The sequence below is a fragment of the Numenius arquata genome, chromosome 10 (genome assembly GCF_964106895.1).
Source record: "Numenius arquata chromosome 10, bNumArq3.hap1.1, whole genome shotgun sequence".
NCBI classification, from domain to species: Eukaryota; Metazoa; Chordata; class Aves; order Charadriiformes; family Scolopacidae; genus Numenius; species Numenius arquata.
Window position 1 is genome coordinate 29,504,030 of NC_133585.1, and position 205,772 is coordinate 29,709,801.

General features: G+C 40.9%; 5 protein-coding genes across 10 annotated transcripts; 3 read left to right on the forward strand and 2 right to left on the reverse strand.

Annotated features, from left to right (window-relative positions):
• The first annotated feature begins 38,106 nt into the window (after positions 1–38,106).
• Positions 38,107–90,933, forward strand: TBC1D9 (TBC1 domain family member 9). Its single transcript, XM_074154391.1, has 21 exons — positions 38,107–38,233; positions 53,086–53,196; positions 59,618–59,736; positions 60,985–61,213; positions 62,268–62,529; positions 63,725–63,932; positions 66,671–66,877; positions 68,579–68,749; positions 69,164–69,314; positions 70,915–71,129; positions 73,025–73,142; positions 74,084–74,369; positions 75,340–75,469; positions 78,973–79,071; positions 79,191–79,259; positions 80,507–80,747; positions 86,636–86,701; positions 87,942–88,028; positions 88,940–89,022; positions 89,159–89,251; positions 90,208–90,933. Exons 1-21 carry the CDS (start codon positions 38,107–38,109, stop codon positions 90,931–90,933), a joined length of 3,798 nt encoding a protein of 1,265 aa, XP_074010492.1.
• Positions 90,934–97,092: 6,159 nt separating this feature from the next.
• Positions 97,093–109,449, reverse strand: ELMOD2 (ELMO domain containing 2). Of its 2 annotated transcripts, none has more exons than XM_074154817.1 (9): positions 109,385–109,449; positions 108,916–109,063; positions 107,604–107,632; positions 106,152–106,246; positions 105,207–105,336; positions 104,130–104,263; positions 103,314–103,382; positions 101,970–102,103; positions 97,093–101,555 (listed from the first exon to the last, which is right to left on the reverse strand). In XM_074154817.1, exons 2-9 carry the CDS (start codon positions 109,058–109,060, stop codon positions 101,398–101,400), a joined length of 894 nt encoding a protein of 297 aa, XP_074010918.1. In that variant the 5' UTR covers positions 109,061–109,063; positions 109,385–109,449; the 3' UTR covers positions 97,093–101,397. The 2 variants fall into 2 exon arrangements, with proteins under 2 accessions (XP_074010918.1, XP_074010917.1); XM_074154816.1 differs by having other exon boundaries at positions 109,346–109,439.
• A 7,033-nt stretch (positions 109,450–116,482) lies between these two features.
• MGAT4D (MGAT4 family member D) lies at positions 116,483–153,906 on the forward strand. The gene is made up of 15 exons (XM_074154757.1): positions 116,483–116,573; positions 126,548–126,709; positions 130,110–130,250; positions 132,181–132,314; positions 134,496–134,542; positions 136,518–136,631; positions 137,924–137,999; positions 143,345–143,456; positions 144,394–144,524; positions 148,334–148,441; positions 149,462–149,655; positions 151,668–151,746; positions 151,867–151,945; positions 153,187–153,299; positions 153,880–153,906. The coding sequence occupies exons 1-15, from the start codon at positions 116,483–116,485 to the stop codon at positions 153,904–153,906; spliced, it is 1,608 nt and encodes a 535-aa protein (XP_074010858.1).
• Positions 153,907–159,837: 5,931 nt separating this feature from the next.
• CLGN (calmegin) lies at positions 159,838–188,720 on the forward strand. 2 transcript variants are annotated; one of them, XM_074154627.1, is made up of 15 exons: positions 159,838–159,886; positions 166,258–166,436; positions 167,330–167,400; positions 169,674–169,732; positions 172,813–172,954; positions 173,769–173,850; positions 176,915–177,107; positions 178,957–179,146; positions 179,769–179,882; positions 180,524–180,680; positions 181,642–181,857; positions 183,340–183,459; positions 183,641–183,785; positions 185,854–185,966; positions 188,640–188,720. In XM_074154627.1, the coding sequence occupies exons 1-15, from the start codon at positions 159,838–159,840 to the stop codon at positions 188,718–188,720; spliced, it is 1,911 nt and encodes a 636-aa protein (XP_074010728.1). The 2 variants fall into 2 exon arrangements, with proteins under 2 accessions (XP_074010728.1, XP_074010729.1); XM_074154628.1 differs by lacking the exon at positions 159,838–159,886 and having other exon boundaries at positions 166,275–166,436; positions 183,340–183,463; positions 183,639–183,794.
• A 2,825-nt stretch (positions 188,721–191,545) lies between these two features.
• On the reverse strand, positions 191,546–204,147 carry SCOC (short coiled-coil protein). 4 transcript variants are annotated; one of them, XM_074154580.1, is made up of 4 exons: positions 204,000–204,147; positions 194,651–194,722; positions 194,463–194,546; positions 191,546–193,897 (listed from the first exon to the last, which is right to left on the reverse strand). In XM_074154580.1, the coding sequence occupies exons 1-4, from the start codon at positions 204,097–204,099 to the stop codon at positions 193,755–193,757; spliced, it is 399 nt and encodes a 132-aa protein (XP_074010681.1). In that variant the 5' UTR covers positions 204,100–204,147; the 3' UTR covers positions 191,546–193,754. The 4 variants fall into 4 exon arrangements, with proteins under 4 accessions (XP_074010681.1, XP_074010680.1, XP_074010682.1 ...); XM_074154579.1 differs by having other exon boundaries at positions 194,651–194,725; positions 204,000–204,063; XM_074154581.1 differs by lacking the exon at positions 204,000–204,147 and adding an exon at positions 195,170–195,324.
• Positions 204,148–205,772: the final 1,625 nt, after the last annotated feature.

The window sequence follows — 205,772 nt, forward strand, 5'->3', positions numbered from 1 at the left end:
GGTTGAAATGTTTACTTCCTGGTTTGTTTTGGGTTTTCTTCCTAGTGCGTTTCACTTCTTATGTTTTGATGGCACTTTTTGCCTGCTTGTTATCCAACACGAGGGTTCAGGTGGTTCCTTGCCCTCCAGAGTCCCTGTCAACATTGTCACAAGCATAATGGCATACTTGCAATTTGTATAGAGATATACATACCAAAATGTTTTGGGTAGAGGGGAGGGAATTTGAAAATAAACACATCTAACGTAAAGCAAAACACCTAAATAATAATGACCTGTGATGGTTATTTAGTTCATCCTGAGCTCTGCTTTCCAGGGAAAAGCTTATCTGTTCAGTGTATGATTTTGTTTTTCAGCCAAAATACTCAACTGTGAAGAAGCATTTTTAGTTTACTGTTATACAAGAGTAGATGGTTTCTGTTGACAGTCAGATGATTTGAATCACATTACTGCCTCCTGAGTAAGTCCATAGAATCAACAATTCATCTTACATCGAAATTTCTTGGAGAGGTCAAACATTTTGACTTGATAGTGTCATGGCAGCATCTCAAAATGCAACTATTAGGGTTCTTGCTGCATTTAATCTCCTTGTGGATTTACTTGTTAGATGTGGAAACCAACTTCCAGCCATAATGGGGTTTGTCAGATCTTATTCAGCAACAAATGTGTTTAGAACTATCCCTAAAATTTTGGCCAACTTGCTTCTTTAGTACAGAAGAAGGAAAAGTTAGACTCCATGCTTTTCAGTCCAGTTAGAACTCTGTTCGTTTTACAGCTTAATTTTTTTGATGTTCTTAGTCCCTAAATTGCAGGGTAACTTTGAGGCAAAGGAGCACAGCCTAATCATCCTTCAAAACCATGATCCGGAAATGTGCCGTTACATTTTACAAGCTATTTGAAAGGACATCTCTTTTTAATTAAAGAGATACAGGCAGCTGGAAATCTGCTTGGTTTGAAAAGAAGGTTAGAGATCATTCCAGAGGGCACAGCTAGGTCAGTCTTGCCAATACTTGTGGTTCTGTAATTGTTTTTTCTGTATTCTTTAATGTCTTCTCTATTCCTTGCTGCTATGGGAAAGGCCCACAACATCAAGGGAACCGATGCTGAAATTCACCCCTACACAAGAGAGTTTGCACGAGGTACCGCATCAGCTCCGCTTAAGCTCTGGAAATACTGCTGAAGTGAGATTTAAGTGGGTCTTACACCAAATACTGGCCCTTCACGCAGGAATGAAACTCATCTCAAATGACTGCAGGGGAAGGAATGAAGCTGGTTATACACAGGCAGGTCTCCCTATGGAAAGTATGCACACTGGTACAATTTCTTCTCTAGCCTGGGTGCTACATGTCACAGGAACATCGCAAACACGATGTCCGAGTTGTCGGTGATCCTTTAACATCCACCCGCTGCATCCCAGCACACAGACAAAAACCTCCTGGACAAATTGTTTGGGTTTCAGGGGAGCTGTCGCAAAGACTTCGTTTTATTTCACAAACTTAATTAAGTTAATCTCAATGGGTAGACTGACCAATTATCTGTTGCCATAGTGGAGTCACCCACAGCACAGCAGAGCAGGCAAGGTCTGTGGAAAAGCAAGGCAGGAGGTAAAACTCCCAGCAAAGTTATTAAAGGGAGCTGTGCTCAAAGGAGCATCGCATAGATGGTAACTGAGACCCTGTCCGTATTTCTAGGAGTTAGTGGAGGATTTTGCAGAGGGATTGCACTGTGCATGCTCTTTTCTGAAGTATCCCATGCTAGATGTGGTCCCTCGAGGTCCACAGGTGGCCACTGGCAGAGGCAGGGTGCTAGACTGGGTGAGACAGTTTTATGTATCACCATACTGTGGTCTTTCAAAAGAGGCCTCCTAGCAAATCTGGGTCAGGAGTCTTTCTGCTTTTGTTTACTCGGTTCTACCTGCAGTTTCGCTCAGGAAAGATGTTTTTCCGTCCCTGTCCTCAGGTGTTCTACAGCTCTGAGCACTGTTAAGCAATAACGAGTGCAAAGCCAGGTTACACATCACTGAAGCCAGAACCTAGGAAAGCACTTAAGTAAATGTTTTATTCCGTCCGTCTTCAGAAAAGCACTTTGGACTTGTACCAAAATCATTTTCAACAGGTCTTCTATGAGCATGATTAAGCCCCCATGTCAAATGGAAATGTTTTCCTAAAGCAGGACCTGGCTGACAATATTCTTTGTATATATAACCTGTGAAATGCCTTGGGAGTTTGAGGTGCTTCATAAATATTAAGACCCCCCAGATGTATGTTTGTAACATGTATGAAAGCCTTAATTCTGCAGATCTGTGTGCCCATGCACATTTTTGCTTACATGAGTCTCTCCACTGAGATTCCCCACAGGGTAAAATTAAACCACCCAATTTGCAGCTTTGGGCAAGATTAGTCCCATCCTGAGTGTTGTGCGAGTCCTCAGTACTGCTGCCTGCTAAGCTTGGGCTCTGGCATTAAATATGTGGGGTTCAGATGCTGGGGACACAGCACACTGCCGGTTCAGAAGGGAAAGCAGCCTTTAGCATACAGCCAGGAAAAAACCAAAATCCTCTGGTGCCCTCTGATGAACAAGTGCTCATGCACATAATTCTGCAGGCTCACACCGTGACTGCCCAACCATGGAGCTGGTGGTGGGGCAGAGGGGCACCTCCTGCACAGGGCTGGTGGCCAGATGATGGTGCAGCTCTCTGAGAAAGACACTCTTGTCATCAAGCTGATCCTGTGTCCCTCCAAACTCTTCCTCTCCTATCGTCTGAGGCTCTTTTCTCTTCTTTTCCATAAACGAGTAGGAGAAGCATTCGCTCATCTTCACTGAGGCTGGATTGCAGGATGAAACTTGGAGAGACAGAGACTGCGCTCTTAATAATAATGTCCTTTTATTTTCTCGGGTTTCACTAAACTGCCTTCTCCAAGGTCTGTTCAATAGGTAGGACACATAAAAAGTTATATGGGCAGAGTTTTGCACTCAAACGACCTGATGTTTGCATGCAGGTGTGCAAGGCACCAGCTCTGCATCCCTTCCCCACGACTGACCTGTTCTGCTGGGGACACAGATCTGGCACTTGCTGAAGGTTTGGGTTTTTTTTTTTATTTTCTGACTGCTTTAGAGCCTCACAACCAGGATAAGGAGAATCATAGCGTTGGGGTTCATTCTTTAAGCATTCCATAGAATTAAATTGGCATGTATGCATATAAGAGTACATTGATATGACTATGGGAACTGTATTGTAGTGAAAACAGAAGCAGCAGCCAATTTTAGACTTTTTATATGAGGGAGATTGTGGCACTAAAGAAAAAGGCTTTATAGAGGCAATTTGAAAAAAAAATATTATTGAAATCACATATGATAAGAGGTCCCTCAGATCTCACTACTTTAATGACCCCTGGATCAGATCCAGAGGAAGTTGTTGCAAGAAGGGCAGTACTTGGTCTCTTGTTGAATGACTCGTTTGGGATACATTTTTACATGGTTAACAAAATGAACCCAAGCACCAATGACAGATCCGGCTCTGAATTTAATCTTTCTCAAAGAATACGCATTCTGTGATCTAAAGTTCTTGCTGTCAAACCTGTTAACCCACCCTCTTTCCCCCCCTGCTAAATAAAAAGAAATGCTTGGCCAATTTGAAAAATGTCTAGCTCAGAAGACCTTTGCAAATGGACAGGTTGCCCTGGCAGGTATCTGCAGATCGCTTAACACTTCTGTGTACCTTGAGTCATCAGTACAACACAGTTAGAGATTTTTCCATGAAGTCTGTTTTATTTGCCGTTCTTGTTAAACCTGGAGTCTTACAGATTTTCTAGATTTTTTTGCCTCACAAACTTTTCTCTTTGAATATATGCCCCAGCCCTTTGAGCGGATTCTGTGGTTAAAAAGCAAAGATCTGAGCACAAGTCTTTATATATAAATCTCTGGACTGCAGCTCCTTGTTGTGATGATTGGTCTGTTCTGAAATGAGGATAGAGGCTATGCCTAACAGCGGGAAATGCCTTCCAGCCCGGGCAGCTGGGAATCTCCCAGGCTTGCTTTGTAAGAGGCTCATTCCTTTGTGGTCTCTGTCTAAGCTCATGACTAAGCGTATAGTTTGAAATAAGCCAGGAATAGGAATTTATAGGCTGTGCGAACCAAGAAAACCAATAGTCATTTATTGATTCAGCAATAATGGACTTTTTTTAACCATTTGTTGTTCTTATAGATCTTGTTCTTATAGATCCCTGTTGTAGGGCCAAAGTTACCAGTGGGCTAGGAGTAAGGGCCAGGACAAGCTGAGTCTCTAAACAGAAGAGGGAGGGCTTGGTTTGATGTTGGGATGCGTCCATTTTGCAGGAGTAAAATGGCAGAGAAACCCAGCCGGTTCCTCCCCGGCCCCTCTCAGGCATGTTTGCTCCACCGTGAGCCTTTGCTGCAGGGGAGGGGGATCGTGGGATCTAATGCTGCGCCACTTCTTCTCTTGCTTCTCGTGCTGCCCCTATCTCTTGTAGCAGGTTGGACTGCTCTGGGTCAGCACGGGGGAAAGGAGGCAGCCAAAGGGAGGAGATCAGCTGAAAGGCTTAATGAAAGGTAGCACAGGGGGTTCCTCACATTCAGGGCAGCTGAGCTCCTTTGTAACCAGTGCCGTCTGGGACTGCTGCCTGATTGAAGAATACCGAGCATTGGCTCAGATGTTTTATAGAATCATAGAATGGTTTAGGTTGGAAGGGACCTTAAAGATCATCTCATTCCACCACCCCCTGCCCCTTTCCAACCTGCCACTAGACCAGGTTGCTCAAAGCCCCATCCAGCCTGGCCTTGAACACCTCCAGGGATGGGGCATCCACAACTTCCCTGGGCAACCTGTTCCAGTGCCTCACCACCCCCACAGGAAAGAATTTCTTCCCAATATCTAATCTAAATCTCCCCTCTTCCAGTTTGAAGCCAAATATAGATGCAAAATATGTGAGCGTGTATGGGGCAACCAGCGTGACAGAAAAGAGTCAGTTTGGTTAATTCAAGCGGGGAAAAACAATGTCGTAAGATATTTCAGGGGCAAGGGAAAATGAGGGTGGAGGTGGTGTTGTAGAAGAGTTTTTAAATAGGGACAATTGATCCAACGCAAGCACTTCTTTTATCTTACCAAGCTGTTACCTGAACTAATTGGTAGGTTTGCAGTTGAAAGAGGAACGCCAGATGGACTTTTTAGCCTGGATTTGTTTGCGTAGCAGATGGCAGCGGCGGGCTGGGACAGCGAGCGAGGGAGATGCTGCCCTCTGCCGCACGCTTCCCCCGCCGGGCTGGAAACACGCTCCGCTCCCCTTCTCCTCCTTGGCACTTCTGTCTCAAGGGAAAAAAAAACACAAAACAAAACAACCTTCTGAGCTGGAGCTATCTTTCAAAGGGAGAAATAGAGAAGAAAGATGAATGAAAGATGTTGTGGATTTTGAATGTAAAGCCAATGGATGAATTTTCCATCTGAAATTAATCTTGTCTTTCTCAACTGTTTTACTTGTGAATCGGTGGAAGCTATTTCTTTCTGGAGTGAATGCAAAAAAAAAAAAAAAGAAAAAAAAGAAATAATATTTTCCCTTTCTTGTTTATTTCTTGATTCTTCAGTCCTGTGTAGCATTAAAAACAATAGCAAGATCAAGATGCTTGTTTGCTCTGAATGTACACAGTTATTTCAGATGTCAAATATCTAAATGTTTTGTATGTGTACGTAATACCATCCTTATTTCTTGTTTCATGTTAGGAACCTGAAATGACTGTACCATTTTATAATTAGAAATGTAAAGAGGGGACAGCGGGTGGGAGGGTCTCTTATTTTTATAGCAAGATGTTCCTTGTATTTAGTGAACATTTAAAATGGTTTTGTACTTGTCAAAATATACATTCCATCCATTTCCAGAAGAGAATTATTTTTATTTAGAGTAGTTTCTAAGCAAACCGAAAAAAATGTGGTGTCCCGTTTGTACTCGGTTCATGAACAGAGCAGAAGTATCCTGGTTTTCAGTGATGGCTCCAGAGCTTTTTCCAGCCGGGTCTCTTCTCGCCCGCTGCAGAGCCCTACCAGCAAACACCAACGTTAAAGAGGGAAGAAAAATCTCAAAGGAAATAAATGCCGTATGGATCAGTGCACAGCTTACCGAAATAGCTTCCAGTACAGAGACAATGCTCTGTCCCAGTGAAAAACCTCCACTTCGTCCATTCTGAGCGGCAGGAGTGGGTTTACTGGGAGGCCTTCAGCCCTGCCCCTGCCTGGCGGAGCTGCTGGCCCCAGCGAGCTGTGGGGTGACGGGGTTGTCACACTCACGCACCGCGGCTCCCTCAGGATGGAAGCCTATTTCTGAGGGAAGCCGTTTTGCTGGTGAGGCTGTGGGTTTCTGCAGGCTGACCACCTTGTGTTTCTTCTGACTGGGGGAACGACCCTTCCCCTCCACGTTAAAAAAAAAATGAAAAGTTCTTTTCTCCAGAGAGCTGCGCTTTGGTTTGTGAAACACCTAGCGACAGACCATGGCAAAATCACCCAGTGGCATTTGCATAGGCGGTTCTTGTTCTTGTAGTTAGCTTTTTCTCCCCCCCCTGCTACCTGTGACTTGCTGCCAAAACAGTGCAGTAGCAGTTTGTGAAGCGAGCCTTTTTTTCTAGCGTTACTTTCTGTACAGTATTGCAAATATACTTTTTAACTCTTCGCTGATACTTCATAACGTATACATCTTCCCCTCCAATGCACTTTATCTCTCTTGAAAAACGTGGGAGTCGGAGAACTACCGTCCTAAAGGGATTTGCCTGAAATCATGAGGCACACACTTTTTTTTTTTTTTTTTTCTTTTCCTTCTTGCTTTGTTATATACTGTAAATGCTACAGAGCATGGACAGTGACTCAGCTGGGGGAAGTACCGAAACGTTGAGGCTAATATTTGGAAGCATTACTCAGTAGTACAACATGGCTATTTTTGTTATAATAGAGGATTATAATGTAAATATGTGAGACTGTGTTATTATGTACTAGTAAAATATTGCAACTCTCAAAGTTAAGATGGTGAATTCCGAGGAATTTTATGGCAAGTTTTTTAATAAAACAAATCTGATTACTGTGTGTCGTACATGTTTTCTAACAGACTGTGTAAAACTGGCATTTCCTGATGTGTGAAACCTGCGGATTGTTTCTTCCTGAACTCGGCCGCTGCAGACTTCGGCGTTCACCGGAGGCAGAAGCTACAGTGGGAAGGGACCCGAGTGGCAGCCTGGCCTCCGTGCCACCGCTCCAGCCCCAGTCACTGCTCGTCCCTTCTATCCTTCGGCTGCTTTTGATGAGAAAGCAGCGGCTGGGGGGTCGGCAAAAGCTTTTTCCCACCTTTTTTCCAAAAGCTGCAGCTTCACCCCAGACGCTGGGTGTGATGTGTTAAAATAGCTTTAAAAGGTGACGTCTCTGCCATGCCTCCGTCAGAATGGCACCGCCATTCGGAGGGGTCATCTGGCTGCTCTTCAACGGGCCACCGCTCCACATCCCTGTGAGCGGGGGAATGTGGGAGAGCCCTGGGAGTTGTCGTGCCATCCAGCACAGGCGTGCTGCTTACAAGAGCTTCGAGACACAGTAAAAATCCTGCCTAAAAGAAATTTAAGAGACTTAAAGAAAAGTTTTCCCGTAGAGGCAGAAGGCGGCAGACAGAAATCCCTGAAGGAGGGCCAAATCCTGGCTCCAGCCGCGGCCCCGCCGCGGGAGCCTGGCCAGCCCCGACTTGGCCCATGTTTTGTGCTTGCTGGCCAGTGCCGCCAGCGCGGGCGCCGCTCTCTCCCAGCCGCAGCGATGCGTCCGAGGCATCAACGTGCCAAATCGGTTGGGGCCCTAACTCAGATTTCACCCGGGAGCGAGGAAGGCAGCAGCCATGGGCTAGAACACAGCCAGCTCCCCCAGACCCCCTTGCTCCCGTGCACCCACCCTCCGGCTGGGCTTTGCTCTTGCTGTTCCCAATGGAGGGGCAGCGAGCTGGCTCAGAGCTGGAAAAACGCGTGTGACATCATGTGGCTTTACCAGCAACGCTGGGAATTGTTTTTCCCCCTCCCAACCCACAGCACAGCCTGGAGCTCCCCGTCCCACCAGCAGCTCTCCACACCAAAACCCACCCTGGGCTGACAGCGGGGGGAGATTTTAGGCATTGCTGGCCAAGGAATCCGGTCTCGCTCTTCCCCACGCAGCTCCCTGCCCGCCGCTTTGTTCTCTGCCTTCGTTTAATACCCGGCCAGGGGAGCGAGGGCGCGGGGCGGGTTTTCCTGGGCCGGCAGCTGCGCGCGGTTGCGATGTGATCCGCACACACAACACAGCTGCTGCCCGTGCTGCGGATCCGGCGGGAGGCAGCAGAAAGAACGCAGCGTGGAGCTGCCGGGAATGGCAGCAGGGCTATAAATAAATGACGAGGGGCGTCATGCAATTAATTCCAGGATGCAAGCGCATACTCAGGGCTTGGGTTACGTCACTCTCTACTGTATATGGGATTCACTTCTGGGCAAAATACACAAATAAAGCCGGGCTGCTCTACGCTCTGATTTTTGCTGGTTGTCTCCAGAAGGAGTAAAGCAAATTGTATTTACTCCTGTGATTCAAGGAGGTGACCCTCACTAGACCCATCACAGTCAACAGGGAGGACTCGGGATTCAAAGGGAATTTACCCAGATTTGCACTGTGCAACGATGTGCATGACCCAGGACCACTTCTGTCCCGTGATGCCCAAACCACGCTAGGAAAGAAAGCAAGCTTTGTGCTGCACGCTTGAGGGTGCCTGAAGGGGAGCTGTGTCCCCTGTGCCAGGTCTTGGGGAGCCGCTCTGGAAAAAACTCTCCAAGAAGGCAGTTCTTTAACATGAGGAGATCAGGTCTAGAGGCACCCTAGAGGCAAGAAGAGGACTTCACGGCCCAAAAGAAATCTAATAAGCCATAGGAAATCAGTGCTCAGTAAGTGAGGGTGTAATTTTGTAAAACTCTTATTCCTCAGCTTTTGATCTCTGTGCAAGCAAGCTGCTGGCAAGCCCTGGCAGCAGCAGAAGTGGGCAAAGTGTCACCACCCCCATGTGCCTGGGCTACCCTCTGCTGTAGGCTGCCACATCGCTCCGCTGGACATCCTCCTGGACATCTGCATCTCAGCAGCTTGGCTTTATGGTCCATCCTCTCACCTGAGAGGAAAGGCAGGCTTGCGCGGGGAGCCCGGCAGTGACTCATGGTGCCTGAAGCCCAGGCAGATGTCCCTCCTCCCGCTCCATCTAGGAAGCATGGTAGCTCCTGGCAGAGGGACAGAGCAGCCATCTGGGAGCGGTAACGCCTTAGATGTGTTGGCAGAGCCCCAGAGCGCGTCTGTCAGAGCCCATAGTTCAGATGGAGTTGCTCCTCAGTCCCTGTTTGGGGCAGCCGTGTGGGGTCAGAGCAGCAGCCCACCTAGCCTGCGTCTGACTCAGCCGAGAGCAGATGCCCACAAAGAAGTAACACCAGGGCAGTTGCTGCCCCTCTACATTGCTCCTGGTTTGTAGAGGTCCATTATATCCCTACGGTGTCAACATTTCCCAGCTGCAGGGGCCGAGCTCGCTCAGCCATGTTTTGTGGGACACTGCTCCGTGCCTCGTCACGTCCATGCTGCCTTTCTCCAGATCCCACTGCCCTTTTTCCTTAACCGCACGGCATAGGGGGGTCCTGGCCAGAGCAGGAAGGATGGAGACGAGCCCCGTGTCAGGGATGCAGCCAAGGTATCACCCCAGCGCTGTGACAGGAAACACTCCCAGCTCCCACGGGTGTCGGATGGTGCCGACGCAGAGTGCGAGGTGATGCACTGGACGCCCTGGGCCTTCCCCAAAGGCTGGGGGCTGCCCAGGGGTGCCAGCCCACCTGCTGTCTCTTACGATGACGGTGATATTCGATGTTTTCGGCCAAGCCGCCGCTTCGGGAGGCAAAGGAGTGAAGGTTAGAGGAGAACGAGGGTTAGCGGGGAGGGAGGGTGAGGCAGGATGGCAGCCTAGATGCCTGAGGGGGAAATGTTTCCCAAAAAAAAATGAGTGAGAGAGGGCGTTTATCCCTGCTCGGGGGCAGGGGGGGGGCCGAGGGAGCTGCCTGCATCCCGCGCCTTCCCTTCGCCGGGTCTCTCCAGCAGGAGGCTCCCCCGCCTCACGAATCCATCGCCCAGCCCCGGGCCCGCGCGGACACCTGTGGGCTTCCCACCCCCCCGGGGGATGGGGGGGCGGGTATCGGTGGGGAAAAGCTCCCTGCCCTTCTCAGCAGGCGTGAGGAAGCGCAGGGGGTGTCTGGTCCCCCAGCGAAAGGCCATGTCCCTCCAGGTTTGGGGTGCAGCACGGCACCTTGCGGGATGGGGACGGAGAGCCGGAGGTCACTTAATTAAAGGGCTCCAATTAGCCCATTGACAGCCACTTGGAGAGGTCCCCCAGGGTGTATGTGCAGGAAAGCCCAGGAAGGCTGTAAGGGCAACTGGGTTTGTGCTTGCTGGAGCATCCATCTAGCCCAGTAGCCAGCAGATTCAGCAGAGGGGAGCAGGACTGCTACCCCCCCATTCATAGAGAGGGAAAAAGAAGTGAAGCCCAGGAAGACCACCTGGTGAGGATGGCTTTAGCAGCAGGACAGGGATAAGAGAGGGGGTGGAGGCCGGTGCCTCAGCCCTCCACCACAGCCCAACCCCCTGGGTGAAGGAGATGGCACGTTTTAGCCACGCTTTAGCTAAAGGAGCGTTTAAAAAAGCAAACTCCTCTTTGTGCACTCACTTACACCGTTTTAGAGCAGGTAGTTTTGGCATTGCTTTGGCTACAGATCGGTCTGTGGAGGAACAGACCCAGGCACAAATAGCCAGTGTCACCCTGCACGGAGAATTGCGCTTGAACTAGAGCAGGGCTTTGGGTGGGGCAAAAAAAACCCCGAAATTGAAGCATGATGCCCATTGTAGGGTGCTGGATCTCACATCCTGCTCCAGCCCAACCATGAGAAACCCCTGCTTGTACACAGACACCTTTAACCGGGCACGATTCAACCGAAATCCAGGTCTGCTTCAGTACCACTCATCACCTCAGCCACCGTCCTCACCTGTCCCGGCTGTTCCATGCCTGCAAGGTACAGCACAGGCTGGCGGTACAGCCTCAGGGTGTGAATTCCTTCATCCCCCCCAACCCCGATGTGCATTCCCCTGCGGAGAGCTGCTCGGCAGCCACTCTCTTCTCCCAGCGATGCTGCCTGGGAGCAGGGGAGGTTGTTCACCCCCAGGCGGCTCCGGAGGAGCTTTGGGGAGGCAGGAGGTGAGTTTTGCTTTCAGCCTGGCTTGGGTGTGAGAGTCAGGAAATACCAAAGAGCGGATGAGGAGAGTCACACAAAGGTGTGCTACTTACAGTGCTGCTTTGATGAAGGTGGTGTTTTTTAAAATAATTGTCCTAAAGGACAGTAGAGAAGGGGATTTTCTTACGGAAAATTGACCCCAACTGACTTTCAGCTGTGAAGCTGCTCTGAAAAGGATTGTTAGTGCCAAGGGGGAAAAAAAAAAAAGTCTCTATTTGCTTTTGCTCAGTGAAGCCCTACATATACAAGCCTTACAAACACAAGCAGCTGCCAAAATTCCCTGGATTACTCATCTGCAATGCCCGGCCTAGGTCACTCCTCCTGAGCCAGGTGTGCGGGGTGGGGGACGCCCTACGGGCTGGGAAGGCAATTGCAATAACCTGGGGGGGGGGCGCTGGTGGTATAAAGCAAACCCACTGAGCCTGCCAAAGGAAAGTGCTGCTTGTTTGGTTTCATTGCACTTGCTGTGCTCTTAGGGTCTTGCTTTGTCTTCTTTTTGGTGGAAGAAAAGGTGTCCAAGAAGCGCTGGGGAGCTGTTCCTCAGGGTGTGAAGAAATGACTTGCCTGTGCTTCGACTGGTTGGAAAATGTGGTTATTTTTCCCTGAAGCTGGCTGTCCCTTGCTGGAGTGTTCTGTGCAGGTCGTGGTTTAAAATGCTCCTTGAGTGCACCTGGTGTTTTGCTCCCTGAGACCCTTCACTTTGCCTGGGTTTGTCATGTACCCCTTGTTCAAAGGGAAAAGGTTTTTCCCCAAAATCAAGTTATTTTGGGGAATACCACCATCCCGTGGTGGCCGGCTTCTTGTCGGGGTGAGGAGGGAGTGTTTCTCTCGGCAGCGTGACTCCCCCGGCCGGGCTGCAGAGCTGAGCTGTGCCTACCCAGCCATCCCCCCTGCGGAGGAGGGCAATGGGGGGCAAGCAGGCAGTAAGGTGGCTGGTGGGTTTCAGTCCCATTTCTGCTAAGCCTAGTGATTTCCCCTAAGCCCTCCCACTCACCAAGAGGGAGGCACCCACCTCTGGAGGTGCAGTGCACAGCAGAAATGTCTACTCAGGACCAGTGATATCTTAAACGCCCTTGGGAGCGATGCTCCCACTACAGATGGGTGATGCAGGAGGGATGCATGGGCAAGGGGGGGAGAGCCACAACATTGCTTTTCACAGGCAGATTGGTGTTAAAAGGCCCTGGGGACATCAAACCCATCTATCTCAACGAGGTCTGTAGGACCTCTGACAACCCTTGCATAGTGTGGGCTTAATTTGGGACAAATCGCTGATGGAGTGTTGCATGAACTGAGTGAGTGCATCCTCAGCTGTAGGGCACAGAAACAGCAAATGGCCTGGCGGGGGGGTGCGTGGCGGGGGGTGGGGTGGTAGTTATTGCTTGAGCACCGTATGCGTGTTTTATTGGCAGCTAGGCTCCATCAGTGGTGAAGTAGCTTTGCTCTGACCAGGAGAGTTTCCCTCTCCTGTGCTGAAGATGATAATCTTATGCAGTGGTGAGATCATCTCCCTTGGGATGAAACTTCGCCAGCGAAGGAGCAAATCCATGCTGCTGAATCTCGCTCCTCAGACATCCGAGATGTTAAATGAAGCAGTGCGGAAATGCATTCGACCATCTCCAAGACGTGAAGTCTGACTCCACACAAATGACACGTTAAATACGAACTGCATGTGGAGTATAAATATGTTTTTTGACTTTCTAGCAGAAGAGTGTCAGCTTGCTTTGGTTTGCCCTGGATTTTAACGCCAGAAATATTTCTAAATACTGTTATTCTTGCTGGTGTTAGGAAACATTATCCATCTTGTTTATTCTCTAATTTGGATGGAAGCAGAGATTACTCCTGCCTTTTTGTTTATGTAATGTTTGCTGATAGGCCAGCAAGTTAAATGCTTTGCTTTTCCTTTAAACACTTTACTGTAAATGTGATCATCCTTGTTGCTCCTTTCTCACTAACCCTGTTACGCCCTTTCAAATGACTGTGGTCCTCTGACACCAAACAGGGGGTGCAAAAACTGCAGTTATTCCAAGGACCTGATCGAGAGCTTGTATTAAAGTGTTTAAAGCTCAAACAGCATCCATGCTTCCATTTTCTCCCCTTCAGAAGGAGGTGACACTGCTGACTTTCCTTTAAAAAAAAACAAAACCAAAACCAACAAACTTCTGAAAGCAACATATTAAAATACTTCATTTTTTATAAAGATCTCAGGGGGCTCAGTTGGCTGGAAGGAAGATTCAGTATTGTGCATGTGTGTTAAGGAAGAGGTGTTTCTTTGAGGGTTGTGTTTTGGTTCTTTTTTTTTATTGAAACCATTCAAGATGGGAGTCAGTAATCTTGGCCCAGTGCTGTGAGCTGTGATAGCACAAGCTCAGCAGGGCTGTGTGGGAGGTGCTGCTTGGGACTTTCCTGCTAGAGGGATGATGGTGGCTGAAGGAGAAGACCAGTAGCTCAGTCTGTGGCAGCAGCTGCTGGGTGCCTTTGTTTCCCCTATGTGTAAGGTATGACAATAGATCGAGTCCCCTAAATTTCCTTTCCTTTGTATGAGCACAGATACAGGCTGGGAGGAGAATGGATTGAGAGCAGCCCTGAGGAGAAGGACGTGGGGGTGTTAGTGGATGAGAAGCTCAACATGAGCTGGTAACGTGCACTTGCAGCCCCAAACGCCAACCACATCCTGGGCTGCATCAAAAGCAGCATGGGCAGCAGGGTGAGGGAGGTGATTCTACCCCTCTACTCTGCTCTGGTGAGACCCCACCTGGAGTGCTGTGTCCAGCTTTGGAGTCCTCAGCACAGGAAGGATGTAGACCTGCTGGAGCAAGTCCAGAGGAGGGCCACAAAGACGATCAGAGTGCGGGAGCACTTCTGCTATGAAGACAGGCTGACAGAGTTGGGGTTGTTCAGCCTGGAGAAGAGAAGGCTCTGGGGAAACCTTAAAGCAGCCTTCCAGTACCTAAAAGGGGCCTACAGGAGAGATGGGGAGGGACTCTTTATCAGGGAGTGTAGGAATAGGATGAGGGGTAATGGTTTTAAACTGAAAGAGGGGAGATTTAGACTAGGTAGTAGGAAGAAATTATTTCCTGTGAGGGTGGTGAGGCAGTGGAACAGGTTGCCCAGGGAAGCTGTGGATGCCCCATCCCTGGAAGTGTTCAAGACCAGGCTGGATGGGGCTTTGAGCAACCTGCTCTAGTGGGAGGTGTCCCTGCCCATGGCAGGGGGTTGGAACTTGATGATCTTTAAGGTCCATTCCAACCCAAGTGATTCTGTGATTCTCAGCCTGTAGCCTCTTAATCAGGCCCAATTTGCTGTTACAACCCCACAGGTGTTGATGGCTTTATTCCTAACTCCTATTCAATGAGGTAGCAATTGGGTCTGCTGTTCCTCAGGTCATGCTTATGTTTCATTTATTGCTCACTTCTGCAGAAATCTTGGTGCTCAGGAGCATTTCCCCTCCTTCCCTGTCTCTTCTCCGTTACTGCTGTAATTCTGTGTTGACCAGACTTTGCGCTTATCATGTGGCAACGAATTATTGCATGGAAACAGCTGCAAACGAGTTGTGCCTTAAAGAAATACCTCTTAAAAATAGCTATAATGGAGCAGGTTATTCAGAAAAAAAAATCTGATCTAGCACTGCCTTTTCTGGTGGTCTCCCTCAGTCTCTGCTGCTGCTTCAGCATCTGTACATATGCATGTGCCCACTGAAGCTGGAAGGGGAGAGCCACCTCCTCCATGCAGGTCCTGGGCATACCAGATGACACAGCTTCCTGGTTTCCTTACCCCTCAGCAGTACTTATGTGTGTGCTTCAGCAGGGAATGTGCCCCAGCTGGTGGTTGGGGCTGAGCCCTGAATAGCTGCTGTTAGGTCATGCACCCACCCTTGGGGATGCTTGGAGCCTGGGACTTCAGGCCCCAGCCTTCCCAAGTGCTTCAGCCTGTGGGGAAATGTCCCCCTTGAGTCAGGCCTCTTGCTGATGACGCCAACACCTGGGAAACCAGATAAATGGGAGCATCATCCAAACCAGTCCATCAGAGCACGTCAGGCACTGTATGGGCCTCCCAATGCCTTTCCCAATCCCTTTACCTTCCAACGGAGCAATCCCTTGAAAGCATTTCAGGCGGTAGATGAAGGCGCAGGGCAGGAGCCCTCTCTCTGGTGTCCCTCTGAGGGATCCTGGCCAGGACCTGGCAGCAAATTGCCGGTAAAAGGTAGCATGGCTGCTTTGATGTATTTTTGCAGTGCATTTTTTTTTTTTTTCTTCTATCCTTTCAGTGCAAGTTTTTGACTCTTCATATTCTGGTCACACAGGAGGAGCTATTTTCTGCAGCAGCAGCTCTCTGTGTCGGCTGTGCTCATGCAACTCTGGCCTGGTTCTTGCTGACCACAAAAAAAAAAAAAAATAAGGCGGAGGAGAAGGTGGTTCTCTGTGTTTGGAGTGTATGTGAATGAGCCTGAAATGTGGTGGGTGTACTTCACGGAATCACGGAATTGTCAGAGTTGGAAGGGACCTCTAGAGATCATCCAGTCCAACTCCCCTACCAAAGCAGGGTTGCCCAGAGCACATCACTCAGGATTGCATCCAGGCGGGGCTTGAAGATCTCCAGAGAAGGGGACTCCACACCCTCCCTGGGCAGCCTGTTCCAGGGCTCTGGCACCCTCACCGGAAAGAAGTTTTTCTTCGTATTTAAATGGAACTTCCTATGTTCCATCTTGTGCCCGTTGCCCCTCGTCCTATCACTGGAAACCACTGAAGAGTCCAGCTCCATCATCCTTCAACCCACCCTTTAGGTACTTGTAACTTGTTTTTTTTGGTTTGGGATTGTGGTTTTGTTTTTTTTTCTCCGCAGAAAAGCTTTGCTATGGGGAGTCTATAATCTCTCTACAGTTTGTACCCATGGGAATTCAGGCCCAGCAGCCAACTGCCTCTCACCGTGGTGGTTATCACCCACCTTCACTTATCATCTGGTTGCCTGCACGCTCAGAGCATCACAAACCCAGGTTCCTGGGCAACGGGATGGTGAGGAAGTTTGCCCTACAGGAATGCAATACAAACCCCGCGTGGGTGATGCACGTTAGCAAGGGAAGTAGCTCGATGTATATGGAGGGTTGTGCCTCTTGCAGCCCGTCTTTGGGAGCTGCTGTGGGCAGGGGAGCCATGGCCGCCCCCTGGAGCCGGCTGCCTGGGGAGGGGGGCTGGAAAATCACACCAGGGTTCGTGTTAGCTGGTGTTCAGTCCTGTGTCTGCAGTGCTTTGAGCACTTTTAGTCAGCCCCCGGGAAACTGCTATCTGCCAGAAGAAGCACCCAGAGGGTCGTAAGTTTTGTAGGACACAAAGCACTTTCTACTCCCATTAAAGATGGGTATCAAAATGTCTGTTCCTTGGTTTGTACAGGAAGCTTAAGGGGTGTGTAAAATACCATTGCAGAAAACAATCATGTAGTTATTTACTCCTGCCTGAGACAAAGCCCCGCAAGATATGAAACGTAAGAGCAATGAAAGGAAATACTATAATGCAACATCCTATTGATCTGTGGGATTTTCTGCTGCTTAAGACGATGGTGCCACAAGTAACACTTGTAGTTGTACTAACTAGAATTAAAATAATTATAGGATGGAAACAAACCAAAACACGAGCTCTGTAAGCTTAAAGCCTTCTGCTGCTCACTTGCTGGCTGGTGGGGCCCAGATGAAACGTTTTCTGCCATCCATGCATATTACTGCGGTGCCTAGTTACACATGCTATGAATGTTTTATGTCTCGATATAGAGTTGCTCGTAACGTCTCCTTGGGAAGGCTGAGAGCCAGGCCCTCGGCTGATAGAAATCGATGTAGACTTTGGAGGCAGGCTGCCCTGCCATGGGCTCAGCCACCTCCCTCCCTCCCTCCCAGCCCAGCACTGGTAGGGATCTCATGCACGCAGTAAGATCGGAAGATGTCCAAGCCATAAAGTAAGAAATGAAGGAACCTCCTGCTGCTCCTTGGGGGGCAGGGGGAAAAACAACAGACTGGCATCTCAAAGCAAGCAGGGAGCAGGCACTAGAGACTTGGCCAGCATGAGGTAGCGGGGAAGGTGCCGTGTGTGGCACGGGAGGCTGGGAAGGCATCAGGAGGGACAGTGTTTTTAACAGCCCCTCTCCTGCCAGTGCCTCTACCCCCTCAACACAGCAGGATGGCTGCAATAGTTCAGCAGCTCATACAGGTGACACCCGTTTGCGGTTGGGGGTAATCGGGAGCACCATGGCACTAAGTAAATAATTAATTTTAATTACAGTGTGTCACAGAGCTATAGTTGAAACCATTTTTCTTAATTTCAAGCCCTAGTTAATACATTGCTGTAATAACTAGCCCAGCAGCGTGAGAGCTGGGGGACGGGCAATAGGAAGGAGCCAGCTTGACCTTTCCCTAAGCACCGTTTCTGTGTGCGTTGTAATAGCTTACTATTGCGGATGCTGCTACAATATCTTTTATTTCTTCCTATTTCAGACTGCAGAGAGGGTCAGGCTCTTCAGGAGCTGGGTGGTGGGCTCCTGGCCCCACCACCCCTGCGAAGCTTCCTGGCCACCCATGTCTAGGCCCATGTCTAGGCTGGGTACTGAGATACCTCACTGCCTGCTTGCACTCAGGTCAGGTAAGTACTTGAGGGCATTCATGCCAAGCAACAGATAACTCCTTAGATGATTTCTTCCCAATACACAGGCAGAGTTTCCATTACACTTCAGACCAAATATACTTTCTGCTATCAGAAAGAAAAACATAATTGGAAATAAAACCCAGGGACTGCAGAAACCAAGGATTTGATCCTTGGAAAGTTTTGACGACTCTTGACTTGCATTAAAGCTGACCAATGGAGGCTCAGGTTGCACCATCCTTAAGAGAAACCCAGGAGTTGCTTGTTCTCCAGCAATGGGCTGCTTCAACAGGCAGGTCTTGGAGACCACACAGGGATTTAAACAGGTGCAAAATGTAGCCTCCAAGGATATGCCCGTCAGCCCTCTCTGAAGTGATGCATAACAAAGTTATGCATGAGAAGAAGCCAGTTCACAACAGCTTTCCACCCCCCGCCCCAATTCCAATAGCTCCTGTATCTTTGCACCCTACCAAACAGAGTCACTAATTGGGTCTGTGAGTCTTCTCTTCATGACAATAACTCATAGGGTGACCAGGTGAGAGCTGAGACTCCAGCAATGGACTTTTATACAGGCAGGGAGGCAGTGGCTTCAATTACCTATAGGACTGACTCGGGGGGGAAGAAAACAAAACAAAAAAGCAAACCAACCTCAAAATTTCTCTTCAATGCTTTGGTTTTGTTTCTACCAGCTCAATAATTGGGGATAGAAATGTTCCTGTGAGAGCCAGGTAAGAGGCTTTCCCTTCCGGTTCCTAATATCCCACTATGTTGCCATAACACCTTTTTTCCCATGTTTACTTGCCTTTCTAAAGAGAGCTAGATGATCTCCAGAGGTCCCTTCCAACCCCATATCATTCTGTGATTGATTCTGTGGAAGGTAGGTGAACGAAAGCCTTTGCCCGCTTTGACTCCCTTTCCCTCTCGCGTGATGCTTCAGCACAGCTTTGAATGAGGCTCCGGTATCAGCCGACAGGGATTTTGCAGGCTCCGTAGTGCAGTGTCTGAGTCATACTCTAAAAATAGCCGGGAAAATGTCAGCCCAGCCAAAGTCACCGCCTGATTAACAATGAAGTTTCATGATTCAGGCTAACTCCAGGTATATTCCTGATCTCAACTATACATCTGAGCTTAAAAAAGAAAGAGATAAGAAGGAAACTATGGTAGGGACTTTATATTTAAAGAAAAAAAAAAAGTTAGAGGTGAAGCAGAAACACCTTTCTCTGTCTTCACCAGGAAGGTGTGTGATTAACACAGTGATTAGGTAGCAAAGGGCTAGAGGGACTGTCCAGCTGGAAGTGTGACATATCCCTTTTAGCAAGAAGAACAAGGAAGAAATTAAAAACTGGACAGGAATGAAGATGAAGCAAATCTTTTTTTTCTTTGGAGGTACTGTGGTACTGTGGCATGGTCTCCCATGGGAGTAGGAGAAGGTCTGAGGTGATCTGTGGACAACCAGAGGCCAGGCTCTGGGACATGGTGGAAGAGCAGCCATGGTGCCTGTCCCCAGCCCTGGGAACTGGCCAGGCACAGGTGGGTGGGAAGCCCCCTCGTCAGGAGGAGCTGGGCTTGTCCAAGGAAGCAGCTCTGCTCTACAAAGATGGATCCAGTTAAAGTCTCCCTCCAGTACTGGTGTGCAGTGTCATCCTGGTGCCTGCGGGCGAGCGGCTGGGCTCTGAGCTGTGGTTGACATGAGAGCTTGGCCACAGGTGCTGATGGAGGCAGGAGAGAACACCCCAGTGCCAGAAACATCTATCTGCTGTGAGGGCTGAGGGCATACCTTAAAGAGCATGTGGCAACAGCTCCTTCAGGAGCCTTGAAAAATAAATAAGATAAAACTCCTTGCTCTAAAAGCTGATGTGGTGCCAGTACAGGGGCTGCAACGCTGCAGCAGCACCTTGTGATGGCCATGTGTCCCTTGAGCCACTGAATGGTTCACAGTCCAAACACGGGACAGAGACCCCAAGGAAAGGAGATGAAATACCTCATCTGGAGAAGACAAGGGAATGAATCAACAGTGCACGGATCGGGCACCAGTGCCTGACAGCTACTGCCACATAGTGAATGCTTTGCTGGCTGACTTTCCTCTTCCTGCGTTAATTCTGGAAAACTCTTTGCTCCTGGTTGCTGATTTTTTACACAGGGGCTCAACCAAAGGCTGCTGCTCGTGTGGTCAAAGGGAGGAGGGATGCTCAGACAAAACCAAGCTGCTGGAAATAGCAAGGGCAATGGTGGTAACACTGACACATTGTCTAGTAACTGGTCTGCTTTGTGTGCCAGGGAGGGTGCCCTATTTTACTGCAGCTTTGGCAGTTCCATCACATCCCTCCGTGAGCTCATCACCAGTACAGTGCCCAGGCTAGTTATACTGGGAGTTGGGACCATAGCAACAAAAGTATGAATGGGCACACTGCCCCTGCATACAGTCCTTAAGTCATCCTGTCAAGTAAACGAGCTTTTCTACAGCTTATTTTCAGGCAGTGAGTATGTTGTTACATGCAAAGATGTCTACCTCGCGTGAACAGCTAAACAGAATTGCCATTAACGGTGAGGAAGGCAGGGGGGAAGCTTTTAACCTGATATTTATGAGGCGCTTTCCTTCAAAAGAGGAAGGAGATGCTACTCACTGCCAGACCTCATCACGCTTGATGCAGCACAGCAGGATGCTTTCTGCAAGCACATGCTGCAAATAGCTTTTCCACCTCAGAAGTCATTACCTTACCTGCTCCTCCTGCCCATCGCAGCTCTGGTGGTCCCATGAGAGTGAAACCACATAAGAGAAATAGTGCTGGATTAGGGTTACCCTGGGAGAGGCCCTGGTACCTCCATGGTGTGGATGTGCCTCTGCATCCGGCCAAGCATATGCTGGTGGGAGAGCTGCTGACACCACTGGCATCGCTCCCAGTGCTCACCCTTTGAAGATGGACACGTGTCATTGCCTGTCTGAGACAGTGGGTCAGAGGACTGGGGTGCACCTCTCAGGGAGGAGGTGACATTTGCCACCTCATTGTGCTGCAGGGGTGTCCCAGCCAGGTGACAACGACTGGGCTGCAAGTGCCAGTCCATCCCTTGAGCTCTGCAGGGACATCTTCTGCCCCCACCGCGGGAGCTTCTTGTTCCTCCTGAGCTCACTGCCTCACTCTTTTTAAATTTAAGGTCACTGACATATGGAGGAGCTACCTTCTCGTCAGCTTGCTGTGCCTCATGGATGAACCAGCACCGCTCTCAAGGCTGAAGCTCAACCACTCGGCATGCAAAACAGTGAGAATGGGCAACTTGCTCTCCTGGGTCCTTCCTTTGCCAGGTACAGGCTTCCATTCCTTGCAGAAGAAGCCTTATTCCTCCCCAAAAGCACATGCCTCCCAGCGCACCACAAAAAGCTTTGTGCGCCCCACTGAGGGAGAGCTTGTTTGACCCTGTTGTGGGATTTTAAATCTGTACCCCTCGTTCACAGTGCCTTAGAAAGATATATTTTCTGGGTACGTGGGGTGACCTCCCTTTTCCAGTTGCTATCCAGGACTAGCTGCTATTGGAGATGAAAGAGAGGTGGGAGAGCAGCTATCTGCTTCACTAAGAGGATGCAGAGATGGAGGTGGGTTGATTGCTTGATGCACTCTGAAAATCCAGATCCAATGGAGTAAGCGCAAGGCTGAGGATCTGGATTGAGCAGTACAGGAAAGCCTGAGGAAGTGACCTGGGTGGTATCTGAAATAACATAATTATTAGAAACAGGTTTAAATGCTCAAAGGGATGAAATGTTTAAACCTTTCACTGATGCTTCTTGCCACTGAAATGTATGCTCTGAAAAAGAAAGGCTCAAAGCCCCATCCACCCTGGCCCTGAACACCTCCAGGGACGGGGCATCCACAGCTTCCCTGGGCAACCTTTTCCAGTGCCTCACCACCCTCATAGGAAAGAATTTCCTCCTAATATCTAATCTAAATCTCCCCTCTTCCAATTTAAAACCATTACCCCTTGTCCTGTCACTACACTTCCTGACAAAGAGTCCCTCTCCGGCTCCCCTGTAGGCTCCCTTCAGATATTGGAAGGCTGATGGACTGATGGCTGATTGGAATGTCGTGGACCACGTTACCGTCTCGTAATCGTGATGAGGGCCTGCACAGAAGAGCGTTCTTGAGATTGTTCTGCATTAGGAAGGTACATTTCGGCACCTCCGGAGCCAAGCGAGAGACAACTCTAAGTTTAAACAGAATTTACCGTGTTGGCGGTCACCTATTACGCGAAATTGCCAACAAGGGTGATGGTACTTCATGGATCTCTTCAGTGCTGTTCTTGCTCTGGTTTGTGTTTGATGTCTGAAGACCTTTTTTAGGACAAGAGGCAATGGCCTCAAGTTGCACCAGGGGAGGTTCAGATTGGATATCAGGAAAAATTTTCACACTGAAAGGGTTATCAAGCATTGGAATGGGCTGCCCAGGGAAGTGGTTGAGGCACCATCCCTGGAGGTATTTAAAAGATGGGTTGACACAATGCTCAGTGACATGGTTTAGTGATGGGGTTTTTTATCAGAGTTAGGTTGATGGTTGGACTAGATGATCTTAAAGGTCCCTTCCAACCTAGACAATTCTATCACATGAGAATTCCCTTTATGTTTTTGGGGACAGAGTTCAGCCAAGGGTGTCAGATACTTTTGCAGGCACAATCAGAGAGTCAGGATCTAAAGCAAGCGGCAGAACCATGTTGAACTGATAGTGCATTTAGTGTTCCAGAGAGTGAAACTTGCAGGGTTGTCTCCAAAAGGCATTTTTGACTATGTCATCAGTTTTTACAAAAACTATTGGAATGAGAAGAAAACACTATAAAAATGTAGATGGGCAGGAAGGCCTGTGACTGCTTTGCTGAAACATGCTTGCAACAGGACCTTCAGTTACCCAAAATTCATCTGTGAATGCGCTTGTGGGAGCCTGTCTTCGTCTTCTGGAGCAATTTCCTTCCATCTCAAGAGTTTGCTTCCCTTTTTTTTTTTTTTTTCCCTTGCTTTTTTAGGGGGGAAGAAGAAGAAGAAAAAAAAAATCAATGTCTGATCAAGACACACATGACTTTCTTGTCTCTGAAAAGCTGTGTGTCTGTTCTTGCCTTGAGAACAATTACACTTCATCTTTTCAGAGCAAACCCCAAATAAAATAACTCATGAAGCTGTACAGAGAACAAAAAGTATTCCTGGCTGCTTCTCTCTGATTTCAACAAATGGTCTTCTGAGGTTTCTCCACTCTCTCCCTCTCTCTATACGTATACACACGTGCATTGTGAAATATGTTAGGACTATAACTACTTTAACGATTATTTTATGTCAATTGAATCAATCTTTTCTTTTCTGAAGCTGTCGTGCCAGATTACCTTCAATACTCTTCAACCCAAAGCTGTCTGGCTAACTTCCTCGATTTCCCACAGCTGGTTTTCATGGCTACAGCAATCTCACTTCTGTGCGCAGATAAGCTGGTAGAAAACTGAGTTCTGAGATATTTAGAAGAAATAACTATTTTATTACTTGTAAAATTCTGGAGATTGAATGCTCAAGCCTCCATCCCACATCACAAAACTGATATATGCAATTACATAGACTTTGATCTTTATGTGGAAGCCACCTATGCTTCCACAGGAAAAAAAGAAAGTAAAATATTTTAGAATCATTATTTTCAACCCTAATTTTCTGTTCCCTGCAGTTGCTGAGTTGAAAAGAGCTACGAACCATGGACTTTTGAGACAATTGTTGCACATGAATGCTTCCGAGTGGGGAAGAGAGGTGTTGTCTGCTTCCATGCCCAAATCTCGTTACGCAGACTGAGATATAAGCAGCACCACCAACATCTCTGAGGACCGGAGCCACAGCCAAGGTAAAGATGCTTTAGAAACAAATCTGAATGTAGGGGTTGTGCATTAGTCAGGTTTCTGATTATTTTTTTTTTTCCCCACTCCCAGCGCATAGAAGATGGGGACAGGAGCTCCTCCAGGTTATCCACTGCTTCTAGCTAAAGGATCGCATAAGCTCTTTGGGGGTGGAGGGGAACCACAGGTCATCAGATATTTTATTGGCATTGGGCAGCTTCTGAAGGGGACAATAGCAAAGTCATTAGCATGGGTTTACAAAGCTGTTAATATTGCATATGCATACAACGTACATAATAAATTAATCCTACAGAGAAACTAATGGAGTTTGTCAGTGGGGGACCTTGAGAATAGTATAGAGAGTTATTTCAGAGCTCCTAATTGGTAAAAATGTTCATTTTTTAAAAGACTGTGGGCTGTCGTTAATAGAAAATGTTAATGTTTTATACCTAAACTTGTTTCAACCTTGGAATTGGTTTAAGATAGATCATGTGTTACTAAGAAAGGAACTTTATCTTTTTGCAGGTTGGTATGTTTATGGACTGCTCTGTATAATTCACAGCTGGTAATTTATGGGATAGTGTTTTCAAAAAAGATGTTGTATTTTCAAAAACATGCTTAACTACTCAGCATAGCTGAAGACTAAGTAATGCCTCTGGTGCTCTACCTGTTGTGATACGATTTCATACTTAGTCATAACTAGAAAAATTAGTGAAAGTGGTCTTCTGTTGTGGTTACATGCCACTAAAAGCTCTGCTTCTGAGATGCTGTGTAGAAAAAAAAAAAAAGCCCACAGAAGCAGGGTTTTTTTGTGTTTTAATGGAGCATGCAATAATACTTTAAATGTGTATTTCTTGACAAATTATTTTGAAACATTCATTCAATACATCTCTCTTTTTTTCTATTTTTTTTTCTTTACATGGCAAGGTAGTAGAAATTTCAAGAATAATTTCAACAAGACAGTTATGGTGTGCACATTGATATAATTACTAGCTGTGAGATAATGACTTTTCTCCATGAGTCTGTTAAGTAAATTCTTCCACTATCAGTCTTAGGTACTGGCATGTTTTATTTCCTTTCCCATTGTTGTTGTCATCTTTCATTTATTCTCTGTCTGGCTTGTTAATTGTTTTCCTCTTTTCTTTCCAGCAATGCTTTTGTTTCTCCTGATATGAAACCCTTTCTGCACTGGTTCCTCTAATTCTTTGTTCTTCTGGTGCCTCATCACCATGTTCAGACATACTTAAGCCCTCATCCAGTCTACTTTCCTTTCCCACTTTAATCGAATTATTTCTCCTTCAACTTCTGAATTATTTATGTTCTCCAGGTCACATTGGTTTTACCGTTCTTGGTTGGTTTGTTTTTCCCTTAGCCAGTAGCACGTCTCTCATTCTTTTCTCTGTAATGGGCAAATGATTGTGTTGTTCAAATTGGGCTGATGCTAAGCTGCAGGATTAAGGGGCATAAGGCTTTCTTCATCTGAAGTGATCTCTCATCAGAAGCTGTTTGGGGTGGTTCTTTTTTTTTTTTTTTTTTTTTTTTTTTTTACCTTGCAATTGTGCATTGAAAGTAGGCAATTTAATTCTGCTGTGGTGGAGTGAGTCTGAGCCTGCTTAACAGGCAGCTGAGCAGCCAGTTTATACCAGAGGCTGTTCCACTGATTTCAGTGGCACTCCCAGGACAGTACGGTATTTGGACACCTCGCTGGTATAAATACAGATAATTCAGCCCTCATACTTACCTAGGACTGGTACATTGCTTGTACGGGCACAAGACGATGTTGGGTGATCCACAGCTGTTTTGATATCAACAGTAACCTTGTCTAAGAATAATTAGTTTATGATTTTTCTATGATAAATTACCTTTTTTTTCTTATTACTTAACATTTCTCTCCACACTGCCTCCAGCCCCTATATGAGAAGGTGATGTACAGGTGAAGCTTGTCACACCTGTTTCTCCATAGGCATATTTCAGAATCCCCATTCATCACCTAACATAACCACAAGTAAATGCTGTTGCTGGGGATGCGGTTCAACAATATGGTTCTTGTAACTGGATCAGATCATTTGGAACATCTGATTCTTCAAAACCAGCCCAAAACCTGTGACTGGTTGACTTTGTGACTGGCTTAGAGCTGGATCAAAGATTTTGTCTTTTGGTGCCAGCACAGAGCTGGCATTATTATCAAGCTCTGACTAATCTGATGGCAATATGATCCTGTGTGGATCAGACTGATACCGCTGGGTGGGCTGGTAGTGCCAGACCTAGAGTTATTGATGTGGGGAGTGCAGCTCCTGGGTTAGGCTCACATTAATTGCAAGCTCCATCTCACAGGCAGGAACACTCATCACAGAGGCAGCTGCCTGTGAACAGCCTTGGGTTTCCATAGTCTGCCAGCTGGAGAAACTGCTCCTGAGCTGGGCAGAGGATTTTTGACACTTCCGTGTGCTGTTTCAATGCCTTCTAGTTGTCTAAGAAGGCAAAGCAAGGTCAGGTCGTACTGATGTGGAAGTAAGAGTACATGGATCCAGAAAAATGAGACTATACCTTCGTTTACACGTTTTTAATTTTGCGGGGTGAAATCTGGTTGTTCGAGATGCTGTGGGTGACTGGTTTGCTTCTGTGCCTTCATTAGGGGATGTAATACACACATTGCAAACTAAAAAATAAGTTAATGAGTTAAGTGAAGAGTTTTAATTCCTTTTTGTTTCTGTTTGTGTGTATACATCCAATCGTGACAGAGAAGTGGAAAATAATGCAGTGATAGAGAAGACAGTGGCACTTCTAGGATGATGTGGCAACCACTAGCCAAAGTACCAAGAGATTTGCCTTCAACTGGGCTTGAAAGCTGCAGCTGGAAAGAAACCACCCTTGACAACAGGGAGTTGCCTAGAGGGGCTAGAAAAGGAGAGAGTTTGAGCAGAAAGTGAGGCAGTAGCACTGCAAAAGGCATCGCTCTGGTAGCACTTGCCAGGATTTGGCAGAGTTGGCTTTGCATGCGCCTTGGCATGAATTGCCACAATGTTTTCGCTGGCTGAATTCTCCTGTGATACAAGAAAGCAGATACCAAGGCAATGAAAGAATCTGCCAATGTTAAAACACTGTGGTAGTTTGACGTGCTGCCACAGTCCTTGCTTTTAGTTCTTCCTTCTTGTCTTTCAGTTCTTCTCCACTCCTCCTTCCATACAGTTCTATTAGTTGCTTTTCTCTTTCTCTGCTTTTTATTTCTATATTTATGTATCTTTTTCTCATCTTTTTCCATCAAAATTAAACCATTTCCTTCTGCGTTCTCCTTCTTCCATCTCTCTCCTCCCTTTCTTTCACTTTGATTTGACAATAGCTAAGAATGGGTTGAAGAATGATGCATCTTCTTCTCTTAGCCCCTGGCAGAGATTATGGGAATGGCTCAAAGGCACAGTTTTGCCCTGAACTCCAATGTTATCAAGCAATGACTTATGAGGGTGTCACTAGTGACAGCAAATATTTTGCATACTTTCATCCAGACAGGGTATGAGCCTCCATCGAACACATTTTTGTCAGGTTTAACAGTGCTTTAGCTGTTTCTGCATATGTATATGGGAACCAGGTACACTGGTGCTTTATACTAATATGTTTTGATCCAGTGCCACAAATAAGGGAAAAGCTTGTCTTTGCCTTGTGGGGAACTGCGGGAAGGCATTAGGCCCTCTATGGATGTCTGGAAAGCAGGCAAGTACTGAGCCAAAGGAACCTGGCGCCTGGGTTGCCGTGCAGCTTGCAGCCACGTAGGCTAGGCCAGCTCCAGCTCAGAACACCTCTGGTACCAGGGGCTGGCGGTGTGATGGTGAGGAGGCTGGTGGAGAAGCTGGCCCAGTGCCCGGGCTAGCACTGCAGCCAGCTAAAGCAGGCATTTTGTGTGGAGACAGAAACCCTGATCCCAGATTCTCAGCAGCTGCTTGGTGGGCAGCCAGGAGGAGTGGGATGGAGCAGCAGCCAGGAGCCTGCCAAAGAGCTGCTTTTGTCTGCACTGCTAAAATTGTCTATGACTTACTGTGGTTTAATTAACAAAGAAACCCAAATGAAGACAAGCTTGTACCATACAACAGCTGGGCTGCATCAGCAGGCCTTTTTCATCATGAGAAAAAACAGTGGGAGCTGGTTTTTCCTGGAGTGGCAGGGTAAGGTAGCAAAGACTAGAGCTGTGCTGGCTGTAAACAGAACAAAATGTCAGATATTAGCCTTTTAATTGGATGTTACCTTAAAATGAGAGCTTTAATTTTACCTTGGAGGTACCTCAGTTTTGTCAGTAGCATACATAGCTCGGAAGTCTCCCAGTTCTTTACTTCTTACATCTGAACTTTGAGCTTCCTGTTTGTCTCAGTTTTCTGGGACATTTGAAACTGCAAATTTCTCCAAAGTGTTGCAATTCAGGACTGTTGGAAATTCTGTCATGTGAATATGACCATAGGATATGTACTGATAAATTCCTTTAAAAATAAAATTAGCAAATGGTTCAGTAGATATTGACTGTCACCCTTTATTATTGGCAAAGGCATTTCACACATTATATATAAACACATGCATATAGATCAGTAAAATGTATATCTATATATTTTACAAATGTTCACATTATTTCAGTGGGGTTTTTTTTCCCTTTGCGTAAGTTGTTATCGTTTCATGAGCCCAAAACCCTTACTATTACTTTAACCCTTACTAAACCCAAAACCAGGGCTATTTGTGGGTTGCTCCCCCTCCTGGCCTCCCCCACCCACCCTGTTTCCCGAAGTGTAACGTGTAAAATTAAAATTTAAATCAATATATGTTTCTACAGATATAGCTTAACTTGCAATGGTATGCAGGGTGGCAGTTCAGCTGAGAATACCTATCATCTATACTAGGTTTCTGAAAGGGTTAAGAACAGATTTGGGTATGTGTGGTAGAAAGCACAGGCATGATCTCTGCTGCAGGCAGATTTAATTTCTGTATCTCCTAAAGGCTTCTCTAGAAAAAAAAAAAAAACAACAACCTGACTCTAACACAAATTTCCACCCAAAACAAAAAAAATTTAGAAGTTAAGCTCTTCATACAGAGATACTTATTCCTGACTATTGATTTCTAACACCTCTCTGATGTGTTGCCCTCTAAACTATAGTAAAAATGCACTGGGCTTTTGGAACAAAAACAGTTTTAAAACTTCTGATGTATTTAATAGAGAGAAGTTTCATTTCTGATGCTGATCAACTTTTACATATCCTTTTTGATACATCAGGGTAAGTGAGCAGAGAAGAGTAAAAAGATGCCAGAGTTACTACAGGACATTTAACAAAACTACACAAATCGCTACAAATGCTTTTGTCAAGGCCATCTTGGCCATAATAGTCTATGTGAATTGCAAATCAAATGAACTGCAAATAAAATATTAATTTTACTGGAAGCTCATGGCTTGTTGTAGTAGAAAGCTCTCGTCCATGTTGTAGTTCAGGTTGTAATCCAATTGTCATAGCTCTGCATGTTCATGACTTGTCAGATTGGTGTGACTTTCTCAACAGATTTCTTTTACAGCCGATATTTTCCACGACTGCTCTCGGTGACTGTTTCCAAGCAAAAGAGAAATATTTGATGAAATTCCTCTTCTCAGTTTTTGAGGTGTGCACCACTGGGAATATCTGTCTGAAAATGATCCGAACTGCACTTTTTTTACAGAAAGCTACTGCTGATACAGGTAGTCAACTGCAAGACTTGATTTACTGTAGATAGCCTTTCCTAGGCAGTGGGATGGAAGGGAAATTGTTATAAATGACTGAAGGATAATTTTTAAATATGCCTGAGGGTCAACTTATTCTTAGGAGCACCTACTGGTCCCTTTTTCTCTCGCTCCAAATTCTCCCCATACAGCTCCATCAGCACAGGGAGTACAGAGCAGCTCATTCCATAGGAGCCATTAGCACAAGACATAGTCACCAGCAAACACGCGAAGTAACCGCCCGGCCCCCAACAGCAGTTTCTTCCAGGGGGAAAGGAGGGTGTGAGTTGTTATATTCTGCACTATACCACCAGTTCTGCATTTTTATTTTCAAACAATCAACTTCTGTATTTTTCCATAACTTACTCAACGGAACGTGTGTGCTGGCAATGTGTTCCTTGGCCAGCAGGGAGCTCTGCAGAAACTCCATCAGCTGTACTGCTCTCTACATTCATTTGGGTAGACACCCTTGTTTGAGCTGCTCGCTATGGAGGTCTTGCCATATCAAGCTAAACTGCCACTGTCTTCTGCCTATGGGGAGAAAAGCTGGTTAGAAGACAGTAAAGAGGACCCTACTGAAGAAATGCCAAATTTTTCAGGCTGGGACAAGAGCAGTGGGAATGACCAGATTAAACAAAAAGGCTGAAGGGTGAGTTGGGAGTAGATCCCCTCCCTAACAGTCACTGAAGCATGGTAACCACCCCCAGTATTGAGCACTGCAACTCCAGATAGCGCAGGAGCCAGCCGTGGCTGTGAAGTTGATGAATCATAGAATGGTTAGAGTTGGATGGGACCTTAACGATCATCGAGTTCCAACCCCCCTGCCGTGGGCAGGGACACTTCCCGCTAGACCAGGTTGCTCAAAGCCCCATCCAGCCTGACCTTGAACACTTCCAGGGATGGGGCATCCACAGCTTCTCTGGGCAACCTGTTCCAGTGTCTCACCACCTTCAAGGTAAAGAATTTCTTCATATCTCATCTAAATCTCCCCTCTTTCAATTTAAAACCATTACCCCTTGTCCTATCACTACATTCCCTGATAAAGAGGCCCTCCCCCTCTCTCCTGGAGGCCCCCTTTAGGTGCTGGAAGGCCGCTAAAAGGTTTCCCTGGAGCCTTCTCTTCTCCAGGCTGAACAACCCCAACTCCGCCAGCCTGTCTTCATAGCAGAAGTGCTCCATCCCTCTGATCACTTCCATGACCCTCTGCTGGACCTGTTCCAACAGGTGGCATGCCTATGGCCAGGCATCCACACCCACAAATTATGTTACCAACCCTATGCCAGCACTTGCCAAATCAACATCCTTGTTGATCACATCAAATTATTTGGTAAAGGGTAAGGGTCATCACAGTTGATCAGAAGAATTGCAATTATTGTAATATATTACTGTGATTCTTATTTATTAACTCTGAGATTGTAAGCCAAACCAAGGAGGAAAATTCTGCATTCTGCTTCTTGGTGTCTCCCTGCCCAGTCATGCTTTAGAGATTGCTGAGCCAGTTTTCAGGTTTCTGGTTTCAGCAACCAGAAATGTTGCTAGAGACCCCAAATTAACAGTGAGGAAGTAGAGTAAACTAACTGCAAATTAATTTAACTCTGTAAATCATTCGATACACAAACGAGTAAATGGATAGACCAGTTCCCTGGCTTTTCCCTGTGTTCCGTAGGTCTAAGTTCAGTCATCATCTCCGACGGAATGTTGCTTCTCTAAATAATCTCAAATCAAATGTGCACTCTATTTTAGCATAACACAGATAACAAAAACAATACATAGAAAAGCCAGGAATGTAATCAGAGAGTAAACAAAAATTATTCTGAATTTAAGGATAAACAAACCTAACCAGTTTATGAATGGGCCAAGTTAATTAAGTCTTATGATACCTAATAATGTATTTAAATTCAGGTACTTAGCGTAAGTCAGTAATGAAGAGGCTGTCGGGTAAGTAATTACTGAGTATTAACACTTAGCCAAATTAAGTCCAGCATTTCTTTGTTGTTCAACGTAACTTACGTTGTCCCTCAAGAAATCTAACGTCTCCAACTGGTTCAAGTTATTAACTACAAGAGCATGTAACGAAACCATCAAAATCTTTAAAAGAAACCTCATTCCTTGCCAGTATTTTTCTTCAAACTTTCTCCCTGCTGTGATGCTGAGGGAGCAGTGCCAACGAAGCTGCTGCTTGCTGAACTGGTTCAGTCACTTCTCATCGGTCTGACTGCTGGTGGCTCCTGAAGGTGCTAACACGAAGGTGCAAGATGAAGTTGGATCTGAGAGAAAGGGGCAGATCATGCTGTTACCATGATGTATACCTCCTTTTTTTTTTTATTTTCCCTAGCATCTCACTGAAGTATGGTAACAGTGCCATTTTCAGGGCAAACGTTTGTTGGCTTTCTACTTATTTATGATAGTAATACTAGCTCAGCAGTGTGCAACCTCCTAAGGCATATTCAAAAGACCTGTTGTTTTTCTTCACAGTTTTATGATTACATCAGCTTTGTTTTGTTGTAGGAAATATTAATAACTTCTTTGGAGCTTTAATTCTTAAGCTTCTTCTATTTTCATTTCACTGGAAGCTAGCAGATGTTGAAATTTTGATAGACTCATCCTTTTACTGATGTAGTTCCCACGTTTAAAAATACCAAGCTTAGTTAGTTAGATCTAACAAACTATGGACTAGTCTGTCACTGAACTTTGTCACAATAACAGAATGATTAATCTGGTACAATATTAACAAGTAGTTATCAGATGAGAATATAATTGTATTTTATCTTGAACAGTGTTGACTGTGTCAATATGGTCTCATGGAAGTAGGTCCTGTCAAACAAAGGTTGTTGCTTTTTTTGGCAGGTCAAAACCTTTGGTCCATAGAGATAGTAGGATTGGTATCATATGTCTGGATTTTGCCAAAGCAATTTTAGTTGTAAAGATGGATCATATATGGAATTAACAGCTGGGTATAAAAAGAAGCCACAGAGAGATTTCAGAACAAGAGGATAATAGTGAGTGGGATGGTTTGTAGTAGTCCATATATAATTTTCATATTCTACATGATCAATACTGTGCTAAAGGATCTTTAATGACAATGTTTCCAAATGACATAGGTATTGACAAGATAATAAATAGTGACGTAAGGTCACTGCTACAGTGACCCAGATCGTTCTACTATGGTCCAGTGCTTAAGTCCATAAACCAGATATAAGGCAAAGAGCACCACTTATATCCAAAATAGGGGTGGCTGCTTTAGAAAGCTCTTCCTGCATGAAGGTTTTGGATAAAGTGCTTGTTATGTTCCCAGTGCTGTGTCAGAAAAGGAGGATTCAGACAGAGGGTCTCCAAATTAGCAAAAACCTTGCTTCTGTCAAAACAAAAAATTGGTAAAGCTCTGTTAAAATACTGTGTTAAATTCTGATACCTACACTTCGGAAATTAGTTGGAACTAGATGATCTTTAAGATCCCTTCCAACCCAATGATTCTATTAGAGTTCAAAGGATAGTATAGATGCGACAGGAGAGCTGGAAGGTGTGAGTCTTATCTGGCACACCTCGTGAAGAAAGGTAGGCCACAAACAGCCGTGTGGGTTGTGGGCAGGCAGCTGCCTTACTTGTGAAGAGCCTGGTACACCAACAGTGCTTTATAAAGACTACAGTAGTCGTTACCATACCTAAGGGCAGTTAAATACAATGTCTTGTTGGAAAGTAGGGAACTGCTTTTTATCAAGCTGCACTGACTTGTCCCTTTGCCATGGGGAGGCTGGCAGAATCTCACAAAAGACTGGCCTAAAAAAGCTGCCGCTCACAATGAGAGAAGAAGTAGGAAGCAGCATATTCAGGAAGAGCTGTCAGAATTATAGGGAAGTGCAAAAAATGCATCGCAGAATATGAAACTGCTTTATTTAACCTTCCTTGGAAATGTAGTTTCCTCATCCAGACTGAAAGCTTGCAGTCAGTCAGTTTGTCCTGCATTTGACAGTCTTCCCAGGCAACAAAAAAGTTCTGGGAAGAGAAACAGGAAACTGGATATTATCTTTAAAGTTGATGTTTCCTGTCAGATACGCAAACATAAAAGAATTCAGCTGTAACAGACCTCCTGGTAGGTAGGCAGGTAGCTTTACTAAAAGCCTCATGTTGAATATGGGTAAAGTAGAGAGTCACTGTTGAAAGCTCCTGCTGGAGGGTCAGGCGCTCTCCCCGCTGCCTTGCTGCGTGCCTGAGACCATTCCACGTTAACACTGCTCTTCTGTTCCACCTCTGGTGTGCCAGGCTCCAACACGAGCCGCTAGAGCTCAGTGCCAATCCACCCTGCTGCTCTGTGGGTACTGGATAGAAATGCTGGGCATTTCCCTTCAAAGATTCACCCGACAGATAGGAACAGAATGCCCTGCTGTTAGCCTGTTATTTTGAAATCACCTTTAACTCGAGTTAAATTAATGCAGAAGCCAGTAAATGTTTTCATGTATGGCACACAAGACGGGCAAGAAAGGTTACAAAAAGGAAAATGGTTAAAAAAAAAAAAAAAGATATTTTTTCTTCTGAAAAAAAGCAAATCCAAAAATCTTGTGTCAGCATCCTTTAAATGGGGTGCAGATGCTCATCTAGCCTGTGCGGTTAGGGAACAGTAACTCTCAGATTGCTTTCGTGCTGGGAAATGTGTCCCCACCTTTTGCTGCACGCTCCTGGGGCTTGTTTGGGATTCTTTCTGATTCCTTCTCTATCCTTGACCTTGAAATATTTTGTTTCCAGATTCCCTTGAGAGACATTTTGACATCGTCCTCCTGGGGTAGTAAATGATATTTCTGGTGGCCTGGTACTGAATAGCTGCCTCGATCCTGCAGAAATTAACTCCTTCCAAGCAGGCAGGTCGTGTTCCAATTTGGAGTAAAGACTTTGACACGCATCGAATCTTATACTTCATACAAAACATACATTTTACAGCACACGCTCGACACAAACGGGACTCATGTATGCAACCAGTCCATCAATGGCTTTTGAGACTAGACCCAAGGAATATAGAATTATCCTGGGATGACAAAAGGCTTGACAGTGACTAACCTTGGTCCTGCCTTTGGAGGGTACTGTGGTGACAGCTGGGCAGCTGGGAGTTGCAGGTAGCAGGTGCTGTGATTTGGTTACTTCTACTTGCAGACCTGCTGGAGGACCCAAAGCAAGAATTTTTTTCTATGATGCAGTTTGCTCACCCGTCAAAGTGCTCAGAAGATGTACTTGCAGGAGCATGATAAAAGTGACATCGTTTTTGAATGCTTTGAGTTTCTTCAATGCGCTACAGTTTGTGGCACTTGGCCATACACTTAGAAACCTCAGACCCTTTTTTTCCCCACTTTCTGTTTCATCCCACATCACACCTAAAGCGATGTCCTCCAGCCTTTTAAAGCTTTAGTACTATTGATAAAAGCAAACACTTCTCACAAAAACCTAAACACTCAGCTCTGCACGTACAAATAAGATATTGATTTACAGCAGCTGAAGGCTCTGAGCTTCTAGATAATGATGGCTAGGTGTTTCTCCATATGCAGGTAAGTCCTCATGCAGGACCTACAGGGCTATGGTTCCAACCTGAACAACGTGTACCTTTCTCAAAGATAATGTTTGACATCCTGACATTTTATCTTTGCTCCTACTCAACTGAATGGCTGTCCTGAACCACTAGAAAATGCTAGTAGGCTGCAACTAAAAAAGAGGTCCATTTTAAGAAGGTCTTTCTGGGGAATAAATGGTAAAATGCCTGCTTTATTTCATTGTTTGCCTGCTTGAGTACTGTTATTGCCCGTTAGGCTGATGACATTGCACAGAATGGTTGCCCTTCTAGAATCATGTTTATTTTCTTCCCTGAGAGGTTTATAATATAGCATTACAAAAAATAACTCCTGTTTGTACTGGTACCTGCTCCTGATTTCTTTAATTTGTTTTTCAAAACTGAATGGCATATGTTGAAGTTTTAAATTTAATGGATGGAGATCTTTAAACAGTCCCATTCAATGTTAAAACCACACTGAGGTTCCAACCTGGGAAGTTTATTCAACAAAATATTACGAAACAAGCTGAGGCAATTATTCCTTCATTTGCACCTAAGATTTTTTTTTTAATCCCTATTATAATTCACAAGACTGACCAGAAGTTCTTTATTTTGTTCCCAAACTGGATGATGAAAAATAAACCTTTTAATGAAGCGCTAAGCTCTGAAAAAATACACATAGACAAGCACTTTACATGAGGGATAAAAATATGCCATGGGCATACAGGAGAAAATATTTGCATTGATTTCAACAAAAAGGTCAGCCATGATACCATAACATCTATTTTTTCATTACTGTGAAAGCAGATCAGCTTTCCATTTAAAAATGCCTTGATAGTGTCTACAGCGCAGCAGCAAAAAGACACAATATAACCTCATTTTAAATGCCACTTACTTGAGGGATGGCGTTTTATTTCTTTGCAGTTTTATTCAAATGTTCTCAAATGCTTAATGGAAAATAAATAGGAAGGATGTTAGAAATTATGATTTTACTGTTCTTTATGCCATTAATATATGTTACCCTACTTGCATCTAAAACAGACTAATTGGCACTAATAAGGCCTGGCAGCTGTTTTTAGTGCTTCCAGTTTTGCATGCATAACTGCCTGTGCCCACTGTTGAAAAGCAAGTTAGGAATGGGAAGCAGGAGGAATTCCCAGCCTCCGATAATGCTCTTTTCCTTCTTGAGGTCAACTTCACAAAAAAGATGAACTTCATCACCGGCTCTGACTGCAGCAGAGTAGTTCTACTGCAGGTTGTTGGCAGTGGTGACATCATTAGTATGCAATGCCATCAGTACTCCTACGACAACACAGGAGTGTCGACAAACCTTATGGGTGTGACATCCTGCCTTTACTAAAGGAAGCTACTAGGAATTTTTGCCTTACCCAGGCTAGAATTTAACTTTCAGACTACTTGGCATGAAGGTTTTAATTAGAGCTGTTTTTTAAAAAAAAAAATCCTGAAATTTTTTCTCAAAGCTACAAGGAATTTGCTTGTTCGGAATTTTTCTTTAAAAATACTACATCTAAAATACCCCTTCCAGTTAAAAGGTTGAGGTCATTTCAACAATACTAAAATTCAAAATAATCTGAATCTGTGATAAAATTGGAAGGGTGAAAAAGCTCTTCTGCGTTCCCCTTTAACTCACAGTCTAACCCTTACTGACAATGATGAATATTCCCCATGGTGCGGCGGGACCGACAGCACTACTATCAATTTTTTAAGCGTACATCAGAGACGGTCACTTCCCTCTCCTGAACTTTTTACCTACACCGTAACAGCCGCAGGACCGCTACCTCAGACGAAGAGTCACTTCTCCCGTAACTGTGTGTCTATCCCCGCATGATAAGCGCTGGGTATCCAGCTCCACACCAGCACCAGGAGATGAAAGGCCAAACCCTACTGTAAAGCTACAGCCTACGTACGAAACGTTTGTACCTGGAACACAGCTTTAATATTTACCTTGGGGTTTAATTTACTCTCCTCAGCATCTTTAATAAACCAAAGTATCTGATCAGAGAGTAACAGCTTTATGACTAAAGGGAGACCAGCATGTCAAACTTGGAAACCAAAATAGCGTTTGGAGCCGTGAGGGTACAAAACACGTTATCTATACACACTACTACACCCTCTGAGTGTGCCTGGCACATCTGCCAAATATAGCAGTTTATTTTGGGGCTTTTCAGGCCCTAAAATAAAATTGCCCCCAACCTTAGGCAGCAGGCACGACATGGCCTTCAGCAGCAGAGGTGAACCTCAAAAGCAGTGCTGGGCACGGCAGAGAAGGGGTAACATCAAAAGGGGCTACAGCAAGAGGGCAGCCCTGTCGCCTCCTGTGTCTGGGTGGCTTCCACCACAGCCGAGGCCGGAGCCCTCTCTTCGTTTCAACACCCAAGGACGGCGACAGGGGGCCGCAGGTAGGACCGGCCGTGGCGACGGCTGCCCTGAGGTGACCGTCCCCCTTGAGGCGACGGGCCCCCTGAGGCGACGGACCTCCTTGAGGCGACGGCCTCCTCTGAGGTGTCGGGCCGTCCCGAGGCAACGGTCCCGCTGAGGCGACAGCCCCCCTCGAGGCGGCGGGCCCCATTGAGGCAACGGCCGCCGCCGCCGCGCGCACGCCGCAGCCCCGCCCCCCTTTCCAGCGCGCGGCGGCCCCGCCCCACCGTGCGCGCAGGTGCGGGCAGCGCGCTCCCGCCTCGCTCCGCCCGGCAGAGCGAGCGGCGGCGCGCGGTGTGCGGGTTCCCGGCGGCTGCGTGCGGGGCGGGCGGGCTGCGGGGCGGCCGCCGCTGATGCCACTGCTGCCCTCCGCGCTGCGGCGGGTGCTGCCGGGGCCGCCGCCCCTGGCCGCTACAGCCGCCCCTCCGCGCCCGGCGCTGGGCGGGTAGGCGGCGGCGGCCGTGGGGGCATGCGGCTGCCGCCCCTCCCACCCTGCGCCCGCCGGTGCCCGCGGGGCTGCGCCGTCCGCCGCCGCGGCGGCCGGGCATGGTGGTGGTGGCGGCAGCGTCGTCTGATGCGGACGGTGCGTGCGTGAGTCACCGCGCCCCGCAGGCGGCCGGCCGGTGGGGCCGGCCTTTGTCTGCGCCGGGAGCATGTGGGTGAACCCCGAGGAGGTGCTGCTGGCGAACGCCCTGTGGGTGACGGAGCGGGCCAACCCCTACTTCATCCTCCAGAGGAGGAAGGGGCACGGAGGCGATGGCGGCGGCGGGGGACTGGCGGGTAAGGACGGCAGCGACCGCGGTCCTGGGGAGGGCAGGGCGGGGCGGGGCCGCGTTTCGCCCCTTCTCCCTCAGCGGCTCCCCCGGGGTGGCGGTAGGTCCCCGCGGGATAGCGGCCCTCGGGGGGCACAGCCGCCGTGGGGCGAGGAGGGGGGGGCTGCAGGGCACCCGCCGCCCTGAGGCGATGATGCCCCCTGAGGCGATGATGCCCCCTGAGGCGACGGCCCCGGGGCGGCGGCTGATGCCGGCTCCGGACGCCGCTGGAGGGCGGCGGGGGCCTCGGGCGCCTCGTTGGCGTTCAGGTGCTGGGCTGTGTGGAATTAAGCCGAGGTTTCCCTGAGGATTTACGTGATCCGGTGCCCGATGCCTTCACTCGTCAGGGTGTGACTTGCTCGGGTTCTCGGAGGATTTTCTTGGACCCCTGACGCTTGCTGTTTCAAATAAGACCAAACTGTAATTCACAAACGCATGCTACGAGAGCAGATTTGCTTCTCCGTATTCTTTGGGATGTCCTTGTAAAGTATGTTCCCTGAATGCTTTGTTTTCGACTGCTGGCAGCTGAATGCTTTTGTAGATGTTTAGGTCATAGACATCTCAGTCTCTGGAATGCTGTGTGTATACATTTGTTGAGACCTTTCATAATTTTTAGGCATTTCTATGAAATTGGAGATACAGAACCCGATGGTGTTACCACCAGTCCTTCTTGAATCCGCAGGAAATAGTCAAACTCGTTCTCAGAAAAGCTGTGGTTTCTTCCTTACCTGCTTGCATCGCAATGAGCTCTTAAAGCTAATCAAAATAAACATATGGACTACATCGATGTTTGGTTCAAGGTCCTGTGCATATTTGCCAGGAGATTAAGTGTTTCTTCAGCCTTCGAATGCTCTATGGACTTGTAAACAATTTATAATCTAAACTAACGCACCAGTGTAAAGTGTGTTTTCACCTAGGCTCTTGACATCTTCAGGCTTCCTCAGTGCTGTATGTTGATAAGCCACCTCATTCTTTCATGAAAAGTGACCAGCAGGCACTCCATATTGGCTCTAGATTTAAAAAAAAAAATTTTTAATCTTTTGAATTACAGACAGTGTTGGCAAATCCGTAAAAAGCATGTCTTGCCTCAGAAGTTCAGCCCTGCTGTATTTACTGAGAAATTCTTTGCAGACTCTCCTTTCATGGATTACCGTCTGGCCTTTTAAGGATTTATTCCTCTACCTTACTGTGGGTGATCTGATAAGGCATTTTTGTACCTTTCTGACTTTTTTATCTTTGAAATAGAGATCATTTGAGATGCCCAGTCAATTTTCCAAACATTTCTCTGTTATTGGGGAAACATTTTGAGAATTTAGGATTTTCTCTTCAACCTGCTTGCGTGGTGCATGTATATCTAAGCCTTCTTGCAGTTGTATGTATAATAGTCTGATTGATGATACCACTGTAAAGATGGAGAGATCACTTCTGAGGATTTAGTCCTTGAGTGGGACTAGGATTCTTAAATGTGCACTCTTTTTTTTTGTGAAGGTCAGATAATCCAGCAGCATTTGGTAGAAGTTCAGAATACAGAAATAGCTCTGACTTTGCTCCTTCATTTTTTCCCTGTTGGAATTTAAGTTTTTGTGCACTGTATCCATTATTTTAGTATGCAAAGTGAATATGATTTAGAATGCAGAAGTTTTATGTGTCTTTTAAAAACTGCTTTCCATGTTGCTTTTATTAGTGTTATCTGCTTTGCCTGGAATTGCAGCTGCTGTGGCATTGAGGTAATAGCAACAAGTAGCTTAATGATTTCTAGGGGTTTTGTTTGTATGGGGAAGAGCTGGAAACAAGTTGTAGGTTTTTTCATTATGTTGCCAGAACTGTACCTAAACAAACACCCATTCCTAGCATGCAGAAAGTTATTAGTGCTGGAGTATTTAAAGGGCTGAATGGGAACTTGTCAGACCTTGCCGTTTTATCACATGGGATTTTGACACAGTGGTCAACAAAAAGTGGGAGAGGAAAGTAGAAAGGGATGTAGAGTGTCCAGGCCACTCCCAGTTTGGTAGGCATGGTAATAAGTAGAACTTATGATTATTTGTTTTTCATGGAAATACTGAAGTTTTACACTGGTTCTTCTAACAGCTGTGGTCTATCCCTTGAGGGCCAAGGCAGGTGAAGGAAGTCAATGGATTGTTCTTGGTAGGTAAAACTGGTTTAAAAACAAGGTATTGAGGGATCAGAATAAATAAATCTGCTGAAACGGTCAACAGGGTACAGTGTTTGCAATAATGATAGCATTTTGGATGACCCTGTGGAAGTTCTGTAGATCATAACGATACCGCTCTCATGACAGAGGTGGAGGTTATGTGACTGAAAGTAAAGGAACAGAAAAAAAAAAAAAGACCTTTTGTGGTTTTTTGATTTATTTGTGTTTTTTTTTCCCCTTAATTGCCCTTTCTGTAGTGACATAATGCTGAAATTTGCTCAGATACAATCTAAAAAGTTAGGCACTCATGAATGTGGTATAAAAATTGGCCTGGTGGCTCTGTGAGAAATCAGATCATGTGTCCTTGAAGTTGACTAGAAACATTGTATGTGAGGTTCTTGTGGTGGGAGTGGTCTGAATTTATATATGCAAGATAGGATGTAAATACAGCTGTGACTTTTCTTGGTGATCTAACTTCTGCTGACTTGTACTCCCTCATTATTGGCTCTTGAAGTCATTTGTCTTAAGTTGTAGAATGACAATTGACTTCCACATTGATGAGGCTATGGGCTTGATGACATGAGATGGCTTCACTATGTAACTTAAGCAGTGGTTGGACAATGAGAAGCATTGATTCTCTGGCATTGCCCTTGGATCTAGGTTTGCTGTGAAACTAACCAGTCAGCAAACTGATCAGGGTTAAGTGTAATGCCCTTCTCTCTGTCAGTAAACATATGAAACTTTGAAGAACTTTAGCTGGGGCGGCACTGTAATGCCATTGCGTTGGCATGCCTGGAGGAAGAGGTAGAGTGCTTTGCCATGGGTTGAACGGCAGTGAGGGGGGAAGGCTGGGGACAGACCTCTTCAGACAGCACTGTGGCTGGATACCGTGACTGTGAAAATGCAGCTGAAGGTTTATGATCACCCTCAAAGTGGCTGCCCGGGTCTCCATGTTACCTGTCCTCCATCACTTACTACCATCCTGTGGACAGAGGTTACCGTCACCAGAGTAGAGTCTAGAAGACTGGATCTTCTACGTCTTTTGATGCATTTCAGTCTAAAAACAAGTTGTATATAGCCTTGGGGGTGGGTGAAAGTAATTCTAGGTGGCTTTATGTGGAAGCAGAGGAGCAGTACTCATGTTACTTGTTCTCCTGGATCCACTCTGGATTCAGCAACCTATTGCAGGAAAAGGAATATCAGTCGCTTTGGGGGAAGGGGTGAAAAAGCAACCCTTTCTGCGCTGTTTCTCTCCTCTTAGCCTTGATTTATGTAACTTGGTTGAACAGAGAAGGCCCTCATTTAAATACTCATTTGGACATTGGAGACATTTTCTCCACTTTAATATTGGATTGTAACAAATTTGAAGCATTAAGGTCTTGTTATGTGTTAGGGCAGTGGCTAATTACCGTGTCCCTAGAAGTCATCTCTGCTAACAAAATGTATGTGATTAGTAGTTTACTTAAGAGATACAGCTTTTCTACTAAGCAGTATGGATCCATTTTTATACTGGATTAAGGCCTGGACTCTTTTAATGATTGTGTCGATGTCAGTACCAGTCACATCAATGCGACTTTCCTTTGTAAGCCTGCCTTAGTTGAAGGGTTGTTCGGGTTCTGTTTACCTTTTTAACAAAAGAAAAATGGGAAAGACTTATAAATAGGATTTAAAATTGGATTTTCATAGCTATTCTGCAAACTGGCATTATCTTGCATCACTGCATTAATCTTCCAGGACAAGACCAAAAAATGTGCTTTTCTGCTTTAGAAGTATTTGATGGTTGGTGAGCTTTTTCTATAATGAAATTGTTTCATGCCTTGCACATAACACCATGCCTGTATTTTGCTTCTGTGTGACCCTCACTCAAGAGTTTCATCTTCCTTTTGTTCACCAACAGGGGAAAAAGTCTTTTCTTTCCTCTTATTAGTTTTCTCAAAGGTGCTGGATGTTTTTAACCCTCTCTCCGTCATACCTGTTCTGCTTCCTGCTTGTCAGCTCCCTTCCCTGGGCAGCCCGATAGTTTGGCCTGTAGGAAATACTTCCTTCTCCAGAGGCAGCCAGTGTGTTACATGGCAACCAGCATCGTGGAGAGAACATGAACCCAGGTCTCTCCCATCATTTGGGCACTGTGCCCTGTATGACCATATCACTTTCATGGATATAGTGATCTTAAACACGTCATAAAGTTTATAAATAACTAGGAGATTCATGGTTTTTGTGTTACTAAGTATATCTTGGATTCTGATGGAACAAATAGGTTAAACTGCTTTCTGTTGTGCTGTGGTAATGCTTGCCAAACTCTTATTTGTAAACAATACTGTAAGGAATTAGTGCGACTAATAGTTGACGGCAGAGCAATGTTTTCACGTAGAGCTTGCGGGAAGAGAGACTGAGGGTGTGGTACGATTAGCTTGTGACTGCTGTGCTCCTTTTGCGTGTCTATGTTTGTGTGTGAAATGGAGATGGAATGCTAAGTAATTTTGTTTAAGATGTTATTGTAATATCTCTTTGAATCCCGAGGCAAATAAATTGTTCTTAGTTTGCAAGAACTGTTTTTAGGAGTGAATTATTTCACAGCTAGGTTACTTATGCTTACAGCTGGGACGGTGCATGTGTGAGAGATTAAGTATGAGTTTGTAAGTCCATGAGATGTTGCTAAAGATGATTCAAATGCTTGAGCAGATGGAAATTTGCTGACTTCTGGTGATAAAAGAAATTGATGAAGTACTATCTTTCTCCCCAGATACTTTTGCAGAAGGGGTTATCACGTAATTTCCACATTGGAAAGGCAGAAAGGAGAGGTTCTGAGCTCGACTGGCTGATGGAAATGTTCAATGTCAAATCTAATGTAATTTTTAATACTGTGACAGTGTTCTAATTCAGAACACTTTTCTGCAGCCTTACTGGACAGCACAATTAGTAGCTCACATTTGGAAGTAAGATTCTATCTTGCTCTCAATTCAGAGGGTTGAGGAAGAGGTTGCTTGAAAACTGGCTTATACTTAAGATTTAGAAAAGCTTTTGGCCAGTATATCATCTGCCTGATGAAAGCATGCTATATGCTTTAACAAACTTGACTCTTTGTCAAATCCAAGGAGTTAGGATTTTACATGTCAAACTTGGTACACTTGAGTAGAAAACATGTTTTCTGACACTTGAAATACAACATTTATCAAAATGCATGCAATTAGCATAACTGACATAAGTGGTCAGCCTATCCATCAGCTTTCTATGTTCATTTTGACTCATGGGGTGGAAGACAGTCTCTTCTGCTCCGCTGTGTCATTTGGTGTTACACCAAATCTGCTCTGATGCTGCTGATCTCGTTAGGATCTGCTGCGGTTGTGTTTGCTTCTTCACACTAGTAGATTTCCACTTCAAGAGGACATGCAGATGTCTAGGGTTGAACTGCTGATTGATTCTCTGGATGGGCTCACCAGCCTTTCTGTTGAATTCCCAGATGCTTTTATGGGTGCTTAATTGGAAAGTGTCTCATTTCCTGCTCAATGCTTCTCTTGATCTCCGGTTCTTACAGGCAATGCACTGTTTGCACAGATACAGTGCCTGAGATGATGCTTGGTGTAGTTCTGCTTTCTGTACTGTAATGCTTCTTGGTCAAAGACTTTCTTTTTTGTCGCTTCATCTTCTGCACTTTGAGTAGTGTGACCCATCAAGGCCTCTGAGCTGAGCTGTCATTTGCCATTTTTGCTTTCTGACATAATGTTGTTACTTGACACATGGAATTCAAGGATGGCCTGCTGTTTCTCCTGAGATCTCTGTTTGTATGAAAACCTGTTGGAAACATCACACAGAATCGCAATATAGTAAGCAATAAATGCCTAGGCCTCTCAGTAATTTTCTGCATTATACCAGAGTTTGTACTGTTTACAGGTTTTCTTTTTATTATTCTCTGGTCCCATGGTGAAAGGTATAGAGAAAGTAGCACTTCTTCACATCAGTTCCCATATTTCCATCACTTCACCGTCTGGTTATGCGTGCCTGTAAGAATATATCATATTTCACAGAGGTTTGGGCCCTTGACAGTTTCAGTTAGAGTTCTGTAGAATTAAAAAGGTTCCACAAGGTATGCCAATATATGCTCAAATGCTTTTGGAAGTTAATTAAAACATATGTATTCTCACATGATTGTTGTTCTTGTAAATATTTGGTATAGGCAGAATCCATTCAGCTTTCTCAGTTCTCCCCTAAGATTTGCGGCCTCTACTTTTTTAATCCTTCATAGTATCGCACGATGTATGGCTTTTTCCTGTAATAGACAGGAGTTGTTGCTGCCACTGACTTCGCTAAAGTATGACAATACGAGGTGTATAAAGGGCTGTAAGCATTTGACTGAAATCATGCTTTTCTTTAGCTCTTTGATCACTAATCATACTTCTGATGTTTGATCAATGTTGATGTTTAGTAATCTGCATTTGCATTTTGCCTTTAAATCTGGTGCTGAGGTGGCCTTAGGTTCTGGAGGACTTCTTCAAAATCTTGCCATTTGTTTTCTTTTCAAAAGAAAGCTTTTAAGTATTTTCTAGGCCTGATTTCTGATTGTTCCTTTTTTCCTGAGGTTTCCAGATAGGGGTTGATGAATTCCTACAACACCAGCAGTCTTAGTTTCAGCTATAAGTTCTTAACGTGTTTCTGGTTCTTTCCTCACAGTGCTGTCTTGTGCTTCCCCTGTGCATTTTCCAGTATTTTACTAGCCAAAGTTCTTGGGATTTTCTGTTCAGCATTATTCCTTTCCCTGGTAAAGTGCCTCCTCTGATAGCTTATTGAAATCTGTTCTATCTGCAGATACTCAGTTAGAACGGTTAGAATTTGATTTTTTTTTTTTTTTTTCCTGAAAATATTGCTTGTCTTCAGATTTAGCTTGTGTTTGACCATGCTGTGCTTCAGGACTGTTCCTTAGTTCAAGCCGAATTTGCTGTGCACACCAGTTCTCAATTTGTAACATTGATTTTGTTGGCTAGATTCATTTTACCATTGTTTTTCTTAGCTTAGCGGTGGTGGTTGCTGGCCCTTGTTTCGTTTTCTTCAATTGCTCATGCTTACTTGATTTGTTCTTTAATCTTATGTGGTTTATCTGAATCTTATGTTGGTGCAGAGATAGTTGATTTAAACTTTGCTTTTGGATGCAATCTTTTTAATTTGCTTGTGCTACTCTGAGAGAATGGGATACTTAAGAAGAATTAGTTTTGAGTGAAATTGAGTGACTTCATCGCTGTTTTGGGCAATGGTACTTGATCATGCTTTTTTTCCTAAGTGTTTTGGGGTATTTTTTTTGTGTAAACATTTACTCATAAGTTTATACCATACATTGAAGGCATTCGTTAACTCCTTCTATATTCTTCTCGCTGTTTCTCCATCATTTCGTATAGTCTGGTGTGATTGACCACAGGTATGAAATTTACTTTCTTCAGGTGCGTGAGATTATTTGTTTGGGTTTTTGTTCAAATATCAATTTCCTCTGTGTTGTAAGCATTCACATACCTGTACCTGTCTATCATGTCCTGTCAGTGCTCATCTCTCTGCTCAGTCTTTTCCTACTTCTGTTAGGTTTTTGTTTCAGGTCAAGTCTAGTGGGTTTGCTTCTGGGAACTTACCGTTTGGACATATTATCGTGTGAGTTTCTGCGCCTGGACATTTCATCATCTGCAAACTGGGCCTCAGTGGAAATAAAGGCAATGCTTTTGCTGTGTGTGTATGTATCTATATGTAGTAATAGATATAGATTGTAATGTACATTCTAGTTTCCTCTCTGTTGAACAACACTAAAATATTTGAAATGTTGCTTGGTAGATAACACTGACAAATGTGGCTACATCTTACAATGATTAGGGCCCTTCAGCTTAGCAGACTGAAATGACAAGAAGTTCTAAAAGGTGAAAGTCTAAACCCAGTCAAATTTAGGTTTGAGTTAAGATACAGATTTTTACAGGGATGCTCACGAGTTGTTTGGACACCTTGCCCAAGTACTGTAGTAGATGGTCAATTGCTGATCACTTTAAGATATTTGGAAGATAATCTTTCATTCACAATTATTAAACTTGAAGGGAGGATGAAAACTTTATCCTTTGTTACTCTTTTATCCTGCAGTAGTCAAGCCAGATCATCACATTGGCCTTCCTGAGCTTCTTTTTAAAGATTAGTGATTCGATTTTCAGTCTTTTTTGTTCATCAGCCTGAAGACATAAAAAGCAAGTACTGTTTTTGCTGCTTGTTTCGCTAAATGTCAGTAGAGTGACAGCACTTCCTCAAAGTCAGTTTCATTGAAGGTGTTTGAAAACTGGTGTGCAAAGGAAGCAGCAGCTGGGCAAATCAGTGCTCTATAAAACTGCCCTGGTAGAAAGAGAGAGCAGCAAAGGCAGGCATTTGGGAAGACTTAACAAATCTTAGGCCTTAATTTCAGAGGAAGAATTTGTTTTTCTTGGTACTGCAGTACATGTCCATACAAGCCAATGCTATATAACCTAAATGGGAAGACAGTTATTAAATAAGTATTTAGAGGTTATTTTGCTTTCGTTTATGTGAATGAACACCTATAAAACAAAATTGTATAACCCTTCATAAAGTTCCAAGGTTGGTGCTTACAATGAAGAGGTTATTTTCATACTTTCGTGACTACTATTACCAGGATTGGTAGTTTAACATGGTAATTATTTGAGTAGTGTATAATATTTACTGTTCATTTAGGCTCTCCCATGAAATGAAATAAAATAGAATCAACCTTCCCCTTTAAAAGGAATTGTCCATAGTATTACCCTTGGAGTTGATTGTTCCTCTAGGTTGAATTTTGACAGGCAAGTAATTGGATGACCTCATCCCGTAATAACAAATGAGAGAGCTAATCACATAAACACGTGGACTGTCTTGAGAAAGAATGGAAGAGTAATGATTCATCATAGTTACTAGGAAAAACAATAGCTTATGCTGTATATTTTAGCTATGTGTTGTTATGAGTTATTGTTTTTATGGTCCAGGAAGTAACACTTAAACATTAGGAAGAGTTTATTCATTGTCCGTGATTTCAATATAAAACTGAATGCTCAGGATGCCAATATGACTTAAGTCGACCCTATGAACTGAGGCTTTCTCAGAAATCAACCGAGGTCTGCAATCCAGATAGGTCCCTTGGATGTTTCAGATTTATGACTGGAGCTCATTATGTGTCCATCTTACTTTAGTGGAAAGAGAAGTGGTCATCAGCACACTTTAAATATTGGGAACTCTTTAAGCAGTATGTGTTTCATTCAGTGTTGGAATGTCACAGTGCCTGTTTTGAAAAATTCTTACTAATGACACATGTGACATGGCAAGTCTTCCTAGTTGTGGTGTTGAGCTCATACACAAATAGGCTGCTTACATCCATGGGACTATTTGAGCGATAGCTCATGAGCATGACTCCAAGAGTCACAGTCTGACCTGTATTAAATCTTCACTCTTTTGGAGAGTATACTTCTGTATTTGCTCTACATGCTAAAAGGATGTATGCTGTTAGTTTAGGCGTTTTTAAGATAAAAATCTCTTAACAGAAGGTGTCTTGAGAGACTGTTAGGCTGTAGACGATATTACTGTAGACCTGGGAGAAGGACGCGTCACGGCAGGGCTCTCCTCAGGAGCCAGGTGAATAACTAACACATGCTAGTCATCTGGCAAGCTGGAAGAGGGGAGGGTGTCCCTGTGTGGCAGTATCAGGCACAACAGTGACACCAACTGCGGAGTGACCTCCTTCCAGCTCTAGGCAAGGTTTGATGCAAGTTGCCTGTGATACTGAAGAATGGATGTTATCACAGGTCACTGGGGTGTACTGAAAGTCTCAGGTCTGCGTGGTTAAAGCTGAATGGGAAGTGTCCCTGTCTGATACTGTCCAGAGCTTTCTGGTTCTGTTTGCTGTGCAGCAAAGCTGTGGCTGCTTTCAGACCTTAAAAGGTCTGAAGTGTCATTATTTATTCTCATTCACAAACAGTAAATAAATTGGCTTTGGTGTTTTAGTAAGGTGGGCCAAATGTAATATATAATCCAGGTCTCCACTCTTGAATATGTAATCCCATTTAGTTTGAGAACCTGTGTGTTTTAGCAGGTAAAAACTGCAGGCTCACATACATAATCATAAGATTACTGTCAGGGGGACTGTAGAAAGGTGATAAAGACTACTTGACCTTTGTATGTGTTTGATTTAAATCAAAGCGTGACATTTTGTGAAAGAGGGTTACTGTTTGTCAGTAAGAAAATCCTTTTGTAATAAAAATGACTGTTTATATGTAAGGTGCATAAGCTTTCTTTTCCTTTAAAAACATTAGTAATTGATGGTTTTTGCAAAGAAACTTGCAAATTCCTATGACAGATAAAAAAATATAATTAGTTATATTTTAAAAGGAAGAAAAGAAAGAGGGAGAAATATTCCTGCAGCAAAGATCTATGCCACGGATATCCAAACAGCTGAAAACATTGTGGCATATTACAGGCATTTGATTCCATATATTCTAAAGTGCGTGTGTTTTCGCTGGTGGTAACTTACAATGTACCAAGTTGATTCTACTACAGGTCATTACCTTGATTTCATTGCCATTTGTGGGCAACTTGTGATCTGTCAGGACTGTAAGCCATCTGGAATGCTGGTCTCCAAAGAGCAGAGCGTGCAGTGGTGCTTGGAAGAGTCTTAACCGGCTGAATCAATTGGCTTAGTTTTCAAGTCAAGATGACCTACTTTCTGGAAAATATCCTTCGGGCAGGTACAAATTATTTGGCTTAAAGAGGGTCTTGTGTTATGCAGGAGGTCAGGCTTCATGTGGTCGTAATCCTTTTTAGCATAAAGCAGTTTGAAAATTGGCTGCTAATGTAAGGATACAAGTACAGTACATCATAATTTAACGCATGAATACAGATTACCAATCTGTATACTTTGTGCAATAGTTATAGGCTCCCGCTCCAGTGTACAACTAAACGTGAGGCACAGTGGTCAGATAAGTAAAATGTAGTATGATTTCTTCCTTCAGCATAAATTGCATCAAGTAACCGAACCCCTTTCCAGTAATACCCTCTAGTGCATTGTGTGTCCTTCCAGTAACATGATGCAAGTGCAATTGCCCAGGCCCCCTAGCCAGTTGTGGCTTTGTATTCCTTGGTTTCAGATGTTACACTTCACTGCTTTTCCTCTGCTAATACCCATGTTTTACAGAAAAGAAATAATATATTGAACAATTTTCTGGACCTTTGCTTTAGAATTCAAGTTTGTGAAAGAGGAAGCTGACTTTATTCAAAAAGTTGTATCAAACAAAATGAAGGCATTATCCCTCCCTTTTCCCCTCCTGCCCCCATATATAGGTATGGTTGCCCTAGACATTTGGCATGCGTGTCTGACAGGACTGTTCCTCAATATAAGGTTACTTGTGCTTGAGTGCCTTCAGGATTGGGGCAGCCATCAGTTAGCCAAATGCTAATCCCACAGACTTTAACACATACTTTAAACCTTTGCTCGTGGAAACTGCTCACTTAAACAAAGGCTTGCAGATTTAGTATGCTTGCATTGGGAATTTCTTCCCTTATTTCACTATTTAGTCAGAAACCTGATGAAATAATGGGAAAAAAATTTGCAATCAGTATAGTCACATGATTTGATGCCTGAATAATTCACTGGCTCTTGCCCAAGGACCAGTCAAATCTAAGGAATATGATTCTTTGTTGCCTGTTCTGTTTCTATAGAAATTTTTGGTTACTTCTTAATCAAGTCTCAAAAGGTACTTGCTATATGAAGAATTAATGAACAGTATTAAAATAAATTGTTGGTTTTGGTTTTAGCTGTTTTTTTAAAATTTTATTATGAACATGTAGAAATTCCTCAGAGAGATTATCATTTTGAGCTGTTGTGATTTCATTCTGGTTGCATCATGTCTGCATTACAAAAACAAATTAAACAAAAAGAAAAAAACATGCAAACCTGAAAAACCATCACTGACCTACAGTGGGAAGTGGAACAGTTCCTGAAGGACAGCAATTGGGGGTATTGCGTGATTGCAAGAGTAAATATTAATTTGCTTTAATATATATAAGAACACATAAATTATTTTTAAATATCACATGTATAATCTCTCAAAACAGCTATTTCATTATATAAGTAAATTTTACCATGTGTTGCAATTATCTTGATAAGCTAGACCTTGAATTTCCATGGGGTCTTCTGGAGTTCTGTGAATATTCTTCCTTTAACCTCACTGCATGGATATTTCTGCAACCTGTTTCCATTGCTGAAAAGGCACTGGGCAACTCCTGCTTACTGTATCAGTGGAAAATACTCTTTCTGTCTCTCACTTTTCTTAACTCTCGTCTTTGTTTCAGTGCTGGCTAGTCTCTTTTGGGTTTGTTTTTTTTTTTTTTTATATAGTGTTCTCCACATTTTTCAAATACACTTCTCTACACCCTCTTGAATACGCTTTTTTCTGTTTGGTGGGACAGGGGGATGTTCCTCTCCTATCTCCCATATCTCAGGGAGAAGGAGGTAGGATGGGAAGCTCCTCTTAGCTTGGTGTTGCTGCACAGGTTGGTAGGTTTGTTCTTGCTCCCTGATCTTACCTGTGTATCCCAGTTTTTACAGCTGCAGTGCCCTCCTGGAACTAGTGGCAGGATTGGTTGGCAGGACCACCCACACACCAACAGATTTGGAAATACAGCAGGAGGAGAGAAACAAGCATATTTTTAAAGATTACAGGGACTTAACAGTGTATCTGTATCTCAGAGAAGATTACGTTTGGCTAACATACAACTTTATTTAGATATTACATCATGCCTATTGCTTATTTAGTGCTGTCAGTAGCCACGTGAAGCTAGAAAGCATGAAGAATCTTTGGCATAAGTCTTGCTACATGTTTTCAGCAAACCCAGATGATTAATGCAGTGTAGTCTCTGGCTTGGTCTGCACTCCAGCAATACTCTTGAGCTTACTAGCAGCTTTAAGCATTTGAGGATCTCTGCCCATGGTTGAAGCACACATGCTTTCTGGACCAGGTCCATTCTGGTTTTGTGAAGTTAGAATGGAGAGTGCGTTTAACAGAAAAAGAAAGTTTAAAGAAACATAACCTTCTTCAGTCTCCTGAGCTTGAAAGGAGTCGAGGTGTATCTAGGAAGGCTGGTGGAGGAGTGGTCGGGGCAGCTTGTCAGTGTACACCAGTAATCAAAATGCATGAGATATGAAGGTTTAAGATGGCAATGGGAACAACTAAAGCTAGTTAGACTAATGAACGTTGGGATATTTTACATTAATATTTTGTGTTCATATCCTATAATCAGTAGGTAGCTCTCTAACACTGCTTACTAATGACCTGATGTTGTGTTCAGACTTGTTTCTCTTGTATTTCAGAATTCTTGGGTTAAGAAGTGGTGGATATTAATGCATCAGGCAGGAAGAGATTACATTCGGTCTATGAAGATCTGCATAAAACAATGCAAACAAAAAACATAGAATGGGGGAATACAAAATCACTGATAGGTGGGGTAATTCCAAGTAGCAGTTTCAGTTCGGATTTAAGGGATGTGCTAAGATGGAAAATAGGTAGTGCTTTTATATTGTTGTGATGCATAAAGCAAATCTGAAAGAAGAACAGCAAGGGAAGCAGTCTTCTGTACCAGTTATCACAGTGCAGAATGAGGAACTAATGAAACTATGACAGTAAATGATGATAACAGCCACTTAAAAGGAGTAGAGGATATCAACAGGAGTGTTTTAGAATAGGGTTTTTTTGTGCATGCAGTTTATTTCAGCTGTTTAAAAAAACCTAATTTCTACCCCAATAAATATTTGCAGGGAAAAAAAAAAACTTTGAAAGTTCATCCATCTGTTTTCAATACATGAATTTGCTGAGAATTTCAATATGGGAATTTAAATCTGACATCTCTGCAGGGGAGATAAAAATTCTTTGTGGAGGTGAAAAGGGGGAAAACTTTTACCTCTTAAAAATAAATAGCTTTTCTTGTGGGAGATGGTTTGGGGGGGGTTAGCATTTTTTTGTGTGTGTGATAGGATCTAGAATTTGTGGAAATATAGTTAGGACTTACTGGGAGCATTTGGTATGCAACTGTTGGTGGCCCCCTCAGTAGCAAAGAATTTTCAAAGCTACTTTGGGAAAACAGTATGGCTTTGTCTTTTTCCATATCCTTTCAGCTGAGAAAAAGCTTGACTGTTAGGCATTTTGATCCTTTCTACCCTAAAGAATCAGACCACTAAGTAGCATAATTATTTTTGCTTGGAAGTCTTAGTTTTTCCTAGCTGACGTTTGACGTTTTGGTGTATTGTCTGGGGGTTTTTGTTGGTGTTTTGTGCTCCCCTGTCCCCCAGGGCTTTAACAGTATATGAAACACAGGAAAAAATTAAACAACTTTTAAACATGGTTTTATAAAACAACTACCTTCTGCTTTGCTTCAATTCGTCTGCCTTTATGCTAGAATCAATGTATAGTGAAGAGCTGAAGTATTGTTGAACTGAAGATTTTTCCCGGTTAAGTCGCTTTCCCTGCTTACAACATGAGGCAACAAGTGTGGGGATGAATATATAGGTCTGCATTTTGCTCTGGAGGGTGAAATGGAAGGGGGGAGGGCTGCTATGCCCCCTCCTGTGGGATCTTAGATGATCCATCACTGTGTATTCATCAGAATTTCATGTTCCATAGGTCTCCTTGTGGGTACTCTGGATGTCGTGTTGGACTCCAGTGCCAGAGTGGCACCATATCGAATCCTCTACCAAGCACCAGACTCCTTGGTCTATTGGACTATTGCCTGTGGTAAGAACAAACATACTGATGTGTGGATTTTTATTCTTCCTGCATGCTGTGTCACATAACTAACAGAGCATCCTGCCTGCTGAGCACAGTCATTTCAGGACAAATAAATGGGTCAGGATGAAAACCTGCTCTAGTGGTTAAATGAAGAAGCTCCAGAACTTCTAATACTCGGACCATGAAGGCATATGTGTATGCGTTATTCACGACGACTGAGTAAAACCAGAGATGGCCATGGAGCCAGGGACAGAAGCCTCTGTTATTTCCCACCTTTCATCTCTCAAAGATGTTCCCAAACAAGCAGTCTATTATCAGTCCCTCCTACTTGCATGATCATCTTCATGCCTGTGGCTCACTCCTACAGCAATTCTTAGTACTTAAAAATTCAACGAGGTGGTAGCTAGTTTAGAGTTAAAGAAGTTGATAATTTGTTACATGAAATAGGATTTTTGCATGTATTGGATCCTGTAAATACTAAATGCTTATTTCTGTGGTCAAGTGCCTATTGCAAGAAGCATAAAGCAGTATGTAGTTTGTCTCTGGTTCTGTTTGCTGGCTCTGAAAATAGTGTCTGAAGCTGAATGCAGAAGGTTGAGGTTATTTAGCTTTGATTGGCCAAGCTTGTAAGGTCAGATCTTCAGTTTGATAGTATTGCTTTTCAATCTTAGCAAATGGAAACTTGTGAATGCAGTTCCTATAGCTCTAAAGTTTCAAACACTGTTTTAGGCAGCGGCCAGAACTCTGTTCATTTGAAAGAAAATTGAAAAAGAGGACAAATGAGAAGTGCATACGTGCCTGTCATCTCTATAATAAACTGGTAACTTCCAGCACACCCAACGCTGCCTGACATTCAAAAATACTATTTAATGAAGCTGTAGACTTCTGGCCTAACAGTGCCCTCTCACCTGTGCCTATTCTCCCAAATAAAATTTGACATTTAGATTATTTGGATGACTTTTCTTCTAGACAAATCCTCTCTCTTGAGAAGGGAAGAGGAGGAGGAATGGATGAAGGTTAGCCATAGATCTAGTAATTTTAGCAGTTCAAAGCAGGCTCTATTCTTATGAGCATATGATTTGTGTGTCTGACAAAGGTGGTATCAAAGCTGTGTCATGTTCTGAATCCAGTAGGAAGATTTTTAATAGCTCATCTTAGCACAAGTATTTCTTGCTACTTTTAGAATCACAGAATGGTTAGAGTTGGAAGGGACCTTAAAGATCATTGAGTTCCAATGGAGATCCATTTAGTTTTGATGGTATCAGACCTAAAAAAAGGCATTGATTTAAACAGCTGGTTTTCCCTCTACACCTAGTATTACCAACTCATTGAAGGTTTTAAAATTCACATAACATAATTTGCCTTTAGTGACAGCTAACAGTAAAAATGAATGTTAATGAAATTGTCAATATTGTGAAGGTCGTTTCTAAATCTTCATTTAACTGCTTGCTTTGTATTGTCACCTACTCTGCTGTAACCATAAATAATGGGACCTTGCATGTCAGCTTTTCATGGATCTCAGTCATGAGAAAGAAGGGTAAAAGTACTTGCCAGTGCGTTTGCACTATTTGTGCACAAGCAGAAGTAGTTGCAAGTGCACATACAATCTCTTCTTTCCTTCATCCAAATGTCAGTATGCAGCAATTTATAAGCACATCTCTCCCATAAACTTGAAAGGGAGCAATCGTGGGTGCAAATTTTCTTGCTGTTTGCAGACTCCCTTCCAAATAAAATAACACATCACAAAGCTCTCAACAAAATAGTGTTTCTTCAAAGGCACTCGTACTGTGCACATATTCAGAAATGAATTTTTAAGACTTTGGAAATAGCCCATGTGACTTTTCTGTAAGTGAATTTTCAGGATTTTTTGCATCACACCTATAGATTATTACTATAATTTTATACCCGCAATGTGTGCCCTCAGCTAATCAGGGGCACAAAATTGAAAGCAGATCAGTTACAGCTCCAGAATAAACGAATGTACCATATGTGTAGAAATTTATGATGCTGCTGAACTGTGAGGGTTTTGTTTCTCTTCTGTGACAGAGACTGCAGGTTATATGTAAAAATACAGTACTCTGTTTATATTTAAGCATGCTCTTCAATTATCAATCTTAACCCTAATTGAAATTGCTGAAGTAGTTAATGTATAGATCTGTGTTTCCATTTTGTGGAGAGGTTCTTGAATTTTTAGTCTCCTCATATCTAGCTGGTTGATTGGCTTAATTGTTTTTATTAAATTATAAGACTGCATAAGCTTAGTCTTGTCACCAGAGGGGAATAGCATGACTCTGCCAGGGAGGTAAAATTTTGCAGAGACCAAATTATTTGTCTATGGAACCTTGAAGCTGAGAGTCCAGTGTTGCCTAAGGCTCTGCACTGTGGTTATTTTATGAATTGGCAACTAAAGCAGTTCCTTCTGAACTGATCAAGGTTACTGTTATACAGGTTACTAAGGGATTTGACTGCATTTAGCTGTGCAACTCTGATTTGTCCTGCATTGTACAGCTGTCCCTCCCTGCTCCTCTAGGAGTAGACTGATGGTTGGTTGGTACTTGTAATCTCTTGTTTTTTCAGGAATTTATCATATTTTCCTCTGCCTTCCATAAAGCAATAATCTCTGTCTTCAGTAAGTGGCTATACAGAGCGACTGGAAGAAGCGTGACTCTTTCCTGGTTCATTCATGCTGCATGACATTTGGTCTTGTTCTGTACAAGACTATTCAGAGGGTAAAAAGTAATCCAATGGGTTTTGCTTGCTCTAAAATGGCTATTTAGGTTATGTTTAGACCCCAGATTTGTTTATAATTCATTTTGGATATGAATTTTCTTGAGTATTAACTCTACTGATCTATGCTGCATGAGAACACTAAGTGGTAGATCTGAGGCTTTATAGCTCTGTAAAGGAGGCTTGTTAACAGCACTTACTTCAGTGCAGTGTGTTGTGTTGAACATGTCACGGGTTAGAGTTCTGTCTACTGAACTATACTGGAAAGATGTTATTGACAACTTTTCAAGAACAGTTTTAAGCATATTAATTTTTTGTTGGCCTAGAAATTCAAAATGCGATCTGCCTTGCATACTGTAATAGTCCTTCTGTGTCACGTGTCAGTGGCCCAGTCTGCTAGGGCTCAATTTACAGGGGGAGGAAAGCGATGGTATGTCAACTGTGTTTGTAAATGAACAACTGTTTTTTAGATCCTTCTCCACCTATAAAAAGTCATTCTTACTATAGCTTTTTGTGTTGTTCAGATGTAGAACCATTGCTGTAGGGGTTTTGTGGCAATGGTAACTATATGCATTTTCCACAGAAGGTTCTAAATCTGTGTTTCACATGTGAAAAAAATGAATTGTGCATTATTTTGAAGTATTTGCAAATTTTTTACATGCCTTGGAAAAGGTTTTCAGAAAAGCCCTCATGCTTTGGTTAACAAAGCTACAAGTTTTAGTTAGAGTGCTGTTGAGTTTACCAGCCGTAACTATTTCCTTCTCCCACTGTGCACAAATTGAGGTTTTGCCAGTCCACTCCCAAACCTGCCAATACTGGCAAGAAAACTTTAGGCTCCCTCAAGTGTTACAGGTTGTCTTGCAGTGCATTCTGTTAAGGGCAGCAGTTCAGGTTGACTAATAGGTATCTCAGGTAAGTATCTACTTGGAAGAGAAGACTGAACAGCCTCAACAGCTGTCTCAAGTTAAGCCATTCCTGTTCCTCAGTCACAGACTGAAATGATACTGAGATCATACTTCTGAGTGTGTATGAAAGCATGTTTATATGAGTTGTTAATTTTCTTCTCAGTCCTGAACTCTTTCACAGTCCCTCTGTACCTTCGCCCCTTACCTTAGACAAACCAACCCAGATGCTAGAAACCTAACCTTGGCACCCAGAGAAATCCCCACGTTGCTCATGCATCTGCTGGGCAATTGCCCCTTCTCATCCTCTCTCCAGCACCATGCATCCTTCCTCCATCCAGCTCTTCTGGTCTGGACTTCCCTTAGTTATCCAACTTCTGTTTAACACATTTACTAGTTTCCTCCCTGAAGACTGAGGAGAATAGCTCAGTCTACCAAGGATGCTGGCCAGCATTACACCATTTCAGCCATGGAGCACACCATAAGCTGAGGCTACCATTTAGATGAAGGGAAGGAGCAATTAGTATGCCTTGAAGCTATTTCCCCTTTTATTTCCTGGCGGTCTCGAGGGCTCTATATTCCAAAGTGCTGTGGTTTAACAGTTACATGTGGTTTTTTTCCTTCCCTGAGTTAGACATATTGCTTAATTTGCCTAGAAGGCCAATGATGGCAAAGTGGTAAATGCTTCTAATATGCTAAGATAGGCAAAGACTTGCCAGTAGCAGAGTTAAAATAGACCTGCAGTTTAAAACATTGCAGCAAAAGTGTTTTTTAATCCTGAGTGAACAAAGCAAAGAGAAAGATCTAGACTGTGATGATAAATTGATGAGAACTAGGGTGTAGATTTTGGCCTGATTGCATGATCTGCTGTAGATTAGACTGGGCAAGTAAACAGTAAGACAGCACAGACAAAAAGAAATTGAAAGAATGAGATAGATTGTTACAGGTTGAGAATAATCAAGGGAAGCTGTTTCATCAGAAGAGAAAAATAATTGATGAACTGCAAACAAGAAATAGACAGCTTTAAGAAACAGTTCATCATGATAGTGTGTCTGCACTGCTTGTCACTGCTTTTCAAGAGATGAGTGATTTTTCTGATGACAGTCTAGTTTTATATGCACAGCCAATGTAATTCATCATTGCTTTTTACAGCAGTATAAAAGCCAAGAAGAAATAAATTAGCCTTTAGACTACCTCATGAGTTCCAGAAAGGTCTGGTTACATCCAGTAGTTTTAAGGAGAAGCAGCAGTGCTGATCACTTGTGGTTCTGAAATATTAGTTACATACGCAAGCTATTCTGCAGCATGATATATGTATCCATACTACAACTAGGATTGTGAAATTCCCCTGGAAGTTGCACAGAATGTTGCCTTCTGTTGCTTCCATTGGAGTTGTGTGAAGCTCTGTATACTGTAGAAAGAATATTTTTTTCCCCATCATTTGTTGCTGAACAACCAGGAAAATGATTGTTTGGTATGTAATCAAGATAGCTGCATTGAGTTCTGCTACAAACCGTGGAAACACTTATGCACAGACATGTGACGATTTGTGCCTTAGTGAAGCCGAAGAAGTTATTAGCAACCGTTTGTTGTAATTTTACTTCTTTCTAATGGTTGCTTCACATGAGCCGCTTCACTTTGTTGGGTTCTTTAGGCATTAGTTAGCAGGTAGGTAAGTTTACTTGCTAGTTCTGAATAAAATGAGCCACATCTGTGATTTGAACAAAAAGATGACATAGTATTGATGCTATTTCCTACCTGAATTGAGATACCTTTAATCAAGCTTCAGGTACAGATGTTTCTGTATGAACATGTAATGTTTGTTTTTTGGAAATACTTAAAAGTCCCATTTTTCACATAATTCCCTCAACATCCTATTTGGGGGGAACAATTTTTTTGTGAGTGCTGAATTTATTCTTCCTTTTGGGTGAGCACAGAGAGATCCTGAAGAGCACCAACAACTTTATTCTGCAAGATGTCAAGAACGGGATCAAAATGGAAGTTATTTTTATTACAATCCATCTCAAGTAAAACAGAAGCTAAAATTTGCATATATAAACTCTAGTTCATATGAGAAGCTTTTTCATCCCTGTTCTGTACTGCTTTACAGACTACATGTATGCTGGTTCCTCAGTATCAAAGATATCTCACTTGACCGCTTTTGGTCTCCTAAGCAAACTAGGGTCATCGAACTTTAGTTTATTCTTACATCATTACAAGTAAACCACTTCTGAAAACCTTCTTCCCCTAAAAAGATACAGCTTTCTTAGAGGTCTTTCAACACTGTTCCTTTGAGGAAGAGACATTGTAATAGACTTGTCAGAAAAACTGTTCTTTTCAGCTTTTACGCTTGAAATTTTATCATTGTTTCATAATTTATAGATGTACGTAATGGTGAAGAATTGGGAACCAATGGTAGAATATACAACTGTTGGGGTTTTTTGTCAGTTCCTGACAGATGCAGGTAATACTTTTGCAAACTCTTTAAAATGTGACATTGGGCAGCTCGATGTCGTTATTGTGGTTAGAATTCTAAATGTAGGCGAACTCTGCTCATGATACTGACATAAGTAGTTCATACTTCTCACAGAGTAATCTTGAAGATTGCTATCTATTTATTATGAAGTCAAAGACTATGGGAGAAAATTTTGGAATTTCCAGGGACACAGCATCTGGTGAAATATTGCATCTCCAGTTACTGGCGAGTTTTATTAGGATCTTCTGTTTATGGTTTATGATTAAGACAACACTGACATTGGTGAATTATTTATTTTGTGACTTTTTTTTTTGATATGCAGGTTGCTCAAGGAAGGAAATCACTGAACACTGGGAATGGCTTGAACAGAATTTGTTGCAAACTCTTTCAATCTTTGAAAATGAGAATGACATAAATACATTTGTCAGAGGAAAAATACAGGTAGTTTAAAATATTATTATTAATGTGGTTAATGATAAATGTGACTGTGGCAGGAAAACTGATGTGAATTCTAAACAAATTTGACTTGGTAGTCTCCAGGCTGCTCCTTTTTTGAAGGAAAACCAGATTCTAAGTAGCAACATGTATGTAAAAATTTGGGAAAATGGGATTAGTGCACATAACTACAGCAGCGTGATTAAAAAAAAAAAGTAAAAATATATTTATAGAGAGAGAAAGAGGCGGGGCTTCAAACATTATATGTTCTAAAATTAATTGCACTGTTGCTTCTGTCTTGCTTGTGTTTTACTAGTGAATCAGGTATGAGGGCTATAGATGGTCATGGAAACACGCGAGAAGACATCTGTCTTGTGAAACATAATCCTTTAAGGAAATTGTTACTTTTTGGAGTTGGACAAATATTACATGTGAATGATGATTTGCTGTCTTACACTCTGCTTTGCATGTAAATATGGAGCAATTTGAGGACAAGAAGTTACTTTCCTTTTTATAACTTTAATTTAGGAGGCAATAGGGAAGATTCATAAAAAGAGATTGGGAAAATAAGTGAATAGACCAGAACTTCAGTATAGAACAGAAGGAACTGTTGTCTTTGAGGTATCAAAAAGCAGCTTTTCACCAGACTGCCGCCACTTCAAATTTGATGAAGGTCTTGTGCACCTAAAAGTGTGAATTATTTTTCCATCCTGCCAGTTTATCTAATAGGAGATACTTCTTTTTTTTCCTCTTGCTCTTCTCTTTTGCTCAAGGTCCACTAAGAGGGGTCATAGAAGTCATTGGTGTTTTCCCTAATGAACAGCAGATCCTTTTTTCCTTTTACTTTTTTCTTTCCTTTTAGAAGAAAATTTTCCAGTGAAAAATATGCTTCCTGCCTCCTCCGGGAGCATATTTATGTGGAAGTGGAAAATATTACAAATCGCAGGTGCTTTACAGAGTTGTTAGGAGTATTTGAGATAGGCTGGTTAATTTAAAATAGGGTACTGGCAAGTACTGGTATTTGGTTGCTGTTGACATAGGTATGGTAGGGAGCAAGGTCATGAGAAAGACAGCCTTGAATAAAGTAAATAACTATGTAAGCAAAAGAATGAGCAGAAGAATAAGAGATAAGCAAAAGACTTTCTTGATGTTGCAGTAACTGTTGTGGCCTCCGGCCCAGATGGCAATGGTAATAAGGATATCTGATACCCTATGGCAACTAACATGCTGTGTACTTCTTTCACTCCCTACTAGGGCATCATCGCTGAATACAACAAAATCAATGGCATCAAGGAGGATGACGATACAGAAAAATTTAAGGAAGCCATAGTGAAATTTCACAAGCTATTTGGGATGCCGGAAGAAGAGAAATTAGTGAACTACTATTCCTGCAGTTACTGGAAGGGGAAGGTTCCCCGTCAGGGCTGGGTGTATCTCAGCATTAATCACCTTTGCTTTTACTCGTTCCTCATGGGCAGGGAAGGTATGTTTTACAGTGGGACAGTGGTCTGTGCATTGAAGAATTGTTAGAAATCTTCTGTAATTTTTTACTGTTCACCTACTGAACCGCTGGGGGTGTGAAGACACTGCTGAGGAAAAGAGGAGCAGGGAGCAATTCCCCAGTTGTCACGCTGCTTAACTGTGCCCTTATTCCCTTGTTTGTTTTGCATTTCTCAATGCATTCTCTGCAAAACAGTATCTGGGCATCATTTAGAGGCATGGTTTACTTCAGGGACTGTGCCCAAAAGGGAATAGGGCTGAGATCACACCAGTTTTGGTTCCTTCTACTCTTATACAATCTTCCAGTGTTAGCCTGGCAGACTTTGCAACCTCAAATGCCACATTTACTCTTGCACAACACCACAGCACCACAGAAGCCTCAGAGGAGATCTAGGATTAAGAACTACATAGTGTGGATGCAACCCGTCTTCTCTAGAGGAGTTAATTCTAAGCAGTGTGGAAGTGAGAAAGTCTGCAGTACCTGGTTATGGGCAATGGATCAGTCCCAGGTCTTTCTGTTGAGCTGTGTAGACATACCTTAGTGAATGACTGGATTGATTTTTTTTATTTTTTTTTTGACAAAAAACAAATATAGATTTAGTCCCTGTTTTAAGGACAATATCCTAACCTGTAGTGGTGTTGGAAGAAAAGCCGGGGATCTGTCATCACTGTAATATTTGAAACTTTTTAACATAAAAATAACGCAAGCCTGGCTGATGTGTTTGGATGATGTTTCTTTGCTTCCATAGGAAAAAAGGACATCAGAGTCTGAGCAAGTGCTGTGGCAATGATGAATTATGTTAGCCCACCTAGCTTTGTAATGCTTTTGTGTAGTGTTCTATACAGAAGTAAGTGATATTTAAAGTCTTATCTGCTGTTTGTCAGGTGATCATGGGTGTTTTTGTACAAGCTGTCCTCCCAACTTTTCAAGGTGCAAGAAAATCTCAGCTGAATATATTTTATCAGAAGAGGAAGATAAATGCTTTTGAATATGCTAATTTTTGTACTGAATTTTTTTTTTTTTTGCTTCTGTTCAGCAAAGTTAGTTATCCGCTGGGTTGATATCACTCAACTTGAGAAGAATGCTACATTGCTCTTCCCTGATATGATCAAAGTGAGCACAAGGTCAAGTGAACATTTCTTCTCAGTATTCCTTAATATCAGTGAGACATTTAAACTAATGGAACAGCTTGCCAATATAGCTATGCGACAGCTTTTGGACAATGAAGGATTTGAACAAGACAGGTCATTACCGAAGCTGAAAAAGAAATCTCCCAAAAAAGTATCTGCACTAAAACGGTAAGTAGCACTGGCTCTTAGTCGTTTGTTTCTTCTCAGTCCTTTTACTTGCAGCATTTTCTTGAAAAGTTTTCTAATGTTGCTGCCATTTACTGTTGCTTGAAAAGGAATGATTGATTCCAGCAGTGGCAAAATGTGAATAATTATTTATATATAATTACTTGGTCTGCTGCTGAAATAGGAAAGGGAAGACATTTTAATATGAACATGTTGCAAAAATAAAAGAAACATACTTGAGCTAAATTCTCATTTGTTCAGAAGCTCTTGACAGTATCTTGTTCAGTATCTTGTTCAGTATCTCTTGACACTGACCGTGTTAGGTATCTCTTGTAAGGCCCTTTTGTGTTACCAGGGGAAGGTATTGAAGTGATTTAAGTGTTATTAAGACACTTAAGTGTTATTAAGAAACGTGCCTAACATTCATACTTGGTCCTATAGCTGGAATTGAAAAAATTACTCTGGGTGATAGTCTATCTAGAACTTATTTTAGGTAAGAGACACAACAGATGACAAAATTCTAAGGGACTTAATTATTTGGAAAATATTTCTGCTTCTTTTCTAGGTATCATACTGCAATTTGATAGTTTCTTCTTAATTTTTCATTTTTTTTGTATGTTGATTATGTTAGTGAGCCAGACAGAATTGTAATCAGTGCTTGTTTATGTTTCTTATTACTTAGTGACGTCTGACATGCATTATATCATTTTGGTTTCTCTTTTTAATTATTCAATGTTTTGCATGGAATGCATTATCAAGACTAAGTCTTGAAATTGTTAACAGACTCTAGCCCTAATGATTCCATCATGTTAATAAATAAGCCTCAAAGAAGCATTTTTGGTGTAGTATTACATGGGGTAATGTGTTACTTAATAATAAATGGATTTGCTGTAATATGTTCTCAGAAAGTAGGGCTGAATGTGAAAAGATCACCCAGCCTGTTCCCGCTGAGAAGTTAGGATCAATGTACCTAAGTCATTCCTGGCAGATTTTTTTTTTTCATATAGTTTTAGAATCTTTCTACAGCAGAGTCTATACATCCCCTATATGCAAACTAATTCCACTGTTTTGCCATACATTCTGCACTTAACCGAGTTGTATGTTGCAGGTAACTTGCAATGATTTATATAAAATATATCTTAAAATGTGTTATGTATTTCTTAAAACAAGAAAAGCTTTCTGTGGGGCTTTTTTTTAGGGATCTTGATGCCAGAGCAAAGAGTGAGAGATACCGTGCGTTGTTCCGACTTCCCAAGGATGAGAAATTAGATGGACACACAGACTGTACCCTCTGGACTCCATTCAACAAAATGCATATTTTGGGTCAGATGTTTGTTTCTACAAACTACATTTGCTTTACTAGTAAAGAAGAGAACTTATGCAGCCTTATTATCCCTCTTCGAGAGGTAAATATTTGTATTTGTAAATTTATAGGGCAAATAATAAAGCAATATCTTACTGGAAATTGCAATCTAGCTTTGATGTTTTTTTCATCATTGGAGAAAGACCTCTTTTCATCCCTTTAATCTCTTGTGAGCGTACTATTCTGATGTGTTCTAAGTAATATTTAATGACTGTGTATCTTAGTTGAAAGTTCCTACTACTAAAATTCACAGGGAGTTTTCTCTGTCAGTTTTTACAACCTTCGTGAGTCCTTCCCATATTATGATTTACAGCCGCATTTTTGTGCCTCATAGGGAGGGATGGATGATAAAACTTCCTAGATTGATGAGTGGAACTTCTATTAAAGAATCTATCAGATAAGATTTGCTTTTGTCAGATACAAAAAGATTCATAATCATAAAGATTTGAATTGTCTCTTCATGCAGACTTGCAATTATTTATTCCTGTACATGGAAAATATTTGTCAGCATTTTACAAATTGGTATGCTTCCCTTTTTAAAGCTGTCAGCTTAAAGCAGATGTCCAGTAAAAAGAATTTAATTTTGATGCAATTAAAAAAAAAAATATGTTGGGGAGTGTTTTTTTTATGATTGACCTGATTTGTGGGTTAATGGAAAAATGTATAAAATAAGTCTTGGAAATAGTAGCAAAGCTGATGTAACCAAGGACAGTTTGGCTTGACTGAAGAACCATGGAATATTTCAAGGCACTGTTTTCCCCCACAAATCACTAAGAATAAAAACAAATGGTATTTGTTTGGAAACTTTGAAGTGCAGCTTCTCCACAGTGTCTTGCAATGACTTTGGTTATTTGGGGAGACACATTCGATTATGGTTGCACTGTTTGTCTAGAACTCCAAGGGAGCAAGGGTCCTCCAGGTAAAGTGGTGGAGGAGGAGAACAAAGTCTGCATTTAACAGGATGTCTTTTCCTGGATGCAGATTCAGCAACTGCTTTTGATAACCACAGCCGCAGCATCATGGGATTCAAAGCAGCTCTAAAGCTTTAAGAGAAATAGCTGAAGGAATAAGTGCTTTGTGGGGACAGGTTAAGTCTCAGCACCAGCAAGGACAACAGTAACACACTGGGTAGCGTCAGTCCTCAGAACAACTGATCAGTACCTTTAATAATTAAAGAGAAGCTTCCTGTTTAATTAAAGCTTTGGGACAGACCCTAACCTAATTCCAGTATTCTGTGATATCCTGGAGATGTTTTGACAGATGAGACAATAATGAAGCATTGATTCAGAAATGATGATAGGAAAAGATGGTTTTCAGTGACTGACTGCACGGCTCACTGTCTCCAAGATCAGCACTTCAGATATGTGTGTGTCTCTACTTGAGTAGGAAATATGTGAATATTGGCTCTCGTTATAGCAGAGTATACTTGCTATAATTTCTGTTCTGTGCCTCTAGAACTTGTCTGTTTTTTGTGCTGATTACACTCAAACAGTTTTTAAGTGGAACAGAAAAATGACATAGGAATGATTTTAGCTAATTTCAGTATGCTGTTAGTGGCCCTTTAAGTTATTCATTAACTAATAGGTTTGCAGTCAACGGAAAAATAAAAGGAAGTTGAAAGGAAAGAGGAGTGATTTAGCATCTGAGCTGTATACTGCAGTCTTTAAATATATCTTCAAAGAAAATATTGTGTGAAAAATGGTTATCCTATCCTTTTAGCTAGAGAGATATTAATATTATAGCACTAATGTCTTACCATTGATCTCTGTTTTAAGAAGGGTTTTTAAAAAAAGGGCAAAACTAAAAGGTCCTAGCAAAATGAAATATGCCGTCTTCTATTCTGAAGGCAGTAAGAGCGCTTTCGTTATCTGGGAAATGGTTTAAAGTCATAAAAGCAGTGGTTAAAAGTACTTAAAATTGTGATATGTCTTTCGTTCAATCTATGAGCTGCACAAACCTGATTGATTGGTTTATTTGTTTTTCGGGCTAATAATTGATAATGTTTAGAACACACAGTTGTTCTATAATTCATCCACTTATCGCTGAGTTTTGTTTGTGCTAACATGCTTTACCAAAAGTTGAGGGAACTAGTGCCCTGTACTCAGTAAATTGTGGTGTGAGTACTGTTTGCAGGTTGGAGTTCAGTTAGATTAGTGACCGTTTCGCGAACAGTTGAAGGCCAAACAAAAATCTCCACCTCACAGGGTTAGATGTTTTCCTTTGTAAAGAAAGGTATGGGGGTTAGTTTCCCTGTGTTGCTGGTTTCTGTGTACTCTGAAAATACAGTTGCAGTAACAGTTGTTATCACAGTATACAACTAATAATATAGCACTAGAATAGGAGTGTTAGCCCCAAAATGGCTCATTCACATATATTGGCAATAAAAACTAATCAAAAGTCTTTGTTGATTCAGCCTGTACTGGTGTTGGGGAGCAGGAGAGGGATTCGGAGGTCCTACAAAAATAAAAGCCTATAGATCTGCATCCTGCAGAAAAAAAATATTACTGATTCTTTTAAAATAAAGCCCGAGGAAAACAAACTAAGGAGTGCAAAGGAGTTTTGCAGGAGAATGTACTGGAGCCAGTTGTTTGAGGGATGAGAGTCTTCATCTTTCAGACTTGTAAGTCCATGCATCTAAATCCTCTTTTCGCACAGAGGGATATCCGTAGTGATTTAATGTAAGGGGGCAAGGGGTGTGGATTTATTGTATTAAAATGATTTCTTAGACCAAGCAACTTGATTAATTAAAGATCTTAAGCTGTAGCTACTGTTTCTCCACAGGTGACAATAGTGGAAAAGGCAGACAGCTCCAGTGTGTTGCCCAGCCCTTTATCCATCAGCACGAAAAATAGAATGACATTCCTTTTTGCCAACTTGAAAGACAGAGACTTTCTTGTACAGAGAATCTCAGACTTTCTACAACAAACCACTTCAAAAATATACTTGGAAAGAAATATTTCTGGAAGCTATATCAGCTCAGATGATGAGGTATGTGGAGGAACATGAATTGTTTGCTAGAAGGGGATTTTAACTGGTGCAGGGAGAGAAAAGCCAGGAAAAAACCCTTGAGTTTTTGTAAAACTAAATCTTTGTACACAGAAATATAACCTCTTTTGTGTTAATGCCTCTAGCTTCCTTAAGCTGCACAGTTAAAATGCTATGATTAAGATATCTTTTTGTTTTTCATGTTAGACCTAAGAGCTACTTGTAGCTCCTGCTGCCACATTCTGAAATTACAGTGTATCTTCTTGGAAAGTGTCATAGTTAACTAACTGGTTAATTGAATAATACTGTTTAATATCTATCGACTTGTCCACGTAAAAATGTAATTGTGGAATTTTAATAATTTGAAGAATTTTTCGGTTGATATGAAACTCTTTTTATTCAAGACTTTAGCTGCTAAATCTCATCCTTTGATTCTTCAGAAAACAACGTCCGAGCTGAGCAAGTTTTCATGTCCACTGTTAGTGAATTTTAGAACATTTGAACTAACAAAAAAAAGCCAGACCCTGTCCTGGACATCAGATGGCCCTATTCTGAACCACGTCCCTATTTACCTATGCACAATAAATGGTTCTTAAAAGATATGATTAGATAAGCTTTTCTCAGGCAATTTGAATATCAAGACTTCTGCTGAATTCCTAGGTTTTATATATGAAATTTAGATGCTTCATATCACAACTTTGTCAGATCTGTTTAAACTCAGCAAAGTTTAGCAGTTCAGGTCTCAAAGCAAAAAAACTTTTGTAGTGTGTCACTTCGGTTTTATGTAGGTAGATCTCCCATTCCAAGTCTGTAGTAACCCGTAACTTAGTGTATTGCATTGAGTAGCTCTATCTTGTTTGCCATGTAAATCTTAAAATTCAGTTTTTTTACTTGCTTGGTTGTTGGTGAGGGATAATTAGTGTGGTGTTGTAGTTGTATACCAGAGCACATACGCGTGTATGTACAACGCTGAAACTTTGTCTTGTTTTTTGCCCTGAATGGATCTACATAATCTACCTACTGAATTTTAAACACAAATTAATAATTGCAAGCATTATTGTTACACTTAGTAATATAACTACATTACATAGACATGCACGACTTAATTTTGCTTTCAGGCATTTGGTGTGAACTGCTATTTGAGATCTTAGCGTGATAAATTTTAAAAGCTGTTTGAGAAAATATTTTTCTTTCAAATCACAATGTGACAGTGTTGAATTTTCTGTAGAACTTTTTTTAAAGTGATGGGAACAAAATAATTTATTTTGTGCGTGTCTGTATAAACCTATATACAGATATACTTGTGTATGTGTACACACACATATATTATATGTGATATATAAATCTTACATTCTGGACAGTCAAGGAGTCACCTGGCCAGTCAACAAAACTGTGATGGTGATGGGAGCTGGTTTGATTGGCCAGGGCTACTTGAAGTTCACACTACCTTAACAATTCTAATTCTAATTATAGGAGTTGATTACTTGGAGGGGAGAAGCTATTGAGAAACTGGAAACGATTTGGTTATTCTACCCTGATTTAATTTCTGCTGTCATATGCTCAGCCTGTGAATGTACCTGGGTGATTTAATTTGCTCAGGTTTTGTTAGCTGTTAGCATATATAAATTTTGAAGTAAAATGAGGTGAAAAGTCCAGGCTCTGGCTCAGCCCCATGTCTGTATTGCTTGTGACTGCTTTCTACAGGTGTTTACAAGATCAAGTAGTTTAACTTCTGCCAGCCCTCATAAAAGCCTCAGCTCTGAGTCAGAGGGAGAGCGACAGTTCAATCTCAATGACAATGGCATTCCAACAGCAACTCAAGCTTTAATGACAATGTATCGCCGGAGGTCACCTGAGGAGTTCAACCCCAAGCTGGTAAAATACACCTCGGAGTGCTGTACCTGACTGAAAGGGTTTCGTTCTGCCACAGACACTTAAGAGGCAGTATTTTTCACTGAAATAAAGCGTTGAACATGCTGTCTTTTTACTGATAGAAACAAGTTCATTACATTAAAAAGCAAAGTTGGATGTAAATCAATGAGAGCTTATATGCCTGCTCTTAAGTACAACTGCTTCAACAATATTCTTGCGACAGCAAGTTCTACTGGAATAGAAACTAAGAAAAGGGAGAAGGTAGCCCATTAAGAAGAGAATTGGACTCTAGCCAAGTTATTTGTTGCTCGCCTGAAAAGTTAGGACGTTTCAGGCTTTTTCACACTTTGCGCTTCAGTGAGGCAGAGTGTTAGAAAAAGAAGCTGCTTCTTTATGCCTGCCTTTCTTTGCTTTTAGGCTAAGGAGTTCTTGAAAGAACAGGCATGGAAGATTCACTTTGCTGAATATGGCCAAGGAGTCTGCATGTATCGTACAGAGAAAACCAGAGACCTTGTGCTGAAGGGCATTCCAGAAAGCATGAGGGGGGAACTTTGGCTGCTATTTTCAGGTAGGTATTCATTTGAACGTGACAGTGGGATATAAGCAAAATCACGAGGGAAGAAGGGATTTCAGAGATGTTTAAAGGTGCAGATAATAAGCGTCTAAAAATATTTGGAGCAAGGAAGGCTGTGATTGTTAGCAGGCGCCAGACTGGTTTAGAGAAGAGTTCTGTTTAGACCAGTGAATACCCTTTCTCAAACAGGCTCAAATAATTAGGGGAGAACATAAAAAAGCAGAACGCACACTCTGTTAGCAGAAGCCTGCAGTGTAGGGGCTTCTAGATGTTCAACAACCACCAGCAGGCTTAATTCCCATTTATTTAATAATTCTGAATCCAGTTAAGCTTTTGGCCTTCATAGCAAGTTGTGGCAAGGAATTCCAAATTTTTAAACATGTTGCATGGAACCAATATTTTTCCTTTTTTTTTTTTTAAATAATATAAAAAAGTTACTTTATCATTTTATTAGGTGCCCCATTATTGGAAAAGTGGTGAGAAAATATTTATGTCCATCTTCTGTGCCATCAAGGATTCTCTAGATCTGTGTCCCCTTGGGTTTTTTTCCAAAGTTGAAGAATTTTGTTCATTTTATTAGTAGTTATGTGGAAATCACTCCATACCTCAGACTTTTTTCATAACATTTAATTTACTGTATGCCTTCTCTAGCTCTGTCCCTCCCCAAGGTAGTTACCACAGCTACCTGCAACATTTAGGATATGAGCACACCAGGGACTTTATGTGATGCTTTCTGGTTTGTTTTCTCTCTCTTCCCTAATAATTCTTAATCTTGTACATCTCTGTGCTGCTGGGCATCAAACAAATGTTTTGGGAAAATGTGCACTGGAATGCACAGATCTGTCCTATGTCTAATTAATAGCTACTTTGGACCAATTTTCATGGTGTATGCATAATTAGTATTTTCCATGTGCGTAACTTTGTGCTAGTAACACTTGATTTGCTGCTGAGATTTTCATTTCCAGGGAAGTTTTAAAGTCAGCAGCGAAATCTCATAGCAACTCTGTGAGCAGGCAATAGTATCCCTAAGACAGGGTAGGTGCCTTGCCCAGGATGACAGAGTCATTTTCAGAAGCAGGAATAGAGCTCAGGAGTTCCTGTCTCTTGCTTTTGGCTGAGAATATCATACTTTCTGCAATCAAGCATTAATCTACTCCCTCCTCAGGGCAAGTAGCTTTCTCAAAGGCATGTTTTGAGTTATTTAGGATAATCAAACCCACAGCCACCTGCAGGGAGAGCTCATGATACCCCGTGACTGCACAGCTGGTTTGTTCTTCATGCCCCCTGTTTATTTCTGGCTAAAAAAGAGAGAGGCTTTATCTTCTTCCCCTCCCTCCCCCCCCCCCCCCCCTTTTTTTTTTTTTTTTTTACTTGATTATAAAATGCCTTGAGGAGAAGACAAGAAGGGGTGATACCTCAATCACCTAAGCACATCTTTTTTTTTTTTTTTATCACCTTTACAAAAATAGCATTTAACATGTGGTTTCAAAATGGTTGTTGGTGACATTCAAGATGGAAGGGTAGCAGAAGGTTATCACATTGGGGTACTGTATCTGCTAACCATTGCCTTTTTCTTTTGTTTTCCTACTCCTAGGAGCCATTAATGAAATGGCCACTCATCCTGGCTATTATGAGGACCTAGTGGAGAAATCGATGGGGAAGTACAATCTTGCTACAGAAGAGATAGAGAGGGATCTGCACCGCTCCCTTCCGGAACACCCTGCCTTCCAGAATGAGATGGGTATTGCTGCTCTAAGGAGAGTCTTGACAGCTTATGCTTTTAGGAATCCAAACATCGGATATTGTCAGGTAATTGAAATACATTGGTACTCCTTCAATTTCTGGAATTCTAGTTCTTTCCTTATACCCATGTTTCTCCAGTGATGTACAGGATTATTTGCCTGTGTCAAGTACACCGATGTATGTGTAATGCTGTGAGGTAAAGCCTCAATGCTGCCAAGTTACAGCAATGCTGAGGTCAGAAGGATTTGACACTAGGACCTACTCTAACAGAAGTATTAGCAGTGCATGCTGAGAGATATGCATAGCTTTCTGTAAGCATATTTTCTGCCCATAAATCTAGAAACTGGACAGAGGATAACAACAGAGCTGTCCTTAAGTGCATCTACAGAAAATGACAAATGGGCCCTGAAGACAGGTTCTTTTAAGCAGGAAAACACCCCGAAAAACCAACTTTAATGGTTCAGCCTTAAATTTTTGTCTACTTATTCACTTTATTAGTTGCACTAACCCTCCAGAACCTCCTTTACTTTTTCCGGTAATGCTATTCCATCATTCAAAACAAAATTAATAAAAAAACCCAAAATAAAGCACCCCAGATGATATCTTATCATCACAGCCATGTATTTGTAGAGTTAATACTGACCAGCGCATGGTTTTGGAGTTCTTATGCTTGTGATACAGGTCACTTTTAATTTCTGGTCCCAAATCTTTCTTTCTTGCTATGTAACTTTGACTTACCACCCAGGCCCTTTCTTTGCATTCCTACCTATTTTGGCAAAAGGGAAACTTAAATTCATGAGTATTAAGAAGCCTGATTAATGTTTGACTGTTAAGACTCCTAGATGCAACATGAGTAAGTGAAGGTGCAAAGAATTCGAACAGATACCATCATAAATTATTTAATAACAAATATAATACTAAGTAATAGCTACCATAACTTTTTGTAAAGGTTGTTTAACAGAGGAACAGTAGAAAGACACTGTGATCCTGGTTCCTAAAGCTGTCACATCAATTGTTAATAGCCTTGGAACTTGGTCCAAGGCATTCAGAATGCTGATGGACAGTTACAGTGAGAATTCAGGCACTGGACGTGGTAGACAAGATAAAAAGGAATAACATAGACTTTGACAGAGTTGTAATGTTGTTTTCAGTTTCAATTGAAACCTTAGCTGCTGTTTCAAACAGGTAATGATCAAGCTTGAGTCTTAAAATGTTACAGGATCTGAAATGAGCAGCTAATTCCTTAGGAGGCAAACTGAGAAGAAAATGGTACTGAAATAGTTCATTTCTTCAGACTAAGGGAGGTCTAATCAAAGGCTGTAAGCAAACAATTCGCATGCCATTGTACAATGCTGTGATATTTGAAATGGAGTGAAACGGGCTGCAAAAAACTGTCGTGTACACAGTCAAACATGGAGGGTGAGCAACAGCAAGAGACTTCTGTTTCACTATGCTCTGGTTGTTCGTGACTGACACGATTACAGGCATGTGCCTCAGCTGACAGATGCCCTGTCTTCACCTTTTCACTGGAGCAGAAAGCCTGGGGAGCACAGGCTGCCTCTGCAAGGGGTGGTACAGCAGCTGCCATCATTAGTGCTGTAGGAGGCATTTTGCCTGCATCACACCCAGGTTCCCCCAGAGCACCTATTGGCAGAATATCAGTAGCAGTGTAACTGGATGCTTGCAGACCTGAGTAGGTCCTCGAGTATGAAAAGAAATCTTGATTTATTGTTTTCTTTTAAAAAAACAAACAGAACCTAACAATTTTCTGTGGTTTATTTGAGGCTTTCTTAAGCCTTCCTCTGAGCCCTGGGAAAACACTGCCTGTTTCAAGGAAGATACTTGGGGTCTGCAGGGGGTGATGTAGCTATTTTCCTAACCGTAGTAACCACTTATCTGCCAGTTACTGTGCTAGATATTGAATAAATGGGTCTGGCAATTTTTATTTCTCATTCTTTTAGGCTATGAATATTGTAACTTCAGTACTCCTCCTTTATGCAAAAGAGGAGGAAGCTTTCTGGCTGCTGGTGGCCCTGTGTGAACGTATGCTACCTGACTACTACAACACAAGAGTTGTTGGTATGTTATGGGGAAATTTTCTAAAATGACAGTACAAATATTAACCAAATCAATTGGTATTACTTGTGTTGAAACAATCATATGTGTAGATGTATGTGTAACGCAGATACAACTGTGAATCCTAGTGGCAGGACAGCTTGCTCAGGAGCATAGAAGCAATTCCCTAAACAGATACTGTGATAGTAGTTTTTCACTTAGGATTAGATGGCATTCTAAAGTGGGCTAAAACAAAGTAAATAAAAAGGAGATAGGAGGCTAAAATTTGAATTTTAGATGGATCCTGTTATCTAATTAAGGTAAAGTAGAAACAGGAGCTTTGGCATTTTTCAGTAGAAGTCTTTGTGCCTGTTTGCCTCTGATTTGAAAGGGTGCAAGTATCTGAAAGCTGTTGTTTTCAGATGATGGTTTCCTTGTGTATGTGGAAGTGAATGGCTCTTCAGTTTATCATGGAAACTGTTTTTACTGTAGCTTGCAAATGCTTGAGATACTCATTTAGCCTTAGAAATTATTCTTTCTGGCCTGCTTAAGGCACTGATGTTAGGGTATAGATATGTAGATAGATATATCACACAGGGTTCTCTTGAAATAAATCCAAGTACTCACAGACAGATGATGCTGAGAAGTCTAATTAGTAATGGTAAGTACTAAGTCGTCATGTAACTGCTGTAGGTGCTAGACCAAATTGACCCTTTCTTAGCTCTTACGAAGCATATAATTAAAACGAAAAAAGCTTACTACAGTTCAGTTTGTATGTACAGCTCAAAAGTGGAATAGAATCTGTTATTTATCTGAAAGCGAGAAAATGTGTGTAAGTATCATGTAGAATATTCTTACCTTTTTTATTTATATAGAGAGAATATATGTATATGTACTTTTCTAAATGATGATGTGGTCAGTTGCTGCTGAATTAATGGACATCCAACCTTATTTATTTTCAACAGGAGCATTGGTGGATCAGGGTGTCTTTGAAGAGTTGGCTCGTGACTATGTTCCACAGCTTTATGACTGCATGCAGGACTTGGGTGTAATATCTACCATTTCCCTGTCCTGGTTCCTCACTCTTTTCCTCAGTGTAATGCCATTTGAAAGTGCAGTGGTGGTTGTGGATTGTTTCTTCTGTGAAGGAATAAAGGTGATATTTCAATTAGCGCTTGCTGTCCTCGATGCTAATGTAGACAAGCTGCTTAACTGTAAAGATGATGGAGAAGCCATGACAGTCTTGGGAAGGTATTTACTACAGAAAATAAAGTATCTTCATTTTATTTTTCTTTTTGCTTGCTTTTCTTTTGTCTTCTATGTTGCAATACTCAATTTAAGCCAGTTCCATATATGTAAATCTTCTACACGATTATAGTCCCCTTTCACCCATATAGGGTACTCTTCATATTATCTTAAAATAATGTTAAGTGACCAAAAAGACACAAATTCTTCTTTCAAGACATTTAAATAGACTTCCCAAACCTCATTATAGGAACTTATTTTGGTTGGTTATTTTAGTTGTTTACATGGGTTTTGTTACTTCGTCTTTTGCCTGCTGCCTTTTAAATGCTGCTAAGAAAAAGCCTTGATCTCAAGGGCAGTTGTTTTGGGAATGGTCTGAACAGAACTCAGAAGAATTAGGCAGGCTCTTGAGTGAATGGATTTCAGTGAAACAGGAGGCTGAAAAATAGACTGGATTGAATCATTTAATAAAAACTAATACTGCTGAGTGTAGCTTCTGATTTCCTCATGTTTGATAGTAGTGTTTTGTTTTCAAGATGCTGCTGAAACTTTGGCATTTTTTTTCCTAATAAGTTTCATTAATATAGCCTTACTGAAGTCTGATTTTAATTTCTTTGGGATTAAAGATGACTGTGGTTTTGTTGTCTCTGAAATAAATTCCAGTGCTTGCTGAGGATTTAAGTGTTCTGCAGCTGCAGGGTAGAAGATAGATGATGTACAGCAACTGCACTGGTGGGTGGAACAAGCCCTTAAAGCCCCTTGCAGCAAGCCTGGGCAGTAGTAGGGCAGGGGGTATGTAGACAGAAGCACACTGACCCTTGTTGTCAAAAATCATGTAGTTCATTAGTAGGGAGCAGCTTGATCATTTTTACATTTAATACCCTATATGTAACCCTTATTCTATTAACCCTCAGAAGGGAGGGGGTACGAATGATTCTTGGGTATCTCATATTTTTTTTTTTTTTTTCCTCACCAGATATTTGGACAGCGTAACTAATAAGGACAGCACTCTTCCACCCATTCCTCATCTTCACTCACTGCTCAGTGATGATGTAGAGCCTTATCCCGAGGTGGATATCTTCAGACTAATCAGGTCTTCCTATGAGGTAGGATAGGATTTTTTAACAGGAACTTGCCAACCCACAGTAGTTCTGCTTTATGGAGGAATTTGATAGTCTATAGTTTGGCTTTGCTTGGAACTGAAAGAACATAAAAGAAATACAGACTGATCTCAGAAGTGTGAAATGGGGCAGGGGAGAGGGATTAGTCTTTCTTTTAACCAAAACTTTTCATTGGAGCATCAAAGGAGAGCAGCCCGCAACAAAAAAGTGATTTACAAATAAAAAGCTGAATTTCTAACTCAAAAGAGGTTAATCACATCTAAGCTTTTTCATGCTTTTCCAAACTGAAATACTAGTGAAATCTATATGATTTCAGAAGACCTTGTTACCAGTGGAGCTTTGTTTCTTTTACCTTTCTTTTCCAGCAAGTGCTGATTATGACCATGGGCCACTAACTTCTGTATCATCAAAGCTAAAAAACAAAAATTCCAAGCAAAAGGAGATGGTAATATCTAGTATCTGTTAAAGCATAGGACAAAGCCTGCAAAAAACGTCAAATTTGCAAACCAGTTTCTTCCTCCTTAAGTTTTAGAAATAAGCCATCAGTTAATATACCCCTGGTGATTACACTGACATTGATTTTTTTTTTTTTTTTTTTTTTAAAAACTAAATAACTTTAAAGAGTTATTCTCCTTAATTTCCTTTTCTCCTTCCATTGACATGCAGGGTAAATTAGTATTTTTAGTTCAAGATGTAGGTTTGTACTTAGCAATATGACAGCTGTTTCAGAGGCACTTCCTATGTCCCTAAAACCTCCTTGCTTTAGTAACGTGATATCTATTTAACGAGGAAGTAGGTAGTCCTTAGGGTATTCTACACTGAAGGGCAAACTGAATCAAGTTAGATGTATAGTTCTTTTCTTTCGCACAATGTTAAAATGCAGAGAAGGACATTTATGTGAAATTCTGTTTCCCTTGTGTTTTCTCAATTTCCTCATAATGAAGACAGCTTGCATTGGCTTTACTGCTTGTAGATTAATAACACGCAGAGCCAGGTTTTGGGGCTTATGCAGCACAGAACCTTATCAGCTCCTTCTAGATAAATAACCAGCTGTACTCTGGTATAATCGGGCAAAACAAATAGCGTGGGGAGTGAAGAACTGTGAGGAAAGCAGGAGTTGGTTGCTAAGAGAGACTTAGTTTCAGGAGAGACATTGTTGTTGGTTGATTTGATTATTAAAAAATACCCCAGCAATTCAGTAGTAAACTATCAAGATAAAAAACTTCAAGGCATCTGTCACTCAATGACTGTTATTTCCTCAATTAGTTGTGTGCAGTCAGGGCAGAGAACTGACTGTTAGATTTGTTGCAGCTACAAAGAACAAAATACCAAGGAAGTGAGTGTATCTTTACTATTTTTAGAATTTAAGCTGTTAAAGGTACTTACTGAGTAAACACCTATCCTTAATCTTCTAGACATTTATTGTATACAAAAAAAAGAGGAAGGCCTACAGCTGAAGAAAATGCTTTTTCTTGAAGTCCTTTGCCTGCCCTGAAACAAGCACCACCCCCAAGGAGGGGAGAAACCTTGTCTCTTGCAGACTGTCCTATGATATTTGTCATGGAAGCGTGATAAGTCTGAGAACTCGGTGAAGGTGTAGCACTAGGAAAAGCACAATACTGGATCATGCTCTGATCCTGTCCAGCTCTTAGGCAATCATGTCAGATATATATATGAGAAGTCTCTAGTGAAAGCTGAAGTGATGCAGAGGAATTTTTTAGTAATTAAGTGATTAGCACCCCTGTCTGTGATGATACTGAACTGACTTTCTACTTTTTAAAAAGAGAAACATTCTTGCAATAAGAGAATATACGTAACAGATACATTTTACCCTGTCAGTAATTTTTTCATTTACTGAAAATACCTTTTAGTAAGAAATCTCTTATCTTTTCATTCAATTTTGTAATTAATTTAGAAGCCATAGAGCCTGGCATTATAATAATTACAATAGAAATTACTTAAATAATGCATAATCACTACAGCTTTAAAAGCCTGTGCATAGCTCACTAGCTGTCAATGTGGTGTAGACTCATATATATATATATATTATGTGCTTACCTCCTTTGATCTGTGTGTTAGTTAATTTGGAAAAAAAAATAGGCTTTAAACACTTAAACTGTATCTACAGTAGTAGTATCTGGATCTTGACCATTTAACTAAACAATGACACTCAAAGGTTTGGTACAGTTTTGACCTAGAACAAGTTACACGCTTCCAACAATTCCTTGTATGATTTGAAACTTAACGTGGGCAAGGGACCATTCCCAGAAGGCAATTGCATGCAGCCTTCCTTTTCTATAGGCTACATGAGTTTTAGTTGTATGGATGTGAACAGACCATCTCATTTAGCTTCCGGACCAGAGAATAAGCTCCGATTACTGGAATGGATATGGCCTTGGAGCCACAAAAGACCTCTCTTTTCAAGGTTTTGTGACCTCTGTGGTGCTTGATATTCATGGATGTTTATCTAGATTCCATTTTTTCAAAAGACTACTTTATTTGCTAAATGCTCCAAGTACATGAAACATTTTTTTACTCCCAAGGTACATGATAAAGGTGCACAGCTGTACAGATAAATGCAGCTTTAGCGTTAATTTGGTCACACAAGAGCGTGCTAGCAAATTGTGACCTGCTTATGTAGATGCACTTGCACTGGAAATATAAATCCATTCGGTATGAAAGCATATCTTGCCACCCCCTTTTACTTTTACATGTGGCATACTTCATGTCTGCCATTATCATTCCTACTGGCTATCTGTACATTTCTCAGTATGTTACAAGTGGTTTTTTGATGGCAAACAACTTCTATTTACAGTTCACAAAAATAAATCTTAGGGATTTGGTATTCATCTACATACGAAAACACGGAATATTATTCTAATAGGTTTTCCCCTAGGATGCCTCTATAGTATATGCAGGAGCTCTCCAAGACTGCTATGTGCATTGTGAAAAAAAACTTCTAAAAATAAGACTTGGGCATTTGAGAAACTCTCCTTCCAAAGGGATGTTGCATTCTTGATAGTTGGTTTCAGATCCTCATGAACGTAAGGATTGCTATACTGTCTCATCTGTTAGACATCCAGTTAGTCTAAATATCATCTCTGTCTGTAGCAATTAAGAGGTATTTCAGGACAAGTTAAAATAAAACCCTGCAGAAGGAGCTATGAAACAATCTCTTCATAGAAATTTCTTGCTTGGCAGATCTCTAACTACTGAGGTTATGTTTGAAATGTAAGGATTTGTAACTTAATAAAGACCTTTCAAGTTAAATGAAAACAAGTTCTTGAGAAAAATAAAATCTAGTGAAATATTCCTAAAGTCTTTGTAACTTTGTCATGTGTTAGAAAAATGCCTTGACAGAAGTTTTTTAAATACACCATTTGTGGTATATTGCATAATTAAATTAATTTCTCAAGTACATTAAAGGCAAGCTAAGTATTCCAGATATTAATACACAGACTATCCTGTACGACTTTTTCTCTTTTAAGAAATTTGGAAGTATCCGAGCAGATTTAATTGAACAAATGAGATTCAAACAAAGGCTGAAAGTTATCCAAACCCTTGAAGATACTACAAAGCGCAATGTGGTAAGTGCTGAAATAATGTTCTTTGCAAAGATTAAGGTCAGTCATGTTCTGAAATTTAAATTAGCTTTTCAACGAGACATGGATTTCAAATCCGTAACTGTTATGTTGTGTTTCAAAAGGTACGAACTATTGTGACAGAGACTTCTTTTACTATCGATGAACTGGAGGAACTGTATGCTCTTTTCAAGGTAAAGCTAAGTGAAGATAAGATCATGTGCCTGCAGGAAATGCAAAGGTTCATTTTTGATATGGGACTGTGTGTCCTTTCTAAAGCCCAGGTTGAGTCTGTGAGTTACTTACTGTCAGGTATCTTAATACAAACTTGAATTAGCTACTGTATTATTGAATACACACAGTAAAACCCAACGAGTTTTTAAAAGCTCAGGAAATAAGTCATTCACTAAATGATTTGCCCCTTGAAAGAATGAATATACTGATGAAAACTATTATAATGAAAAAGTGAATAGATAGAGGCTCTTCATCAGTCTGTAGAAACTTGCCTATGTTTCTATCTACCTGACCCAAGTTTTGCAATGTAGCACAGAAATACCTTTATTGTTTCAGACAGTTAATACTTCCATGTCACAATAGCTGATTTTTGCCATTGCTAATGCTTCCGCATATACTGTATTACATGGAAGTTTAGTGTCACAAAGCGATGTATCTTTTTAGTTGATTGTACAGCAATACCATTAGATCCACAAATGATCACAAAGGTGAGCAGTTAAAATGCTTTAGCTTTACTTCCATGTGCAGTGCCTTAAAACAAGGTACTTTCTTCCTCTGTTTTGTTATAACAGAGATTTTTTTGGTATACCATGAGGAATTTTTTTCCTTTCAATTTCCCATCCGTAATGACAGGTTTTATAATTGTCCAAATCCTGCAGTGCCTTCTTTCAGTCTTCCATGGAATCAGTGGGACCAAGTCAGACAGTCCACCCCTGTTGATCACTGTGCAGTGTTAAGCTCTCTTTCTCTAAGCTTCTGAATCATTTTGAATTAGATTCCACCAAAATCAGCTCCAGAACTTTCACTGACTTCAGGAAGACTGAAAGAGTAGGACTTTCTACAGTATTTTTGAGACTATACAATTCAACAAAAAATATTCCAAATAAACAGCCATTTTCATATGCTCTGAAATGAAAGAGTATTTCAGTTTCTCTCAATGAACAGGTATTTAATGTTTCATCTGCCTGGGAAGCAGAAAAAGTTTTGCTTTATCTCCTTTTTTTGTAGGGGGATGTCTTTTTGAGCTGGTTAGAGGAGAAATCCCTTGCAGAAGTGCAAGGGCTGGGTAGATGGAAATACATCTACTAGTCCTGTGTTGTTTTAAGAATGTGTGTGTATGAGTAGTTTGGAATTTTTTTTTATCATTGATAGTGATGAGTTGGTTTCAGAGGTGATGGCAATCTCACAGCGTTTGCCTTCTGTTCAGGCAGAACATCTGACCAGCTGCTACTGGGGAGGAAACAGCAATGCTGTTGACCGGCATGATCCCAGCTTGCCCTATCTGGAGCAGTACCGTATCGACTTTGAGCAGTTCAAAGGGATGTTTGCTCTCCTCTTCCCTTGGGCATGTGGAACACATTCAGATGTATTAGCTGCACGCTTATTCAGGCTTCTTGATGAAAATGGAGACTTACTCATCAACTTCCGTGAATTTGTCTCTGGGCTAAGTAAGGAGGATTCACAGCACTCTCAAAATAATCTGACCAAACCAGTTTGTTTCCAAAGTGGATCCAGTCCTTCAGAAACACAGATATTAGCGATCAGATAATGAGTCTGAGTTTGATGTATGCCAATTTGCATAAGTCACCTTTGTTTTAAGAGCTATTCATGCCACTGTTCAGTTAATTTTATTATGCCTGTGATAGTGGTTCCCACTGGGGTTTAGGCTGGTCCCAGGAGGTGCATCTACATTAGCCAGTGCTGTATTGCACTGGCAGAAGGACCACACATGAACTACACATCTGTTAGGGTCTGAGGATTTCCCTGATTGATAACTCTCAACACGAAAATGACCTTCAGCTTGTGTGCTTACTGGTGTGATTACTTCTAATCAAAGTATTTCCTTTGGGAAAGTCTTTTGTATGTTCTTCTGTAGTGTTGCTCTCTGTGGCACTGCATTTTGTTACGTGCTCCTTAAACTTGCCCTGAGAGTTGGGAATTTATACCTTTTGTCAGTTCTACCACCTCTGGAAAGGGGAGAGAGGCAGCATTTGCTCCCTTGCTTGCTCAGGAAGAAGACTTGAGAAATTTCTGTGCACGTATAAGGGGCAGGGGAAGGATAGAGTGAGGATGCTAGTGATGTTTGCCCCTGAATAAAAGTGCTTCTCTTCAGAAGTCTGCTGACACCCCACATACATGTGTCCCTGTGTGAGGGGAAGGTAGCGCACCTCACAATAGATGCAGTGAGGGGCACTACCTATATTACTTCTGAAATCTATAACCAAGACTGCAGACTGAGAGAGAGCAGGATGGAAGTCACCTGAAAAGGAGAAGGTGGAGGTGCAGGTCAGACAGGGAGAATGAATGTCGTTAAAGGAGATTACGGCCTATGCAAGTCTTCAAAAAGCAAGATTTCAAGACATGAAAGTCAGTATCACAACAAAGGGAATGCGCAAGCCCCAGGATTAACACGAAGAAGCAAAGATGAGGCAGGAGCCGGCCACTCCTTTTTTTTTAAAATAGCATGAATTGTTAACTGTAAATGACCAACATCTCACCATCTATCATGTGTTATTTCATGGCAATCTGACGTTTCCTCCAGCTTCACATTTTGATCCTTTTTGAGGGAGAAAAGGTTTCCCAGTCTGGCTTTCAGCAACTCTTTGTAACAGTATTTTTAAGCATTAGGTCTCCAAATGCAGCCTTGCATTAAAACCTCTGTATGGCAATGGTAACACCTGTTCTCTCACAGGTAAACTAGATTGCACACCTCCCCTTCACACCACCCAAAAAAGCAGTGCTTCCTATGATGCAGTTCTGAATTGTGTTTGAAGGACTAGATGCCAGGTAACACTTAATGGCCTTTTGAGACATGACCCATGGGTTAACTACTCTTCCTGTTTACAGGATGCTGTTAATAACAATCAACCAGTTATTGGTTGAGACAGCATTTTTTAGAACCAATAATGAGTAATAAGAACAAGGAACAGTGCTGAGCACTGTGAACAGAAATAAATGTAAAATGCCACAAATGTAGCTATAAACTGACTGAACTAAAATCTTAAATGGGCTTAAACAATCAAAACTGCTCATTCTTCAAAACCACATTTTTTTCAGAAACTAAGCCCAATGTGACATAGCTTGAAAGCTTTTTTTTTTAAAAAGAAAGTTAACCTCCCCAACCCATTTTTTGTTTAAGAAGAACATGAATGGTAGCAAGGACAACACAGTCAACAAAAACAACGTGGGATTTCTTTGAGCATATTTTACCATGCCCCAGGACTTTTAAAAATTCCACAAACATCAGCTGCTTCAGTCTGTCTCACCAACCCGGTATGCCTTGGCTGGGAAAATGTCTTAATTGAGGAATATTTTCTCAACAGAAAATATTGAGCAAGATGCATCTGCTCAACAGGGGACGGTGTTGTCTTTTCCTTGTGGCTGTCCCAGAAAGTATGGTCAGAGGATGGGTGTTCTGGAGGTGACCTGTGGGCACCATCTTGTCTCTTCTTACTGTGTCCAAACAGCAGTATTGGACTCTGGCCCTGGTTATGCAAGTCTGTCTGCCCTAAAGGAAGCATCCTGATCAAGTACTTCCTAGGCATGGCCCGTCTCAGAGCGTGCTTGTTGACGGCTGAAGCAGCCATGGCACCTGAAGCATTTCCATTTCTCTGTCAACAGCCTTACTCCATGTGGCCGTGAGGATTTGTTCCCTTGAAGCCTCTCTTTGATGCCACTGACTCCTTCTAGGAGCTCTGTGAAGAGGAGGTAAAAAGGGCTGCTGCGTGTCCCAGCCCAGGTTCATGGCCCTTCTGTGTCAGCATGAAATCCTTGGGGTACGAGAGCGCTGTGATTGCAATTGGGAATCTCTATTTCCTTTTCATAGCCCCTGCAGCAAATGGCTCGAGCCTCCTCCTTCAGGTGCCTCTAGGGCCTCTGCTGAGCAAAGATGGAACAACCTGGCATATTCTTCTGTACATATTCTTCTTGCTACTGCAAGTTCAAATAAAGGAGTGATCTTGATCAGTTTGCTGTAGGAGTTGCGCTGCTCAGATAGGGTTGTCAGCCTTGGTTATGAGCTGTTTGGGGTATACACTCATGAAGAAGCTCACCTGTACCATATCACACTGGATTATAGCATGTCGGTGTTTGACTCAAGATCGTAGTAAGCTAGAGAGATTTCCATGTCGACTTAAAGTGCCCCCCTTGCCTCCCACCATGTTTTTTCAATACTCCCTTCTCAGAGCATGCAGCTCTTCCACCTCTCCAGTGTCTGCTGGTGACTGCAGCACTCCCCACAGCCTCGTGCAAAAGTTGGTACCGTGAAAGCTGTCTCTCAAGGAGTACAGGAATGTTTGGTTTTTTTTCTGAAAACAGCTTTTCCCCAAAAACGTGTTGCAGGGGGATATCGGAAAGCAGAGCGTTAACCTCGCTGCTCCTTTGATCCTTTCAGAGAGCTAAATGCTGTACAAACACTCCACACCCCTCCACCTGCGTTCAAGAGAGGGGTGGGTAACTGAAGCCAACGCTTTCATGTTGCTACCAAGTTTTATATTAACAGAATAAAGTTCTGCCCTGTTTAATTATTTTAAAGGCCTCAAAGAAGACGGGGGAAAACTGTGCACGTACGACATTATGTCCAGAAAAAACTTGACACCTGCGTAACGTTAATGGAAGAACAGTCAGAAAGGTGGCTTGGGCAAGGTTGTTCCTTGCCATGCCATGAAAAGGGGTGTAGTGGTCAAGCCCTCAGAGGGATAAGAGGGCATTGGTTGCAGTGTGAAGGTGACTGCTTTCGCTGTTGGAGTTTCAGGTAGAAGGATTCAAAAGTTGTAGTCATGCTCTTCCAAGCACAGTTTCTTCACTCACCACAAAGTAAATTTAAAACTTCTGGATAAAAACTGGTGATGGATCATCTGAGACTCGTACTGCAAAAAGACAAGACTTGTTGAAAGTTGTTGAAGGTTTTAAGACCTGTGACTCCAGTGTGCCAAGAAGGAAGTATTTCTGGCTGGGACTAAGAATGGTCTTGCTGCTTCCCCAGTGCTGTTCACAGGCCCTCAGCAGGGTCATCTGCTTTGCTGTTCAGGGATGCAGGGGCCATGCAGGATGCCAGTGAATTCTCTGGGCTCTCCTATGAAATTATCCCTGTACTACAGTGTACAGGTCAAAATGGTGGCCTGAGCTGAAGTATCTACCCATACAAAGGTCTGCCCTAACCTTCCATAATGGGGGCGTATCTGCCAGAGGTCCATTCCTCTTCTGTTGTCTTTATGAACGTGGTCTAATTTTTTTTATTGCTTAGTACAGCATCAGTCCTCAGATTTTGGGTAGCCCACTGCAGCTAACTGTCAGGCAGTTCCTGCAAATTGCCAGTAAGTTGTTCTTCCCTTTGTAAAACTTTCTGACCTCTCCTGAGGGAGACCCAGAGGGTTGTCTCATGAGAGAGTCCAGATAACATCTTTGGTAGACTTATCCCATGTTGTGTTGTCTTCATTCATGTACATTTTGAGGGGAAAAGGGGCCTGGCATTGTGAAGTGCACATAGATGCATCTCAGGCAAAAAGCGGTATCATTTGAGCTTTTTCAGTTCTCTTCACATCTGGGGAAAGGTAGAGGAGCAAGTGTACATATGTTACCAGGTATCCTGTGCTCTGAATCCTATCTTGGGGAATGCATCCCTAGCCATTGCCAGAGGACACAGAACTGCAGCCCATTCTGTGCTTTGGTTATGTCATGTCACCTTTAGCAGTGGGGCAATTCATGTGGTACCTGGGCGCATGACTGTTATGGTTTGAGAGAACCCATAACAATCTATTGTCGTTAGACAATTATTCTATCACCCGATGACCCCTCCCCACCTGGAAAGGGGAATCGGGGAACACAAAGAAACACAAGGGTTGAAATATAAATAGATTTAATAGACTAAGACTAAATAATTAACAGTACTACTAAAGAACCAGTATTAATCCTGATACTGATATAAGATATACAGAAATTATACTCAGCCAACTATATCAGTGGGAAGCTGTGCACTCCCAGCAGTGGATAGCAAGCATTGGACACTGGGAGCGCAATGGCTTCAGGAGGAAGGGAAGGCCTCAGGGCTCCGGCACCGGGGCAAGGCGTTGTCTGGACCCGCCGCCATCAGGGAGAGAGAGCCCGCTACGCAGCAAACTTTTCTAATTTATATTGGATGTGACGTTCATGGTATGAAATACTCCTGTTGGCCAGCCTGGGTCAAATGCCCAGGCCTCGCTCCTCCTTGTCCCTGCACCTGGCAAGGTTCATAAAACACTAACCTTGAATCCCCTGGAGCCTGGCTGGCTATAAAGTACATATTTTCACAAATTCAGACACTAGTGTAATTTTCCCCAGCATTAGAAGAAAAGTTAGTCCTGTGTCTCTCAACCCAGGACAATGACCTGAGACGTGGTTTCACCAGAACAGGAAGCATTATCTGTAAGGTGTGGAACACCAGATAGGGACATAAGGAGGTTTTGTGCTTAAAAGGGACCAAGTTGAAAGCAAAATGGCTGATGTAGATGTGTTCAATTGTTTGGCCTAACATCTGTATTTATTGTAGTCTTAAGCTGTACAGTAGACTGTGATTGTTAGTATTTGCCAAGCCACACTTTGTAGTTTGCATAGCAGAGGTAAGTTGACGCGGTAGCCTGTAAGGTAAGATAAATCTCTGTGTAACCTAATTAATTCGTTTATGAATCGCACATCGTAACAAGTAAGATTTATGAAGAAGTCTGATTATTGGTTATTTCTGTACTTTAAAATTAACTAATATCCATTTAATTAATTGGAAGGAGAGGTTGCAATAGACTGCTTGGATTTCATACAGCTAATTGTAGTGTAGATCAGAGAGGAATAGGGGTTGAGGTGGATAAATCACTAGAAAGTATTGCCTCAGCATTGGTTTAGCCCATGGCTAAGCTGTGATAAATGCTGTTTACTTGAATTTCTCCCACTTTTTTTGACAAATATCTTACTGTTCCAAACCATGTGATGTTATTATTTGATCCTCAGATCAGAAAGTTTAAAGTCCATACAAAAAGATCTTTTTAACTTTCAGCTGGAGGCCTTTCTGAGTAGTAATGTGATGATCATAGATTATTTTTGAGCATTATAAAATAGGATTTTAATGAAAGACTCAGGGTTGAAGTACAAAATTCAGATGAGGTGGTCTGTGTTCTCTTGCTATTTCTACTGCAGACAATATGATCTTAGAAGTCAAGTGACTGCCTTATGATCTTTGGCTGTAAAGGGAGTACAGCACTTCCCAGAGTGAATGTAGCAGCTTGTAAAGCAAAATATTGTACCAATAATGAAAAATAGAATGGCATTGAATGCTGAGTATTAACATACTGTATATAATGTTGTTTAGGTGCAGCATGCCATGGGGATCTTACAGAGAAGCTGAAGCTACTGTACAAAATGCATGTTTTGCCTGGTAAGTAAATGATGTTAAAATAGCTCTCTTGTTGAGAAGAAATTTGGAGCAGAGTTGTTTATGACTAGCTTTCCCAATTAAAAATTAATTTGTGGGAATCATTGTAGCTGTTTATGTGGCAGTAAAACAAGAGAGCTTCTACCATAACCAGACATGGATTTGGAAAGTCTGAAAGCACCCATGCAGCCATCTATTGCTCCGGCCACAAACAGGCTATTTATATGTGTCTCTCGCCTGTTTAGCTGGGGTTGGTGACTTCCCCCATGCACAACAAATACAGTGTTCTTCAGAATTTGTTACCATAATGCACTTTATTTAACAGTGAAACTACTTTAAAATGTTCCTGCATGCCCTGAATACTCGTTTCTGTCCCCAGACTTTCTTCTCTGGGACACATTTATGGAATGAACTGGAGCTTCCCTTCCCTTTGCAGAGGGAAGCTCCAGGTCGTTCCATAGATGTGTTTTCTAGGGAGCTGTACAAACTGTTGGACTCAGCTAAGTGAGAAAGGTAGTTTAGGGCACAGAGGGGATGGAAACATCTCAAAACAGTTTTGTCCCTGAAGAAAATGGTGTCCTGGAACTATATCCCCTCTGGCTTGTCCTGCATGTGCCAAAAAGAACCTGTTGCTGTTTTCACCGAATCTGCAATTTAAGTATGTTGTAATTGTTTGGGTAGTTTAATTCTTGTGCACATTTACATCCTCTGGTAAAGATATCTAAAAGCTTTGAAAGGACATTCACCTTCACGTGCTTTGAACATGCATCCCTAAGGGCTCACAGCTGGCTTTGCTGGAGGTAGGCTTGAGTTATTCATTGATTTAACTGGAAAAAAATACAATTTGATTGAATTATAACTGAAGAGATCCATTTTTAAGACTGCAGTTTCTGTATTCAGGGACTGCTAAACTCATACCAAATTGCAACAGACTGTTTCCAGCTAGGAAAGGGTTCATACCATGCTTAGGACATGCTGAGCTCCACAGAAGCACTTAATGGAAGTAGGCATGGGAAGATGGGCAAGCCAGGCTCTGAAGGCAAACAGCTGGATATCAGTGAGGAGACACTACAGGTTCAGTTGTTCATCTCCTGTGAGCTGAAGAGAGATGATTCCTAACCCATCACGTCCTCACGCTTTCACTGCTGGGAAGTGACAATTCTAAATGTGTCAATGGAAATGTGTTCTAGTTTTTAATTAAAGGATGGAATTTTTAATGAAATAATTTTATTGTATTGCTTAGATCCATCCCCCGAGCAAGAAGAGCCAGACTCTGCTTTTGAAGCTACTCAGTACTTTTTTGAAGACATCACACCAGAATGTACACATGGTAGGCATCCTTTGTCTCAGGCATGAAAAGATGAGGTAAAGAATTTCAGACAACATGTCTTCTTAGGAAGCTACTTTTGTATTGGATTAAACTCCATAAGCAAAGTATTCTCTGTAAAAAGAAGTATGTAGTCTCTGTATATATTTTGATATCCTCAGAGGTGCAGGCATGTGTACACTAGGAACTCCTCTGGATTGTGCATTGCAGAAGCACCCTCAGTATGATGTCATCAGTGTGTTGCAATAGAAGTGATTTTGTGCGAAGTGCAGCATATATGTCTTGGTGGAGAATGAGAATAAACATATTGGCTTTCAAGATATACTTGGATCAGAACTTAAAATATTCTAAAAAACTGAAGCCAAAAGGTGTATCAAAACATAGTTCAGCAGTTTGAAATATTTTTGTGCTCTAAGGACAACCTGGGTCTCATCATTGTTGTCTTAAATGGCATTCTCAAGATATTTGATGTTAAGTTTCTTGCTGATACAAGAGAAATATTGCCCATCCTTCAGATTACAGGGGGAAGGAAGGTTGTTTGAAAATACAGGTGAGAATTAATAGACTACAGATGGCAATTTTAAGTCCTGATAGACAAAAGAAGATTCACTAATATAATCAGCAAACATATATCATGCTAGAAGCTGTTTGTGTTGTAGTAACACAGGCTAATAATCATCATACTACACAAGCAAAACCGAAGATGGTCCCTGTCTTAGTATTTATTTTATTAATTATATGGAATTTGTCAACAGACTTAAGAATAAGCAAAAATCATCATTTAGTCCTATCCTTTTTACTCTGCATTTTCTGCAGTGTAAACGTTTTCTTTATTTTGCACTGTACACATGAAAAGTATGTATGTATCTGAAACCACACTGATCTCTCTCTCCCCCTGCCCCTCCACTTCCTAGTTGTTGGCCTAGACAGCAGGAACAAAGGAGTAGATGATGGGTTTGTTACAGTGAGTCTGAAAACAGACAAAGGTATGCATGGTGTCTCCGTTTGAATTACATATTTCATGTCTTGTAAAGATGCTCCTTTTGAAAATTGAAAAAAAAAAGTATTAATTTAAGGTTTCTTCATGGACTTTTCCTGCATCTCTGGGTAATTTGTTGACAATAGGCAAGAAGAGCTCACAAGAGAATCGAAATTATCTGAGAATGTGGAGCCAAGAGAATAAATCCAAAGCAAAAAACACAAAGGAGTTGCCCAAACTGAATCAGGTACTTCTGCTGACAATTACTTATTTTTCATTAACTTTAAACTTTCTTCACATGCCTATAAATATTCGATACAATAGCATTAAGTGAAGGTTTTATTTTGAGGCAGATACTTTTTTTAGCAGAGCAGCAGTCAGCTGATCACAGAAGTAAGTTGTTTTCAACATACTTTAACTGGCATTCAGCTCCCAAAACATCCTAAAAATGAGATACACACATATAGGAATGATAACTTATTTTGATATCTAGACAAAGGGTGAGATGACACTGAATATGCTCAGCTAGCTCATAATGTCCACTACGCATTACCTGAAAGAAGCATTTTGTATTTTGTAGTTTGTACTATCAGTCTCATTGCCCTTAGATCCATAGCTGCTAGGGAGGAGGAGACCCATTGGGACAGCCATTTCCTCCAGAGCAGGTAGGGAAGGTTTATTCCCTGTAGAACAAGGCTTCTTACTTAAGGTAGCCCTAAGCAAATCTCCTTCCTATTTAATTCATGAGTTTTGAATTCCAAAAGGCTCACATCCCACTAAATTACCACTGTTAATGTAGAGTGCTGCAGCTCTCTTACTTAATTTTTCATTAGTTCTCAATAGTTTTATCAGACCCCTAGTTATACTGAGCATCATTCCTACAAGAATATGAATGCAAAATGAATGCTGAGTGTTTCAGTGTTCACCCTCTGTTGCCCTCCTGTGGCCGCAGAGAAATTAATTTGTCATATGTTGGAAGAAACATCCAACGGTTTATTCTAAATAGCTTTTGAGAGGCAACGCATCTGGCTGCCCAGTCATAGCAAATGCTTTCTAGACCGCACCTAGGTTATTTCCAGTTTCAGTTTAATCACATAGGCTAATGTGTCATACCACCATTCCAGGCTTTTGAAACTGATTTAGTAGATCTCGGTCTGATTTGTTTCCTGCTCTCTCATTAACGTTTCCTCCCTCTGTGTTTAGGGACAGTTCATTGAACTGTGCAAGACAATGTACAATATGTTCAGCGAAGACCCCAACGAACAAGACCTATACCATGCCACGGCTGCTGTGACGAGCTTGCTTTTGGAGATAGGTGAGGTGGGTAAGCTCTTCAGCGTCCAGCCCACAAAGGAGACAGACGGCAGCGGTAACAATTGCAGCAAAACCATTCAGAGCGAGCTGTTTCCGAAGAAGGAGCACCAGCAGTACCCCCTCGAACAGCACAAGCCGTTCCAAAGCGGCCTCGTCACCAATGATGAGGAGGCCGTTTGCACCGACAGCACCCTGGGCATGCAGATGGAAGACATCAAGCTCGAAGATTCTTCTCCGAGGGACAACGGAGCCTGTTCTTCCATGCTCATTTCCGATGATGATACAAAAGATGATAGTTCGATGTCCTCCTACTCGGTACTGAGTGCTGGTTCACATGAAGAGGAAAAGCTGCACTGCGAGGACATCGGTGAAGACACCGTTTTGGTACGGAGCAACCACACCACTTCTCTGCGTAGGAGCACTAGCATCGACAGAGACTGGGCCATTACCTTTGAACAATTTTTAGCCTCCCTTTTGACTGAGCCAGCGCTGGTTAGGTACTTTGACAAGCCTGTGTCCATGATGGCTAGGATTACTAACGCTAAAAACGTAAGGATGATGGGTAAACCAATAACCTCAGCCAGTGACTATGAAATCTCGACTATGTCGGGATAAAAGGCAGTCGGTTTTTTTATTTATTTTTTTTATTCTGTATTTATTAGTACCTGGCACAGGCCCTGGTATTTTCAAAACATGATTGTTTTCACTAATGTGAAAATGTTGGGGTGCGAACTTAACTATCTTGAAGTATAATCACTCTGTCTGTGGGAAATGTTACACAAATGCAAATTTTATTCAAAATACAGAAAAAAAAATAACAGTTGTCAGTGAAGTGTGTGTATTATTAGCCTTGCTGTCAATATGAAATGGTAAAGATTAGTTCTTAATTTCTAATTGTAAACTTAATGCCGATATTTATGTGCATTTTTAAAATAGACATTATATAGAGATCTGATTCTTGGGGGAAAAAAATGAACAAAACAAAAAGTACCTAAAATTTAAAGGGACACTGTCAACCTGAATAGGACTTTAGATGAAATTAAGTTCCAGGCAACATCCCTGAAGGGTAATTTGAGTTCATATAACATTTTTATTTTTTTTTCAAAGAGGATAATGGGTTTTAACGTCTGCTTCAATTTTTTTTTTTTTTTTTTAATGTATGAAATATCACTTCAGTGACCCCTGCCTGGCTCCTAACTTCCTCTGCTTGAGCCTGGTACGCTCAAATAACAGTGAGAAGTCCATCCCAAGCCTAGCTGGCACATCAGGCAAACGTGGTGAGATGTGATGGTTTCTGCTCCGATGGAAGGCAGAGCCCATTTGCCTTTTCCCTGGGTTCAGTGGCCTCTGGCAGCACCAAACCCAGCAGAGAGAAAGCCCTTTCCCAGCTGCGGCCACCATGGAAAGATCTCCAGCGTGACCCTGCCTGGAGCTGTATTCCTAATCAGTGGGCTTGGAAGCTTTGCTGGTGTGCTCCAAAGACAGGGTATGCAGGTCCCAGAACAGATTGGTAGAGTCTCTTTTTAAAAACTGAAAGCTGTTTTTAAAAGTTAATAATATATATATATATACACACTTTTAAGGCTGGATCTACAGCATATATAGCTTAGCTCTTCAAACTAACCTTTACCACCAACCTATTATATTCTTGTTAGATTAAGAAAATAAAAACCTGTATTGCGTAAGTCTTCATTTACAACAGTGTAAAGTAGCAGTAATGAAAAAAATCTGCAAGATAATGTAACTGAATGTTTAAGTCTTACTGAGAACACTGTCACTTTATATAAAATGAATAGTATCCTGTATCAATTTACTGAATAGTATGTTAAAATGAAAACTGGAGCACCTGCACTTTGAATCCTTGCTTCTTTTGTACAGATATTTGGGATTTTTTTTTTTTAAATTTTGTTAGCTGTTTTTTAATTCATATTTGTTCAGTTTCAGGATCATGCCTACATGCCTAACCTTTATTTGCTGTTTTGAGAATATTTTCTGTAGAATACTGTTGATTTTTTGATACTCCTGTATATTGCATCCATGTAACTTGCAGAATTTTTAGCAAAAGCTATGTTGAATTCTTTTGTTTTAAAAGAATGCTTTTAAACTGTCAGATGAAGTGGTGTTTAACCACAAATAGGTAATGTGAACAAATAAAGTACACTCTGCACAGATTTGATTTTTAACTATTAAAATCATGCTAGAGGGAAAAGTAGGTGATGGCGGTTTATTACACAAGACAAATGACTTCAGATCTTCAACACCAGGTTTTGGAACAAAAGTGTTTGTTGTTTCCATGCCTGGTTTTGTTTAACGCTTGAATGTGTTTAATTCCAGCTGCAACAAGCAACCCCATGCAGGCTTCTCTCACTACCCCATTTCAGTCAGCAGTTCCCCCTGCTTGCATTTGGTGACAACAGTTGTTACTACTTTTTAAGACCCCCAGGTATTTTATGACCCATCTACGCATTGCCGCAGCTCACTGGGCATGCTCTTAAGGCTTTATACAGTAGAATGTTTTTTACAGGGTACTGGTGAGCTGAGACGTCAGCCTCAAAAACCGTGGCGGTGACAGAACAGCAATGGATGGGCTCTGTTCAGTGAACTACAGTTTTGAAACTTAACCATCTATTTGTGCGTATATAAAGTTAATTTGCAAAACACAGCTGTTAATTTCTGAGCAGTGCTCATCTCCCCCTTGTCTCAGTCAGTTTACTGTTGATATTTTTTCTTCTGTTGGGAGTAGAATTGTCTCCTTTATAATTTAGCCATATATAGAATACATGTAACAGTATGAAAAAGCGATATAGTCTTTCTGCACATGAGACTGTGTGGATGAGTTAATGTATCAAGTAATGATACTCTTTTGAAGCTGTAATCACCATTTTGAAGAATGTGACTTTGTTTTAACTTACGATGCCAAGGCCAGAGCAGAGTGCTTTATTGTAATGCCTGGCAGCTGATTATCACGGACGCCTTCAGCACTAAGGGTTAACATCCTTAAGCAGACTTGATCTTTTTAAGTTCGCAGATCCCTAAATTGTTTCTCTTTTAAGTGTCTGCCATGGCAAAGTGAATGTAAGCTTATGGGCAATCTTCCACAAGCCCTAGAATTGCACAGACCACCCGTGAAAAAACTATTTTCTATCTTAAAAGGGTTTGCCAGCTCTGCTCCACGCCCACCCACAGGGCTGGGGGTACAGCCCATCATGAAAGTTGTTTTGCTGTTACAGCTCCCGAAAGGAGAAGAGGCACCCCCAAGCCGTTCTACAAGGCAACTTCTTTTTGGTTTGCTCCAGTAGCTTTCCTTACCTTCCTGATCATGTCACCAAAGCTCCCAAGTGTAAGTCGGGTCACCTTTAAGAATGGCTTTGCTACAGGTAGCAGCCAGGTGAGCTGATTTTCTCCAGATTTTTTGGGTGAGGCTGTTCGCCTGCTTAGGGCCACACCAAGTGGCCATCTGGCAGTTGCCTGCTGGATGATAAGATCTGCTGTGACCTGTTCTTCAGTAGCTGGGTGGGAGCTGGTGAGAGGAGAGCTACAGAAGAGTTCAACTGACCAGCACACGGTGACGTGGAACCTTCGAAAAAATGTGAGTGTATATTTTTAAAGTCTTACCTGTATATGTAGTTATGTTACACAAGCAAGTCAGTAGGGCTTTAGAAGCGTCTTGTGCTTTGAGACAGAGTCTCCTTAATCTGTGAACTGGAGAGTTTAGTTAAAAAAAAAAAAAAGCCATAAAGAAACATTCTTCTTGTGCTTTTTTTTTTTTTTTTTGATCTGTCTTTCAACTTACTCAGATGCTGATAGCATATGAAAGTTCAATGGTGCTTGTCTCCTTCAGTGTAGCATCTCGTGGCTCCTGCTCTCTTGGCGTTAAGAGCCGAGGGTTGTGTTTTTGAGACTGGTGAAGGTTTGTGTTACACGAGTGCTGGGCAAGCAGACAGAAAGCTCCTTATGTGATGTGTTAAATCTACTGAAAATTTGACGTCAAAACTGATTGTAAAGAGAAAAGCACCTTAGGGGGTCTTACTCGGTGATGCTGGAGCTTCTGTTACAGCAGATGTCAGGTGTCGTGTCGTGTCGTAAATGAAGATGGTCTGTGTGGTGTGTAAGGGGGCTGTGGGAGAGAAAGGGAGGAGCCTTGAAGGAGTTGGATCAAGCAAAGAGCTGGTGCTTCTGCTGGGAAAGCTGTGCAGCCGGGTCTGGTTCCTCAGCTGGGTGCTCTCTGAGTTTCTGGATCTCTCCTGTCACGGGGTCTTTGTTATTAATCTTGCAGCAGCATTTTGAAACTCTGGTGATTGAGTTTCTCAACAGTAGGTGCAATACGGAAACCAACACAAAACTGTCGGGAAGAGTCTGAATTCCGTCAGGTTATTTCAGGGGAAGGCAATAGATGGGAGAAGGCGCCTGTAGCTGCAGCAGCGTAGCACAGGTGGGGAGCACGGCTCGCCAGGTCCCCACCAGTCTGGTCTGGGTGCACGTTGATGAGTTCCAGTGCTGTTACTCTCCAAACTTCTGGCATCTCTGTGAGTGACTAAACCCTAATCTCTTCTCTGTTCCAGTTCTTGGTAATTCAGTAATAACGAGGTACCATGTAGCTAGAAGATGCCTTTTTACAATAAAAAATACTTGATGCTGTTGTATCCATTTCTGTAAGAAAAAATGGACTAGTTGGGTTTAGACTAAAACATCTGGGAAAAAAAAAAAAAGAGGAAATGCTGAGGAATAGCAAGGGGTTGGTAGGTGAGCTCAGCCTAATGTCCTGGCCCATTGCTGAGCCGGAGCACGAGCTTCCCGTGCCCGGAGCCTTCTCCTGGACCCTGGCATCAGTGCCCAGTGCTGTGGGAGAGGGCTGGCCCGTGGCTGGAGCTCACCAGCTCCGATACACGCCGAGGGGTTGCGTTACAGCAGGAAGGAAAGTCACGTCTGTTACTGAGCCTCATCCTCTGTTGGAGGGAAACGTTTCTTTTATGCTATTTGTATTTCTTTCCGTCTTGAGTCAAATGTTATGGACTCCAAGCGGCAATTGTGACCTTTAATGCTCATTTAAGATGCTGATTTATTCAATACTGAAAATATAAATTAACCTGATGGTAAATAATTAGAACAAAACTGTGGCAGTGGCTATTACGTTAGACTATGGCTAATGGAAATGCGTGACATGCTGGTCACTGTGTAAGAGTGTTTCAGAGCTGGGAGTACAGGGAATTAAATGCAGGACGCTAGTCTTAGCTGCAGTGCGAGATGTTCCCAATACATGGTGGCAGATAATGTCTCAAAGCACGTCACATCAGAAGATAATTAAACTCTGGTTCTTCTCTTTTCTGCAGTCCTCAGTATCTCAGTTTAAATTTTCTGAATAGCTGCTTCCTCGTCCCATTTTCCACAGTAACTGGTGTTTGCGTGGCTGACCGACTTGACACTGGGGGTCTGGAGGAGCGGGGTGTTTCTGTAGTGCAGCGCCTGCTCTAGGCTTCTGAGGAACTAAACGTTGCTACAGGTGAGGCCTTGTAGTTCTCATGTAGCGCACTTCGGTACATCAATAGAAGCGTTTGGTCTCCAAAATTCAGGAGTAGAAACAAAGGCCACCTGAGAAATACAAATGGAACTGAAAAAACAAGTAAATTACTTGACATGGTTTATATGGAGGTCAGGGCATGGTGGAAGACACAGAGGTAAAAATATTTTCTTGGTTAAAAAAACAAAAAGGGACACTAAAACTTATCAGGGTTTCTCTTTCTTTCTCCAGAGTTCTTCTCCAAATCTCAGTTTCGTTCCTGGAGTTCTGCTCTCCTGAACAAAAATGCTTGTACTTTGAGTTAACTCCAAGAGTTAACTTCCAGGTCCTTCAAAGAAAATCCTTGTTGTGGTTTTTTGGGTTTGGTTGTGAGTTTATTTATTTATTGGGTTTTTTGGTGGGGTGTTTTTTTTTTTTAAAGCTTAAAATAGAACTTCTTTTAAAGTGAAGATTTCAAGAGTAACTGACATGAAGCAGTAATAAATCTCTACCACTTGCAGCAGTGTGGCAGCCTACCCAGGTAATATTCTCTTACGTTCCATAAATCAAAATTCCGGTCCAGTGCTGAAGACAGCCATGTAGTGGTCTAGCTAAAGGAACTCAGCAAAACTACTCTCTGCCTCCTTCCAACCCAATCTGCTTTTTGTAGGTGCTACAGATCAAGGAAGTCAGGTCTACTTTCTGTAGTATGGACCAAAAGAATTTGAGAAAAGGGCTGCCGCCCCCTTTCAGGTCAGGTGTGGACCCAAGTGAGAGGATGGCTGAGAAGCCCCTCAGCTGGCAAACCAGGAAGCCTTTGGTCTCCACAATACACAGTAGCAGGGGCTTTGCTCAGATTTAAATCTTACTCCTTTCTTCTGCTGTTTGACTTAAGGTACATGTGATTTACAAACTAAAAAGGTATGTGAGCCAGTCAGCCTTTGTTCCAGCTGTCGTTGTGTTTTTCCAGTTCAGCTTCCATACATGCAGCTGTTCTGCTGCCGACCATTTCAACCGTCTGTGCCGTAGCGTTATTTCCTAATAACGCCTTTCCCAGGCCCAGGATAGAAACCATAGAGACCTCTGAACAAGTCATCTGAGCTTTCCCCTCTCCGAGGGGGGGAAAAACCCCACCCTAAGACAAAACAAAACAAAAAAGAGGATAGGATAAAGCTTTTTCTCCTCTCATAGTGCACGTGGATGAACTGAGAGCATGGCGAACTGGAAATTGTTATGTTTCCTAGCAGGCCATAACACACTGATGTTGACAATATTTTGGAATAACTCGTTCTTTATTTGCTACCGTTGTAAACATCTCTTTCCATTACACAGACATCACAGTTGACATTATTGCTTTTATATTATGGTAAAGAAATTTCTATTAGTATGCAGCTACCTAAGCACAGTGTGGTAAGAAGAAACTGCCCCCAAGCTGTCGTGGGCCGTTTTTGTTCTTCCCTAGAGAAAGACAATATATAGACTGGCACACGAAACACGGGTCCAAAGATCGATCACCACTGCACTACAGCAACACAAAACAAGTATGACAGAAAGAAACACCAGGTTACGTCTTTACTACGCATTCACTAGCAGTATTTTCAAGAATACTGACTGCTGAACTCCCACCTACCTAAATACAAACATTTTTCATCACGGTAATTCTTAAAACAAGGCTAAGCAATATTTTTTCTGTAAAATGTTTATTTAAATGAGGATAGAAAATCTGGAAAATGAATGCTTGGGGCTTTGTGTGTGTATATTTTAATTTTTTTGTTTGCATTTTTTTTGTTTTGCTTTTCAAAGAGTGAAAATCCCAAACTGTTTATCTGAGGTGCTTAAATTGGCCCCTTTTCCTATTGTCCTTTAGGAGAAAATGCCCTGTTCTTTACACTGCTGTATCTGATGACAGAAGCACAACCAGTTTAAAATCATCCTTCCTAAGTAGCACTGTCTTCAAATCGCTTTTCAATCAAGTTGGTTACTTATGAAGCAACGTGTTTACTTACTGAAACACCAGCATTTTACTTTTGCTTGTGGTAAACTTCTGTTTATCTTTAGATGAATTTGTTCATGTAGTGGTACCAAGTTTCAAGCATATAAACAACAAAAGTGGAGGTAGTTTGTTAAACAGTTGCTACATGAACAACAACAACAACAACAATTTAGAGAACCACCTTGTTGTCTTCAGATTTTTTTCTAAAATTACTATTGCATATAAGCTTTCACTCAGTGAACGCTTTAAAGAGGCACCAAGTTAGAAAACTAACAGTACCTGCAAATTCCAATAAGATAATACATACTTTAAACATGACAGTTAATAAATAACAAGAGAATTTACCAAGGTTTTAAGACTCTCGGAATACACCACGAGCAACAAATTCTGATGGTAAACAAATTGATCGTATCAACTTGCAGAAAGGTGCCCTACCTCCATTTTGACTCTTCCATAGCCTTAGGACTGTCACCCTACAACAGAGTTCGTATGAAATACCGCTGACTAGTAAAACACTGTTCTTCCCTTCCCTAAACACAAGTTTACCTTTTCCCATCTATTTTCTAGCTACCACCATAATACAATTACCCTACGGCTGGTGCAAAACAGGGACACCCAGTACTAGTCTACATTTAGTGAGTGACTCCTAGACAGAAGGACCGGGCTACTTGATCATACAAAACTACATGCAAATTCTAACTGTTCACTAGGAGGGGGTATTGGAGCCTAATGTAAACATCCACCTTAATTACTACATGCAAACGAATGCGTTCCCATATATCTCACTCATCTGATGAACGCTGGGTTTACTTTTTTCCTTACATACTGCCAGTTTGCTCCCAACTCACACACCTTGATTATTTTTTTTATTTTTTTTAAAAGCTAATGAAGCTGCATCTTCATCAGGCTCAATCTACATTCTACACTAAAATGTCTTCGGTGTGTGATAGGAAACCTGAAACTTGATGGTTGGGCTTGAAAAGTCTCAGCAATAGTCAAATGTCAGTCTCCTCAGGAACAAGGAGCCGAGTAAAGTTTCAAGGCTGTAGACTCTAGCACAGGGGAGTGTTCTAGAGAGGTGGCTCAAGCAATTTTGTTACTTGCTAGCAAGCAGTAGATGAAAATAAAGAATGGGATCTCCTCCTTTCCTGCTGCTGCTAAACATATTGGGGTCACTTCTGAAATTCAAAAAAAACCAGGCTCCTGTTGCTTGCAAAGGAGATCTACAAACAATAGCAAAAATTATTGATGAAGGAAGATGAAAATGACAGAAGCTGGGGCTAGAAAGTAACAGACAACTAACCTCTCAGCCACTCGGAAAGAGTATGCTTTCCACTTCCTTCCTCAGATTTTAGGAATATCCAGTATCTACAAGGCTCAGAGAAATGGAACCCTGCTGCAGGACCTGCATCTGAGAACACTGTCTACAGGATTTCAGCTTTCTCATTGGTGAGAATTACAGGACCTGGGAGTAGCAAAAGAACTAGGCTTCCTCTGGTCAGTTTTGTATCTAATTTCGTCAGTTCAGCTGTTCAGCTCACAAGCCACAGCATAACCGTAAGTACTCCCTAAAACATCTTCACATTCCTTTCTTTTTAGGAGATTAGCATCAACCCAACACAGATGAGACAAATCCTTCTCCACCCTGCACAGGTTAAACTTAAGAAATGTTTAAATCTCATCTATACCTAAGGTATCGTCAAGAGAAAACAGAAGTCCACTACCTTCTACATATATGCTGTCTACCCTCATCAGGAGCTTTCTCACAAATAACAGATCACCAACATTTAAGGGATCAAGAGGAACTGAATGGATACAGTGCAAGAATTCACTAATTACACAATACAAACTCACAGAATTACCGAGGTGGGAAGGCACCTCTGGAGATCAACTAGTCCAACCCCCTGCCAAAGGCAGGGTCACCTAAAGCAGGCTGCTTAGGACCATGTTCAGTTGGGTTTTGATTATCTCCAAGGAGATGTAGTATTACATATTGTAATAATACATTTAATAGTTATGTAGTGTAACCTCACTCATTACAAAAAGGGGGTTACGTTTTGTGTTTTTTTTCTTCTCATGGTCAGTATTTCTACTCTCTGGGAAGTTGCTCCCACACTCTCATAGTTAACAGTTAAAAAAGAGCAACAATCCCCCTCCTTCCCTGTACCAACAGGGAAACCTAAATGGTATCCTGAGGTGCTTGACACTCAGGGACATCAGGTCCAGAAGTTAACTAATTTACCTGAGATGACTTTTAAGAAAAAAAAAAAAAAAAGGAAAGAGGCATGAAAGCTTCTATTAGTGTACAAATTTTGTGCCACTGTGTGCTATTTAGGTATATACTGAAAGAATCTTTCCCAGATAACTCAAGCTTCTAAGGCTATGATCTGGTTACAGAATCAAAATAAAACACTGATTGAATAAAGCAGAAGGCACTTATTTAATAGTAGGTTTTAGAAAAAGAAGTGATGGTCATACCAAATCCGTTTAAAGTTGCTTTAAGCAATAATTAGTCACAATATAGATATGAAGTCCTATTGACTAGATTGTCTGAGGATGCCAAGATTAAGGAACGTGTCACAGTTGCATCCCTTCCGTGGAAAATACATCTTTGTTAGAGACTTGTACTCAGGTGTGAATTTATTTTCACAAAATAGGGACTGCAGCTGCAAAGACGGTTTTTAATGAGTGAACTTTACTTTTAAAGGGCTAAACTAACTCTCTTGTACTTCCCACTGAGAATACCCCATTAGCTGCTAAAAGAAAGGGCTGATAACAAAGTCAAGCAGCCTGCGCAGCTGAGGTCAGATTAGAAATAAATGAAGATTTTTACAGTAGGAAATTTTTTAGAAGGAGTAGCTTTAGTCTAAGGATCTGATCCTCATACTGATGATTTCTGGTTCTTTTTGTTTGTTAGCAAACTGAGCTTTTTCCAAGCATAGAAATTTGCTGGTACAAATCCGTAGATAAAAAAACTTCCTTAGCCAGAAGTAGTTTCTAGTAAGTACGTTAGTGTGTTGATGGATTAAGCCTCTTCTCCAAAATCATAAGCAACTAATACATCCCTTTCATGGACCTCTTCATCACAGAGAAATTCAACATTGACTGAACAATCAACTACACGTACAGAACAAGAACACAAAAAGTTTAAAACCAGAATAATTTCAACTAAAAAGTTTTTTAAAAGACAATTAACAGTTAAACCTATTCATGGAAAACACGATGCAGCATAAATACCTGCTTCGTGTTCCTGCACCAAGAGGTATAAAAGAAATTGTGAAAGCAAGCGATCCAGAGGCTCTTGAGATTTGTGGGCTGTTTTTTGTGTTGGTTTGTTGGTTGGTTTTTGTTTGTTTGTTTTGTTGGTTTGTTTTTTTCTTAAAAGCTGTCCTTTGGAGAATAGCATATAAAGACCTGTAAACAGAGGTTGATTGTCCAAGCTTTCTTAACTGAATTTTGATTATTTTTTTTTAAATGTAAAAAAAAAAAAAAAGTTCTATCGTTAAACAGTTTTTGGTGAAACATGCAAAACTTCCATCCAAATGCATGATTCCATTTTTGATGCAGAACCTCGTAGACTGCAGAGGAGTTAAGGGTTCTTTGTATTTTGTAAGGTTAGTATCACATCACAATGCAGCAAAAGTCCCTTAATTTTTTCATGGAATTTCTCTCTGTACTGGTTGAAGTGCATAATGCTTTCTGGTTCTTCTTCAAACCAGAACTTGTCAAACTCATAAACCAAATAACCTGTGAAGAAAATAAAATATTGATCTGCAAAAATGACCTCCACAATAATCTGCCTTGATCTAGCTAGAAATAGAACGATCCTTTAGACTGTATTCAATCTCTTAAAATAGGGAGTGTCCCATCCTGGTCAATAGCAAGCTTTTGGACACTGTAATAACAAATAAAAAAATAAATCTACTGAGTTTTCAGACTGCAGTCTCTAATATATAGAAAGCCACCCAAATTTATCCCTTAAACGTACATTTCTGCAGCACAACGTTTAAGCATGAGGTGCATTTCCAATACTTGATCCAGAAGATAAACAGCTTGCTCTGGCTAATGAGAAAAGGGTGGAAACTTACTTCAAAACCACCTAAATTCTATGTTGTAGGCTTCCCGCCAGTGGTCTGTACTAAAGAAGCTACAGATACTTACAGTAAAACTGATGGAAGTGCTCCATCTGCGGTGATCCAGAGACCATGTTGTACAGATGAGACTTTAAAGCACCATTCTTAAGCAAGCTGTATGCCATTTCTGTCAGATTGATTCCAACTATTGCGTAAGAATATCTGCAACACCAATCACAGGTCACGTTTTACCTCGTGGATCGAGGGACTTAGAAGCTTCCCTGAAACAGTCGGCATTAGGATAACTGTAAGAGTAAATTTTTGCTATTGTACTCGTTGACAAGCTGACTCCGGCCTACAGACAGCTCTTTCCATTCCTTGGTGTATCCAACAATGTAAAAGTTATTTAAAAACACTAGTTTCTTGTACAATAGTATGGCAAATGCCTCCATTAGGCAATAATGAGATGGTAAGGCTAATCAACATTGACCTCAATTTGCTCATTTGATGTCATTAAATCTGCTGGAATATTAAAAAATCAGACATCAAAAAATATTGTTAGAGTATAAATAGAATGGTCGCTTAAACCTGTTCTTTGAGCTGAAAAAAAACGTTTTGCTGTAGCACGGTAGAGAAAACAGTTCTTTAAGAATTTCTATCGTGGTGCTAAAACAAGTGTTTCTGGGGGGAGGGCGGGGAAAAGAAAGGCATTCATTTGTGTCAATAATATGGGTATTTAATTGATCTAAATGTCCTATTCATGACCTAGTTGCACAAGGTAGTATTATTTACAACTGAAGCCATGAAAGCCTCCCGTTCTTGGTAGGTGATTGAGTTATCTGGGGATTAGATGGATCAGATGGTACACACAGGTTTAACGGCTTTCCTCTGTATCTGACTGCTTTTATAATATATTTCCCTGTAAAATGAGCTAAGACTTATAATATGCAAAGTTTTCAAAAATGAAGTTAAAGCTGAACAACAAAACATCTATTTGTATACGCTTACTACAGAGCATAAACCTAGTGAAAAAAAAAAAAGGGACCTTAAAAGATAACCTATACCACCCCAACACAGGATCAGTAAGAAGGTGAAAAATAAGTTTTCACTTCTAAATCTAATCTAAGCCTATTACAAATAAAGCTAATGATGATGCTCAAGGTGTTCACTGTGTTAACCAAAGCCAATATTTTGCATTATTTTTGTTCCAACAAGTCTATTCTGAAAAGAAAAAACAGCTGCATATAGTTCCCAGCCTGAAATTGATTTCTGTGTTCGGTTTCTCACGCCTTTCTACTTTGGCCCTTTTTTCACCTTTTTGATGGGAAAAACCCCACAAATATTTCCCTCTTTATTTTCACGACACGTACTTGGCAGTCTTCACATAAGCTCTTACACAGAACAAGCCAGAAAATGTCATATAGTGACTTACCCCAGCTTTGGGTGATTTGAACGAGAAAGGATCTGACGAGCTTCGTTGGTGTAATGCTTACTAAAATACCTGTCAGTGTAAAACAGGATCTTCCATTATTTTTTTTGTAAGTTCATACAAAAAAATTTATGTATTCAACATCAAAATGTGTATCTTTAAACTAAAGCTGAATACTACTCTGTACTGAAAAATGCCACAAAATGAAGACCAAGGAAAAGGTAGCAACTTAAATTATATTCAGCATGAACTAATACAGTAAAAAAAAATTAAATAGTTGTGAGCTGAACATCAAATATAAAGTTCCACCAAGTCCACAATTAGCTTAGTAAAGTTACACAAACCTGTTTATTTTTCATTACAGTAATTAATTCAGGAATTTTAAAAGCTTCTGACAAGTTACTTTTTAAGTTATAACCTATCAAATCTATGACAACAAAAAAAATAAGGTGTCTTGGGCAACTTTCTGTTCCTCCCCTCTCTTGCTGGCCTCTACCCAACCACACATTTAGAGAGAAGCAGCTGCTAGAAATGTTGACTTATTTGGAAAATACTGATTTTTCACTGTATAGAAGTCATCATTTCTGTTTGCTTCTATTCAGTCTTTATTAGAAGTAGCACTAGCTAGAGAAAATATATAGATATTGAAAATTAGTTCAGAAAAGTTTTTAGGACCCGCCTAGAAACTCCTTCTTGCAGGTAAGCTGCCTTGATGGAACTCATCTATTGACTGACTTGCTTAGCGCAAGTATTAGAGATCACTCAGCCACATGCTCTATTGAAAATTAAAACAAAAATTAAATACTGCTTTTCACTTACACCAGATTCACTAATCCCAGCAGGCCCATTCCTCTGAAGTCCGTTTTGGGATCATCACCTTGGAAGCCGATGTCACACCACTGCTTAGTGATTCTGGCCTTCAGATTCTCATGAGGCATCAGCAAATTCCAAAGCTGCACAAATATGCGTCCATGTTATGCACAGCTGCTAGAGTATTCCAAGTCACTTAATTCAGAGCACTTGCTGCTCCATGTTAGAAACCATTCACTAAGGAACAGGATACAATCTGCACGCTGTTCTTTCCATTAGCGGCAATCCAGAGTCACACTACAATGGCTTACTTCAGCAATTAGGAAAATTATTACATGTAACATTAAACATGATAATTTCCCTTCCACGGACAAAGCCACTGTATCAATACTAAAGAAACAAAGACTTGTTTCACTTCAGAAATTAACTTCTGCATCATTTTCTGATAGGACAGTTATAAACTGAAACACAAATTCTCGATAAATGCTTAACGCATCAATGTTGGGACTTGCATAGCAAGCTGAGATAATTATGGAAATGCTAAGAAAATGACATGCTAATATATTTGCACAGTAGAAGCTATTTAAAAAAGCCTCAAGCAGTATTATAGTATTTGCTTGCTATTATTTACTGTTACCTAAAATACATCACTGATGGTTTTTTCTCTTCCAGCATTAAACTACCCTCTTTGACATTGACTGAGATGCAGTAATAAGAAAACACTAGTGTCTTTTTTATTTAGTAATTATTGGTTTACAAAGTTAGACGTGCATAAAGTTAAATACCTTTTTATTTTTTTATCAAGATCCTTCAGTGACCCGTTACAAAATTATTTTGCTACTAATATGTTGTTGTTATGTCTGATTTCACATGAAGTAATCCTAGTGCAATTAATTCTAGTTTACTAATTTGTTTTGCTTTGATGTTGTGTTTTAATGTGTAACTTCTATAATGACTTAGCAGTTCACCAGTAGAAAAGGCCAGCTGCTAAGAATACTACCAATAAATGAAGTTTGTTCAAGCTGTTGCGCTTGGAGGGGAAAAAACACAAACAAATGGCTTTTGTATTGAAAAGATTATTTTCACCTCAATTAACTGTTCCTCGTGTTCTTCGTTATCCGAATCATATGGGACCTTCCTCAGACTTTCCACGTTCAGATAAAGTTTTTTATAACCTGATATCTGCAGTAAGGATATATGCAGATTTGTCTTAAACCTGAAATAATAACAAAACATCATACACAGAAGCTATAAAGAGTCGTAGTTAGCCGTAAATTCTTGCTTGAATTACCAGATAAGACCTTTCTTATATTAAGGTAAGGAAAACACTAGGAAGTGCTTATGTTTAACTTTCAAACTACAGCATATCAGTTAAGTATACTGTTATATGGATCTTATTTCTACTTTAAAAAAAAACCAAAAAAACTCTACCTCATTCTAGTTCTGCACAGTCAGGCCTTATTCACTTAAATTATGGAAATAAAAAATAACTTAGCTAAAATCTGTGATGACCCAAGAAAACTCCATATATCATCCTGGACCCTGTACCTTCACCTATCCCCAAACTTTTTCTAAGTCTTAAAGTGAAACTTTGTCAGAAATACTTACAGCTTCAAAGAAGCATTTCATTAAAAGTTTTGACTGTTCACCATCTTTTCTCTGAATCGCTTATAATTACTTATGCAGATGAATGCAAACATTAATCAGGCATCACTATACCCTCTCAAATATATCTAAGCAATTACATAGTTCATGTAATTGACATATGCGATAATCATATTATTTAGAAATAAGGAGTAAGAGAAGGGACCTGCAAGACAGAGATGCAGTTATCCCAAATCTGTGTCAATTAAAACTTTGCAATTTATTTTCTGAACTGAAGAGGACGTAACCATACTTTATTTTATAATTTCATTCTAAAGATCCGTGCTGAATGGCCTGAATATTGTATCAGATTAAGAAACCACAAGAATGTGCCAAGAAGTCAAAATCATCTGCCATGAAGAACTTATGCTTGGCTTCTAAACATACCCTGTATCCTTCTGTGCAATTTTCTTTTCTTTCATTACATCTCTGACACACTTCTCGACTTCACCTTCCTCAACATGTACAGCGTTTCTTAAAACCTAGGAAGTTAACACAGGAAAAGACCTCATGAGGAATGCAGAAATCTATTATCTACTTTATTGTTATTTCTCAGCTTCTGTATACCTGCCTTGTATGCATTCTTTACTACACAAGAGCAGTCAATTTGTTGCAAAAGTTTAAAATAATGGGCTCAGATTGCATATAAAAGATTTGCAATAATTACATAAAAGCTTAACTTGTAACTTTGTCAGACTGTAAACAATCTTTACACAGGAGTGCCACAAAGAATAAATAAAAAGCTCAAGAGTTGCTTAGTCTAGGTTCTCGTTTGCTTTCAAATGCTGAATTGAAACATGTTCTTCCTAATCCATTTGAAACAAACGCAGCTATGGGGTAGCAAAAGTGATAGAACTTCAATAGGGAAATGATGCTTCAGAATTAGGAGACAGTGAACTAACAAAGTTGAGGTTTCAGTGCTGGGGTGAAACAAAAGAACTTAAGGTAAGATACTGCTATTCTGCAGTCTTCTAAAGGGCAAATATTAATAATGATAATTATACGCTGCCTAGCTAAAAACACTTCACAACAATTTGTCTTCTCAACTTTTTATGGTCACAATGCATTCTTTAATACAACTTATGCTAATACCAAAGCAGCTTCATTTCAGTAAAGCAGAAGGTTAACTCTTTTAAAATGGAACATTAGTAGATTTGATATACTCGTTTAATTGGGAGATGCTAAAAGACCCACCCATACTGTGCTCTACTGCAACAAAGATGCTCGTGGCAGTTACTAATTCTCTCTCAACATCATGTTACAGTGATCAGCTAGACAAAGGGAGAATGCAGTCCCCGCACTGCTAATGGAAAAGTTTTGTTCAAAATACACAAATTTGAGGGTTTAAAGTGTTAGCTTATGTGTAACTGCTACAGAACAATTGGAATGAGCTTGTCAGTTAAATGTCTACCTGCAAACTTGCACTACAATTTTTTCCAACAATTCAAGACATTACTGTATAAACTGCATTTAATTGCTTTATCCGTATCATTTCTCTATATCATACCTCTGGTTTCTACAAAAACAGCAAAGGAGATAGTTGTGACAGGGAAAACTGACCCTCTCGAAGAACAGAAGCTCTGTATAACAGCTAGTCTGACTTGCTGGTAAAGAGCAGGTAATCTTTCAGAGATTAACACAAACACTTGAAGGGATGTGGGGTTATTTTTGAGAAACCTTGACTAACCCCAGCATACAGAACCCAAAATGGTGTTCTCTCCTCTTTGCCTTTTACTCCTCTGCTTTCCTCCGCCCTCAAAAAGTAAATGCATGTGTTCTTTTCCGGGATCTGTCTCTGAAATAAGGTTTTATTACGGTTTAATCTCTAATATCTTTTACCTTATTCTTTGATGATGCCAGTGAATGTTCTGCAATACAAAAAAAAAGTAAATGTCACAGTTAAATTTAATTGTTTTAAATAACTGACAACAGGTGTTCTTGTGGCATGTAAGTATTATAAAATTTTGCAACCCTTTTATTCAAGTAATTAATCAAGTTACTCAGTCTTAAAATCAACAGGTATCAGGCAAGTGAAAGTCTTAATTTACATAGATTTTTTTTTTTATAATCCCCGAGTACAATGCTGAAAATAGACTTGGATTTTTTAAAACATTAATCAAATTACATGTACAAAAGCAAAGATAAATTTGAAAAGGCGTCAAGACAAAAATATGTCTCGATATTTTTTCCATTCTTAGAAATGTTTTTGTGTTTGTTACTGAAGCATAAGGAAGTTAAATCACTTCCTCAAGCTATTGTTAAAATGGCAAAAACTAGTAGTTTCTTAAATTACTATTTTTGATGAAAATTCTGCACCCAGCAGAACTGTGCATTTAATTACTCTTCCTCCCTCACCACCACCCCCCCTAAAATCCATTCATGTCTGTTCTGTGTGGCTTTTTTAATAACAGGAAGGTAAGAACATCCACAAAGTGATGGGAAGGCTCTGAGGGAAAATACCAGATTTCTGATTCACTTTTTGAAGCTAACTGGCAGCAGGCAAGGAAACTAGGTGTGACATTCTGATTCTGTTCTCATAGAGCAGCCAGGAAGAACGGAACGGTGAAAACATGATCCAGAGGATGCATACTGCACTTGGGACAGGTTCTGGTTTCCAACAATTGCTTTTCACGATGCTTCTAAAGATCTAAACTGCTCCTTGGGAAGACCTTATAGCAGCCTTCCAGTAAATTAAAGGGGGCCTAGAGGAAAGATGGGGAGGGACTCTTGATCAGGGAGTGTAGCGATAGGATGAGGGGTAACCATTTTAAACTGAAAGAGGCAGATTTAGATTAGATATTAGGAAGAAATTCTTTACCGTGAAGGTGGTGAGGCACTGGAACAGGTTGCCCAGGGAAGTTGTGGCTGCCCCATCCCTCGAAGTGTTCAAGGCCAGGTTGGATGGGGTTTTGAGAACCTGGTCTAGTGGGAGGTGTCCCTCCCCATGGCAGGGGGGTTGGAACTAGATGGCGGTATTTAAAGGACATGTAGATGTGACACTTCGGGACATGGTTTAGTGGCGGACTTGGCAGTGTTAAGTTTATGGTTGGACTCAATGATCTTAGAGGTCTTTTCCACCCTAAATGATTCTGTGATTGATTCCACCTTCAAGGTCCCTTCCAACCGAACCACTCTATGACTCTGCGATTACCTATGCTCAGTGTCCGCTGCGCCCCTGCCTTCAAGCCATCAAAGACACGCTGCAATTCGCATTTCTGAGTCAGCAGCCGCAAGATCCACTTCAGCCAAAACCGAAGGTACTTGCTGTACAGGAACCCCCAGAAGTACACCAACATCTTCTGCGGGAGGAAAGCCCGGCGTTAGCAGCAGGGTCACGGCGGCGCCAGTCCCGTTCCCCGTCCCCCCTCAGCCCCGTCCCCTTCCCCTCAGCTCCGGTTCCACCGCCCGAAAACACCCTTCCCTCCCCTCCGGGGGGCAGCACCGCCCGCCACAGGCCGGTTCCCCCTCAGCCGCGCGCCGCCCTCACGAACCGGTAACGGTCGGCGCTCCCCGCCCCCCCACCGCGTGAGGCCGAGCGGCCGTTGGGCGGCAGCCCTTACGCGACCCTCCCACGCGGGCACCTGCCCCGGCAGCGCTCAGCGCGGCCGCCCGGCGCCCACCGTGGCGGCCAGCTAGCGGCGCCCCGCCGCCCCCCGCATCCTCACGCCGGAAGACGCCTTCCCCCGACCGGGAAGTGACGGCCGGGCGGAAGTGCCGGTTGGGAGGCGCCTTCTCCGGCCCGGCGGCCGTTAACGCCTGTGCCCAGCGCTCCTCAGAGGGCCGGAGCGGCCCGCGGCGCCCGGCTCCGCTCCCTCATGCGCCCGGCCGCCGCCTGCCTGAAGCAGTAGTGAACCCGGGCACCGGTGCCCGTGCCGTGTGCCAGCGGGCGGCCTGGCTCGGGTAAAGCACCTTCTGCCCTGGGAGCCCAGAGGCCTTGGCTGCTAGCCCGGTGTGGGAGGCGCAGGCTGAGGTGTGGCAGGCGCGTCGCCCTAGGTGGTGGCATGGAGGCCCTTGGTCGACATTTTAGTCCATCAGACGAGCGGTAGCGGTTTTAAATGGAAAGAAGGTAGATTTAGGTTAGATGTTAGGAAGAAAATCTTTACTGTGAGGGTGGTGAGGCACTGGAACAGGTTGCCCAGAGAAGTCGTGGATGGATGCCCCATCCCTGGAGGTGTCCAAGGCCAGGCTGGATGGGGCTTTGCGCAACCTGGTCTAGTGGGAGGTGTCCCTGCCCATGGCAGGGGGGTTGGAACTCAATGATCTTTAAGGTGCCTTCCAACCCAAACCATTCTGTGAATCTGTGATCAGTCCTGGCCTGCCAGCTGGGACATGCCACTCTCACTTCAGGGCTGACCCTGGTATTAACCAGGGAGTGGACACAGGCAGCCCAGCTCACACCTGGGCCAAAAATCGTCATCCCGTCTTGCTAGTGAATGCCTTCACTTTGTGCGTGATGCCTTACAAAACGCAGTCGGGGATTGCTTGTGCTTGTTTTAAGTGTTTACAAAACTGCTTGAGGACTTGTTGCTTGCCTCCGCTATAGCTGAGGGCAGTGCTAATCAGAATGTTATGAATTTACTTAAGCTAAATGCTTTTAAGGAGGAGTGCTTTGCCATGGATGCTGCTTTGCCATGGATGCTGCTTTGCCATGGATGCTGCTTTGCCATGGATGCTGCTTTGCCATTGCGGAACAGAGGTTCAGCCTAAGTGTTTCATTTAGTTCTGGTCAGTACTTCCATTGTATTATAATTAATGATTGTTTCAGTAAACATGAGTTGAACAGTTCCTTTGAGGACAACAGAAAGAATTCCTATTCCTCTAAATTATATGCAAAATTTAGAGGGTTGAAAGGGAGCTGACAGACTTGCTTGACCACATTCTGGTACATTTTTTAATATGAGGAAATTGAAGTACCTTTTACACAGAATCAAAAGCCACGCAGCAGGTCTGGTGGCCTGTGTCTTACAGAGGATTTCAGAGGATGGACCAACACATTTGGCATCCTCCCTTTGGATTTTTACACTCGTAGGAGTGCAGAGTTTCTTGTGGGGGTATCATGTGAACTTCAGTTGTTTGCAGATCTGATTCCTATCTTAAAAACTGGGAGGAGAGATGGTGCGTATTAAGAGGCAGCAGGTGGTCATTTTTTTTCAGTGTATCTTCTTAAGTGAGTAATCTGACTTTCAAAGCATTGGAGTGCTACTGGACAAAAATAAGTTAAAAAATATTTCTCTTTTGTAAAAAGTATTCTTATGTGGTGACAGGATGGCGTGGTGATTCTGTCACATCACCTACATACAATTCCGTCCAAGATAGCCAAAAACCTTAAAGTATCTTGAAAAAACGCCAAAGATCCAGTGCCTAAGAACTGATACAAGAAATTGGAAGAAAGAAATTTGTCTGCGTTGCAGGACCTGGGTAAACTAGAGCTCCTGCTTAGCTTGTATGGGAAACAATTCTGAGCAAATAATCCAGATCAGGAACAAAATACTGCGCTACACCTCCCACCTGATGACTTGGCAGAGCACTGCTGCTGCGGTATTTAAACACAGCTAAGCTGAAAGCTTGTCATCAGGAAAACCCTGGCTTCAGCAGCAGCAGGGTGGTTACAGTTTGATGTTAGGAAGGCGGAGGAGTTGTAACAACATGAAGAAATGGGAGGGTGGGCAGGTCCTTGCTGCCAGTCTTTAATGCCCACGCATGGATTGCTCTGAGATAGTTCATGAGCTACCAGAATTACTTAGAAAGTCCAGCAGGTGCATCCTTAAAGTGTGGGCCTGTGCAAGCAACACTGAGATAAATTTGTAGCTGATGAGACTTTTGTTGCTGTATACCAAAATAAAGCCTTCCTGTTGCTTCAAAAGTTTCACTTTCTGATGTGTCTTTTAATTGATTAAATAGCTTCATATCATAGAATAATTAGGGTTGGAAGGGACCTTTAAAGGTCATCTAGTCCAGGCCCCTCTGCAATAAGTAGGGATACCTTCAACTAGATCAGGTTGCTCAGAGCCCCATCCAACCCGACCTTGAATGTTTCCAGGGATGAGGCATCTACCACCTCTCCAGGCAATGTGTTCCAGTGTTTCACCACCCTCAGTGTAAAAAATTTCTTCCTTCTATCTAGCCTAAATCTTCCCTCTTTTTGTTAAAACCATTATCCCTTGTCCTATTGCAACAGGCAAGGCGTTAGATCTCCCCAGAGCCTTCTTTTCTCCAGGCTGAACAGCCCCAACTCTCCGAGTCTATCTTCACAGGAAAGGTGCTCCAGCCCTCTGATCATCTTTGTGGCCCTCCTCTGGACCCTCTCCAACAGGTCCATGTCTTTCCTATGCTGAGGGCCCCATAGGTGGACGCGCTACTCCAGGTGGGGTCTCACCAGAGCGGAGGGGCAGAATCACCTCCCTTGACCTGCTGGCCACACTTTGATGCAGCCCAAGGTACGGTTGGCTTTCTGGGCTGTGACTGCACATTGTCAGCTCGTGTCCAGCTTTTCATCCACCAGTACCCCCAAGTCCTTCTCCTCAGGGCTGCTCTCAATCCCTTCACCCCCCAGCCTGTCTTGATACTGGAGGTTGCCCCCACTCAGGTGCAGGACCCTGCACTTGGCCTTGTTGAACCTCATGAGATTTGCACAGGCCCACTTCTCGAGACTGTCCAGGTCCCTCTGGATGTCCCCCTTGTTGACAATACATTGCAGAATACTTCTCTGTGTTGTAATTAGACTTTTTGAGGTAAGCTTGAAAATTTTTAAGGTCTTGTTTTAAAGCAATTCTGAAATATGAGAGTGTAAAAGATGAAAGTTTTAACATAGCTTATACTTTTTTTTGCTCATACAATGTTTTCTTTACTTAAGTCTGTATTTTAAAGTAAAATCTGTAGCCAATTACATTTATTTATTTATTCAAAAATATTAAAGCATATGGTTTTGACAGTTTTTTCACAGCTTTTTATAACTTATTATTAAAAAGACAGAGTTTATTTACTGTAAATAAGGCAGGAGAGAAAGGTGATTATACCAAACTTGGTAATTTCAGGTGTATTAATTTCTCTTTAGGTTCCAAACTTGATCATCTTTTTCGGTGTATAACAAGTAAGTGTAAACACTTGACTTAAAGCTTCATTGGTTTCTTTGCAGAACCGCGCGATCCAGCTGCAAGCATGTTTGATTTTACACAAATGTTAGCACTTGAATCATGCAAGGTCCTTCTGTATCATCACGTTCAGTCGATTCATAAATTATATTAGGTCAAAAATATAAAGCTGTAGCTAAAGAAAAAAGTTATAGCTTCATCTTTTTGCTTTCAGTAGTTGTCTTCCAGCATTACCTTCACAGAGACTTTGGTTGAAGGGAAGACAATGACCTACTGTTTACCTTATAAAATTACATTTCTTAGGTGACAGCAGGGCAAATAAAAGGTGACTTTAACCAGCAATATCAGTTGGTAATATCTACGTAATCAGAAAACTTTCCATGGCAGTGACTATCACCCATTGTTACTTGTAGTTATTTGTTCGTGTACCCTTGTGGATGAAGGACGGCTGTAACCCACATGCAAAATAATCCATTACTTGCTTCACCCATGAGCCTGTATTTTGTCAAATATTTATTTTAATCTTTCTTGTCTCTACTCTTGCATACTCACAGATGTGTGAGAACAGTATGGAAAACGTGAGACATCTTAGCAAGAAAAGACAATCGGTTACAAGGCATGAGGACATGCCTAGAAACTCTTTCTTGCAGGTAAGCTGCCTTGATGGAACTGGTCCGTTGACTGACTTGCTTAGTGCAAGTATTGGAGATTACTCAGCCACATGTTCTATTGTCGTGGTTTAGGCAGGACATCTATACAGTATTTTTAAAGATGATCAGTTTGCCAAAAATGCAGAAAGTCTGCTGCTGGGAGGTAGAACTGGTCTGAAACATGTAACCTCCCAAAAAAACCCTGCGCGTCTTATCCAGTTGTACACCGTTCTTGAGCATATGAAATAACATATGGAGAGAGCACTGGGAGGAAGATAACTAGGTGAGCATGAAGCAAGAAAGAGGGCCTATTTGCAAATAGGTCCCAAGGCAGTGGAAGTTCGTGACATTTTCAATGATTAGGTATTTTGATATTTTTTTTGGAGGAACAGTTAATGCACTACCTCATCGTAAGTTAATGCACTAGTCTAAGAAGTCAGCATTAAGTAAATGATCACCACAGCTCAGCACGGCTGAGTAACTGCGTCTGCTTTAGTGTCAGCCTTAATAAATAACATGTAATGCATTCAGTGGCAATCTCCACAGATGTTCCCTGTACAGTGGGTAGGTTTGTTTCTGGAAATATGTGATTATTTTTTTTCTTACTGGCTATGAAAATAAGCTAAAATTAAGGGTGCGATAGCTTTCTGTTGTCTTCAGTAGCCCTCCTGCTTGACCACATCATTTATATGTTCACTCTCGCTTTGTAACAGGTAAAACACCAGCCAGTCAATTAAAAGGCATTTTAGTCATTACATATGACATATTTAGTGTTTATTTGTTCCTCTTGGTTCTAAAGCTCTATTTTACTGCAAATGTGCCAAAATCTACATTGATCCTCCTTTAAAAGTAGTGCCTTGAGCTTTTAGTTTGTTAACTTGGAGAGGGAAATGGTGGTGAGGATGCACCAGGGTAAGAGGATTGAGCCATAATCACGTTGGTTAATATGAACAATTACAGGTACATAGTTAAAGTATAGCTTAAAGAAGATTCATCAGTAAAAATATCAAAGATACAGTCAGGAACAGAAGGAAGAGGGCAGTTCAGAGTGGATGAGTACAGATCAGGAATGGTGAGGGCTAACTCAAGGTTTCATGGTGATTCATGGAGCCATACTCAGATTTTTAGTTCTCCATTTGTATGCTGATGCAGGCTACTAGCAGTCTCCTGCATTATTAATGAATAATAGTATTTATAATTCATAGAATCATAGAATTGTCTAGGTTGGAAGGGACCTTTAAGATCATCTAGTCCAACCATCAACCTAACTCTGATAAAAAAACCATCACTAAACCGTGTCTCTAAGCACTATGTCAACCTGTCTTTTAAATACCTCCAGGGACGGTGCCTCAATCTACTTCCCTGGGCAGCCCATTCCAATGCTTAAAAACCCTTTCAGTGTAAAAATTTTCCCTAATATCCAATCTGAACCTCCCCTGGTGCAGCTTGAGGCCGTTTCCTCTTGTCCTATTGCCTGTGACTTGGGAGAAGAGACTGACCCCCACCTCTCTACACCCTCCTTTCAGGTAGTTGTAGAGAGTGATAAGGTCTCCCCTCAGCCTCCTTTTCTCTAGGCTGAACAGCCCCGGCTCCCTCAGCCTCTCCTCATCTTCTGATCTTATTCTCCAGACCCCTCACCAGCTTCGTTACCCTTCTCTGGACCCACCCCAGCCCCTCAATGTCTTTTTTGTGGTAAGGGGCCCAAAACTGGACACAGCACTCGAGGTGGGGCCTCACCAGTGCCCAGTACAGGGGGACAATCACCTCCCGAGTCCTACTCACCACACTGTTTCTGATACAGGCCAGGATGCTGCTGGCCGCCTTGGCCACCTGGGCACACTGCTGGCTCATGTTCAGCCCACAGTCGACCAACACCTCCGGGTCCTTTTCTGCCAGGCAGCTCCAGTCACTCTGCCCCAAGCCTGTAGCGCTGCAGGGGGTTGGTGGGACCCAAGTGCAGGACCCGGCACTTGGCCTTATTGAACCTCATCCCACTGGCCTCGGCCCATCAATCCAAAGTAATTAGTAAACAGAGAAGCAAACCCATCCATATCATCATTGAAACACGAGAAGGTTACGCTATCTCTGCAAGTACAGCCATGTACCATTTGGGGAGTCCAGGATTAACTTTCAAAAAGGGACATAGTTACGCTGTTGGCAGTATGAAGAGTGGCACGTGAAGGCAGCAGTCACATTAGCACTCCAGCACGCGTGTGTCTGGAAACCAGTGTTTGGTTTGCTCGACACGATGCTATTCCAAATGATTTAGGGTTTTTGTATAAGTCAAGATGCAATTGTTAAATAAACAAATAGAGAAAAGGAGGGAATAGATATTGTATCAATATCAAACATAATTTTATAAATACTATAGCCTTTGGTAAATAAGGTAATGAGTTATATATGCTAGTAATAAATCAAGGAACTAGGTAACAGATAGCAGTCAGCTTACTGCTTTTTTAGCAGCTGACCGAGTCGTGTACGATTTCAGAAGTTAGATCTTTGTGAAACAGGACAGGAAACCATATTTTCTTTATCGCAGGTGTGGAATGGGGGGGAAGGGAGGTTAGATTTGTGAGCAGGTAATCAACACGTCAAAGTGAAAGCCACCCAATCAGGTATGAAAAAGAGGGCCTTTTTTGGTCATGAAACATAGGTGGTTCTGCTAAAACTATGTCCCCGTAACAGATTCTTTTACCTGACTTTGCCGGACGCATGCGTTAATTGTAGGCTACGGCTTGGCTGCCAGATACAATCTATTAAGCAATATGCAAATAAACGCATCGTTAGCTCTGCCTCGCGGGGAAGTGGGGTGCCCGGGGGGAGGCCATGTCCCCGGCCCGGGGACGTACCCTCTCCCGGCCCCCGGAGGCGGGCAGGTTAGCGCGGCGCGGACACGCCCGGCCGGCAGTTGCCCGGGAGCCGGCGGCTGGGCGAGGAGTCGGCCGCGGGGGGCGAGCGGGCAGAGCCCCGCCGGGAGATGCGGTCCCGGCTCGGCCGGCTCCTGACGGTGCTGTGCCTCGGTGCCGCCTTCCCCCTCCTGTGGTACGCGGCGTGGCAAAGGACCCGAGGTGAGAGACGGGGGGGGACCGGGCGAGGCGAGAAGGGCGAGCGACCCGGCGGCACCTGCTTGCCTCCCTGCCGCCGGGGATACGGCGGGGCCGGGCTCCCTTCCGACGGCCGGGGTCCGCCCGCCCGGACCGGCTTGTGGCAGCGTCCGTCCCCTCCCGGAGCTCCCGCGGATGGGGGGCCGGTAACGGAGAGCCGGTGCCCGCGCTCCGCGGCTCAGCCTGCCGCGTCGGGGCGTTAGTCCGGGTTGCCCCACAGCTCGGCTCGGCGGCAGCCCCGGGGAAAGAGGAACCGGGCGCCAGTGGGAGGCTCGTCCCCTCGAAGGGCTGAGGGTGAAGGACTCGCCTGTCTCCCAGGGTCGTGGCTTACGAGCAGCGAGTTACCAGCTTGCCTAAGAGCTGATGGGAGTGGATCCTTGGGTCAAACCTATCTTTTTTTTAAGTTAAAAAAAAAAAAAAAAACCAAACACAAACCAAATTAAGAAAAAAAAAATAACAAAAGTTACTAACAGCTGTCCTACGTTAGGATGGGAAGAACAAGTCTAAATGTGATCGCCGTGGCTGTCACTTCTTAAGTGTTCTTTTTCTGGATATTACTCAGGGAGGACCACTAACTGTGCTGCAGTTGTATTTGTGCCTTGTGTACAGTTACTTTTCCAGCGCCAGAACACAACGTTCAATCCAGAGGAAAAAATGCCCAAGTTTTAATATTTTTATTTATAAACTTTAAGATTGCATAATATCTTTTTAAAAAGTTACGTAGGTGGCACATGTTGGTGTAGATGTATAGATCTACAGAAAGCCACATCTGAGATTCTCTGAGTCTACGTAGGAAATACAAAACTGATGTTATTTTCTGGAAATAAATTAGAAGATCTCTCCAGATAGTACCTGTGAGGCCTGCAGACGTGACTCGTTATTTGGGAGTGACAGTGAGAGAGTGGATCTTGAAGCGCTTCCTGAAAAGGTGTGGTTTTATAGGTGCAGAAGAATTAGAATAAGCCAATTTGGAATTTCCGGGATAAGCACCGAACTCCGAGTAACTGTTAATTTATTTATCTTAATTTTTTCTATAACAAATAGAAGCAGCAGTAGAAAGCGTGGCCCCACAAAGGAATATTGAATAGAGTTGAGACAGTGCTGATCCTCCTGCCTTTATAATTTCTTGTCAACTCCATGGTTGTTTATCTTACAACACTTAACCCTTTCCTCAGTGGCAATCAGGCTGGGAGTGGGGAAGGAGAAACAGAAGGAAAAGCAGGGTGTGTCTTAAGAAACTAAGGTCCAAGAGATGATAGAATGAAAGCCTTTGTCCGGTCCCCAGTTACCACTCCTATCACCGTGTTACCTTGTGACTCATATTTTGTGACTCCTTGTTGCTGAAATTCCATTTTCATTCTGCTTTCTTTTTGTCCTTTCTCTGCTGGTGTTCCATACTGCGGTGTTTTGCTTTGAGGTTTTTTTTTTGTTTTGGTTTTTCGCGGGGGGGGGGGGGGGGGAGGGAAGGGTAATATGTGTTATTGTAAATATGTATATGTGGTGGTTCAGCTTTTCTCTTTCCACAGTTGTCCTCTCCTCCACAGTAAACAGAGTAGCTAATTCCTCTCAGATGGTATCATTTTCCTAATTATTATTATTCGCACCTGTTTTCTTAACAAGCTTTTAACCATTACACATGTAAATATGTAGTGTTCAGGGACACATTTTCTCTAAAGCTTGTAAATCTCACAAATGTGTAAATAAAAGCGTGTATACTAGTAACTAAAGGAGGAGGTAACAGCATGTGGTGAATGACTTTGTAGTAAGTTTATTTTGCTGTAAAGCTAGTCTTTGCTCTTGAGTGATGTTAAAAGGCAGAAGCCTTCTACCCATCCAGAAAACTCGGGAACAGCCCAATGTTGTTCGTTTTTTCCACAAAGAGAGTAGCATTGGGAGCAAACCAACTAATGCTCCACTGTTGTCACAGAGTATCTGCTGAAGAAGGTGGTTTGAAGTTGTTATTTTTCTCTGAAAACAGACAGATACCTCTGCTTAGATGTTGTTAAACGTCTCCCCATCTGCGCTGCTGAACTTGCCTCTCCACTGACATGCCGCTACAGGAGGTCCCACTTTTCTCGCATCACAAACTGCGATGTTTACTTTTCTAACACCCTTTTCACTTATCCCACCCGTCACTGAGAGAGGTCAAACACTGTCTCAGCTTGTCAGCTCCCATCTCTTTCACTTACTTGTCAGATGTTCTTCTCTGGCTCATTTTCTTCAACAAATGTGTTAAATCTCCTCTTACTTCAGTTTCCTTCTTTGCTTTGCCCATTAAAACATTTGGGCTGCTCTTGATCGTTGATTACAGCATAGAGCACTAGTCTGCAGTGTTCCCTCCGGTTTCTATCCAGTTATTGTTTCTTGGATTGTAGTGACGTTGCGATAACAAGTAACCTTTTTTGGTTTGTTGTACAACTAGGACAGGGCATCCTAGTTCAAGACTTCCGTACTTCCATAATATGAGAAGTATCAAATAGCCCTGTAAAATACTGTTCAGTCGGTCTGCAGTCTGAGAGCCTTTCAGCCCTGGGAGTGTAAATTGGGTGTTCACTCTGTCCCGATTTCTGTGCAAATAAAAATCAATAGCTTAAGCCAGCAACCTTTAAACACCTTATAGTAAGGGGCTAGCTAGCTTCAGAGATTTGAGGTGAAATGTGTTTGCCGTCAGTGACAGCAGTAAATAATTGGCTGTTCGGTGCTGCTTCTAACCACTCAGTGCAGCCCAAGCGTTGACTTGCAGTTGTGAGACTTAACTCGAGTACGGGTAAATTGAACTGGCATGGCAGGGAAGATGCTTCTGCATCACTCATGCACTTAGAAATGAAAATTCAGAATCTACCATAGTCACTAGACTTCAGCTATTGTGAATAATACTATATATGTTTTAACTATCCTTATAAAGATGTTTTCATAGTCACTTTTTCCATTGCTTTATAAATATAAGCAGAGATTTAATTTTAAATAGGCTGATATTTTTGCAGCAAAACCCAAGAAGAGATAAAAGTAATTATGGAGACGTTGCTAGATGTTTAGCAAAGCCCGATACTGTCTGTCTAAACTTGCATGGTGATTCCTCCAACATCCTCTAGAGTGTTTGCTGCGAACACATGGGCTGCTATTAGCAAGTAATCAGCAAGTAAGCCACTGTAGCAATACCTGTTCCACATCCTGCATGGTTTTGCTGTGAGCTTTTTGGGCCCTCCCCCAGCCCCAAGCAAAACCTGGCTGAAGCAAACAGTTTGCATCTGGGGGTAGGACGGGCTGCTGTCAGGAACGCTGCAGATGTTCCTGCTGTTGTGCAACTGAGTTACAAGCCACTTGGTAATTCACCTGACCAAAACTGTTTGCTCTCATATAAATACTCTTCATAAGGATTTGTAGTTATGGGAAGTAGTATACAACTATACAGTACTTGCAGTGATCTTCTCACACAGTTTTAGCTACTGTTTTCCATGTAAATATAAATCAAGAAGAAATATCACAGGTATTAAAAAAATACGAAAGTAAACGTATGGAAGTAGCAAATCTTGAAAAACAGTAAAAGAGAAGGCAGGAGTGCATTATAAGTTCTTTACTAACTTACAGAAAGTTTCTTCAGAGGAAAGACTATTCCTGAATAAAAAGAAACTTTGGTCCCTTGGCTGAATAACAGTGAATTTTTTAGAAGTCACAGCAGTGAGGTAAATCAGATCGTCTCACATGGCAGCGCTTCTTCACGTTGCTTGTAAGAGGTACAAGATTAGATCTCTTTGAATTAATTTATAACACATTGCTGCCCTCTTCACCTAAATTTGTGGGATACTTTATCCAAGTAAATTAAAACTAAGCTTTGTCTGGAAGCTAGAAGAAAGTAATGCTAAAATATAATGTCACAGGAACATACGTATGTTAATATATACATGTTGAGTCCGACATTGTGAAACCAGGCTTGCTTTATATTCCTTTGAGGTGGGGTGAAGAAGAAAAACTGTTCATACTTAATTGCATTCACAGAAGTATACTTAAGGTTTATCAAGTTGTTTAACATATTAATTTTTTCATTATTTCATAAAACTTTTCATCAGGAAAAGGGGTACAAAGGGTCAAAAAGGTATTTCTGATGAAAGTCATTTTTTGTAGTTAAAATATATTAATGTACGAGCTAGTATGCTAGAATTCTATCCCAAACAGCTGATCACACATCTATTTTATTTCCAATAATCTTCGGGCCATGGTGCGATGCTTTGCTTCTGCTGGCCAACCCCTGCTCCTGCTGTGTGCCCAGGCCAGGTCCCCAATAGATTCTCTCATTTGTGATGGAGTTCTTTGCAGGCTTCCTGTCCAGACCCAACTGGTACGCTCTGGCTCAAAGCATCAATTAAATAGTGGCAAACTGACAGATTTGATAAGGAGTCTAGAATTACACCGCTCTCATTTCAGCCAATACAGCTTATCCAGATTTATGAACGCACAGAAGCCAATTTTCCTGCCATCTCTAGCCCTGTTAGGCTGTGTTTAACCACCATTCTCTCCACTTGTCCCAGTTGACTGGTAGGCTACTTGCCTACCCTTCCCTCCTTGCCTTCATGCATGCATTTCCTTCCAGTGGAACCGAGAGCATACAGAGGTTATTGCATACCCAGGTTTTGCCCCAACGTCAGTCAGCACGTGGCCAAAATGCACAGTGTGGCTAAGGGAGAATTTCTCCAGTCCCCTGATTGCTTACTCAGTTTCTTTGCGTAGTTCGGCATCTAGGTATTAAGGAAAAAAACCCAAATATACAACAAAGTCAAATGGGACCTGAGACTGATCCTGATTTACTGATCCCAAATTTTATATCAAAAATTTATATCCAAGAGTTAGAAACTAGCTGTATAGTTTTAATGGCTTCTAAATGTGTAATTTACTGAACTAAGAGTCTGTTGCTTCTTGCAATTACTTCAGGCGGAATAGTGGCTGCCTTGTCTTCAGAAGTAGGGAACTGAGTCATAAATCCTATAAAGATTCAGATACAAAATGAGACCAGTTACTTTTGGCTTTCGTAGAGAAAGGGATAGGGAATATTTCAGACCTCTCTTTGTTTGCTGTGCAGTGTCTCATCACAACCTGTACATAAACAAGTGTAAACATATGACCTTCACGTGTTCCTAATGTTGCAGAGTCTTGAGGAACACAGTTTTATCCAGAAATACTTTAGTTAGTGGCTAGGCATTTAATTAAATGTGTGTATAAATGAGTGATTGTTGCTACATCAGGCAGAACAGTAAAAATATTCAAAATTCTAACCAGAATGAAGCAATAATGTTTGCTTGAAGTGAATGGGTACTTTTTATTTATCTGATAAAGGCTATATTCAAATCAGAATTTTCCACTGCTATTAAGAACCTATATCGTGTTACTATGCATTACTATGTTAAAAACAAAGTATACCAATTGTGGGCAAACACCATAAAATATCCATTCAATTTATACATTTTTCCACTTATTTTAATACTATTGCTTTCCTATAGAGTGATGTTGTGACTGAATGTTTTAAGATCACTTTTCACTACATTCTAAAATAGAAAAAGACAGATCTAAAATGAGGATTGTTTGCAAACATTTAAGGAAACATTAGAACTTGAGTTGTATTTTCTTTGAAACAAGTTGCTTATCTATTTTCAGTTAGATATGGTATGTAAAGGGTTCAGTAAAAAGTATTCTATGCCAAACCCAATAGTGAGTCCACCTTCATTATACAGTTGAATGTGATTTTAAAATTCAGTTATAAACTTTGATCGGCCTTTAACTTTGTGCGGTGGTTGGTTGGTTGTTTTGATACAGGAAAGTGATTCTGATTCTCTTCCTAGTATAGCCCCTGTATGGGCACAGAGGAACCCTAACTTCCCCCTCGATATTGCTGGCACGCTGCTTTTCTTTGATGCCGTTGGGTTAACACTGGTCTCCTCTGACTTGAAGCTCCTAATGCGGATACTGTCAAAGACAAGTTCTGCACTGGCAGAACATCCTGCTGCCCAGTTCCTCTGCTTGCTCAGATGCCTACCTAGAGAGCTATAAAAACTTGGTGAGAGAGTCCTCGCTGCGTGTTAAGCCCCATGCTTTGCCTTACCAAGCCTGCACGTTTGATGCTGCTGTGTCACAGCCAGGCCAAGATTTCAGCCAGTCGGCTGAGAATTGTGCCTGACTGAAAATAATCTTTCTCCTCCTACTCGCAGCCTCCACCGTCTGCTGCAGCAATAGTGCCTGCAGCCCAGTTGCCGTCAGGGCATGGATGGGACAGATGAGTGGAAGCAATTAGAAGCTTCTTGACCTGCTCACTTCACCTTCCCTTTTCAGCTGTGTAAAATAAGCCAACCTCAGCACTGACTGATTTGAGAGGCCCCCAAATATTTAAGATATGCATTAAGATGTGCTGTGTTCTATGCTTAAAGCTCAACAATCGAAGCTACCCCAGTTCTGATGAACATTGAACATAATGGGTGAACGTACCCAATGCAGGTGAAGCAGCTTCTGACTTTACGGTAGTTTTTCTTGGCTGTCTCTATCTAACCTGTTGGGAGACACAATTCTGTGCTGTAATGCTATAAACAAAATATTTAAAGATCATGCACAAATTCAGGAAGGCGTCCTTACCTGGAAAGGTGCTTAAATACCCTTAGAGTTTAGCAGATTGTTGAATTTAAGTGTTTGTGTAAGAACTGGCTGTTCTAAACTAAGAGGCATTGTTTGGGGAACTTTTTTCCTCCTCACTCTGAGAGAACAAAACCCAATCTTGCAAAGCGTGTAACAAGATTTAGAAAGGTCTCTCTGTTTTAGATCAGTTGCAGGAAGATAACAAACCGCCACAGTTATTAGTGCAATGCATGCTTCAATGGCTTAATATGCTTCATTAACCTGAAGAGCGAGCAGTAGTTCCAAGCGCAGAGTGTGACAAGACTTTTTGCAGTTAGTGTGCTTATATAATTTTCTTTTAAAAAGGGCATTAACCAGAATTCAGTTTCTGCAAGAAACAGTGTAGCTTGTAATCAAGAAATAGGAACAAAAGTCACTGCTAGACTATGGAGTGTTCTTTTCCCACCTTTCTGCTGCTTCCAATTTTAATTTTATTTTATTTTTTTCTTTGAATGCTAGGAGGAGATGGTGATGAATTGTTCCACAGCTCTTAGATGTTGCCAGAAATTAATTGTTAATAAAACTGGAAGCATTTATGATAAAGGGAACTATGCGTGTGTAGAGCTAAGAGAAAAAATGGGTTGACTTTCAGGATGAGTATTTGCTTTAGAGATTAGTATTATTTCTAAACAGTTTCAGGTTTTGGTGCAGAAAGTTATATATATGTATCTATTGGGAAATAGCACAAGATTGCATTTAAAGCTATTTTAAATATTGCCAGCTTAGAATTACAGTAGCTGTAAGTATACATGACAATATGTAGTAAACAGTCAGAGGAAATGCTGTAGTAGAGCTGAAAATTTGTTGCAAAAGCTTTGAGTGCTATCAGAGGCTGGTTTGCTCTTGGTTTTTTTTTATCCCCTGGCTTGTAGCCAGCGTAACCCCATTGAAATTTCCTAGAAGGGTTTCCTTAGCGCAGCAGAGTGATTCCTCTTTCCCTTTACCTTCATTTACTTTTGGCATGGGTTTTCATCTCTCTGTTTTCAGTTTTATCTTGACAGTCCCCGTTGCTGGTAGAACCATTTGTAGACAAGGTGTTGCCAAGTCAGACTATCGCTGGGGCCAGACAGTGTTTCACGATACAGCCAAAGGTCTGTATTTCTCCTGGCCCTCCATGCCAGAGTGAGCTGGAGTTGTGAAAATGCCCTGTCTGCTTCTTTCCAAGCAAGCAATTTTAGCCGTTTTAGTTCTCTGTAGATCCTTAGATGCTTAAAGAGCGACACTTTCCACACACACACTAAAATCCATGTAAACTTAACAACTATTTAAATATTTAGGGTATTTAGCTTCATAATGATTCAAATTTTTTCTTCTTAGCTTGCTACAATTATATCAATGATAAATACTGTTCAGGACAGTACCTTATTGCACAGCAAAATACAAAAAGTTCAGTACTGCTTTCCAGACACATTTTTTGCCGAAGGTTTACTAATAGTTAATATTGCTCATTTACATATGCTCTAATAACACTTCATGTTCTATTTCAAACTATATATGTTTATAATAACAAACACATTCTTTGCTAAGGGTGAGTGAATACTATGTTCCTTGCTTCCCCAGCTGTCAAAATCGAATGAGATAAGCAGTTCCTAAGAGTCTTGTTCTACTAACCGAACAGAGGCTTCAATTCTGAAAGGCTCAAAAATGTGGTTTCTCTCTTCTGCCCTGAAGAAATAGATAATGCCAATTACAAATGCCAGCTTCTTCAGGTGCACTCAGTGATAGCTGAGTATTGACCTTTCATTTCCCAGCGTCATCTATGGTATTTTGGTAGGCTCACCTGTAAGTAAGCAAATAAAACTACAATTACTACTTGGTGCTTGCCGAAATGTCAGCTCGGTAGTGACACCAGTAGTTTTGAGTCACACTGACACTGGGTAGCTGAAGGAATTGTAAAGAGAGGGACTACAATGTTATTATTCATCCGCAATTTATTTACTGATTCCTCCTACAATATATTTGTACTGAGGGGATTTTTAGTTTGTTTTATTAAAATCTTATGCTATTATAGCACTGGAAATGCCAGTGGAACACTTTCCAGCACTTTCCAGCATTTAGTTTTGAAACACCTCCATTACAAAATGATTGATTCCCTTTTCAGAAGCAGTAAATTGCATCCTGTGGTAACATGTATATATCCTGAGATTGTGGGCTTGGTCTTTGTTGTTGTCTCTTTTACAGGCTAGAGTCCCTGGGAATTCACCTTTGCTAAGAAACAACGGTGTGTCCTAGAAAATGAGTCCTGCCAAGGATGGGACTCAGCACAGTCCACAAATAGAATGGGAGAAATGTTTACATAACAGCATTTAATTAAAAAACAAACAAACAAACCACAACCCAATAAAAAAGCAGTATTATAAAACTTTTTTTTTTTTTAAATGAAGTAGAGGTCCCCTTCTGCCCTCTACTTTCTTTACTTCCTTTTGCAAAGTGAGTGACTTTATCCAAGTGTTGCCTTATAATAATTTTAATAAGTCTAACAATCTTTGTTCACATAGCAATGAGGCAGTGGAGACACTGAGAGGTATGAGTCTTGTATGTCATCTGTGATAACTGAGAAGTTCTTACAGTACTTGCTTCTTAGTAAAGTGGATCCATTGTAAACATTACATTGACATTATCTGAGAATCCTGTGCAGAACAGCAGAGGTGTCTGATAACCATGACTGAGAGTGCAGTGTTTCTAACATCAATGTGACTGTAGACTATTTCATCAAGGGTGGGCTATGGATTATGAAGGTATCCTTCAACCTAGAGCACAGTTTCAGTTATCTAATTAAATATATCCAGAAGTTCAAATAATCATCTTTACTAATAGTTCTTAATATACTTAAGGCACTTTTCAACTCATAGATGAAGACTGAATACATTAATATCTGTATTTTAGTCTTAATAGTGTTTTATACAAATGACAAGCCATTACATAATTACACTCTTCAGTGTGACAAGGGTCATCAGGATTTGTCACGTAGTGAAAAATGTTATTGGCTTTACTGGATAGCACCTTCCCCTGCTATCTCTCACATAGTCTTTCACTGACTTTTTCCTTATTATGGGCGTCAGATTCTTGTCTTCAATTGCAAGCCTTTGCCCAGCCCTGTTCCCAAAACTCTGTTTCTAAGTTCTCTTCCAGACTTCTTCATTCTATGAATAAACTTTGAGCAGCCTCTTTTATTTTTGTTCATACACTCCCGGTTGTGTCTTCTGGACCATCTCCTATTAAACTTTCTCTTTATTCCATCATATAATTCACCTCTTTGAAAAGAAATTATGTTCTCATTGCAGGAAATGACTTTGACATGTACCAAAGCCAGTTCCTGGAACTTCGGCAACGACTTCTGTATGCTGAAAAGGAAAATAAAAAAAGATCGCACGAACTGAGCAGTGCCCTAGATGAAATTAAACGTGTAGTCGCAAAAAGAATGAACTTGACAATAAATCATACAGGTTTGTGTGTATAAAAATGTACTGTGTTAACACTTCAAAGTTTTGTGTGCTCATGTTTCTTCATCACTGGTGTAGGGAGAAAAATCATTGATTTGATTATGTTAGCGTATAGGCGGAAGTTTTGACTTTAAAAAAAGGGTGGGGAAGTAATCTGTAGTCCCTCTTTAAATAGGATCTGTTAGTAACTAAACAAATAAGGAGAGGGGAAAAAAGGGGGACATAATAGACTACAGTGGTGCCAGAGTGCCAAAGCTGTACATGAGTTATTTACAGGGCTTATACCTCTTTTGCTGCCAACTAGAGAGCACTGAACAAGCTCTTTTTGTATTATATTTCGCTATGCCGCTACGCCCTGATAAATAACAGGGCTGTGCCTAACCTGGAAGGAAGCAGACCTCCTCAGATGTTCTATAGTCCTGGTGCCCCTACTGTCCAGGTGGAGTGACTTTCTGGGGACAATTTTGGCTGTGAGGGCTTTGCCATCCTGCCAGCAGACCCCAGGCACCGAGGTACTTGTGGTGGGTCTCAGCGGGCAGCCCACATACAGCTGGGTGCTTGCCTGAACCCAGGAGCTGAGAAGCCCCATGAGGTCTTATTGGCTGGATACTGCCTAAGAATGTTGCCTCTAGAATTTTTGTTTCTTTGTTTGGTTTTGGATATTTTTAGAGGGGAAACCAATGTGCAGTTAAGTTTACTCAAGTGATCTGGCTTCTTCTCATTGTTTAATTAAACAATTATTTAAAAGTATATTAGATCCTTGCCCTACAGACTGTTGTACATCCCCACCTGTCTGCACACTGTAGTTGCGTACAGTAGATTAGGCAGATTCTGTCCCTTAGAAGCAATGCAGTGCAGGATCTGCCTTCCTCCCTGTTCAGATTGGAAGAGCTACTTCTCTGGGGAGAGAAGGAAAACTGGAAGGGGCATCTCTGCACTGGAGACATTCCACAACACACACCAACTTCAGAAAGAGTCTGGATGCTACCGAAAACTACTTTTTAAAAATCCTTATTTGCATTCAGTACAGCGGCTGTTATCAGATTAAAATAGGGAATTAACCAGGACTCCTACAGGGGAAGAAGGAACAAGGTGCATTCCAGCTTCATTTCTTATCCTGTTCTTCTCTGCCTCTTTTTGTCTGTTTATTTCGATATTAATTCAGCGGGACCGTTCAGTTGCGTATAAACAAATGCTTGAGTGTTGGCAGGGTTGTGGCCTTACAAGCTTTAGAATAGAGACCATGTTGTCAGCTACCAGTGTCCCCACATACTGTGGATGGAGAGTACTGCTATTACATGTGTTAGGCAGTAAGAGGAGAGTGTAAGTTCCCCTTCCCTCTGCTCTTCATTCTTATTGGAGCCAGCTGCATATCAGAAAGTATTAAAGCTGTCAATTCATAGGATTCAAAGCAGAAATTTCTTAAAATCACTGAATAGTTTTCCTTTTATTTTTACTCACTCTTCTGCCTCTCATTCCAGCCAAGTTTTATTGTACAACAAAAATGAAAAGGTTTATTGTATGCAATAAAACTGAAGTCACTTGCCCAAATCTTGATAGGTACTACTTCCAAATAAAAATGGAAAGTCCAGGAAAAGTTATGAATGTGGTTTTAAAAATAAAAAAAATTTCTATTCGGCTAAATGTCTGTATATTTAATGGCAAAGCAGAGGAGGAGGAGTTGTGGGTCTCTCTCTCATGCACAAATGTCTGGACATAAATGTATATGTTGGTTGTTTTTTTTAAAAAAAACCCTCCTTTTTTTCTGTAGAGTGGGGACTCTCTGTCAAGTCCTAATTTTCAGTGGGAATATCTTTTGGAAGTTGAAAAACTTCAAACAAATACTGCCCGTTCAGTAAGCCTATGTCTTCATTAATCTGAGCTGAGTGAATAAAGCTAATGATGGTCATTTGTAAGGCCTGTTTTAAGTGACTTTGAAGGCTGGTAAATTTGGGGAGTTACCTCCGATGCATTTCTTAGAAAAAATAACTTTCCATTTAAGTCAATAAATCTTCTGTTGCTTTGCTGACTGTGAAACTGTGAGTTTTCAAGTTTTTTTCAGCTTGGAAGGCTGTTAGCATGGTTTTGTAGGCTAAAACGATTTGAGGTGTTGTTCTGATACCGGGAAGTGCCCTAGGACCAGCCTCTTTGCACTAAAGTGTCTGCAGGAGGCACCCACTGAAGTATGAATTACCTTAGATAAATCCACTGGAGTTTTATTTTTCTTTCAGGGCAAAAAGACATATACATTGTAGGGTACAGACAAATTCAGCAACAGCGAATGACAGACAAAATTCTAGTATGAAAGCCATATGCTGCCAGGAAAGTAAGATTTAAGCCTTCGGACAACTGGTAAATAAAGTCTGGAGTGATATTCAGTTTTGTTTCTAAGCAGTTTTCTTAAATATTAGAAAGACTATTTGCTATTTTTTGTAAATATAGTCTTCATTTTAATCTATTCAAATACCTTTTTTAAAATTGCATGCTGCATATCTTCTCTGCCCCTCTGGGTGTCTTACATTAAGCACATTTTTTTTGCAAGCTTATAATTGGTTTTATAATGATTTTAGAATTAAATTTTTATTGAATTGATTTTAAAGAATTTTTACCACCACTGGAACGTTTAGGAATGTTTCTATCAAGGAAGATAAATTAGTAAATTAATGGTATTTGGTTTTCATATGGCTTATTTTTATAAAATAGAATTATTTTTATAAGGTCATGCTTGATTTATTTCAACATGAATAAGTATTCCAATTATTTTCATCTTTATTTTAAACTAGTAAAGAAAAAATAAATATTCCCTACTTTTCTCTTAACTGCTACAGTCTTTTGTTTCTCAAATAGTTTCTAAAGGCCTGGAGCTGGTTGTCTTTTTGCTATAGGACTTTTCATAACCTGAGAACTTCAGTTTGAGCCTTGAAAACCACCATTTGTTATATTTTGGAGAAAGCATTTAAGTTTGTTAAGTAATTAAGGAAGTTATTAATCAGAATCTGTGTTTCTTTTCATTTAAATGTTGCTTGCCAACTGTGAAAAAAAAAACCAACCAAACAAACATTTTTTTCCCTGATGCTTTTAAAGTAACTGCTTATTTTGTTTTAAGATGGCTCAATCCTGCAAGTGTTAAGGCCCAGGGAAATGCAGGCAGAGTTCCCAGGGCGTTCAGGCTTGGAGCTCTGCACCGTCACCTGGGTGGCGTGAGTCATACTGGACGATTCTCAGTGTATTACTGCAGCAGGCTAATAATATATGACATATAATCACTCCTGAGGAAAAGTTCTCTTTGAATAACCTGTGTGCGGTAACCTGTAGCATTGAGTTGAGAAAAACAGTTGAAATAATAAGCTTCACTGCTGGCTTTTTAATTTATGTGTCTATGTGGGTTTGTTTTTTCTTTAAGATGATATGAAGTGGAAAGTGTCAAACCTCACCAGAAAGCTCCCCATGCATCTTACAAACATGTACTACTATCTACCTCACCTTCAAGAATATGAAGATGCCATTTTTCCAAATGTTATTTTTGGGCAACAGAGAACTGGAGGTAGGAAATAAACTTTGGCCTATATTTTCTGTCTGTTTATATTTTATATTAAGTTCTACCAATGAAGCATACGGAAAGTTTGGAGGGGGTTTTCTCCCTAAACTTTATAATGTTGCCAAACAATACATTTTAATGGGGATGGCAAAAGCATTTTTACCACTCTCATCCCAATTTCAAGTATTCCCCAAATCATTCTGATAAACCTTTTCAAATATCAACAAAAAGTAGTCGTAACTGAAAAGTAATATTATTTTTGTTCTTAATCACGGATTCATGTTGCAAAGATGCATTAGCTGACATTTTTTTCCCACAAAATCAGTATGATTAAGGAAACCAGGGAGAATTTACAATTCACACAGTTTGCTAAAGTTAGAAGCAAATGGAAAGGTGATGTGATCATTTGAAGGATATTAATAAATTTTCAGTGTAACTTTTTCATCCACACAAGAAATCAGCTGATACTTGTACAAATCATAATCAATTCCAGTGAACTATAATGCAAGTAGTTAAGTTATATCTTCTCCTAATTGTTGTGTGATAGGTAAAAACAACATTTAAGCAAACAAGGAACTAGTCAGCTATTTTGCAGGGGTTTGTATTTTCTTGAAATTTTGACTTTTCTCTAGGGTGATTTATATAAAGAAACATCGGCAGCACTTTTGATTTAACTAAAAAAAATAGCATGGCCATGCCCATAACATGGGCTAGTGGAGTGTACTGCTGTGGTTCTCACTGGAGTGAGATCTATGTGCCTGTAGATCAGTGTGAGTATGCAAAAGACCACAGGTAGTCAGCAAAATGATTTGCAGAAAAAAACACAGAAAACCAGATACATTCACAAGCATGCAAACAAACAAAAAAAAAAAAAAAAAGAAGAGGGAAAGAAATAACTAATAAAAGTATGCTGCATTTGCTGCATGTTTAATTTTCATTTATTTGCACATGAAAATCACAATAGTAAGACCACACTTTAACAAGTACAGGTTGACCTTCAGCATGTAAAACCAAACAAACCCGCAGTGGTTTAGCAGGTTATGTGCTGGGAAGGAACATTGGAACTTCGTCATTTTTGAGCTGACGCTGGCACAAATGATGAAGTCTGGAGCCAGTTGCTAACTGCACCTACTCCTTTCCTTCAAAATCTGCTGCTTCCTTACCAGCCTCATGAGGTTTTGATCAATAGGACTCTTCTGCAAGGACTAAGAATTCTACAGGTTTACTGAGCCTTATTATTAGGTCACTGACTCCAGTTGTGTCCTCACCAATGAAAAAAGAGAGGTACTGCTTACAATCGAATGATGTAATATAGCACAGGTTTGCTACTAGCGGAGTCTTTGCCGGAGACAATTTCAGTTCCTTTCTTCTTAATAATAATAACATCTAAGTTCCTTTCTTCTTCGTATTGATTATGTCAAAGCCATGGACTGATGTAACTTAAACTGCTCAGGAAGATTTCTGAGATTTTGATTTTTGGATTCCTTTCTGAGATACACAGTGCTCACCTCCTGTGACAACTTGCAGAGTAAAGCAGTGTTGGTTTAACTTACTACTCAGATCTCCAACTCCATACCAAGAGCGAGCACTTATTTTGCAAAACCCGCTTTTGAAACTCAATAGCAGATACCTGTGTGTTTGCCGGAGGTAGTAATATCTCCAAGTTCTCAAATGTTGACAGTCTACACAGTGCAGATCTGGTGCTTGTAACACAGACAACCTAAAGTATTGTAACAAAGGCAACCTTAGGTCTCTAACCTAAACTTAGCTGGAGGTATCTCTCCTTCCAGGTAATAAAGCAAATGCAGTCACAGTACTATAGGAATATTAACTGTCACCAAGTCTCATGGTCACATCAAATCAAAATTAAAATGTGATTTCAGTTTCCCTTTACCCGACTTAAAATTACGTGGCTTGTGGACTTCTTTCTTTGCAGTCTCACTGGTGATGGGTATTCCTACTGTGAAAAGGGAAAAACAACATTATCTGATGAATACACTGCATTCCCTACTGTACGAGCTTTCTGAAGAGCAAAAGAATGACTGCGTAATTATCGTCTTTGTAGCAGAGGTAAGTTTGCATGGAAAGGTGCAGTACACTGATAGAAAGACAACATGGAGATTTATGTCTTAGTGTAGTAGTGTAGGAGAGGCTGCCAAATATTGTTAGCTAGGCCTCTGGGAGGGATTTCTTCATGGCTGCAGGAGATACAGTGCAGTTAGTGCCTCAGTGCTCCTATGTGGAAAAAACCCTGTAACTCAGATGATCGAAGGCTAAAAATTCATATTACATTTATAAACACAGTTGTTGCAGCCAGGTTTTCAAATAAAACCATGTGAACTCATAAATTATCTCTGAAAGTATTCTACTTCAAGAATGAAGTGTAAATCCTCCACAAAAAAGTTCCATAGAACCCGAAAAAAGTTCCATAGTTTAGACTAACCTAAGCTTAGTCTGACAAAAGTTCAGATTATTTAACTGCTGGTTTGATAACATCTGTCTTGCAAAGTGCCTTGACATACTTGCCTTCTGCATGTGTATTGGCATTTCTTGTGAAAAAGAAAACTGTTCAGACACTTGAACAGTTCCATGTCTGGGAAGGTAAACAGTGGCCAAGGTAAAATATTAGGGGTAAATAAATTTTTTCTCAGTCCAAAATGCCTTGATCACACTGGAAAAAGCTACAGAAGGGAGATAGCTAGTGATAGTTACTTGCAGGTAAAAAGACTGCGCAGTTATTCAGACTTCATATTTATTCTTCATACTTCTTTGTCCTTCCATAAACAACATTAAGTTTCATACATGTATTCATTAACAGTTAAAGTTTGCCTTTTTAGTTCAGTCATCACTTAGAGCAGCTTTTGCAACAGTAATACTGTCAAAACATAGTTCACTTTATTAAATCAGGTCATGGCTTCCACTTTTCCGTTTGGATCACACCGAGAAGTAGATAGGCCCAAGGCTTTAGTTCTCTTCAGCATAATTCTCAGGAGCTGAATTTATTTTACAGTTGCTATTTCCCAATGAAGAGCCCTGGCAATGATGAGCTCTGCTTAGCTGCTATTCAGATAAACCTTCTATTGCAGGGCTTCAGACAGTTCTTTGAGTTTTTAAGGGTTAACTTCTGAATAGTACAGTTTCCCCGGTGTGGACAGCCCTAATGTGGCACTTTTAGAAAACAATAGCTTTGGTTGTAGTAATAGTCCCTTTCAGCCAATTTAGGGTTAAACTGCCGTTGTAAGAATCAGCCTCTCTCCCCTTTCTCCCATCCCCAAAGTCACGTTCTTGCAGCTTCTGTTTTTCAGCCATGCTGTAAATTAGAACAGATTGATTGTCCTGATAAGGGAGGTCATAAGAACATTTAATTGTGAAAGTGTGTTCCCTGATAATAAATCCACACCTTACTTATTCCCAGAAAGTTTCAGAAGATCAAGTCAAATATTTACATCATGGATTAAGTCAGAGTAACTTATTGACTGGAAGTGAGTTTCAAAGTTGTTGGTATTGTTTTTCTGATCACAGTTCTTTACTTATCACGTTGCATTTTTGTTACTTATTACAAATTTAATGTATAGCTGGTAACAATTATTTGTGTATTTAAAAAAATCTGAACTGCTAAGACAAGTATTGTATTGCTTTCAAAATCCATAAAAATTAGCACCGTTTAATATAGTTAACAGATGTGTTTTCCACACCAAAACTGCTATTCTTTATGAAACAGCAGCAGTGAATAACTATGCCCTCAAAACTTCCAGACTAAGAGCCATAAGTTTGTTAAATTAGGAAGAAAGTCTAAATAAAAATTTTAAGTATTGCTAGCTTTCGAAAATTTTGCTTAAGTGACTTTTCTCAACAGCCTCAGGCATCTTTTTTGAGTTTTGGATGATTAACCCGAAATGGCACTTTTTACTGACAGTTATGTGAGTGTACTTTTCTGGCGTAAGTGAAAGCTGTAGAGCAGAGTTTTCTGCAGAAAATGGCTTGGCCTCCTGCGGAAGCAGTGAAAAAACAAAATGCAGAAACCATAGCTGGAGATAGTTCGGTTCTACTTGCAATTACGTTAAAAGTTCAGTTGACTTTTAGTAGTAGTAGTCCTTCAGTAGAAATGCTGCTCTAAGATACTGCTTTTGTTTGAAATGAAAAGAATTGGAGAATAAAAAAATGAAGGTTTTGTTTTTAAATATTCCCTACAAAATTTTGCTTAATACAAAAGTGGGTGACTTGAAATGAACCGCCCCTTCTTTTCTTTAGGTGAATGCAGAATATGTTAACAGTGTTGCAGAAAGTATTAAAACCAGGTAAGTCCCATAGAGTGTAACACTGAACAGCTAGTAAACACATTTTGAGCTTTTATGGAAAGAATTAGAGCATTTCAGCAATAAATTACAACTCTACCATACTGAAATGGAACTGCTAAGAAAGGCAAAGGTGCACTCTTAATATGTGTATTGTAACACTGTGAAATTCAGAACAGAAAGATGTGTGTCAGTTTATTTTCCTTTTCTTATTTCGTAAATAGGCCTTAACTAATCAGGCAAGGTCTCAACTTAAGGCTCTGATAAATATTTGCTTGGACCTCAATCTTTTCTGCATTAAATTAACGATGCAATTCAAGGCACCTGTGGCTACATGTGTTGGGTTCCCACTGACTTCACGGCCCTGCGATGCATTCTGATGTCTGTCATGTTTTCTAGGTGTTTTTGTTTCCTCATTACCCTCTTTTTCATGAAAGCAACAGATTTTGGACATCAATCTGATTCTATTTATAATGATATATACTATTATTTGATGGGTAACATGAGAGGCGTGTTCTTTGCTGTGCCAAATTAATGTAAGAGTTATCAAATGAGGGCTTGAGTCCCGCTGCAGTTTTGCTTGCTCTTATTCTTTCCTATAGACGTTTATGGCATCATGTGCACGTGAAAAACCTTAGAGGTAAGGCTAAAGGCCCCGAAGCACAACTGACTGAAAAAAGCACAAGATGGAATCTGCGTTGTGCTGCAGTACTGGTGTTGCTGGTTTCTTTAGTGCACCAGCTCATTTGTGAATTAGTCACTCTGACTGAATCCCACTTTGGCCAGTACTTGAAGTGAAACAGCTGTTCCCCTCTCTCCTCCTTTAAAATGACTACAAGAGAGCTCTCAGTCTCTGTATCAACATTCTTTAGAATATTAAGGGGAAAAAAAAAGAAAAAAAGAAAAAAGTTGAGCAGGATCCCCAGAGAGGTTGCCCTTTTCCTTCACTTTTGAGGCTTTGCTGCAGGTCCTGCTCTACTCGGGGGTTTCCCAGAGTGTATTTAGGGTGCAGGTTTCCCGCAGAAGGCTACCCAAGCTGAGCCTGCTGGCTAAGCAAGAGCAGTAGCCTCCTGCCTCCAGAGGGCTAGCTCAGCTGGGAGTACTGCAGTGAGGACAAGGGGAAGAGGTGGTTCTCCTCAGGACCGTTGAGTGCAACAAGGTACAATACGTATAGCAACTTGAGCACTTAGATAATTTTTATGATTTTGTTATGGTTTTTGAAAATACTACTGCAGAGTAGATGCTTTGTCAGTGTTACACAGTAAGATTGAGATTCTTTTTCATGAGCATGCTTGTACTGGGATGTGCTTAATTTTTAATGTTAGCCTTTTTTCATGAGTGATAGGAAATAGGGAGCTTGCTTCTGAGAACTTATTTCCGTGATCCTATACCTATTAAAAATGGAAGATTTATTTTTTTTTTACGTATTCTGGAGGAAGATGGACATCTGACTTCCAGGTTTGGCTCCCAAAGTTGCTCACACATTTTTTCAATTACTTTTTAAATGGAAAATTTAATCCTTGGAGCAGAGACTAGAACTAGACTCCCCATACCAAACCCGCACTCCAGGACAGTATCATTTTGGCTAGAATGTAGAATTAGACTTCGAGCAAGTGTAAGGAAGCGAGGAGCTCTCATGCAAGGGGGAATAGTTGTGTGTAGTTCTAAATAGTGGATTTGGTTGTGAATTACTGTTGCGGTTTGGCAACCATCTCAGGATTACAAGAAGGAAGGATCTACAGATGCAGGAGGGGCAGGATTTCTGAGACACACCAGTGTTTTCTGTGACTTTGATGAGTTACAGTCCTGCCCATTCTGACAGTTGGCTCCTAATTTACAATCTCTGTGACTTAGTTTCTTTGCTAGAGTTGTAAATTCCACTTATGGAAGAGCAGACCTAACTCTGGGGAGCTGCTTTCTGCAGTTGCCCTCTAAAGTCTTTTTGAGGAATGGGGTCTCACTAAGCTTCCCTTCACAGCTTCCCCAGAGAAATCCAGTCTGGAGTCCTAGAGGTTATTTCTCCTCCTGCTTCTTATTATCCAGATCTTTCCAACGTGAAGAAAACATTTGGGGATTCAGAGGACAGAGTAAGGTAAGATAGCTGTATAAATCCTAAGATCTTTTGCTAAGAGTATAAAATGGAAAATTCTGCAAAAGTCAACACTGTTTGAGGTGATAATGTTTTTGTATTTCAGAGCTAATGGACCTCAAGTGTGCTTTTTAAAAAAAATATTACACAAGTGGATCTTGAGAAAAGCTATGCTGCACATCAGCTTCAGAGTGAGAGCCAAGGCTTCTCCTTTGGGTCTTGACTCTAGGCATCCCACAGGTTTTAAACCACATGGATAATGACAAGAGGCGATAGGCTAGATGATCTGGTCATAAACAAAAAAATAGGAAAATGTTTTATGTGACAGATAAGGGAGAGGCTCTGTGAACACACAGTGGAAACCCCATGAGGCCCCTTAGCTAACTAGTAACAAGCCCTGTGGGTTTAATTAATGACCTAACTTTGGGCGATCATGGGCTTTTTATACTACTGTTAATAATATATCTTAACTGGTGATTTCATTCGCTCATGTGCCCCACACTCACTGAGACAGAGATTATAACCTAACCAAATTGATTTACAGGAGGAAAGTAATCTTCTTTTGATGAACAGTAACTAATATATCAGAAGCTACCCCAACAATGCAGCAAGAGAGCTGCAGTACTGAAAATTTAAGTTGATGGAAATCAGCAATTGTATGTATGCATGTATATTGGGTTTATAGACAAACTTTTTATCTTTCAGAGCACAAACATGTTTATGTACTTAAGTTTCAGATATGATTAGATTTGAATCAGATACACTTATGTTAATTAAATCCTGATAAATTGCTCTTTAGTCTTTTAGCATTGATCATCATGCTTCATCCTCCGGTAAATTGAGAGACTATACTTTGTAGAAAAAAATCTGTGTTTACATTTAAACCTGAAAATGAAGTTTATCAACCTGTTTCTGTGCTGTTCATCAGTAAAACCACTTAATTTTAGATCTTTTAATAATCATTGTGCGTTGATCTCTACTGTTCATAATATAATGAGTAGAATCATTAAGTCATTTGACGTGAATATACTTGTTAGATATTTTGTTTCACACTGCATTGATACAGATCAAATTTTTTTGCTTAGTTAATGTTAACTCTTATAGGAAAGTCAAATTATTTACAAATGTTTACACTGATTATAGAGGAATTTTTATTCACTCAATGAGTTAGAATACTCAACCTTACAGTATTACTGTAGAGAAAAAACTGCAGAGCGTTAGAAGTGCTTTTATCTTAGAAATAACTCTTGCAACCCTCCAAAAAAAACTTATCAGAATTTGCTGCTTATATTTAGGTGGAGAACTAAGCAGAATTTGGATTATAGCTTTTTAATGCTATATGCCCAACCTAAGGGAACGTTTTATTTACAGGTACGTTCACATTATCATTAAATAGCTGCAATAGATCTGTACTGATTATTAGCATGGACAATTTTGTTTCAAAGGCCTCGATAAAAACAGCAATCTATTGTCATTTTCTGTGTATTTTTCCTGTGCTCTTTTCAAGCATTCACATATTTCTGTGTTTATATACATCTTGCAGCCAGGTACTATTTGATTAAATCCACCTGTACCTTCCTGTCATTTGTGAGGTTGAATAACAAGGTAACTGAAGCATGAAACCCTTATTTGATTAGGTTAAGAGAGTCAGAATTTAATGTGTTTTCACTTGGTGCAGCAAGGCAGAATAGTGGTGGTAGGTCCAGGTTACAGCCCAGAACACAATGTACCATAAAACCCTTATAGATAGGGAAACATAACAGTATAGTGATACTGGAGACAAAGTTAAACTGCAACAGATTCTAAATTAAACAGTTAAACAGGTACAGATTCTAAATTCTCTAGAAGATCTAGAGTGTTAGACTAAACATGCATTCACGCTTAGGTTTAGCCATCATTCTAGATTTGTGCTAATTTGCACTCCATAAAGACAATAATCACCACCAGAGATTCCAAAATTGGTCATGACTGTTCAGTAATGGAACGGATCCATAAAATCTCATGTAGATCGTGAATGTCAACAGGTTTTTAAAAAGCTCAGGAGAGCATTTTTCTTACTTCTTAGTTTTTCTGGCTCTTCTCCTGCTCGAACAGGCCTCAGACTGTATCACATAAGTACATCACAAGATTCTCAGAAGCAGAAGACCACAAGAGCCAGCATCTCATACAATTCTTGTCAGCATTTAGCACAAATGCATTTGAGCTGGGCTTCTCGAGAGTCTACGCTCTGTTCTTGAACTTGGCACAGGCACTCAGAAGACAGGCGGACAAAGAAAAGTGTTGTCTATTGAACAGTTAAGGTTTACTGGAAAATGAAGTATTTTTCTGTGACTTTCGTGTATTTTTAAGAATGCTACCCAGTACTAAGTGCACTAGAGCATTAAGGCATGGGAAGCATGGTGAAGGCAAATGTTAATCATGCTGCCAGACACCTAATGTCCTTTTCTATTATAAAGTTCTCCAAGCATGCATGTTTGCATGGAAATGACTTACTTATGTGTTTGTATTTTTAAAGAAATTTGTGAGTATGTGTTTTCTTATCTGGGACATTATATGAGGACTGAACTGTGCTAATCAGAGCAAAGCCTGGATTGTGATGGTCTGGTGATAGTTATGGCTGTATTCTGAATTTTCTTAGAAAGAAACTAGGCTTTCCTCATATCCTTATCTAGTATATCCACCTCTCCATTTGTGTGTCCAGCCTGCAGCTACTTCTCTAGCACAGGTGCTGGTCTGCCCAGGAAAATTCTCCATAGAGTACAGCTGAAAAGAAGGAAGACATGCTGCCATAAAGATAGTTATCATCTACCTCTGTTTGGAAGCCCTATACTAATGGAAAGCAAACAACCTAAAAAATCCCTTTCTTCAGCCTGGTACAAAGATTTACTTCAGTAATCTTAGGGGAAACTTGAAATAGATTAGATTTTATTTACTGTTTTGTCAGGAATAGCAGAATTTGGGTGACAGATATTAAACTCTGAATTTTGAAAGAAGATAATCATAAGTAATTGCTCTTGATGTCTACATGATATTATGACCCAGGCAAGATCTTAGCTGAATAAACACTCATTCTAGGACACTGCTGAATCAGGATTTAAGCAAGTAGCTTCGTGAAGGCCACTGAAGCTAACAGAGTTATGCTGTGGATGAGCCTTAACCTACTGATCAAACATAAACTTTGAAAAAAGACAATAAATCACATCAGTCATCTCATCTCTTCTTCTTGAAGCATCTCTTCTTCTTTGCCTCTCTTTTTTTTCTTTTTTTTTCTTTTTTTTTTTTTCTCCTCCTTAATCAGCTATTGCTTCTTTTGGGCTTTTTTGTAAAGTTTTCTTAATCAATAAAAACTAAGAGAACTTTGAAATACTTGTTTCCTCTTCTGCTATACTTCCTGGAGTCCCCCAGGGCCCCTTGAGACACTTGTAATAATGTCAGAAACAAGATAATGAGATCTTAACATAGCCATAAAAGCAGGCATTCGAATCCCAACCTAGTAGTGAGGAGATGCATTTCTTCTTTGTGCCCATAGAGACTTAGTTCATTTTGAAGCGATTAAACATTTCAAATCTGAAAGCATGTTTGAGAAACTCAGATACAGCAGGTTTTGGGAAGTGTTTTCTATTAGCACTCAGATGAACCAAAAATAAAACATTAAATAAATATTTTTGTATCTTCAGTTAAAATCTGTTATAAACTTCAAACTTAGTTAACTGAACTACTGCTATGCTTTTTTTACCTCATGAATTTCTTCCTTGTGGAGGCTGGGGAATTTGTGTATTTATATATAACTTGTATGTATATACTGGTAATATATATTGCCAGCAGCACTTATCTGAACACCATTATAATTTCTCTAGTGTGTTCCTCTAATGGGTTTAAGTCTTGAGCAATAGCTCAGTGAAGTCATTAGGAGTCTTTGTATTGATTTTTTTTTTTTTTTCTTCCCCTCCACTAGACTCTATATCAAGCCTGTTATGTGGTAGAGTTCCTAAATGGAATAACTTTCATGAAAGTGTGTTTTTAGCTGAAATTTTCTTTATGCTTGTACTAAAAAAAAAAAAAAAAAAAAGTATCTTTAAGGAATGAACTATTGGAGGTTTGTTTTCTGTGGAAAGTGAGAGAGTAAGTTTTTTCAGTTTAACAGTCTTCACATATTTGTTGAACGGTTCGAAATATAAAAATACCCTAATATAATTTAGAAAGGAAGGTATTTTCCAGTCTGGTGCCTACACTGCCATTGTATCATAGAATCATAGAATGGTTAGAGTTGGAAGGGACCTTAAAGATCATCTAGTTCTAGTCCCCCCGCTGTGGTCAGAGACACCTCCACTAGAGCAGGTTGCTCAAAGCCCCATCCAGCCTGGCCTTGAACCCCTCCAGGGATGGGGCATCCACAACTTCCCTGGGCAACCTGTTCCATTTTTATGCTACCACTTTTTTTGTTGCTTCTTTGTTTTTACTTCTCTTAGATAACCCACATAAGAAAAATGAATGAAAATGCATTTATTGTCTATCATTTAGGAAATTTGCATAGCCTTGCTATTGTGCACATATCTTTTTTCATCCCAAAGTACTGATGAGTGAAGGGAAATTAGCTCCAATCATGTGTTCTGCTGGCCTTCTCATGGCAATGGGGCAAAGGGACTAGAGAGTTTGTATCTTAAACTTCCTGATCCAGCTGTGTACAGCCACTGCATAATCTCCTTTGGTAGATAAGAGCATATAAAAAACAAGTGGCTGTAAGCTGAAGCCAGAAAAATTCAAATTAGAATTTGGATACCACATGCTAAATGTTCAGGGCAATTACAGAGAGTATAACTTACTGATAGCATTGATACTGAAATCTCTAAGAAACGGCAGATACTCTTCAAGAAGACGTGCTTTAGTTGAATACAAATACGGGGCACAGTCCAGGGTTAAATAAACAACTTTTAATGTCCTGTGCTACATAGGATATCAAACTTCATTCTCTGATATTCACTTTTAACTGTCAGCTTCAGAAAAGGCTGTTTCAGACTTCTCACTATGCAAAACTACTTTCAGTTCATAACCACATTCACACTCACTTTGCATCACAGCCTCTGTATTTTTCATCTTTACTACTTTTGTACAGTTTCTTCTAGTGTTTCTTGATATGGTGCTCTCACTAGGTTTTTGAGATACTCCTCCCTCTGCCTTTTGTCCTTTTTTGGTTGCACCTCAATTTCTTGTTAAGGATTCTCTGAAATTGTCTTTTATTCCTTGCTCTTCTCCCTTTACACCTACTACTGAGTAATCCTCTTAGCTCATTAATTTTATGCCAGATTTCTGATAAACTGATGGTTTGGGGTTTTTTTTTTTTGTTGTTCTCTTCTGCATAACTGTCACCTCAGTCCCCAGATCTCAGAATCTGTTAATAAGCATTCATCTAGATCAGTTTGTCTCCATCTATCTGTTCTTGTTATCTTTACCATCAGCAAAAGCTGTCAGGGTCAAAACAGAGCTCTTAATCTGGTCTTTCAAACTTCACTCTACTTCCTCCTGGGTTCCCTGTTGACAGTGCATTTCTCCCACGCCAGCCCTACACTTGTAGTAATGGCCGCATTCAGCTAAAAGCCCTTTGGGCCTTGCTCTCTCATGCTCTTGCTGCTGACTCTGCGCTGAGTCAGCTGAGGACGCAAAACCAGCAGGAAATCAGACATTTTTTTAGTTTCTGATAGCATTAATTTTCTAGTTATTTAGCTTTCTGAATCAGATTCCAGTGCCACCAGACAAGCACCAGGGCCAATGAAGTACAGCAGTTAGATCAAATGAACTGTATCATTACGCTGCACCCCAGCATTTTCCTGGAGGCTTAGTCTCCTCTTCCTGTGTTTTTTTCACACACATACCAAATTCAAACCTTGAATTACTTGCTCCTTAATTATTTCTGGAATTCATTTATTTCCTCTGTGTCATTACCTCTAAACTCCTTGTTTGGACTCATTATCCTCAGCTTTAGTAACTGGAACAGCTTCTGGCTTTTCAGATCCCCTATTCTTCTCTGAAAGCCATGCAAAAAATGCAGCCAAGGCCTTTCCTATTTCCTTGATGGATGTCAGTCTCCTTTTCCAAGTATCCTTTAGCTGGCTCTACTGCTGCATTCAGTGTCAGCCTTTACAACACCTCGAAAACTCTATGTATGCCTGTCCTACAGTGTGCTTCACAGCATGTTCCTTCTTTCATTAGTAGTATTCCCTGAAACAACTTGCTTTCCACTAGCGTCTCGGTAATCATGCACAGCTCTTCTCAAGTCACCTTTTAGGTACGACGAACTCTGCCCAGGCTACTCTACAGAGCTTTCAACCATCTGCTTTAGACGCTTCTCTTTTCAAACAGTTTGTTCCCGCTGCTTATCAATGCTTATACAGCTTCAGTACACACTATCTACTGTTTTCTTCCTTAACCTTTATCATTTTGCTTAATGTGAGATCTCTTTAAGGAAGGGAGTCCTCCTGTCTTGAAAAAGAGAGCACTCATGGTGTTATAATCACTCCTATAAATAAATATTTAACGACTGGTACTGAAACAGAGATATCTGTAGAAGCTAAATAGCAATCCACTGTATTTTGGCACAGCTTCAGTACCCACTGTACAGCAATCAAACACAATGCAGTTATCACTTACATGTGGCAACATCACCACCCTCTCTGCAAACAATAAAATCAGCATTTGCCTCGCTTTTTTTTTTCCCCCAGCTGGAAGACGATATTTTAGCCAAATCTGATTATTTTCAAAGTATAAAAAACTTTGCTGCTAAACAGTCCCAAGAGTGGATGATTCTTGAGTTCTCCCAGCTTGGATTTATTGGTGAGTATTAAGACCTCGCAGGGTGAATTGGATTTGGAGCTGTCTAGGTTGAGTAGGTTTCACTCAGAATTACATTCCAAAGCATGGTAGGACTCCCATATCAAAACTTCCTTGGTTCTTCAGGAAAGCTCCCACTGAAAATCTTTTACGTTTTGTGCTCTTTAAAACTGTCTTTTTAGTGCAGAGTCTCCCCAGCAGAGGATGTAGTAGTTGGATTCCCGTAAGAAGGAGATTGTTCCACCTGAGGGTACTGTGTGCCCCTGTAGCGTGTAGTCTTCCTGTCAAGAACAGAATTTGAACAATCCATAAAAAAAGAATCTTCCTTTCCTTTCTGGAGCAGAACATGCATCCCATATCATAGGGAAAGGTTTTTATTATTTTTAGTAGTAAATTTCTTTTTATATTTTTTCTTCGGTTCTAATACAATTTACTTGTGATAACACCTTGTAAGTGTTTGGTCAAACAAAAAAAAAATCTAACAAAACCTGCTAATACAAATAGCAAGAGAACTAAATGAACAGTGAAAGTATTTTAAAAGCAACACTTCTCATAGCTGGGTCTTAATTTAAAGGTATTCAGTATAGTATTGCCAGTGAAATCTCATATCTAGCATTTTGGGGGATTATATGGACTTCATTTCATCTGACACACTGATACAGGTGAGTGGCAGGTTTGTGGTTGGAACTAGGATATAACTGCATGCTTTATTAGTCAGCTGGTTGACTACGTGAGAATATCCCCAGGCATGGAATGGAAATATTTTCAAAACCCCAACAAGGTGGAAGATAAGCACATCTCCAAAGCTGAGGTCTGTGTGAAATTTCCACTAAATATCAGAATTACACACATGTTTTTAAGGCTGGAGTAAACATAAAGCTGGTGATTTTTAAACAGCAACAAAAATATCTGAATATGCAACTTCTTGTCTTGCTTTCAGGAAAATTGTTTAAATCAGAAGACCTCCCACTCATAGTGGAATTTTTTCTCATGTTCTATAAAGATAAGCCCATAGACTGGCTTATAGACCACCTGCTCTGGGTTAAAGTGTGCAATCCAGAAAAGGATGCAGTAAGTATGAATTTATGAACATAAGTAATATTCAAACAGTCCCAGTGACAAAATAATTTATTTTAATAAGCTGAATAGAAATGTCTCAAACCTGGCTTAACTTTGGAATTTGTGGGGAAAGATGTGCTGCAGACCTGCATAGAGTGGCATGGTGTTTGAGCCTATTGGGGCACACGGAGAGGCCTGACCCACAGAAATTCAGATTTCCACACCAGAGCTGTTTTGCCTCCGTCAGCTCAGAACACGGACAGCACAAGCTCACATCTGGTCACGCAGGCAACCCTGCAGCAGCAGAGAAAAGTTTGAATACATAAACCTATGTGGACTATCACGTCTTGTGACCTTCTGCTGACCTTCTAATATGAAAGTCAGTAAAGCATACAATTTTATAATCACAGTTGTTCTGCATTTTGCATACCAATTCCTCTCTTTCAGGAAGCAGAACTTAAGCGTTTTGCTTTAAATCTTTTACTACCTGGGGAAAAAAAAAAAGACTGTTAGCCTGAAAAAAAGTAATGCAGGGAAACCTGTAGTCTGGATGAACTAAATGATACTTTTCACTGAAAATGAAAGAAACGGGTGCCATTTCTAGCACTACAGGTGAGCCCAATGATATGTTAAGTATTTCTTCATATCCTTTTGCATTCTTTTCTCATCAGTCTTTGGTGCTGGTCACTACTCACACTATTCTTGTATAACAGGCTGTGCCACGGAGGACTGACCGGAGTTTCTGCTCCTTCTTGGTTTTTAAGGTTCAAGAGTTTTATTTGATTAGTGCAGCCAGTCCCCGTTCCAGGTGTTCACCCATGTTACTTTTGTGTGATAAAGAAGGCAGAGGAGACAGAGAGGAGTTGTGTAGAGCAGGAGATTGAGGAGAGAGCAACAAACAAGCAAAGATGTGTAGCAGAGATGACCCAGGGAGATAGTGGAAGGTCCCTGGTTTTACGCTTAGTAATGCCACTGAGGAGTCTCGATTCCTGCTTCATACAGAGAGGGAGTAAGCTTTGAGATCCTACTCCATAGGTTAGGCTGGCTCACAGGAGTTACAGTGAGCCTCAAGTACCTCTAATTTAGGTCCCTGCCTGCCTGTGATAACAGAATTAAAAAAACATACTATTATGTTAACATCACTCATTCCAGATCTGTCTAATGTGTGCCAGTTCCCATCCGATAGATGAAACATTTTATTTTTTAAATGACTGTTCTAGCTTCTAAGGCCTGATTAATACCTAAAATGACGCTGTGTTCCTGAAAGGCAAGCAGGCAGCTCTTGCAAGTGCGCTCTGGCCAAGCCAAAGCAGAGTGGCATCAGCAAGTTTCTAGTGAGTTTCACTTCTGCAATTGCAGTTTCAATTGCTGTGGGTAGCAAAAACCTATAGAGGCAAGTCAGTCTCACGCTGCCCATGGGTGGGAATGACCAGTGGCGTGACCTATGGGGACTATTCATGAGAATGCAGAAAATGGAGGCTGGTAGAAGGACAGAGATCCCAGCTGCTGCTCCTCCTCTGCTTGACAGATTAGAGCGGTGGATGTTCTACAAGTGCCAGAGAAGGCAAGCTGACAGAAATCTTCACACTTTCCCCTTTCCAAGCAATTAAGACTGTCACTAAGTGATCACACGCTGTGCCTCACGGGAGGGTCAACGGGGCACCGGTTTGTGGCTTTTATGTGCCATCCTGTGGTGATGGGTGTCTGGCACATGAGTATCAACGTGCCAAGATTCAGCTACATCTGCCCACCAAGTTGGAAAAGACAGTTTGTGATGATCAGAGCCATCAGATCTCTGCATGGTTCAGAAACTTTGTCATGGCTACCTCCTGTGAACCATCATCCAGTTCTAGGGTCCCCAGTACAAAAAAACCTGTTGGAGCAGGTCAAGAGGAGGGCCACAAAAATGATCAGAGGGATGAAACACCTCTGGTATGAAGACAGGCTGAGAGAGTTGGGCTCTTCAGCCTGGAGAAGAGAAGGCTCCGGGGCGGCTGTATTGTAGCCTTTCAGTACTTAAAGTTTTGTAAGAAAGACCAAGAAAGACTTTCTACCAGGGCCTGTCGTGACAGGACAGGGGCAACAGTCTTAAATTGAAGGAGGGTAGATTTAGATTGAACATAAGGAAGGCATTTTTTACAGTGAGGGTGTTGAGGCACTGGAACAGGTTGCCCAGGGAAGTTGTGGATGCCCCATCCCTGGAGGTGTTCAAGGCCAGGCTGGATGGGGCTTTGAGCAACCTGCTCTAGTGGGAGGTGTCCCTGCCCATGGCAGGGGAGTTGGAACTTGATGATCTTTAAAGGTCTCTTCAAACCCAAAAAGTGTATACTTCTGTGATCATATGAAATGGTACGTATCTATCAAGTGTAGTGGGGACTAGCAGGCTGCAAAGATGGGAGCCCTGACCCAACAAGGAGCCTTATCTCAGTTTCTGCACAAATGACCACACCAGTCCTGTGCTACTGATTATTCTCAGCTGCTACCATAAGTAGCTCTTTTGGAAGTGCTGCCATAGCACGAAAGGAGACATGCTAGAGACTACATTATTATAGGGGATGAACTGCAAACCTTGTCAGTAGAAAGATCACAAATTTTCTTATAATGATTTGTTTTCTAGCAAAAGTATAGTATGCTTTTCAAAGAAACAGCTGCCAGTAAATCAATTTGCATGTATTGTGTTTTTACGTTGTTTTGCTGAACATTTGCTGTGGACAAACATAAAAACCCTTAGTTCTTTTTATAGCCTTCCAGGTGGTTTTGAACTTTTAATTAGTACTTCTGTGGAAACTATAAATCCCCCATGAGTTTTGGTGTTTAAGCCAGCTGAATGAAAACTTAACCACTTCTAATTTTAGAAGGTATTGATATAGTTTATGTAGCATTTTTTTCCCCAGAACTGAAAGCACTTGGCTGAAGAGGTAAACACATTATCCTCTCAAATCTAAAGATGCGAGACCTGAGATACAGAGAAGTTAAATGATCTTCCAAACTCATACAGTAATTCTGTGGCAGAACTGAGACTAGAACCCAGAGAGTCTCATTTTAGCTCTTTGCTCTGTTCTATGCCATTATGCTTCATTATGTCTCATTAATTATTGTAGCATGTTTGCCTCATTGTATCAAACTATGATGCTCCATATAGAGCAAAAATTACATTTAAAGAAGTAATATGCTATGATTCAAAAATCAAAAAACTGAGAAATTAGTACCAATTACAGTTATTTAATTTCCTGGTATATGTCATGCCACAAAGTGTACTAAACTGGAAAATCGGGATTGAAGTACAGTATCTAAGGGCTTTATGAAATTATAAGATAAAAGGTACATAACTTGTAGTATAGTATGCTACATTATAAGCTTCTCAAACATAGCAAAAAGAGCCAAAATGATGAAGATTGAAATGTTACCGGAATCTATCTTGAGAAGGTCAGTTTTGATCAAAATTCTTTTTTTAGAATGATATGGCAAGGCCAAGAGTTGAAATGAAATTTGCAAGAAACAGTTAAAAAATCAATCTGTTTCAGATTTGAGGTCCATTTTTGTCACTCTGAGGTGTGGTTGGTGCTATCCAGTGCAGAAATCCCCGAATGAGTGCTGGTTGAGCCTTGAAATCTAAGTAGCACCACAAGTGGAATTACGAGTTTAGGTCTAGAAACAATGTATTTGAAATAAGGTGACTGTTAATCTAAGATTTACTCATTGAAAAATGCATAAAAAACCTGGACCCATACCCTCAACTACATAATGAAATTGCCATATGGAACTTAGTTTGTCTCTCCTGCATTTAAATAAAACTTCACTCCCTTTTACTTTCTTTCCAGATACACTGTGAAAAGGAAAAGGCGAAGTTACGTATCCGTGCTAAACCATCTCTCTTCCAGCACGTGGGAATTTATTCATCATTGGCTGGGAAGATACAGAATTTGAAAGTAAGGATAAGAAATGAATGCCATATTTCTAAATTATATCCTTGTTGTTCTGACTTGTTTCTCAAATCAGTTTCAAGCTTTGGATCTTTGGCATTAGATGGCATTTCCATACCCAAGAGTGCTGGTTTACAGATCTGGGGGAGGATATTGATCTGGCATCTACACTGCAGATTGGGCACACTGCTTCTGCACAAACACCTTGGAATCTCTGATCTGAACACTCGTACCAATCATAGCAGCATTTCATGGGATGTAGGAACCCACTTCACAGCACAAGGTTTCATGTGCACTGCACCGTACAAACACAAATGGCTATGATGACTTGTTTTGGCCGAATAAGGACATGGTTTAGTGGTGGACTTGGCAGTGCTAGATTAACGGTTGGACTTGATGATCTTAAAGGTCTCTTCCAACCAAAACGATTCTATGATTCTATGATAGTGCACAATCCCAATACGAGGGACTATTAAGAAGAAGGTATACTGGTAGGACAAGGCTCTGGCTATTGTGACGGCCATAGATTTTTAGGGAGAGTTTGGAGGTCAAACAGTGGATTTACCATATACCTCATAAGGACAAGAGCAGTGAAGGACCAGACTTCAGGGATGTCCTGATGGCGCCATTTAGACTAGTCATGAGATCATTCGAAGTGCTGTATTGGATCAGACTGGAGGTTCACGTAGCCTTTAGCAGAGACCAATATCAGATATCCTGGCAGAAGGCACAGTAGAAAACTGTGAAATAGCCTACTGTGGGGACGTTTATTTTTAAATCTAAGCAACTGAGAAATAATCATTACAGCTCTGTCTACAAACTGTAACACTGAATACATGGAAATGAATATTCTATTTCTATTAGAAAGTCCATTAGGAAATTTTTCTAAATCTATTAGAAATAGATTGTATATTTTCTGACACTGAGGTAATTGTTTTCTGGAATAGCTTCCTGTAGTAAGTCAAGATATTGGAGCCCTTTTTTTTTCATTGTATGAGTGAAATTACACTTCTTTATATCCAACAGGATAAAGATTTTGGCAAAAATGTGCTACATAAAGCACATAATAATCCACCTGCAAAAGTGGATACAAGCCTAAGAACATACCAGCAATATACCTTGGAAAAAATTTATAAAGGAGAAGACTGTTTTTGGGCTTCAGCTCCAGTGGCAGGGGACTACATCCGCTTCACCTTTTTAAATCCACTAAAAATTGAAAAGTAAGTATTACATCATACAGGATATGGAAGTCTACGTATATCCAGTTTGGAAATGGTTGTCTTCAAAATCGCCAGTGGTCAACTGTACACATAAACCATAGCCTTGTTACTGACCAAAAAATCCATTATTTGCTATTTATCTGCTCCCCTTCTTGAATTCACCTCCCAAAATACATTTCTTCCTAACTAATGAATTTCATCAATGGAGTTGGTGAAAGTTGTATTTCTATAGTTATCAACAGAAAGGCTGTTTGCATGATGTCAGTCAAGCCAAAGGTCATGTCCCAGACCAGACACTTTCCAGTCTAGGTGAAAGCGAAGAGAAAATATCAGTATTGTGGGGAAATAATGAAGAGTGAATTAATAAAGGTGGGATTCAGTTGAAGATACAGAGACTGTGTTTACTGTAGAGATGTCTATGTAATGTAGGTCTGTAAGATCTCTATCTGCCATGTACAGAAGGAGCTACTTGATACAGCCAGAGGAAGTGAGAGAGGTATTCATCTCACTCTCTGGTCACCTGAGTCAGTTGCTGTTTTATTGACTGTACTGAGAATATCTCCATTGCCTGTATTGAGAATATCTCCATTGCCTGTAATGAGACCTTGAACACCAGGGTCACAGCTGGCCTTATAACTTCACGTGTTTGGATCTACAGCCAAGTCCCACCTTGAATGTTTTTCTCGTTCTAAAAGATGAAGCTATCTTCCCTGTTCTCATATCATTCAACTTGGGTTTCTTTGAAAGGCAGAGATACCTGTAGCTTAAGATAGAGTGTTTTTCTGAGGGACTCTATGAACAATGCAAATTGAGATTGGCACCAAAAGAAGCAGCCCCGCCTGGTTCAGCAAAGTTTCTTCTTCTCTCTGTGTCAGATTGGAGAACAGATCTGAGTTAAAACTAACCTAGCAAGAAATACGGTTCCAGAAGAGTGTCTCTGACACCAATTACCATATCTCTGTAATGATATTCAGAGAGAAAACTCCTTCGCTGTCATTACACTTCCTTCCAAAACTGGTCACAAAACTAAGAAAATTCCATTTTTGCAAAGATTGTAGATTTCTCATTTATTTAAAAAAAAAAAAATCTAAGAAAGCAAGTCTATATCTCAATCTAGTGAGCTGCACTAAATGAGAGTTGTTATAACAAGCAGTGGTGTTCTGTGATCAACACTGTTAATTAACTGATTTATGCTTTGGGAAACGTGGATAGCCTCTATTTTTGCATTTTCCTGTTATTGGGAAGCTGTACTGGATGAAGATAACTTACATATGGGATCGCTCGATGGCTGGTGCCAGCCCCATCCCGTTGCTAACCTGTGAATATGCATAGTTAATCCTACAACATTTGGTGGTCTTCTTAGGTCTGATTGTTTGATACCAGAGGAGGGAGGCTGATGCTTTAAATTTCTTTTTGGATCTAAAAACCTAAGAACTCCAATGCCAGAAATTTAAAACCAAACAGAGATATTTTAAAAAAAGAAAAAAAAAAAGGACGGTATTTTTGCTTGGATTCTTGCTTTGCCAGTGCTGCTGCTCGCTGGCTGTAAAGGAAACTATTTAGAAGCACCTGAATTTATCAGTATTGATAAAAAGGGTGATTCTCTTGGCATGTAGCATATGGTCTGATAGAAACTGGGACTTTTGTTTTCATTGCATTCCAGAAGCCCATCTCACCTCAGTCTCAGGATGATAGGAACACATCAGAGGGCAGATCTTCCTTAGCCATTTCAACCTGGAAAGTTAATTTATTTGGAACCTGAGCACTTGAAAAGGGGGAGGACACTTGGTTCCAGAGAAAGATGGTTTTACTGCTTGTCCTGTTTAAAATAAAAAGCCTCTAGTATGGTGTGTGGCACACTGGGAAGTTTCAATGCCTATTTTTGTTCTCTATAGCCCACAACTAATTAAACAAAAGGTATTTGAAACTTTCTTTCAAAACTGAAAAGAATTACTTCCCTAGAAAGTTTCTAAAGTATAAAATATCTGGAAATAATATACATTTATCATCAGGTACTTCTTCAGAAGTGGAAACATGGAGCACCCTGGTGATAAACTGTTTAACACTACCGTGGAAGTGTTGCCAGCTGATGTAAGTCTCTCATTTCCAACTGTAATACACCGTGCTATTTCATCTTCAGAATGAAGTTCAGCATAAAATGTCAGGCCCTAAAAAATATTTCTGGAGATTTTATTGTTTTATTTTTTGCAGGAAATGCTAAGAAAAGAACTGGTTGACAATGGAAGTAAATTTAACTACCCAGCAACCAAAGACGGATATTTAAAAATAGGTAAATTGTTTATTGTCATTTCAAAACCAGAAATTTTGTTCTTACATATAAAATGTTTCTGCATTTGAGAATTTCATTAACTCTACAACATTCCAAGGTGAACTAGTAAGGAAAAGAAACCCTTTGCACTACTGCATGTTATAGTATATGATGTTTGACCAATGCCTGTTCTATTTCATTTTAAATAACAAACAACTCTACCAGCAGTGGCCAAAGCCAAGGCATCAAATTAGAAGAAAAACTAATTGCAGTCTCTGCAAGGTCTCAATAGGATAATTGATTCTGGTTTGGATTTTGCAGCCTTAGCTGAAGACAAGGATTTCTTACGATTATGAGAGCATTAACTTGTGCTCCAAACTGAAATGAAGCATCACACAAATGTGCCTTCCCCCTTTTTGCCCCAAGCCCTGTGTCCCCTTCTTCCCACCTCAGGGTGGTGTGCGACTTCTCTTCAATGACCTGCAGGTCCTCCACACGCTTGCCAAGGCCTGGTTTCTACTGTTACCTAAACTAAGATGCCACAACGTGAACGACAAATGGACCATTGGGAGATGTGCTTTGCTTGCCACTTTCTTCTGCCTCTTCTACCACAGAATCGCTCTTTTCTCCCAATGAACCACTTTCACCTCACCGACGCTTCTCGTTGGATTTGCACCTCTCTCCCACCTTCTCCTGGCTCTTTTGTTCTAATTAGAGATCTGAACCAAAATGCTGTCAGCTCACAGTTGCACATGCAATTGATAGGAAATGAATATCATACATGGGATGAGTGTTTTTCATTTGTCTGCAGTGATTTTATGCCACCTTAACAAGGTTTGTTAAAAAGCATTGAACTAGTGAAGAAATGAATCAGAATTGGGCCATGATTCCTAATATATCTTTTTAAAAATTATCATACTTCTCACAAAAGCTCTTTTAGATTATTTAACGTGACCATGTGTGCTGTGTGTATATGGTCACTGCTAACATATTTAAATTTATTTCATAACATTTGTAGCTATAGGTTCTTTATTTTCTTGTGGTCTTCTCCAGCTCCTAGTTGTTGTAACTGAAGGAATGAATCCTTCTTGTTTATAGCTTTATCTTTCAGTTATATTTGTTTGACAAAGATTTTTTTCACTAATGTTGTATCCCTGGAGTTAATTTATAATTTGTATTTTAGAGCTTTTGCATAAGTTCAGTTGGAAATGTATTTCATTCTAATATATGTTTGTATGGATCTTGTTTTATTTTTTGTTTAGGAGCTTTTGAAAATGGAATTGCAGAAGGCAGTATCAATCAGTCAATAGGAAAAATACAGGCTATTCGCTTATCAGTCAATTCTGATTCTCCTGTATGGGCAATACTTAGTGAGGTAAGCATGTTATTAAATTGTCTTAATTAAAGCTTTATTAATTGAGTTTCAGTTCTTCCTAGCATATAGTATCAATAATCATTAATTTTTATTTAATTTTGAATGGGATTTTGTGTGGAAAAACTCACACAAGTGGAGAATGATATTAATTATTCAGGGGAGAAGTTAAATTTACTTCATAGAAAAAGTGCTGGAAATGCTCACGTGGGATGATTCTCCACTTTTGCAGTGTTGTAAGTAGAGCCACTAGAATTTGGGTCATGATAAACAAACCAACCAAAGGAGACAGGGAGGCTTTTCTAGCTTTTGTCAGTCACCATCTTGCATGGTAATTATAATAATCTTGGATATTAATTATAATATGCCAACATTTTCAGATTAAAATGTGATTTTTGTATTCTTCAAGTTTCTCCCAAGTTTCTGAATGTGTGTGAACCCCTAAGTAGAAAATATTCAGCAGAAGTTACTGAAGAGAATGACCACAGCCTTAAATTACAGCCTAGTTGGACGGAGGGAAAAGCTAATGTTTTAGGCAATGCTTCTGCAGATTTTATAAAAGAATATATTTTGGTTTTTTCAGGTACTTATCAAGACATCTGAAAACTGAAAAAAAATACATTTTTGACATGTTGCTTGTTACAGATTGTTCGAACTCAAGGCTAACGGCAACAAAACACCACCTGGGTAAAAAGAACAAATCCAAACCCATTTCATTCTTAATACTGTGTATTAGGAAAGAGTTGTGGTAACTATTAAGTCTTTATGTAAAGAATATTAAAAGCTATAAGGAACCTGATTATGTTAGTAATTTCTAGACAAGGTTCTTGACTAAGGTGTCATATATAAAAATCTCACCTTAGCTTGGCAACATTTAATATATATTACTATAAAGAATTGATAAAGCATTACAGGCTGTCTCAGGGACTAAAGCATAAAATTATGGTTTCACCAGAACTAAAAATACGGACATTTTTGAAAAATATTAAGGACACAGTTTTCAACTCCACTAAGAACACTGGTCAATTTTGGATGGAAAGTAGAACTGAAGGAAAGTTGTCAATATTCGTTGCAAGGATTTCAGGCAGTCCATAGAGATAGGAACCACTTAACAATATGAAAATGGATCTCAAACTTAACAGAAGAAATGTGCTTCAGCATTAATGTAGCATAAGTTATGTTTAGTATTTCTTTTAATGGGAAGTGCCTACAAGTTACCATTTTAATAACTTGAAACTGAAACAGATATTGTTCAGATGATTGTAAAACTTTTCAGTGAATTTTGCATTTAATTAAGTACAGGAAATAATAAGGGTATTGTGTGTAACTATATTTTTGTAGAAAGAAAATATATTTAAATAAAATTCTGGATCTTGTAATTTGATAATCAGTATGTACTGATACTGAAATCTTGGTCACAAGGCAAAACTCAATAAAAATTTGAAAATAAAAGGTAAACCACAGTAGTTTCATTTGAAGTGTTTTTGGGAAATGACAATCCACCTTGGACATCCGCCTGTTAACGTGCAAAATTCCTATAACACTTCCTTAGCTCTTGAAGCACAACTGTGCCCCCATTCTCCTGCACAAGCATTGCATCCAAACAGCAGATGGTAAGAAATAAGCTGCACTGTACCCTTTTGCATGGATTTGTATTAAATGGGTTAAATTAATGTTGGATTGTATTCTTAATGCAAGAGTGGTTTTATTTAGAATAAGAGGAAATTAATTTTCTTACATTAAAACAGTTCAGAAGGGTGTTTTTTCAAAGACCACCTCTAATAATATTTTGATAATTTACAGTATTGATTGTGTACTTTGGTGCTATATATGTGTGCATGTAGAGATATATATATACACGTGTGTATGTATGCATGTATTTCTTGGACCAAATATTGCAGCCTTCATTAGGATAAGAGTGTAATGCAGGTTAAGAATTAATGCTGTAATCCAGAGTGCTTAGAGATACGCAGAGGGACACCTTTATCCATCAGCACTTCCAATGAAAAGAAGGGTTGAATGAAACCGAGACCAGTGGATCGTTAAAAAGCAGTGGCTAAAACTGCAACTAGGGAAGGAAAGGAAAGAGAGTGGCTCCGCATTGAACTACCTGGCAGGGGACGGGCAGAGCCACCTCCCCCTGACCCTGCTGATACGGGAGTCCGAGACATTTAGTCACAAAAATTTGTACTAGGGAATAAACCACAACTTAGATCACATGAAGGGAAGATAAAATTGAGTTCTCCGAAGTCAATCTCTCTCTTAACCTGAAGTGCTTTAGCGTCTTCGGGGGAAAACAAATTGAAGTGAACAGGGCCCTCAACCCAAAAAGGCAAAGCCACAGATAACCTACAGAACGCGGATTTTTTTTTTCCTGCAGAGCTTTAGAAACTTGTATGGGTATGAAAATGATAAACCTGTGGGACTTTTCTTGAGGCCTCAGTTCAGTTCTTCGCATGTCATGGCTTTTAGTGCTGTCACTGAAATCACACGGTGCCACAGGGATGGGCTTCAGCTTCAGGATCTCGTCAAAACGCTTCAGAACAGCGAGTTCTTGTAAATGTGCTGTAACTCCATAGTCTGAATCGCCCTCTTGTAAGGCCTGTTTCACCTGCCATCAAAAGATGAAAACAGCAGAAATCAAAGCAGAAGGAGCATTTCTTGTAGCACATTTAACTAATTAAGCATGTGATCCAGTAAAAACTTAAAAATCTTCTTTTTGCCGTTGCTTTGACCGCAGCAGAGCCAGAGGCTGGGAGCAGTGTCTGCATTCAGGCTGCCTTACCCTCACTTGTTACAGGGAAGCGCCGCTCTAAGGAGGAAATTTCAGAGCAATTACTAATCAGTGAAAAAACAGAAACATACTAAGGTAATAGATTTTGTTACCAAAACCTATTATTTTCACAGCGAAATGAGATTTCACTCGAACTGTTGAAGCACAATTTCCAGAAGCTCATGAGAATACCCGAAACCAGGAAGTGGCTGGGCTGTTTGTAAATATATCTTTTTTTTTCATTCTGCACCGCCAGCTTTGTGCTTCATTCATCCTGTTTCTGGTTTTACCTATTTTACGTAACCATTGCCATCAGAGAATACGCTTCCCACCAGCTTGACGTCAATGAGGTTTTAAATGTTGACACAGTAAATAACGAGCGCTTGCATATGCACTGCTCAAGTAAAATTTTTGATTCTTCCCAATTCTTCCCCCGTGCTTTGTGGAGCGCAGAGGTTTCTCACACGCTCTGCAGAACCCGCAGCTGGGTCCTTCACAAAACTGATGGAACCTCACGAGAGGAACGCGGGATTTTCACAGAAGCGGCGAGAGCGGAATAGTGAGGGTTGCAGCCCCGGGAATTTTAAGACAAGGGAGTGTTAACGGAAGCACGCTCACGTACTTTTTGCGTCGTGTTAATAGCGAGAACCCCCACTGGCGAGTGAGCTGGCTGGGTTTGTTCGTAACAGTCTCTGTTGGGCCAGGGGGGAGGTTACAGAACACGTGCAGCAGCTTCCTTTCCACTTTCCCTGCGATTTTGGGTTTCCATTTAATAATCCCACATACTGAGCCCGCAGGCACCTTCGCACCCCTCGGCACCCCTGCGGCCAGGTTAAGGGCTGCAGAGAGGCCTCCTCGCCTCGCTGGGAAGCGTCCGTTCAGGTAACGGACCCAGGGGATAAGGGACATCCTCCGACTTTATGGGCGACGGGTTTTTGCCGGGTAGGCATTGCGATTGTGTCTTACAAAAACAAAGGGAGTAAGCCCAAGTCAAAAAACAACTTCTTTCAAAAGGAGTTTCAGATTCCATGCCAGATCACCAAGCTCCTTCAGTAGGAAATTTTACTTCAGTACTTTCACGTGGTTTAAAACGTAACCTAGAAAATACTGACTACCTAGGGCTCGTTGGACACATACCTAATCAGGTTCAACGCTTGCGTGGGAAGAAAGCCCGTTTTTCAGGCTAATTCAATATTAATGATGATTTATTCAAGCAATTTTGACTTTCACTGGAGCGCAGTCATTCGTTTCTCTGAACACCGCGTCTCCGTTCTTGTCTTAAATCCTTTGAGGCACTTCTTTCCAAAGGGGAATGCCGACATTTGTCTTCAATGCAGAAGGCGGTTATGAACTTGGCTTTACCAATTTTTTTAAAACGTTTTTATTTCCATTAATGACGTGGGCCCCTAATCTTGTCAATGTCGCTCTGATTTTTTTCACAGCTTAATACAAGCACACATCTACTGTAAACACTGATGGCGGGTAAAGGTACACTGAGGAGAGACTAAACAGGAGTATCTATTAAAATTAATTAAGAGATATTTAATCCAAAATTGAAGATGTATTTGCTCATTGAATTGAACCTCTCACGTTGGAGGAAGTAAGCGGGTAGTGTCCCATACACAAGCATCCCAATTTTCCCCAACATTTACTTTTTTTATTACCCGTAAGTCACCCACATGTTAGCTGTATTACTGGTTGCACAAACTAATTGTCTTGTCTGAGAGTGCGCTGGGTCGTGGTTTTTTTTTTAACTATTATTTATTTGCATAAATGTAAGATTCCAGATAAATCTTTCATAGATGCCTTACCGTGAACGGCAGGAATATTAACAATTCTGCAGGAAGCAGAAATCTTTAATTCTGCAATCACTTCTAAAAGGATGTATGCCTACTTCAAGCTGTGAGGATAGTTTTCATCTGTTTCTGTTTCATGATGGACTGCTCAAGAAGATTCTTAAGTCTTTTTTTTTTTTTACCTACAGACACCTAAAGATTGACATTTCTGTAGGACTACGGTGCCATTTCTCAAAAGTACATTAAATAAGGATTTGAATTAAGGCGTAACAGATCTTTCTGATCTGCATTAGAATCATAGAACGGTGCCACAGTCACTGAATTTCACTGAATTTTTAGAGTTGGAAGGGACCATAAAGACCATCTACTCCAACTCCCCTGCTGAAGCAGGATTGCCCAGAGCATGTCAGAGCATGTTCCTCAGGACTGCATCCAGGCGGGGCTTGAAAATCTCCAAAGAAGGGGACTCCACAACCTCCCTGGGCAGCCTGTTCCAGGGCTCTGTCACCCTCACCGTGAAGAAGTTTCTTCTCATATTTGAGTGGAACCTCCTATGTTCCAGCTTGTGCCCGTTGCCCCTCGTCCTCTCACTGGCAACCACTGAAAAGAGTCCAGCTCCACCATCCTTCAACCCACCCTTTAGATACTTATAAGCATTGATAAGGTCTCCCCTCAGCCTTCTCCAGGCTAAAGAGTCCCAGCTCTCAGCCTTTCTTCATAAGGGAGATGCTCCAATCCTTGAATCATCCTTGTTGCCCTTCGCTGGACTCTTTCCAGTAGTTCCCTATCCCTCTTGAATTGGGGAGGCCAGAACTGGATGCAGTATTCCAGTTGTGGCCTCACCAGTGCAGAGCAGAGGGGGAGAATGACTTCCCTTGACCTACTAGCCACACTCTTCCCTATGCAGCCCAGGATTCCATTGGCCTTCCTGGCCACAAGAGCACACAAGAGTCTAGAGTCCTAGAGTTTCCACTAGAGTCCTAGAGGAAATTAAATCTTTAGACATTCTTAGCTAAGCCTTAACAAAAGACTGTGCTGTGTTTCTGTGACATAAACATGCGCCGTGTTTAGGGTGCGAAGTTTACGTCGCTCTTCTCATCTTCTAAACTTTGGAGACTGTAATCATCTACGGCAATCTTTTAACTTCTGATGACACTACCAAAAGAGAAATATAATGAATTTAAGTTTGAAGCCTGTGCGTTAAGTTTACAATGACCTTCTAGTACTCGAAAGGCAGACCACCACAAAAATAGCATTTGGATTTAGAATTCACGTGAGACGTTCTAATGGCAACTCCAAACAGTTCGGAGTCAACGAACTAGTATGTGGTAGACAGAAATCAAATGGAGAGATCTATAAAAATTATCTGGAGTTACAAATTACTTTAGGAAGGGGGGAAGCTTAGACTGACTCTCCAACTGCAATAAAGGGGCTTTGTTAATTTGAGCTAAAGTGCCCCAATTAGCGACGAAGGCGGCGACGTGTCTTTATCCGTCCCGACCACCCACCACAGGCCCGGCTGATGGCGGCCACGACGGCAAAGTCTCTCTCGGGAACCTCCAGGCTGCAGCACACAGCGACGCGTGTCCCACCCAACACCACTGGATTTCCCGCCTCTCCTAGCAACTTTTCCTCAGGGAAAAGGCCGACCCCGGATCGCTCCCCCCTTCCCCTGGGCGGGCCTCGGCGCCGAATAGCGTCGCGGCGGCGAAGCCGAGGGGCAACCTGGGAAGGTGCTGCCCCGCGATTGGCTCGGGCACCCGCGGGCCGAACCGCCATTGGCCCACGCCGGGCGGGAGGGCGCCCTCGATTGGCGAGACTACCTGCCGGCGGCAGCTCGAGGAGGTGGTGTTTCGGGTGCGGATTGGGCAGAGCCGCGCCTGCCGCGCCTGGATTGGCTGGGGCGGAGCGGCGGCACCTGCTCCTCGGCTCCCGCATCCCCGGGGGCGGCTGCGCGCATGCGCGACCGGTGATGCCCGGGGAACCGCGGCCGGGCTGGGCTAGCGGTGATCGCGCCGCCGGTAATCTGCCTACCGCGGGGAGGGGGTGTGCCGGGGCGGGGGCCGCCCGTCGGCTGCTCTCTGCGCTGCGGTGTTTGATAACAAGGGCGGGCGTGGGGAGGGAGGAGCGGTGGCGGCAGCGGGAGGGTGCGTGTCGGCCCCCCACAGCACCCGTCCTCTCTTCAGCGGTCGGTGTGTGGCGATGGGGCTGGGTGGGGGGAGGTCAGCCCCTCCCCGCCGGCGACGGGGCTCCTGGGGGTGGGTTTCGAGAGGGTGAGCTGCCGCGGGGGTGGGTTGTGGGGCCCGGCCCCGCGCCTGAGGGGATCCGCCGCACCTGAGGGGAGAGGAGGGGAGGGGAGCCGCCTCGCCTGAGGAGAAGAGCGGACAGGAGGGCCGCCTCGCCTGAGGGGAGGGGAGAGGAGGGGAAGGGGGGGCAGGAGGGCCGCCTCGCCTGAGGAGAAGAGAGGGCAGGAGGGGAGGAGGGCCGCCTCGCCTGAGGAGAAGAGAGGGCAGGAGGGGAGAAGGGCCGCCTCGCCTGAGGGGAGGGGAGGGGAGGGCAGGAGGGGAGAAGGGCCGCCTCGCCTGAGGGGAGGGGAGGGCAGGAGGGGAGAAGGGCCGCGTCTCCTGAGGGGAGGGGAAGGGAGAAGGGCCGCCTCTCCTGACGAGCGTGGCCCCCGCGGCTACAGGCGGTTGTGAGGCGGGGGCAGCCGAGGTTGCTCCTGCGGTGGTCGTTGTGTAAGAACTCCTGGGTGCTTTTCACGGAGCTGGGATGCTGCCTGTGGTCAGGGTGCGGGCGACGAAGCTATGGGGAGGCGAGGGGCGGGAGGGAATAAGGCAGCACGTGGTGATGGATGGAGGAAGGGATGGGGATGGGAAACACCACTTTCCGTTGCCCTGGGTGGAACTTGTATTTGGCCCTAGGAGAAACCCGTGTGTTGGTACCTGATTGCAGGAGCTTTAGACCTCAGAGTGAGAAAGGCTGTTAATGGAAATCTTGCTCTCTTTCTGCTTGAGAATGCAGAACTCTTGAGAGTTTCATGAAAAAGGCATGACCCCCCTTTGAAGTCCAAGGAAAAGTTAGTCATCACAGCAATTGTAGAGATTGGAAAGGACCTTCGGAGATCATCTGGTCCAACCCCCCTGCCAAAGCAACTTCGCAAGGTGTTGGTGGGACTCAAACTCCAAACGCTCTGGGCCACTGTCAAGCTGTCCACCATCCCTCTTAGCTATGAAGGCTCCACCAAAACATTGGTGGTTAGCAGAGGATGGTTAATAATCTAAAAGATCCCGACCTCTATTTAATTCTGCATCAAATGGAATCACAATGCCATTAATTTAATGGCATGGGTAGAATATGCAAAAGACCATGGTACAGTGGTCTGAAGATTGACATACTTGCTCTGTGCAGCCATCTGTAGAAATTGAATCATTCAGGTGGGAAGGGACCCCAGGAGGTCTCCACTCCACCCTGCTGCTCGCGGCAGGGTCAGCTCTGAGGCCGGTTCAGGTTGCTCAGAGCTTTATCCAGTTGGTCTTGGAAAACCCCAAGGACTGAGACTAGGCAGCCTGTACCACTGCTTGCCTGTCCTCATGGGGGAAAAACATTCTAATATCTGGTCAGAATATTCTTTCAGTTTATGCCCGTTGTTTTTCCTAAATATTAGTATGTGTCTCGGAAACACTGGCTTGTTACTTTAGGTGCAATATTACGCTGATGTTGCGGCTCAGTTGCTGATCCCAAGAGCCTGCTTTACAATAGCACTGCTGGCTCAAATGTCTCTTCTGATGTGTAGATGTGCTGTGGTTACCCATTTTTCCACGGTAAACAGTGCCCAAGCTATGCAAAAGTTCAGTTTAAAATTGCAGGTCTGAAGTTACATATATGAGACTTGTTGACATTTCTGTCATGTAGAGAAAGCGGAATATAACCTGCCCATCCCAAAAGGAATGATTGGGAATCCCGTTTTGGCAGTGTAATTGTTATTGGATAAATTTCTGTGACTCAACTTCTATGATTACAGCTTTTCAAACTGAAGAATGACTATCCAGTTCTCTCATAGGTCATACTACAGCTATATCGTGTTCCTAATTGAAACTGCTATCAACATGTATGGTTTTGAAACTACCTATTTGCTGTTGCTCCCTGAAAGATGGTTTGGAAGTCACTGGTCCCTTTGGCATTTAGGCCAAGACTGCTCATAAAGGTGTTCGGTGTTTGTGTGAGTGCTGTAGTCTGGGATAATTTGTTTTATTCTGCTGAGGAACTTTTAACAGCGGGGATCCTTTTGGCCCGTTCTTATGGTCACCTTGAGGAAAGAATAAGAAAAGTTTTTCATACGTCTTGGTGTGTTAATTAGGAAAGTTCAGTAGGTTTTAAAGACAATTAAATGTGTAGTGTGAAGTTGTATTTTGAGATCAGAAACTCTTTGACTTAGTTGAAAGATTGATTTTATGTTCTAAGACTGTAGTGCTGGCAGAGTTCACAAAAGCAAAAGATGTAATTGTCTTGTTTAAAACCATCTTTGCCTGGCAGTTGAGCGATAGCTGTAATTGTTCGTGGTAATGTATTTCAGTGTTTCTGGGATTATTTTAAAAGTTTAAAAAAGTGTGCGTTCCCTTCATGAAGGGAAAAGTAAAAAATGTAATTGAAGACTGAAGGAAATCAGGAATGTTCTAGGCTAGAATCAGGGAGTAGTGAAAAGACTCAGCGTGAATGAAGGGGAAAAGCTTAACATGTTGAAAACATCAGGAGTTTTAGAAGGGGATTGTTTGGAAAGGTGAGTATTAGTCTGTTTTCTTGGATGCCCTTGCTAGTCTGTGTATGGAACAAAAGTAGATGGGGCTAATTACAGTAAAATTACAGTTATATGAGGGTAAGGCATTTTGGATCATACGCAAAACACTTGAAATGTGTTGACAGAGAAGGATGTGTCTCCTCATCTGCTTTAGGAGAAGAGAGCATGACAAACTAGTTAAAGTGAGGTAGGCAAGTTTTATACAAAAAAAGCAAGTCTAGTACCTGATTAATGGGTGCCACTTTAGCTAAGAGCTAAGGAGTCCTGGAAAGTATTGATATGAAATTCTTCAGCTGTTTGGGCTAATACGGTGATTAAGAACATGAGATGATGAGATTAAGAACATGAGATGATGTCTAGCCAAGACCAGGCTGGATGGGGCTTTGAGCAACCTGGTCTAGTGGGAAGTGACCCTGTGTATGGCAGGGGGGTTGGAACTCAATGATCTTTAAGGTCCCTGCCGACTCTAACCATTCTATGATTCTATGACTAAGATCGGGGGGGTAAAACTGAGTGTGGTAGCCTCCAGACAAGGATGTTCAAACACGGTAAGATTGATTTAGACTTTCTCGCTCTCTACAACTACCTGAAAGGAGGTTGTGGAGAGCCGGTGGTCGGTCTCTTCTCCCAAGTCATAGGCGATAGGACAAGAGGAAATGGCCTCAAGCTGCACCAGGGGAGGTTCAGATTGGATATTAGGGAAAATTTTTCAACTGAAAGGGTTATTAAGCATTGGAATGGGCTGCCCAGGGAAGTGGCTGAAGCACCATCCCTGGAGGGATTTAAAAGACGGGTTGACATAGCGCTTAGAGACACAGTTTAGTGATGGTTTTTATCAGAGTTAGGTTGATGGTTGGACTAGATGATCTTAAAGATCCCTTCCAACCTAGACAATTGTATGATTCTATGAATGTTCACGTATGTGTCCTGGTTTGAGGTAGAACAAAACAAATTTTCGGTCACTTTACTTTTCAGTTAAGTCTCTTCTATCTGACTGTACTCTCTGAAATTAATGGTGTGTTTTTTCAGGTAGCATCAGCTTCTGGCACTGATAATGTCTGATGTTTAAAGTTAATACCAAGGAATGGTACGCAGGGAGGCTCTTGCTTATACTTACTGCTATAACAACCGAGGTCAGCTAACTTTGTTATGTACCAGGTTGGAGGGTCAGAAGTGAAAAAGCATAGAGGGTGCACACCTACGGGGAGAAGTGGACAGGACAGGTGACCCAAAGCTGACCAGCGAGGTATTCCATCCCATCTGCATCGTGCTCATCATAAAAGTTGAGGGATCAAAAAGGTCAGCCTCTTTCTTCAATGCCTGGTGTCTTAGAAGGACTCTGGCCATTTGTCTGCTTTTGATCCTGATCTGTGCGTTCCTGAATCCAGTTCCCATCTGCCGTTGAGTCCAGTCCCTGTGCTGGCCAGGGACGTGACTGTCATCCTGGGTCATCCTGGGAGCTCAATATTAATTTTCTATATCTATGTGTAAATTGCGTTATTTTCTTATTGATATTATTCTCTTTTCTGTTTATTGTTAATATTTCATTAAAGCTGTTTAAGGGGTTTTTTTCAACCCATAAGTCTGTCCTTCATTCTCTCTCTTTTCGCCTTCCGGGAAGGAAGAGGGTTAAAATAGAAAACATTTAGAAAACAATAGAAAACAGCCCAGCCTAAGCCAGGACAGTATGATAAACTGAATTACTTTAAGTCTTCAGGGCAAGATTATTTTAAGGTCTAGAATTTGCCAAGGAGGTCTATGAATTAACAATATTCATAGTTTTTCACTAGAATTTAAAAAAAAAGAAGCCAAAAAACCTAGTAAAATTTGCAGGTAATTTTTGAGATGTGTCGCTGTGTTAATAACTGAGAAAAGAGGGAATGATACACTTGCCATCCCAAGCAAAATACACAGCAGGGTGAAAAGTCCTGCAAAGGGTGGCGTGGATTGTGGCTAATAGTGGGCGAGAAAAAAAAGAATGGTGACATAATTAATGTAGTTTTGTGGAAAATAGGTGTTTGTTGCAAGAAGGGAGCCTTTTGATGATTTCCTAATATTGACATAGTTCTAGTGTGTGAAACACTTCTTTATAATCCTTCTGGGGTTTGGTTCTAAATATAGTCGATGCAGTCAATATTAAATTAATAGATCTTAAAAGGAATAAAGAAGAAAAGATTTAGTTTTCTTTTTGGACATTTGTAGTACAGTCATACTGGGATGTGGGGTTTTTTAGCCCTGATACTGTTTGGTTGCTATATGTGTTGGTTGGTAAACTTGCAGATATTATGAATTGAATGATAAATAATTATTGGTGCAATTCTAATGTTTGAATTGCTTAGCAAATCTGATAAAGCCAGGGAGAAAGAAAGAGACTCACACTTCCAGTATAGGGTGGTATCTTGAATTGCTGGGATATTTAGGGTTGTAGTGGTAAACAATTGAATCTCTAAAGAGTGATGATACGACTAAGAGGGTGACTGCTTTCTCAGGTGCAGAAAGGTCCTCAGTAGCAGAATATTTAGTATGCTAGTAGTGGCTAAAAGCAATGTCAAGGCTCGAAAAGGTCTTACAATAGCAAACTAAATATCAGTACTTTTCTTGCTTTTTAAACTTAACTATGGATAGAAATTAATAAGAACCAAAGGATAAATACCTGTGCAGTGGTATCTAGAATCTGTCTTCCTTCTATTTCCAAATTGAGACAAAAACAAACTCAGAAAGAAGCATTTTTGGTGAGGAAACTTGCATAGACGTGCTTGATACGACACTGGACTCCAAAGCACTGGATACTCTAATATAAAACTGGGTTTGTATGTGTTACAGATGTGAAGCACAAAATCCTGGGCAACAATCTTTTCTTTTTTGCAGCAGGTTGGGTTGAGAGGCTGGGTTAGTTATCTGCTATTGACACTTATACTTACACAGACTAAAGATTTTCAAGTTTCCCTGAAATTAGAAAGGTATTTGCATTTAGGATTAAACTTTTGTGTTTATTGGATAATTTGGAGCAGAAAATGTTTTCTCAAGCAATCTTATACTTTCTTTGGGCACTTAACAGCTGGAGTTAATATAAACTTTGCATTCACCTAAACGTAGACAGTAGAAGAAGAGCCAAATACAATTGAGTAATTCTGGCAGTGGATAATAGTATGTCCGAAGTCTATCAATTTAATTTTCCCTAATGAAAGGGATGTTACTTTTTGCTACACTGTAGAGACTGATTCAGTTTGATTACCTGTTCAAATTGTTAAGGAATGAGAAAAAGAAGAACTAAGTAAGACTGCTTTTAAAAACACTTATATACCACAGTCAAGTTCTTACTAGATTTGTGGCCTGGCAAGATAAGGGAACAGGCTACAAGCACTTCCGTAGGGACAACAGGAAGGGAAAAAGAGTGAGTCAAGGCTGTGTAGTAGGAAATTTTTCAAATTAAGATATAGCACTCTAGTAAAGTACTATAGTGACGATACTTTATGATCTTTACTACTTACTATTTTAATGTGGTTTTTTTCTCTTGCAGATAAAGCATGAAATAGTAAAAATTGAAATAGTATTGGAGGTATCCTTGCAACAACATTTAAAATTTAAAACTTTCAGTTCTTCAGATAACCAGGATGCATTTCCAGTGGGACTGGCTATGCTTGGGTGTCCTGATAATTAACTCAGTGACTGCAGAAATTAAAAATGAAGAAACTCTGGATGCAGATGTTGAAGTGGAGGATTTTGACAAGCAGTCTCAAGAAGCTGATGTTGTCAGAGATAAATCCTCCTTAGAGGTAAGATTACAGAAGTCTTAGTTAAAGCTTGTTTAATTATAAGACACATAGTTATATCTAGTAGAGAAATTGGTAGACAAAGGCATTTAAAAAAGGGCAAATTAACACACAGTTGACAGCTGAGTGAGTGTCAAACCCACCAGTCTGAGTTTTTCAGTTGCTGTATGTGACATGCAGGACAAGCTTAATGAATGATTCTGCTATGCCAAAGTGTAAAATCGGGTCTCCTGCCTGTAGTGGATAGTCATGAAGAAGGTTTTGGTAGTTAGGGCTTCGATCTAGGTACAGAACCTTTTGTTGTAAGTCCTAACATGCCATTTCTAAGAAGAAAGCAGAAAGCGTTTTGGTCTTACTGAGATTTTGACTTTAGACCAGTTTCTTGTTTTCATCAGTCACAGCTGACTTTTGACACTGCCTTTATTCCCAGAAAATCTTTTTGTATTTGTTATGCTGTGCTACCTAATAGGTGTGGGCAATATTAATAAATTATTTTTTCAGCTTTTTACTGTGTAGCACAACTGTCATGTGCCAAGTAGATCGGAAAACAAAAGAATGGAAAACATGTAGGGAAAGCAGAGAACTGGTGCAAGTTCAGTAAATTTTCTGGGGTTTTGTTACATATAAGATGCGTAACAGTACTGCAGTTATGAACACAGGAAGCAGCTTTTAAAATTCAGAGACGTGAAATTGCTCACTGTTAGAGGGATGTGCCCAAACTGTGGAAAGAAGAGGGGCTTGGGGAGCAGGGAATGGTGTTTTATGCTGCTAGATGTTTCTAATGAACAAAATCTGGTGGTCTGTCTGGATGGGCTACTTCTTGGAGGTATGATAGTGTATTTCAAATGAAAAATCGTAACTTATGTTAAGAGTGTGTGTCTGTACATGTCTTTTAGGTTGTGTACCAGACTCCAAAGCCAACTGGGGAAGTGTATTTTACAGAAACCTTTGATGGAGAATTTTCTGGGTAAGTTTATGCCTTAAAATTATACACTTTTACTTTCAGCAGTTTAACACATGGTGGCAGGACTTAGTTTGTATTCATTTTTCTGCTAGTATCTTTATAAAAATTAATTTTTACAGGGGTTAGAATTGGGAAGGCTGGTAATGCTTGTTCCAAATACATCATAATGTTAAGCTGGACAGTTAACATTTCAGGTATGTTGCTATTTTTTCTGTTTTATGGAAGTTTTTAATAAACTCTGGGTTTATGGACATTAAGAAAAATAATACAGTTTAAAGATTTAGCCAGTTGAATTTAACTAGCTGCAAGGTGAAGTGCAGGGCCGTTACACTGGAGTAGCAAACTTTCTTTCTCTTCATGTGCTTTTAGGTATGTGTAAGAAGGCAGCGCTTTCAGCATTATAGATAAAACCTCTATTGGGGAAGCCTTTTTTTTAGCAGATTTTTTATTAATTTATTATATTGCTTCCCACACTCAGTAAGAACTTAAGTCAGAAATTTGTCTTGTCCGTATCTTGTAAGTTTTCTTCCATCAGTATGGCAATGTAAGGTGTAACTGCTACTGGGTGACTTGTGTTGCTTGATGAAAAGCTGTGTATTGTGAGCTATAGTCAGTTGCCACCAGTGCACTGTCAATAAGAGTGAATATAATATATTACTTTCTATTTCTGGAGTAGACTTCCTACTTTTACTTGGAAAACAACTTGGCTTTCAGTTGTCTTTCTAGCTGAGATATAAAGGGTGTCAAATGCCAAGGAAAACAAATGAGTACCAGGTAAACGTGGTCTTTATGATCACTGACTTTTCTTTTTGGAATCAAGCCGGGCTAGCATATTGTCACTAGCTCAAGTTAAGTGAGTGTGCGCCCAGGTAGAACCTGTGAGTAGGAAACTCTTTAGTAAGAGCTGGTGTGATGAGTTGTTAGAGTACTTTCTTGCTGTGAGAAAAGCTTTTCAAATGTGAAGGTAAGTCTCTGGTTTTTAATGACAAATCAGATCTTGTTATTGGTTTGTTTGGGTTTTTTTTTTTCCCCATACACTTTGATTCTGTTGAATAAAAGAGCTATCTCTTCATTTGTGAAGGATTACAAAAAAACGTGTTTTCATATGTTACTGAAGTTGATGGAACAAAACCTAAGATGTATGAGAAAGTAAGCAGCATGTTGCCTTTCTTCCTTAAAATCAGAGAAAAGAGTACATATTATATGAATAGGTATATCACCAGAATACAGTTGCTTTTTTGAGAATAGGCCTTGAAAATCTTGTGTGTGACTTGTAGAGATGTGTTATTTCCTTGCTGGTCTTTCTCCTGGTAGATGAAGGATCTGGTTTGCCACTGATACTGTGAAGCTTTTCCAGCATCTCTGTTAACGCTGAACAAATCTGGCTGAAATTCAAGCAGAAAATATAAAGTATTCATCCCTGAAATACTCCAAGCAGAGTATAGTTCAGAGTGAATGCAAATAGTTCTTTACAGAATTAATAATGAGAATGTAGTATTGTAGTTGATACAATGAAGAGTTCAGTGACACTGTTGGCTTAAGATATTCCTGTGCATGGCTCAGGCTAGAACCACTGTATGATGAGATGAGCGTGGTCTGCCCTGTTTGTCCTTTTTTTTTTTTTTTTTTCCTTTTTTTTTTTTTTTCCCCCTCTCCTTCAAATGAACACTTTGGGCATAGAGTATGTGCATATTTTTTTGGTAACCTCAATTTGATAAGCTGAGTTTGCCTTGTTCATAGTATGAAGGAGATCGGGAGTTTGTTTGCCCTGGTGGGATCCCCTCTGTGTGACACATTTGGCATCTGTTCAGTGCATGATTGCATTTGTGATTTGGGCACTTGTACCTTTTCCCCTTCATCCCCTGCCGTCTGTGTGTACTGTTGCTGTCAGATACTGTTAAGGTTTCTTTGGGTGATTTTTTCCTTTTCCTTATCATATTGAAGGTTTTACACTTGAACCTTGCTATTTTCCATGTATCTTTGACATTCTGTGCGTATGTAATAGTCTAACATTCTGCCAAACTCAGGTTGTATATATAACTGAAGTTTATTCAGGATAGTTAAATTACTTTAGAGTTATAATTGTATATTCATTTGCATTCTTGGGGAGTATTTTAAAATGCTCTGTTAAACTCACCTATTTTAATTTTTCTTTTCATGTTCTTTAACTACACAAAGTTCCATGACTGGCAAAATCATTATCACAGGTTCACAGCCTTGTGAAGTAATACAGCTCTGCATAGATAGTTAAATGACTAGTACGCTTCTTGTTTTAGGTGGGTGTTGTCTAAAACCAAAAAAGAAGATACGGATGATAACATTGCTAAATATGATGGTAAGCGGTTTTAATGTTTGCCTCCACTCTATAGTTTCTGATGTTCTGTTGCTCTTTGAGGAAAAAAAAACTAACCCTTACACTGAAATGAACTTTGAAAACCCAGGTGACATAAGTCAAAAATATGTTAGTTTGTATAATGTCTGTTACCCTGAAACTGAGGTGTGAAATGATGCTCATTTTGTTACTTAAGTGCGAAGATTAATTTTTTTTTTTTATATCTTCCCAATAATCTATTGCAATGAAGGATACTAGAGTGCTCTCTGGCATCTGACTATTCAGTATTGAATAGTGCTTCTTGAGAGCTACCTTTTCTGAAATAGTATCAGAGAGATTTAGCCCCTCAATTTCAATTGTTAAACACGTTTCTAAAGCAACATGTTCCATGTTGCTGCGTCTGTCCTGCTGATTCATGGCTTGGTCCCCCAGTCTAGCCTCTGAAACAAAAAAGTTGAGCTGAACGGCATTTTTCTTTAAAATACTTTTTCAGATTGTCTGTGCTGGAATGTAGGGTTCTCCAGTGGTTCCTGTACAGTTTATTCTACAGTAGTCCAAAAAAAAAATTTGGAAAGTAATAATGAAAAAAATCGTTTTGATGGTTTATATCATTGGGGTTTGCACTTGACTTGTAAATTTCTAGGCTAGAATTGCCTGCCTGAATGTAATTTTATATTGTTGACAGTTGTGTGATCTGTGGCAATAATTTTGCAACGTGAGTTCATTTCATTCAAAAGAAAGTGGGGAGAACAGAAGAAGTTTCTCCTGCAACAGTAAAGTATTTGCTACTGCTCTTCTCTCAAATGAAATCAATTAATGTTAATAGAAAGTGCTAAGTGAATGTATCTTGTAGGACTTTGGTGTGCAAGACAGTACAGAACAGATGTTTTTAGGTTTAGCAGTTACCAGAAATAACTGGTAAAAATAAAGAAGTTGCAGAGAAGATACCCATGCAAATGAGATGCTTAGAAGAACTGACATCGCTCTGATTGCTTGGCCTCATATTAGGTAGAAATTGTCTCTAATGTCAAAACAGTCATATTTGCTTAAAGACACCCAGACAATTCAATACTTAACAGACCCTGTGGTGAAAAGACTTTTTTGAATTATTTTCCAATCTAATTTTTTTTTTTTTGTGATGTTGTTTTGCCTCCTGTTTTCGCTTGGTCTTAGTTTCTAGGAAAGAACACTGTTGAAGATGAGGGAATTTTCCTCCCTCCTGTTTAACAGACTAGAAGAAACTAGGGATTTGTTGTTGACATACATATCTTCCCTTCCTTAATGACCTTTCACAAATTGCGCTTCAGTTGAATTAAAAGTAAATAGCTGTTTCATTTGGATTTCACAGTTTATGAATCTTCTCTAAAGCACATGCTGTAGAACTCGGTATATTTTCTTGCTTTTGTTTATGTTGACACAGGCTTTTTTCACACATTGCAGTGAATTGTAAAAGTAGTCTTTCATTTGTGCTGTGTTCATTCCTGGAAAAAAAAACGTAAGTGAATCTTGTGCTGCTAATCTGTGAGAAAATATAGCTGCCCTTTTAGAAATCTTGTTCTTTGACTATTGCCCACATGTGTAATCAACTGTATTTTTCCAAACTTGGAGAATTTATAATCTTTTATTTCTAAAGCTGTGGGTCTGTTTGTTTGTCTTTAAGATCAAATCTGATAATTCTTGGAAAGATTGGGGTGGGGTGGGGGAAGCTTCATCTCCTAAGTGATCAGATTTGACCTGAAAGATTCTCATCCTATATAAGCAGGAGGGGAAGAATTGTGCAGGTATCTAGCTTACACAGTGCCTTTTGACTCATGGTTTTTATGTGGTGATGGTAGGAACAAATCTAAAATCTGGACAAGTATTTTATGTTCCTCTAGGCACTGTGGTATACTGCAATCTAAAGATACAGATCTACAATATTAAAGTTTTCTTGCAGATCTCTGTAAATTGGAGAAGAGAAAGGAATGTGTACTTTACACATCTTTCAAATGTTAAAAGCTAGCATTATCTTAATTAACTAGAACAAATACCTTTTTGGTGAAATGAGACAGCAGGCTTTTCTGTGTAGAGCTGTGCATACCCAAAGTGTAGGCATCTCTTCAACTATCTGCCCATTTCTTAAGGCTGAATTAGATTTTTACAATAAAACTAATTAAACATAAACCAGAGCTTTGAAACATATTAGCAATGCAAGCATTAGGCTTGAATAAAATGTCCTATCTAAAATGTATTTCATACACTATTGCAATGAAACGGGAATCTAGTGGATATTTACACATGCTACAGGTTTGTGCAATAAACTTAATTAAATTCTGTGATGTAAAAACATTTTTTGTTAAATGTGTGTATTTGCCTATTCAGTTTCATTGGTTTAGGGTGGATTATGGTAAGGACGGGGTTTTTTTCCTTCTTTGGAGTCCATGACTGACGACTTTTAGTTGGAAAATTCTGTTTTACACATAAAACTGAGTCTTTGATAATTTTGTTTCTTTTGCCTATAACAGTTATGAAACTGGGATTTTTTTCTGCCATGGAAACAGCTACTTGGGGAAAGAAAAAAGAAAGAGCTTGTCACTTCTTATTGTTACAATGACTTGCACTCTTTTTCCCTAAGGTTTCTTTCCTTTTTGCTGTCTGAGCCAGAACATTGGGTTAGATGGATCTTTGGCATGACACAGTTCTTATTTTGTCATCCAGCTGTGGAAATGGAATTCTAGTGGTTTCTAGTTCTTGAAAAGTGCTGGTTAAAATGTTTTGTCACTGATTTGATAGAAAGATGTGAGCAGCAAATTTGTGTACCATTATTTTTTGATTTTTTAATTTTTTTATGTATTTGAGTGCTGTAGAGTGTTTAGGTTTGGGAAGCGTAAGCTGGACTTGAGTAATGTTTTGCATCCACGGTAGAATTACCAGTTATTAATTGGATGATTATTGTTCAACTTCTTTGACATCAGATGTCAAGATTTCTTCCCTACTTTGGAGCAACTAGTCTTTGTTTGCTGTTAACTCTTTGCTTTCAGCAAGGCTACGATTTCTTTACTTCAGCCTATGTTTTTTTCAAAGACTCTGTGTGTTTGTTTTAGGAAGATGGGAAGTAGAAGAGCTGAAAGAAAACACAGTGCCTGGAGACAGAGGATTAGTGTTAAAATCAGTGGCAAAGCATCATGCAATATCATCTATGCTAACCAAGGCATTTATTTTCGATGATAAACCTTTGATTGTTCAGTAAGTAATCCCTCAGATTTTTTACTTAATATTTATTATTTTTACAATCTTTAAGTCAAGAAAGTAATGTGAATCCCTGTAGAAAAATACTGATTTCTGTATTGCATTGCCCTGTCATATCCAGAGCTATCAAAACTGTAAGTATGAATGATTTAATAATCAAGTAAGATTGTAGTACAAGTCTTAATAAGTGATATTTAAACTCTTTTGAACAGAAATCTGATCTTTTACAAGATTGCCAAAAAAGCTAATTACTTTTCAGTCTTCCTCTAAAAGATCTAAATCATATGTGGTTTGAGTGGTGTTTTTCCATTTACAGAATACCTCTGTGTAGCTCCGTCAAAGCAACTTGAATCTTGAATGTATGGTAGTAATATTAGTGATGAGCACCATGGCAATATGACTACTTTTTTCTGATACTCAGACTTGCTTTGGTGTACTTACAGGCATATCCAGGTAATTCCTCTGGTTAAATTCAGCCTGTCATATGGACAGTTTCAAAGACGACACAAGTTTTCTAGAACTCTTGCTCATTTCTGCTTCGCTTTGATGCTTGCATGTTGGTTGGTGCCACCTTGAAACTTTTCTTACTGGCGCTACCAACTGTAGCAATTGCTACCATGGTGTTTTTTGACTGATGTCACTGCAATATTAGCTTCTGTGGCAATTAAAACCTTTTGGTCATGTAGAAGTGTTTTGACAGTAGTGACTAATCCACAGTCTTAATATACTCATAATTAGAATCGCAGAGTAGAAGTTAATCTGTGTTTGTCTGATACTTGGAATTTTGTTTTTTAACTTGTTCTTTGTCCAGATACGAAGTGAATTTTCAAGAAGGCATTGACTGTGGTGGTGCATATATTAAACTTCTCTCCAGTAGTGATGACTTGAATCTGGTATGTCCTCTTACTTAACAATTGCCATCAGTTGTTCATTTGAGGAACGCCTAATTGTTCTTGTGAAATGTCGATAAGAAATTAATTCCTAATGCATCCTAAATTCTTAAAATCTTCTGAAATGCATAAGCAGAAGATTGCGCAAGATAATAATATACATATAATTGATTATATATACATAAAACCTTCAGAGTTGTGCGTTTTGTACTGATGGAATATTGATAACTTTATTCTTATTATAATTTCCATTTATTTTAATAAAGCCTATAGGTAGTCTAAAATTTAACGTAAGCTATTAAGATCTATATTCACACAAGAAATCTCAAAATGTGAATTTCAGAAGGTTAGAATGACCAGTTTGCTGTGAATAACATACTCCTCTTAGTTCTGCAGGAGTGATGTCTTATATCTAGGACAAAGAACTCTTGCATCTATTTAGTCTGACTTTCTGCAATAATAGAAGCCATAGAAGCTCAACTTGTAACTTGTGGAACAGGTTTGGTTTTTGCTTTTTTTTACTACATGGCATCTTAGAAAGGGCCATGACTTGGATTTAGAAACTGAAAGCGTTGGAGAATCTCTGTTCCGAGGAAAAGGTCTGAATACTCAGGTGTGAAAAATTAAGTGCCTTAGTATATTAGACCATTTTGTAGGTTGTTTCTCAACACATTGATGTGAACTTGCCCGTCCTTTCCAAACTTGTCTGCAAAACTCTTTATTACTATGCCAACGCAATCAGGTATTTCTCATTTAAAACGCTGCCTGTTCCAGCCAGGTCTCAGTTCTGGCATATGAACGGGTTATTTCTGCTTTTAGTATTTCTGCCACTAGACTGGGGTGTAGATATAAGCTGTCTAGCCTGTGATGAAGAATATTTTAGCAACTTTTTTTTTTTTACATTAACAACTAGCAGTGACTGGTGTCCTAGGAGCTCGTGCAACGCAAATGTTGTGTTGACAGAGTAGGGATGGCTGATACATCCCTACATACAATTGCTGTAGTTGCTTTGATGAGTGCTGGTGCTTTTGGTACATAGCAGCAGTTACAGGATAGGATTTTCATTTGAACAGACTTGGAATGGCCAGAGTAGATTAAAAAACGTTACAGCTAGAAGGAATTTGCACTGACTCAGCAGTACAAACATGAAGTGATAAGGGTACTTTCAATCCTGAAGTAGGTTGCCACTTAAAGGCTGGCTGTTCTAACTGCTACAGGTTTGTGGCTAATTGGTGGGGGTGAGCTCCACATTCAGTAGTATAGTAACAGAAGTTTGCGAGGCAATCACAGTTACAACCTCTATAAGTTATGGAAGTTGTTGGATTTGAGATGCATCAGGCCATACCATTTGCTCACCAAGATTTGGTAAGCTAGAAAGGCAAGCTCATGGAAAAAACAATAGGGAACAGTCTGGAAAAAAAACTTAAAAGAGCGTGAGCAGAATTCGTTATTTCCTCTTTGGGTAAGATTTTTCATCTGTGCTTTTATCCTTGGGGGGGTCTGTGTCTGCTGCTGCTGTCTTGACCCGTGAGGCCATAACCTTGACTTTCAAGTACTGAGAACAGCAGTGATGTGTGGTCCCTGTGTATGTGCAAAATGAGGAGATTGCCCAGGACAGGCTCAAGACATTGCTTGACCTGATCTGCAAACCACTTAACAGTGGGACTCTTCACGAGATATAAGGGATAATATGTACCTCTGAAAGAGTCTAGGAGATGGCAACACACATAAGACGTTGCTTGTAAGTGTTTCTAAGATCTACTAATAAAAACTTCAGTGCAATTTCCTAGTGCTCTTCTCTTTTCCTAAAGTTTATATGGCAGTAGGTGTTTTATGCTCAACTTGAGTACTAATAGATAAGTATTAAAAATACAGGTGGCAGGAAAGCAAGCAGAGGCACGGCATCTTTCGTAACAGAAAGATGTGTAAATGATAGTAAAACTGAGAAGTTTTACGTCTTAGAAGAAGGTTTGAGATCACGATATTCAGCTCAATTACACATGAAACTGTAATCTTCCAGTATCTGTCATCTTACTAGAAGGTAAACCACAAGACAGCAAATGCAAAATCTGCCTGTTTATGGCCTGGCTCACAATTCATCCTGAATTTTTTTTGGACTTTCACTGGCTGTTGTGATGAGGTAACTTAAAAGAGTCAATGTTCTCTCTTTCTTGTCTTTTTTTAACTTTAAAATTGGACATGTCTCAATGCTGTATATATGCTTATTGCTATTAGAACAGTCAGTTAATTATTGTTCTTATTGGTGACATTTTCCTAAGACTGTTGAATGTTGTGGAAGGGGCCAGACTTAGGATACATTCACTTCTGTGGTGCATAAAGTGAAAATGTTATACTCTGCGTTCAAAAATTTTAAAAGTACAGGCTCGTTTCAAACAATACCTTGATGTCAGAATATATTTTTCAAGAAGAAAACTCTGAGGAATCAAGTGGTCTTCTTCCTTCAAGCGATTGCTTAAGAATATAAGGCAGCTGTTACTGCATGTTCCAAATACAAAAATCATATAAATAGTTGAAAAATAATGACATATCTAAACAGCTTACTGCATCATGCTCTGAAGGAGAGTAACTACATCTGATATTTTCAGGGTTGTTTGTTACTAAACATGGAGCAAGAAGACTGATAAAATACTGGGTAATAATATCCTGGGTTTTATGTTTACTGAAAAATAAAATTGATATGAAGAACAGTAACTAGTTCCCTTGCATCTTTTAGTGTAATGTTTGTAGAAGTTTATAGTTATTTGGGTTTTTTGATTTCTCACAGGCATTTCCACTTAACGTAAGGGTAAGGTCTAAATAAATATATTCATCTTCCCTTGAAGAGGCTTAAGTGATCTCTACAGTTAGCCTGTTCCCTGAGAACAGAGAGCACCCAGCAACTCAAGCGAACTGTTTAATTCCTTTCAGGACTTACTCTACCAATTTTCAGTTACCTTTTAGAAAAAGATAACTGTGCTGTATGCCACAGCATCAGGGAAAAGAAGTACCCAAAATGACTTCATGAAATGTACAGTATAACACATGCTCAGCTTTCTTGCTTCTACAGGAATACTTTTTTGACAAAACACCTTATACTATTATGTTTGGACCAGATAAATGTGGAGAAGATTACAAACTGCACTTTATCTTCAGACATAAGAATCCTAAAACTGGAGAATATGATGAAAAACATGCAAAACGTCCTGACGTAGACCTAAAAAAATTCTATTTGGACAAGAAGACGCATCTATATACTCTTGGTATTGTTTAGTTCTTATAAGTTTAAATTGGAAAGGAGTCCGCTTTGTTGTGTGTAGTAGTCCATTAATTCTGAGGGGGGGGGAGGGTTGCTTAATGATTTGGGCTTAAATGATTTAATGACTGAGCTTAATTGCAGGACATAGAAGTGGCTTTGAAATGTTACTGTTTAATATTCAATTACAGGAAAAAACATATCAGCCCCGGACATACACAGCCTTCAGCATGAGGAATTGATTAATACTTTCAGTACTTATTATGATAAAAATATTTTTGTTAAGATATTAAAAAAACCCGAACTGTCCGATATTCTAGGAAGGCATCAGAGTTCACAGGAATTCAGTTAAATCTGCAGCATGTCACACACAACTCTCCTGCGCACATGAAGAGTTCTCACTAACTCTTCTAACTAACTGCATCTGCAGCAGTGTCCATGAACAGATGTGTTAGTGTCCTCTGAAGATGAATGAATAGGGGCTGGTTTTAATTCATGTGACATCTCTTTTTGTACCAGTGAACAGTATAACAGAGATGAAAGTTTAATTTCTTAGTTCTTTTCCCCCTTTTTTTCTAATTTCTGGTGAAGAGTAAATAATCAGAGAAGAATGGGCTCACCTGGGGCATACTGCAAGTCCAGCCAAATTGACTACACTTTTGAACTTCCACTGAATAATAATGGAAGGCATGTTCAACTGCTGTGCCATGGGCAAACTTACTGTTCTTTAAAATAAATTACAGTAGTGTGCCATAACAAACTTTCACTTTTAGAAATAAGTGAAACAAAACACTCTTCTTGTGGTAAAGGAACGCCTGTCTTCCTGTATTTGGGCTGCTCATTAGAAATTACGATTAAAGATATTTAAGCTCAGATTGCATTTATTCTGTTTATAATTGTTCAAATAGACTCCATGGAGCTGTATAAATTGATGCATTATGTGACTGGTAACATAAGTTTAAAAATTAATTCTTTGTATTGTATTTGAAGTGATATGGGGGGTTAATTTTTTTGCATTTATGGATATTTTAATACTGTTGAAAACTTGGACTGATAGTATCTAATGACGCTCTTGCAGCCTCTCAGGGTAAGACTATTATTTTGGTTTACATCACCCATTTTTATAAAACTGTCGTAAAAGTGGAATAGCAATTACTTTGAATTAACAATCTTCATTGTGTTGAATGGATATTTGAATGCACTTGTTAAGCACCTATAAATGTGCTTACTGGTTATTAGAAATGGATTTGAATACAACCAGGTCTCACACTGCTCAGTTCTGTGACCCTGCCTTCTCAGTTACTCACGCTTGCTAAAATATTTAAACATGTGAATATAATTTTCTGTATTCTCAGTCTGCCATTTGAGGGAAATGGCTGTCAGGTTTGAAGCAGGGAAAATATTGCTTTGATGATCCTTCGGCTGTGTTACTGACACAGTTCTTGTGTTTCTGTGCTTTCAGGTGTGAAATTGTAATTTGGTAGCAGAGATGCCTTTCGGGGCAGAGTTTTGTCTTTCATTGTCTGTGGTTTTGAATAAATAAATAAAGCAGAATTTTGGCCAAGTGGTAGGTTTTTGAAAAATATCTCTTAGAATGTACTTGGATGTGTTTCAGCAGTTTGCTAGAGGTTTCATTTTTGGGGCCTGATACTGGTCCAGTATCCCCACAGTAGCAAATTGAAAGTTTTGTGTCCAAATCCAGTATCTGGGTGGGGAGTCCATCTCCTGCTCTGCTAGTGAGGATCCTGTTTGCTGTTATCTGTCTAAGTCTGTGTTTAATATATAGATTTTTGGTTTAAAATATTTGTGAAATGTATGTTTCCCTTGCGTCTTTAATACAAATTTCTTCAATTCAGTGCTAAAACCAGATGATACATTTGAAATGTTAATTGACCAGACGGTTGTCAGTAAAGGAAGTCTTCTTGAGGATATGGTTCCTCCAGTAAACCCTCCCAAAGAAATAGAGGATCCTAGTGAGAAGAAGCCTGATGATTGGGATGAGAGACCAAAAATACCCGATCCAAATGCTGTTAAACCAGATGACTGGTAAGGAGAACATTTGTATCTGTACAATACCTTTTACACGCAGGTTATTCATTTGAAAGATTTGACTGGTCTTATTTCATTTTTTGCTAATGACAAATGTTTCACTATTAAAAGTGCTAAAGTTTATAAACATAATTGACGTGGGTACAAGGATCTGGTCATCTTCTAAGGAAAGAAAGAATTGTGCTTCTTGCTGATTTCTACCCTCAGTGTTTGCAATTAATGACTAAGATTACTATACCTGAAAGACTAGGAAGAAGGGTTTGTTTTTTTTTTTCACCATATAGTGTTAATTTATATTCAGTGACTTCTACTTCCTCCTGTGTGAACTACTGTTCATACAGCAGCTCGGCAAGAGGAGGGAAAAACTTAATGGAAAGACTTGACTGACACCTGCCAGTTGATGTCAGCAATTTCTGGGCTTTGCAGTTCTTTGAAACAATGTAAATACAATTCAGATATTTATAAACAGATAGTTGTATGTCTAATTCTTAAGATCAGTGTGTCTAATTGTGTTCTACCTTTGAAAAACATCCCTTTCATGGCAGTTACAAGTTCTCTGAACAGAACATTGGTTCAGTGTCAGGCTACTGTATTTTCTAACATAAATCTGTATTTGAAGGGACGAAGATGAGCCTTCCAAAATAGAAGATCTTGATGCTGTTAAGCCCGAGGGATGGCTTGATGATGAACCACAGTATGTTCCAGACCCTAACGCAAAAAAACCAAAGGACTGGTAAGAACTTGATCAATAAGTGCAGGTTGTAAATAAGCCTGCGTATTCTCTGTGGCAAGTTATGAGTTGTGGATCAGAAGCCAATCCAAATCTCACTGTCTTTTGAGGTAGTTAAGTTGGAATGTGTAAGGTATGGCCAAAGACTTGTTGTTTTGGGGGTTGCTTTTAGAAAAACACGAACGTGTCACTTGCATTTTGTTTTCTGAAGATATAAAAACCCCCAGAATATGAAGGACCCCTTTGAAAGAAATTGCTACAGTGTTAAACCATAGAATAGTTTAAGTTGATAACTTGAAATCATCATATAATAGTCTCAAAGGGATCTCTAAGCATCTTACGGAGAAGTGTTTCAAGCTGTCTGCAGATGCAGGAGTATAATTGCATTCAGTCATGCTGTGGTAGTCATGAACATGTGACCTTTACAAAAAAAAAGTGTAGCACTCTAAAAAAACCCAAACAAACAACAAAAAAATCAAAGTAGATGTTTATCCTGCTGGGTGAAGTTTCGTGAGCAGGTCAAAATTGTGATGTTGTTGCAGGAAAATGTGTGTGGATCCTAACTTCAGATTGACCGCTAGTGTTCAGACCAGTCCAATCTCAAATCAGTTGCTTATATTTTATTTTTTTTTATTTTTCTGTAGGGATGAAGAAATGGATGGGGAGTGGGAAGCCCCTCAGATCTCTAATCCAAAGTGTGAGGCTGCACCTGGTTGTGGACGCTGGGTGCGTCCCATGAAGAATAACCCAAAGTATAAAGGAAAATGGAAAGCACCTATGATAGATAATCCTAACTATCAGGTAATAGCAATATTGTAGGTCGTTGTTAAAAGGTAGGAAGTTCAACAGAGCAGGCAAGTCAGAGTAGTATATTTTTCTAGGCTTTTTTATAGTATATTTATATTTTGGAGTGAGTCTGAATACCATCACTAAACGCTTTTGTATTTAATTTGCTTTTTTCCCCTCAATATATACTGGAAAAATTAGAAGGACTTTCTGTATTAAAACAATTTCTCTGTTAAAAGTTGTTTTTGCAATGCTTTGCATTGGTACTGCTTATTTAATATGCTCTGTAGAATTGTATTCTGAATTATGTTATCATCTAATGAAATATTACTACTTTTTGTTGGGGTTTTAAAGGTGGGTCTTCTAAATGAACAATTTTTCTACATGCACACACACTGGAAGGGACCGTGTGGATCATGGGATGTAGTTCCCTTGTAGTCATAGGCTGCCAGACAATAGATGCTTATCTCAGAAGATTCCATCACTGGCCATAAAATATTGACCACTCCCTTACAAAAATGTATATGCTGTATTGATGAACAAAAGCCAAAACTATGTTACATAAAGAGAGACAAGAGGAATAATTAAAACCAATGTTTATTTTCCTGCAGTATTAGGAAATTTGTTTCCTAGACTTACTCTAGGAAGTTTACAAAGACTGCTTGGAATCACCAGTACCAGGAAGACCAGGGTTACTTCGCGCAGTCAGTTGTTACTGTAACCCTGTATGGACAAAAAAATTAATTTTAAGAGGTCTGCCCTAAGCCAGAAAACTGAGACCCATCTGCCAAAATCCGATAGGCTATTTCCAATTTTGTTTTTATGTAGGTTAAACTCTACTGCTTGTCTTTTTAAATAATGCATTTAAAATAGTTAGGAAATTCTAATTATTTTAAAATTTGTTTCACAGTTTGTTTTTTAGTGAGGTATAGGTAATGTCTTATGTGTGATTATTTTTTTTTTTCCTCCTTAAAAGGGAATCTGGAGCCCTCAGAAAATACCGAACCCAGACTATTTTGAAGATCTTCACCCATTCAAGATGACCACTGTCAGTGCCATTGGTTTAGAACTCTGGTCTATGACATCTGATATCTACTTTGATAACTTCATTATATGCTCAGAAAAAGAAGTAGCAGATCGTTGGGCAGCAGATGGCTGGGGCTTGAAGAAATTAGTAGCAAGTGCTAACGAGGTATAAACTTTATTGTATTCTTGAGAGCCAAAAGTGAGGAAGATCTGCTGTTGGAAGAATTTTCTGTCAATTAATGCTGACAGAATATTAATTTGTCTGCAATTAATAGTTTTGCTGAGTAACTATGATAGTGGTTTTTTTTTTCTCGTAGTTTTGGTTTTTTACCTTATCCACGTCAATTACCTCTTGATATTAAAAGGTACAACATTTTACTTAAACAGCTAGCGAGGAATTGGCTTCATTATAGTTAGTGAGTCTTCCGCTGTTCACAGGGTTATTAGGAGTTTAGTACTTCTACAGCAAATGGAAGCTGAGTTAGTTACACACAAAGACCTCTTTTTTTTTTTTTTTTCTTCCCATTGCCTTTCCCTGTTCTTTAGACGTTTCCCTCCCGTGAGGAATGGATAAGTAGTCATGTGGGATTTTTCCTGCTTAATGATTTTAGGCCTTTGGCTGCTTAGATCTATATTATGCAGCTCTGAAAATAGCACATGTATGTTTCTGGAGCTGCATCTGTTCCTGGGTTTCTCTGTGTACATCCACATTTTGCTCCTATACTGTACTTGTCCAGCAGCCACAGTCTTTTCTAGTTATCTTTTCCTATGCTGTAGGATGAACTTGTCCTGACGTATGGGATCGTGAGCCCCTCTAGTGGCTGTCTTTACTGACTACAGTTCCTTTCTAACAGTCTTTTTTTTTTTTTTTTTTTTGAGTGGGAAGCACAGGCCTTCAGTTGTGGGAAAGAAACGATGGGTTGGTGGGAAATGTGGCCAGTTCCTGATGGCTGCTGTTTGTCACAGTATGAGCAAGTAGTAACAGCATATTTGCCCATGCGATTTGGAAAGCCGCATCCTCCTACAACCTCACCCTTTTCAGAAGTGTTTGGGTTTATGTCTGGACCTGCATCTGTATCTGTACACACTCCACTGTACTCCACTATGTCTCTCAGACTTCCTACCTTAGTTGCTGATACACCGTTTCCAGAGGTCTGACTGGACCAGGCACTTGCCTACCTACTGTGTAAGTCAGAACTGGGCTGGGAGGACAATTTACTCCCTGAATAATTGGCTTTCAAAGGAGAGAACCTGGTAGTACAGATGGAGCAAGACATCGCTCTTCAGGAGGTTGGCTGCTGCTCTGAGGCTCTTGATGAGCTCTGAGGAGCTTTCAGCTGAGCTGGTACAGCATGGGGAAAAATAGAGTAGCTGGGAGGGTGTCCTGGTCTGAGGTGGTAGTTTGTAGTAACAGGCTTTCCTTCTTACTTAGCCCCTGCTACTTATTTGCAATCTGTCAAGTTGTTACTTTACTAATATTGAAATCCAATATTGTTTTAGTCATTAAAAAGCAAAGGTAAAGAAAGGGTTTCTTTGGGCAACATAAAGCTTAAAATATATACAGTACACTTTATAAACTTAATGACGTGTTGAGAGGGGTGTAAATGCAATTTATTTTTTTTTTTTTTTTAAATTGTTTTTAATATAGCCTGGTATGTTTCGGCAACTGGTGACTGCTGCAGAAGACCACCCATGGCTCTGGGTTCTTTACATCTTGACTTTAGCTCTCCCTGTTGGTCTAGGTGTGTTGTTCTGCTGGCCGTCAAAGGTTAGAGAAATTTCCTATATTTTTATTTGGTTTTATTCTTAATACTTTATTTGAAAACTCTTAGCATCTGTGCAACAATAGGCACTTTTAATGTGGCATTGATACTACTTATCTTACAGTGACTGTTATGTTTAATTCTGAATTTGTATTTAAATGTAAATGGATTTTTAATTTGTTGTAGAAAACAGATGAAGATGTTGACTTCAAAAAAACTGATATATCTAAGCCAATTACGAAGGGAGAACTAAAACAAGAGAGAGGGGAGTTAGAAGATGATGAAATAGAATTAGAAGAAGAAAAAGAAAACGAAGATACTGCTGAAGATGGTAAGATGAGCAAGCCAGCCTGCAGTTTGATTAAACATAAAGAGATCAATAGGAGTAGTTCATGGATTGCATTGCCAATAATTACAACCAGTTATATTAGAATATGCAAAACCTGTCTTGCTCCGAGTCTTTTTTTCTTTGACACTCTCCAGTGCATGACATTCCATGGATAATAGCTCTTTGATAAATACAAGCAGAAAATAAGGCTCTCCTTGCTATTTTTTTCGCTTTCAAGAAACTAACTTGCTTCTGATGGTCTTTTTATGTTTGTAGACAGTGATGCATATTTTCTCCCTTCTAAATATTTCATCTGTTGAACACATTTGAATGGTTCAGATACATGTACCTGAAGTGGTTAAAGTCACATTGTTGTCTTTAATATGTGTCTGGAATAGCTTTAAGTCTTTAACATAAGTCTTTCTCATGTGGGAGGGTTGTACCTTGAACTATTCCATTGATCACTGATTTTAGTAACTCTTGTTAAAGCCTGAAGATACAGTAGACTTGAAATAAATACTGAAGCCTGCTGCTTCCTTTGTGTTGCTTTCTAGCCCACACAGGTCTGTCCTGCTGCCCCAAGGGTGGAATCAGTGATTCAGTAGGTCAACTGTACTTTGGCATCCAAGGATAAAATCATCTTGTGTTAACTGTATCAAGGATTACTGGTACTATTCAACTATGGCTTTGTTCTGTTAGCATTTTCCCCGAGTCTATAGTAACGAACAAAAAGCAAATCGCCTAACTTACAGTGCATTATCTTCACTTCCATGAGAAAATCCTGAGCCTCAGTCCTCTGCAAGATTCTGCCTCTTACTTTGCTCTTCTTGGTAGGAACAAAGAAAGTGACAAGTGACTGGCAAGAAAAGTTAGAAACATAGCAGACGTTCATGGTTTGTGTGTTTTGGTGGTTTTGGAGGTTTTTTTCCTTAGTACTGACATCACTTTGTGTTACTGACTGAAACTTTGTGATTTTGTCTGTCTCTGAGCTACGTTCCATGAGCGATGATGGCTTCTGCCTTTCTGATCTAAAAGCTTACTCAGCATCTGATGATCCCATGCCAGTAGTTACAGAATTGAGTACATTGTTGGTGTACGTAGATACCTAAAGGTGGAAATCAAAACAGCTGGGTGCATGGCCTCCTTCACAAAATATGCAGAATATAGAGAGCTGGTTACCCTAGAAGGGCAACCCATGTGCTGATCAGAGAGCAGCCTAGAGTTGGCAATATTTGGTGCGTGCACTGCTCTTCAGTGCAGTGACACAGCCTCAGTAAGAAAGTAGAAACCACCTCTGTGTCGCTTAGCCTATTGTTTGTCCAGGGAATGCTGGAGAGTAAAAAGGTATTTTATTTTTCTTTTACTGCTTTTTTTTCCTCTCCAGACCCTGTCAGTTCAAAGGTCTATCTGACACCAGGTCTCATAGAAAGCTTACTGCTTCTTGTGAATAGTTATATCCTAGTGTAGTGCAAGGTGGCCGTACTGCGAGTGAGCTGAGGGGAGTACAGTGCTTTTCTGACTAGTTTCTGTATTGCAATAATGCATAAAAAGGGGGTAAGCAGAAGAGCTATTTATCCCTCAACCCAAAACTGTACGTCCAAAGAATTCCCTGCTGAAAAGGTGAGTTCCCTGAGCATGTAGGTGTCCCCCGTGGTAGATCACTCATTACTGCAATATTGCCCTTTGACTAAATTCTGACTGAGATAGTAGATTTGGGATGCCAGAGTTGTTCAGTTTTGGACTCTGATATCAAAACGACGGTCTAATACAATACTTAGATTTAAGGTTGTCATTTTAGTCGGTCACTTACAAGTCTGAAGAACTTGCACGCTATTGTAAAAAGAAGCTAGGCTGAACCTGTTAAAATTGGTTATTAAATCCAACAGTGCTCAATTCTTACTAATTCATGAGAATTTTCTTCTCTATCACAGAGATGTTTTTATGGGTTACTGTAAACAAGTAGTTCATTCAAAGACTAAAATTGGCTTCTTCTCCTTATTAGTGTGTCTGGATATAGTGCATTTTTAATATAGTTCTGTTTACAAAGTAAAATTAGTTTCTTCCACAGAAGATGAGCGTGAAGGTGGTGAAGATATTGATGATGATGAAGAAGAAGAAAATGAAGTTGCAGATGAAAGTCAAGAAGAGGGTGATAAGTCAAATAAATCTGGTTCAGAAGATGAGGTAAGTTTGGGGTTTTTTTTCCTCTTATTTTCTCCTTGCTCTTGTCCAACATGACACTTCTAACTAAGCCCAGTTACCTGCAAGAGTTTTTCTTCTGTTGATCCATAAAATAAATCATGAAGTGGGGATGTGTTTTTATTTGACACCTCAAATGCTCTGCGTAGGTTTGTGAAATATGACTCTTCCTGTGTAATTTTGGCTGGAAGGTGATATTTATTGTAAAACACAGGTATGGTTTAGAAGTGTTCATGCAGGTCTCTAAAAACGAAATGTTTTTTCAGGAGTGTAGTTTTTAACGGGTTGTTAAATGAGTTGCAAAATTTGAAATTGAAAATTTGAATGCTGCAGTAGATGTCAGTCTCTTTTTATGATGCTACTTAATTGACAGAACAGGTTGCCCAGGGAAGCTGTGGATGCCCCATCCCTGGAAGTGTTCAAGGCCAGGCTGGATGGGGCTTTGAGCAACCTGCTCTAGTGGAGGTGTCCCTGCCCAGGGCAGGGGGGTTGGAACTCGATGATCTTTAAGGTCCCTTCCAACTCTAACCATTCTATGATTCTATATGCTTCTAACTGAATAGCTTATCAGTGAGACATAGAAAAACATTAAGCATTCAATTTTAATTTTTTTTTAAAATTCCCAAATAAGGTTTTAAGCTAAATGACCATACTGGTTTTGAATTTAGCACCTGCACTTTAATTTTTCTTGTACAGATTAATCCAGTCACCAGATAATCTAGAAAATGTTTTTCAGAAAATAACACTGTAGAATGGAATTTGTGTGTGCTTTTCTTGCTCATCAGCTACTCATTATCTTTTCGGTGAGAAACTCTGGTGCATCTGAAACACCTTAGATCCGCCCACAGTATTTCTGTTGATTATCTTGTGGTTGTCACTCCCTAAATGAGTCCCTTCCCAGATTAGGGGAGTTGTTTAATGTTAATGTCCTTTACATGTCAAGCTCCTCCAGGAAACTGTACCTTGCATGAGGTTGCATTGTTTCAGCTCTGAAATTCTTCATTAATGACCCCTTATTCAATACTTCCTCTTGTTCCTGTAAGAAATTTTTTTTTTCCTTGTACATCTACCTAGGAATAGAGTATCTGATGAACCCCATTAAGATGCATGTTCATAGATTCATGAAGATTGGTCCAGGATGGAAGGGACCTCCAAAGGTCATCTAATCCGACCTCCCCACAGTCAGCAGGGACACCCCCAACTAGACCAGGTTGCCCAGGGCCTCGTCGAGCTTCACCTTGAATATCTCAAGGGAAGGGGCCTCAACCACCTCCCTGGGCAACCTGTTCCAGTGTTCCACCACCCTCAGAGTAAAGAACTTTTTCCTCATATCCAATCTAAATCTCCCCTTCTCCAACTTAAAACCATTGCCCCTCGTCCTGTCACCGCAGGCCTTTGTAAACAGACTCTCCCCAGCCTTCCTGTAGGCCCCCCTCAGGTACTGGAAGGCCGCTATGAGGTCTTCCTGGAGCCTCCTCTTCTCCAGGCTGAACAACCCCAGCTCCCTCAGCCTGTCCTCGTAGCAGAGGTGCTCCAGCCCCCTGATCATTTTGGTGGCCCTCCTCTGTACCCTCTCTATCAGGTCCATGTCCTTTCTATATTGAGGGCTCCAGACCTGCACACAGTACTCCAGGGGAGGTCTGACCAGAGCAAAGTGGCAGAATCACCTCTCTGGATCTGCTGGCAACACTTCTTTTGATGCAGCCCAGGATGTGATTGACCTTCTGGGCTGCGAGAGCACATTGCCTGCTCATGTCCAGCTTCTCGTCCATCAGCACCCCCAAGTCCTTTTCCTCAGGGCTGCTTTCTAATACCTCATCCCCCAGTCTGTATTTATACCGAGGATTGTTTCGGCCCAGGTGCAGAACCCTGCACTTGCTTTTGTTGAACCTCATGAGGTTCATCTGGGCCCAGACTCTTTGTGAAAATAATAACAAGATCTCAATGTGTTTGCCGCTACAGGGGTATCACAATGAGGTTTTGGCTTGCTCTTCTCTGGGTGTTTTCAGGGTGTACAAGTTTCTGGCCTAGAGTTGGCTAGTTGACCTATTTGGGCGATGTCATGCACACCTTGTTCTCGCTGGGGTTGTGCTGCGTTCTGTGAGCTGCTCCTCCTGCATGACGCGCTTGCCATTAGGTGGTGCAGGAAAGGGAGGAAGCAGTGCGTTGTCTGAGAGAGAGGCACGTGCAAAGCCCTTCCATGAACTCCTAAGCTAAATGCTTTTAAATAGAGAAGAACACATCTGATTTAAGACCAGTTTGTTGTGGCAGTTAGAATGTTTTAAATGCTTCTTGCTTAAGAAGGGGAAATTAAAATTAGCATAAGGTGCACTTTAAGGAAGTCGCTAAATTCATTAAAGTCACCGCTTTTAAACCAGTGAGTAAATGGGCAAACTCAAATTTCTGACATCAGTTTAGATGTACTGTTCACTTCCTTCTGAGTATAGAAAGGAAAAGTCTTCTACTCACTTTATTTATTGTTAGATTAGTATTGCGGGGAAAAAAAAACACGTCCTATCGCTTAAGTGTTGCATTCGGTGGTAATATGATTGGGAGGGTCGGGAGGAGGAGTAAAGTAACATGCCAGCTTCAATAATTGAATTAAAATGGGTTTAAAATTGTAAAGCTGAATTATTTTTTTTACTTTATTTTTTTCAGATGAAAGAAGCTGATGAAAGCACAGGTTCTGGAGATGGCCCACTGAAATCAGTGCGCAAAAGAAGAGTACGAAAGGACTGAGTTACTTTGAGCTATATTTGTAGATCTAGATAATAGTAACTTCTGGGATGCCGCTTCAGTGGGCCTGACAGCATGCAAGTTCCTGAGATTTGAAGGAAAAAGGGGAACTCATAGCTCCTTAACCTCCTATTTTAATTCTCTAACCTCTTTTAACCCTCCCAAACTTCCTTGATTCCCTTTTTTAAAGGAGAAATACTATCTGTGAGAAGTTAGCTGATGTTTTGAATTCAGAGTAAAAGTGAAACTACAAGTTGGCCAACTGATTTTAAGGTGAAGATTCCTAGAAATTAGTATTAGTTGGAGATGAACTTACTCTAAATATTTTTTAAAAACATGAGTAAATTATAATATTTTTGCAGCTCTAGCACAAAATTAGCTGTTTACACTTTTCAGCTAAAAGAGGATGATAGTAAAGATGTAGCATCTATAGCAGTTCACGTTGCTGAGAGAAAAGGTTTTTTTTTTTCTGTGCGGAGCTAAATGCAATAATTGTTTTTGTAAGATGATTTTAGTGCTAGAAACAATTTCTATTGTAAGTTATTTATTTTAGTTCATCTTGTTAATGGGTGGTCACCTGTTCACTTTAGACATCGGTTACAGTAATTTATTTTTAAGAGATATTTTAAAATAGAATACTCATAGAACAAGTGGTAATTGATGTGACTTGTTTTACTTTTGAATGCAGGTATCAAATCTGCAGAAGTGAGATACAGATAACTTTTTCAAACTTTTACAGTTCTCATGTTCCAAGCCAGAGTGGTATAACCTCTGTTTATAGAGTACTTGCTAAGTGTACATTGCCTCCTAAAAATATTTAATAATTCTTGCTTAACATGAAATTTATTAATATAGATAAGAATTTTTGATGGATTAAGTTTTTTACAGATGTGAGTAACTGGGCATTCTCATAATATAGTTTAAATAAAATGCATATTGTAAAAGAAACTTTGTTTTGTTAAAGTTCAGCTGTATTTTAAAAGAAACAATAAAACTGCAGTCACCAGAAACCTCTTGCTGCCTATAATATTAGTAGGATGTAAAGTGCTACTAAAAGCAGTGATACATTAAATACAAGTAGAAATACGTTAATTCATAAGGTACCAACAGACTTCCTTGTGCCTGACAAGATGTTAGTTCATTTAAAGAAGAAGTATTTTCACAGCAAATCAGGTCAGCAAAGATTCCGCGGAAGTCTCTAACAAATGAATGCTTAATTAACCCTAATGAAGAAGCCAGTGTCTTGGAGTGCTTGTGTTGAAGCGTTCAAAAGTTAATTATATTGGACTATTTTGTGTTAACTACGTGGAAAGGTCTCTGTTTAGTTTTTAGCAGGTCGGGTTTGTTAGTATTTTTTTAAAATTAAATGTGAGTTCCCCCTTCTTTATTTAGGGTCCGCATGCAAAAGGCAAGAAGTGAAGACTCCAGATTCTTCCTCCTGCCTGTGACTTTCCAAGCAACAGGTAGAAGTTGTTACCAGTGCAGTATCTTGCCAGTAACAGCTACTGAGAGCTGTCAGGGAGCACTTTGGTACTCTTTTTGAATGAATATTGTCTGAGCCTGGTAAAAGTCCTTTAGAATTGTTACAGCATTTGGTTTTGGTTTGTTTGGGTTTTTTTGTTGTTTGTTTGGTGTGATATAGTTACTCCAGGGATCGGTCACCCCACAGGGGATGCTAGTCCTCCCTTATGGTTTTGAACTTAAGGGTCCCATAAAGTCTTGATCAATGCCCCATCAACATCTTTGCTTGTACCTCACTTCAGTAAATAAGGAGCTATTTATTATGGGTAAAATGGTCTTGTGAGGCCATGACTCAAAGGTGCTGTTTGCAGTAATACTGACTCTGCAAGGCCCATCTCACTTCAATACTGACTTAATGACTCCCATTACCTGGAACCTGGAGGTAGAAGACATCCATCTGCACATCAGCTTACTTGGATTTAGCCTTATGCTAGTAATTAGGGGAGAAATATCAGGGCTTTGTGGATTTCAGACTCTGGATCTAGAAAGCCAGAGGGAATCCCCTTTCATTGCAGCTTGATTCAGATTTCACCTGCAGTTCCTGCTCATAGTCCATTTATATCTGAACAGGTATTTCAGGAAAAATACTTGATCTTGTTATCATGGCTGCTGGAAAGTGCTTTGAAATTAACAAACTAATGGTAATCCAGTTCCGGGATGCCTGGCTATTGAGACTGTCAGTCATCTGTGGAACTCCAAGAGCATCAGAACTCCACAGCCTGCACTCCCACCAGCTACGTCGTAGCTTCATAAAAGCGGTCATACTGAGGATACCAGATCCCAGACTGAGAACTTTCATTATTCTGGGAAAGCTAAGTAGCACTGAGGCCCTTTTATTTAATTACAACTGAAGCTACTCCTCAGTTAGGTTTTACCTTCAGGAAGGTATGATGAAGTAATAATTCTGGTTTCTGTCTAACGGAGCGCTCATTACCTGTGTAGCAAAAGGTAAAGTCTCGTCTATTTTAACTTGGCTTAAAGTTCTCCCGGTGAAGAGGTGCAAGTTTCAGCTTTGACAGCACTCAATCCAGTCTACCAATCCTTTTCCTTTAGCCAGAAGAGAAAAGTATACAGGATTATAAGATTCATGGGTGAAAATACCAAGTGGGTCAGGAACTGGAAGCCTGCTGAAAATAAATTAATTAACCCAGGTTTAATCTTAATACTTGCTAATTACCTCTAGTTTTTCAGACACTTCAGCTTTGTAGAAACAATCAAGATGATGGCAAACCCGACTGCTTTTCCACCTTTTGACTACAAATAGTTATGAGATGGATTAGGGTTTACAAACGTTGAACCAAACTAATCGAGACAAATCAAAAGTTTTTATTTAGTGTAAAGTCAGAAATACAACATCTTTAAAATGTTCATAAGTTAAATGAAGGCCACAGTAGTGGGAGGTAAAATGGTCTATAGATGAAATGGCTACTATATACACACCGATGGATTAAAATATCACTATCCAATCTTACAATACGAAACCATGATTTTAAGATTACTTGATCTCGGGGAATTGCTGAAGTCTAACAAGCGCATGCTCTGTTACCACTTGATCTCCTACAGTGCAGATGGAGATGTGCGGTGACGTGGCTTTAAAGCTAGGATGGCTGTAATGCAATGCAGGCTTTAGAAGTCAAGTGCTTAGTGTGATTGTTTGTTTTTTTTTTCTTTTTAATGCTCAAACCTTGGACTAACCATGTGATCTACTCTACCTGCTAGCACTTCTTGGATGAATTTAGAGTTCCAGAGAGGCAGTAAAGTGAGAGCATAGTTCATAGATGAAAAAGAAATTTGGATGTTTACAGGACCCCATGACACAAATGGTATCAGCCATTTGTGCCTTGGTGGGTAAAACTTTTGTCATCATCGGGGTTTCTTGACTCAAACTTGTGAACAGCCCTCGAGACCGAACTATTAGTGCTTTCTTTGCTGACGCTCCAGTGAGCGCTGTACAGTCATCTTAAACAGGGAGAAACGGGAGCTCTCGCCTTTGGGAGGGAGAAACCTCGCAGTGCCAGCTGACGCTTGAGACTTGCTTCACTGCCAAGAAACCTGGGGTTTGAGAGGGATTTATTCTACTGTTACATCCAGTTCCTGCAGCTCTATTTTACGGAATTCATCACAGCAAGGTTGAAAGAGGTTCTTGAACTAGTGGTTACCTTTTGTTAAAATGTAAAGTACAATGGCTTCATCACTGAAGAGACAGAACTCACTTCTAGGTAACATCCATAAATAAGTCTGCAACACTGCTGTATGGCAAGATGAAACAGATGCAACTGAGTACTGCTGAAACTTACATTGTTTGTGTTTCAGCTTCTGCTCTCCCTTAATACTGATTACGTTAGACATGCCTCCTGCCTCTATAGGAAGTGCTCAGACCCGTCATCTGGGCTGAGCTCCTTCACGAAACCTGCTCACAAACAGCCAAGGAAGTAAAAAACAGGGCACCTTGACACTAGGCGTTACTCAGAGCAGCACAGATTGGCGAGGCAAAAGCCACCTTTGTTCCACTGCAGTCTTCTGCCTTAGATGTTTCTGTGCGGCGCCTCAAGAGGTACTTCACAAGCTCAGGCTCTGAGGCAGGAAAACAGTTGCTCTAAGGCCTGAAGCAAAGACAAGTTTGGCACTTCGGGAGGAAAATAAAAAGGTGGCGAGGAAAGACTTGTTCTCAGTTCCTCACTGCAGATTGTTCACAAGGAGCGTGAGGAACACTGACCACCTGTTTCTGTAAAGCTTATTCCTCAGGTTTTTGTAAATAAAACCTCTTCATCACACAACTGAGATACATCGTGATGCTGTGCCTGATCGTCCTCTGAGGAAACTGGAAAGTGAAAATGGTCTGAAGCATACATCTTACAAACTACAAACACTCTGATACTGCATCAGTTTGGTACTTCCCTGACGCAAGCTGCTTATCCTTGTCCCTCTTTCCTTACCCTCCCACTTCCCAAAAAATTGTAACTGGTTTTCTGTACGCATACCCTGCAAATAATGTCATGTGGTTATTACTTCATAGAAATTCTTAACTGGTTTATAGGTTTTTGTTTGAAGTTGCTTTGCAGAGCTACGGACAGAACTATATAGTAATCTAAATATATTGGAGGTGAAAAAGGTGATGGTATTAGACTTTGAATATTTTTATCAAATGGGGTTTCAACACAGTAGCTATTATTTTGCTAGTCAAGAATGCTACCCAAAGACCTCAAAGAGTGACAACAGACTTTTGTTTAACCTGACAAACAGAATCCAGTTTTTAACAAGATATGCCCATTTTAAAAACAAGTATGAAAGTTTAGTAAGTCTCTACACTACATTTGCACACTGCTTAATCTTAACAATACACAAACTTATGTCTCCTGTTCATGATAACGTTCTTAATTCTGTTTATCACCAAAGTTTATACTCTTCAGGTATCCGGTAAAGCCACAAACTAAGGTATTTTAGCTCATGTAGCCTATGCCAATTAAAACAAAAAAAGACAGCAGCAATACAACGACATCATCTGTAAGTCAACCCTTACTTCCTTTTGCTTTTTGTGTCAGTTGTTTGGAAAACACTAGACGCTGACATCAGATTTTCTATATACTGTCCGAGAACTTGGTTTTCTGATTTCAGTTTCAAGTTTTCTTCCTTAACAGCATCTACTCGTGCTGACAGATCTGTGAAGGTGATAGTATAAGAAAAATATTAGACACTATTGCATGCAATAATGAATATGTTCTATGTGCCTACATCGAACTATTCACACTTTTAATGCGGGAAACATTGGCGTAAGGTATTACCTTATAGAACACTGTGCTACTCACACGTTTTACCTGAAGCCCATTTTTCCTATATTATTTGTAGTATGGTACTGAGACAAACTTGTTATACAAACTTACTGTTAGTCTTTATACTTTTCTTGAATTTTTGAATTAAACTATTGCAAACTAAACTATTTGGAAACAAGGGTCAGCGACGAGCAGACTCAAAGATGTCAACTAATAAGCCTGGGAAAGTTAAACGTATGGCCCCTTCTGCTTGATGTGCGTTATGGGAGTTGAGCAAACATTATATTGCATAAAGAGGAAAAAAAATAATAGTTCTGAGATCTTGCTTAGGTACCTTCAACTGCATAAATGACATACTTCTGGACACTTTGACTAAGGTAGGGTAGAAGAGCGATGTTCTCTTCTTTTGCTTATGACTCTGCTTGTAAAAAATCTGATGGGTCAAGCTGCTAACCTTCAAGTGTGTGCTGCAGTTCCAAAACTTGATTAATAAGCCGTGTTTTCTCTTCTAATTCCACCTGATTCTCAGCCTCAACAGCTGCAATAAATCATACGAGTTTTAATGCAACCTCTGCAACAGCTGGAAATCATATTAAGTAGAAATAAATAACACTGAAGAACAAGAACGTTAAGAACTTATACCATCCATGTCGGAATTCATCATGGCAGGACGGGCTCTTTCCACTTTTGAAGAGAGTATTCCTGAGAGATGCTCTGCTTAAGGAGAAAAAAAACAGAGAGAGAGAAGGCCCAGGCAACCGTTAACAAAACTGCCTTTACGTTTGGATTTTTAGGTGCTTTTTTTCTAACCGGTGTTGAAAAGCCAGCACTGAAGCCTAAGCCAGAACAACATCTTCTTGACGTTCGTGGATTATCCTTGGCACGTAAACACCATTCTGCAAGTGACTCCGCTTCAGTCCACACAGACAGCTGATCCAGATCGCTCTCTCACGTATAACATAACCCTGCGTTTTGGAGGTGCGACTGGTGCCTTCTCGCCACCGATCTTTCTGGAACTGGCTATTAAAGCCCCCCCCACCCCCCCCATCGTCGTCGTCGTCCCCCCCCACCCGGCTGCTGTCACGGGCCTGCAGGACGCAGGGACGGCCCTGTCTGCTCCGGCTCCCCTCGCACCTCACCCGCCTCTCCCTGCCGCCCCACCTCCGCACCCCCGCCGCCAGGGACGGTGAACGGCAGCACCGCAGAGAGTTTCCGAGCAGGACCCTCCGGCAGCTCCGCCGCCCCCGGGGCCGGGCCCGCTGCCGCGAACTACAGCATCCTCCCCGAGGCCCGCCCTCCCCCGCCGCGCCGCCTCACCTGCCGCCGGCCCCGGCCCCGGCCCCGGCCCCGGCCCGCCCGCCGCTCTGCGCCTGCGCCGACCTCCCCCGGCCACGAGCCCTGCGCGCGCACCGGCCTGCGCTAGCCAATGGGCGGGGCGCCGGCGCGCGGCTGAGGGGGACGCTGAGGGTGGGCGGGAGGAGTGGTGACAGCCCCCGCCCGCCCCGCAGGCGGGTTTAATCCCCTTAAATCCCACCGAGTTGCGGGTAAAAAATAATGGAAGTAATTAGTAAGTACGCGATCAGATGAATTATCGGCTTTTTGCTGGTAAATTCGTTTCGCGCTGTTTTCCTAGGGCAGGTGTTTGGAGCCCGCAGCCCTGTCTCGTGTTCAGGCGAGGTTAAGAGCAGGCAGGTGTTCCCCAGTGACTAACTCCTTCAGGTTTAGGAAAGTTGGCAAAGCCTGAGGAACCTCTTTCTTCGCCGAAAGGGTTATTGAACATTGGAACAGGCTGCCCAGGTAAGTGGTGGAATCACCATAGAATGGTTAGAGTTGGAAGGCACCTTAAAGATCATCGAGTTCCAGCCCCCCTGCCATGGGCAGGGACACCTCCCACTGGACCAGGTTGCTCAAAGCCCCATCCAGCCTGGCCTTGAACACTTCCAGGGATGGGGCATCCACAACTTCCCTGGGCAACCTGTTCCAGTGCCTCACCCCCCTCACAGTAAAGAATTTCTTTCTGGTATCTAATCTATATCTCCCCTCTTCCAGTTTAAAACTGTTAGCCCTCGTCCTATTGCTACACTCACTGATAAGAGTCCCTCCCCATCTCCCCTGTAGGCTCCCTTTAGGTACTGGAAGGGGCTATAAGGTTTCCCCAGAGCCTTCTCTTCTCCAGGCTGAACAATCTCAACTATCTCAGCCTGTCTTCGTAGGAGAGGTGCTCCAGCCCTCTGATCATCATCCCTGGAGGCATTTAAAAGATGGGTAGATGTGGTGCTGAGGGACATGGTTTAGTGGTGGGTTTTGGCAGTGTCAGGTTAATGGTTGGGCTCAATGACCTTAAAGGTCCCTTCTAACCTCGGAGAAACCCAAGTGTGCCTGTGGGTGCAGGTAACCCTCTGGTGCATGGAGCTCTCAGAGAGAAGGCTCCCTGCCAAAGCCCAGCAGACTTCACCTGCTCTGGTTCAGCACTGCCTAAACCTGGCCACACTTCTTCCACTCCGGCAGATCGATAAGCCTTCTGCACAGCAGTGTCCAGGTTAAGAAACCTGTGATTTAGCACCTTGCTTCTGCATCTTACAGCATTAGAGATCACATCACACAGAAACCTAAGTAACTTTGCATAGTTGATCTCATCTAGTAGCTCAGTAGCTCCAGACCACCACTCCTCTTTCTGTGGTCTTTCCCTGGCTCCCCAGAGGGAATAACCCTTGCTGCACGGGGTGCTTGCTCCCTTTGGACCTCACAAGACAGTCTATGAGCTACAGTAAAGACAATATGCAGGACCTGAGCTAATTTTAGTGGCTTCATTGAAACGATTGCACTGCATAAATTGTAGTATCTTTATAGGTACTATGTTGTTTGAATCTTATGTTGCAGTGAATTATATTCATATCATATCCGTATGTTGCAGGAATATGTCCAGTTATAAATAAATAATTTGGTGCTGCAGAGATACTCAGGAAGATAAAGGCATTTGAGAAGTGTGCCCTCTACTGGATTTTTCAATACACTTCAGAAGGTATGTATTTCTGTTATCTACATCTTCTGTGTGCCTCCACAATATTATTAACATTGTATTAATACCTTTTTTAACCTCTCAATCACATAAATTCAGATTAGACTGAATGCTGTTCAAGTTATGAAAACATATTTTAGAGGCCTGCAGTCTGTTTGCACTGGAAAATGAGTCTGTTGATTTCAGTTCCGTTAGCTGTTTTACTTAAAAGTGCATCACCTTCTCTACAGAAGGCATTTTTAACCCAGTAATCCTCCTAAATTCTTGCAAGCAGTCCTCTCAGGTGGTAGCTGGGCTTTAGGAGCTTGTTAGTAACTCTCCTCGATTGCTGTTTTTAACATGACAGGTGCTTCTCACCTTGTTATGATCTTGCTTGCTGCCTTTGTTATGTGGCAAGCCTGGCAATCAACAGGTTCTCATAATTCTTTCTAGCAACACAGTCTCCAGCACTTCGATTAACAAGGAAAAAACGTGGCCAGAGTCTGCAGGTGGATACAGATGGATGGAGAGCTTGCTTACCTGGTGAAGAACTTGCTGTGTTTTATACTATAAGAGGAAGAAAAAAATTATGCAGGCAAGTCTTGGGGAAATGCACCTCTTTGCTGTAGAAATTCCACTTTGCTCGCTGCATTGTGTTTGCAGTTTGTTGTCTAAACTGTCCCAAAATGAGCAGTGGGGAAACCCTTCACATTAAGTTATGGGACAGAATGGAATCCGGACATATTAGCTGCTTTGCTGTCGTAGTCAAACCGGAGTAGTAATTCCAAGAGTTGGTGGTTTATCTATTGTTTCCATTTTTTGTATGTATACTGTTGAGGGGTTCATTCTACTTTGTACGGTTGTGGTTTCTGGCTGTATTTTCTTTTAATTCTTAACTTTGAAATTTAAGCTTGAGCATCAGGCTGAAACTCCTTTTCAGAAGTTAACCCGTGTGAGAGGTTTTTGGATTTCCTTTAGAGAAAATTGTCTTTATCTGAGCCTCCACTGTTAGCTTGGCAGAGGGGTTGTCAGCAGGGAACAGGTGGTGTCTTCAGTCTACATAGTGCTGTGTGTTACTAGATTAGTGTTAAAGAGTGGCACAGATGCTTCCTTAGGTTTGTACTGCAGTACACTCAGACATACTGAGTGTCACACAATGCGTCTTCCTACTGTAAGTGCTTAATATGAATCCCTTTACCCAAGTATCTGAAATTGCGCAAAGTTGGTCCGTGCTCTGGGGCCCCAATGCTTAGAAACTGTTTGTGTGTGACCTGGCTATGGACCGCACAGACTAAGGATGAAGACCGCTGGATTGATGCTGCTGGGGGCAAATTCCACACAGGGAGAACACCTAGCTCATCTTGCTTTCCCTTAAAAAGATTCGCCTTCCTAACCCTCCCTTTATTTTCCAGTGCAAAGAAGTCAACCCCAGGATTCTAAATATCTGATGCATTACCAGATTTAAACAAACAAACAAACAAAAAGCCAAACCCAACACACCAGAGAAAAAAGCCCACAGCCCGAAGTATTTTTTATGAGAAATTAACGAAACCAGCAGGAGCTTAGAATATCACGACTTACCTATTTGCTTTTCAAATTCCTTACCTTACCTGTCTTGCATTGGGTAATATATCATCAATTAAACTTGTTGTGCACTTTAAATTTGAAGCTTTAGGGATTTGGGTTATATCCCAAACAATAAGGTTTCTTTTATAATGCCGAATGTGTCCCAGGGAAGGCATACCTATGCGTGTGTGTAGGGTACCAGTAGTACCTTACATTTCAGGGGTGTGCTTTGTGTCCCCTTTTACTGGAGGAGGCCAATTCAAGCCCTTGTATAAAAATTGTTGCTTTTATCAGCCTGTCGTGTTTTGTTAACTCTTGCGTTAGAAAGTGTCTTTTCTTTGTTCTTTAGGTTGTTAGCAGGGAAAGTCTTGGGTGGGAGCTGTTCCTAGGAGAACCTGAAACAATCCTTCTGCAGGGATCTGGCAGCATTTGCTTCTCTGTGGTTTCCCCACTCACTGGGAGGGGTAAAATTAATGGGGTAATTACTACTTACATGTAAATGTGAGCAAATCGGTCAAGTTCACTATGTGGCTGGTTACTTTGAGTCTTTGGAATACGCAGCACAAGGCTAAGAGGCTGGGCACAACCTGCGTTCACAGAGCTTTTTTTTAGTTTTGTTTACAAACCTACTGCTCCCTACTTTAGAGAACGTATACCTTATCAAGAAAATTAAATAATATTCACAAATGCTGGAAGTTAATTGCTTTTTCCTGGGGAGCAGCATAACAACTCTGCAATTTAAAAGAAGAAATAAGAGGATTCTATTTGTTGCTAGAAATGCTTGGACACTGCCCTAAGTAATGTTCCACTGTTTGGTTTATTAAACTGTTTTTACACGACAAACTAGATTAGTCGCTTCAGGTAAGTGGATTTTCTGACTGAAGAGTTACAAAGAGAGCTTGTAATTTTTTGCAGCGTGTCAGAGATCCTGAAGTCAAAACTTGACTTGGATGTAACTAAGAACAGGTGCTAATTCCTTTCTTTCTTACTAATTCATTCTATATTTTCTAAGGCATTTGGTTAAAGCAGAGGAGGGATTCATAATATTGTCATGTATATTAAATGTATAGGAACACATTTTACTTTAAAAATGCAGTTATCTATACTTGTATCCTAAGTTCCAATTAAGCTTTCCTAAAACTAGCTGACGTTGCTGGCAAAAGGAATTAATTTATTCAGCTTCACTGAAAGAGCGTTTTTTGCTTAAAATAGCAACAGTCTCCCTGGGATATAAAGACTCCTTAATAGTTTATCTGAATGCATATATGTATACAGTTACAAAACTACAGGAGCTAATTTTGTTGCTCTGGACTTAAATTCTAATGACAAAAGTTTTCAGATGTTTTATTTCTCGAACTCTGATGTACATCCTGTTTTTTCCATGGTACACAGTACAAACCAACAAGCCTTTCACTTCCTTTTTGGCAATGTTACAGGCGCTAGAGGCGCCTGCGTAAGCTCACTGATGACAGAGGGTTCACTGTTCACCACTAGAATAGAAATATATTCTCCTTTTCACTGACAGAAGAAGGTATTGTACATATTTCTGAGATGAGTTTGCTATTTGAACTGTACTGTTTTCTCCTTTAACTAATTATTGCCACAAAGAAAAAGACAAAAAGGAACACAAATGGCTTAATTCTTTTTCCTTGCCATGCTAACTCACAAGACGCTTTACATCAGATCTTCATCATTCTGTTTCTCTGTGGATATGACAGACTCTGAGAAGTTTTTTTTTCAAGTAATGTTGCTTTACACCAGAATTCTTTGCAATTCTTGTTACTCCTTCCAAGTAACCTCAAAAGGCTTTTGTAGCCTTGTGCACATCCTTGCGTAAATTTACAATTAAAGGCTTCTCTCAAATGCAGAATTTGAATAGTTCTTTGCACTTTTTTCAACCAAATCAAACAAAACAAGCAGCTATTTTGGCTTACATTGGTCTGACTGTTGTTTGTGTCCTTACTTATTGTGCGTGTTTTGGTGCCTTGGGTCCTGAATGAGAATGGGGCGTCATCAGATGACTTAACCTGTGAGCATACAGTTGGGGAAAAAAATCCAGTCTCTTTAGAAAGTCTACAAAAACCAAGTCATATCTTCTCTTTAACTCTAAAGAGGCCTGCCTTCTAACATAACTGTGTCCTATCTTTTGCAAGATTGTGCAGGAGTGCAAATGTTCTCATTTCTACTCTGACTCCACAAAAATGCCTTTTTAAATAGACTGAGCAAGTGAGCTCTTTGCAGCTTTAAGGTGTGAATACCAACATATATGACATAACATTGGCCTGTTAGCAGTTCGATTCTCCTTGTAATCATCAGCTGTAGGTTTGCCACTAAATTTTGTAGACGGACTTTTTAGCAAGATTCTGTAAAGTTTTACTAATAACTTAACAAGATGAAAAACTCTTCTCCGTTTCTGTAAGTTAGACCTAAAAATTTAGAGGTTTGTATCTGCTTTTTAAAAGGAGGGGTTTATGAGAGAAATGTAGTCCTTAATGTTGGCTTTTTGGAAAGTGTATTAGAAAAAAGAGTAAGAGAATTTCTAGGTTCTTTACAATGAAGAAAGAGCGCCTTGATTTACTAATAGAGCATTGATCAGAAGAACAATACAGAAGTCTTTGCAGCTGTTAGGCATCATCTCACTGATTTGTTTAATTTTTGTTTAATTTCCTCTGCATTTGTGTTTGAGTGGGTAATTTTGAGAGAATTTTGTCAATTGCTGAGTTTCTAAATGAAAAGGTATTTCTTTCATTAAAGGTGAAAATATTTTCACGAATGCTTTCCTTGATTTCATACACTTCTGATATTGCTATTAAAATACTTACCAAGAAGTTTCTATCTTGCTACCATTTTGTGTTCATCTTGATTTACATGGAAGTGATCTATTTTTAATAGCTGTATAATTAACAAATAGAGAAATGCTGCTGTTTTGAAAGAGCCACAGCTATTAAATATTCATTCATTGTGCTCAGTTGATCAGGCTCAGTAACCCCTGTTGCTTTACCACAATGGCTTTTCACTGTACTAAAGAAACTTTGATATGAAGGCTATATTCTGATTATGCTTTAGATCAGACATACGTATACCATGTTGTTCTACTCCTCTGTTTAGTATCTTTTCCAATACATTTTAAGAAATGAGGGGAAAGCTTTATGCAATTACGAACGTACTAGAGTTCATTAAAACTACTGCATTTTTGTGATCCTACTTAAAATTTAATTATGGGATACTTGCTTCTAAAACATCAGGTCATCCTCAGGCAAAGTCCACTTATGATCTGTCTAGTTTCCTTATTCCTCACATGAACTTGCTGTTATCCATCCTAAGGAATCTTTTTCTCTCTCACCATGTAAAACTTTTCTGTTATGCTCCCTGCTCTTCTGGAATTGATGTTCTCCAGCGTTACAGTTACAGCTATAAGGCCCGTTCTGTTTGTTAGCTTCTGTGCTCGAGTTACTGTAATTAGTCTTAACTTCAACTGGGAGAGATAAGGAAGACTGTTTCCTACAAAGTATATGATAGTCTCTTCCTGTTATAGGTTAGGATTTTTCTTATACCTTTCTCTTTAGCCTCCAGTGTTGCCCTCCAGCAGAAGAAATGGACCATATCATGTTCACTATGAATTTTACTGTATTCTCCCTCTATGCCTTCAAGTTAAAAGCTTGCCTGAAGATGTCATTTATTTTCAGTTACTCTGAATGTCTGTCTCTACTTCTGAGTGGCTGTCCCCAGATCTTCACTACTAGGGAAAAAGCTATGATATTGGTTGCGGATCTTGTATAAAGAAGTCTTGTTTATGGTCCTCTTCGAGTTGTGAACATGAGCTTTCTCTGACCTTGGGTGTGTTACTGCAGTCAAGAGTGCAGTAAATATGAAGTGCTCATTTTCTGAGGTGCAGTAGAGTCTTAATTTACACTGTTGCTGAGCAGCTACTTTTATATCGGTGACATCTGTCAGGGCTTGGCATTGGCGAGTATACTTTGGTATCTAGTGTCAGTTGCTGCTTGAATGTGAGCGCTTTTAACTTTGTGCCTCTGTTTTCTCATGTGTATTAACATTTTCCAAGCTGCAAGGCTGCTGAGGTTAGAGTAGTAAAGGAGGCTAGCAGGTATTTGCCTTCTAAAGAAAGCAACTTGACATCTTCCAAAAGACTAAACAAGCAAAATGGCAAAAATACCCATCCAGTATTGTGGAGTCATCCCTAATTCAGCTACTTTCGGATGCCTTGCAAAGGCTAGACAATCTTGCCACTGTGTGGCCGCCCCTCATCTGTTCTTGCCATGGTATCAGCTGTGCAGCCAGTCATGAAACAGGGTCATAGGATACCTTTTCTGTACTGTTCTACACCTTGCTACAGGGAAAGAGCGAGATTCAGTGTCAGGAGAACCCTCCATTACTGCACAACTTGGGCCAAGGTCTGCCAATTTTATCTTATTGTAAATAGTTCGGGTCAACCACATCTTGATGTGATTAGGCTATATGCTAATGAATGAAGAGCACTCAAACATCCAGTTCGGCACCATCACGCTAATATGAAATTCCTATAAAATTGTGTTCTAAAAATAAGATCAACTCCATGTGGGGTTTTTTTACATAGGAGGTAAAGATAGTATGTACAATAACATTCTTTACTTAAAAAAAAAAAAAAAAAAAAGAGGGAGGGGGAATAGGACTTGTGTAATTCATTAATAAGCAATCCAGGTTCCTAGCTAGTGTAAATAAGCATGGCTATACGGCAGCCGTGCCGACATGATCAAGTTGGTACTCTAGCTACACCTTTCTATAAATAATTTATTGTCAATTTGTATTAACTCACTTAATTTTTCCCATACATAGAACTAGCCTACTTCCCATTCCAAATGTTTTTTTTATTCCATAAGCTAGAAGGGGGAGGGGAGTGGGCAGCGGGGAGGGAAGGGGGGAAGAAGCCAGTCTTTGCTTCTGTAGTTTCTTTTAAAACAATTAAATGCTTAATAGTGGGGATTAAAATAGATCAGCTTATTTCCATTACCAATTAATTTGCATCACTTCATGTGAGCTCTCACTAGAATATGTCAAAGAGATTATTGTTCCATATTCAGGAGGAAAGGCCAGCATTATCTGTATTGTCTTGATAGTAGTAACTACTGAATTAACATTTCTGTAACCTTTTCTTTCTAAACAGTGACAGACTATGTGTGCTCAGATGATGAATGTATATTCCCATATGCTATTATGTTAAAACTGTGGTAGCTTCCATACCCCCAAAATCCCAATTCCTCACTAATCACAAGGTTTATTCAACTATACGACTAGAAAAGTTACTTGAGGGCATTCGCTAAAAATACATTATACCTGGTAATCGGGATCTACGGATTCGTGTGCTCACCCAGTGCTATTATTCAGCCTGTGGAATTTTTATTCTATCAGTAGATTACTGTAGTTTCTTACCTGAATCATCTGCCAAAGAAATGTTGGTGAAAGTGCCATCTTCCTCATCCAGAGGTAACTCCATTTTCCTTCCTTTTTTCAAAGTTTTTGAGACGTGCATTAGGCATGGCAGTTGTCAGCCATTTTTCAGTGTGCATGTGACTTCTCTGGTTAAATCTTTAATGAGTCCAACACATAGGTGTTATTGGATACTGTTGGCAACTACCCACGTCTTACTCAGTGCGGTATCTCATCTGAACCTTGAGCTCTGTTCCGGAAATTGTTAAGCTAGAAGGTTTTTGAGTTCTAACTGCTTTGTCAGATACGTGCTGAGCAAACACTGTTATTGCAGGCTCTTTCTGTGAAGGAGCTGTGTATTCACCCTAGTTGTGTTTTTTTGTTGTTCTTGATTTTCTCTAGGGCTGTGTATGATTTTTTTTGTTGGAGGTTTTTTTTTGATAGAGAAAAGAGGGAAAAAAACTTAAAGTGTTCAAAAGATGTTACTTGCAGCCCAAGCAAATGCAATGGACAGATTTGGGAGCGGCAAAGTTAAAATCCTTCGAATACTTAGGAATGTGAGTAATTTTACTTACATGAACAGTTGCATCAAAACCAATCAGGTAATGTGAACAAGTGAAGCTGTATAAGTGAGCACGTGACATTCTGTGGTAGCAGATGGGCAGAAGGAAGAGAAATCGAGTTCAAAGAAAACCCCACTTTAGTCTTCTTGTTTTGCTTCTTAAAGAAAAATTGACATAGTTTGAACATATGAACTAGAAATTCACTTCAAACTTATTATGAATTTAAAAGTATAAATAATTAAAGACAGTGAATAGTGGAACTACTTCATTTTCAGGGGATTGCATGTTCAGAATCTACCCATCTTTTAATTTTTTTAATTTGTATTCAAAAAAAGGCTGTAAGTTCAGAATGTTGTCAAATAGTTTTGTTCTTAATTGTAATTGGGAACGTTTCTGAAGTCTCACTAAAAATTAAATCTTAGTTTTACGAAGCACTGTCCAAGTAAAGAATGAGATAGTTTTCAGAATTTACAGTTTGCTTTTCACACTTTTGACGTAATCTTGATTTGGACTCTGGTGACAGCTTATATATACAAAGGTAAATGCATGTAATTTGGCAGTACAAAGGGCCAAAGACACTAAGCATTGGAATTGGTGCAGCTTACAGAAATGATAAATGTAATGCTGCTATTTAGTTTTTTCTTCTGATTCTTTAACTGCTTCATTTTTATTTTAGCTTTTCTGTCAGTGTCAGTGAAGTTACTGACAACTGCCTTCAGAGATTACTGAAAACCAAGCACATCTTGCATTTTCAGAATTGTGTTGAGAGTTACTCATTTGTGCTTCACATTGATCAGAACCAGTTCAAAATTCACCTTATTGGTCTTGAGTAGTCTCTGTAAAGAGACCTACTGGTTTCATTACAAATCCTTGAACATCACAAGGGAGGTCTGGATCAGTTGTTTCTTTTTTTTTCTTCTTTCAGTGATGCAACAGCATGTTTCAAAGCTCTCATGATGATGATAATAATAAAGTTAGAAAACATTTTGATCTTTTGTCTTTATTACGTCTTTTATTGTTCTCAGACATGTTACGCAAGCGGAAGCATTTCAAAGTCTCAGTTTGGAAGGGCAGATCCTAAAAACACATGCAATTATATAATCTGTTACCTCTGAATTTTATAAAATCATACGCCTGTGGAACCAAGGGTTTTATCTTGTCTGAACTGTGTAGCCCTCATCTAAAAGCTTTAATTAACTTTTCTTGCCTGTGT

What these genes read in the sequence shown, in the direction of transcription:
- TBC1D9 (XM_074154391.1), top strand. Translation starts at nt 38,107, where the DNA reads ATGTGGGTGAACCCCGAGGAGGTGCTGCTGGCGAACGCCCTGTGGGTG. An exon ending in TTATTATCCCTCTTCGAGAG is followed by an intron (nt 63,933 to 66,670) that starts GTAAATATTTGT and finishes GTTTCTCCACAG; the next exon opens with GTGACAATAGTGGAAAAGGC. An exon ending in CAGACAAAGGTATGCATGGT is followed by an intron (nt 89,023 to 89,158) that starts GTCTCCGTTTGA and finishes ATAGGCAAGAAG; the next exon opens with AGCTCACAAGAGAATCGAAA.
- ELMOD2 (XM_074154817.1), bottom strand. Translation starts at nt 109,060, where the DNA reads ATGTTGGTGTACTTCTGGGGGTTCCTGTACAGCAAGTACCTTCGGTTT. An exon ending in ACGAGGAACAGTTAATTGAG is followed by an intron (nt 104,264 to 105,206) that starts GTGAAAATAATC and finishes ATATTTGTGCAG; the next exon opens with CTTTGGAATTTGCTGATGCC. An exon ending in GCACTTCCATCAGTTTTACT is followed by an intron (nt 101,556 to 101,969) that starts GTAAGTATCTGT and finishes TTTTCTTCACAG; the next exon opens with GTTATTTGGTTTATGAGTTT.
- MGAT4D (XM_074154757.1), top strand. Translation starts at nt 116,483, where the DNA reads ATGCGGTCCCGGCTCGGCCGGCTCCTGACGGTGCTGTGCCTCGGTGCC. An exon ending in GCAGAAAGTATTAAAACCAG is followed by an intron (nt 134,543 to 136,517) that starts GTAAGTCCCATA and finishes TTCCCTTCACAG; the next exon opens with CTTCCCCAGAGAAATCCAGT. An exon ending in GCAATCCAGAAAAGGATGCA is followed by an intron (nt 144,525 to 148,333) that starts GTAAGTATGAAT and finishes CTTTCTTTCCAG; the next exon opens with ATACACTGTGAAAAGGAAAA.
- CLGN (XM_074154627.1), top strand. Translation starts at nt 159,838, where the DNA reads ATGCCCGGGGAACCGCGGCCGGGCTGGGCTAGCGGTGATCGCGCCGCC. An exon ending in TTTGATGGAGAATTTTCTGG is followed by an intron (nt 167,401 to 169,673) that starts GTAAGTTTATGC and finishes TTCTTGTTTTAG; the next exon opens with GTGGGTGTTGTCTAAAACCA. An exon ending in GCAAAAAAACCAAAGGACTG is followed by an intron (nt 179,883 to 180,523) that starts GTAAGAACTTGA and finishes ATTTTTCTGTAG; the next exon opens with GGATGAAGAAATGGATGGGG.
- SCOC (XM_074154580.1), bottom strand. Translation starts at nt 204,099, where the DNA reads ATGCACGTCTCAAAAACTTTGAAAAAAGGAAGGAAAATGGAGTTACCT. An exon ending in TTCTTTGGCAGATGATTCAG is followed by an intron (nt 194,723 to 203,999) that starts GTAAGAAACTAC and finishes CTCCTTAAGCAG; the next exon opens with AGCATCTCTCAGGAATACTC. An exon ending in GATGAATTCCGACATGGATG is followed by an intron (nt 194,547 to 194,650) that starts GTATAAGTTCTT and finishes GATTTATTGCAG; the next exon opens with CTGTTGAGGCTGAGAATCAG.